General features: G+C 39.6%; 1 protein-coding gene and 1 pseudogene across 2 annotated transcripts; both read right to left on the bottom strand.

Moving 5' to 3' along the window:
* Nucleotides 1-14,358: 14,358 nt before the first annotated feature.
* LOC149198104 (tRNAse Z TRZ4, mitochondrial pseudogene) lies at nucleotides 14,359-16,075 on the bottom strand (annotated as a pseudogene).
* A 72,191-nt stretch (nucleotides 16,076-88,266) lies between these two features.
* On the bottom strand, nucleotides 88,267-225,361 carry LOC149198105 (uncharacterized). Of its 2 annotated transcripts, none has more exons than XM_089406086.1 (3): nucleotides 224,969-225,361; nucleotides 88,830-88,957; nucleotides 88,267-88,592 (listed from the first exon to the last, which is right to left on the bottom strand). In XM_089406086.1, the coding sequence occupies exons 1-3, from the start codon at nucleotides 225,124-225,126 to the stop codon at nucleotides 88,570-88,572; spliced, it is 309 nt and encodes a 102-aa protein (XP_089262212.1). In that variant the 5' UTR covers nucleotides 225,127-225,361; the 3' UTR covers nucleotides 88,267-88,569. The 2 variants fall into 2 exon arrangements, with proteins under 2 accessions (XP_089262212.1, XP_089262211.1); XM_089406085.1 differs by having other exon boundaries at nucleotides 88,825-88,957; nucleotides 224,969-225,357.
* Between the last annotated feature and the right edge of the window lie 62,997 nt (nucleotides 225,362-288,358).

The raw sequence follows: 288,358 nt of genomic DNA on the forward strand, positions 1-288,358 counted from the left end.
TTCCTTCAATACGAAGGGTTTACTAGACTCCCTCTCAAAGGAAATGGTACCAATACCGATCGCACTATATCTACCATCATCGCCCATCACGACGTGCACTCCAAGATCTTTCTCCTCCAGATCAGAAAACAAATCTCGATCTCCTGTCATGTGAAAAGACGCACCACTATCCAAGAACCACACCGATCCCATCACACTTGAAACCAAGCATGCGATTAATGAAAAATCAAGCTCAAACTGCGAGGCTAGAGCCTCTCCTGCTGCAGATCCAGTGTTGGAAATAATACTGAGAGGGGGGGGTGAATCAGTATTATCAGATCAGTAAAAACTTTCCAATTTCATACTCAGAAACATATACGCTACTTCAATTAAGTGAACCCGCGTGTACACGCTACTGTGTCTAATGAAACTCGCGTATATCCAGAGATCTTATAATTCAGTTAGCTTAATCTTCAGTAAATGCATCAGAACATTATTAAGCATATTAACAGTAAACAGGTGCAGAATAACAGAACAGAACATCACACAAGAGCCACACACATGAACACCATGATATAAGGTGGAAACCCAATGTGGGTGAAAACCACCTACTGCAATTCGTCTCTTCCTTCTTTAATAAGAACTTCTTTTACAATGTACTGGTGCAGTCCTTTACCAGTACGCAGGCTACAACCTACAGAGGGCTACAACCCTCTCTCGTTTTCCAACTACTTTTGGAAGGGAGCTACAACCCCCTCAGCTCTTGTACTAGCCGATCCATTTACTAGTACGTAGGTGCTGACCCTACAACCTGCTTTCCTTCAGGGACCACATTTCATCAATTTTCAGACTGGATCCAAGAGTACAAAACAAACATTACCGCAATACAATCATCAACTTATACTTGCATTATAATTCATTAAACAACCCAATACTGAATCACTGAAACCCTGTCATCAAGAACACAGAACCCAAACCAGAGCCCAGACTCTGCAACAACCACCAGAATTAGCAGCAACCTGAAATATCAAATCTTATTATGCATATGCTACTTCACTGTACCAAAACCGCGTGTATACGCGCTTTCACCAAAGGCAACCCGCGTGCAGATCTAGAAATAGTTTCTTATGCCTTCGCTGTCAGATCTGACCCTTGCCAAGCGTCCCGAACAGATAAACAGTAATACCAGATCTTCTCACTTCATCAGACACACATTGCTTACTCCTTTGCCTAATGATCTTCTCCTTATATAGCCTTAGGTACTTCACAATACCACGGTCCAAAACCATAGTAACACAATACCATCAACCTCAAAACTAGGGATCGACATGCCCGTCGAGACACCATGGTCCGAAACCATAGGCACAACTTCCAAGGACTAACCGCCACGGACCAAAGGTACTTTTTCACATACACGCTCTTTTACTGAAGTCAACCTGCGTGTACACGCAACTTGGGCTTAACTAACCTGCGTGTATGAACTTTCTTGGCATTCTGTACTAAGATCTGTCCTCTGATTAAGTTGCCATCACCTGTACCAACCTCTGAGCACCTGTACCAACCTCTGAGTGAGTTGCCATCAAGGAAAACACTTGAATCATAATGCCAACAATCTCCCCCTTTGGACTTGATGGCAACCACCACACCAAGTCACTCTCCCCCTTTGACATCAAGGGCAAAGGGCGGACCAAGATGTTCTCTTCTTTGGTATACCTCCTGCTGTCCATACTGCTATCCATACTCCCCCTGAGTACATGCTGAAGTTTCTGATTTGGCTCCCCCTTTGTATATGCCAAGTTGTATCAATCCATCCATGCTCCCCCTAAGCAGATGCAGGTTCTAAGACCAGCCATTCAGATCTGTACCATAAGCATCAGCCTGCAATACTATTCCTTTGATCAAACAACAAGATGTATCATTTAGTTTCATCAGCAACTTCTAACCATAATGCCAACAATGAATGATTTGAAGTATATGCTCCCCCTGAGTGTGAGCCAACCATGACTGAACCATTTCCTGAGTCTGTTCTGCTCCCCCTGAGCCTGAGCCAACCATGACTGAACCTGGGTCTGTTCTGCTGCCCTTTCTTCATATACGCGACTTTGCAGCCTGTAACTCGCGTATATACGCGACTTGTCTTCATTATATCAGCGTATGCAGGATGGAATACTGAATTTCATCACTTTCAGATTCCCCTGTGTCTGTTACGTCAGCTGTCTGAATTATGCCACACCTTTCTGTCTCTGTCTTCTTCAGTTCCTGGAACTGTGATGATGTATGGTCCTCTTGTTTTGAATTTTGAAATCTACTCCTGCATTCCCTTGCTTTATGCCCATAGTTTTTGCATGTATAACACCTTACATTTTTCATGTTCCTTCTATCACAATCAATTGCTTTGTGTCCATATGCATTGCAGGCAAAGCAATATCCTCTGAAATACCTGAGATGCGATGATCTTTCTTGAACCATTCTACTTCTACATCTGGCTGCAACATGTCCAAGATTATGACATACATAACATTCAACATTATTCAGTGGAGGAAATAATCGTCTATAGTTAGGAGTAAAGGATCTTCCTTGAGGAATTTCTTTCCTTGGTTGTTCCTTGTTGAGCATTTTAGATTTCTCATTAGAGTTTCTTGCCTCACCTTGTGAACTAGATTCACCTTCAACATATTCATGAAAACCAAGACCAGTTTTGATAGCAGGAGACCTTTGGCTATTAAGTATATCATCCAAGACTTTAGTACTATCTTGAAATCGTAAAAGCTTATCCTTTTCTTCTAGTTTACCTTTCAAGATATTTACCTCAACTTGATGTTGTTCTTCCTTTATCAGATACTGATTCCTTAGGTCTTCTTCAGCTTTTCTTCCTTCTTCCACTTGTCGCTTTAGTTTGATCACTTCATGTTCTTGATCTTCAAGAGCTTCTTTGTTCTGTTCTCTTGATTTTTTAAGATCTTCTTTTAGAGAGAGGATCTTTGATTCAAGCCTTTGAATAGTTATGCTCTGATCCTTTACTACATCCTGCAATTTCTCCCTTACCCTGGTTACTGTCTCCAATTGTTCATTTAATTTGGTAACTTCTTCAGTTTCTGCATTCTTCTTTTCATGTGCCATGAGACTTTTAATATCTTTGCTATTATTGGATGAAGCATTCTTCTTTTCATGTGCCATGAGACTTCTAATATCTTCACTATCATTGAATGGACTTGTAATATGGGTATAATAGCTTCTACCATCTTCTTCAGATATCTTTCCTTTGTTATGAGGGCATCTAGCAGCATAGTGACCAACTCTACCACATAGAAAACATTTGAAAGGTAGCTTACCTTTGAACCGTCCAGTTCCCCGTTCAAGATTCTTGACAAAATTTACCTCATCTTCTTCCTCTGACACTTCGAATGTGGCTTCTTGTGGTACCTCTTGTCACATTTCAAAAGCAGTTAAGATCTCGTGAAGCTGTGACATGGTGATTTTCTGCACATTCTCCTTTTCTTCTATGGCAGATACTTTAGAATCAAATTTAGCAGACAGAGATCTCAAAACCTTTTCAACTAAGACAACTTCCTCAAATTCTTCACCCAGATCCCTCATACAATTCACAATCTCATCCATACGCAGGAAATAATTAGCTATGCTTTCATTACTATGCATCTTAAGAGTTTCATACCGGATTCTGAGAGTTTGAAGCTTTGCTCTTTTTACCTGATCATCTCCTTCGTAGCTTGTGACGATTTTGTCCCATATTTCCTTAGCTGATTTGAAATGCATGATCTTCATAAATTCTGATTGTGTCAAACTACTTAATAGGACAGTAACAGCTTTGGCATTGAGCTCATATTGCTTTTTCTCTGCTGGATCTGTAGGAGTTGCTGATGGGAATTTGTATCCTCCTTCTACGATTCCCCAAATTTCTGCTCCAAGTGATTGTAGATATGCAGTGGTTCTTATCTTCCAGTGAGTAAAATTGTTCCCGTCAAAGACTGGTGGCCTGATGTGTGCCTCTCTTTCTGGATTAGCCATTCTGATGGATCTTTTCCTTCAAGCGATCAAGCTTCCTCTGAAGGACCTGCTCTGATACCAATTGTTGGAAATAATACTGAGAGGGGGGGGTGAATCAGTATTATCAGATCAGTAAAAACTTTCCAATTTCATACTCAGAAACATATACGCTACTTCAATTAAGTGAACCCGCGTGTACACGCTACTGTGTCTAATGAAACTCGCGTATATCCAGAGATCTTATAATTCAGTTAGCTTAATCTTCAGTAAATGCATCAGAACATTATTAAGCATATTAACAGTAAACAGGTGCAGAATAACAGAACAGAACATCACACAAGAGCCACACACATGAACACCATGATATAAGGTGGAAACCCAATGTGGGTGAAAACCACCTGCTGCAATTCGTCTCTTCCTTCTTTAATAAGAACTTCTTTTACAATGTATTGGTGCAGTCCTTTACCAGTACGCAGGCTACAACCTGCAGAGGGCTACAACCCTCTCTCATTTTCCAACTACTTTTGGAAGGGAGCTACAACCCCCTCAGCTCTTGTACTAGCCGATCCATTTACTAGTACGTAGGTGCTGACCCTACAACCTGCTTTCCTTCAGGGACCACGTTTCATCAATTTTCAGACTGGATCCAAGAGTACAAAACAAACATTACCGCAATACAATCATCAACTTATACTTGCATCATAATTCATTAAACAACCCAATACTGAATCACTGAAACCCTGTCATCAAGAACACAGAACCCAAACCAGAGCCCAGACTCTGCAACAACCACCAGAATCAGCAGCAACCTGAAATATCAAATCTTATTATGCATACGCTACTTCACTGTACCAAAACCGCGTGTATACGCGCTTTCACCAAAGGCAACCCACGTGCAGATCTAGAAATAGTTTCTTATGCCTTCGCTGTCAGATCTGACCCTTGCCAAGCGTCCCGAATAGATAAACAGTAATACCAGATCTTCTCACTTCGTCAGACACACATTGCTTACTCCTTTGCCTAATGATCTTCTCCTTATATAGCCTTAGGTACTTCACAATACCACGGTCCAAAACCATAGTAACACAATACCATCAACCTCAAAACTAGGGATCGACACGCCCGTCGAGACACCATGGTCCGAAACCATAGGCACAACTTCCAAGGACTAACCGCCACGGACCAAAGGTACTTTTTCACATACACGCTCTTTTACTGAAGCCAACCTGCATGTACACGCGACTTGGGCTTAACGAACCTGCGTGTATGAACTTTCTTGGCATGCTGTACTAAGATCTATCCTCTGATTAAGTTGCCATCACCTGTACCAACCTCTGAGCACCTGTACCAACCTCTGAGTGAGTTGCCATCAAGGACAACACTTGAATCATAATGCCAACATCCAGCAGTTTGCTTGTTCTTCTTCTTCTGCGAACAATTTGTGGCATAGTGTCCGTGCTGGTGACAGTGAAAGCACTTCACCTTGGACATGTCCTGCTTCTTGCCTTTCACACTGAAATGAGAAGCTTTCTTGCTCTTCCCCTTCTTTTCTTTGGCAGCGAAAGTGCAATTTTCTTCATCAGGTCCCTTTGATGAAGATCCATCCCTAGTATTCCGCCTGATCTCCTCCTACACAAGATCTGACCAAAGTCTCTCCCATCCTGGCAATTTCTCCCAACCATTGACAGAGTCCTGATAGGAATGCCAACTCTTCGAAAGACCAAGGAGAGCCAAGCTCACCAAGTCCTCATCATCGACAGTCACCCCCACACTTTCCAGCTTATCCCTACACTGAGTGAACTTCGTGAGATACTTGGGCATACTGTCTCCCTTCTCACACTTGATGTTTCTAAGTTTATCCTTGAGCGCCAGCTTCCTCTGACCGTTATTGCTTTGGAATAGATCTGTCAATGCTTTCCACATCAAGTATGGAGAAGCCTTTCCATGCAGGTTGGACACAATGTGATCCTTCACGCCCTCCAACAAAATCCTTCGACACTTTGTTGTCTTCTTTTGCCAAGCATCAACTTGCGCAGTATCAGTAGGCTTTGGGACATCAGCCTCTATGAACTCCTTCAACCCGTTATCATCTAACACTGCCTCCATCCTGTCCTTCCATGCAATATAGTTTGAGCTGCCCTCAAGAGCATACTCCAATCGCAATCCGTTGAAAGACATTGCCACGTTGATACCAAGAAGACACTGCTGCAAATTCGAATTCCACCAGCTCAAAACTCAACCGCCTCTGATCTAGAATTCATGAGAACAAAGTATTTCTCGTACAAAGATTGACTATATGGGCTTTTACCGAATATCTCACCTTCCAAAGGAAGGATGAATCCAGAGGCTACCTGGCCCGATTACAAACTCTGCCTGAAGAAATAAAATGTAAACACTTTCTGAATAATAGATCTGATGATCAACTGCTCTGATACCATGTAGAAATTTTGAATAATTAATCACTTATTCATAGAGATTATCCAAATTATACACTATTGCAGAATACATGCACAATACATAATCTCCTCTACATTGATCATCAATTTAGCAGCATCAAAAACAATGAAACATCAATCGCATACACACATTAACACAGTATGTAACCTGGGGAAAGCATACAGCTGAAAACCCCACACTATCTATATATTATAATGATAGAGAACATGTAACAATACATAGTACAATACTCCTCACAAGTACTCAGTATTATCTCCACCTGTTACACACAAAACTAGCTCAGATCCAAACAAGTCACAGGTTCAAATCTCCACCGCTGCTTTGCATGCCTCCACTGCACAATCCAAAGTGAAAATCACGTGAGAACAGGCTACAATTACCTTGGTATTGGCCCACACTATGCAGTCCTCATTGGCATAACTCAATCCCATTGATTGTGCAAGATCTCATGCACAACTATAGTCACAACTGATAGCAATCTCAACCTCTAACACCTGTCTCCACTGAATTGTCCATGCACTAAGTTAACTGATGTATTCTTTAGTTGTTTTATGAGTTAATAATTAGTGAATTAATTTATAATTTAACTCACACAACTCATCACTAGAGTATTCTTTAGTTAGACTAAAATACAACTAGTTTAACCAAGTCAATCTGAACACAACTCCATCAACTCCACAATCAACTCCACCAAACTCAACCACATGAGTTCTAACTAATGTCCTGCATGCAATAACTCAACTGACCCACAAGAAAAGTGTATTTCCTTTTGACAGCTGCATGTGCCACATCTGTGGCTCAAACTGAAGTGCTCCAAGAGGATAATATAATGTTTATAGTCTAGATATTATTATGAGACAATAATATTTGACTGTTCTATTTTTAACCTGGCAGTCTACAAATAGAAACCTACCCATATGTCTAAAAATAGAAGTCCATATATTTTTACCAACATGACCAATCATCCACAAATAACATACTACAACTCATAGACCATGATCCATATGTCTAAAAATAGACTTTGCGCCAAAAATAGCCTGCGGGCCCACTTAGTGAAGGCGACTTCTTTCCACTAAGCTCCATCATCTTGTTGCATTCTCAACAAACGAGCCTTCCTGTTTCATTATTTTCTCTGTGTTTCTAACAGTTTGAACACCCTGTTGTTCCATTGTCGTCTCTGTGTTTTACAGTGAGCTAAAACATGGGAGGAAGATCAATTTGGAGAGAACCACAAGTATTGACAGCTTCTGATGCTGCACAGGAAATCCTGGCAAGGGCAGGATGGCTAGTTTCTTAATTGTTTACAGGAATCCAATGAGACCGTAGCAATAGAATTCTTGCAGAACTTGTAAGAATATCACTCCACAGTATTGGGGAGACACATAGTAGTCACCGATGACATAATTGCAGAGGTATTGGGACTGCCAGCCACTGGACCTATGTGGACTCTAAAGAAGGAGAGACTGCGAAAGATCATAAAAATATTCCAAGATGAAGGCCAAAAGCTGACAATCAGAGGAAATGGAGTTCTACCAGCAGCATTAGGGGAGCCGTGGGCAGAATTGGCGAAGATCATCCAGAGCTACATCACATGTGAAGGCAGGAAAGACGTGGTAAGACCACAACACCTTAAACTTTTAGCCGCATTAAAACAAAAATTCTCTGTGAGCTTACCTGCATTTTTAAATTCATTACTTCATGATGTTTCCCGAAGAATGAAAAAATCACAACATGTAGAATTGGTAGTAAGTCACCATTGGCTGATACAACTAATAGTTAGCCACAGTCTTGCTCAGCAACAGAGCAGCTGGGAAGAGCTGATTGCCACGATAAACGGGGAACTGACTCTGCCAGCCCCAAAACGAAAACATGCTACCAGTACACTGAATAGACCATTGAAATGGAGGAAATCAGTTAGATTGGCATGGATTAGAGGGAGGTTGGACAAATCCCAAGGGAATACCAGCCAACCAGTGGAGATAGATGATTCAAGGGATGAGCAACCCTCGCAATTGGAAAGAGAAGAGAATGAGAAAGAATTGGAAGGAAATGAGGAAGGAGAAACGGAGGAAGAGACCGAGCAGCCTAGGCAGGTGGAGGAAGAGACAGAGCAATGCGAAGAAAGCCCATTGCAAAATCCATTGCAAGAGAACGAATTGGCCCAAATTCTGGCCAATATGGGTGAATATGCCCAACCTCTCAACCCACTAGGCCACCATATTGAAGAAGAACCAAAAGAGCATTCTGATCAGGACAAAATTGCACCCGAAGAATTATGCGACGAGGAAGAAAAAGAAGAGAATCATTCTATTCATGATGAAAGTATGACAGGAGAGAAAAGTGATGACGATACGAAAGAGGAACAATTTGTTCCCAGCCAGACTACACCGGAAGAACTTCAGGGAGAAGAAGGGGTGGAAAACGAAGTCACCCTGGAAATAATAGAACTAGCTAGGGTTTTTACTCCTGAGCAACCCGAACAGAACAATGAAAGAGCACCCCAAGAAGAAAACCAGGGAATTGGCCAAGATGAAAGTCCAGGCCCAAGTAAACAGATAGTTGTTCCTTCTAAGAAAATAGAAGAAATTAAAAGATTACAAAAATAACAGCAAAGATTGTTGAATGTGATAGCACGACTTTGACAACAAATCAGGGTTTTGAAAATGAGAAAGAGAGCAAAAAGGACTTCGGGGGTAAGACATGCAACCACTTTGGCGAGGCCCCTTAAGAAAAAGGTAAGGAGGACTCAAGTCCAGCCTGCCGTTCAAAACCAAAAGGAACAACAGTCAGTTGTTACCCATGTTGAAGTGCAAATAGATGATATATCGGCCTATGACAAAGAAGTTCAGACAGAGGCACAGCCCTCTGAAGAAATGCGAACCATAAACACGAGACGATGCAATTTCTGCTTACCACTACCATGTGGGACAGTGATCCGAGGATAGTAACCCTACAAGAGGGTTTGATGCAAGCTCAACAAGCAGTAGAAAAACTCATAGAACAAACGATTTCTCGAGAAAAGTATGAAGAATTACAACAACAGCTAAGGAATGTCAATCTGTCTGAAAGCCGGGCTTTTGAAGGATGGCGAAAGGAAGAAGAAAAAGTCGCAAAGGTAACTCATAGATTAGATGTAGTTATCAGACAGATGGATACCTCATGCTCTTTGTACATTAGCGTCCTAGCATGTAGAGCCCCTGCTAAGAATTATGCCTTGTTTTTAATGGAACGATATTTGCAATTGAAAATTAAGGCTGTCAAAGCAGGAGTCCCTATACAAATTAATACTATTGATGATTTTATAAATTTTTGTAAGCACTATGGAGTAAAGGTTCAAAGATTAATGTGTGAATTCTATCTACATAACCTTGTGTTAGATCAAGAGACAGAACAGAACCCCGGCCCTTTCGTTGGGGATATCCAACTGTAGGCATTTATTTTGTTTGGAGTTCATCAAATCAAATGGCTTAAAGCCTATAATGCCTTCCAAAAGCAAGAAAATGGATTAGATTTATGGGTAAGAGCCGAGACTAGAGATCCATTACAATTGTGGAATAAACATAGGAACCTCATGAGCACTCTAGGCGTGATTGAAGCATTAGGACCCATTCATACAGCAATCAATCGGCAAGGGATAGAATACTTCTTTACCATCAAGGACCTTGCCATTGTAGCTGCTAAATTTCGATATCAGACCTCTAATCCGAATATCCAACTCAAGGAACCATTCAATTATGAGAACTTTAAATTAGTCATTGATCAATTGAGCCTCTATGGTGAACTTATCTTGAGGGCAGGGCCATCTTGGTTCGAATATAGGTTCCAGAGTCTGATTATTTAGCACCCTACACCTGGATACCAAGCCCTATATGAGATGCCTAAGGGTCAGATAGGCCATCTTTTTGAACACCTAGTTAGGCATCATGGTTGTAGACCACCACATGAGATTCCGTCTCCAGCCTACTCTCTCACCGCCTTACATGTCAACTACAATGTTTTCATGAGGGCATGAAAAAGGGTAAGTAGGGGGGTGTGTGGAGTACAAAAGAAGGTATGCTTTTATTGATTATTTTGTCATCTTTTCTTTAAAAACTCATAACCTCTTTGCATCATGAACTAGGTAGATAATAAGAAATCATGATAAAATCTAAGGGATTTATACGCAACACAAAACTACTGATAATTGCCATTTCTTATGCAGAAAAATGGAAAAACGAAATATTGTCGTCCCAAAGAAAAGGACAGGGCAAAGTTAACTGTTGTCCCTTTGGCAGGGAACCACATGCAAATAAGGCGATCCAAATTGAAGCGTGTCAACCAAGGAAGGGAAAAGGAGATATCAAATCGGCACAAGGAAACAAATGGATAACTGGGAATTAACAGTTTGGCAAATCCCCAAGATCCTTTGATCCTAAGGGATCGCTATCTTAACTATTTTTGCATCATTGATATCTCCGCTCAACTATTATAAAAAGGGGCAGCACTGCTTGCCTGGTGAGGATGACCTGTTGTTGTTTTATGTAACTTTCCTTTGTATTTGAAACTTTAATCATCGACTCTCGTTGAGAAGTGATCCATTGTAACTCTGCTTTGATGCTTTAATATAAATTTGGTTGTTGTTTCATCTTTGATCCTGGAATAATCTCAAGCGGTGTGTCCCTGGAGGCTAAGGGCCCAGCCCTAGTGGAACACTTGCTCCTCTACAGTTATCTTTAATTTGTGCATGGTTTTCATAATTAGCATTGTTCGGTAATATGATGTGGTTTGTTATTTTACATCATGGTTTTGTTATATTTGATTTATGTTCGACTGAGTAATATCGTTCTCTGTGACAGGAATGTCGTATTTCTGACTTTGTAATCCATTATTGTTCCTTTAATCATTGATATAACATTGTTGGTCCTTAGAGAATGCTATTGTTGTTCAATTGCAGAGTAATCGTGTCGTAACATTCATAAGTTGGTATTAATGTATTCATCTATGGTTTACACTTAATCGCGATTGTTGTTCAACTGACGTTGTTGTTCCATTATGAATTACAATCATTATTCTTTGTAACTGAGGTTTATATTTGTGGTATCGAAGTCATATTACTGTTTCTCTCAATATTAAAGTGTGCCGTGTGTGTTATTTATTTTGGTTCATTGTACATTTACATTTGGCTCTAAGTGTTGTTCGATATTTCATTGCTAATTAGTTGTCGTTCTATTTCTGTTTGCTGCTCGATTTATTCTTAGAGTAAAGATTTCTATCTAATTTCTGTAGGATATGATTGCTGCACCTATTTCTGTAGATTAAGGTTTTGTTGTTTATAAGAACTAGTCGTTGTTCCATTTCCTAGTTGTTGTTCCATTTCCTGTTATTTGCGTCATCATTGCTTTGGTGTGCAGAATGATCTAAAACTATAGTGAGCATTGACATTTGTTGTCTAGTTCCCAGGTTGATGATTTGTTCCTTGATTATCTTTAGTTGCATCAGTTTACAGAGGGATGAGTTACTATTATTGTACCCTTGACTGATAATTTACTTAGTTTTCTGAATGCATGATTTAAGTCTTAAAGTGCTTTGCTGTAAGTGGCTCTTGGTTTAAGCATCCGTTTACTCTTGTATTCTGAGCACTATACTACTAGCATTACTCTGACAAATGACCACCTCAAACTAAGTACACTCTTTGAGATAAAAAATCGTTCCTGGATTGATAAGTTAATGTGAGGTAAATAGAGGTGAAAAAGACCCTTTTTACTGGTCAACAATGTTAGTGCTCAAATCTTCCTTAGGCTGAAGGAAGGCAGGATTCAAGATAACACCATACCATGCTCAGCCTTGTAGCTAGCCCTACGAGGACAGGAGAGGGCTCTCTCCAGGTCAACTCAGTAAAAATACTCGATAGGGTCTGAGATGACTTAAAATAAGAACTGATTTTAGGCTAGGTAAATAAATATGAAAGAGGTATTTTGATGAATGACTGAGTTTCTAGGCTGTGTGGGACAAGGATTTAACCAAAGGCATGGGATATTTCATAAGGCGAGAAAGGCATGAGGTTTTAGCAAACAAATTGAATTTAAATGAGGTGAAAAGACTGTTTAAGAAAGCTGAAAAGGGCATTAATGTATGAACCCTTTCTAGGAAGAAGAAAACACATAAAATCTGAACACTTCCTCAAAGCAAAGCAATGACTTAATTCTACCTTTCTCACTTAAAATTATTCAACTGGAAACGATCATGAATGAATGGCGAAACATAACGAAGACATATGAGACATAAAGGAAGAAACACGTGCTAAATTCATACCGCAAGAATCTTATAAATCAGAGCTACACCATTTAATTAATCCTCTGTCAAAACTGTACAGCCAAACACTGAGTTATTCCTCCACCGTTTCCCAGAACTCAGAACCCTTCACAAATGATTTTTCATACAATAAATAAACTTCATCTGTGGGAAAACAAATCGATGAAAAATAGGGAGCTGGAAAACCAATCGAAGAAGATAGGAAAAGAGCTGTCCATCTGTGCTGGGGACAGAGCAGCATTACATTATTCCATTTGAAAATCTCTGATGACCAATGGAGAGGTGGAATCTGTAGATGTAAATCCCTTTGAATTGCAACTGAAATCAAAAATAGACTATCCGCTCCTATTTCTCTCTGCTGTGGTAGGCATTTTTCGTTTAATTTGGCGTGCTTTGACTTGGCAATTTGCATTTGTTATTTAAATAAAAGTTAACCTTTAATAAACATAGCGTTTTGAATGGAGATTTTGCCTTTGATGATGGGAAAAACGTATTGCAACAATGAAGGCTTTAAAGTGCTGCTCTAAACAGGGCAACCAATCTGCTCCCGAACCAAATTAAAGACTCTGAATCAAGATATCGTTTATTTTCCAGCAAACTTTGCCTATCATCTTAGCAATGACAGGTGCAATCTTTGGATTTGCTTGATACTTTGCCAAGTTAGCAGCCTTCTTCATCATATCCTGAAGTGCTATCATTATATCTGGATCACTGAATGCAACCATCAGCTCTGGATCATTCAAGATTTTACTCATATCAACATCACCACGCGTTCCGCCTGGGAAGCCACCAGTAGCCCCTCATGATTTACACGTGGAGGTTTTCTCTTGCTTTTTGCTTTTTCATATGCCGCCTAAGCTTCAACACGTCTGCGTTGCCTTTAACGTTCTTTCTTTCTCCCATCTTTTTCCTTACGTAGGCGCGCTTGATCATAAAATATGTTCATTGGCATATTAACGAAATAAAGGTTTGATGTTGACAATGGATGCTTGAATCAAGCATGGGGCTGCATTTGTTTTCTTTGGAGCGCCTGAAATTTCAACCACTCCTTCAGATGTTCCTGGTCTAACTTCAAGAAGATTAACTTTGGCACCAAAAATCTGCTGAATTTTAACAATACCATTCCCAGACTTTCCTAGAATGGCTACAATTGCGCATTCTGGTATTACAACTTCTGCCCACCAGCAGCTCTTCCAAATCCAACAGAACCCCCTTGATGAAGATTTGTCTCCTCAAACTCAGAGGAATTGCCAACACTGCCTATATCTCGATTTGACTTTTATGACCATGGGGCTGGTGAAGACTATCTAGTAGGATAGCTTGATGATGGATGACCGCCACCCTGAAACGCCATGCTAGAAGAGAAGGATCTAGCAGGAGAGCCCTACTCAAACCTTTCTCTGCTACTTAATGGTGCCAGAGATGAAGAAACCATAGCACCAGTACTGGACCTTTCATGGTTTAAATTTTCCTGCAGTTTTGGAGTTATCTGAACTAAAGCTTCTCGCGCAACCCTTATATCACCTACAATCTGAATCAACTCATTAGTTTCCAAAGCAGACCAAGGAAGGTCTTCTCTTGGTAATATTCTAATATTCGCATCTATTGTCTGCCTTATTTCAGAAATCACTGTACCACCCCTGTCTGTAGCCAAGGCTCTTCCAACATAGTTGAAGAACTGGGAGGTTCAATCAGCTGAGGCTTTTCACATTGCTCCTTCAGCACTGGAGTCCACAGCTGGGCAATCTGTTTCGAAGCATCCACAATCTCTGGAATCTCAGAAAGAAGTTCATCAATGATATCTGATGCAGTGGGAAAACTGGGAACAGAGGATCGATCCAAACCAAGTTGAGCATAAGGGCGCAAGCGAAACTTCAGTAAGTTAGCAGCAGGAATGATACCATGAACCTGGTTCATTTGACCAGAAGCCCCTTCTGACTTGTTTGCAATATTGAGAGAACGAAAACCAAGAACAGGGAAAAGTTGTGGGCAAAGGAAATTAAGTCGTGTTGAAATTCTTGCACTGGACTTTAGAATTGGAAATTCCATGTTCTTTTCTTCATGTCCAGCCATAATGTGTTCAGCATCCCCAAATTTCGACATCCATTGCACATATTCTGGATATTTAGTGACAGAAGCAGGCGTGAGATGAACAACACAATTCACTTGTTTCTGAAGGTTCTCAGATGCATTGTCAGCGCCTGGAAAATAATTCCTAAAAGCAGGTGCAGAGAGAAAATCTGGCAAATGTGAAATAGAAGGGCAATCAACGAGGAGGATAATAGGACCAGGGGATGATGGCCCCATCACATCACCTGGATGTACCATTCCATTCCCATTGTCTGACATCACAGACTTTCCAAGCTGCAACTCCCAATACTTAGGCCCTGGCTTTAACCCCAGTGTTTGAGCCTTTGAGGGATCAAATTTTCCTTTGATATCAGGCAATTCATAGATGTATACTACAGCAATATCACCAGGCTTATATCTCGCCTGGATTCCTGAGTTAGTTTTTTTGATTTCAGATAACCTATCTGATCCTAAACGACGATGCTTTTGAGATAAATTTTCACTTTCCTCTTCATCTTTACTATCAACCTCCTTGGAAATCTGTATATTGTTCTTTAGTTCCCCGCAGCTTCCTACAGCATTAGGAAACAGAACAACAGCAGATATCCACACAATCTCATCTTTAACAAGTATAATTGAGTTTGTTGATATGCTTCCATTTGAATTGTGATTCACTGCCCTCTCTTCCGAGACATGCCCTGGACCAAACTATTGGTGTGAACAACAGTAGAATTTGGAATAAATGACCGCATTGCACCAATTAAAAATTCTAAATCTGATGGACCCCAGATGTTAATTGTCATTCCATCATCCCCTCTGCCAGCCATCGTCAGGAGAAGACCTGGAATGCCACCCGCAGTTTCTGAGCAAACCCGTGTAAGAAATATGTGATCTATAAGCCTTGTGGTGATAACACCAGCCCTGTCTGGTCCCTAGTCCACAATTTGATTTTGAATGTGCAGTAAAGCTTCCTGAGCAGGAGACATACTGTCATTGGGAACCTGATTTGACGATATTGTAATAATGTGCTCATCAGACCTGGAACAGAATCGATAGCTCTGATGTTCACACCAATGTCTTCACGCATGCGTTTAATAATACTACCACCCTTCCCAATTATACTGCCAATCTTCTTATTTGGACATAAAACACGAAAAACTAGCTCTTCCACAGATGAAGAGGACCCACGATCAGTCAGATGAGACCCTCTACTTTCAAAAACATATGTCCAGAACTTGCAGATGAGAGTATGGCATTGAATTAGCATAGCCATCGAGGGGACATGCTGCCATGATTATCAAATCTGAGCAAGTTCTGAGCGATTTGTAGCAAGGATTAGCAGTTTCAGGCCTTTCAACTGTATGTGCCGCGCAGCGTACCCAGTGCGCCGCGCCCTCCATGTGCACCACGCCTGTGTAAATTAACATTGCGCTTATTCTCCCAGTGCGTCGCGTGCTCCATGTGAGCCGCGCCCAATTTCAATGCGTCTCGCTTTGACACCAACACACAGTCACGGCCCTTTCAAACACTACTTGCTCTTCAAACTTCAAACTTGACCTTTCTCTTGAATTTTTCAAATGGCACTTGTTGCAAAGGAATAAATAGCTTTGAAATATCTTGACAAGAGATGCTTTAAATTTTTACTTCTTCAAAAACCCCCTTCATAATGTTTTGACTATGGCGCTTTGTCATTTAATGAAACTCTGTCTTTGGCTTTCTCACTGACTTTCTTTCTCACTGGCTTTCTAAGTTTTGAGCTGATGAACTTGGTTGTTTTTTTTTACAGGGATATTGGCATTGATGTTTGGCAAAGGAAAACCAGAGCCTACTTTGAAAACTCCATGGCGGAAAAATACATGATTATTACAAAAAATGAAATCAACAATTTCTTATTCAAAACAGAGTTTTGAACAAGAAATGTCCTCAAATGTGTTTGATGATGAACTTTTGAACTAAGAACCTCTTTGAAACCCATCCTCATGGCCTGCGGGAATTATTCGACATGTTTAAAGACCAAACACTAGACCTAGACTCTGAAAATAACTCTTTTTGACCAAAATAGCATAATGACTATGAATGACTGAAATGAACTTTGATGAACATAGAGAAATTTTGACTAGCCCAGGCAGGTACAAGCATGAGGGAAACAAGAACACCAAACCCTTCCGTCAGACAATGGCATGCCCCTAGCGAAATGCAACGAAGTGAGTCGAGCGAGACACCTAAAAATGAATTGCAAAAGGAGAAATGATCTCTGACGGAGGGCTATAAGGACCGACTCTAACAGACAACAGGACCTGAAACAAGATTTGCAACATGAGGGTCAAGATGATGAAAGCTAGCTAAGGCAGGCCTTGAAAGGCAAAAAGGAGGAGGATAGGCTTACGTTGCTTGCTAAAGCTTCCTTGGCTCATCAGGACACTTGATGATGGTGCTTCTCACCAATTTTGGGCAATTTTGGATAATTTTTTGTCATTTGCAAATTTTTGAAATTCTACACACAGGAAAACTGCCTAAATGCACAATGCCACTGACGCTACGCTTTTCCTAGGGGCACCCAATGAAGAAATGATTTGAATTTTTGGATTTAGAGTGATGAGGACATTCACCCTAGATATTTTCAAAGTTTTTCGGGCAGAACTGGTCCACAAAAAGGTCAAAAAACATCCTAAAAATTACCTTTCTGCCACTTTTGGACACACAGAATCAGTCTTGGGAGAATCAATTTTTGAGGGTCCAGATGAGTTTCAAATGTATAAATTGCAAGTGCTTTGGAAAGTATACTTGAATACCTTTCCAATGAGCTATCATGAGCTCAATTTAGATGCCAAGAAGGCCTCCAAAAGGGACCTGAAAGTGTCGTTCCGCGTTGGGCCAGTGGCGCTGCGCGTAGGGAAGATTTTGCTCAGGATGGCCATTTTTCCAATTTTTTATTGTGTTCATGGATTCTCTCTCATGGAGGATTATTTACCTTTGTAAATTATGACTTGGCATATAACTATGATAGATAAATAGTAATAGAGGGTAGATTCATTGCTTTAGAAGTCAGTTTGAGCTCAAATGAATCAGTTTTTCACTTTTAGAGGCAAGTTCTTGAAATGCCTATATTCCTGTTTCTTGTTCAGTATTAGTTAGATTAGTTCCTCATCTTATGGATTCTACCCCTAAGGATGGGAGGAGGTTGAATTCATGTATATATCTTCTTCTTCTTTCTCATTGTAAAGGGTTGGACTCAGTTGGATGCTCAGACCTTGATTGTACACAATTTTATAGCAGTTTAGCAGGAGATTAATAAGAATTCCAACTATTTTTATGGGATCCATGTGGTATGGAGTTTTAGTACAGTTTCTTCTTATGTGATCATATTTTAATTTGTTTTGTATGATTTTTTAATCATTTCATTCCTTCTAGTTGAATGTTTTCAAGTTGATAGGCTGGATTCATTACATCAGTGCTCTGCCTTGGGAAACCATTCACCATTTCATGTTTTCGTAGTCTAGGAAGGATCCATGGTTTTCACATGCCCTTCTTAGCTTCTCACTAGTCTAAAACATGTCACCCCATCAAACCCTAGAGTGCTAGACCTTATGCCTACCTTGCCCCATTGAACACCTTGCAATTCTGACCTAATTCCCTAGCCCTAACTGTCCAGCTCCTCCTGATCCAACAAAACCCTTTCAAAATCCAATAAAAAATTCGTGCTACTATACCTAGCCTAATATCCTTTATCTAATCTATTCATCTTGGCATATATCCCTATGGAGAGAGCCCTCTCTTAGCCTAGTAGGGCTAGCTACTTGGCTAAGCGTGGTTTGTGGTTACCCTGGCATTCCCTTCTTTCAGCCTGAGGTTCAATCCAGGTGATAACATTGGGTATAAGGATGGTAGGGTTATAAACTTTGGAACCCAGTGACAAGGGAGTTTGTGTATAGCCGAGATGTGGTGTTCAGAGAGGTGAAATATGTTATTAGACATGAATTCCAACCAAAGGAACCTGAGAAGATAGAGTTTGAGCTAAAGGAGGAAGAATCAGACTCTACCACTGAAGAGGAATCAGAAGATGAACATCCAAAAACTTCGGTTGTGAGAAGATCAGTTCAAGAAAGAAGGCAACCAGAAAGGTATAGTCCATCTGCTTTCTATTCAAATTTTTCTTTATCTCTTACTCATGATGATCCTAGAACTGTGAAGGAAGCAGTAGATTCAGAGGATGGAAAACTTTGAAAGGAGGCCATGGTTGATGAAATGGAATTTTTGCACAAAAATGAGGCTTGGGATCTAGTGGAGTTGTTGGCTGGAAGGAAACCCATTGGCAGCAAATGGGTGTTCAAGAATAAGACAAATGCAGAAGGAAAAGTGGAGAAATACAAAGCTCGGTTGGTAGAAAAAGGTTATTCCCAAGTGCCAGGAATTGATTTTGGTGATATTTTTTCTCCTATTGCCAAGGTAGCTTCTATTAGATTACTTTTATCTATTGTTGCTGCTTTTGATTTTGAGGTAGAACAGATGGATGTGAAGAAATCATTTCTTCACGGGGATCTGGAAGAGGAGATCTACATGAAGCAACCTGAAGGCTTTGTGGTGAAGGGTAAGAAAGAATTGGTATGCAAGTTAAAAAAGTCTCTGTATGGGTTAAAACAGTCACCAAGGATGTGGTATCAGAAATTTGATACATTTATACAAGGACTTGGCTTAACCAGAAGCAAAGTAGATCACTATGTGTATTTTAAATTAATTGGTGACAGTGTTATTTATCTGGTCTTGTATGTGGATGATATGTTGATAGTTGGAAATGACAAAGAAATTATCCAAGATTTGATGACCCAATTGTCCCCCGAATTCGACATGAAAGATCTTGGGGCTACAAACTATATTTTGGGCATGGAAATTAAAAGATATTAGGCAAAGATGAAGCTCTGCTTAAACCAGAGGAAGTATGTCAAGACAATACTGAAGAGGTTTAATATGTTGTATAGTAAACCAGTGAAGGTTCCTATTCCTATAGGTGTGAAGTTATCTGTTGAACAGTGTCCCAAGACACAAGAAGAGGGAGAGGACATGTCCCGTGTTCCATATGCAAGTGTAGTCGATAACCTGATGTATATGATGGTTTGTACTAGACCAGACATTGCACATGCAGTGTGAGTATTGAGCAAGTTTATGTCAAAACCAAGGAAGGAGCACTAGACAGTAGTGAAGCGGGTTTTCAAGTATTTGTGTGGCATTAGTGATTATGGTTTGTGCTACCAAGGAAGACCAAGATTGGACAGAGTGTTGGATATTCATGGCTTTATTGATGCAAATTGAGCTAGAGATCTAGATCAGAGAAGATCTACAAGTGGGTATGTTTTTAACCTATTTGGAGGTGAAGTCAGTTGGATGAGTAAGAAAGAATTTGTAGTGGCACTATCAACTATAGAGGCATAATACATAGCAGCCACTCATGCAAGCAAGGAAGCAGTTTGGTTGCAGAGATTGTGTTCAAGTATGGGGTTAGTACATGGAAATATAAGGATAGACTGTGACAGCCAAAGTGCAATTTTATTGGCAAAGAACCCTGTTTGTCATTCAAAGACAAAGCACATTGATTCAGTATCAATTTGTGAGGGATATGATAGAAGACAAAAAGGTGTTGTTGGTAAAGGTGGACACTTTGAAGAATACTACAAATGCATTGACAAAATCTGTGAGCTTTGAGAAGTTCTCTTTGTGTAGAGAAACAATGGGCATTGCAGGGTTGGATAAATGACTAAGCTTCCTATGGGCCCCTACGGAAGGAAAACAACAAGCGGGAGAATGTTGGGTTGTGTTATATTCTTTCCATGACTAGGTTAGAGGGGGGGCGGAGCCCCCCCTTTGTTGTGTCGATTGTGTAGCGGGGGGGTCACAGGGGGTTTGAGGGGGGCAGTTAGCCCCTCTCTACGGGGTCTAGGGTAGTGCCCTGAGAAAAAAAATTTGACCCTATAATAGGCGGGCAGACCTACCTATGGTTTTGTGCATGGTTTTCGCACATGGTTTTGGGCACGACAGTTTTTGGTCCATAGTATTGGATGCTTCGACATGTACATATATGTATTGTAACATTGAAAGGAACATAATGAAAAAGCAATTTGGTAGTCCCGATTTTTGGATCCAGGGGAAAATCTCTATGTATATGTGTTTTATGTGTTATGCTCTCGCATTACTTATTTTCTGGTTTTAGAATTCGTATGCAGGTAATTTCTGTATGGGTTAAAACCTACAGAGAGAAGGATAAGAGATAAAAAGAGAGGGTGGATAGTGGGGGATATAAAGAGAGGGAGAGTGTAGGAGGGAGAGGAAGATGAAGATAAAGGGATAGGGTGAGTCAGTGAGTCAGTGAGTGTGTTTGTGTACATGAGAGAGAGAGGGAGGAAGGGGGATGGGGAGGGAGAGAGGCAAGGAGAGTGGGAGAGGGATGATTGAGAGAGATATATAGATGGGGGGGAGCAAAAATGAGAAAGAGATGGATAGAGGGAGTGATAGGGATAAATCGAGAAGGAGAGAGTATGTGTGTTGGTGGGGGAGAGTGATAGAGGGAGGGGGGAGACAAGGAAAGGTAGACAAGAGTGATGTGGTGGAGAGACGGAGGGATGTAAGAGAGAGGTAAATAGGGGAAAGAGGGGGGATAATGAGGGAATGAGGGAGAGAAATACTAGGGAAGAGGGACAAAGTGTGGTAAAAGGAAAGGAAAATGTAGAGAGGGGGAGAGATTGAGTGAGAATGTAAGAAATATATATAGAGAGGGAGAGATTTGGGAGAAAAATGGGGATATAGGGATGGAGGAACGGAAGGAGTAGCAAAGTGATTGAGTGTGAGAGAGAGAGAGATGTGGGGAGAAAGAAAAAGAGATCAAGAGATAGGTAAGGAAAGAGAGAAAGCGAGGGAGAGGTGGGGAGTGAGAGGGAGAGAGTGAGGGGACAGAAAGAGAGAGCAAAAGAGAGAGGATAGTTGATAAAGAGAGAGAGGGAGAGTGGAGAAGAGAGAGAGTGAGGGAGAATGAGAGAGAAAGCAAGGCATAACTGAGGCCAAATCCATATGATGATTAAACAACTTTGTGAACAAGATCCACTCAGTCAAGGGAAATTGTCTCTCTGTTAAGGAAAAATATCTTTGGGACATGGACTATCATCAATACTAGCTCTAAAACAAGAGGATTTTATTCTGTGTGATCAAATTGAATGAACTAGTGGGTCAACTTATGTTATATTTAGGCTATTTATTCCCCTACTACCTCTAACACTTTAGATGATTCTATTGTTGGTTCCATTAATGGTGGAACTGGAAATGGGAAAGGGGATGAAGAGAGATAGGGGAGAGAGGGAGGGGTTGATTTTTGTAGCTTGGGAGGTACTCCCTGTTGGAAATAATACTGAGAGTGGGGGTGAATCAGTATTATCAAATCAATTATTTTTCACTTCACAATCAGATTTGTATATGCTACTTCAGTTATAGGAAACTGCGTATATACGCTATTGTGTCTAAAGCAACCAGCGTATATCAGTGAACTTATGATTCATTAAATGTTGATCTTTAATCAGTGCATCAGAACTTCATTAATCATAAGAACAGTAAACAGGTGCAGTAAAACAGAACACATCATCACACACATGGACACAAGATATATGGTGGAAACCCAATGTGGGTGAAAACCACCTACTGCAATTCGTCTCTATCTTATTTTAATAAGAAACTTCTTTTTACAATGTTTCTATACTGGTGCAGTCTTATACCAGTACGCAAGCTTCTACCTACAGAAGGCTACAACCTTCTCTCGTTCTCCAGCTTCTCCTGGAAGGGAGCTACAACCCCCTTAGCTCTTGTACTAGCTGATGTACTAGTACATAGGTGCTGATCTACAGAAGGCTACAACCTTCTCTTTTCATCCATCAATAACAATAATCAAACATCAAATACATCTGCATCAACCAATCTCCTTTGCTTCAATCAAAACTGAATCAAACAATTACTTCTCTGAATGTTGTAACCAAATTACATTAACAGTAACCAGAAACCAATCCTGAACCTAGAACACTTCAGCAATAAACAGAAGTAGCTAAAACATATTTCATGAGACATACGCTACTTCAATATGTAGAACCTGTGTGCATACGCTTCTATATTAAGGCCAACCAGTGTATACACAGTTTTGACTTACTTAACTAGCGTGTATACGTGCCTCTGCCATGCTGAACCTGTGTATATATCTATAAAAGATAACTTACCCTTTTCACCTATCCAGACATCAGTTATACCCAGATTATCAGATTTATAAATCAAGTCATGCGCCAAATATAACAAATCAAAATCACATATAGATATTACTATTCAAGCCTTAAGATCTTAACCCATCAATAGAACTTATCCTTCTTCTAGCACTCAAGTTCCTCCTTGGTTCAGATCCAGCTATGCACCATAACCCAATTCTAGATCTTACTCTTCATAAGATATTCAATGCTTGAGTGAATGCCTTTGCCTAATGATCTCCTTCCCCTTTTATAGTCTTAGGCCTTACTCAATACTATGGTCCAAAAACCATAAAGAATCAATACCATGGACTCAATACCTGGGTTCAACACTTCGGACGAGATACCATGGTCCAAAACCATAGGTCCAAATACCAAGGGCTAAATACCATGGACCAAAAAATAAGTTTTCCCACATGTATGCACTTTTCCTTGCATAAAAGTGTGTGCATACATATACATGCCTTTTGATCATCAATCCCGTGTGTATACGTGACTTGGTTAAGAGGAACCTGCGTATATCTCTTTTTCCTTCATTCTGAGAGCCTAAACTGTGATTTGTCATCTGAGTGAGTTGCCATCAAGGGCAACACCTGTGTCATAGAGCTAGACCTGTGTCATAATACCAACAATCTCCCCCTTTGGACTTGATGGCAACCCCAAGTCACTCATATTCATTCTCCCCCTTTGTCATCAAGGGCAAATGGTTATGCTCCCCCTGAGCACATGCTGAAATCTCTACTCTGTTGTGATGTTCATGCTCCCCCTGACTGTAGGCAAGGTCTGCAAGAAGATGTTTTAAAAGAAGAAACATCATAAATGACCTTCCTATCACCAAATACTCATACATACATTCATCTCCCAACCAAGTGGGGATATACCAATATTGACTCATCCACCCAACCAAGTGGGGATACACAAAAAGTGTACACATGATAAAACAAGAACATTACATCATCCATCCTAGGCATAGTGGGGAAACCAACATAGGTCGTTACATGACCTTGATAAAAGAAATAGAGACTAAATATCTAAGACAAGACTATGATAGTCATCAGCAACTAAGCAGCATCTGTCAATCATCATTCAGACCGGCAACCATGATCTCCCTCTGCACCTATTCCACCTGAACAAAAATAGCTGTGAAATTGAACCAAGATCTTCTAAAATAATGCCAACAATGCATTATTAGAAGTATATGCTCCCCCTGAACCTGTGCCAGATGGTCTCTGTCAGACCCATATCAGACTCTTTTCATCCTGAGTTTGGCCCCACTATTTGTCTTCAAACCATAATATACGCAACTGTGTCCACAGACACCTGCGTATGTACGCGGATACACTTCATGAAACTCGCATACAACCACTGTTCTCTGAAACAAATAATTTCAACAACAAGATGATGCATCGACTACTCCCAGCTTCTGTATGAGATATTCAAATGTCTCCCTGGGCAGTGGTTTGGTGAATATATCAGCAACCTGTTCCTTGGAGGGAACATACTCCAATTTGACCTTTTGTTCAAGAACTTGTTCCCGGAGAAAATGATATTTGATAGGTATGTGCTTGGTCTTCGAATGCATGGTTGGATTCTTTGAAATACTGATTGCACTTGTATTATCACAAAAAATGGAGATAGCTGGAGTATAAGTGATTTGAATGTCTTGCAATGTTTGCATCATCCAAAGGAGTTGTGTGATATAAGATGCAACAGCCACATATTCTGCTTTAGCTGTAGATAATGCAATTGAGCTTTGTTTCTTGCTGAACCAAGATACTAATCTGGAACCCAGAAAGAATGCACCACCACTAGTGCTTTTTCTATCATCCATGCTTCCTGCCCAATCTGCATCTGTATATGCATGAAGTGTGAGATCTATATCTCTAGGATACCATGAGCCATAATTTTTCATTCCTTGAAGATATTTAAAAATCCTCTTAACTGCCTGAAGGTGTGCTTCCTTTGGATTTGCCTGGAATCTTCCAACTATTCCCATTGCATGCATGATGTCTGGTCGGGTACCTGTCAAATAGAGCAGACTACCAATCATGGATCTATAGGTTGGTTGATGTACTGTTGTTTATTCATAATTTGCGCTGAGGCTGCATCCTGTTACCATAGGGGTACATACTAGTTTCGAGTCCTCCATCCCATATTTCTTCAAGATCTGCTTGAGATACTTGGTTTGTGATAGAAAAATACCGTCTTTGTTTTGTTGGACTTGTAAACCAAGAAAATATGTGAGCTCACCAAGTAAGGACATTTCAAATTCTTTCTGCATCACCAAAGCGAAGTTTTGACTCATGGCTTCTTCATTGCTACCAAAGATGATATCATCAACATACACAACAAGTATTAGCAATTTATCATTATCAATTTTTATATATAGATTGCTATCTGTTGATCCTTTTGAAAAACCTTGTTGATGGAGGTATTTGTCCAACCGAAAATACCAAGCCCTTGGAGCCTGTTTAAGGCCATAGAGAGCCTTTTTGAGTCTGCATACAAGTTTTGGATCATTTCCAAGGATGAATCCATCTGGTTTCTCAATGTACACTTCTTCTTCTAAGTCTCCATTTAGAAAAGAAGATTTCACATCCATTTTATATACTTTGAACTCTTGAAAGCTAGAAAGAGCAAGGGACATTCTTATGGCATCAAGTCTAGCAACTGGCGCAAAAGTTTCTTCCAAGTCTATGCCTTCTTGTTGAGCATACCCTTTACAAACAAGTCTGGCCTTGTTTCTAATAACATCTCCATCCTCATTCAGCTTGTTTTTCAATACCTATTTTGTCCCTTTGACATTCTTATCATTTTGTCTAGGAACCAACTCCCAAGTGTTATTCTTTTCAATCTGCTCAAGTTCTTCATTCATGGCCTTGACCCAGCATTCATCTTTGCATGCTTCACTTACATTTCGTGGTTCAATGGAGGAGAGAAATGCTAGATAGCTTGGAGCTTCTGAAATAGTTCTTCTTGTTTGTACCCCTGCCTCTTTCTGCCCCAAAATTTGAGTCTCTAGATGATTCTTTTGGACATACCTGGATGGAGTCTTTTCTTCTACTCTTACCTGTACTTCTGGTGCCTCATAGGTTTCTTCTTCATCATAAGTCTAATTTGATGTTGAAGGATAGTCCTCATCATCTTCGAAATCTTCGGATTTTACCTGCCTTGGATTGTTTCCTTCTTCATCAACCACTACATCAATACTTTCAACATTTTTTCCAAGTTTTTTATTGTAACACTTATATCCTTTGCTTTGGGGAGAGTAACCAAGGAGAATGCCTTCATCTGCTCTAGGTTCAAACTTGCCAAGGTTTTCATCAGTCCTTTTGATGTAACATTTGCTTCCAAAAATTTTGAAATATTTTACCGTAGGAGTCTTACCATACCAAAGTTCATGAGGAGTTTGAGTGTTGTTCACCCGGATGTTTGTCTTGTTGAGAATAGTAATGGCAGCAAATGCAGCTTCACCCCAAAAGGTTGTAAGAGTTCCAGACTCATCAAGCATAGCACAAGCCATTTGTTAAACTGTTTTTTTCATCCTTTCTACTACTCCATTTTGCTGAGGAGTCCTTGCAGTAGAGAATTCCCTTCTTATTCCATGTTCTTCACAAAAATCAAAAAATTCATCCGAGGTAAATTCCCCTCCTCGATCAAACCTGAGGCATTTGATTCTGCGATCTGATTCATTTTCAACCAAGGCTTTGAATACTTTGAACTTTTCAAAAGCTTCGTCTTTATGCTTCAGAAGTCCTATCCAACACATCCTGGAAAAGTCATCAATGAAAAATATGAAGTATTCTTCTCCTCGAGGTGACCTTTTCCTGGATGGACCACATACATTAGTATGGACAAGTTCAAGTGGCTTACTAGTTGATCCTTCCTTCTCAGGGAAATTAGTTTTGGTTTGCTTACCAAACTGACATGATTTGCATATTGTATTGTCTGGAATTTTGATGTCAGGGAGATCACGAACCGCCTGATATTTGCATGCTTTCCTTATCTGAGAGAAGCTTAGATGCTCCAATCTTCTGTGCCATAACTAGTGTTCATCATTCTTGCTTAGATAGCATTGTTGTTGTCCTCCCTTGAGTATGTATAAATTATTTGGAGTTCTTATGCCTTTGATCATTGTTTCTCCTGTATCAAGCTCACGAACAATACATCCATTTGATCGAAATATTACCTCATTTCCTTGATCACACATTTGACTAACATTCAATAGATTATGCTTTAAGCCATAAACATACATAACATTTCCAGCTTTGACCTTTTCTTTTAAAAGAACAAAACCTTTACCTTTTATGAGTGCAGGGGTGTCATTTCCAAATGAGACCTTCCTTTCCTTTTCTAAGGCACTATATGACTGAAGTTTTTCTTTATCACCTGTCATATGTTTCAAGCATCCACTGTTGATGTACCACTGATTTTCCTGTCCTTCCGCATATAAGGCTATACCACATCTTTCTGGTTGCAATTATTTCTTTCTCCATGTTTTGGGACTCAATAAAGCTTGCTCCTTCTAATTTGTTTGCCGAAACCTACTCCTGCATTCAGAATCTTCATGACCGAAGTTGTTACAAATAGAACATTCTATTTCATTTTCAAGAGCAGAAAAGTTATTGTAGGTTCTTTTCATTATTCCAGTCACACTCCTTTGATTTCATGCTTCTCTGGTCATGATGGTCTTGTAGGCAACACATTGAGCTGCTTTGTGTCCAAAGTTATGACAGGAGAAACATTGCCATTGAAGAAATTCCTGTGATTATCAAACCTACCGTCCAGGTGATTGTAGTTTCCATAGACATTCATTATTGAGGAAAATTGAGAATGATTTACCTGCGGTTGGTTATAGCTTTTGTTCATCCTTGAAGTAGATTGCCCTCGATTTACTTGGTGATCTCTGTTCATCCTTGAAGTAGATTGACCTTGATTTACCTGGTGATCTACTTTATGCCTTTGTTGTCGATTGTCAACCTATTCACTTCTCCTTGCTGCATCAAGATAACTTTTGGAGGTGGATGGCTTCTGTGCTTGAGATGCTTCTTCATAATATCTAAGACCTGTCTTGATTAGAGAAGAACGCTGCACTTTGATAATCTCATCTAAAGTTTCAGATCCTTTAGCAAATCTAAGATTAAGAGCTTTTGTTTTCTCAATATCTTTTCTAAGTCCCGCAATTTCACATTCCAACTTTTCATTGTGTTTTTCCCTTTCAGCAAGTTGGAATGTCAGAGTATCTATGATCATACTCTTTTCTTCTAAACAGATTTTAAGTTTAGAAATTTCTTCATAGAGATCATCTTCATCAATAGCATCCAAGAAATCATCATCTTCAAAAGCCATCAAAAGTCTATAATCATTACATTGCTCATCTTCGTCATTAACTAAAAATCCATCACTCTCTTAATGAGTATAATAGCTCTTCTTACTTACATTATGTTTTATGTTCCATCTAACTGGTTCCTTACCTTTGTCAAGCTTATATTTATGAGGACACTTGGCTGCATAGTGACCAACTCTTCCATAAGCAAAGCATTTGAAAGGTAGCTTACCTCTGAATCTTCCAGAACCCCGTTGAAGGTTCTTGACAAAGTTTGATTCTTCCTCTCCTTCTAACATATGTCCTAACTCATTCTAATCTCCTTTTTTTAAAGCTTTGAATGTGTCTTCTCTCCTATCTGATGGTCCCCCTTTTCTCATTTCGAAAGAAGTTAGGATTCCATGCTGATGTGACATGGTAATGCTTTGTAGATCCTGCTTTTCTTCTATGGCAGAAACTTTTGATTCAAACTTAGAAGACAAAGATCTTAGCACCTTTTCAACCAAAGTAACTTTTGTTATTTCTTCACCCAAATTTTTCATACAATTAACAATCTCATCTATACGTAAGAAATAATTAGCCACACTTTCATCATTGTGCATTCTGAGATTTTCATATTGAATTCTGAGAGTTTGTAGTTTTGCACGTTTTACCTAATCGTCACCTTCATAGCTCAGAATGATCTTGTCCCATATTTCTTTTCTGGTTTTGAGCTACATAACCTTTACGAATTCTAATTGAGATAAACTCCCTAATAGAGTATTGACAACCTTTGCATTTGTTTCATACTGCTTCTTACCAGCCGTATCAGTAGGAGTTGCTGATGGAAATGTGTAACCTGCTTCCACGATATCCCAAACTTCTGTACCAAGAGATTGAAGATAGGCTATGATTCTTACTTTCCAATAGACGAAGTTGCTCCCATCAAATATTGGTGACCTGATAGATGCCTCTTTTTCATAGTTGCTCATGATGATAGATCTTCCTTCAAGAGATCAAGCTTCTTCTGAAGGACCTGCTCTGATCCCAATTGTTGGAAATAATACTAAGAGGGGGGGTGAATCAGTATTATCAAATCAATTATTTTTCATTTCACAATCAGATTTGTATATGCTACTTCAGTTATAGGAAACTGTGTATATACACTACTGTGTCCAAAGCAACCAGCGTATATCAGTGAACTTATGATTCATTAAATGTTGATCTTCAATCAGCGCATCAAAACTTCATTAACCATAAGAACAGTAAACAGGTGCAGTAAAACAGAACATATCATCACACACATGGACACAAGATATAAGGCGGAAACCCAATGTGGGTGAAGACCACCTACTGTAATTCGTCTCTATCTTCTTTTAATAAGAAACTTCTTTTTACAATGTTTCTATACTTGTGCAGTCTTATACCAGTATGCAAGCTTCTACCTACATAAGGCTACAACCTTCTCTCGTTCTCCAGCTTCTCATGGAAGGGAGATACAACCCCCTTAGCTCTTGTACTAGCTGATGTACTAGTACATAGGTACTGACCTACAGAAGGCTACAACCTTCTCTTTTCTTCCAGGGACCACGTTTCATAAATTTTCAGACTGGATCCATCAATAACAATAATCAAACATCAAATACATCTGCGTCAACCAATCTCCTTTGCTTCAATCAAAACTGAATCAAACAATTACTTCTCTGAATGCTGTAACCAAATTACATTAACAATAACCAGAAACCAATCCTAAACCCATAACACTGTAGCAATAAACAGAAGTAGCTAAAACATAGTTCATGAGACGTACGCTACTTCAATATGTAGAACATGCGTGCATACGCTTCTGTATTAAGGCCAACCAATGTATACATAGTTTTGACTTACTTAACCAGCGTGTATACGCACCTCTATTGTGCCGAACCTGCGTACATATCTATAAAAGATAATTTACCCTTTTCACCTATTCAGACATCAATTATACCCAGATTATCAAATTTATAGATCAAGTCATGTGCCAAATATAACAGATCAAAATCACATATAGATATTACTATTCAAACCTTAATATCTTGACCCATCAATAGAACTTATCCTTCTTCTAGCGCTCAGGTTCCTCCTTGGTTCAGATCCAGCTATGCACCATAACCCAATTCTATATTTTTCTCTTCATAAGATATTCAATGCTTGAGTGAATGCCTTTGCCTAATGATCTCCTTCCCCTTTTATAGTCTTAGGCCTTACTCAATACCATGGTCCAAAAACCATAGAGAATCAATACCATGGACTCAATACATGGTCCAAAACCATAGGTCCAAATACCAAGGACTAAATACCATGGACCAAAAAATAAGTTTTCCCACATGTACGTACTTTTCCTTGCATGAAAGTGCGTGCATACATATACACGCCTTTTGATCGTCGATCCCACATGTATACGCGACTTGGTTAAGAGGAACCTGCACATAACTCTTTTTCCTTCATTCTGAGAGCCTGAACTGTGATCTATCATCTGAGTGAGTTGCCATCAAGGACAACACCTGTGTCATAGTGCCAAACCTGTGTCATAATGCCAACACTCCCACACTCTAGGGTACAATTTTTGGGATAATTTTGACTCACATGGGCTTTGTGGGCAAGTGTACCCAAGCATTGGGTTTTTCAACCAAATTTGTGGGCACAAAACCAAGTGGATATTTTGATGGTTTGATCATTGAGAGCATGTGGAACACCTTCAAGGGCTAAGGGACACCAAAGGAATAAATGGGATGAAAAGTTTCTTCTTGGTCAACAATTAGAGTCACTTGCACACACATGCCCATTCTTCAATGGGTTTATGAGCATGCTTCTGTCATGATAGTTTGAACAAGCATAACACCTTTCATTAGGACAATTCTTGTGTCATGTTAAAATCATGGTGACATTCAATGTGCACTTTTATGGACAATTCCCTTCACTTTTTGTGTTTATACTTCTATTTTGGTGGGTTTCATCAACTGTCATCTTTTGCTCATTTTCACCTTCATAAGTGTCGCTTTCACATTTTTTGTTGTTGCTTTTTATTTTTTTTTCACTTTGATAAGTGGATTTTTCATGTTATCTTCACTCTGGAATGTGTCACTTTCAAATTTGTTCGCATTTTGCAAGTGTCGTCTTATGTTTTCCTCATGTCACAGTTGTTTCTTTTGTTATTTTCACTTTTGTATGTGTCACACCTTTTCACATCACCAAATTTAGTTTTGGTGCACTCTTCTGCATTAGATAGTCTTACATATCATAATAACATGCACTAGACATATTCCTACAACTCAATGCTCCTTTTGATTACACTCATCACAATTGTCATAACATGTGTTCTAAGTGTCTAATGTGTCGTTTCAACTGTCGCACTTAGACATAAGTGTCGCTTTAATGTCATCTCGAGGTGTGATTTTCAATCATGAGTCTTTTGTATTCTACTCGCGTGTATTGATGGTTTTATGCGTGTGATCCAATTTTGAGCCATGTCTGAATGCATTTCCCTCTTTTACTTTTCCAATCCCACACTTAGCCATTTCAGAGCCCTTCTTAGTCCTTTAGCCCAGTGCAAGTTGTGAATGCTTTAGCCCTCCTACCAAGTGCAGATATCAAAATATCCATAGGACTCAATGATACAATCCTACATCCAAAGGTTGGTGCAAAAAATCCCTCTCAATATCACCCCAAATCTGTTGCATATTATGATCCTCCCAAGGTTAGTCACTTGACACTTCTTGCTCATACTAACTCACTACACTTAATTATTATCACTTTTTCCCTGCATGGCACATAGAAGACTCCTAGCTAGTAGCATGTACATCTTTCACCCTTTTGCAGAGGCAAAACATGCAATGAAAATATCCTCCTATCATCCCAATGCAGTGAAAACCCTCTTGAGCAAAGTGATTGCATCTCTATGGCCTCCATGAATGAAAAGCGCTCTCCAAATGGTCAAGCACCCACTGTTGGGTCAAAATATGTTAGTCTAGGGTGAAAATCACACTACAAAGCAACAATGACCCCTTATTAAATAAAATTACGCTTCTCTAAAGCCTCCTCTTCCTTTAAGTGCATGGTGCCCTTCCAAACACTGAAGCTTCACCATTCCCCCTTCCCCAATGCACTTTGTGACCATGATTGTTCTAATTCTTCCTCTAGAGTACATGGCATAGTAAGGAACGCTAAAGGAATCCTCCTCCTACCTTCAACCAGTCAAGCTTCGCCCTCCTTGAAGACTAACTTCCCCTTGAGCCCATAACACAATCCTCCTTGGAGTCTTCTTTCCCTTTGAGTGCATAGTGCAATCCTAAAGTTTGAACATTTCACCTTCCCACCTTCCCAATGTGCTCATGTTCCCTAATCCCTCATTTTTCTTTTCCTTTGAGTGCATGATGCAGTAGGGAAGGATGAAGGATTCCTCCCCTAACCCTTGGCTAGTCAAACTATGCCTTTAAGCTTCCCTCTCTTCTCTTTGGAGTGCATGGCGCAACCTTGAATCATGAAGCTTTCCACCTTGTCCCTTCGACTTCCCTCACTGTGTTGGACTAAGGAGAGCTCTTCCTCATAGTAAATGGCATAGTAAAATTGAACAGTGGAACCCTCCTATGCCACTAATGAGTTTGGTTGAGCCTTCTTAACCAATCCTTCCTCTTTTACCCTTCTCACATGCCTATCCCAAGTAGCTCATTCCATGGGCGAGGTAGTGATAGGATAGATGTTTGAAGATTGAGCTTTCCCTGTCATGAATGATTTTTATTGGTGGGATTACCTTCTAAGCATGAAAAGATGATTCTCAAGAGTGGATGGTGAGGAGAAAGCATGAAGAAGCACCTGTAGAGAATAAGCACTAAGAGAGCTATCATGAGAACCTGAAGTAGATCATGGACCGAGACAGAACGAATACACTGCAAGATGAATCATAGGATTCTGATATTGATCAAATCCCCTTTGGAGGGTGGAGATAAGGAAAAAATTGGATCTTTGATGAAGATGAAGCACAAATCAGATTTATCATCAAGAATGCAAGATGAAGCAGCAAGGAAGACAACTTGGCTTTACCACCTCATCATGAAGTCCATTTCATCGTTGTCAAGTTGTAACTTGTACAAGTATCATCATAATGGTCAATATGTGTCCATGTCTCATGTCATATCATCATGTGGAATGTAATGATGTATTCTCAGGAAAAGGACAAAATGTCATGTGTGGAAGCCCAAGAGTCATATGTGGAATATGAAAAGTCACTTAGTCATATATGGAAAATGTCTTTAGGGGAAGTCCAAAAATCATTAGATGTTCAAGAGTTGTTTAGAAGTCCAAGGCTCATGAGGATAATTCAAGAGTCATGGGGATATGAATGACTACCATCCTTTATCAACTATTTCTCATTATCCCTTGTCCTATGTGTTAGGAAGACTAATCCCTCTTACAGACAAGATGGATATTCCTAGACCTCAAAGAAATATAGTAACAAACAAGAAAAGAACTTCTACCTTTACTTAGCTTACAATTGATTGAAACAAACAATATGAGAGAGATCACTTACCATTTTATCGGAATTCCTGTTGAAGTCCCTTTCAGTGCCTTCGATAGTTAGCTTCACCTTGATGCTTTAGAGATTGTTCCAATTCTTCCCACATCTTCTCCATGTTGTTTCGAAGGAGATCTGCATAGAAAGAAACACAAAAAGGATAAAATCATATAGTGTATAAAATGAAAGATAAATGAACTACTTAACTCAACATATATCATAAATTGAATCAATAACCAATCATAACCTATGTGAGTGATCAAGGAATCCAACAAATTATATTAGCAAAGACATAATTAGGAAAGAATGGTTGATTTTTATTAAATAAAATGGAGAAGAAACTCACAACCTCAAAGCCTTGATGTTAAAAGCCTCTTCTCATAATCTCCAACCCTCTCCTTGGATAAAAAGCCTCCTAGCATTATTTTTGCAGCATAAGCCTACCTTTAATAGTCCCCTCCATTCCTCTAGCCTATGTTTGATGTATAGGCCAAGAGGAGAAGTTTTGGGATCCATTTCCTAAGGGATGAGATCCAAAAATGGTGGGATAGGAGTTCCAAAAAGAGAGGGAAGTAGCTCCATGATGGGATGGATCAAGCTTGAATATGCATCCATTCGAAGTTTGTAGTCGAGAAAGATTCAACTAACAAAGCTTCTAGACTTTACTTTTATTCTTTACTTGTGTTAAATCATGTGCGTAGGCCATAGTGTTAGATAGAGTGCAGTTTTGCATAGTTTCTAATGGTCTCTTCTCCATATGCGTGGAAATAGACTAGGGAACTGCACAAGAAGCCTAAAATACCTTTTGGAGCCTTGAGATCCAATAATTTCATTCACTTTGGTACTTTTTGGGTTCTAAACTTGCAAGGGGATGATTTGGGACACTTTGATGGATAGCGAAATATCCAAACCGAGAGTCATTTTCCTAATGTGACAAAATGACGTGAAATAGATTCCCCCCTAAAGTGAAAATTTAGAAAATATGTTTGATGATTGTAGCACTTTATCATGAAAATGTTTGGGTTAGAGACTGTTATCACTCCAATATTTCTCTAGAGTTGTTAAGAAAGTTATGATTAGAGGTAACCACAAACCAACTTTGGAGATTAGGATCTAGCCTTCCTAATGCTCAGAGAGGGCTCTCTCTTTATGATTTAACTTTGTTTAGATAATTGATTTTAGGCTATTTATGTTCGTACTTGGGTTTTGATTCTGATTTGGTGGTGGGATCACTTACTTAGATGGATATAGGGATGTCTTTTATCCTTGGGCTATGGCATCAAATTTCAAGCAAACAGGATTGGATCAAGTTCTAAAAATAATGTGTACAGGGCAAGGTAGCTGAGTTGTTTTAGATCTTAAGGCTGGATGGTGAAGTTGGTTTAAATCGGATCCAAAGAGCAATTAAGGGTTCCTTAGGCTGGATTGTGAAAGAATTGAAAGAGGTCAACCAGGATGGGAGAGAAATTAAGGATTCTCAGATCTGGATATCAAAAGAAAACATAGAAATGATTAACTATTCAAGACAGAGTGTACTTAAACAAATTCTGAAATAAATTTCCAGTTAATTCATTCACTTTAGATAACATGCAAGTTTGTGAAATACATAAGAAGATAACAAATTTGACAAAAGAAAATACTTCACTGTAATAGCTCAGCACATGAAACATGTAATGCAATCTCTTTATTACTAAGTCCAGTCTGCTAACTTGAAAAATTGTACAATAACCCTCAGGTTTATGATCAATACAACTCTACAAATGTATAGCAATCCACACTCAATACTTCGAAATATGAAGTATTCATACAAAAATAGTTTACAAAATATCCCAAACTGTCATGGGAATTAATCTAGGAGAAAGAAATATCTTCATGCAAGAAGATAGAGGTAGATGTTCAATTACTGTATGATGTCCCTGTTTATTTGGTTGTGTTGTCTTTATGCTCTAATATTTTGTTGTTTATTCTCTGCCCTATTGTTGGTCTTCATGCTAGTTGTTCTTTTTGCTTTGGTCTTTCAACTGATACATTTTCACCTGATACTCTTTCATCTGGTTGGCCTGTTACTTTTTATTTACTGTGCCTTTTTCACTTTGATTGTCACTTTTCTCATTTCTGCATCTAGTAATTGAATATTTACCATCCTCCTATAAATTTCATTTGCTTCTGTGTACTTGGAAAAAGCGGGTTTATTTACAAAAAGGTGTTTTACCTCATGTTGGAGGTAAAACAGGTTCTCAAATTCTTGATATAGAACCTTTCCAGTAGGCATCCTTTTCATGGAAGACGTATTTACCTAATCTCTGGCCACCTCTCTAATTCTCCTATTGTAGTCTTCCTTTGGCATCAATTTATCATTTATCACCAAGGGATTCGCAAACCTTTCTGCCTCAAAACATCAAACTTAACCATGAACCTGTCTACAGCCATCTGCATGGTTTGGCATTTATCTTCAAGGTTCATCATCAAATTCCTCTTGGTGAGGACCCTTTTTACCTCTAGTATTGTGCCAGTCCTGTCAGGTATCTCCAGCTCCTACAATTCATATTTGTTTTTGGAGATGAGGAAATGAATTTGGCTTCCTCTGGCATGTCTCCTAGTTCTTCTTTAACTGTCTATATGGCTTCTGTATGCTCTTTCACTAAGTCATTTTGTTCAATAATTACTTGAATGGATGGCCAAATATCATTGGTAGAGTCAATGATATTGGCCCATAACTGTTCCTTAGCTTGGCCAAGTGGCTCCTTTAACGTTAATTATTTCTCCAAGCTCTTCATCCTCTCATTCAACCTGGTTGACTTTTGAACTTCTTCCTTGTGCATAATATGTGCAAGCTTGTTATCATTCTCCAGACTAGTTATCTTTTCCTTAAGCTTGATTATTTATGTGGTCTGAATGGACATGTCTTCCATTGCCTTGACCAACTTACTTGCCTCATCACCTGGCTGAGTTGTTTTTGTTGTCGGCCCTATTGCTGATGTAGATGTTGTGGAAGTTGGTAGTGTTGTAGCCAATGGAGTTGTAGGAGCCAAAGCAGCCGCCAAGGTGGATGGTATTGTAGTAGTAACTGTTGGGATAACAGTGGCAGTGGCAGTCTCAAGACTAGATTGTTTTAACTGCATCAATCTGTCTAACTCCTCCATTTCCTTCAGTTGATCATTAATTTGTAAAACAAGGTCCATCATTTCCTCCTGATGTGTTTGGATTTCTAAGAACTCTTTTGTCTGTGGGTGATCTGAATGAGGCAATTTGAGTTGTTTTTTGAGAGCAGCAATGTCCTCATTCTTTTTCTTTACCAACTTCTCAGCAGCCTTGATATCATTAGGATCATGTCCCAGCTCAATCACCAAGTCTTCTAGTGACTTGATTCTGTTATCTTTGGCCTGTGAGGAGGCCTTCTCTAGTTTGTACTATGCAGTGATATTATCTAATGAACTTTGCAGTTTGTGTGCAGTCATAGATTTACCTTTCAAGGTGGAATAGATCATCTCACCTACCTACTTATGAAACTCAATTTGGTCAACGGGATGAACATCCATGGCCAAAACCTCAAAATCTATTTTCCTATAGTCTGCTGATATTTTTGGGTTCTGGATTGTAGGTTGCATGAATGATATCTACATTTTTCTTGTTGCGATGTCAAAGGCTAACATCAACCTGTTTTGATTTCCAGGTGTCTGCTTGAAATATTGGGCATAAGTTTCAGCCTTCAACTTCTCATTCATCAACTTAATTTCCTTGTATCTGTCTTTGATGTTCTTCTCTTTATCCATAGGCTCGATGAATGAAGAAACCACATCACTAAGTTGTCACTCAATAAGTTGAGTGTTTGATGTTGAGGGCTAGTGTGTTTCTCCTGAAGCTGTTGTGCCTTTGCTCCTTTCCACCATTGTATCAGTGTCAGTGATTTCCACTAAGTCAATGGTGTCTTCCTATTCAGTTACATGATTAAGCTTAGGCCTCTTCTTGTAACTAATCTCAAACTGTTCAGTTGTGGTTTCCATAGCTGAACTAGAACATTCTTCTGTGGTTCTCTTTTCATTTCTATCTTCATTTGTTGGAGTCTGTAAAATAGGAGGAATATTCATTGGTTCTCCTAATTCTGGAACCTACAGGAAGGAACTTGTATCAATCTATTTCTGTACATCAATCAATGTATTCTCTACATCAACTACAATACTATCCATGTCTATCAAAGTGTTTTCCAACCATTCTGATTTGTTGGTAAATCTCTTAATGTCTGGCGTGGGATGATGGATGAAAGGACCCAATTTTACCTTTAGCCTTAACTTGTTTATGACTCCATGAGGGTCATACTTCCATATAAAATTGTTCTTGAATTTCATCTGTTGTAGAATCTTATCAGCCTCTGGCCCTGCTTCCTTATTATTGCAAATAAAGGGGTCCAATTGGTTTTTCACTTTGAACTAGCTCTTCTTCCTAGCTGATAGGAAATTTACTTCATTAGAATTTATAATTTTCCTAAAGTATTCTAATGCAAATATCCTCATGGGGAGGTATTTGGGCAGTTTGTAGGGAGCTAGTTGGCATCCATATATCCTTATCTCTGTGTGGTGCTGGTATAAATACCAGTCTCCCACTTTATTGTTCTTTGCCAACTGTAACACCCTTTTGATATCTTGACTAATTTTGGGTTGAAGGCTACTGGTCAGCATATTCATAACTGGATAGACAAATGAATCAATGAAGTCCTTGTAGGAAAAAATAGTGGAGAATTTTTGGATCAATGGTGTCTAGTAGATAACTCATCTTGGATTTCCTTTGGTATCCAACTTTTGGATGCTAACAGGGGATTTGTCTGACTGATAGTATAAAAGCATGTGAAATAATATAGATGAGTACTTGAAGACTCTCTCAGTTGGTATTCTGGTGAATTTCTCATGCATTCTGTCTACTATGAACTGAGCATAGTTATACATTGTAGCAGGAGGCATGCCTGGGCAAAAGATGGAAAGGAAAGAAAGGACAACCTCATTTGCATGTTCATCAAAGGTGTAACCTAAAATGCAGGAGAGCATGGTTATGATTTGTTTGCCTCTCTCAGAAAAAATGGTGGCAGCATATGGAGGAGTTTCTGTAGGAGTATGACACTCCTCTATGATGAAAGTTTGGAAAATTTGGGCTATCCTATGAGGGTCTAACTTGTTGTAGAGGTCAAGCAAGCCTTCAATAGAAAGTGGGGTCTCATTTGGGCTTGGTTGGACTTGCAGCATTTGGTTAATGGATTCTGCAGTGATGGTGAATAAAACTTGTTGGTCAGGGGTGACAATGACTCTTTGGCTGGAAATTTAGCAAGCATGATAGAAGTGGATGATTTCTAGGAATGTGTGTACTTCTGGAAAAAAATACTTAGGAAAATTAGACTCCCAAAGGTGAATGTCATCATTTTGGTTTGAGAACGTATCCTTACTCCGACAATGGAGCTTTAGAAGGTAGGCAGGGGAAGCTTTGTCCTTTATTTGGAAGTCTTTGTCTGCCAATGCAAGGTGGTCGATGTCTAGGTGAGGGGTTTGTAGAGGTCTCACGTCCAAAGAGGTTTGGGAAGCCATAATTGGGTTTACAGATTTGAATTAGGCTTTCAGTGGTTTCAGGAGTGAGGTTTTAGAGGTTCTGGAACAGTGGATTGGTAATTACATTCTGTGAAAAGGGTTTGGGATATAAAAATAAGTTACTCTTCAATTTCTGGAAGGTTTCTTAATTAACTCAATTAATTAATATTTCAATTTAAACTTTGCATTTTCAAATTCAAGGGTCGTTGTGGTTTCTTTCCAAGAATACCTGGAAATTGATGGTTTGGCATGCAGACTGTGTTCAGTGATGAATACAGAAGGTACTGTGGCTTCAAATATCAACTAGTTGCTTCAATTGGGTATCTGAAGCATCTTCAGGTGTCAGAAGGTGGTAAAATTGGTCACAAAGGTTCAGGGTGCCGAAAATGGCTAAGCAGCAATTTACAGTGAAAATGCAAGAAAAGAGCGAATTGGGGATTTTTCGGCCTTTTCACGTGTAATGGTCACATTTTGGCACGAAAATAATTAATTGATAGTGGGCAGTTTTCGGTTTGGGCTGGGAGGTGGTTTTGTGCGCCATCGCACCGCTTTTGGAGGGCAAGCATTATTTTTTGTGACCATGCATTCTAGCCTGGTGCTACCACATAGCAGAACAGTGCCTAGGCAAAACCGCGAATCTCATGTGCTCTCGAGCTATTATCGATCAAATAATGAATCCGTGCGATATGGATGTACACTATTAGATTTGGGGATAGGAGATCAAAGGGCTATCATGAAGTTAATTTGCATGGATAGAATCGGGAAAGTGATTTGGTGGGGCTCAGGATTTAATTACAGATAATTGTAATTAATTAGCGCATAATGTCGGGTTTTTTAATATAAGCAGCGTGTAAATAAGGTGGGACCACAGGTTATGTGGCGGGGATTTTTAACTGCATGAAGGGTTGGTGGGTTAAAAAGCTTTGTCAGGAAATACAAAGTAGGGGATGTTAATTACATAATGCAGGGGCATAAAAACTTAGGATAAAGGGGTTTTTTGGGTTTTTGAGGGGGAAAGGGAAACTAATAAGGGGGGAAAGAGATATTTGTAATGGGGAATGGGTTTCACACTAGGGAAAGGGGTTTTGGGAAGGGGGGATGATTTTGGAGGGTAATCTCTAGGGAATGTGTGAAACCAAGCGGTAAAGGTCAAAATGAGGGAAAAAGGGTTATTTATAAGTAATGAAGGGATAATGGGGAAATTAGAAAATAAGTATGTGGGGGCGTAGTGAACTGAGGGGAAATTAGTAAAGAAGCTTGGTGAATATCCTTTCTTTCTCACATTTCCTTCTACACATGAAACATAGGCTTAAGCATGATAAATGAGCTTTTGACTTAGAAACCTTGTGCATTTGCAGCATTTCCTCTACCTACCCTTTATTTACTCTAACATTTCTCTTCATTTTAATGGGTGCATTTGAGCTTGTTGATCCTTTATTTCATTTTCTTTTGACAAGAAAACTATATAATTCTAACCTTATAACTTCCAATGGCTCAGATTAGACTGATGAGCTCATTCTTATTCTCTACTTAACTATTGATCTGCCAAGGTTAAACAGTTTGGATAGATCTTTATTCTCTATCTATCAACATGAAATTTAAGGGATGAATGTGTCAAGATTAAGATATTTGACCATCATGCATTGTGGCATTTCTGACAGGCTGCACACAATCTTATTTTACAAAGTAAAGCAATGGTAGTGGCATTTGAATTTTCACACTTTCATTATCTATTTTTATTTCTTTTTGGGGTTAATATTTTCACTTTCTTGATCTTTTTTCTTTGTTTTTGTCCTTTGATTATTATTTTAGGACATACCCTCTTTACATTTTTAAATTTTTTTAATATGGGAAACATTTTACATAAAGAAAAAGTATGTACAATATTACGAGACTAACCATAGCCAATTCAAAATTATGAATTGTATTATTATAGGACCCTAACAGTGGCTCCACATGGGGATGGCATTTCCTAGTGAAATGTCAATAACTTTAAGATCAGTAGCCTTTGAAACTGTGACTGTAGTTAACTTGTAAACTGCTCTTCTGTGATTCTGCTTTATTCATACTTATGATGGTGAACCTCTCAAAGCTCAGGGCCTTCTCTCCGGGCTTCAACCTTAAAATATTACCATCCAATCCAATCTAAACTCTGCAATGTTATATAAAATGAGCAAAGTAAAATAAACTACTTTTAATTTGTGGATAAGTAATGCTTTAGAATCCTACCATTGACTTGTCTTCCTGGTAGATCTGTTCCATCTAACTTTCTCAAGAAAAATGCTTTGTTACCTTTGTAACCATAAATGATATAAGGGCATTGCCATAGGAAATCAAATTTTCCATGTTTACCCTTATCTTCTCTTTTGGAATCCCATTTGATAACTTTATCACCTATGTAAAAATCATCATCTTTGGTATTTTTGTCAAAAACCTTTTTTATTTTTATCCTGGACCACTTGTGATTTGACATAGACTTCTTCTCTGGTTTGCTGCAAGTGTATTTTCTTATTTATCCTTCTTTGGATATCATTTGGTTCTACCTGCAACTCTTGAATGATTTTCATCACTAGCACTCCTAAAGAGGATGGAAAAAATCATCCATTCCATATATTAACTGATAAAGAGATGTACCAATGGACTTTTTGGTAGTTAGTCTGTCTGCCCATAAGGCATTTACCAACCTTTTGTTCCATGTCTTCTTATTGTCTTCCAGCAGTTTCTTAATGATATTAACAAGGCTTTTGTTTGAGGATTCTACAAGTCCATTACCTTGAGGGTAACAGGCGATGGAATGGCCAAGGGTAATGTGATTATTTGTTACAAAAGTCTACCATTTTCTTGGATTTGAAATCAGTTGCATTATCAGTAATGAGATTTTGGGGGCATCCAAATCTTGAAAGGATATTGTTTTCAAGGAATGAGATAATGACAGAGTCTGTGGCTTGTCTAGAAGGGATGGCTTCTATCCATTTAGTAAAGTAATCAGTGGCTGTCAAAATCCATTTATGTTAGGCTGAGGAGGATGGGTGAATTTCTCCAATGAAGTTTAAACCCCATTGTTGAAAAGGTACTTCTGTGGATATGGGTTTCAGAGGTAAAGGTAATAGCTTCCTTTTTCCCTCAAATATCTAGCACTTGTGAAAGGAGGTCACATGTTTCTTAACATCTGCAAGAAGGGTGGGCCAGTAAAACCTGCCCTCAACATCTTGTCAGCAGTTGTTTTCCAATATAGGTGTCCTCCACAATCTCCTGCATGAAATTATTGCATAACTTTGTCAGCTTCATCTTTCAATAAACAATTTAATAGAATGCCACCATTATCTTTCCAAAATAAAGCATTATCTATGATACAATATTTCGTTGATTTAATTTTAAAAATTCTAGCTTTAGTTCTAGATAAACCAGGAGGAGCTTGTAAGTTTAGTAAGAGAAATATGATATCTGCATACCAAGGTGAATCTATAAAAGGTTCACTGATCTGTGGAGTCGCCATCTCTTCCTGATCATCTAGGGCATCAATGAAATTTATATCTAAGTCTTGACAGTTCGATTCAGCCATGAGTTTAGCTAAACCTTGGCCTTTGATAAGTTTTGTAGGCTTTATTTATATGTCATATTCCAAAATAGTGGCAATCCATTTGCCTCTCTTCCTTCAGGCCCATTTTGTGTCAACATGTCCTTTACTACTGAATTTGGAACATAAGCAATGATGTGTGAATACAAGATGTACAGTCTGAAATCTTTAATAGCTTTCACTAAATCAAGTGCTTGTTTTTCCATTATGTTGTACTTTAGTGTAGCATCTCTCAAATATTTGTTGAAAAATGCAATAGGTTGCTCATATCCTTGATCATTCTTTTGCAACAAGACTACTGCAATAGTATGTTCTAAAGCAAAAGAAAAAATTATAAAATCTTTGTTGAAATCAGGACTTATGAGGACTAGTGTTTTGGTAAGGGCTTCCTTGATTGCCTCAAAATACTGTTTAGCCTCTACTGTCCACTTAAGTGTTGAATCTTTCTTCAACATGTTGTTTAACTCTCTAATTAATTCTGCTAAGTTTGAAATGAATCTCCTAAGAAAATTTATTTTTCCTAAAAATGACTGTAATTCTTTGATGTTTCTAGGATGAGTGATGGTCAGGATTGCCTCTATTCTAGTTGGATCTATTCTAATTCCATCTTTGGATATTATGTGTCCCAAGAGTTTACCTTCTTCTAGACCAAAGAGTGTCTTTTTGGGATTTAAGGAAATACCAAATTTTCTGCATTTAATGAAAACTCTTCTTAGGTGATCTAGATGTTCGTTATCTGATTTAGAAAAGACTGTGATGTCATCTTGGTAAACAACTAGAAATTCATGGATTTCTTTGGCAAAATCTATATCCATAGCTCTTTGGAATGTTTCTCCTGCATTCATTAATCCAAAAGGCATCTTCAAATACATGAAAGTACCCCAAGGAGTAGTAAATGCATTGTTTTCTTGATCCTCTGGTTGAACTAAGATTTGGTTGTATCCAGAAAATCCATCAAGCAATGAAATTCCAGATGAGCCTACTACCCTTTGAAGGATATGGTCCATTTTTGGGAGAGGATAGTTGTCTTTTAATGAGACTTTGTTCAAGTTTCTGAAATCAACACAGAGTCTGATTTCTCTTGTTTTCTTCCTAGTAGTGACTAAGTTAGAGACCCAATCTGAATATCTAATGGGTGCTATGATCTGTGCATCATACATCCTTTTTACTTCTTTTCAATGAGTGGCATAAGAACTAGATTAATTCTCCTAAGCTTTTGTTTAAAAGGTTTATGATCTCCTTTGATAGGTATCTTATGTTGAATTATGTTGATATCATAAGACTTACTGTCTTCATAACTCCAGGCAAAGACATCTTGAAACTCTTTGAACAGGTTTATGTACTTCAGCTTTTCATCTGGAGGTAATGCTTTGGATATTTTAATAAGCTTGGGTTTTTCTTCAGTTCCTATGTTACATTCTTCTATGTTTGCTCTTAAAGGCTCCATTTTTGGTTTCCTAGCTACATCATTTGAATCAAACAAATCTTCTAATGGGACTAATCCCTTGGGCAAAAAGTTATCTTTAAGGTTTAAAATTTCAAGATCATCATTCATTATTTCTTCTATTTCTACATTTTTTAAGTTATCTATTTCTACTTTAGTGAAATTAGTGGGTTTATTCAGATCTAAATCATTTATATCTATTTCACTATATATGTTATTATCTACTATACAATCTGTATCTATATTACAATTTTGAAACTCTCCTTCAGCATTCATGAAATCATAAATTTGAGAATCTTGTGAGAAAATCTGCCAATATTTCAAATTGTCAAGTATAACAGGCCTATGTCTCACTTCTGCAATGTACTGGTGGTTGGGCTGACAAGGCAATTTGTAGGTACTAGCAAAGTGGCCAGACTGTAAGCTTGCATATTTTGTTTCCTAGGAATGGCAGCAAAGTCAGTTTCCAATCAAATCTAGGATAGTCTCTCTATATTGGCTAAGTTTGGAATTATTCACTAAGTATTCACCTTTGATTTGTTTTTATAATCAATTCTAAGTCTCCCATGATAGAAACTCTCTTGGCTCCAAGTTTTCTAACCATTTGTAGCCCTAAGATTAGAGCTTCATATTCTGTCATGTTATTTGTGCATTTAAAGTTTAATCTAAAGGCATGACCTTCAGAATGATTGTTTTCCATGTTGTGAGTCCAAACTCCTGCACCTACTCCTAATCTATTCACAGATCCATCAAAATCTAGATGCCATAGGGACTCGTGAAAAATGTTTTCACTATTAGGAGCTTTGTATTTTTCTTCTACGGATGTGATTTCATTTTTTGCATTGTCTGAATTGTACAAGATAAAAGAGTCCATATCATAATGCATGGAGTATATAGGGAAATTTTGAGGTTTTTCTGCACTACTCACCATGTATTTCATCAATGTTTCTCTGTAAATTTTTCTTTGTTGACCAAACACAGATATGGTGGCATATGACATGTCTAACTATAGAGATCCCTATAATTTTTCTCCCCATGAGTGAGACAACAACATTCCATACTTGGGTGGGATATCAACAACTACTATGTCCATGACAATACTCTTTGCTGGGCACTGGACTAGAGTTACACACAAATCTTTAATCAGGCCAAGGCATTTAACTTAGCTAGAATCAAAGGAAAAAAGTTCCTTGTATGGTCTGGTGGTATCTAAGTTTAATCTCTCCACGATTGCTTTTGGCATTAATTTATGGGATGCCCCTGAGTCTAGCATAACATTATGTAAGATTTTGTCATGGATGTTCAAGCTAATGTAGAAGGGAGGAATACACCCTTGTTGATGTGTGCCATTTACTTCTAGACCAAACAATAACTCAGGTTGATCATCATTCAAGTTTACAGCATCCTCTCCTTCACCTATATTTAATGTTTCAGTGATTTGTGCTCTATATGATTCATTTTTCACTAGCTCGGTCAAAGGAACTGATATTTTCAATTTTTCTATCTCAGTCTTAATGTTGAATGGCAATTGAGTTTTTCCTGATTGGATGAGATCTTCCTTAGCAAATGTGGTTTGTGTATTTTTATCTTGTTTTTCAATACCTGGCACTTCAATTTGTGTTTTAGTAGTTTTGTTTTGAATTCTCTTATTTGGAATGATTTGAGTAACAGTTTCAGTTTGAGTCTCAGATGAATTTATATCTACAATTTTTGGGCTAGAAGTCTCCTGAGTTCCCCTAGGGAGAATTTGTAGAACTTGTTCACAGGAGCTTTTGTTATATTTTTAGTGTGGATTTGGATTGATTTCTTACTGGGAATTTGAGTATCCTTTTTGCTTCTAAGGTTGCACTGTTTTTGAACCTCATATATAGCAGATTCATAGCCTTGTTTGAAGTCAAAGGATTCTCCATATTCTAATTGCAATTGTTGCAGCATGTACAATTCCTATTCTTCTTGAGTAAGAAAAACAACATCTTCATTTCTAATTCCTAATAGGTTTATCTGGGTGTCATCCTCTTCTTCATGGTTTTGTGAACCCTTAGCATAGTTTTCCTGGAAGGGTGGTCTAATTTGTTGATTTGGTATAGCATTCTTTCCAGTGTTAGGATTCTTCCTAAAGTTGGGGTTTCTTATTGGGGGTGGCTGTTGATTTTCCCACTGAGTTTTTATTTCCATGTTTTCTAATCTATCCATTATTCTTTCTACACTCTTTGCTAAACTATCTATTTTACCATCAGAAGTGGAAGTTTCCTCTTTAATGACAACTCTTTTTCATTTCTCATCCTACCTTTCTTAGCTAATAAATTTGCTTCTACATTAACAGCATTACTCTGGATTTGTTCTAATGTTTCAGGGTTTCTTTCCCTTAATTGGTATGACATGTCAGTGTCAAAACCATCAAGAAATTTGATCAATGCTAGTTCTGGTGGAGGTTTAATATTAGCAAGGATTGCATTTTATATGCTATTGAACCTAGTGCAATAATCCTGAGCTGATTCATTAGAAGCTCTTCTAATGTTATCATATTCAGATAGTATTTGTAGAAGGTTTTTCTTTCTTTCCCATCTATCAATGAATAACTTATGAAAAGCGGCTAAATCTAAAATATGATTAGCAGGTAAACCTTTGAACCATTTCTTAACATCCCTTGTTAATGTTTGGGCAAATAACCTCATTTGGACATCAGACTCATCGATTTCATGCAATTCAAAGTAATCAGTCATTTTGTTCACATTTTGTTGGGCAGTATACTGACCAGTAGCATCAAACAAAAAGATTTTTCTTTGATAATCTTGGGGCATGGCATGGAGTTTTGCTGGTAAGACCAAAGGTGGATATATGTCTGCCATGGTTGAGATTTTTTTTTTACTATGGGGCAAAATAGTGGTGCTTGAAGAAGGACTTGAGATGGTTGGAGATGAACTAGATGAGCTTGAGGTGTTTGGTTGAAGAGGAAGCTGAGGAATAATTGGTTTAGGGGAATGAATTGCGGTGGATATTATAGGCGAGGTGGTAGTAAATGAAGGTGTATTTACATTATTTATGGATTCTGCAAAAAGTTCAGAGGCAGCAACAATGAGGGCAGTAATTCAACTTATTGTTGAAAATAAGCATCATCTATATGGCTTATCAATGTAGAAGTTAAAGCTTCTAGTTTGTCAAAAGTTTGCAACACAAGTTTATCTAAATTTGGATGTATAGGCACCTTTTTTTACTCAATGAATTGAATAAAGGTAGGGTCTAATACAGTTCCATGAATTTTATTTTCTGATTTAGTTCTAAACAATGAAAGGTCAAATGACAAATCAAACGGAATATCCTCTAAAGTTTATAGTTCCTCGGGGAGTGAATTTGCTTTAACTAACTGGCTACTACTTTCTTGAGTTTCTACCTTTTTTTAATTCCTTAAAATTTTGTCAAGGTCATCAACTATTGTAGCAAGGTTTGGATCTGTATTTTCCCTCGTATAGTGAGTCTTTTTGGGAGCCAGAATTTTAATTTTTTAATTGTTTTTTGTGAAACTTTTAAACAACAACTCTAAAATGACCTTAAGGTGCAAAAGATGAATTTTAAGCTTTCCTTAAAGTTTTATTACACTGAGGATCGAGTCCCCAGTATGGTCGCCATTATGTTATCACTCCAATATTTCTCTAGAGTTGTTAAGAAAGAAATGATTAGAGGTAACCACAAACTAACTTTGGAGATTAGGATCTAGCCTTCCTAATGCTCATAGAGGGCTCTCTCTTTATGATTTAACTTTGTTTAGATAATTGATTTTAGGCTAGTTATGTGTGTACTTGGGTTTTGATTCGGATTTGGTGCTAGGATCACATACTTAGATGGATAGAGGGATGTCTTTTATCCTTGGGCTATGGGGTCAAATGTTAAGCAAACAGGACTAGATCAAGTTCTAAAAATAGTGTCTACAGGGCAAGGTAGCTGAGTTATTTCAGATCTTAAGGCTGGATGGTGAAGTTGGTTTCAATCAAATCCAAAGAGAAATTAAGAGTTCCTTAGGCCAGATTGTGAAAGAAGTGAAAGAGGTCAACCGAGATGGGAGAGAAATTAAGGATTCTCAGATCCAGATATAAAAGAAAACATAGAAATGATTAACTATTCCAGACAGAGTGTACTTAAAAAATATTTGAAATAAATTTCCAATTAATTCTTTCACTTTAGATAACATGAAATTTTGTGAAATACATAAGAAGATAACAAATTTGACAAAATAAAATACTTCATTGTAATAGCTCAACACATGAATCTTGTAATTCAATCTATTTATTACTCAGTCTAGTCTGCTGACTTGAAAAATTGGTACAATACCCCTCAGGTTTATGATCAATACAACTTTACAAATGTATAGCAATCCACACTCAATAAGTCTTCGAAATATGATGTATTTATACAAAATTAGTTTACAAAATATCCCAAGCTGTCTTGGGAATTATGTAGAAATTTTGAATAATATGACACTTATTCACAGAGATTATCCCGATTATACACTATTGCGGAATACATGCATAATACATAACCTCCTCTACGTTGATCATCAATTTTGCAGCATTAAAAACAATGAAACATTAATCTCATGCGCACATTAACACAGTATGTAACTAGGGAAAGCATATAGCTGAAAACCCCCTACTATCCGTATATTATAATGATTGAGAACATGTAACAATACATAGTACAATACTCCTCGCAAGCACTCAGTATTATCTCCACCTATTACACACAAACTAGCTCAGATCTGAATCAATCATAGGTTCAAATCTCCTCTGCTGCTTGCCTGCCTCCATTGCACAATCCTACATGAGAATAATGATGAATGGCTAAAGAAAACTCGTATTTCCTTGGCTGAACCATGCAATCCTCATTGGCATTACTCAATCCATTGATTGTGCAAGATCTCATGCACAACTATAGTCACAATTGATAGAAATCTCAACCTCTAACACCTGTCTCCACTGAACTGTCCATGCACTGAGTTAACTGATGTATTCTTTAGTTGCTTTATGAGTTAATAATTAGTGAATTAATTTAACAATTAATTCACATCACTCATCACTAGTGTATTCTGCAGTTAGACTAAATACAACTAGTTTAACCAAGTCAAACTGAACACAACTCCATCAACTCCTCAATCAACTCCACCAAACTCAACCACGTGAGTTCTAACTGAAGTCCATCATGCAATAGCTCAACTGACCCATAAGAAAAGCGTATTTCCTTCTGGAAGTTGCATGTGCCACATCTGTAGCTTGAACTAAAGTGCTCCAAGAGGATAAGATAATGTTTATAGTCCAAATATTATTAAGAGCTAATAATATTCGACTGTTCTACATTTAAATTAGCAGTCTAAAAATAGACTCTGCCCATATGTCTAAAAATAGAAGTCCATCTATTTTTACCAACACGACCAATCATCCACAAATAGCATCCTTCAACTCATAGACCATGATCCATATGTCTAAAAATAGACTTTGCACCAAAAATAGCCTGTGGGCCCACTTAGTGAAGGCGACTCCTTTCCACTAAGCTCCATCATCTTGTTGTATTTTCAACACTCCCTCTCAACAAGATATGGATTATCTGCAACCCTTATCCTGCAACTCTGGAATGCTCTGCATGCAACACATTTGCCCGATCCACTTGCTCCAACAACACTTGGAACAAAAACACTCCCAACTGAACACTCTGTTGGGCTAGGAACATACTCTGATGCTGAAGCTCTACCTGCTGCTGACAAGTGCTCCCTCTCTAACATCTGTGCTACTGCAACATCTCCATGCATATCGCACCATTGCACACTTCTCTGTGCCACCTAGCACTATGCAAAACACTTGTGCCTCTCGCATTGCTGCAGCCTACTAGCTAAGTGCTATCTTGGGATTCCCTACACTGTCGCTCTCTCTGTTGCTCCATACACATCTGTCTCTACCCAATCAGTCAGTTCCTGCTGCTCCACATCAGGGCTCCCGTAGCAAGGTCTCATCCAAGAGGTTGGGTACCTCAAGGATCCTACCCCTCCTCCTTGGGATGATCAATCCACATCACCCCACCTCCTACCTAGAGGTATGGCTGCATACGATCCCTCAGCCCACCTGGCTCGAATTTTCCCCCTTCTGGAGGTCTCTGCATGAGTAGATGTATCTACTCAATCTCCTCTCATCTTCCCTTGTTGTGGCTGCTCCACAACCTCCTGAAGATGCTGCACCAATCGTGGCTCCTCCACAATTGTCTGAGACTTCTTCTGGCTCTGCATTTTGAGAGGTAATATACACTCCCTCTCAACCACCAAGTCCCCATTAGTTGCCTCGCTGCTCAAGGCTTTGCATGCATCTTGAACCTCAAGAGCATACAGGTTCTTGACCCGTGAACCAATCTGCTTCACCTGTCTAGTGATTATGTGTCTAAGGAAAACCTTTCCCTTACTGAAGACTACATCATAGCCTCTGTCTTCCAGCATCACGATCGACACCAAGTTTCTCTTCAGTCCTGGTACATACTTGACATCGGTCAAGGTAAGGCGAGCTCCATGCTCCCTCTGAAGAATAACCATGCCTACACCTGAGACACTATACTTCTCATCATTACCCATCGCTATGAGTATCTGGAGATCTTTCTCCTCCAAAGTACTGAAAAAACTCTTGTCACCGGTCATGTGGAAAGAAGCTCCACTGTCAAGAAACCAACCACTTCCCACCATGGATGAAACCATGCATGCGAAGAGTGTGAAATCCAACTCAAACTGTGAAGCGAGTGCTTCACCTTCAGATCCTTCCCCGGATCCCTTCTTGGATTTCTTCTTTGGACAATTTGCAGCATAATGGCCCAACTCATGACAACGAAAGCATCTCACCTTCGACTTGTCAACCTTCTTCCCATTATTGGAAGAACTAAATTCGGAAAGAGAACCCTTCTCCTTCCCCTTCTTTTCTTTGGCAGCCAAAGTGCAATCTTCATCAGATGCCTTTGATGAAGATTCGTCCCTGGTATTCTGCCTGATCTCCTCTTGCACAAGATCCGACCAAAGTCTCTCCCATCCTGGCAATTTCTCCCAACCATTGACAGAGTCCAGATAGGAATGCCAACTCTTCGGAAGACCAAGGAGAGCCAAGCTCACCAAATCCTCATCATCGACAGTGACCCCCACACTTCCCAGCTCATCCCGACATTGGGTGAACTTGCAAGATACTTGGGCATACTGTCTCCATTCTTACACTTAATGTTTCTGAGTTTATCCTTGAGCACCAACTTCCTCTAGTCGCTCTTGCTTTGGAATATATCTGTCAATGCTTTACACATCAAGTATGGAGAAGCCTTTCCATGCAGGCTGGATACAATGTGATCCTTCACGCCCTGCAACAGAATCCTTCAACACTTTGCTGTCTTCTTTTGCCAAGCCACAACGTGAGCAGCATCAGTAGGCTTTGGGACCTCAGCATCTATGAACTCCTTCAACCCATTGTCATCTAACACAGCCTCCATCCTATCTTTCCATGCAATATAATTTGAGCTTCCTTCAAGAGCATACTCCAATCACAATCCGTTGAAAGACATTTCAACTTTGACATCAAGAAAACATTGTTGCAAATTCGAATTTCACCAGCTCAAAACTCAACTGCCTCTGATCTAAAATTCGTGAGAAAAAAGTATTTCTCGTACAAAGATTGACTGTATGGGCTATTACCGGATATATCACCTTCCAAAGGAAGGATGAATCCAGAGGCTACCTGGCCCGATTACATACTCTGCCTGAAGAAATAAAATGTAAACACTTTCTAAATAATAGACCTGATGATCAACTCTGCTCTGATACCATGTAGAAATTTTGAATAATATGACACTTATTCACAGATATTATCCCGATTATACACTATTGTCGAATACATGCATAATACATAACCTCCTCTATGTTTATCATCAATTTTACAGCATTAAAAACAATGAAACATCAATCGCATGCGCACATTAACACGGTATGTAACCGGGGAAAGCATACAACTGAAAACCCCCAACTATCTGTATATTATATTGATTGAGAACATGTAACAATACATAGTACAATACTCTTCGCAAGTACTTAGTACTATCCCCACCTGTTACACACAAACTAGCTCAGATCTGAATCAATCACAGGTTCAAATCTCCTCTACTGCTTGTCTGCCTCCACTACGCAATCCTACATGAGAATAATGATGAATGGATGAAGCAAACTCATATTTCCTTGGCTGAACCACACAATCCTCATTGGCATTACTCAATCCATTGATTGTGCAAGATCTCATGCACAACTATACTCACAACTAGTAGCAATCTCAACCTCTAACACCTGTCTCCACTGAACTGTCCATGCACTGAGTTAACTGATGTATTCCTTAGTTGCTTTATGAGTTAATAATTAGTGAATTAATTTAACAATTAATTCACATCACTCATCACTAGTGTATTCTGCAGTTAGACTTAATGCAACTAGTTTAACCAAGTCAAACTGAACACAACTCCATCAACTCCTCAATCAACTCCACCAAACTCAACCACATGAGTTCTAACTGAAGTCCATCATGCAATAGCTCAACTGACCCATAAGAAAAGCGTATTTCCTTCTGGCAGTTGCATGTGCCACATTTGTAGCTCGAACTAAAGTTCTCCAAGAAGATAAGATAATGTTTATAGTCCAAATATTATTAAGAGCTAATAATATTCGATTGTTCTATATTTAGACTGGCAGTCTAAAAATAGACTCTGCCCATATGTCTAAAAATAGAAGTCCATCTATTTTTACCAACATGACCAATCATCCACAAATAGCATCGTGCAACTCATAGACCATGATCCATATGTCTAAAAATAGACTTTGCACCAAAAATAGCCTGCGGGCCCACTTAGTGAAGGCGACTCCTTTCCACTAAGCTCCATCATCTTGTTTCATTTTCAACAAATTAATCTAGGAGAAAGAAATATCTTCATGCAAGAAGATAGAGACAGATGTTCAACTACTGTATGATGTCCCTGTTTATTTGGTTGTGTTGTCTTTATGCTCTGATATTTTGTTGTTTATTCTCTACCCTGTTGTTGGTCTTCACGTTGGCTATTCTTTTTACTTTTATCTTTCAACTGATACACTTTCACCTGATACTCTTTCATTTGGTTGGCCTGTTACTTTTTCTTTATTGTGCCTTTTTCACTTTGACTGTCAATTTTCACATTTTGACTGTGTATTTTTATAGTAAGTCATTCAACTTTTCCCATGTGTCTGCATCTGGTAATTGAATATTTACCATCCTCCTATAAATTTCATCTACTTCTATGTACTTGGAAAAAGTGGGTTTATTTACAAAAAGGTGTTTTACCTCATGCTGGAGGTAAAACAGGTTCTCAAATGTTTGATATAGAACCTTTCCAGTAGGCATCCCTTTCATGGAAGAAGTATTTACCTGATCTCTTGGCCACCTCTCTGATTCTCCTATTGTAGTCGTCCTGTGGAATCAATTTATCATTTATCACTAAGGGATTTGGTAGACCTTTCTACCTCAAAACATCAAACTTATCATGAACCTATCTATAGCCAGCTACATGGTTTGGCATTTATCTTCAAGGTTCATCATCAAATTCCTCTTGGTGGGGACCTTTTTTACCTCTAGTATTGTGCCGGTCCTGTCAGGTATCTCTAGCTCCTACAATTCATATTTGTTTTCGAAGTTGAGGAAATGAATTATTCTAGTGGCTTCCTTTGGCATGTCTCCCAATTCTGCTTTAACTCCATATATGGCTTCCGTATCCTCTTTCACTAAGTCATTTTGTTCAAAAAATTACTTGAATGGATGGCCAAATATCATTGACAGAGTCAATGATATTGGCCCATAACTGTTCCTTAGCTTGGCCAAGTGGCTCCTTTAACGTTAAATCTTTCTCCAAGCTCTTCATCCTTTCAGTCAACCTGGTTGACTTCTGAACTTCTTCCTTGTGCATAATTTGTGCAAGATTGTTATCATTCTCCAGACTAGTTATCTTTTCCTTAAGCTTGTTTATTTCTGTGGTCTGAATGGACATGTCTTCCATTGCCTTGACCAACTTACTTCCCTCATCACCTGGCTGAGTTGTTGTTGTTTTCAACCCTGTTTCTGTTGTAGATGTTGTGGCAGCTGGTAGTGTTGTAGCCAGTGGAGCTGTAGGAGCTAATGCAGCTGCCAAGGTGGATGGTACTGCAGTAGTGACTATTGGGATAACAGTGGCAATGGCAGTCTCAAGACTAGCTTGTTTTAACTATATCAAGTTGTCTAACTCCTTCTCCATTTCCTTTAGTTGATCATTAAGTTGTAAAACAAGGTCCATCATTTCCTCCTGATGTGTTTGGCTTTCTAAGACCTCTTTTGTCTGTGGGTGCTCTAAATGAGGCAATTTGAGTTGTTTTTTGAGAGTAGCAATGTCCTCATTCTTTTTCTTTATCAACTTCTCAGCAGCCTTGATATCATTGGGATCATGTCCCAGCTCAATCACCAAGTCTTCTAGTGACTTGATTATGTTATCTTTGGCCTGTGAGGAGGCCTTCTCCAGTTTGTATTGTGCAGTGATATTATCTAATGAACTTTGCAGTTTGTGTGTAGTCATAGCTTTACCTGTCAAGGTGGAATAGATCATCTCACCTACCTGCTTATGAAACTCAATTTGGTCAATGGGATGAACATCCCTGGCCAAAACCTCAAAATATGTTTTCCTATAGTCTGCTAATGCTTTTTCCTGTTGGACTGTAGGTTGCATGAATGACATCTGCATTTTTCCTATTTTGATGTCAAAGGCTAACATCAACATGTTTTGATTTGCAGGTGTCTACTTGAAGTATTGGGCATAAGTCTCAGCCTTCAACTTCTCATTCCTCAACTTAATTTCCTTGTATCTATCTTTGATGTCATTCTCTTTATCCATAGGTTTGGTGAATGAGGAAACCTCAACACTGAGTTGTCTCTCAATAAGTTGAGTGTTTGATGTTGAGGGCTGGTGTGTTTCTCCTAAAGTTGTTGTGCCTTTGCTCCTTTCCACCATTGTATCAATGTTAGTGATTTCCACTAAGTCAATGGTGTCTTCCTATTTAGTTACAGGATTAATCTTGGTCCTCTTCCTATAACTAATCTCAAACTATTCACCCGTGGTTTCCATAGCTGAACTGGAACCTTCTTCCCTGGTTCTCTTTGCATTTCTATCTTCATTTGCTAGAGTTTGTAAAATAGGAGGAATATTCATTGGTTCTCCTAATTTTGGAACTTGTATCAATCGGTTTCTCTACATCAATTAATGTATTCTCTACATCAACTACAGTACTATCCATGTCTATCAAAGTGTTTTCTAACCATTCTGACTGGTTGGAAAATCTCCCATTGTCTGGCCTGGGATGATGGATGAAAGGACCCAATTTGACCTTTAGCCTTAGCTTGTTTATGACTCCATGAGGGGGGTCATATTGCCATATAAAATTGTTCTTAAATTTCATCTGCTGTAGAATCTTATCGCCCTCTAGTCCTGCTTCCCTATTATTGCAAATAAAGGGGCCCAATTGGTTTTTCACTTTGAACTACATCTTCTTCCTAGCTGATAGGAAATTTACTTCATCAGAATTTATAATTTGCCTAAAGTATTATAATGCAAATATCCTCATGGGGAGGTATTTGGGTAGTTTGTAGGAAGTCAGTTGGCATCCATATATCCTTATCTCTGTGTGGTGTTGGTATAAATACCAGTCTCCCACTTTACTATTCTTTGCCAACTGTAAAACCCTTTTGATCTCTTGACTGATTCTAGGCTCAGGGATATTGGTTAGCATATTCATAACTGGATGGACAAATGAATCAATGAAGTCCTTGTAGGAAAAAATAGTGGAGAATTTCTAGATCAATGGTGTCCAGTAGATAACTAATCTTGGATTTCCTTTGGTATCCATCTTTTGGATGCTAACAAGGAATTTGTCTGACTAATAGTATAAAAACATGTGAAACAATACAGATGAGTACTCAAAGACTCTCTCAATCGGTAGTCTGGTGAATTTCTCATGCATTATGTCTTCTATGAACTGAGCATAGTTATACATTGTAGCAGGAGGATTGCCTGGGAAAAAGATGGAAAGGAAAGAAAGGACAACCTCATCCACATGTTCATCAGAGGTGTAGCCTAAAACGTAGGAGAGCATGGTTATGATTTGTCTACCTCTCTCAGAAAATATGGTGGCAGCATATGGAGGAGTTTTTGTAGGAGTATGACACTCCTCTATGATGAAAGTTTGGAAAATTTGGGCTATCCTATGAGGGCCTAACTTGGTGTAGAGGTCATGCAAGCCTTCAATAGAAAGTGGGGTCTCATTTGGGCTTGGTTGGACTTGCAGCATTTGGTTAATGGATTCGGCAGTGATGGTGAATAAAAATTGTTGGTCAGGGGTGACAATGGCTCTTTCGCTGGGAATGTAGCAAGCATGACAGAAGTGGATGATTTCTAGGAATGGGTGTACTTCTGGAAACAAATACTTGGGCAAATTAGACTCCCAAAGGTGAATGTCATCATTTTGGTTTAAGAACTTGTCCTTACTCCAGTAGTGGAGCTTTAGAAGGTAGGCAGGGGAAGTTGTGTCCTTTATTTGGAAGTCTTTGTCTACTAATGCAAGGTGGTCGATGTCCAAGTGAGGGGTTTGCATAGCTCTCACATCCAGAGAGGTTTGGGAAGCCATAATTGGGTTTACAGATTTGAATTACGATTTCAGTGGTTTCGGGAGTGAGGCTTTAGAGGTTCTGGGATAATGGGTTGGTAATTACACTTTTCGAAAAGGGTTCGGGATATACAAATAAGTTACTCTTCAATTTTTGGAAGGTTTCTTAATTAATTCAATTAATTAACCTTTTAATTTAAACTGTGTGTTTTCAAATTCAACGGTCGTCTTGGTTTTCTTCCAAGAATACATGGAAATTGATGGTTTGGTGTGCAGACTGGGTTTAGTGATGAATTCAGAAGGTATTGTGTCTTCAACTGTCAACTAGTTGCTTCAATTGGGTATCCAGAGTGTCTTCAGGTGGCAGAAGATGGTCAAATTGGTCGCAGAGGTTCAAGGTGTCGCAAATGGCTAAGCAGCAGTTTACAGTGAAAATGCAAGAAAAGAGCGAATTGAGGCTTTTTCAGCCTTTTAACGAGTAACGGCCACATTTTGGCACGGAAATAATTAATGAACAATGGGCAGTTTTTGGTTTGGGCGGGGAGGTGGTTTTGTGCATCATCACACCGCTTTTGGAGTGCAGGCGGTATTTTTCACGAGCACATGATCTAGCCTGATGTTGCCACGTAGCAGAACAGTGCCCAAGCAAAACTGCGAATCTCACATGCTCTCGGGCTATTATCAGACAGATGATGAATCCACATGATTGGGTGTACACCATCGGATATGGGGGTAGGATATCGAAGGACTATCGCTCAGTTAAGTTGCACTGATAGAATCGAGAAAGGGATTTGACGAGGCTCGAGATTTAATTACAGATAACTGTAATTAATTAGTGCATAATATCAAGTTTTTTAATGTAAGCAGGCGATAAATAAGGTGGGACCACGGGTTATGTGGCAGGGTTTTTTAACTGCACCAAGGGTTGGTGGGTTAAAAAGGGTTGTCGGGAAATACAAAGTGGGGGATGTTAATTACATAATGCGGGGGCATAAAAACTTAGGATAAAGGGTTTTTGTGGGTTTTTGAGGGGGAAAGGGAAATTAATAAGGGGGGAAAGTGATATTTGTAATGGGGAATGGGTTTCACACTAGGGAAAGGGGTTTTGGGAAGGGAGGATGATTTTTGAAGGGTAATTTCTAGGGAATGTGTGAAACCAAGGGGTAAAGGTCAAAATGAGGGAAAAAAGGGTATTTATAAGTAATGAAGGGATAATGGGGAAATTAGCAAATAAGTATGTGGGGGTGTAGTGAAATGAGGGGAAATTAGTAAAGAAGCTTGGTGAATATCCTTTCTTTCTCACATTTCCTCCTACACATGAAACATAGGCTTAAGCATGATAAATGAGCTTTTGACTTAGCAACCTTGTGCATTTGCAACATTTCTTCTACCTACCCTTTATTTACTCTAACATTTTCTCTTCATTTTAATGGGTGCATTTGAGCTTGCTGACCCTTTATTTCCTTTTCTTTTGACAAGAAAACTATCTAATTCTAACCTTATAACTTCCAATGGCTCAGATTAAACTGATGAGCTCATTCTTATTCTCTACCTAACTACTAATCTGCCAAGGTTAAACAGTCTGGCTAGATATTTATTCTCTATCTATCAACATGAAATTTAAAGCATGAATGGGTCAAGAATAAGCTATTTGACCATTATGGATTGTGGAATTTCTGACAAGATGCACACAATCTTATTTTACAAAGTAAAGAAATGGTAGTGGAATTTGAATTTGCACACTTTCATGATCTATTTTTATTTCTTTTTGGGGTTCATATTTTCACTTTTTTTAATCTTTTTTCTTTGTTTTTGTCCTTTGATTATTCTTTTAAGACATACCCTCTTTACATTTTTTTATTTTTTTAATATGGGAAACATTTTGCAGAAAGAAAAAGTATGTACAATATTATAAAACTAACCATAGCCAATTCAAAATTATGAATCCTATTATTATAGGACCTTAACAGAGACTACAGTGGGAGACTTGAAACAATCAATCAAATGTTACAATGCAATATAAAATCATCGTTGAGGTAGATATTCCCATACTGAGAGCATAAATGTCTCAAAACACTAGTACGGAAATACATCTAAAGATCCATGTCAACAAACGACATAGTATGGACACAACAATCAATGGATCTTTGTTTACAATCATGAATATCAACTGCCATCTTTGAGAGAATTGATATCAAAACCATAGAGAGGCTTCCTTTGAGAACTATTAGTTTTTGTAGCACTTTATCTTTCTTATGCACAAAAGTAAATGTAGACCTAGAGATAATAAGGGGAGATTTATTCAAAGTACAAAATCACTTTTAGAATTATTTGGTCCTACAAAAATACCTCCAATTAACCCTGTTGATTGTTACGTAGGTATCAAAGAGGAGGGAGAAATCTTTGTAACAAAAGTGGCCTCAAAAAAGAAAACATCACATCTAGAGGGGGCAATACAGCTTCAAGGAATCCTACAACAAGAACAGATCATATTAGGAGTTGATGTAGGAACAGAAGTTGTGGTAGTATCACAAGTAGAATCAGTAGTAGGAGGACCTTGAAGAGACCTGTGACCTGGGAATATCAAACCCAACCCAGTTGAATCTTCTTCCAATTGGAATACCATACCAAATCTTACTTATGGACCTGTTGCAACAATGGATAACAAAGGAGGAGGTGAGGAGAATAGAAACAATGACAAAAATAATGGTGGGACCAATGCTGGGGATAATGATAATCAATACTTTATTTTGTGGGAACAATGACCGAAGAGAAGGGTCAAGAGGGGGACCTGAGGAGAATGAGGAAGAGTCAAAGACCACATTTGGATTTCCAATTCTGGATGTCACTAGAAACATTACTATGAAAAACATACCTTTGGCATCTCTTCCACTTTTCCTTGGTACATCTTCTGAAGACCCTGATTCTTTTCTATTTGTATTTGACATTCTTTGTAGAATTCATAATTATCAATGATGATGCACATAAGCTCAAGCTATTTCCTACTACCCTAAAATATTCAGCCCTAATATGGTTTATGAGTTTGGGGGAGCATACTATCTATTCATGGGATGATATGAAGTTTGTCTTTCTTAATAAATATCAAGATTAATGTAAAAGAAAAATCATTAATGATATTTCTAGAATACAACAAATGGAAGATGAGAGTTTGGAAGAATACCTTGAAATATTTCTTTATAATTACCATAAATCTCAAATAAGTAATATGAACAAAAGAACCTTTAGGCCTGTTTTTCTAAAAGGGTTAAGGGAAGAATGCATTGAAACTTTAAATCTCTTGAGTTTCAGTGATATATATAAGAAACCTTTTACTGAAATAATTGAACTCTGTAGAACTTATTCTAGAATCCAATCTAAGGTAGGCAAAAGAATTTAGGATAGTTCAAGGCATTATGTGTCTAGGAATTCTAAACCGGTGCAGGGTGGTGTCACTCGAACTGAACTAGGGAACCTCTTAGAAAATTTTAAAGTAGATATCCTGAATACTATTAGTGACCAGTTGGATACTCTGAAAATTAAAAGGAAAAGGGAGGAAGATGGGGTTTCTTTAGCCATTTTTTTCCTAAATGCAGAAGAAAATGTACTTAGAGGGAATTCCCCATAAATGTGGTAGAAGTTTGTGGAATTTGCACCCATGAGCACCCCACTGAACAATGCCCTTCTCTACTAGGATTACAAGATATTTATAAGGGAGGGGATGAAACAAGTGAGCTTCCCCAATCATCTAGGAAACCATCATGGAGGACACCAAATAATAGCCCTTACCAAGATCCTAACATTCATGCTTTTCCCCAGTATCAACCATGGAACTCTCAGGCATCTTATTCTCCATGGCCTACCCAACCACCTCAGAGTTCACCTTGGAACTAGGGATGGAAAGGGAACCCTTATGGTAGTTCCTTTTAGTCCCAAGCCTAGGCACCTTTGTACCCTAGTACCAACCACAATATTCACCTTATATGCCTTATGCATCGAATATGCCTCAGTTCCAACAAGGGTATAACCCACCTTACCCCCAACAATCTGCATTATCATTACCACCTCCATTATAATAGCCACCACCCTTGCCCTTACCTCAAAATACTAACCCATCTTCATAACAGATTCCACAATAATTTGACCCTCCTCAACCAATGCAGTTTCCTGCACAACCTATATCTAATCCTAATAATAGACCTCCTCAACCTATACAAAACATCGAACTGCAACCTTTTCCCACTTATGTTATCACTTATTTTCCCATAAATGAAATCCAACTGAGATCTGGGAAAACCATTAACAAAATTAAATCTGCAGTAATTATACAAGAGGAGGATCCCCATACAAAATTTGAAGACAAATCAATTGAACAAATAGAAAATGAAAATAACGATGTAGTAAAATAACCACAGGAGCTCTTACAACCCAAGGAGCCTCCTTTTCCTAAAAGATTACTTGTAAAGAAAACCGAGACACCCATAGAGTATGATTTGGAATCTAAGCTAAGAAATGTTTGTATAAATATCCCTTTATTACAAGATATTAAAGACATTCCTATTTACACTAAGATTATTAGGGATATTTTCATTAAGAAACCAGGAAGGAAGAAAAACAATAATCAGACTATCAAAGTAATCAACCAAATGTCAGAAATGATATCTGGATTACCACCAAAATACGACGATCCAGGGAACCCAGTGGTAACCATAGGGATTAATGGAAATTTTCTGCCTAATACTCTTGTAGATTTGGGGGCAACCATCAATGCAATGATTGTTGATACTATGATGTTGCTACAACTAAAAGAGATAAAACCCACACCTATTGTGTTGGAATTAGCAGATAAGTCCATCGTCAAACCTATTGGAGTCCTAGAGGATGTGGTGGTAACAGTAGATTCTTGGGAATATCCGATTGATTTCATAGTAATTTCTCCAAAAACTACCAAACCAAGACACCCAATAGTCTTAGGCCAACCCTGGCTAGCTATTTTTGATGTTTTCATTGGGTGTAGAACTAGAGAAATGACTATCTCTAGGGTCTCAAATTCAAAGATTGACTATCTTTCCACCTGCCCAATTGGATGGTGAAGTGACTCTTTGGCTAGAAAATCCTTGTGGAGAAGAAGAATGCATGCTTCCCTTGCTAACTTTAGAAAAATCAAGAGGACTTCAAGAACAATCAGAAGAATATGTTTCGCAACAATTTTTATCTGATATAAGTTGTGTTGAATATCTTGTTTCTTTTAATGGTTACCAGCATGTTTTTAGCAGTGAATTTTAGGAAACTTGTTATCATGTTATGTTTTCAGCATTCACTATTGAAGCCCTAGAAGAAAATAGAGAAGTAAGGGTCCAACCTATTGAAATTATCTCTGGAAAAACATTGTATATTGGTACAGATTTAAGTACAGAACAAAGACAACAAGTAGTAGAAATGATCCAAAAACAGTCTGGGGCATTTGCATGGGATTATTTAGATATGAAAGGAATTCATCCCAACACCTGTATACATCACATTTATACTAATGAAGAAATCAGGCTTGTAAGATAGCCACAAAGATGGATGAATCCAACCCTCAAAGAAATTGTCAAAGATGAACTGCAAAAACTCTTGAGTGCAAATTTTATATATCCCATATCTGATAGTAAATGGATATCTCCTTTAGTGGTAGTTCCTAAGAAAAATGGGAAATGGAGAATTTGTGTTGATTATAGGGAGCTAAACAAAGCCACTTTGAGGGACTATTTCCCTCTGCCTTTTATTGACCAGGTGCTTGATACTTTATCAGGGAGAAAGTATTCTCCTTCTTAGATGGGTACAATGGTTATAATCATATCCAAATAGCCCCAGAGGACCAAGAGAAGACTACTTTTACCTGTCCCTGGGTACCTATGCTTACAGAGTTCTCCCATTTGGCTTGTGTAATGCTACGGCTACTTTTCAAAGGGTTGTCCTAGCTATTTTTGTTGATCTTATACATGACTATATGGAAGTCTATATGGATGACTTCACAGTATATGGCAATGATTTCCAGCAAGCTTTAGAAAACTTGGAGAAAGTTTTGATTCATTGTCAAGAGACTCATTTATCTCTCAGTAATGAGAAATGAAAAATGATGCAGACTGAGGAGATTGTTCTGGGACATCATGTGCCACAAATAGGGATAAAAGTAGACCCTACAAAAATTGAGGTAATTTCACAAATTTCAGTCCCCACATCGCAAAAAGAGGTAAGAATTTTTTTGGGACATGCAGGGTATTATAGGAGATTTATTGAAAATTTTACTAAAATTGTTGCACCTATGTTTAAGTTGTTGGCTAAAGATGTTGATTTTGTATGGGATATTGATTGTCAAAACATGTTTCAGGTACTAAAGGACATATTGTCTACTGCTCCAGTGTTGATAGGGGCTAATTATTCTCTCCCCTTTTATGTTTTCACTGATGCATCAGATACAACCCTTGGAGTTGTGCTAGGAAAAAGGGAGAATCACATTCCATATGTTATTTATTTCATTAGAAAAAATCTCTCACATGTAGAATTAAATTACATTGTTACTAAAAAGGAATTACTAGCAGTAGTCCATGCTATCAACAAATTTAGGCACTATATTACTGGTTATGAAACTTTTGTCCATACTGATCATTCAACTATTAGATTCCTTATGAATAAACCAATTACAAATGGAAGAATTACTAGATGGTTACTTTTACTTCAGGAATTTAATATTATTGTGATTGACAGGCTTGGATGAGACAATTCAGTTGCAGATTTCTTGTCTAGAATGAATGTTTCACTCGACAATGCTCCAATTCTAGATGACTTTCCTGACAAGAATTTATTTGCTATTTCTACTCATACTCTTTGGTTTTCTAATGGGGCTAACTATTTGGTATCAGGAAAGTTTCCACAAAATCTGTCCACCAGAGAGAAACGTAATATTGTGCAGCGAAGTGCCAATTATTCTTGGATAGAAGGAGACTTGTACCGCACTGGACCAGATCTTATCATGAGGAGGTGTGTATGGGAAGATGAAATGTATGATGTCTTAAGGGCTTGCCACAATGAACCCTGTGGTGGGAATTTTGCAAATAAAAGAACAACCTACAAGGTGCTACATGTGGGTTATTATTGGCCCACTCTTTTCAAGGATGCCAAGAAGTTTGTTTCCAACTGTGATGCTTGTCAAAGGATGGGAAGACTTGTTCCAAGTGACAAGATGCCTCTTCAAACTCAGGTATCAATAGAACCCTTTGAAAAGTGGGCATTATATTTTATAGGACCTATTTTTCCTATGTCTAGAAAGAAGAGGTATATATTAGTCTGTATTGATTATGTGATAAAGTGGGTGGAACCTAAGGCTTTATATTCTGCCACTAAAAATTTTTTTGTAGATTTCCTTTTTGAAGATATATTTACTTAGTTTAGGGTACCTATAGAATTTGTAACCGATTAGGGGAGTCAATTTACTTCCAAATTGGTAAAGGCTATTACTGAACAATACCAAATTAAGCATCGGAAGTCTACCCCATACCACCTTGAGGAAAATGGACAAGTAGAATCTACTAACAAAGTCTTGGAGTCCAATCTTACCAAAAAAATTCATTTGCACCATGGATACTGGGTTGATAAGTTTCTAGAAGCACTATGGTCTTACCAAATAACCTGGCGAAATGTGATAAGATATACTCCCTATGAGTTGGTATATGGGAAGTAGGCGTTGCTCCCCATCGAATTTCAAGTGAAGACATTTTAAATTGTTGCTCAACTTGGGATGAATTTGGATGAAGCTCAAAAACAAAGGGTGCTTCAGGTGAATGAACTTGAAGAAATTAGACAAGATGCCCTCCAAAGAACTATGTTGGTACAAGACCAAAGAGCTCGATGGTATGATACGTATCTCAAGAAGAAAGTTTTCCAACGAGGAGACTGGGCATTATTGTATGATAGAAAGTTTAAACACTTCAAAGGTAAATTTTTAACTAGATGACTGAGATCCTATAAAGTGGAGGAAGTTTTTGACAATGGCTCAGTCAAGGTCAAGACCATTGATGATGATCAGACCTCATTTTTGGTAAATGGCCACAAAATAAAATTCTATCACCGCCCACTTTCCAAACACGAATCCAGAAAAGGAGTTGATTCATAATGTGGATCAAGATCTTGTTGGTACTCCAAATTAATTTACTTTTATTTTTATTTTAATATATGTATATATGTACATAATATAAATAACAGTGGGTTGATTTATGTTTTCCTCCACAACTCACATAGAATAAAGAGGAAATATGTCAAGAATAGGTTTATTCCTTTATCCAGACTTGACATATTATTTACGGAAAAGGATCTCCTGGAGTTTACTTTGAACATTTCAGACTCTCTAAAATTGAATGTTCCAAGAATTGACTGACACAGGCTCATCAATATTCATGGGACAGTGGTAGTTAGGAATCTCACAAGTACAATACTATTCTTTTTTTGGCCTGGAAGAATAATTACGGAAAAGAAATCCCCCTAGGGTCTACTTTGGGTTCCTCAAATTCTCTAAAAATGAACACCCTGAACCTTAGCTAACTCAGGCTTGTTAAAATTTATGAGATGGTAGTAGGTAGGGATCTACTGAGTATAAACTTATTATTTCCTGGGCTTAACAGAATAAGTACGGGAAAAAATCCTTTTGGAGTATTCTTGATGCACGAGCATCTGGATTTAGCCAGCAATGTGATTGTATGTTCACATGTTGTGGCTAACAAGAGATGAATTTCATTGACCTGAGTGGTCAAAATCAATTCTTAGTAGAGAGGGTTGGATATCTCGAAAATTATCTTTACTCCAATTATTGTAATAATTAGAATATTGTATTATTTTTAGAATAGGAGATAAGTTGTTAGTATAGGTTTGTATCAGAGCTTGAGAATAGGGATTTAATGGTTGAGTTGATAAAAATAGAGATTGATTTGTCAATGCAGTTAGGATAGGATTTGATTTATAAAATAGGAAAGAATGTAATGACAGAGAGATTAGATGATCGAGAATAGAGTAAGTAAGCGAGAGGTGTGTGAGAGATAGGGTTGGAGAGTGAACAGAGGTCAGACAAACTGTTGTAATTGAGCCAAGAGGGCAAGACTCTGGAAATTCTATTTTATTGAATAAATGATTAAGTGTGGTGTTGCGTGTTAATCCTGGTGCAGAAATTCATTTATATATGTGTATCGGCATTCTGGACCCTAATCGGGTATTTTTCTTTGTTTAAACATTTATTGATAATCACAGTCTATTAGTATTAAGGGTTAATATTGAGCTTAAGCGCTAAACCTTTCCTTAAACGTCTTTCTTAAAAGTATGAATTAAGCACGTGGGTAGTATTCGGAAAGTGGTAAGCAGTATCTTGTGCAGACAAAAACTGGTACATGGTATTTCTAAATTCCATGCGATTAACCTTAGCAGTCGACACGTAGCACGGGAAAACCACCTTTCTCGTGCACTCTCGACCTGATACCAGTCGTGCAAGATTTCATGCGAGATTGCGTGATATCCATTGGATTTGAAGGAGTGAAATAGACGACATGGATTGAAGTGCCTGACAAAAGGAAAAGTCAAAGAAGGACTGACAGTGATTGGTCAGGAAGGTGGGACCCTCGGGAGGAAATACACGTACATAATCTGATTAAAGCACAGTTGATTGGTTTTAAAGTTAACTAGTAGTCTAATTCCAGACTACCACCCCATTTTCGTCAACCTCCTACATCATTTTGGTATCACAAATGGATTAAGTTTTGCTACAATAAACATGCCACCGAGGAGAGGAGCTGGCATAGGTCTGCGAAGACTTGTAGCGAATGCAGTTCTGCTGGATAAGATCCGAAATCTGCATACAAGGATGGAGATAATGGAGACTGCTCAGATGAGAGCACTTGATGAAGGAGATGCCAGTGCTGCAGAAGAATCTTCTGAGGAAGAAGAAGAGGATGAAAGTGAAGCTGCCAAAGTTCTCAAGATATTGGCCAAAGCAAGTGGAAGACCAAAGGTGGAAATACCTTTTTATTACAAGAATCTAAATGTAGAAGAATTGATGGACTAGATCCATTCATTAGACAAGTATTTTGACTATGAGGAGGTTGATGATAAAAAGAAGGTGAAATTTGTAGTTACCAGATTGAAGGGTCATGCAGCTATCTGGCGGGATGAATTACAAACATCTAGAGGGAGAAAGGGAAAGCCTCAGATCAAACAATGGGATAAAATGGTAAGTAGATTGAAAGCCAAATTTATGCCAAAAGATTATCAGTTAAATCTTTTCAGACGGTTACAAAATTTGAGGCAAAAAGGAATGACTATCAAAGAATATACATAAGAGTTTTATAAGCTGAGCATTAGAGCAGGACATGCAGAGGATGATGTAGAAAATGTAGCCAGATACATAAATGGGTTGAGATATGACATACAAGATTAAATCAGCTTGTTGAGTCTGAAGACAATTGTAGATGCCTATCAAGCAGCTTTGAAGGCAGAAGAGAAGATGTTGACGAAGCAAAATCAGAGGAATAGAGGAAAAAGTAGCAAGAGGTAAAGGAACTACCAGATCAAGATTTCAACACCATCAGGGTGAAGTAGGAGGTTCAAGTAGTAGACCACCACAAAGAGGAGAATTTAGTAGAGGAATATTTGCACCCAAAGGAAGAGGCCGAGGAAGAGAGATTTGGTGTTACATGTGTGGATAATAGGGACATGGATCATGGGACTGTCCTCATAATAAAGTAACAAATTAGAGGAATGTGAATGCGGTTGAGGCAAGGGAAGAAAAACCTCAAATTGAAAACAAGGAAGGATCACCTAAAGTAGGAGAATCCTTGTTGTTGAAAAGGGTATTGCTTAAGGTAGAGAAAGAGACAGGAGAACCAGATCAGAGAAAGAGTTTATTCAGAACTACATGCAAGTCCAAAGAAAAACGTTGTAAAGTGATAATTGATAGTGGAAGCACTAATAACCTTGTTTCTACAGAAATGGTGGACAAGTTAGGACTAATGAAAATAGTACACCCTACTCCTTACAAAGTATCATGGCTGCAAAAAGGATATCAGCTTATTGTGACAGAAAAATGCAAGGTAGAGATACATATTGGTACTTATAAGGATGTGATATTGTGTGATGCAATGCTAATGAATGTATGCCATGTGTTGTTGGGAAGACCTTAGCAGTTTGATCAGAAAGCTATTCATGATGGGAGAAGAAATCCTTACACTCTAGAGAAGGATGGAAATAAACACGCACTGCTGCCATTGAAGGATGAAGCAGGCAAAGAAGCACTTGGAAACAGTGTTATGTTGATGAGTGGGAAAGAATAGCTGCAAGAAGTTAAGAAGGATGAACAGATGCATTTTTTTATGATAAGGAGACCTAAGGTAATTTTAACTTCCACAAACTTAGATGATTTATCTGAAGAAATCAAAACTCCGTTGAATGATTTTGTTGATATTATTTTGGATGACTTTCCAAATGCATTACCACCCATCAGGAGTATTAGTCATCATATTGATCTAATACCTCGAGCAAGTTTTCCAAACAAAGCAGCATATAGGTTAACTCCTCAAGAAAATGCAGAAGTTGGAAGACAAGTACAGGAACTAATGGATAAGGGATTAATCAGAGAGAGTCTTAGTCCATGTGCTGTACCAACAGTACTTAGTCCAAAGAAAGGTGGTGAATGGTGTATGTGTACAGATTCCAGAGCCATAAACAAGATTACTATCAGGTATAGATTTCCTTTACCATGCATGGATGATTTGATGGATTGTTTAAGTGGGTCAAAGTATTTTTCTAAAATAGATCTGAAGAGTGGATATCATCAAATAAGGATTAGAGAAGGAGATGAATGGAAGACCACATTTAAAACAAATAGTGGGTTGTATGAATGGTTAGTGATGCCTTTTGGACTCACTAATGCTCCTAGCACATTCATGAGATTAATGAATGAAGTCTTGAATGAATATGCAGGCAAGTTTGTCATTGTTTATCTTGATGATATTATAATTTTCAGTAGAAACAAAGAAGAACCTCTGGAGCATCTTAAGTTGGTTTTAAGAACTCTGCAGAAGGAGAAACTGCTAATAAATCTGAAGAAATGTAGTTTCATGAAAGAAGAATTAATATATTTGGGATTTTTAGTTTCTAAAGAAGGTTTGAAAATGGATCCAGAGAAAGTCTAAGCAATTTGGCACTGGCCTACTCCAAGAAACATATTTGAGGTAAGAAGCTTTCATGGTCTTGCAAGTTTTTATAGAAAATTTATCAGAAGTTTTAGTCAGATTTGTGCACCAATTATTGAAACAATCAAAGAGACTAATCAGCCATTCAAGTGGACAGAAGCAGAAGACCGAAATTTTAAGTTGTTGAAGAAGAAAATTACAGAGAAACCAGTTTTAGCTTTACTTGATTTTGGGAAAGTTTTCCAAGTTGAAACTGATGCTAGTGGAGTTGCAATTGGAGCAATTTTGAGTCAGGAACAGAGACCAATAGCCTACTTTAGTGAGAAAATAAATGAAGCTAAGAAGTTGTATTCTTATTATGATAAATAATTTTATGCTATTGTGCAAGCTTTAAAAAAATGAAGACATTATTTGCTATCAAAGGAGTTTGTATTATATTCTAACAATCATGCATTACAGTTCATAAACAACCAGCCAAAATTGAACCAGAAACATGCCAAGTGGGTAGAGTTTTCACAGAGTTTTACTTTTGTGATCAAACAGACAAGTGGTAAGTTGAAAAAAGTTGTTGATTCTTTGAGCAAGGTAAGTTTCATTGTACAAAAATTAAGAGTTGGTGTTGTAGGATTTGAAGAAATGGTTGATATGTATAAAGATGATGCAGAATTCAAAGATATTTATGCAGTTGTAAAAAATCCAATAGTTCATAATAGAAGTCAGTGGTTAGATTATTTTATCCAAGCAGGTTTACTATTTAAAGGTAACAAATTGTGCATTCCCAAATGTTCTATGAGGGAAAACATAATCAAGGAGAAACACAGTGGAGGATTATCTGGTCACTTTAGACAAGACAAAACCTTTGCTCAGGTAAATGCCTTTTACTATTGGCCAAAGATGCAAACTGATGTTAAGAAATTTGTTGAGAAGTGCAGAATCTGTCAGCATGCTAAAGGGAGAAGCCAAAATATAGGATTGTACCATCCATTGCCAATACCAGACCGGCCATGGGATGCAATTAGTATAGACTTTGTTTTGGGGTTACCTAAAACTCAAAGAGGGAATGATTCCATTTATTTTGTGGTAGATATATTTTCCAAAATGGCACATTTCATTGCATTTAAAAAGACTAGTGATGCAGCACATATTGCTAATCTGTTTTTTTCATAGGTTGTAACGTTACATGGATTTCCTGTAAGTATTGTGTCTGATAGGGATACAAAGTTTTTTGGGAATTTCTGGAGAACTCTTTGGAAGAAACTAGGTGCTAACCTTAGTTTCAGTTTAGCATATCATCCTCAAACAGATGCATAGACCGAAGTGTTAAACAGAAGTTTGGGAAACATATTGAGAAGTTTAGTGTATAACAATCCTAAGCAGTGGGATTTAGCACTTGCTCAAGCTGATTTTGCTTATAATGGCACTCCAAACTGAAGCACTGGGATGAGTCCATTTCAGATTGTTTTTGGAATGAATCCAAGAGGTCTGTATGAACTCATAAATTTGGGTAAATAGGAGACAAGAAGTGCAAAAGTTGAAGAGTTTGCAGAGCAGATGCAAAGACTACATGAAGATGTCAAAGATAGATTGCAAGAAAGCAGTGGAAAATACAAACAGAGAGTTGATATGAGGAGGAGAGAAAAAGAATTCCAAGTGGGAGATCTAGTGATGGTATACTTGAGAAAAGAAAGATTTCCTATTGGGACTTACAATAAACTAAAGATGAAAAAGATAGGGCCATGCAGAATTGTGAGGAAGTTTTCAACTAATTCTTATGAAATTGAATTGCCAGAAGGGATTGGAATATCACCTATCTTCAATGTTGTAGATTTGTATCCATACAAGGAGACAGAGTCAGAGCTACAGAAGGAACCTGCAGGAGATGAAGTTCAAACTTTAAATTGGGAAGAAAAAATGCCAAAGACAGTCAAGAAAGAGGTGGAAGCTATTTTGGAGAAAAGAGTATCCAAAAGAACCAGAGGACAGGTTTATTTTCAATATTTAGTCAAATGGAGGGGATAGCCAATGAAGGATGGCAGTTGGATAACAACATTAGAATTACAAAAGTATGGAGTCAATCCTGAAAGTTTGACGAAGGATTCTTTTCTTCCCTAGGAGTCTGATGCAGGAGCATCTAGACTTAGCCAGCAATGTGATTGTATGTTCACATGTTGTGGCTAACAAGAGATGAATTTCATTGACCTAAGTGGTCAAAATAAATTCTTAGTAGAAAGGGTTGCATCTCTCGAAAATTATCTTTACTCCAATTACTGTAATAATTAGAATATTGTATTATTTTTAGAATAGGAGATAAGTTGTTAGTATACGTGTGTATCAGAGCTTGAGAATATGGATTTAATGGTCGAGTTGATAAAAATATAGATTGAGTTGTCAATGCAGTTAGGATAGGATTTGATTTATAAAAGAGGAAAGAATGTAATGACAGAGAGATTAGATGATCGAGAATAAAGTAAGTAAGCAAGAGGTGTGTGAGAGATAGGGTTGGAGAGTGAACAGAGGTCAGACAAACTATTGTAATTGAGCCAAGAGGGCAAGACTCTGGAAATTCTATTTTTTTGAATAAATGATTAAGTGTGGTGTTGCATGTTAATCCTGGTGCAGAAATTCATTTGTATCTGTGTATCGGCATTCTGGACCCTAATTGGGTATTTTTCTCTGTTTAAACATTTTATTGATAATCACAGTCAATTAGTATTAAAGGTTAATATTGAGCTTAAGCGTTAAACCTTTCCTTAAACGTCTTTCTTAAAAGTATGAATTAAGCACATGGGTAGTATTTGGAAAGTGGTAAGTAGTATCTCGCGTGGACAAAAACTGGTAAATGGTATTTCTTAATTTCACACGATTAACCTTAGCGGTTGGCACGTAGCACTAGAAAACCACTTTTCTCGCGCGCTCTCGACCTGATATCATTCGTGCAAGATTTCACACGAGATTGCGCGATATCCATTGGATCTGAAGGAGTGAAATTGACAGCGTGGATTGACGCACTTGACAAAAGGAAAAGTCAAAGAAGGACCGATGGTGATTGGTCAGGAAAGTGGGACCCTTGGGAGGAAATACACGTACATAATCTGATTAAAGCACAGTTGATTGGTTATAAAGTTAACCAGTAGTCTAATTCCAGACTACCACCCCATTTTTGTCAACCTCCTACATCACTTCTTTTGTGCATTTTAGACTCTCAAAAATTGAAATTCTCCCTAGGCAATAACCATTCCAAGCTTGGTCAAAATCCATGGATTGGTGGCACCAGTATTGATCTACAGCAGTGGTCAGACTTCCATTGCAATTCCTACAGTTCATTTTTTTATATCAAGTTTTAAGTTCACGTGGGAAGACTTGTATTTATTTTTCCAACATAGTCACAGTTGCTCATTGTTCTTCATGTCTTGATGGGTAAATTTAGATAATTTTTACTTAATTTGGTACTTATCACAAACTAAAATTTTAGGTACTGAATAAAAAATTTGTATTTAATAATGTGGATATCAAGTTAGAAAATGTTAGTGGTACCAGCTTTGGCCCAACAACATTGAAATTGATGGAGGTATTAAAAATTATAAGTCTTTAGTCTATTCATGATCAGAGTAGCAGCCTTTCTGTAATGGACTCAAGAATAGTAAAGACACTCAGTGAATGATCAAGGTGTCATATCCTTTATCATTTTTGAACTCCTTGATATTATTACACAGTCAATCAAGGTATGAATAAGTTTTTTTTATTTAGATTAATAAAAGGAATGTAAATAATGGGATTTAATTATCAATCTACCTCCATTCATGTAAATGATGCACATTTCCTTTCCATATAATACAAAAATCTAATTGGTATTCGACTGTCTTATCCAAGAACCTGTTTTACTCATTCCCTTCCATTATGATATATTTGTCTCGTACTTATTTCATCATTGAAATGACCATCCCATAGCATAATTAAAAAAATACATAGTCGCCCTTTCAAATCAACCCAAGCCTATTTGAAACCCCGAAAAGCAAGGAATTGTCTATCTCGACAGTATTTCTAAATTAAATGGTCGATTAACCTGTGATTATGTACATCTCCTCCTCGACCTTTGACATTGTTTCATCATTGGCATGGGGTCTGACAGGCATGAACCTACCTTTTCCCAATTCCATCTTAGCCCGAAATATGCATCCTGTAAGAGTCAATTTGAGGAAAAAGGGTGGATAGACTTCCTCAAAAAGTTTTAGGGATACAATGACAAGGTTTCCATGGCATTCGTGTGGAGCTTTGATAGGAAAGTAACAGACTTTGGGAATTCTATGATTAAGCTCACAAAGAAATTGATAAGCAAAGAAATTTGGTTACCTTTAACTAGAAAAAAATACTTCAAGGGTGGACCACTCTGACGGGATGCTTGTGCCAAATTTCTCAAGCCCGCATACAAAATTATCAATTGGTCAAAAGGGGTTTTGAGAAGTTGTATCAAAGAGGAGTGGTGGCCACTCATTATAGCACTACAAAGGTTCGTCACTTGTGAGGGAAGGTATGCAGTTATATTTCTATATCATATTAGGCTTCTCTTACATTTAATAGATGGGTGTGAGATTAAGTCTATGTTTTTCCTTCATCAAAGTCTATGTAAATTTGCCAAAGGTGTTCAATCTACTTCTAAAAATGTTGAAACCAGTCTATGTCATCATAGTTTTATAAAAATTCTTGTTGTTTATGAATTGGGTCGACGAAAAAAGACATGGGAAGAATTTTTGGTTGAGAATTTTCTTAGGGAAGAGAATCAAATTAAGGGACGACAATGGATTATCAGTCCCTGATCCAAGAAGCTAGACAAAGAGAATGAGATGCTTCCTGAGTCTGCTTCCAAGAAAGACAAGGTTGAAACATAACCTCTGAATCAACAAAAACGGAGGGAATTTCAGTGAATCCCCTGGAGAAACCCAGATCTACAAACCCTAACTCTTCTGTAAAGAAAGATTCCCTAACCTCAAAGGGAAAGAAATGAAAATAAGGTAGTGTACAAAAGAAGGAACCTTTGATTAAAGATGTAGCAGTTGAAAAGCCCCAACAGAGTAGGAAAAATAAACCTCAAGTGGAGGTCATGAAGTCGGTCGCTTCGCCAACAAAAGAACGGCTTGAAAAGGACAAAACTTTTGCTAATAAAGGAAAGAGGAAGCTATTTCATGAAAAGGATGAAGCTGAACAAGCACTAACTCCACCATTTGTAGAAACCCCAAAATCATCTGAAATTGTGACCGCATCACAGGGTCAGTGGCACACTAGAAGTATGACTCGACAAAAATGTCCACCATCAGGTACTCAAACCCTCAAGCCCATCATTGTTTTGTCTTCTCCTAAGCTAGAAGTGAAAAGATCCTATCGATAACTTGAAGAAATGGAGAAATGGAAAAAAAAATCGCTCGAGAAGGAAGGACCAACTAACAATTTTTGACATATTTTAAATTATTCACCACTATATGATTGGTCTTAAATAAAATAACCAATGGGGAAACAAGTAGTTAAAACTAGGGTAAGTTAGACTCATAAGAAATCAAGCCATAAGGGGAGGAATTTACAAAAGGAAACCCTGCCTCCGAAGGACACCTCTACTCTTAATGAACAAAACTTGAAACGACAAGTGAACAAGTTGCAAAAGAAAAAATATAAAACTCATAGAATGGTCTCACAAGTACAAAACCTTGTTTCGACGTGTTTGAAAGGAAAACGAGATGTATGGAAACCAAAATCTAGTTTTGGTATCCAAGAACGATGCACTAGTCCTAAAAAATAAACAACTTCTTAGTTGGAAGGTGAGGAAACTAAAGCCCATCAAAATACTTCTTGTTCACAAATGAATCCGAAGGTTTCGGCTACAGTGAATGCAGAAAAATCATGGTTTAGAAGTTTTAGTCAGTGCGGCGGGAATCTGAAAACAAGGGTGGCCCAATTTTGATGACTGGTCAATTTTGAGGAGGATAGTTGCATGAGGGCATGCATTCCCTCTGGCATGGGGGGATGTTGGGCCCTACTTTTGTTATCCTTTTGACACCCTATTCTACTATTTCCACTATAACCTACCCTATTTTACCCTTTTTGACACCTAGAAACCACTCTATATTTCCTAAACTGTGTTATTTTACAATTGGAGGTAAGAATCACAATAAAGATTGTTTTTACATATCTTTGGTTAATCTAAGTAGATGCTAAATGAGTTTATATTTCTTGACTCACTATTGACTAATTTATTGATAGGGTTCTTAAACATAAGGATGGCAACTTGCATACATTGACAGGTCATTAGTGACCCAACATCCAGCTCAAGAACATATCGGGCAGAAATTCAGTACTTAGTTCCATACTCTATTCAGTACTCTACTCCATATATGGTACTAGTCAATTGATGGGCATCTCAATGGTGGTTTCTTTTGTTCGTGGTCGTGGTGATAACTTATTCAAACCTAAAGATAGCACTACAATTGGATAGTGCAGATATGATATGGATGAGTGATCTTTGGAATTGGCTTAGCTCAATTAAGCCTAGATCACACACACATTTACTTTTCTGAGTCATTTCATTGTAACTATATTCAGGTCTTAAACTCTTTAAGAAGGCCCAGCATTAGTGTGAGAAGTTACATATGGAGTGAAACTGTAGCAAGGAAATTGTGATTGTAAAACACCATATAACTTTGTTTTTATTTTAATTTGGAACACCTAGACTTATGTTTTATTGAAAGATTTAATATATAATCGATCTTGGATTTTATATTCGTGGATTCATGTGCTTATAATCTGTGAGTTATTGAGGTAAATTAGCTTGTCTCAGATCGTGGCAAGGGCCCAACATATACCTCAACCAAGTTCTGTATTAGTTTTAGTTAGATAGGAAGTGTGCTTGTTAGCTTTAGTGAAACTGTACTTAAAATATTTGTTTCTCTTTTGCAATTTCCAGAATTTCTGTACTTAGGATTGTAATTGAGTGATATTTGAAATCTTCCATAGATTTGAGTGTTATGTTTAAGAGATAATTGGTTAGATGCTTGTTTTGAATTGTGTGGGTTTGCAAATCATTTCTATAGGGATTATTTGAATTCATAAGTTTCTCTGTTGATCTCAAAAAGTGATAGGTTTGAAAGAGCAGGCTTCAATTTAGATCGGATTTATGATGAATGCATTTCTCACAATATTTGAAATGAATTCTTTGATTTGAATGAAATAATTCAATTATCTGTGGATATATAATCTTAGTAAGGAGTCCCTATAGTTGATGTCTAGTATACTTGAATTTTTGTGAGGTTAAGTAGGAACAATATGCCATTTTCTTTATTTCTCAAGCAATTTCGAATATTGAATTAGGAAACAATGTGCCTCTTGGTTCATTCCTTAGTTAATTTTGAATATGATTTATCCAATTAGAAAGTTGTGTGTCATTTGCTTTATTTTCTCAGTTAGTTTTTTAATCGATTTCTTGAATTAGAAAGTTGTGTGAATGATTTTGAGTTTAATAGCACTGTGTGGAGATTTTTGAGTAAAACAGATTGTTTAAATCGAATTATGAGTTTAGTTTATTATGATTGTTAAGTTTATTTCCAAGAATAATATTTAATTAGTCATGTGGTTATCAAAGATAGATTAGCAATTTAAATTATGTGTGACATTGAAGAGTATAATAGGTTTCTTCACTTCAAGAAACTTTAGTGTAATGATTTTAAATTAGGAACAAAATTTGGTCATTCGGTACTTAAATTCGTACTAAGTGAGCATAGGATAATCAATTTATATCTGAACCATAATGCCTTGTAACTCAAAGATTACAAACTCTGGTTGACAATTCTAAATTTAGGGAATTAAAACGACATATAAAAACCCTAACACTTTCCTTATAGAAATTAGGGGCATCACTACTTCAGTCAAATTGAATTTGCTATCATACAATGTTATGATAGGTATGGATTGGTTGGAAACCCATAGGGTGAAGGTGGATTGTTATGAAAAAGCACCAGAGTGCCTCAGTGATGAGGGTGATGCAATAACATTTCGAGTGTTGGGTGATTTAATTGTCTGTTAAATCTCTATTATTTAATTGTCAACCCAGGGGTTTCGTAAAACTTAGAAGAAAACCAAAATATATGGGACCTCAATTGCAACTATAATCAGATTTAGAAGATAATTTATGGAAACTGAAGGGAATGCAATTATAAACTAATTAGAAGTTCATATTACAAATATAAAATTTAACTAAGTAATTTCTAATTCATTATGTAATAAGCAGGAGAAGTGGCTCCTAACTTAGGAGAACTAGATTTGTCCTTCTTCTAGAATACTACTTCATGAACAGAAATCAAAAACCACTAATGGACAATAGCTTAAGATGCATAAACAAATAATAGAAGAGGCTCCTAACTAAGGAGGTCCTTGCAGTTATTCATTACAAATTCATTCATCATTAATGCCATTATTGGAAAACTGGAAATTCAGAAAATCACTTGAAACTAGAAAAAGAGAATGAATTTCAATTATTACTCATATCAAATGGAAGAGAGCCTAACTTAGACCCTTGTTTGTCCTTTCATATGCTGATAAGATTTAAACTAAAATTCATTCATTAATAATGAAAAATCTTCAAACATCTAAGTAATTAAATGAAAATAAAATCTATAATGAAATAAAATGTCTCTTTGATTCTTTTAAAGTGAGCTCAATTCTCTTAAGAACAAAGTGACAAACTATTCCATAAATTCATATACTACATTAAGACAATTTATATCTAAAATTGTAGAAAGAAAACTTTATTCTATTCCATCATAAGTTAGGATACATGCTCCAAGAGTCCTCCCTTCGGAATGGAGGTACTCCTATTTATACAAAAACATAAGCAGCTAACTCATTAATGGAGATCCACTAATCCCTCCTATATCCACAAATCTTTCATATGATTAGAACCAATATGAGACACATATTCCTTTATCCATGATTTTTCTCCATGAGATATGCTTGACCCCTATCCCAAATCTCCTTCAAATCTTCAAGAGAATTCGAATTTGAGTCTTGGAGGCCACATAAGAGTGTCTTGGAACCTTCCAAATTACCTACACATGTCACCAAACTCATTCCACCTTTAGGTATAAGCAAATACATGATATTTTTCCAACTTTTAATCATAAATTCACTTTAAATACATAAAATAAATAACTTCGGAAAATGAAAATATGAACCCATATGGTAATGGAAATATAGTGATAATGTGATGAAATGAGGTGACCATTAAGGGAATAAGTCCCCTAGGGCTTTGGGTTAGAACCCTATCAGAGCAGGAGTAATCTATAGCAAGAAACATGCATACAACTCAGGCAACACACTTAAAAAAACTAACTATGTGAGGATGAACATACCCGGATATCCTTCGTTTGGGTAGTTCCAGCCAGGGTTCAAACCCTCTGCAACTCCTAATGATCTTTGAACCTGCAAATCAACCAATTCAAATACACATAGCAGCATATAGATAAAGCATTTTAGTGCAATGAACTTTATATCATATAAGTAGATGGTTAGTTATACATTGAAATAGTCATTCATATATAAACCATAACAATAACATCTGATGCATTAACAAAGTTGATCTCAGGAACAAGACAGTGTTTCTTTTTATTGTGGAAAACTACAGTAAACATGGAAAGAGTTGTAGGTTTTAACCCCGTACAGAAATTACCTGCATACGAATTCTAAAACGCAGAAAATAAACAATGTGAGATCATAACACATAAAACACATATACACAGAGATTTTCCCCTGGATCCCAAAATCGGGACTACGAGCTTGATTTTTCATTATGTTCCTTTCAATGTTACAATACATATTTATACATGTCGAAGCATCCAATACCATGGACCAAAAACCATCGCGTCCAATACCATGGACTGAAAACCACCAAACATCTTCACCAAAGCGCTTGGAAGGAAAAAGCTTGAACGATTCAGAATGATGCTTGGACTCACCAACATCCCTTCAGATTAAGGGGGGGGATGTTGACACCTAATCTTCATGATTGGGTGAATTTATGTAAATAATTAAATTAGGAATGTGAACAATCATCGGGAGATGAACTGAACAGTCACTCCCTATTGTATATAACAAAGACCTACCTAATGGAATAACACGAATCAGTTTTTCTGCCTAATGGAGTTACTACCTGGCCTGACAAGCATCAAGAGGTATGCACATATTCCTAAGTCAGCGTAGAAGAATGATGAAAAATTAAATTAAAATTTTGATTTTTGAATAACAAGTCGGCCCAGGAGGGTGAAGGGACATGTCCTTTAGTTTATTTTACCCCATTCAACTAGTATAAATAGAAGATGTGACATCTCAAATTTCTCCGTGAAGCTAGTGTGAATTTCTTCTCTCTTCATCATTTTCTAATCTCTCTTGGACAACCACATTTGTGGAGAAAGGAGGACAAGTTTGACTAATTTGACTGAGCTAAGTTTATCTTATGTTTGACCTGCTATTTGATCGATATGTTTGACCAATCTTTGACAGCAAAACAGGTTGAGTTTGACCGCACATGTAAAGAGTTGAACGCATGTTCGAGTTCACCGTAGGCTACAGGTTGACCAACGTCAATTTTGATTGGTTTTGACAAGTGATGACTTTCTAAAGATTAACCATGTTTGACTGGTATTTTTGACTTGGATATTGGCACAGATTTCTAGACAAATTGGATTTGTAAACCTTGTTGAAAAATAATTTCTCCTACGAAAAGTTGTTGCCTTTCTCCCAAGGTTGGGTTTCTCATGGTAAAATTTGTTGTCTCTATTGTGCATGACTGTCTTTTTATGATCTTTATTGTTTCTGTTGCATTTACTATTGAGATTTTCTAAAGTGTAAATTATTCAATGGTTATAGTGGAATAAATATAGGTTGGAAATCATTAGGAAGTAACTATCAGATCATAGAATAATATTCTATTGTTCATCTTGTAGAAAAATCAACAAAAAGCACCAATGGCAGTGCATTTTTCTTGGTAGATTTCCTTATATCTTGGTCAAGCAAGAAGCAGATCATCAATTTCTCTTTCTAGAGTTAAAGTCGAATACATAGTAGCAACAAATTGTTCTACTTAAGTTATCTGAATGAAACAAACTTTACAATACATCAAAGTGGAATATGATCATCCCATTATTATTTCTTGCAACAACACTAGTGCAGTCAATATTTCAAAAAAAATTGTCATGCACTCAAAAATAAAGCATATTCCAATCGAGTATCATTTCCTCAGAGAACATGTTGTCGAGCAAAATGTCAAGATGGAATATATTGGCACCAAAGAATAGATTGCTAACATCCTTATCAAACCTCTGTCAAGAGAAACTTTTGGATATCTCAAACAAAAGTTGGGAGTGATCTCTCCTTTATCTCAGTAAGGGAAGCACAAACTCAAGGGGAGCACCCTTTGCTATTGATTTCAAAGGGGGAGAGAATGCAAACAGGGTGGCGGAATAAGGCAGCTAACAAGAAGTATGATGAGAATGCAAACAGAGGGACCAGCCGTTGGAAGAAGCATGTATCAAAATATTGCCATCAATAACAAAGTGGGAGATTGTTGAAAATGGTTGTTACTGGTGTCAAAGGCTATCCAAACAAAAGAGGAAATTACATAGTCAAATAGCATATTTTGAGAAATTTCCAATTGTATATGGTACTCCCTCTAATTCCATAGGAATAAGGTGATATGAAATATTTTGCCAAGATGACCCAACCAAACTACAAGCAGGTCCCATTTAAAAACCCCATCTTTGAAAGCCTTTTTACTCCAATTACCTAGCTCAAATGGGAGCATATGACATATGGTTGGAAAGCTTATTCTAAGACCTTTCCAACAATACATGGCGTGCCTTCTAATTCCTCATAGTTGAGGAGAATGAATTTTTGAATTTCACTATACATTTTGCCAGTCAGCCTAGCCAGTGGACAAGTTGGCCCTAACCCAACATCCAAACACACTATAAATAAGTGTGAGAAGGAGCATTTATAACCACTTGACTAAGCATTTGGTTTTGTGTTTAGGAGATTGAAGGAGCAGGTTCGAAGTTCATACTTCATGAATTAAGAAGAAGTGAAGTGAATCTGAGTTGAAGTAGTTTTTGTGGAAGGCTTTCGACATATCTTTTGAAAGGTTTTTGGCATTGTTCTTGGGAAGGGTTTTTGGTTTTTTTGAGGTTTTCTTTTTAGGGTCGAGTATGTTGGAAACACTAAGAGGGGGGTGAATCAATATTTCGTAAATTTCAACAATTTAATTATCAATACGAATAACCAATAACATCACATCAAATGAACACAATATATATATGTACAATATTTTATATTACAAAGGATGCTTCAACTTCTGGTTTACCAGCTACAACTGGAAGGGATAAAACTCCAAGATTTACCAACTCCTACTGGAAGGAGGCGGCAACCTCCTGAAAGAAGCTACAACTTCCTTCCCTAGCACCACCCTACCACCATATAGAATAAAAAATAAAATAAGATCTTCTTGGGTTCTCGTACCAGGGACAATAGCCCAATTACAACAATACTCAAACAACTTCAATTCTTCCCTTCTTCAAATTCAAATCCAAAAAATCTGCGTCAACACTCTCTAAGACTACTCAAAATAAGGTCTCCAAATTTGCTTTAAGTTTGCTACAAAGTTGATCTCAAAAATGCTTCAACAGGTGCTCCAAAAGTATTCAAGGGACACTTCAAATCTACTCCACTCCATGATCTGCTCCTAAACTACTTCAACAAGGGGGCTTCTAGGGCTACTTCAAAAGGTCTCCAAAATCTGCTTTGTAGTCACTCAAAGTCTACTTCAAAGACGCTTGAAAATTTATTCCAAAAGATCATCAAGATCTTCTTCAAGACTACTTCAAATAAGGCTTCAATTTTTCTTCAAGTCTACAACAAGGAAGGCTTAAGATTGCTTAGGAAGTCTGGCTCAAAATATTCTTTAATAAGCTTCAAGATGGCTCCAATAAAATTGGTAGTGTCTTCAAATTATGCTTCAGAATGTCTACAAGAGAGCCCTAAAAATAGAGGTCAAGGAGGGCTTTGAGTCTGTCACAAAAGAGGCTAAGATGTAAGGCCAAAATAGTCTCTTCCACAAGGTCGAGTGTCCACAAGAGAGCCCGAAATTTCAGACCCTGAATTTGTCACAAGAGTTCGTGTTTTGTACTTGCTTCAAGCCCAAATTTCCACAAGCCCAAGCCTCTTCAATGAGGCCAAATCACAAATCAAGGTATGTCTCTCTTCAGGCTGAACCATGGGTTGTGTTATCCACTACCTATCAACGACCCATAGCAGTACACCCCATTTTTTCGCAAAAGGGATAGCGCCTAATCGACGTGTCTATGCCGTTTAGTTATCATCATTAACATGATTATCATGTTATAATGTAAGCCCATTCTACATGTGTATAATGTAAATAATCTCTGCAGATCCGTGTTGTGTACGTAATTACCTAGGTAAACCTACTTTTCTGGTGACGATCTACATTCCGGGAGGTTTTTTGTCTCACCGATCCATTCTCGGATGATCGGCAAAGTTTTCCTTCAGCCTTACCCCAAAGCCGAAATGCATTTTGTCACTAGGATGTTAGGGGAGTCTTAGTGTTTTAGATCGAGTCTATGTAAAAGTGATTTGGGAATAATCCTAACTATTTGGTTAGGTTATTTTATTACAAATTGCTTGATCTGTTAGATTATATTTGTGTCGCAGAACTAGATAATCTGTGAGGGTCTTTTGCAAACCTTGAGATGTAAAAAATGTAAAAATCATTATGTAAAATGTCTTGAGGGTTGGAAAAATAATTTATCCCCTCGTAGGTTAATTAATTAAATTTTCTGGCCAATCCTAAGCCAGAAATTTAATTAATTCTAAGTCCTAGGTAAATTTAAATTCTCCGAAGGCAAAATTCGTCAGTCCTTAAAAATTAAATTTTAAAAGGTCCAGGGACTAAGGTAAATTAATTATTTTGCTAAATTTTAAGCCTTTGGTCCCTGGGGTTAAGTCAAAGTCAAAATTTTGAGGAAATTAATTCAAAATTTTAATTTTTGAATTAATTAAAATGCATTTAATTGAAAAATTCTAATTTCTTCAATAATTTAAAATTTCGACGAATGAGATTAAAAGAAATTTTAATCCTCATCAACGGTCGAGATTGCTTTGACAAGGATCACTCGAACTAGCCGTTGGAGGATTTATCTTTAAATAGGAGGTCATTTGTCAGTCAGTTCATCCGATCTCTGGATCGTGTACTAAGCGAAAAGCTCTCTTGTAATCTTTTTATGAGCAATAAAGAAAGACTTTGGGGTTTAATTTCTGTTGGTGTTACTCTTCATGGAAATACTGTAAGATGTATCATTTTCATACATAGATTTCTTTTTAGCCATTGATGATAGCTTTCTGAAGAGTGATTTGAGTACAAGTATCTTGTTCAGTCGCTGGGATTTGAATGATAATTTAAATTTTGAATATAATAGCATGTATCTCTATTTAATCTGAATTTTATTATCATTTTCTCGCTCTATGTTGATGGTTGAATTGAGTTTTGCAAGAACTTCTTGATTTTGTTAGATCATCGGGCATTCGGGGAAGTTCTCAGTTGAACCAGCCAACTCCTAATCCGTGTTTTTTGAAAAGCCCAGCTTAATTTGATCCCGGGCTTATCATAAGATATTTTTTGTGGGTGATGCATAAAGGGCTTTGAGCTCAGTACCTCCTCTAAAATTCAAAAACTTCAATTTTTTTTTTTCAGTGCTAAATCGATAGATTTGGTTGTTGAGAGCCTCAGATTATCATATTTGGGAACGGAGTTGGACTCACACTCCCTAGATCTGATAGATATGCCATTCATGTACATAGATCTGTGATTATTTTCAATTTTCTGTCTTGGGTTTTTTGGGTTTTAGTTTTTTGGGGTCATTGTATATATCGTTTGGGTGTTCTTTGTTGTCCTGCAACTGTAGATCTGAAGCAAAAAACTGTGCAAAGTCCAGATTTAGGCCCTGGAGGGTAAGATCTAGATCTCTGGGGTTCATTAAAATTGTTTTCCAGGCATGTTATTTGGACATTTTGCAATTCAGGGTTTAAATTTAAATTCAGATCTGGAAATTTTGTGAGGGCTTCAGGGTTAAATCTAAAGCAAGTTGATTCAAAATTTTAAATTAAGATTTCTATAAAATTCTTAAAGGAGTTCTAGTAAATTTTAAGGGGTTTCTGGGCCACCAGTTTGCTAATTGGTTTCTTTGATTTGCGGCCTGATTTGTGGAGTTCACTATGCATTTCGAAAAAAAATTAAAGGCCCCAACCTTGCTGCCTGCTTTCTCTTCGAATCTGCAAAGTCCCAACTTCGCTGCCATCTCCCTTTGCATTTTCTGCACCAAACCCTTGTTGTCTGTTGCTATTCCTTTCCCATGTCGAAGCTCCTCATCCAGATCCATGCTAACCCTCACGCAGCTCCTTGCATTCAGTCCTCCTTGCCCCTGTCAGCTCTCCTCCTTGATGTGTATCCAAACCTGCAAGAAAAACAAAAAAAAACTCCTTGTCGCTGTCTCTTCGAGCCTTATTCCTCCACGCACAATCTTCTTGTTGCCATTTTTCCTTACCTCCGTTACCACTCATCCCTATTTGCCTGTCATTCCTGCGGTCTTTGCTCATGCAGTCTCTCACACCCATGTTCATCTACAAATCCGCTGCCCACAGATCTGTGACTCCTCCTCGTTGTTGTCCATTTCCCTCTACCATTGCATTCCTTTCCTGTCCGCTGCCATCCTCCTCTCCCACAGTCTTCATTGCCTGCAAGCAAACCCGCAATCCCGTGGCTCCCTGCTCTTCCTTCTTATAGTCTTCACCATCGTCGAACTTGCACAACAATACAACAAAACATTTGATTTTATTTTCATTTTGTATGTATATACATTAGGTTAGATATTTTTCAGTTCTTTTTTGTATATCCGTGGTTTAGGTTTAGTTGTTTTGGATTTTATGTAATTAAAACTTTAGTTAGAATTCATTAAGATTTTCATAAATAAAAAGATTGGATTTGGTTTTATTTTATTTTTTTTGGATTCAATTTTGTTTTTCTTTTTTGTTTTAATTTTTTTTATTTGATTTGATTTCACCTTTTTTTTATTTTTAATTTATGATTTTGAAATTAAAATATCCAAAAAAAATTAAAAAATCCTAGAAAATTAAAAAAATCTAAAAATTTGAAAATTTTAATCTTTTGACTTTTGATTTTTTCCTTTTTTTATTTTTGATTTGAAATTCTCAAAATTAAAAATCAAAAAATCTAAAAGATTTAAGAAATCTAAGAATTTTAAATTTTTGGTGTCGTGAAAATTAAGAGTGAAATAAATTAAAGGATTTGTGCTTAACATTAAAAAAATTTAATGTGGCCTATGGCCCATTAAAAATTCGGTTTATTAACCCCTTGATTTGTTTTACTTCTTTATTTTTGCCTAAGGAATAATTGAAATAATAATCTAAAGTTCTTTCATGTTATCCGATGATTAAATGCATCTTCATGATTTTTCTATGGTCAAAGTGTGACAAGTGTTTTAAAATTTATATTGGCTATAGGACAAAATTAATTGAGTCTAGATCCGGGCAGTTAACGAATATCATTTTGAATCTGGAATCTCTTGCATATTAAAATTTTGGGCGTTTATATTGATCATACCTGATTGTCACTATTCGTCGCATATTGGGAAACTGTTTGGATGACTTATTATTACCTAGTCTTTGGTTAATTCAATATAAAAGGCATTGGTCTGTAGTCATTTATATCTTGGGATTGTGTCTTATTTTGATTTATCTATCTTAATTGACCTAGACTCGCTTTAAATTCATCAGTTTGTCCATCATTAAAATCTCCTAGAGTCTGTGTTTCACGGGCTATCTTCATCTATTTACCTTAGGGACTACCCCCCTTAACTTGCCTTGGAGAGAGTCTAAACAGAGTGAGTAAGGATTAAGAGTGACAACCCTTACTCTGAGCATTGTCGCGGTGCCTAGACACTTTGTGCGACAACAAGCTGAATTAGGCAACGAATTGTTTCCATAGTATATGCCAAGCTTTTTCCAAAAATGGGCTAAGATCTAGGTTGTGGGAGAGGTCAAAGTCTGCTCCTAAAGTAGACAAGCTTTTCTCTAAAAAATTGATCAAGAAATTGCCAATAACCATAACCCAAAACTTAAGAAACCAAAACCCAAAAATTGCTTCTTTAATTTGCCTTCCTTTAGATTTTCATTTAAGCACAAGGCCTCAGATTTGTGTCTCAAACTTCACCCTTTTATCTCAAATAAACCACTAAATGCTTACTCTTAGAATGCCAACAGCTAGTGTATTTATAGAGAATGAGATGACCTATAACGGGTACATAGGGTACATAGGTTGTGGTGACAGTGGGCCTTTGTCCCAAAGTGTTGTTGTGCCCTCTAGTCTTAGCAACAAACCAGGCCTGCTAGTTGGTGCTTACTAAGGATTCATGTCCTCATCTTCTCGACAGGTTGGAAGCCTACAATTTTTATAAGTTGATGCTTATTGAGGATTGGTGTCCTCACAAGAGATTGTAATAAATTAAAGATTGTTTTCAAGTATTTCTTCTTCAAATTTTGATTTGCACTTTAATCTCTGTGTTCATACATTGTGGATGATTGATTATGTGATGTGAATTCAGTTTCAAGATTAACTAAGTGAAAATTTGTCAAAAGTAATGAAACACTGATTCACCTCCTCTCTCAGTATTTCCAACAACCAAACCTGAATGGTTAATCAGTATACACATTTAAATGTATTGTTTACATCATATTGATGCATACCAAAAGTAAATCCCTTTATTTTGAAAATGAACTATCCACTAGATGTATACATATTACATTACCCCTTATAATGGTTTTCTCAAAGATGAAAAGATTAGATTAGCAACATTAATGGACCAATTGTGGAAGAATGAAATGAATAATCACTGGTATCTACTAAGGTACCGTTTATGTTCTAACACATAGTAACAACAATTTTCTCATCAATTTCTCAAAAATCATACACTTCAACAATGAATTGATTCATATAGTTAATGAAAAGGTAAATTGTTTTTCTAGGAAAAAATTTAATACAGTTACTATGTCAAAAGAGACCTTTGTATATTTTTGGCAGATTACAAATGGAATGGTTGTTGCAGACTACTATTTTTCAAGCATGTCATTTCATCATTTCATGCCATACAGAAAAATACCTTGCGGTGATGCACCGAATCGAACAATTTTGACGACATAATTGATCATAGTTGGGATTATGCCATTCACAGACCACCTAGCTGGTCAAATAAGGACACCTATGTCTTTTTAATTACCCATTATTACTAGCTAGGCATAACCTGAGTTTCATTACCTGCATTTTCCATGTCTCGTAAATAGAAAATTGGGCTATAAAGAAAGAGCGCCTTCTGCATCAACCTTAATAGTTAAAATTCACGAAGGAGCTCTGGGGCACTAAAGGTAAAATTTCTGCCTTGATAATGTGGTGTAGATGTGGAATCATATTCAAACCATTGGGTTTAGGCTTTGACCTATAATGGATCAAATATAATTGACCATCGGAGGGTCTCATTTGACTAGCAATAGAACATGCCCCTGAAGTGGAACTATCCACTGCAGAAGCAATATTGGACTTGATCATCAGCATCCCCTTAGCATTTAAATAGGTTTGCATCCAAGTTAACTTTATAGTATTCTCTTTCTACAGCTTTAGGTGTGAGGAATGAAGCTCTAACATTGATATTATCACCCAATAATGAATTTAGAAACAATGGAAACATAAAAAGTTCCAACAAAAAATCTTAGAATATCTAGCTCTTGAAAAACATCCAAAAAATAAGAGTTTTGGAAGTCCAGTGCAAGTACAATTTTTATGTAAAAATAACCTTCATCTTTCTACATCTCAAGACAGTTTACCCAGAAAACAGATAAAAGGGTAAAAATCTCAATATCATCTGGATTTATTATGCTGAAAACAATAACCTCTGATTTATTAGTTGTTTCCATGACAAAACTGCCCATAGGTAAAGCTATGTACCCTTACAATCATGCAGGTTCATAAAGGCCCAGCATATGGCTATCTATGCGTAGAGCTGCAACCTGCAAAGTAAATGTCAAGATCCACTATTGTTATTTTGATTGAACAAATGAGAAAATTGCTAAAACCTGAGGTTTTGGCTCTTCTTGTCCTCAAATTCACAAATCCTGCTTTCCGTTTGTCATCCATACATAAAAATATAAAGACAGAAAGATATCAAAGAAACATCACATTCAAGTAACTGGTATTTAGCTATTTAAAGCAACATTGAGCTATTTGGGAAGTGCTCATTACCTTACCATGTACTTCATGCTTGACAGGCCCATCCAGCTCAGCTCCCATTGAAATAAGCCTTGTTACTGTGCTATTTATGTCTGTAACATTGAATGAAAGGAAAGAAGCGTAGCTTTTCTGAGGTGCAAAGTCACTGCATGCAGAATCCTAGGAGTCAAAAGAGAGGAGATTTAATTGGAAATTGTTGAATTGCATGTTCTCCCTAAGCTTACCCTGGAATTGTAACAATCTGCAAGGTTAGGTTGGTGAAAATAGCCTATCCTCGTTACATATATGCGTCTGTAAGGATGGGGATTACCACAAGGTCAGTTGGTAAAGGCTTTGCTCTTACATGGGAGAGGTGCAAAGTTCATTAAAGTGAGTATTGTACTGTGTTAGTTTGGAGTTGGGGTTCAGAGCTTCCCACAGATTAAGCAAAAGTGAACTTTCCAAAAAAGAAGAGGAATTGGAAGGATAAACATATTGCAGTTGCAAAAATAAATATCTGCATAAAATTTCTCTGAAATTTAAAGAGGAAAAGTCCACTACTTAGTTCCTCAAATGCTCCATATGGATACTAAAGTGAGTTGTTCATTGCTTTCCAAAGCCTCTTAGTGCTGACACCTAATCCGAAAGGATTGGGATTATTGTAAATATTGTAAATAGTTCAGTTATGAATTGGAGAAAACCAAGAGACCTTGGAATTGGAATCCCAAGAGTCTCTCCACTCATGCATATATTCATAATTTGGTTAATGCAATATACAAGTCGCATTGTGGAGTTACTCACCTGGCCTGACATTGTATCAGAGCACAGGCCCAAATTAGTGTTATGAATAAATATATAGGAAATTATGTAAAATAATGTAAATGATAATAATCATAAATAATGATTAGTTAATTAGTAATTAGGTTGAAGAGTCATGTCTAAATGAGACATGACTCTCCATGAAGAGACACTTGCTTGGTATATTTCCTATATATTTATTCATAACATTTAGCCTCTTTCTGCTGTAACTCCTGCCATTCTCTGCTACATACTGTCCCTCTGTCCCTAATTTCTGTGCGTTTGGACAGAACGTTGAATTATCTCTGTGTTAGTCCTCTGCTCGTTGTGCTGGTCGTTTTTGGTGTGTGCTGTTCGGTGCGTTGATAGCTCCTGCCAATCGTGTAGCATTGAATAGCCAACCTTTGGCTGATTTCTCTTTGCCCTGGTCCAATTTTAAATATGCGCTGGTCGAAACCTGGAAACCTGTGCATTAAAATCGTTCGTCGCTACTGCGTCAAGCTTGATGGCCATTCAACTATACTGTTGATTCTTCTTGCTGCTCATCCATGCTGCAATGGTAGATTTGGTATGTATGGTATGCATCATTGATGTGAAGATTAACAGTATGTATACCCTGTTGCATTGATCTCCCTGACGTGTGATGTATTATGGTATGCGTTGATGATATGTGATCTGGCATACAGTTTTTTTGATGGCCGTAACCCTTGGTGTTGAATTTGGTTTGAAGCATTCATTACATATGCAAAGGTTTAATTACATATGCAAAGGTTTGAAGCATGAATTTGGTGGGTCGGAACATTCTACAGTAGATCATGGTATCATGTTGAGACACATTATTGAAAAGGTTTGGGAGGGCAAAGAAGAAGTATTTTGCTGCTTTGTTGACTTCAAAAAGGCATTTGACACGGTCCCTAGAGATAAGTTGTGGAGTAGAATGGAAGAACTTGAAATTCCTTTACATTATAGAGTTGTTGTCCATAGGCTTTATGAAGAGGTGAAAGTCAAAATTAGAACTTCAGCAGGCATTTCAAAAAGCTTTAGAAGTGACATCGGAGTCAAGCAAGGCTGCCCTTTATCCCCTACTCTTTTTGGTTTATATATTGATAAATTGGAAGAGTGGCTAAATCTGCAAGGTGGGGATGGTGTTCAGTTGGGGGAGTTTGTGATAAAGCTTCTTTTATATGCTGATGACCTTGTATTGATTGCTAAATCAGCCCAGGGATTGCAGATGCACCTATATGCCCTTGAGCATTTTTGTAAAGCAGTGGGGATGCAAGTCAATACCAGCAAGACCAAAATAATGATTTTCTCAAATAAAAAGAAGCAGAGCCAGCATACGTTCTTCTTTGAAGGCAACATTCTTGAAGAAGTAAATGAATACAAGTACCTCGGGATTGATTTCAACAAGAAGCTTAATTGGGAGCACTGCAGAAAGAAGAGAATTTTAGGAGGGTGGAAAGCATTATATGCTCTTCAAAACAGATGTAGAGAGGCAGAGTTATGGGATTGGAAAACAATTAAAGTGCTTTTTGGGCTCCTAGTTTTTCCAATGATATTATATGGGTGTGAATTGTGGGCTAGCAGCATCCCTATCTCAAAATGGAAGCAAATTGAGAAAATCCAAAAGCGCTTGATCATGAGCAAGTTTAAAATAAAAAGTTTGGTTTCTTATGAGATAATGCTGAGTGAAACAGGAGCAACTTCCATCGAAGCAATTGCTATGGTGCGTCTCATAAGGTATCTACAAAGAATTGAGCAAATGGGAGAAGGTAGATGGCCTAAAGTTATCTTCAATGAATGAATGAGTGAAAGAAAGAAATCATGGATGAGACAAAACAACAAATGGATGCAAAAATGGAATATTTACCTCAATGCATGTCCCACAAATAGCAAGGATTTAAAGAGCTTTGTTATGGAGAATTTTCGTAAACATATATAGGGGAAAGAGTTGGGTAGAAAGAAGAAGTACTATGTTCAAGAATTCAACCCCACTTGTGATCTCCAACAAAAAGATTACATTGGAGCTAGCATTCCATGGAGACCAAAGATTCTGATTACTCAATTAAGAACTAACTCGCATCAACTACGGTGCGAAACAGGTCGGTGGAAAAGACCTAAAGAAGCTTGGGAAGAACAGGTGTGTACTTTTTGCTCTTCTGGGGCAATGGAATCGGAAAAACATTTCATTTGGAATGTGATGCTTTCAAAGACATCAGAGACAGTTACAGCAGTATGTTAACATCGGTTTCTTGGCATTGTCTTTTCAGTGAGGGAATTGTTAGAAGATTGGGTCAACTCATCATTAATTTGAATAATAAGAGGATTGAATTGCAAAAGGCAAAAATCAAGGAAGCAAGTGGTCCCATAGACTATATCTAGTCTCGTGGATGTTAAAATTTCATTTCATTTCATATGCAGCCATTAAAATCGGTTGATTGAAGACTTGCATTCCAAATCATTTATGAGATGAGCATAGAGTTTATGCATTCGAAACTTTTTTATATGTTGAGGCATATATGATGGGTATATAATATATGATGGGCACATCTATCATATATTAAAGTGCGTTGAATTGGATAGAATACATATGTAATGTGATGGAATATAAAATTCGATGAGCTATTTTTAAAGGCCATATGTTATATAGTATAAAATTATAGCATGGTATATGGCATGATTTTGAAGATCGTATATGGTTCATATATATGATTATTTATATATATGGAGTGGTTCTTATTTAACTCATTGAAATAGATTACAACTATTGTTTGAAGACAATTGTAGACATATCATTTTTTGTTGTCAATATTGAAATTGAGGCCAATTCAGATTTTATGATGCATTCACTCATCTCCATAGTTGGAGTAGTTCTCTCTGGCAAAGAGAGCTACTATGATGGTCCAGGAAGATAAAGCATATGTTGGATTTTAATGAGTTGTGGAAAGGAGTTTGTGAAGGAGAAGGAGGTAATCCTCCTAAGAAGCCCACTTCTGACAAAGAGCTTGCCATTTGGGAGAACAAGAACAGCAAGGCCTATGCCTAGATTGCAGCATCAGTCAATGAAGAGGTGAGTCATCATATTTCACAATTTTCAAATGTTTTTGAAGACTTAAAGAAGTTGAAGGATTTATATGACTCACAATCTGAGCTTGAAGTTATCCAATTAGTGATCAAGTTGTTTAATTTAGAATTGAGAATGATTACCCTCTTGCCTTAGCATCTGAAATAAGAGCCATTATGCATAACATAGAAGCCATTAGTGTCAAAATGGATGCTCCTCTCACAACTTTTGTCAAAGAACTATATCCCACTTATTCCCATTATCTCGAGTCATTACAAGCTAGTGGCAAACTTAAGGAGATTTCCTTTGACTCTCTTGTGGAGAAGTTTGTTGAAAGGGAGAAAGCTTTTGGGAAGAAGAAGACAGTTTCTCAGTCTCCCGAAGAAGTTGTGTTTGTTAGGATATTCCGACACATAGGATATAGTTAAGTTCAACTTGGTCTAGTATAGAGTTAGGTTAGAGTTAGGTAAAGTGTGTTTCTTTACCGTTGTACATTTTGTAACTTACAATCCGACGGTCACGATATGTAGTGATCCGACGGTTCACTCTCACCTCGGTATTACCGACACTTGATCCGTGGCTTGACACCCGATTGGTCCATGAGTTCTATTTAAAGCGCATGGAGGGTCATTGTTCGGGTAATCCGTGCATGAGAGAAGCTTATGTAAATTTTCATTCTTTGATTAATAAATTGCCTGTAGTACCCACGTTGGGACAGGCCGTGGACTGTTTCCCTCCTTGCACTCTGAGGGTTTTAACCACGTCAAAAATACTGGTGTATTGATTTGAGATCTGGTTGTGAGCGGTGTCCTTTTGGTATTCTTTCTGTGGAACTTACCCTGTAAATTCTTACATGGTATCAGAGCTATTTGAGGGCCACGTCCGTTGGTGATCCAAATCTGAAGCCGGTAGAACTGCATGCGGCTGTCGTTTCCTAGATCTGCTGTTTCTGACTGCTTTCGGGCCGAGAGGACTGCTCTGTTGCGTTCGGAGCATCTGTTCCAGTGAGGAACCCCTTTCGTTTCACGCGAAAAGGTTTCCGGTAGCCCTAGCTGCGTCATTTTTCAGATCGGGAGGTATACAGTGTTTTTTTTGCAGTTTACTGTTATTTTCTCTCTGCTTATTTCGGTCTCAGTTTATTTAGCCTTTTTTTTAACCGGATCTATACCTTTCATTTCTGCGTATGCTCTTTGCCCTGCGACTCTGTGCGATCTGGGCAAATCAGAAACAGAAAGGAAGGATTTTTCTCATGCGTATGCTCTTTTCCCTGCACCTTAGTGTGATCTCGGAAAATCAGAAACATTGAGAAAAATATTTAGTTTTTCGGCTAAAGCTAACTTTGAGATTTTTTTAAAATTTCTAGTTTTTTGGCTAAAGCTAACTTCGAGCCGCAAGGTTCGTTTTTTCTTTGCATATTCGTGTTGGGTTTTGTGTTTTGTGTTTTGTAGGGAAAAAGAGCTTTCTCAAGGCAAGCACGCAAACCGAGGCCCCCCCCCCCCTCTCTCTCTCTCTCTCTCTCTCTCTCTCTCTCTCAAATTTTTTGTATAGATCAATTGGTTCAAAGCTATTTTAAGAGAGTAGAGGTCTTGGGTTCAAGTCTCCATTTTGTGGGGGCGGATTTTTCATTCCCGCACATTCGCGCACTTTGCCGGCAACTTCAACAATTATTTTTCAAAAAGCCATAACTTCTTCATCCGGAAGCCTTTTTCAGAGCCGTTTTTTTTAAAACCGCCTATTTTTTCGAGATCTATCCATTGGAACACCTACTTTCAGCATCTTCAGCTTCAGTTTTTTTTTTAAAATGGAAAGCCCATGCCAAGTCATTCTTGACAGCACTAACTACTTCCAATGGGTAGCCTACATTGAAGATTTACTTAGAAGTAAAGGTCTCTTCAGAATAGCCACAGACCAAGAGAAGAAACCAAAAGATGAAGACAAGGCGGCAAAATGGGAAAATAGACAAGATCAAGCACGTGGTTTGATAAGGATGTCTATTTCTCCTGATCTTAGATTCCACATTGCGGAACTTGAGACTCATGAAGCATTAGAAAAACTTGCTAAAGTTTTTGGGATTAAAAATGAAATTAGAGCCCATCAACTTGAAAATGAGCTGCTTACTTTGGATCCTAATAATTTTTCTTGCATTGAAGATTTCTTGTCCAAATTCAAGAACCTTAGATATCTCCTGGAAGGTGTTAAAGTTAAGAAAGACGATGGTAACCTTATTTATTCCATCCTTACTAAGTTGGGACCAGCCTACTCTGTATTTGTTTCCACTTTCCATTCTACAAGAGAAGCTTTCATTTGTCAAGGACAAGACTACAAGCCCCTTCCTTTGACTCCTTTTGTGATTCCTTAATAAGAGAACAAGAAAAACTCTTACACCTTGGTCTTCTTAATCTTGGAAACTCTTCCACGAAAGCGTTAGCCGCCCAGCAGCAACCAAATTCAAAGAATCCTAAGAAGTCATATCCTCAAAAGAATGGTCCTAAACCATTTCAGCCTCAAAATGAAAGATCATTTCAGCAAAATGATAAGACCAATAAAAACAAATGGAAGAAGACTGATAGACATTGTAACTTTTGTAATCGAGATGGCCACTTAGAATCTAAATGCTTTAAGAAGATGGAAGCCTTGGAAGCCGCAATGAAGAAACATAACATCCATGTGGAGCCTACTTCAACTTCAACTTCCGGAATGGCACTTTCTGCATGTCATTGTCAATCATCTCAGTCTGGTTATGCATTAAATGTATCTTCTTCTTCTTCTCATTCTCATGAGTGGCTCATTGATTCTGGAGCCTCTTGTCACATGGCCAAAAACCAAGCCATGTTTTCTTCTTTAAATGATTGTAACACCAAAAATATATATATTGGTGATGATAGATCTCTTAATGTTGTAGGGACTGGAACTGTTCATCTAGACAATGGTCAGTTTAATGATGTATTATGTGTTCCAACCTTATCCTGCAACCTTCTATCTGTCTATCAGATAACTCATTCAGGTGAAGGTAAAATTGTTGAATTTTCACCTCATGATGTTGTAATCAAGGATCTAAAAGATCCTAAACAGATTCTAGCTACTGGTCTTGCTGATGATTCCAAAAGGTTGTATAAGTTTCACAACTTTGGGTCATCCAATCTTCCCTCAGTATTTGTTGCTCATAATGATGAAGTGAGCAAACTTTGGCATGAGCGATTTGGTCACTTAAACTATCGCTCCCTTCAGCATCTATGTAAAGAAAATATGGTGACAGGTCTTCCTATGGTATCTTGCAGAGATGGTGTTTGTTCCGGATGTGTACTCGGAAAACATCATCGGGACAGTTTTGACAAACGTGCCTCTTGGCACGCCTCAGCCCCTTTACAGCTTGTGCACAGTGATTTATGTGGTCCTCTTCCTGTTGCTTCATTCTCTGGCTGCAAGTACTTCTTAACTTTCATTGATGATTTCTCCAGACGCACTTGGGTATACTTCTTAAAACTCAAGAGCGAAGTATTTACCACTTTTTTGGCCTTCAAAGCATTTGTTGAAAAACAATCTGGACATCAAATTCTTAAGCTAAGAACTGATAATGGTGGAGAATATGTTAAAAACACATTCATCAACTTTTGCACCGAAAATGGAATTCAAATGCAACATACTGTTCCATACACTCCACAACAAAATGGTGTAGCTGAAAGGAAAAATCGCACCTTAAAGGAAATGGCTAATTGTATGCTGCAATCTAAAGGACTCAGTCTTAGTTTTTGGGCCGAAGCAATTAATTGTGCAAATTATATAATCAATCGCACTCCTACTAAGGTTCTAGAGAATATCACTCCAGAAGAAGCTTGGAGTTCCATTAAACCAGATGTAAGTCACTTTCGTGTGTTTGGAAGTGAAGCATGGGCCCATATTCCAGATGAAAAGCATAAAGCTTTAGAACCTAAGAGTGAGAAATGTACTTTTGTTGGATATTCTGAAGATGTAAAAGGTTATAGACTTATTCCATTTAAGTCCAAAAATGTTATCATTAGAAGAGATGTAAAATTTGATGAAAATAAATCGGCCTGCGAGCCTAGTCCGGCGGATGTGCCACCTCTTCCTATCTCTTCTATCTTTGAAAACATTTCTTCTTCAGATGATGAAAGCGAGGATGATAATCCTCCCCCACCTTCTCAGGATCCTCAACTTCCAAGATGGGTCCGTGCTACTCGGGATGCAGCAGGTGATCTTGCCGGTGATCCTACAGATCAGCGACGTACACGTTCTCAGTTTGAAAGAGCCTCTTCTTTACTGGCTCAAGCTCCAGTAAATCATGATCCTGACACTTTTGCAGAAGCTTCAGGCCATCCACATTGGGAAGCAGCTATGAATGAAGAATATCATTCATTGATGACAAATGATACATGGGATCTTGTTCCTCTACCAAAGGGACGCAAACTTGTTAGATGTAAATGGGTTTACAGAACCAAGTATGGACCAGATGGGAAAGTTGATAAACATAAAGCTCGTCTCGTTGCTAAGGGCTTTTCACAGGTTGAAGGCATTGACTACACTGAAACCTTTTCTCCTGTTGCCAAAATGAACTCTATCCGCCTTGTTCTTTCCCTTGCTGCCTCTTTAAAATGGGAAGTCCATCAGATGGATGTTAAATCTGCCTTCTTGCATGGGGACTTGCAGGAAGAAATCTATATGGAACAACCCATTGGCTTCATACAAACGACTCCAGCCTTGTTTGTCGACTTAAGAAATCCCTTTATGGCCTCAAGCAAGCTCCTCGGGCTTGGTATGCCAAAATGGATAGCTTTCTTTTAGAATCTGGCTTTTCTAGGTGTCATTCTGACAATACTGTCTACACCAAGAAAGTGGGCAACTCTCTTATCATCCTTGTTCTTTATGTTGATGATCTTATTCTTACTGGTAGTGATCCCAACCTTATAAACCATGTGAAGTCCAGCCTTAAAAAGAAATTTGAAATGACAGACTTAGGACACTTACACTATTTTCTCGGTCTTCAAGTCTTGCAATCCCAAGAGGGTATTTTCCTTTCCCAGTCCAAGTATGCTTGTGATATTCTTCGTCATTTTCACATGGAAGACTGTAAGCCAGCCCCTTCTCCCTTTCAGTCTGGAGTCAAACTTTCAGTCTCTTGTACTTCTCCTGAAGTTGATGCTACCTTATACCGTCAACTTGTCGGAAAACTCCTGTATTTAACCCATACTCGTCCTGATCTTTCCTTTGCTGTTGGCCTTGTTGCTCGTTTTATGCAAAACCCCCGTGAAAGTCATTGGAAAGCAGCTAAAAGAATACTTCGTTATGTTCGAGGTACAGTACAGTTTGGGATTCATTACAGTGCCAAAGCAGCTCCTCTGTTAGTTGGTTTCACTGATTCTGATTGGGCTGGTGACCATGATGATCGGAAGTCTACTGCCGGTTATGTCTTCACTCTTGGTTCAGGACCTATTACATGGGCTTGTAAGAAACAGGCTGCCATTTCTCTTTCGTCAGCAGAAGCAGAGTATCGTGGTGCCGTGGAAGCTAGTAAGGAAGCCTTGTGGCTTCGTCAGATCCTATCAGAGTTTGGCTTTGAGCAGCAGCATTCAACCACACTTTGGTGTGATAATCAAAGTGCCATTCAGCTATGCAAAGATCCAGTCCAGCATCAGCGCAGCAAACACATTGAACTACACATGCACTTCATCAGAAAGCTCATTCATGACCATGTTCTTGAAGTGCAATATTGTCCAACAGATGATCAGGTTGCAGACATCTTCACAAAGGCTCTCACAGAGGCGAAGTTCACTAAACTTCGATATATGCTTGGAGTTCAGGAAGTTGTCACTAAGGGGGGATAGGCTCTAGTGCCTCCTTCCTTCTCCTATTGTGTCATTTTTGTAAATCCTTCAATCCTATCCCAAGTTGTTCTTAAGGGGGGATGTTAGGATATTCCGACACATAGGATATAGTTAAGTTCAACTTGGTCTAGTATAGAGTTAGGTTAGAGTTAGGTAAAGTGTGTTTCTTTACCGTTGTACATTTTGTAACTTACAATCCGACGGTCACGATATGTAGTGATCCGACGGTTCACTCTCACCTCGGTATTACCGACACTTGATCCGTGGCTTGACACCAGATTGGTCCATGAGTTCTATTTAAAGCGCATGGAGGGTCATTGTTCGGGTAATCCGTGCATGAGAGAAGCTTATGTAAATTTTCATTCTTTGATTAATAAATTGCCTGTAGTACCCACGTTGGGACAGGCCGTGGACTGTTTCCCTCCTTGCACTCTGAGGGTTTTAACCACGTCAAAAATACTGGTGTATTGATTTGAGATCTGGTTGTGAGCGGTGTCCTTTTGGTATTCTTTCTGTGGAACTTACCCTGTAAATTCCTACAGTGTTCCTTGCACAAAAAGAGAAGAATCAGGCACAAGATTCTTCTAGAGGAAGAGGTGGCCAAAGAGGACGAGGAAGGAAGAATAATAGAGGCAAGGGGGCAAACATTTCCAAGGAGAAAGGCATGATCTTCATTGCATACGGTGTAATAGAAATGGACATGATGCTTCTACATGTAAGCTCTCATGGGACAGGATTAGACAGGAAAGGGATGAAGAGAAAGGAAAATCATCAAATAAAGGGAAAGGTAAAGCACCTGAATCCGCTCATTATGTTGTGGTACATTGCAACATTGGAGTAACTAAAGACTTATTTAATGCTTCACTTGCTTCATGGAAATATGTTTGGTTGCTTGATTCAGGAGCAACTTGCCACATGACTTTTAGAAGAGATTTCTTTGAAGAATTCACTGACAATGTTGATGGAGCAGTCTACTTTGCAGACAAGTCAAAACTCAAGCCATCAAGGCTTGGCACCATCAAGCTCAAATTGCCCGGTCTTCCAGAATTTCTTCTACATGATGTTCTCTTCCTCCCAGAGTTGAGGAGAAACTTGTTGTCTTTGGTCCACATCTGCCAGCAAGGACACTCCATTCACATATTTGATGGCAAGGTTGAGGTCAGAAAAGCATCAGACAACTCACTTGTCATGACTGGGATAGAAGAAGTGATCCCGGTGGATATTGGTGGCCACCATCCTATTCCACCTAGACCTCCATTTGGTTTCATCTGTTTCCTTGATTATAGCAGCATTTACTATTTTTAGTAGTTTTTCGGGTCCAGAACTTCTGGAGCTGTTTTGACCCCCTAAATGGTGTTTTTTTAAGGTTTGCGGCATGCCTGTAACCATAGGTAATGGTCTGCTGCAAATCCTGTAGTATTCGGAGACGTCTTCCCAACGAGGTATTGTACACGCCAAACAAAGATCACATGACCAAGTTACAACCCTAGAAAGTTGGCAGCCCAACTAACTCCAACGGGGCCCACAAACTCTTGGCATTCCATCTCCTAGGGTTAGGGTTTTGATTGTTTAGGGTTTTCCCTTATTGTTCAATAATAAAAAAGGCCCTTGAGCCTCATTGTAACACAGTTCAGAGGCATGTAGCCGCCACATCTCTCCTCAGAGATAAGCTAACATTGCCCAAGCTAGTTTATTTCCATTTTGTATGTAAGCATATTTCAGTTCTTTGATATTAATGAAATTAAGTTTTATTTCTGCTGCATCTTTGTGTTTATGTTTGTATCTATATTATGTTGCGTTCTTGTATAAGTATGGATCAGTGGTATCAAAGCAGTCTGCTCTTTCTTTGTGTTTCTTTGCATGTCCCCAATGAGGTCAAGGTATAAGGAGTTAGGGCTCGAACTCGTTGAACCTTTCGAAGACCAGCCCCGCAAACCCTTACGGCCTCCCATGGGGGAAAAAAAGAAAGACGAGGGAGCAGGAGATCCTTTCAAACTATTGCTCGAAGAAGCCCTCGAGTGACAAAAGAACGCAATGAAGGATAACTTTGCCCAGATCCTTCGGCGGCTACCCACAGGCAACGCATCTCCATGTCTCTGCCACCTAAGCCAGCCATGTGGTCCCTCGACCACTTGTCATGATTGTATGTTTGAAGGTGGGCCTCCCGACCCCAAAGGTATGGCTTTTCATTGGTATAGTTGAGTAATTTTCCTTACTTGTCATGGGAACTTTTGGGCATGGATTGGTGGGGGGATTCGGTAGAAAGAGTGGGCTAGGTTTGTACTCTTGTCTCCATTTCCTGATTTAGCGATTAGCCTTGTGTCCTAGTCCCATGGGATCTCCTTTACTGGCCATTAGCTTTAGGCTTGGCACTACATGGGAAATCCCAATTTTGGTTAAGTGGTCTTGCTTCCCAACACCATATATATCACTCCCTTCCACTCATTTTAGCCCCATTCATCTCTCTTCCCATCTGGGTCCACATAGGGTTAGCCTCCTCCTCCCTTTGTCCACATCTTGGGTCGGGCCTGGAATGATGCCCGGAGGTTGATGTAACTAAAAGGAAAAGAAAAAGCATAATTTAGCCACTCTCAACAGGAAATGTACCACAAAATGCAAAATATGGTCCAGACATACAAATTTAGCACATGGGCAAAAGACAAACATGAGCTCTACCCCTTACCCATGGCCATCACCCTGCTTCTTATGGGCACTAGATGACCCCCTCCATCGTTAAGGAACCCATGATTGTCCCAACACCTGGTGGGCGATGAATTGCCCCACATTAAGGGGGTACCCATTGCTATATACCACACAACATTATCTCATCCCCTAGAGCCTCGAGCAGTTATGAAGAAAAATCAATCAAAGGCAAAAGGCATATGAAGAAGGGTGGAAAAACAAAGGTCAAGGTAACTCATGTACCACGATTTACTCCCTCCTACACCCATATACCCAGGTGTGGACTGCTATTTATCATTTATACCCTTGAACCATAACATGTGGTCTGGATGATTCCCCTGATCCTCAGTTTCTTCCATCACTTTATCATTTGCCACCTACCACCTGAGGGATGTACCATGGACATGTCACCCCATTTAAAGGATGAAACCACCAAATAGGATCCTTGGTTAACCCCCTTATTGAGCTTGGAGACACTTGTACATGACAAACCCGCTATGGAAGGGCATGACACCATGAATTGCCCCATTGATTTCATGACTTGTAAGCGTTTTTACTTGATTATTCTAATGATTTGTTGTATTGGAGGGCAAGGGGATGCATTGGATCTTATGAAGGATTGTAGGTCGGTCTATATTTGGAGCTTGGTCTCCCTATACAGGGTCCCAACCCTCCAGAGGGCCACATTGGCACTTCTTGTTGGAATTTCTAAGTCTGACACATTAGAAACCCTTCAAGCACTTTACTGATTTATTCCTACCTACTTGTTTTGTTAATTAACAAGTTATTTACCATGTAAAAACTGGAAATAAATACAAGTACATGCTCAACACATTACCGATCATCAACTGAAGGAAATAGAAACAAGGACACAAGTGACATCGTTGTTTTTGGACTAATGTCCCCAGAAAAACCCAATGCAGGGAAACCGGTGTAGCTATCTAAGGGTTTGATTTATTAAGCAGTTTCATAATACAATCTGGGTGCCAAATCCGACTCACCCAACTGAGAAAAATCTCGATAGTAGTACCTCTCTACTTGGAAGTAGATATTCCGGTTGAAACCCCGGATAAACACTCTAGCAGCTACACAGCTCCAATCTGCCCCATGAAACCCCAACATCAGCCTCTAGGGACTGTGTCAGCCTCTCTCTAGCCCAGCGTTAGCCCAATGTCACTCTGGCTTGGCCTACGTCAACCTCTAGAGGCACTGCGTCAATCCTCTGGCCCTCTGCGTCACCCATGCTGGCCCTCTAAGGCACTGCACAGCTCCTAATTGCCTCTGCGTGAACCTTTCGCGTCCCTCTCCGGCTACTGCGCTGATCCTCCCAGTGCTATCTCTTCCTCTCTGCTTCTGCATTCACTATCCCTCAGCTGCAACTCTGATCACTCTCTCAACTTTCTCAGCAAACCCAGCCCCAGAAAGTCGAAATCTTGATCTCTTGGTGTGTTCTCCAAGTGACCCTCAAGTCTCCTCTTATACTTTTCTCGTTGACAAATCAACAGCTGAGATTAAGTCCCTAATCAACAGCTAAGATTATATCTGGCTTGATCCATGAATTTTGGACCATTCTAACACAGTTTTATATTAATTCACATTAATATTTTATTTTCCCTAAGTTTAGACTTAGGGACTCTATTTAAAATATTAATTATTTTAATATCTCTCAAACTGCTTAGAATCTGCCCAAACCCTTTTTGGGTATTGGAGATCTCATGTGCCTTAGCCTCTCCACCAATTTTCGTGGCTAGAGCACATCTGATGCTACCCCAAATCAACACTCCCTCTTAGCAAGGACTCTGCTCTAGCAATACTCCTCACTGAGTATCACCCTGATCATCCGACATCGGTCCCTGTGCTGATGCTAGGCCTGTTGCCCATCATCCTCTGCACTGTTGCATCCTATATTGCTGCCCATGGCCCTTCCACTACCACTGCTGCATCCATACTGCAACTCCCTCTGCATCTGCATTGCTGCCCATGGCCCTGCCACTGCCACTGTTGCATTTGCATTGCAACCCTTCTCATCATGATGCATCGTGCTGCCCATAGCACTACCACTTCTAATTGTTGCACTGCAACTCAGTTAATGAGAAGTAAGTAACTGATCTCCCAACTCTGACATCTCTGTCAGGCTTGAGACACCCCTGATGCTGAAGCTCCCTTTGTCACTGACAAGTGCTCCCTCTCTAACATCTGCATTGTTGCAACAACTATGTGCATCTCACACCGTTGCACACCTCTCTGTGCCATCTTGCACTGGTGCAGTGCTCCCGTGTTTCTCGCACTGCTGCCTCACGCTGTCCTGGGAATCCTACACTGTAGCTCCCTCTGTCGCTCCATCCGCATCTGTCTCTACTAGCATCATCAGTACTGCTACTCCTCTTCAGGGTTCCCGTAGCAAGGTCTAATCCAAGAGGTTGGGTACCTCGAGGACCCTACCCCTCATCATCTGTAGTCCGTCTGACTACAGCTCGATGTCTCCCCACTTCCGCTCAAGTGGTGTGTGTGCACTCATGGCACATTCATTGTCTAACTCCACTTCCTTCTCTGCCCTTACTAGCGCAGCTGATGAGCCCCAAATTTGGTAACATTTTGGGCTCATTTGGCCTAACTACCCTTGCTCAACCCTTCATTTTTCATAACTTATGCATCATTTTTTAGTATATTTATGTCATTTGTACGAATAAGGGCAGTCACTATTCCTAGGTGGCTAACACATGCTTATTTCAGGTTTTTTGACATTTAATGGAGCAAAACCACGCAGATGAGGGCTAGGAGACAGCCAAGATGGGATTGAGATTTTGTAGGAAGGTTGTCCACAGCATTGAATGGCCTTCCTCGTGATCTTCACCCCCAACTCCGAGCTCTGACAGCCACCACCACCGAGTTAGAAGGCAGCCAAACGGATTTTGAGGAAGCAGCAGTTCACTCCTAGTTTGGTCAGCCAAGCCCCACTGATTTAGGAGGCCAGCTTGGGGCCTCGAGATGTATAAATGATAGGGCTTTAGCCTTCGAAAAGGACTTTGGAAACCTTGTTGCACATTCTGGATTACGAGCTGCTAGCTCTATTTTGCTCTTTTGTAGCCATTATTGGCATGTTGTTAGACTTATGATTATTATCTTTTAATGGAAAGCAGGCAGATTTGAGTTCAGTTCTGAGTTCTTAAAGGAGCCATAGCTCTCGGGGTTGGGCCCAACCTAAGAGCCTAAGGCCTCCTTCCTTTGTATTGTTATCTTTCTTTCAGCATTATGTTTTCTTTCCTTTACATGCATTCAAACACAGTTTGCTGAGTTAGATTTCTTGGTGTGGTTAAGTAGGACATTGGTAGAAGACAGAGTTGCTTTAGCTGTTTAGAATAAATTGAAGAAGATTGGAGTTGATAAAAGTTCCAGAAAAGGGTTGCTTCCACACTCATTTTCACCTCTTTCTAGGGGCTGGAATTGTAGTCAGTGCTACCCACCAAAAACATTGGTTTATGTGTCCATGCAATCTTCGATGCAGTATTTTTGTTTGTAGAAGTGTCCATGCGTTCAGATCTCTTGGAATGTTTCTTTATTTCAGTACCATGCATGATTCTCCTTAGAAATAACGTTGCTGTTCATTGATTTTATTAAACTGTTAGAATAGGTTAATAATATTTCGGTTATGTGCAGGACGTGGATGATTTGTTTCGTTTACACTGTGCAGCACTACTCCCTCACTCTCTTGTCCTTCTAAGCCGTGCCCAGGCCAACTACTCATCTCCCAATTAGCCCCCTTGTCTCTCAACTATTCTATTGCCCTCGTTATCCTACCTTTTTCGGCCTTCCATTCCCTCTACCCTCCTTTAGACAAGCCAGCTTTGCACACCCCCTCTTCATCTCATCTCTCTGTCGCTGAGTCATTACAAACTCCCCTCCTACCTCCCTATCCATCCATGCAGCCTCTTCCACTCACCCATCACCCAAAAATCCGATTATAGGACATCCTGTAGGAATTACTGAACTTCCTGTAGAAATTCTGAACATCCTGTAGAACCCCTGCAGACTTCCTGTAGAAGCTCATAAACACGGTTGCTTGGCATCTAAACTTTGTGAACTTCTCTGAAAGGATGTTAGGGACTCCTTAGACCCTCTCTGAGCCTTCCTGACCTCTTCCAAGCATTTCCCTCCTTGATCTACCCCTGCACAGTAAAGATCCAGTTAGAAGCACATGCATAATAACTCCAACAACTTGAACAAAAATACAAAAATATGTTCTCTTCAGATCAAAGTAGTCTAGACACATGCATCTCACCTTCCTAGAAGTAATGGCATCTCTTCCAGTAGTTTGCATTCCCATCTTTGCATCAGTAGGACTAGCTGGTAGAATTAGGATTTGCTAGGGTTTGTGTTTCTTGTTGGCTTTCAATTCCTTTCTGCAATAGGTTAATTTCCTTTGAGTTAGCTTTCGTTCATCGGTTAAAAAGCTTCTTCTAAGAGCTCATAGAAGCTGGCTTGAGCCCTAGCGGACTTGTGCCAGCTGACCAAGTGACAGCTGCGGCAAGAGCTAGTACTTGTGCATACAGCACCGTCGCTTCCAAGTTTGTTACGAACTACCGGGTTGATAAAATTAGAGAAGGAAGCTCCAGGAGTTGTAGCATTATTGCTACAATACTGGAGCCCACCAGCAGCCTTGGTCTCAGAGGCCTCTCCCTTGCTCTTCTTCCTTGGACACTAGGTCGCATAATGACCCAGCTCCCCACAGTGGAAGCATTTGACCTTGGGGAGGTCCTTCTTCTTCCATTTCTCCTACTTTCCCTCATATGCTAGGGCAGCATCCACCTCCTCCTCCTTCATTCTGATCCCCTTGCCACTGCTTCCCGCCTTGCTCAGCCTTCTAATCTCTTCTTGGCGAAGAGCAACCCACATTTCCTCCCAATCTGGAAGGGTCGCCCTACCCAGTATGCTCTGAACAAACACCTCCCAGTCTTCTGAGACTGCGTTCAGGGTTGTTCTCACCATCAATTCTTGATCCAACGTTGCCCCTATGGAAGTCAACTAATCCCGGATCTCCTTCAATCGACCGAGGAATGGGTCGATTTGTTCTCCCTCCTGCATCTGGTATGATCGCAACTAATTTTCTAGTAACATCCTTCTCTACACAGAAGTATGCTGGTACAATTTCTTTAGGGCCTCCCACATCTCATTTGTCGTTTCCTTTTCGACAATATGTGGTACTACATGGTCCTTGACCCCATCAAGGATGATTCTCTTGGCCCTCGCCATTGCCTCCTCGTACTTGTCGTTATCAGCTGGGTCAACTAGGATAGCTATCGTCCTCAAGGTGAAGTGCTTGACACGATTCCTGTCTAGAACAGATAGGATTCTGGCCTTCCAGACTACGAAGTTTGAGGCTCTGTCCAGTCTGTCCTGGTCTCTTACCCCGTTCACCGCCATCTCGTTGCTCCTCTACTTCCCTCCTGGAAGTTCTCGGTATGACTCCCTTTGAGCCTCGATTTCCCTCCTGGAAACCCTTCTGCCAATGTCGAGATGCCCCCACTCTGATCCTTAGTGCCGCTGCACCACTGATTCGAATTTCTTGGCTAGAAACCCTCAGTAGCAACTCCCTCCTCCTTGGTCTTGCCCTGTTAGGTATTGTTCTGACTACAGTACCCCACCAGCTCCACTCTGCAACTTACCCACAGCCTCCTAAACCCCAGCAAACTAAAGGTTAGAGCTCCTAGGCTCTGCGCAATCCCGGCACCAGCAAATCAACCTCCTCAGCCAACTACGTCAACCCTCCTGGCCTTTGTGTGGCTCTGCATGAGCCTATCTTTGCCTCCCTCAGCCTCTGCGCTGCCTCTTCCTGGCTCAATTTTGATGACGCAAGCACTGCGTCACCCCTTCCTTGCTGCTGCTCTACTAGGAACAGCTTTTGTCACTCGGGACAGCGGTTTTCTGTTGTTGCTACTCTGCTCAGCTGATCTCCTCAGTTCTCCTGTGATCTGCAACCACGCTCCGATACCATGTTCGAATTTCTAAGTCTAACACGTTAGAAACCCTTCATGCACTTTACTGATTTATTCCTACCTACTTGTTCTATTAATTAACAAGTTATTTACCATGTAAATACTGGAAATAAATACAAGTACATGCTCAACACTATCGATCATCAACTGAAGGAAATAGAAACAAGCACACAAGTGACACTGTTGTTTTTGGACTAATGTCCCCGGAAAAACCCAATGCCGGAAAACCCGTGCAGCTATCTGAGGGTTTGATTTATTAAGCAGTTTCAGAATACAATCTGGGTGCCAAATCCGGCTCACCCAACAGAGAAAAATCTCGGCAGTAGTACCTCTCTACTCGGAAGCAGATATTCCAGCTAAAACCCCAGATAAACACTTCAGCGGCTACACAGCTCTAATTTGCCCCACGAAACACCTACGTCAGCCTCTAGGGATTGCGTTAGCCTCTCTCTGGCCCAGCATTAGCCCAGCGTCACTCTGGCTTGGCCCGCGTCAGCCTCTGGAGGCACTGTGTCAGTCCTCTTGCCTTCTGCGTCACCCACGCTGGCCCTCTAAGGCACTGCACAGCTCCTGGCTGCCTCTATGTGATCCTTGGCTGCCTCTGCGTGAACCCTTGGCTGCTTTTGCGTCCCTCTCTCCAGATACTGCGTTGATCTTCCCGGTGCTATCTCTGCCTCTCTGCTTCTGCATTCACTGCCCTTCAACTGCAACTCTGATCACTCTCTCAACTTTCTCAGCAAACCCAGCCCCAGAAAGTCGAAAACTTGATCTCTTGGTGTATTCTCCAAGTGACCCTCAAGCCTCCTCTTATACTTTTCTCATTGACAAATCAACGACCGAGATTAAGTCCCTAATCAACAGCGAAGATTAGATCTGGCTTGATCCATGACTTTTGGACCATTCTAACACAATTTTATATTAATTCACATTAATATTCTATTTTCCCTAAGTTTAGACTTAGGGACTCCATTAAAAATATTAATTATTTAAATATCTCTCAAACTACTTAGAATCTGCCCAGACCCTTTCTGGGTATTGGAGATCTCATGTGCCTTAGCCTCTCCACCAATTTTCGTGGCTAGAGCACATCCGATGTTACCCCAAATCAACACTTGTAGGGTGAGCATTGAGAGCCATGGGCCTCCACCATACTAGAGATTACTTCATGGATCCCTAGTACCACTCATTGATTGCTCGTGTTCCACCTTTTGGAAGAGGATGATGCACCTGGCTCACCATGCCCAGCCGACTCCACACTTGCACCATACACTTGGCAGATGTTCCAGGGTATAGAGGATGTCTCCCGTGACAGAGGGAGGGCTTACATCATCATCCTAGCCCTTACAGATGGTCTACAGGCATTTTTGATCCACTTGGCGAGCCATGAGGATGTCCTTGTGGGAGCACCACAGGTTCTTGTTTTGAAAACAAGGGGCCAACCCCTCGTCTACAATGTTGGGAGTCCATTTTCACATCACGGAACCCCTTGGACTTCATTAGGTCTTTTCAAAAGCCCAACGACTCATTATGTTGATCATTCTGCCCTCTTGAGAGACTTATCTTTATGTTATTGACCTATTTGGTGGGCTTGTCACCAAAAGTATTATTATTATGCACATTATTTTATTTTAGGGGCATTATTAGTCCAAATTGTAAAATTTTCTGTTTCCCACACCGGTTTTCAGTTTCACCTTATTTCTCCCATGTAGTTAAATGCCCATTCCCATAACCATACATTTAACAGACTGAAAAAATAAATATTGCTGAAAACACAAATTCTGGAAATTTTTCAGAATGTTGGAAATTGCAGAAATAAAAATCAGCAATTAAAAACAGCCATAAAAACACATTTAAACTCAGTGATTTTTGGTCAACTTGACCCTGGAAAAACCCCCTACAACTCTTGGGGAAAACCAGTTTGAGAGCTCTTCTTTATTTCTGGAAAATGCCTTTTACAGAGAAAATTTTTCAGCAAAAAATCAGCAAAACAGAAATTTTTCCAGCAAGCAAACTTATCTGTTTTTCAGCTAACAGACAATCTGGAAAATGGCTGTACGAGCTGTACGGACCGTACGGATGTACGAACCGTACGGACCGTACGGACGGCCGTACGGACTTGTACGGACAGACCTCGAAATTCGTGCAGAAAATCGCCTCCTCGATATTCGTGCTGAAAATCAATTTTTTCACTGTTTTGCTCACTAAATCTGTCTTTTTCTGCTTGTTCTTTGAGCTGTACGGATTTGCTGAAGTGCTGCCTTGGTATGTGTGCCAAACTGCTGCCTCTTTCTCCTCCTTGTCCAAAAATCTCCTTTGCTCTCTTGCTCTCCTTCTCCCAATCTGCTCATGAAAGAATGAATGATCTTTTTCCTCCTTTTCCTCCCTTAACCCAACCCTAAATGACTTTTGGGTGATCCCTAAATCCAATGGCTGAAATAGATTTAGATCAATGGCTGAGATTAAATGCTCATTTAAATCTCACTTTCTATTTTTTAATTCACCCCACTTTAATAAAGACCCACTTAGTCATTTATTTCCAAAGTCACTTTTCCTTTCTAATTTTTCATTGACTTTATAAAGTCACTTTAAAATTAGACTTAGTAACTTTATCACTTAAAGTCACTTTCAAATTAGATTTAACTTTATAAAAATTATAAAGTTACTTTAGGAGAAAAATTAAATTCTTTTGGACACTTTTCCCTAGGCCAAAGATCAAAGCCTTAGGGAACCACCTGTCCTCCGGTACTAAATTTCAACACTCCCTCTTGCCGAGGAAGGTGTTCCTCACCACACCCATCTTGTCTCTGAAGTAGACATGCTTGCCCCGTGGTAAGGCTTTGGTAAGAATATCTGCAACCTGCTCATCAGTGGAAATATACTCAAGCTTCACAGCTCCCTTCTGAACATAGTCTCTGATGAAATGATATCTGATCCCGATATGCTTTGACCTGTCATGAAATACTGGATTCTCCGTGAGTTTAATGCAACTCTGATTATCACAGTAAATCACTGAAGGTCTCAACGGTTGACCAAATAAGCCAAACAACATCTTGCGAAGCCAGATGGCCTCACAACTAGCTAGACTGGCTGCCATATACTCTGCTTCCGCTGAACTCAGTGCTACTGACTGCTGCTTCCGGCTGAACCATGACACTACTGCTGAACCCAACCCAAAACAAAACCCTGAAGTGCTCTTCCTATCAGAAGCACAACCTGCCCAATCAGAATCAGTGTATCCTGCCAATCTCACTCCATCTCCCTGCCTGTAGTCCAGACCATAATCCACTGTCCCCTGCAAGTACCGCAAAATGTGTTTTGCAGCCACCCAGTGAACCTTCCTAGGCTCACACATAAACTGACTCATCGTGTTGACTGCAAAACAGATATCTGGTCTAGTGTTGACCAAATACATCAAGGAACCAATCAGCTGCCTGTACAATGTGGGATCCACCAACTCGGAATCCGAAGCATGAAGCTTCTTCCAGTTGGTGATCATCGGTGTCGACATGGGTCTACAATCCTCCATGTGGAATCTGCTAAGGATGTCCACAATATACTTCCCCTGCCCCAGGAAGAAATGCCCCTCCTCCTGCCACACCTCCAAACCCAAAAAGTAATGCATCAAGCCGATGTCCTCTCAAACTCCGCCGCAAGATCTCTCTTGCAGTGCTCTATGAGTCTCTCTGCACCTGTAATGATCAAGTCATCCACATACAGCACCAGAATGAGAGGCTCCTCACCAATCACAATAAAGTAAAGGTTCGGATCTGCCTCACTCTTTGTGAAACCCATCCCCTGCAAGTATGCATCTATCCTGGAGTACCAAGCTCTGGGAGCTTGCTTCAGGCCATAAAGGGCCTTTTTCAATCTGCACACATGGGACTCCTTCCCATGCACCTCAAAGCCCTGTGGCTGCTCAATGTACACCTCCTCCTGTATGAAGCCATTGAGAAATGCGGTCTTCACATCCATCTGGTGGATCTTCCAACCCATCTCTGCTGCTATCGATATAATGGAGCGGATCGAAGTATATCGAGCCACGGGAGCGAAGGTCTCCTCATAATCAACTCCCTCTACCTGTGAGAACCCTCTAGCCACAAACCTCGCTTTGAATTTCTCAATGCTGCCATCTGCATCATGCTTTACCTTGTAAAGCCATCTGGAAGTAACCACGGATTTGCCCTCAGGCCTCGGCACCACCTCCCAAACATCATTCTTCATGATAGAAGAATACTCCTCCTGCATGGCCTCTCTCCAGACCTGCTGGCTAGCTGCCTCCTCATAGCTAGAAGGCTCAGAGTCAAGGATGCTGGTAACCATCGCCATATAACTACAAAACCTCTCAGGTGGTCTACTCTCTCTGACCGGCCTCTTCGGCTCAGCAACAGATGTGGCATCTCTCAAGGTGTCTTGAAGCCACTTGGGCTTCCTCTTCCCTGAGCATGCTTCTCCCATAGGAGAATGAAACTCCTCCTCCTCATCACCATCAGTAGCCTGAACTCCTGACTGTCTGTCTGCTGTCCTCCTGCCTGCACCTGAACCTGTAGAAGCTGAGGTACCGTGTGAACTGTCCATCAGTGGACTCCCTAGTGAACTGCTCTGTGAACTGCTCTGCATGCTGCCCGGAGCACCACCCCTCTGGCTCGGCGAGCCACTGCTCACTGATGGACCTGACATCCTCATAGATGTACCTCCGGATCCTCCTGATCCCTGCCCACTGGATCCCTGCGACTGACTCAACTGCTGCTGAGGGTTTGGCTGATCCAGATACTCTAACTCCCGTGACCTCCTAAAGGCCCTGTCCTCCTCGAACTTCACATCCCGTCTGACAACAACTCTCCTCTGTGCAGGAATGTAAATCCGAAAGGCCTTTGAGGTCTCACTGTAGCCCACAAAGATACCCTTCTCTGCGGTGGGCTCTAGTTTGGTCCTCTTCTCCTTGGGTATATAGGAGTATGTAATGCATCCAAAGATATGAAGATGACCAAGATCAGGCTTCTTCCCAGAGAAAGCCTCCTCCGGAGTCATGTGCCCCAAGGCACGATGCGGACTCCTGTTCTGCAAGTAAACAGCTGTGTTGCAGGCCTCTGCCCACAAGAACAATGGCAACCCCTGATCATGTAACATGGCTTTAGCAGCCCCTATGATGGATCTGTTCTTCCTCTCTGCAACCCCGTTCTGCTGGGGGTTGTAAGGAACAGTGAACTCCCTCCTAATGCCTGCCTCCGCACAATAGTCAACAAACTCTCCAAGGGTGTACTCTCCTCCATTGTCCGACCTCAGGGACTTGATCTTCCGACCTGTCTGTGTCTCCACAAGAGCTCTGAACTCCTGAAACCGCTTGAAGACCTCACTCTTGGTCTTCAAGAAATAAATCCAGGTCCTCCTGGAGTGATCATCAATGAATAAAACATAGTACTCATATCCACTCAAGGAAACATGAGACATCCGACCGCTCACATCAGAATGAATCAAATCAAGTATCCCAGTCGCTCTGCTGTCACTGCTGGGAAAAGGGGATTTGGCAAACTTGCCCATCGCACAACCTCTGCAAGTATCATGGTGATCAGTACTGAAATCTGGCACACCTGTAGTGATCTCCCGCAATGTCCTCAAGGCTCCATGAGACATGTGCCCCATCCTGCGGTGCCAAATCTCACACAGCTCAGAACTGCTAGCTCTGCTGTCGGTACTACTGCTCAATGCCAAAAGGGGCTGGAATGCAAACTTGTACACCTTTGCATGGCGTACACCTATCACTCTAGCTGAATCAGCTGGAGTGCCCCTGGGATACATCAACACCTGTCCTCCCCTGAACAGTACCTCATATCCTCTGTCCTCCAAAGCTGAGACGGATATGAGGTTCTTCCTCATCCCTGGCACATAAAGAACATCTGACACTTTCAAGGGAGGTCTGGACTCCCTCTGAAATGTCAGTGTACCCACCCCGACTGCTCTAACAACTCTGTCATCACCGAGTACTACCTCAATATCAGTGCCACTCTCTGAAAGCTCTGAGAAGTACTCCCGGACTCCTGTCATGTGGCGTGAAGCCCCACTGTCCACATACCAGATACCTGTAGATGCTCCGCTAATCGAGGGAAAAGCATGCTCCCTCTGAACCTGTGTGGCAGGTGATCCTGCACTAGAGGACTCACATGTAATGAACGCAAACTCCCGGTCAAAACGACCTGCAAAGTCCTCAATCTCAGCTGAAGCTGCCACATCCTGGTTCTTCCCCTTCTTCTTCTTCTTCTCCGGACACACAACTGCATAGTGTCCCATCTTCTGACAATTCCAACACTTCACTTTGGAATAGTCCTTCTGTGAGTTACCCTGTTTACCTTTACCTTTGCCTTTGCCTCCACCACCGCTTGTGGAAGCCTGCTTCTTCCCTTTGCCTTTCTTGCCTCCTGCCACCAGTGCTACGTCCTCATCCTGCTCAACTGGCTTGGCTGCCCCAAGCTGTCCTTTCCTGATCTCTGTCTGAATGCAATCATCCCAAAACCTCTCCCATGTGGGAAGGGTCTCACGTGCACAAACCCCATCAGCAAAGTTCAACCATGGACGGGGGAGGCCATTCACTGCAATAAGCACCAACTCAGTGGATGGAATGGCCTCTCCAATCGCTGCCAACTCATCTCTCACATTGGTAATCTTTGTGAGATATCCAGCTGCACTATCATTCCCCATCTTAATGTTCTTCAGCTTCTCCTTCAGGACCATCTTCCGGTTCTCATTGGTACTCTGGTAGAGATTGGACAATGCTGTCCACATCTCATGGGCATTGCTCTTTCCTCTCACATGAGGAATGCAATGGTCTTTGATTCCGTCTAGAATCAACCTCTTACCCTTGTTGTTCTTTTTATTATAAGCGGTCAACTGAGTAGCATCAGTAGGCACAACAACAGGGTGCTGTGCTGTATGCACCATGATATCCCAGACTTCTGCCTCCTCAAAGATACTCTGCATTCTCTCCTTCCAAACGCTGTAATTTGTATGCCCATCCAACCTATCCTCCACCCTCAATCCCAATGACATCTTGCTGTCCTAAAACTGAAAAATAGCACTGCTGTGGTAAAGATAAAACTGTTGTTTATGAAAAATCAGCTTGCTGGAATTTTCTGAGTGAAAAAATCAGCAGCTGTATTTTTTCCTTTTGCTGTCCCAAACTGCCCTTCAGCACTCAAGCTCCGATACCATGTAAATTTTATGTTTCCCACACCGGTTTTCAGTTTCACCTTATTTCTCCCATGTAGTTAAATGCCCATTCCCATAACCATACATTTAACAGACTGAAAAAATAAATATTGCTGAAAACACAAATTCTGGAAATTTTCAGAATGCTGGAAATTGCAGAAATAAAAATCAGCAATTAAAAACAGCCATAAAAACACATTTAAACTCAGTGATTTTTGGTCAACTTGACCCTGGAAAAACCCCCTACAACTCTTGGGGAAAACCAGTTTGAGAGCTCTTCTTTATTTCTGGAAAATGCCTTTTACAGAGAAAATTTTTCAGCAAAAAATCAGCAAAACAGAAATTTTTCCAGCAAGCAAACTTATCTGTTTTTCAGCTAACAGACAATCTGGAAAATGGTTGTACGAGCTGTACGGACCGTACGGACTGTACGGACTGTACGGACGTGCGGATGTACGGGCCGTACGGCTGTACGGACAGACCTCGAAATTCGTGCAGAAAATCGCCTCCTCGATATTCGTGCTGAAAATCAATTTTTTCACTGTTTTGCTCACTAAATCTGCCTTTTTCTGTTTGTTCTTTGAGCTGTACGGATTTGCTGAAGTGCTGCCTTGGTATGTGTGCCAAACTGCTGCCTCTTTCTCCTCCTTATCCAGAAATCTCCTTTGCTCTCTTGCTCTCCTTCTCCCAATCTGCTCATGAAAGAATGAATGATCTTTTTCTCCTTTTCCTCCCTTAACCCAACCCTAAATGACTTTTGGGTGATCCCTAAATCCAATGGCTGAAATAGATTTAGATCAATGGCTGAGATTAAATGCTCATTTAAATCTCACTTTCTATTTTTTAATTCACCCCACTTTAATAAAGACCCACTTAGTCATTTATTTCCAAAGTCACTTTTCCTTTCTAATTTTTCATTGACTTTATAAAGTCACTTTAAAATTAGACTTAGTAACTTTATCACTTAAAGTCACTTTCAAATTAGATTTAACTTTATAAAAATTATAAAGTTACTTTAGGAGAAAAATTAAATTCTTTTGGACACTTTTCCCTAGGCCAAAGATCAAAGCCTTAGGGAACCACCTGTCCTCCGGTACTAAATTTCAACACAAATTTGGCCATTTGAATTCATTATAGATTGTATAAATACAAGTGAGATGATTCATTTTCATCATCATCACTTGGTTTGGATTAGTATCTCTTGAGAGATTTTCGCACCTTTTGTTGGGTTGAAATTTTGGAGCTTTCTTGATGCACTATGATGTTTGAATTTTTGCTATTGTCTTTGGAGCTTCTTTTTAATACAAAGTTGATAAATGGATATACTGTCTCTCTCTCTCATGTAAGTCGAATTTTTTATGCTAATCTTGTTATCTTACTTGTCAAATGCACATATATTGTTATCATTGTTCATGTATGGGTTAATGTAATGCGAAATTCTTTTGGGACCTTGAATAAATGATTAAATGCAAGCGTTGATCTTTGAGGTATTAGGTGAATGTTCCTTGAGGCACCTCTTAGGTTGAAAGACCTCAAAGCTGTCTCCTTCACAAATTTGAAGTAAAAATCCCTATTGACCTAGTTGTTGCCCTTGGAAACGCTAGCAAAGATCAATCAGGGGTCCTTAGCACACGAAAATTCTCGATCTATGTGTATCTTGACTCCATTAAGCCCAAGCAATAAGGAATTGATCCTCGTATCCCTTTGGTGGTCAAATTTCCCTCTCTTTTCTCCACTTTTCCCAATTCTACGCGTAACCCCAGAAGATCTCCTAGGGCATCACATGAAATCATATGTAGCCATCCAAAACCCTTGAAAATTGGTCCACAACTGCACTGGGGTCTTCTTAAGGGATCCTCTAAATTTCAACTCAATCCAACGGTGGAATTTCGAGATATCACAAGCCCTAGGTCAAGGATCATTTTTCCCCCTAGATTCTCTTTGGTTAGTGTCTTCATTTGGATCATTGCATTTAAACTCCAAAATAAAATTAGTCCTTTGATCCTATTCTCTTCTTAAATTAGGTCATGCCCTCCTTGATTGGTCAACTCCATACCCTTTACCTAGTTTGGGTCCACTTGGCTTCTCTATGGTCCCACAAATCTACGACTCAAATTCCACAAGGATTACCTAGAAGCCATTTCTTCACTAGGATCCTTAAGTCTAGGAAACCCCTTGTCAAGGCATATACCATAAAGTTTAAACCTAGAGACTCAAGTATCTTCTTGGCACTTCCTAGAGAGCCCATCACCTTGCTTCCAAAGTAAGCAAGCCATACAATTGAGTCTCTCTTGTGAATAGGCCTTGGGAATCACCTTTCATCATTTCATTGACATATACATTATCATGATTCCTCTCATACCGAGTCTCCTCCCATCGGTGAAAGTTCGTAAAGAGCAGGGAGCCTTGGCTAAGGTGACAGTGGGCTATCACTCCATTGTTGCCCTTGACCTAGTAGTTGCTTCACAGGATCCCCTCCTAGGACCCCTGCTAGTTTGAGCGGTAACATTTTGGCGTCATCACTAGGGACCGAAGACATGTGTCTTATTTCCCTTACGGCATCATTGACAATCATTTTGGCGACTCCGTTGGAAGAACGATGCGCTAGTTCTTCATTGCACTTCAAATTTAATGCTTGTAGGGTGAAGCAAGTGTCTATCAAGGCATTTAAATTCAGTCTGGCGACTCCATCTTGATCCTAATATGCAAAAACATGAAAAATGGATTATGATCAAAGAGAAATTATCCTTGGCTCTCCATTTGCACAACTTAGTGATCAAGATCTTCAATTACAAAAGAATGTGGGCAAATATGTTGAGTTTTATGAAGATTTATTGGAAAACATGGATAAGAAATTCATGCTCAGGTTTCATGGGTCAACACAAAGGCAACTCTATGTAATTTTGTGTGCCTATGAGAAGGATCCTAGTCGTATCTTTGACTTTGCTGGCCTACCCTGTGCTTTTAATATTCTAACTCACCTCATCAATGAAAAATATTATAATCAGTCACAAAGCCCCACACTATGTAATCAATTGGATGATCAAGGTGACATTGAAGAAAGTTCAAGTGTGAAGGACCATCATGAAAATAAGGAATGCCCGGAAGAAGGGGATCCATCAAAAGAAGATCATGATAGCCATAATGCCATAGAGGGCCTTCAGGATGCAAATTTAAGAATTGAGAATGTGCATGGCATGAGTGAGAGTCCCATTGAAGTCCATGAGGATCAACACAATGAAGTGGAGGTTTTCATCCATGAGAGGATATTCGAAGATATGAATATTGTAGCTCTTTGTGAAGATGACATTTCTGATTTCTTATGCATTAATGAGGGAAAATGGGATGTGGGCAACCATCATCTTGACAATGACACTATTTATGATACTAACACGGAAAATGAGGTTGAAATTGACTCTCCTTTTCTCCAGGATATCACTCATAATGATATGACTACCCACACCACTGAAAAGCAGGATCAGTGTTTTCCCATGCATGAAGAAGGTTCATTGGAAACGGCAACCCCCATTTATGACACCGATGATGAAGGCCTTGTTTTCGTTGTCCTCCCCTAGAATCCCGATAACATAGCTACATTGCCCCTAAGCCTACATCCCTAAGCCTGCGCCTTGACCTTTCTCACATTAGCACCATCATTGATGATCCTTTTTCCCCTCCTAGGTATGATGTTGAGGAAGAGCCATCAACTATATGTATCCCTCCTTCCCCCTCATACCCTCAGGATTGTGAATATGATCATCACGAGCAACCTTCCTGTTGTGTCTCCCCTTGTCATTGGTGTCAGGCCAGGAGGTAACTCCACGAATTGAATTGTATTTTGCATTAAGATGGAACATGGATATATACATGGAGAGGGAGACTATTGGGTTTCATCTCCCAATGTCTCTTCGTCTTCCAATTCTCTTTATTTTTCTATTTACAATATTTACATGGATTTACCTAATCCCAAAGATTAGGTGTCAACATTCCCCCCCTTAATCTGAAGGGATGTTGGTGAGTCCAAGCATCATTCTAAATCTTTCAAACTTTTCTCTTCCAAGCGCTTTGGTGAAGATGTCTGCAATCTACTCATTTGTGGAACAATGGCATAGGTGGATTGTCTTAGCCTCAACATGATGTCGAATCAAATGGTATTTTGTATTGATGTGCTTCGTTCAATCATGGAACTTTGGGTTCTTGGCCAACTTTATTGCATAAGTGTTGTCAATCAAAAGAGGAGTTGAATGCACTTGTTTCTCTTGCAAATCTTCCAAAATTTTCCCGAGCCACACAATTTCCTTTGTTGGTTCAGCTACTACCACATACTCTGCCTCAGTTGTGGAATCTGTTGGAACTGATTGTTTGCATGACCTCCAAGAGACATCTCATGATCCAAGACTCATAACATAACTTGAAATAGATACCCCAATTTATTTATCTCCATTGAAATCTGAATCAAAGTATACAATCAAGTTGAAGTCACCCACCTATGTATACTTAAGTCCAAAGTCTTGAGTTCCCTTCAAGTACTTTAGAACTCTTTTTGCAGCAGACCAATGACCCTCACAAGGCTTTTGCATAAACCTAGAGAGGATTCCAACAGCAAATGAAATATCTGGTCTGGTAGTAGTCAGGTAGTTGAGACTTCCTACGAGTTGTCTATACTTCGTTGCATCCTCAAATTCTTTTCCTTCAATGGATGTGAGCTTTAAGTTCTGTTCCATTGGAGTAGTCAAAGGATTGCACTCAGCCATGCCAAACTTGTTCAACAGATCTCCAATGTACTTCTTCTGAGAGAGGAATATAAACTTCAGATGTTGAGTTACTTCAATACCAAGATAGTAGTGAACATAGCCCAAATCTGTCATTTCAAAACCTTTCCTCAATTCCTTGGACGCAATGTAGCTCTCATTGTTCTCTGTCATCAGAAGATCATCTACATACACCACAAGATATACAACTATTTTGCCAACTTTCTTGACAAATAAAGTTGCATCATCAAGATCATAATGTTTGAAGTTGAGTTTTAGAAGATGCTCAGTTAACTTCTCGTACCAGGCTCGCAGTGCTTGCTTGAGGCCATACAAGGATTTTACAAGCTTGCATACTTTGTGTTCTTGACCCTTCACAACAAATCCTTCTGGTTGGGACATAAAAACATTCTCTTTCAAATCTCCATTCAAGAAAGCAGTTTTTACATCCATTTGATGGACTTTCCAACCGTTCTGAGCTGCCAAGGCAAAGAGTGTCTGGATGGTAGCCCATTTTGCTGTGGGGACAAAAGTCTCCTCATAGTCGACCCCTTCCTTCTGTGCAAAACCTTTTGCCACAAGCCTAGCTTTGTGCTTGTCAAGTGAGCCATTTTCTTTATACTTGTTCTTGAAGACCCACTTGCAGCCTATTGGTTTGGTTCCCAATGGAGGATCAACTAGCTTCCAGGTGCCATTCTTTATCAAGGAATCATATTCTTTCTACATCGCTTCTTTCCATTCATCATGAGAAGCAGCTTCTTTGAAGGAAGTTGGTTCAAAATCTGTAGACAAATTCAGTTCACAATCATAAGAAACATCCATATCAACAGGTGAATCAGAATCGTCTACATCACCTCCATTTTGTCTGGTTGAGCTTCTTGTTCCTATCTTTCCAACCTCATCAGGACGAACACTTTCAAGTGTTTTTATCAACCATTTTGGAGGACCTTTCTAAGATGGCCGAGGCTGCTCAATTGACTGAGATGGGGTTGAATCAAGATTTAGTCTCCCAATTCTGTCAATCACATCACTCAAACTGTCATCAGTGGTTGGAGCTTCAAGTGGGAGAGAGAGTGCTTCAGAAGAGGATTCCACAGATTGATCCAGTATAGGAATCACCCCTTCAAGATGTGGAATCTCATTATCGAATTCTTGAAAAGACTTTGCATGTCCAAATCTATCCAAGCAATCAAGTTGTTGCTAAACAACATTATCAATCTTGGAAGATTCAAGAAATATCACATCTCTAGATATTATAAACTTCTTATTAACTTCATCATAGAGACAATATGCTTTGGAGGTATTTTAGTACCCCAAGAAGATACACTTGCGACTCCTTGCACCGAGTTTGTTTCTTTGTTCCTTGGGTATCAAGGCATAACAAGTGGAACCAAAAACCTTGAGATGCCTCACTGAAGGAATGTGGCCATACCACATTTCATAGGGAGTCTTGTTTTTTATAGCATTAGATGGACACCTATTCTTTATATACACAGCACATAGAATTGCATCAGCCCAAAACATCAACTTAACATTCTTGAAAAACATCATGGAACGTACCATATTTAAGATTGTCCTGTTCATTCTTTCAGCTACTCCGTTCTGTTGGGGATTATAAGGCACAGTTGTTTGATGTTTGATCCCATGCTGGCAAAGATAGTTTTCAAATTCATTTGAAGTGTATTCTTTCCATTATCAGTGTGAATAGAGCCAATATGAGATTGTGCATCATTTTCAATCCATGCATGAAAGTTCTTAAATGTATCAAAAGCATCATATTTGGTTCTTCAATAAATAAACCCAACACATTCTGGAGTAGTCATCAATAAATGTCATCATATATTTATTACCATTTGCAGAAGAAACAGGGATTAAACATAAATCAGAATGAATGAGTTCAAGTTTTCTATGTGCTCTGGAATGATAATCATGAAAAGATTGTTTGTTGTTCTTTCCTAGAATACAAGCATCACATTGCTTAAGTTTCCTAGGAATTGTAGGCTAACCAATAACCCCATTTTTCTTCAACAAATGAAAGTTGTCATAGTTCAAGTGTCCAAATCTAGCATGCCATAAAAGACTTGATGGAAATGTACCTTCATCATAGTGAGAATTGTATGAAAATTTTTGTGCACGAGCAAACGTTCCTTGCAGCTTCAGAAGTCTTTCTTCTTCTATCCCTGTCATGACAAGTGAGTGATCGACCTTGCCATCAAATATATGAATAGAGTGTCCTCGCTGGTGGATGTGGACCAAAGACAGCAAGTTTCTCCTCAGCTCTGGGAGGTATAGAACATCGTGTAGAAGAAAGTATGGAAGACCAGGCAGTTTGAGCCTAATCGTGCCAAGCCTTGATGGATTGAGTTTGGATTTATCTGCAAAGTATACAGCTCCATCAACATTGTCAGTGAATTCTTAAAAGAAATCTCTCTTGAAAGTCATGTGGCATGTTGCTCCTGAATCAAGCAACCAATCATCTTTCCATGAAGCAAGTGAAACATTGAATAAGTCCTCAGTTACTCCAATGTAGCAATGTGCCACAACATAATGAGCAGACTCGGGTGCTTTCCCTTTGTCAGTTGTTTTACCTTTCCCTTCATTTCTTTTCTGCTCAATTTGTTCCCAATGCAACTTACAAGTGGAAGCATCATGTCCATCTCTATTGCATCGTATGCAATGAAGATCAAAGTTTTCTCCTTGGAACTGTCTACCCCCCCTGCCTCTAAAATTCCTCCTTCCTCTTCTTCTTCCTCTTCGGCCACCTCTTCCTCTAGAAGAATCTTGTGCATGATTCTTCTCCTTCTGTGCAAGGCACACAACTTCTTCAATAGATTGAGGAGCTTTCTTCTTCCCAAAATCCTTCTCTCTCTCAACAAATTTCTTCTCAAGGGAGTCAAAGGTAATCTCTTTAAGGTTGCCACTTGCTTGCAATGACTCAAGATAATGTGAATAAGTGGGATATAGTGCCTTGACATAAGCTATGAGAGGAATGTCTATTTCAACACCAATGGCTTTTATGTCATGCATAATGGATCTTACTTCTGATGCTAAGGCAAGAGGGTCATCATTTTTCAACTCAAGATTGAACAACTTGATCATCAATTGAACAACTTCAAGTTCAAAGTGTGAGTCATACAATTCTTTCAACTTCTTTAAGGCTTCAAATGCATTTGAAAATGGAGAAATATGATGACTCACCTCTTCATTTACTGACGCTGCAATCAAGGCATAGGCCTTGTTGTTCTTATTTTCCCAAATGGCAAGCTCCTTGTTTGAAGTGGGCTTTTCAAGTGCATTGTCTCCTTCTCCTTCACAAACCCCTTTCCACAACTCATTAAAAATGAGGGTGTGTTTTATATTCCGGGACCACTCATGGTAGTTCTCTTTGCTAGTGAGAACTACTCCCACTATGGAGATGAGTGAATGCATCATAAAATCTGATCTGGACCTCAAAATAATTATAATACTTGCAAGAAAAGATTCATGTAGGCTCTCAAAATAAATCTTCAACTAAGAGTGTAGGCTCTCAATACTCGTCCATACACCATGCAATTTCATTACCATATAATATATGGCTATCAAAAAAATTGAATACCACATACCATACTATTTAAGGCCTTCATAAAAACTCAATGCTCATATGGCTCAATTCACAAAAAACAATCCTATAATATGTATGCACCATGCTCCAAATAATATATTTATGTATTACATATATACCATACCCTTCATACGACTTGAGTGCACATATTAAAGTGTTTTATTAAAACTTCAACGCACTTTATTATGCCATTACAAATGGCCAATAAAAACTTCGAATTATGTAGCCCACCATAAAGCACCAATGCTTAATAAAATGCATACATTATAATTAACCAAGGCATATAACTCAATATCCACTTAAAAGGCTCTTCACACTTGCTTAATATCCACTTAACATATGTGAGCACTAATCAAAATATATATCGGCCCTTTTATAATTCATTGACCACCCAAAAGAGAATCAATGCAGCGGTCAATGCACACCAGGAACGCACAATATTCAAAAAAACAAAGGGTAATGCACCATATATCACTTATGGCCTTTCACACTTGAATATTTGCGGCCTATAGCAGACTCGTTTGCTCTTCAACACAACATGCATGGTCTACATCCCAACAACCACACCTGCATGCTTATGCAGCAGAGTCTCAGTCCACACTCACCGCACCACGATTATGCAGCATTCATGGTCTTCCACAGAACAACATTCAACGTTTAACGCAGTATTCAACGAGATCAATCGACCATAATCAACGTTTCTCCAACGTAGAGGGCTCAACGTTGCTCAAAGGGTCTCAGCATTCAACGAACACAGAGGGTTCACGGTCTCAGCATTCGCTGAACGCAAAGATTCAATGTACAAGAGATAGAGTTTAATTAATAAATCAACTAGAGGGATAGAGATTCGACAGAGCATTCAATGTACAGAACAGGGAATCAAAGACAGATTTTTTGTCAATGGAGAGAGGAGTTACATGGAGCATAAAACTAAATTTGGGAGTTGGCTCTAATACCATGACAGGCCAGGAGGTAACTCCATGAATTGAATTGTATTTTGCATTAAGATGGAACATGGATATATACATGGAGAGGGAGACTATTGGGTTCCATCTCCCAATATCTCTTCGTCTTCCAATTCTCTTTATTTTTCTATTTACAATATTTACATGGATTTACCTAATGCCAAAGATTAGGTATCAACAATTGGTCTCCCTTTCCTCCCAATCATGACCCTATGGTGGTCATAAAGCATGACATTAATGATAGGGACCATAATGGGGATGACATGCTTGAGGTTGTTATCCATCGGAGGTTTATGAGCTTAATTGTTGATATCTCTATATTTTGGATGAAAGAAAGGATCCTATGGAATAGATTGCATCCCTTGGCTCCCTCTTTCCCCGTGATACTCCATGCCTACTCAATTCATTTTCCCGCCTCCCACCCGTGTCAACTTACACATTGTCATTCCAATTTCCTACCCTTGCCTTTGGATCCATTGCATGAGTGAGCAAAAGGGAAATTGTTTTCATATTGACTAGATGATATGTTGGTTGCATTGGGTCTATGATTATACTTAGTATTTCAGTGATGTAACATGTTATGAAACCAGCTCACAAAAAGAAAGAAAATATAGATAAACGACTTCAAAATCAACCTCTTCAAGGGGGCAACCTCCTTTACATTACACAAATGAACAATTCTTGGATGATACAAATGATAAGGCCTCATTTCTATATATAGGAGTCTAAGGGGTCCCAATACAATCAGAGCCTACATAACAATAATATTGTAGGGGCACAACAATAACAATAGTGGGCTTCTATGGGGCATAATAATAACAACATGGAGACTATATGGGCACAATAATGCAATAAGGGGGCTGCACTAATAACAATATGGGGTTACACTAGTAGTATAGGGACCTAACATGCCCCTCTCCTTCAAAAAGCGCCTTCAAAAAGTGTTGTCCTCAATGCTTGAGTAGTTCTAGATGCTTCTGTATAAAATTCTTATCCTCCATGTGGAATCTTCAGCGGTAAGTTCTTCCAGTTGATGAGATACTCTAAAATTGATCGATTTTGTAGTTGTCGATTTCTTGTTTTTGTGACTGCTTCAGGTTCCAATATGATTTTTCCTTCCTCGTCAAGTTCTGGAAATATTGTTTGAACTGGGATCTTCTCACCTATAACCTTCTTTAAGCATGAAACATGTGCACTTGAGAAGATGCAAGAAGCTCCAATTTGTATGCCATAGTACCAATATTTTGTAACACCTTGTACGGACATAACACTTTGGTGATAATTTATTATCCTTCTTAGCTTGCTTGAGGGACATTTGTTTGTATGGTTGGAGTCGTAGAAATACCCAGTCACCTACATCAAAACTTATTTCGTTGTGATGTTGATCTGTTGTTGTTTCATTCTATTCTATGCCAAAGTGAGCTTATCCTTTAAGAGTTTGGGAACTTGTTGTTGATGCTCGATGTGATCTTCCACTACTTGACCCTTAGAATTTTCTTTTAAAGATGATGTGATGAACGGTGGATGATAAGACGAGCTATGAGCTAATTGAGTACCCAAATATTCCACCTCTTGTACTCCAAAGAAACATTTGAAGCTTTTTGCATATAATTGTTTCTCCTCCAATAGTTTGAGCACCCTGTCAACATGTTGAACATGATCCTTCCAAGACTTGCTATAGATTAGTATATCATCCAAACATACTAACACAAATTTTATAATGAAGGGTTTGAAAATGGAATTCATCAAACTTTGAAATGTCAAAGGTGCATTGATAAGGCCAAAAGGCATGACCAAAAATTCATAATGACCCTCGTAAGTTCTAAATGTTGTTTTTGGAATGTCTTCAGTCTTCATTCTAAATTGATGATATCCTAAACAAAGATCCAACTTGGTGAAGTAAATTGATCCATGTAATTCATTCAATAATTCATCAATGACAGGAATTGGAAATTTATCTTTAATAGTAAGCTTGTTGAGCTCCCTATAATTCGGACACATGCGCCATGATCCATCCTTTTTGTGTACCAATACCACTGGAGCAAAGAAAGAACTTTGACTAGGTTGAATTATACCAACCTCTAGAATTTTTGCAACCATACGTTCAATTTGACTCTTTTGGGCATATGGATATCTGTAAGGCCTGATGTTTGGGAGAACACTTCCTAGAATCAAATGAATAGCATGATCATAATCATGAATAGGTGGGAGGCCTTTGGGAGTCTCAAATACCTTGGAATGATTGTCCAAAACGTTTTGGAGATCTATTGAAATAGATGATTTCGATGTGGGAACATCTAGTTAACAAATTTGTGCAATTACGCCGTTCTTTCTTTAGAAGCTTTGTCATGTTGTTAGCGCTGATTATCTTTCCCAGTTTCCCTTCGATACCCCTTAATTCAACTTATTTTCCTTCCCAAAAAAAAATCAAGAAAAGTTCTTGAAAATTAAAATCTATCATACCCAAAGATTATAGCCAATGGACTCCTAGTACAACATCTGCACCAACAATTGGAATGGAAAGTATTGGACTATTCAACACATATTCTCCCATGGATAGCTTGATATTATAGCACTTTCCAGAGCAATTATGGTTCCTCCATTTGCAACCATTACTTGACACTCTGGTGCTAGATATAGGAAGCAATTCAATTCCTTGGCTATTTTACAATGAATAAAATTATGGGTACTACCCGAATCAATCAACACTATTACCTTTTTCTTCTTGATATGCCCTTCTATCTTGAGAGTTTGAGGAGTGGTAATTCCTATCAATGCATTACAAGATATGGTCAGATTCATTTCTTCTTTCTCTAGGATTGGTTCCTGGTGTATATCCTATTCTTTTGACATTTCTTGTTCCTTTTCTTGCTCCTCTTCCCCATCTATGTAAATTAATTTCTTCTCAACACACTTATGACCTTTAGTGTATTTTCTATCACAATTGTAACAAAGCCCTTTTTCTCTTTTTTCTTCCAATTGTTGTGGTGTCAACCTTGTAGGTGGTGAAAGGCTAGGAGAAACAACACTTCCATCTTTATAGTTGTGAGTGGTAGGCTTCTTTGTTGCCATAATTTTGTTTTCCACTTTTCTTTCCAACCTGAATGCCTTCTCCAATGAATCAGGTTCCCAAAGGCGAACCTCATGTTGGATGTTATCCTTTAAAGTCCCTATGAACAAATCAATCCCATGCTCCTCTGGAATATTTTTTACCCTTATATTTAATTTCTGGAAGTCCTCAATATGCTCCATCATTGAACCCTTTTGTTTAAGATTTATCAATTGGCTAAAAAAGGTGTTTCTCTTTGTATCTTCATAATGTGCTATCATTTCCTCCGTGAAAATTGACTAGATGACAAGTGGTTTACGAGAAAAAATCCCTTTATACCATAAAAATTGATTCGGTTCTAAATATAAAGATGCAATACGTATTTTTTGTAACAGTTGCACATCATGTAGATCAAAATATTTCTCCATCTATAGTATCCATGTTATGGGATCCTTGCCATCAAACTTCCTCATATCAATCTTTGGAATATGGTGGGTCTTCAATCCAATGTTAGATTCTATGAAATCATGATTAACATTTTTTTTTCTCATCATGAGTTTCCTCTACTACCTTTTCGTCATTAGGAGGCCTTTCTTGTAGCAGTTTTGTCCCACCTTCCTTCAAACCTTCCATGTCTTTCTTCAAATCTTCCATGCCTTTCTTCAAATCTGCTTCCATGGCACATATAAAACTATTTATCTTAGCTTCGATCGCATTCTTCAAATCATCCATCCAATTTTTCTTACTAGGTGTTTCTATTTTCTTGATTCGAGTCATTATGTTTCTTGCTTTTAGCAGCTCGATCTTGAATCTGTTGTATCTCTAAAATTTCAGATCTCCAAGGTCTGAAATTGAGACCTACAGTAGCACTTTGTATCCTCTTTCCAACGCCACCAATCTGATCGAAATTGGATTCTCCAAGAAAGAGTTATGCCCAATCTCCCAAGATGACCTGATTATATACTTTTTCAGTAGAGAGAACTTGTACGAAGTGCCACGTGTCACTGTTTCGACCTTCGGACCTGAAAACAATACACAAAAAAGTATAGTCCATCCTCTTTCTGTAACTTCTGATGAAATTTCAATCTGATGCTCAGAGAGAAAGTTTTTCCCTAGGCCACCTGTTTGCGATGTAATTTGGGAGCCTGCAAAAACCCTAAATGTCTTGGACAGTAGATCTAAAATCGAGCCCGAGTGTCACCACGATTTCGGCTCAAATGGGTTTTAATTTCAGAGTCTGAACCTTCGTAGAAAAACAATTATAGCAAAAATGCCATGATGACCTGTTTGAGATGGAATTTTGGATCTTGCAAAAACCCTAACTTTCTCAGATCATATCTCTGAAAATATAGCGAGACAAGATCTGAAATTCGGACGCGAGGTTCAGAACGATTTCGGCTCAAACGGGTTTTGTTTTTAGCTTCTGAAACTTCATAGTGAAAAAACTATAGCGAAAATTCCATGATGACTTAGTTGGAGCAGCGAAACCCTAGAATCCAAAGCTTTGATACCAAATGTTATGAAATCAACTCACAAAAAGATAGAAAAGATAGATAAACAACTTCAAAATCAGCGTCTTCAAGGGGGAAACCTCCTTTACATTACACAAATGAACAATTCTTGGATGATACAAATGATAAGGCCTCCTTTCTACATATAGGAGTCTACGGGGTCCCAATACAATTGGAGCCTACATAACAATAATTTTGTAGGGGCACAACAATAACAACAGTGGGCTTCTATGGAGCATAATAATAACATGGGGACTATATGGGCACAATAATACAATAAGAGGGTGGCACTAATAACAATAAGGGGTTACACTAGTAGTATAGGGACCTAACATAACATGCATGTTAGGATAGGTTGCATTGCATGTTAATTTTTCTCATTAGAACTAACATCATATGATATTCTCATGATAGATTAGCAACATTTAGATTAGATTTGCATATTTTACTTTCTTGTTGATTTTACGACCTAATACTAAGCATGGGTGATTATAAGACACCACGAAAACATGTTGCCCCGTGTGCTTGGTCTTTGATATGTGCAGGTAACAGGTCTACGGTACCAAGAGATTGTTGGTGTTCTCATGACCTCCTGTTCGAGTAGCTTCGTGCATTTCCCGAGAGATCATGTCCCAGTTGGAGTCAGAGGTTAACCACCACCTGTGGGTAGTATATATAAGAGAAAAAAATTCTTCTAGATGGTCCTTAGTTGGCAGCTAGCAACCACCAGATAGCTCAATGTGCCATTGTCTCCGCCCCCTGAGCCAGCCATGTGGTCCCTCGACCACTTGTCATGATTGTATGTTTGAAGGTGGGCCTCCCCACCCCAAAGGTATGGCTTTTCATTGGTATAGTTGAATAATTTTCCTCACTTGTCATTGGCACTTTTGGGCATGGATTGGTGGGGGGATTCAGCAAAAAAGTGAGCTAGGTTTGTCCTCTTGTCTCCACTGCCCGATTTTGCGATTAGCCCTGTCTCCTAATCCCATGGGATCTCCTTTACTAGCCAATAGCTTTACGGTTGGCACTACATGGGAAATCTCAAATTTGGTTACGTGGTCCCGCTTCCCAACACCACATACATCACTCCCTTCCACTCATTTTTGCCCCATTCATCTCTTTTCCCGTCTAGGTCCACATGTGTCCAGTAGGTCCAGTAAGGTTAGCCACCCCCTCACTTTGCCCACACCTTGGGTCAAGCCTGGAACGATGCCCGGAGGTTGATGCAACTAAAAAGAAAAGAAAAAGCATAATTTGGCCACTCTCAACAAGAAATGTACCACAAAATGCAAAAGATGGTCAAGACATACAAATTTAGCACATGGGCAAAAGCCAAACATGAGCTCTATCCCTTACGTATGGCCATCACCTTGGTTCATATGGGCCCTAGATGACCCCCCTCCATCGTTAAGGAACCCATGATTGTCCCAACCCATGGTGGGTGATGAACTGACCCACCTTAAGGAGGTATCCAATGTTATATACCACACAACATGCTCTCGTCCCCTGGAGCCCCGAGCAGTTATGAAGAAAAATCTATCAAAGGCAAAAGACATATGAAGAAGGGTGGAAAACAAAGGTCGGTGTAACTCATGTACCATGATTTTCTCCCTCCTACACTCATATACCTAGGTGTGGGCCTCCCTTTATCATAACTACCCTTGTACCATAACATGTGGTCTAGATGATTCCCCTGATTCTCACTCTGTTCCATCACTTTATCATTTGCCACCTACCACTTGAGGGATGTACCATGGACATGTCACCTCCTTTAAAGGATGAAACCACCTAATAGGATCTTTGGTTAACCCCCTTATTGAGCTTGGAGACACTTGTACATGCCCAAACCTGTTATGGAAGGGCATTCTACCATGAAGTGTCCCATTGATTCCATGAATTGTAAGCTCTTTTACTTGATTATTCTAATGATTTGTTGTATTGGAGAGCAAGGGGATGCATTGGATCTTATGCAGAATTGTAGGTGGGTCTCCATTTAGGGCTTGGTCTCCCTATACGGGATTCTATCCCTCTAAAGGGCCACATTGGCACTTGTAGGGTGAGCATTAAAAGCCATGGGCCTCCACCATACCAGAGAGTATTTCATAGATCCCCAGTACCACTCATTGATTGCTCGTGTTCCACCTTTTGGAAGAGGATGATGCACCTGGCTCACCATGCCCAGTGGGCTCCACACTTGCACCATACGCTTGGAAAATGTTCCAGGGTCAAGAGGATGTCTCCCACTACAAAAGGAGGGCTTACATCATCGTCCTAGCCCTTACAGATGGTCTACAAGCATTTTCAATCCACTTGGAGACCCATTAAGATGTCCTTGTGCCCCCACACCCACGTCGGAGCACCACAAGTTCTTGCTTTGAAAACAAGGGGCCAACCCCTTGTCTACTATATTGGGAGTCCATTTTCACATCATGGGACCCCTTGGACTTCATTAAGCCTTTTCAAAGGCCCAACGACTCATTATGTTAATCATTCTGCCCTCTTGAGAGGCTTATCTTTATGTTATTAACCTATTTGGTGGGCTTGTCACCAAAAATATTATTATTATGCACATTATTTTATTTTAAAAGCATTATTAGTCCAAATTAAGCCATTCGAATTCATTAGAGATTGTATAAATACGAGTGAGGTGATTCATTTTCATTATCATCACTTGGATTGGATTAGTATCTCTTGAGAGATTTTCGCACTTTTTTCTGGGTTGAAGGTTTGAAGCTTTCTTGATGCACTATGACGTTTGGATTTTCGCTATTGTCTTTGGAGCTTCTTTCTAATGTAAAGATGATAAATGGATATACTCTCTTTCTCATGTAAGTCGAGTTTTTGATGCTATTCTTGTTATCTTACTTGTCAAATGCATGTATATTTTTATCATTGTTCATGTATGGTTAATGTAATGCGAAATTCTTCTGTGAACTTGAATAAATGATTAAATGCATGTGTTGATCTTTGAGGAATTGGGTGAATGTTCCTAGAGGCACCTCTTAGGTTGAAGACGTTGAAACTTTGTCTCCTTCGCAAATTTGAAGTATAAATCCCTATTGATGTAGTTGTTGCATTTAGAGAGGCTAGCAAAGATCAATTAGGGCTCCTTAGCACAGGAAAATTATTGATCTATGTGTATCTTGACTCCATTAAGCCCAAGCAATAAGGCATTGGTCCTCGTATTCCTTTGGTGGTCAAACTTCCCTCTCTTTTCTCCACTTTTCCCAATTCTAGGCCTAACCCCAGAAGGTCTCCTAAGGCATCACACGAAATCATTTGCAGCCATCCAAAACCCTTGAAAATTGGTCCACAACTGCGTTGGGGTCTTCTCAAGGGGTCCTCCAAATTTCAGCTCAATCTGACGGTGGAATCTCGAGATATCGCAAGCCCTAGCTCAAGTATCATTCTTCCCCATAGGTTCTCTTTAGTTAGTGTCTTTATTTGGATCATTGCATTTAAACTCCAAAATAAATTAGTCCTTTGATCCTATTCTCTTCCCTAATTAGGTCAAGCCCCTTCTTGATTGATCAACTCCATACCCTTGACCTAGTTTGTGTTCACTTGGGCTCCCTATGGTCCCACAAATCTACAACTCAAATTCCACAAGGATTACCTAAAAGCAATTCCTTCACTAGGATCCTTAAGTCAAGGGAACCCCTTGTCAAGGCATATCCCCTAAACCTAGACTCAAGTATCTTCTTGGCCCTTCTTAAAGAGCCCATCACCTTGCTTCCAAAGCAAGCAAGCCATACAATTGAGTCTCTCTTGTGAATAGGCCTTGGGAATCACCTTTCTTCATTTCATTGACATATCCATTATCGTGATTCCTCTCATACCAAGTCTCCTCCCATCAGTGAAATTCCGTAAAGAGCAGGAAGCCTTAGCTGAGGTGACAGTGGACTATCGTTCCATTGTTGCCCTTGACCTAGTAGTTGCTCCATAAGATCCCCTCCTACGACCCCTGCTAGTTTGAGCGCTAATAGGTCTAAAGGTAGTAACTCGTACCCCTCACAAGCCTATAAATAAGAAGGAACTCGACCTCATTTGGAGACTCACTCAAGCAAGTTCAATCTTCTCAAGATAGAAGCTAGAAAAGGATGAAAAAGAAGGAAAAGAACTAGATTGAATTTTTTGGGCCTCTGTCTCTCTCTCGTGTTAGGGTTTCTACATTTGTTGGGCAGAAGAATTTGCTAGGCAGATCAAAGTTGCACAAGAATTTGTTGGGCAGATCAAAGTTGCACAAGAATTTGCTGGGCAGGTCGAAGTTGCAGAAGAATTCGCTAGGCGGGTTGAAGTTCCAAAAGAATCTGTTGGGTGAGTCGAAATTGCAGAAGTTGCTGGAAGCATGGTTTGACTTGGTCTTGGAGGGTCTTCGTCAAGGGTCATAGGTCTTGGAATTCATCAATTGAAGTTCTATAAGAAGAGAATAATTCTTGTGGGTTTTCCTCTCAGTTGGAGAGGTTTTGGCCCTGGTTGATCGCCTACATCTTGTGTCATATTGTCTCATTGATTTTATTGTTTGGTAGTTTTTTAATGATAAAAAACACTAATAATAATCAAGTGAAAGAAGAAGCTAATCAAAGTAAAGTAAAAATATATCACAAACAGTTATCAAGTTAAGAGAAATACTCTACTCTAGTTGCCCCTAGATTTCTCAACATGGTATCAGAGCTAAGGTGACAAGACAAGGAAAGGCGGCTTAAAGAAGGGCACTCAAGGGCCAAAGTACTAGAAAAGCATCTAAGAACATCAAGAAGTTAGATCAAGAGAGAAGGAGCGAAGCATATTAGATTTGTTTTTGGGCTATATTCCTCCACACATGCGAAGATAAGGGCATCATCTTGCAGTAGAAAATTCTTAAGTATAAGCTACTCCAAGAGAGTCGAAGTTTTGAGGCAAAAGACGTCTCCCTTGCAAGCCGAATTAATAAGAAGAAGATTCCATCTCATGTGAGGGAGAAAGGAGACAAATCCATCCATCTTCTTGTCACACGTATGAACTAGGGTTTCTGCAAAAGAAGTTGAAATTACAGCCCTGCAACAGCAAGCCAAAATTCTGAAGAAGGGCCGAAATCTGAAGTTGTAAGTTTGACAAGCGTGACTGGAAGGAACTAAGAAGACCTCAAAACCCTAGCTCATCCATAGAACAACTACACATTGAAGCATCTAAAAGTCTCTACATTTTAGAGAAGCAAGAATAAGCGTAGTCATCATCATCAAGGAATCAAGATGATCTCCCTCTTGTTGAAGGATCACTTTATAAGGAAGAGATCTTCTATCATCATCAAAATCAAGAAGGCATCAAGTTGAAGATATTAACATCAAGGAGCATCTTCACTTGACAAGTATCTTTATATATATGTCTAAATCTGTTAAAATGACTTCATTTTGCAAGGAAAGCAACAAATTGGTTAAGGGTACAATCACTAAACCTCCAGAGGAAGAAGCTCAAGTTCTAGCAAAGTATATGAAAGGGAAAATAAGGGCTCAAAGGATTCTTGTAGAATCCATCAAGAATCTCCTCATACCTTATGTATCAAAGTTGGAGACATCAAAAGAAATATATGACAAGCTAGTAGAATTTTTCTCTATAAGTACTACAGGAGAAGTGATGTCATTAAGACAAGAACTCTACAAGATGAAGATATCAAAAGAAGAAGGAATAGCCTCATACTTGATGAGGGTGTCAAAAATTAGAGACCAGCTACAAGAGTTGGGAGAAATAATGTCTAATAAGGAAATAACAAATGCACTACCAGAGGAATGGGGCAACTTTACATCAAGCATCTATGGAAAGAAAGAGGCTACCCGGTTCAATGAATTATGGTCATTGTGCAAAATTGAAGAAACTAGGTTAAAGGAAAAAAGTGATGTAAGATCAAAAGGAGCAAACACAAGCATTTGCTGCCATGGCGTAAAGAAAAGGAAAGATTGGAAAATTTGGTTTTCAGAAAAGGAAGAAGAATATGGCGAAGGTTCAATGCTTCAATTGTCGAGAATATGGGCACTACAAGAGAGATTGTCCCAAGCTCAAGAAGGACAACAACAAAAGAGGACGGGAAAAAAGCCCATATAACCGAAGAAATGGAAGATGCTGAGAAGAAGAAGTCAAAGAAGGAAAAAGTGAAAGATCTCTACTATGATTGAGACAATCTTCTTCACCAAGTTCTTTTCATTTTTTGTATAAATATGATGGTAGGAAGCATTAGAAGCATAATAGGATGCATCATTTTAAGAGATGGCATCATAAGAGCATACGAATGAAGCAAGATCTCATGACATCATTAGCAAAAGCCTGAAAGATAGTTGAGGTAGAAGTCTATGGCAGTCATCATTAGAAGGAAGTAGCTCTTGGTAACCTCATTAAAAGCATAAGTAGTACTTATGGGTAGAAGGAAGTCATCTAGTGTAGAACTCATCATACATCATTGGAAAGGAGCATTTGCAAGATGAGGATAATCAATATCCTCCATTGGAATCTTCATTATAAGGTTCATCCCTTGGAAGAAGCAAGTGTCTCGCTAAGAATACCATCTTGGATGGGATTCACTATTTGGAAGAATGATGGTATGATGACAAAGGAATGCAGCATGTCGAGATGGTTGAAATACTCTCAATCAAGGAAAGGAAGTTGAAAGAAGTCTAGATGACCAAAAGAAGAAAAAGATATATGTATGCATATGTTTGATAAGTTAGGTCATGTCATCATATAGTTGCAAATAACTAGGATCGATACTCTACCTCATGAGTATGATCAAAAGAAAGGGTTCTCTTCTGTTGGAAAGATGCATTAAAGGCATGGTTCACATATTGACTAGATGAAATCAACATAATATGTCCTCATATGAAATATGAGGTGGTTGACAAAGATGAAGGAACTATGATTGGAAGTTCCTGGGAAGCAATATGTGAATAAAGAAAAGAAGAGATCATGAAAGATGCAACTATGGTCACCTAGAAAAGGCAATCAACATCCGATGACTAGAAGAATTGGCCATGATATCTCCATGGGAAAGATATGAAGACCTTGGGAAAGTCCGGAAAGAAAGAAGACCCTTGACAATTGAATATCTTGGAGATGTGTCAATATATATGCAGGATGTTGATGTTGCAACAAGCAGATGTCATGATGAAGGGCCATCACAAAAGGTAATTTTTGATGCGATGTTCATTTTTTATTTTGAACAATATCTAGATGGGCTAATACAAGGCTACCAAAAGGGAGTTGTGGATGTCACCTACAACTAAGCACTCATGTGGTTGGATGGAAGATCCCAAAGGAAACATGACATAGAAGAGGTAGTTGTATGAAGAAGAGCTAGATGTGGATCAGAAGATCACTTTCCAATGAAGAGAAGGATGACCTAACTGACATGACTCATGAAGGAAAGTGATGGATGGTCAATGCCCTACGAAGAAGTCCCAAAAGATGAAGGCTCCATAAAGATGAAGATGAAATTCATGACATCAAATGGAGGAGCTATACAAGCAGTTGAAGGTCCCATGATCTCCACCTAAGAAGAGATAGTTGTTGCTAGAAACAAGTCCCTAGGTAAGAGGGAGCTTGGAAGCAAGTTTTTGATTAAGAAGAAACTTGGAAGAAAGTCACTAGCTAAGAGGGATCTTGGTCAAGTCTTTGGCTGAGAGGGTGCTTGGGTACATCCCTTTTATGAGAATGGGTACATTCCTTCATAGGAATGGGTATATCCTCCCTAGTTGAAAGGGAGAGATAAACATATCATTCTTGTCTTCACTTTGGAAGAAAAAATGGAGGATTGGGAAAGCATCTGCCATCTAATACTCTTTGAGGATGTGGTAGGGCATCCGAGATAAGAGTGGTTGTAGAGGACCAATATTCTTTGAGGACTGGGAATCCAAGATAAGAATAGTCCTGGAAGGACATACCTTGTGAACACTCGGGTGGGGTATGTTCCTTGAGAGACAATGATGAAGGTGTCTATAAATCATTTGTCTCGTCGGCATTGTGCTCTGATCTTGTGGAGAGGTAGAGTTGTTAGTCAAGGCCTTGCTATGTGACAATCTTGGATGATATGAGGCTAAACAGATGAGTTACCAATTTGACTCTTCTTATGAGAATTCTTCAGATTGAGAATGTCCAAGTACCTTGTATGGATTATAAATACCTCCCTAGTTAAGAGGGAGTGTTGAAATATGTAACTAGATTCAATCTTCATAATGACATATGTAATCATGATTTTATGTATTTGATGTAATAAGAAAATAAATTTATTATTATTGTTCTTGAGGCATGGGTTTCATGCTCAAGGAATTTTATTTTGTAGGTCAAGCACCCATTGAGTGCTTTTAGGTTTGTCATAAAGTCAATTGAGTCATTGTCATGTATTGAAGACCCATTTGGGCACGTTACATATTGTAAAGAAAATTTCTTTGAGTCAACATAGAGTCAAAGGACCCTCCAAGACTTCGTCATGGTGCCTAGTGTTGTAGCATTTTTTTGGTTTTGATTAGATAGAATTTTCAAAAAATGTTAAGTTAGGATATGGACATAACAATAGTGAATAAAATGTTAGTTAAAAAAATATTTTTGATAATGATGTCCATATCAAAGAAAATGTTAAGGTAGATGCTCCAAAAAAATCAAGGCAAAAAGAAAATGTTAGGTAGAAAGAAAACAAATAAACTCTAAAAGTGAGAGTCTAAATGCCACTACTTTTTTTGCAAAATAATAGTTGTGTGCAGCTTGTCTTAAATGCCACAACCCATGACAGTCAAATAGTTTAATCTTGACTGCTTCTTGCTTTAAATTTGATGTTATAGATAGAGAATAAAGATCTGGCCAAACTGTTTAATCTTGGCAGATCACTAGTTAGGTAAAGAATAATAAGGTGCTCATCAGTTTAATCTGAGCCCTTGGAAGTTATAAGCGTAGATTTAGATAGTTTGTTTTTGTTAAATAAAAAGAAAGGATAAGGGTTTGGTAGCTTAAATGCACCCATTTAAGTGAAGAAAAAATGATAGGATAAGCAAAGGGTAAGTAGAGAAAGGTTGCAGAAGTTTAATCGTTGATTGGACAAAATGTATATTTATCATGTTTCTATGCTCATGAGGCAGTTACACGAAGCAAATGAAGGACTACAAATCAATTTATTAACCTCCCTCATCCTTATTCATTCATATATTTACTAATTTCCCCTTCCTACCTTCATATATCCATATTCATTCATTTTCCATTAAAAACCCCTTTTCCTATGGTAAAAACCCTTTTTACCTAGGAAAAGTAAAAATTTCATCTAAAATCCCCTTTTACCCAAAAAAACCCACAAAATAGTTTTACCCTAAGTATTGATGCATATATGAAAATCAAATAAAAACATTAATACTTAGTCTATTCCTCTTTTCCGCTATATTCCATATTAACACTAACTTAGTGTATTAAACCCTTAAAATTCCCCTATCCCGTATATAATATAGCTCCTTATTAAAATATCCCGAAAACCATTTAGTTTCGTTAGAAACTATGTATTTCATAAATATCGCATCGCAAATCGGTGGAGCCGCAGGCCTTTAAAATATGCTTATATCCCGTATATAATATAGCTCCTTATTAAAATATCTCGAAAACCCTTTAGTTTTGTTAGAAACTATGTATTTCATAAATATCGCATCGCAAATCGGCGGAGCCGCGGGCCTTTAAAATATGCTTATATCATAGTTTTAGTAATAAAACTATGTAATAAACAAATATTACATCGCATAATGTTGCATCCCAAGTCTTTCACATGAATGCAACCCCCGCATTGCGATTGCAATGTGCCCGGACCCGACCACATATATATCGCAATTAAATCCCATATCGCGTCCGCCTTTCATCGCAGTCTCGCTGAGACAATACACCTCCGCCAGTTGCAATCTCCCACTGCGATATGTAAGCCAGACCAGCCGCAAATATATATCGTAATGTAATGCCTTTTCGCATCCGTCTTATCGTAAGTCCTAGTTATAACCTAACCCTCCGCCATTTGCGATAGCCAATATGCAATAGGGGGCCCGCACCCGACGCAAATTATAACTCAACTCAATGCTACATCGCGTCCACCCCTATCGCGAGTCCACCATAACACTACCCTCCGCCATTTGCGATCTCCGATTGCGATGGGGCACGGACCCGACCCAAATTATAACACAGTTCATTTTCCATGTCGCATCCGCCTCTCTATCGCATCCCTTTGTAATAAGCCTTCCCCCGCATACTTCGATAGCGATATGCGATTAACTCAGACCCGATACAATTATCTGCCCGGGTTAATAAAATTTCAAATCCGCCACTATGTGTTTTGCGATGGTTTTTTGTGTTAAATCGTTTTCGATTTAAACTTAGAAATAACCCAAAACTCCATTTTACTGCTAAAATCTCTGTTTTTTACCACAGATAAGTCATTCCCGCCATGATTAATCCTTCGCGCTGTTGTTTCGCTCCACCTCTACCCGATAGTTCAGAAGGAGACTATTTTAATGTTTTAATGCCACTTTTTGCTCCGATTGCCTGTTTTACACAACGTCGCCTCTATAATGCTTCTGTGACCATTCAAGCTATCATCTTACCTCCAATATGCCTCGGACTCCTTCCGATAAGCCTTTCAAAGCCATCGCTCACCTCCTCTGCTGCTGAGTTTTTCTTAATAGTTTATGTGTTTTGAAGGTAAGAAGACTATTGTTCCAGGTTTATAAACACAGGTCTGCGAAACAGTTTGAAGATAAATATGAAGGATTTACTGTTGAAAAACACAGTAAAAACTGAAATACACAGTAAAGGGTAAAAAGGAGCACAGTCAAAAGGTCACTCAGCCAGATCAAAAGACAATTACAGAGTTTAAAGCAGCATCAGATAAAATGGTTAAAAGAAGCAATCAGCCAGCGTGAAGGATTCAAACAATTGCTCAGCTAAAGGGGCAAAATATCAGACAACTGAAGCTAGCACAGCCTGAATAAAGGGAACAGCAAGAAGCAGTTCAATAGCTGCCCCTATCTTCTTGCCATGAAGATCTTTTCCTTTCCTGAAATAAATCTTAATCAGTTTTAGGATATTTCCCAAGTTTTATTATTGTATAAATAACTCTCTTTTTGAGATGTTATAGGTTCGGAGTTGAAGATTCATAGCTCATTGCTTGTAAAGTTTTTGACTGTTAATGCTACTTTGAACCTGGAAGCCACCTTTGAAGGAAGCTTTTGCAAACTCTTGATGTACTAAATCTTTCTGGAACCTTAATACAAAGCAAAGGATTCTGAATATGGTCTTGCACAGTTTGTGTTATCCTGTAAGTTTTTCCAGTTTTTCAATCATTATGTTTTTCTTCATATGCTTATGACATGCAGAGATATCTAGGTAGGAACAATTATAGTTTCAATTGATTCCTATAAGCTTATGAAGTGATCATCTATTAAGAGACTGGATTAATGCAACTGTTTGTGTAGCTAATCCCCTCTAATCAATAAATCATCAGCATCTTGTTTAAGCATTAAGTGTTGGAAATAATACTGAGAGGGGGGGTGAATCAGTATTATCAGATCAATCAAACCTTTTCAATGCTCAGAAACATATACGCTACTTCAGTTAAGTAAAACAGCGTGTACACGCTACTGTGACTAAATAAAACAGCGTATAAGCAGAAAACTCATAACTTAGTTAGCTTATTCTTCAGTTAAGTTCATCAGGACATTATTCAGCACATTAACAGTAAGCAGATGCAGTATAACAGAACGGATCAAAAGCCACACACATGAACACCAAGATATAAGGTGGAAACCCAATGTGGGTGAAAACCACCTGCTGCAAGTTATCTCTATCTTTCTTTAAGAAACTTCAGTTTACAATCTTTTGTACTGGTGCAGCCTTATACCAGTACGCAGGCTACAACCTGCAGAAGGCTACAACCTTCTCTCGTTCTCCAAACTTCCTTGGAAGGGAGCTCCAACCCCCTTTGTTCTTGTACTAGCCAAGATACTAGTACGTAGGTGCTGACCTACAATCTTCTTTTCTTCAGGTATCACCTTTCATACATTTTCAGACTTGAATATTCCTGAAGCACAACATTACAATCTGAAGACCACAATTCATTCAATTTCCACAACAGATCATTGAAGCATAAAACAACCAAACTCTGAATCACTGAACCCTGTCAATCACCAGTTACCAGAACACAGAGCAGACTACAGAACTCTGCAATAACAGTCAGACCCCACTGTAAACCCAAAAACAAGCTTCAAAAGATATACGCTACTTCAATGAGCCAAACCCGCGTATACACGCTCTTTTACCGAAGCCAACCTGCGTACAGATCTAAAAATAAACTTTCTCAATTTGCAGCTGTACCAGACATTAGTTAGACCCAGAACATAACATTGCGACAATATGCAGATCTAGAAATACGCATAATCAACCATATCATGATAGTGCATTTCAAACCATTAGATCCCGATCTATCCTTAGATCTAGTCTTCCATCAACCAATGTGATCTCTCCTTGGCTTAGATCAAGCAACCCAGCACCTGCATATCAGATCTCTTTCTCTCTTAGATATTCAAGCCTTGTCGAAAGATGATTTTGCCTAATGATCTTCTTCTCCTTATATAGTCTTAGGCCTAGCTCAATACCAAGAGCCAAAACCATAGTAACACAATACCATCAACTTCAAAACTAGGGATCGACACGCCCGTCGAGACACAATGGTCCGAAATCATAGGCACAACTTCCAAGGACTAACCACCATGGACCAAAGGAACCTTTCCACATACACGCGCTTTTTATGAATCGAACTAGCGTGTACACGCGACTTGGGCTTAACGAAACGGCGTGTATGAGCTTCCTTGGCATGCTGTACTGAGATCTGTCTTCTGATTAAGTTGCCATCACTTGTACCAACCTCTGAGCACCTGTACCATCCTCTGAGTGAGTTGCCATCAAGGACAACACTTGAATCATAATGCCAACAATCTCCCCCTTTGGACTTGATGGCAACCACCACACCAAGTCACTCTCCCCCTTTGACATCAAGGGCAAAGGGCTGTGCTCCCCCTGAGGACATGCTGATACCTCTGCTTGGCTGTGCTGACTCGTGCTCCCCCTGACAGTAGGCCAGATCTGAAAAAGATGTTCTTCAACAAGAACCAAGACTTATACACCATAAGGGACCTTCCTATCACCAAAAGACTCAATACATACATCCATACTCCCTACCAAGAGGGGACATATCAGAAACAACCAATTATATTACAGCATTCATCCCAGGCATAGTGGGGAAACCAACATAGGCCGTTACATGACCTTGACACCATAAAAGAGATATGACAAGAGAGATACATGACATAGAGACAACAGATCTAGACCAAGACTTAGGAAAGACACCAGCAGCATCTGATAAACATCTTGTTAGATCAGCAACCAGAATTTCTTTCTGAGCTCCTTCTCCTGAAACCAACAACCAAAACATCTGAATGCCAACAATGCTTTATGAGACTTTTGAGCTGCTCCCCTGAACCTGTGCCTGTTGCACTCCCTGAAACTGTGCCTGAAGAATTCTGACATTCCTATTGCTGTTCAGAACTTCAGAGTTTTCCCTTGCTGTTCAGAACTTCATATACGCGTTTTATCCTGTATAAAACAGCGTATGTACGCGGATATTCTTTCTGCAACAAGCGTCCAGCATACACGCGACTTACCCAACATAAATCCGCGTGTATACGCTCATATCCCTTCCGTAACCTGCGTATACCAACTTTTCTGTAGAACAAACAATCTTCAACAACAGGATGAAGCATCAACTACTCCCAGCTTTTGTCTGAGATATTCAAAAGTTTCCCTGGGCAGTGGTTTTGTGAGAATATCAGCAACTTGCTCCTTAGAAGGAACATACTCCAACTTGACCTTCTGCTCAAGCACTTGTTCCCGAAGAAAATGGTACTTGATTGGTATGTGCTTGGTCTTTGAGTGCATGACAGGATTCTTTGAAATGCTGATTGCACTTGTATTATCACATAAGATAGAGACAGGTGGAGTGCAAGTGATTTGAAAGTCCTGCAAGGTCTGCATCATCCAAAGAAGTTGTGTGCAACAAGATGCTGCAGCCACATATTCTGCTTCAGCTGTAGATAAGGCAATCGAACTTTGTTTCTTGCTGAACCAAGATACTAATCTGGAACCCATGAAGAAAGCACCTCCACTTGTGCTTTTCCTATCATCCACACTTCCAGCCCAATCTGCATCTGTGTAAGCATGAAGAGTGAGATCAGTATTTCTAGGATACCATAAGCCATAGTTTTGGGTCCCTTGAAGATATTTGAAGATTCTTTTGACTGCCTGAAGATGAGTTTCCTTTGGGTTGGCTTGAAATCTTCCAACCATTCCTACTGCATGTGTAATATCTGGTCGAGTACCTGTCAAATAAAGCAAACTCCCAATCATGGATCTATAAGTGGGTTGGTGAACTGCTGCTGATTCATCATTTGCACTGAGGCTGCATCCTGTAACCATGGGTGTACATACTGGCTTTGACTCTTCCATGCCATACTTCTTCAAGATCTGCTTGAGGTATTTGGTTTGAGACAAGAAGATACCTCCTTCATTTTGTTGGATTTGCAATCCAAGAAAATATGTCAATTCTCCAAGAAGTGACATTTCGAATTCTTTCTGCATAACCAAGGCAAAGTTTTGACTCATGGTCTCTTCATTGCTGCCAAAAATAATATCATCTACATAAACAACAAGAATTAGCAATTTGTTATTTTCAACTTTTATATAGAGATTGCTATCTGCTGATCCTTTTGAAAAGCCTTGTTGGTGAAGATATTTGTCCAACCGATAGTACCAAGCCCTTGGAGCTTGTTTGAGCCCATAGAGTGCCTTTTTCAATCTGCATACAAGGTTTGGATCATTTCCAAGAATGAACCCATCTGGCTGCTCAATATATACTTCTTCTTCTAAGTCTCCATTCAGGAAGGCTGATTTCACGTCCATTTGAAATACCTTGAAGTTTTGAAAGCTTGAGAGAGCAAGGAACATTCGGATGGCCTCTAGTCTTGCCACAGGAGCAAAGGTCTCTTCAAAATCTATTCCTTCTTGCTGTGCATACCCTTTACAAACAAGTCTGGCCTTGTTTCTAATTACTTCTCCATTTTCATTTAACTTATTCTTGAAGACCCATTTTGTTCCTATTACATTCTTATCTTTTGGTCTAGGAACTAATTCCCAAGTGTTGTTCCTTTCGATTTGCTCAAGTTCTTCATCCATTGCTTTGACCCAACATTCATCTTTGCATGCTTCTTTCACATTTTGTGGTTCAATGGAGGAGAGTAGAGCCAAGTAGCTTGAAGCTTCTGCAAGTGTCCTTCTTGTTTGTACTCCTGCTTCTTTCTGCCCCACAATCTGAGTTTCTGGATGATTCTTTTGGACATATCTGGATGGAGTCTTCTCTTCTATTCTTGTCTGCTCCTCTGGTTCTTCTTGAGATTCTTCTTCTTCTTGAGGTTCTTCTTCTTCATCATTTCGCCTTTGAGAGTAACCTTCATCTTCTTCAATGTCTTCATGATGAACTTGCCTAGGAATATATCCCTTCTCATCAACCACTATATCAATACTGTCAACAATTCTGCCAAGTCTTTTATTGTAGCACTTGTATGCTTTGCTATGTGGAGAATAACCAAGAAGAATGCCCTCATCTGCTCTAGGTTCAAGTTTGCCAAGTTGCTCATCAGTATTCTTAATATAACATTTGCTCCCAAAGATTTTGAAATGCTTCACGGAAGGAGTTTTACCACTCCAAAGCTCATGAGGTGTTTGAGTGCTGTTTACTCGGACATTTGTTTTGTTAAGAATGATAACAGCAGCATGTGCAGCTTCACCCCAGAAGGTTGCAGGAGTACCTGATTCATCGAGCATAGCACGAGCCATTTGTTGGATAGTTCTGTTCATTCTTTCCACAACCCCATTTTGCTGAGGAGTTCTAGCTGTAGAGAATTCTCTTCTTATCCCATGTTCATCGCAGAAATCGAAAAATTCATTTGATGTGAACTCCCCACCTCTGTCAGATCTGAGGCACTTAATTTTGTGTCCTGATTCATTTTCAGCCAATGCTTTGAAGGATTTGAATTTTTCGAATGCTTCATCTTTGTGCTTCATAAGCCCTAACCAAACAAACCTTGAGAAATCATCAATGAATAATATCAGATATTCTTCTCCTCGAGGTGTCCTTTTCCTAAATGGACCACATACATCTGTATGGACTAGCTCAAGAGGCAAGCTAGCTGATCCTTCCTTTTCTGGAAAGTTAGTTCTGGTTTGCTTTCCAAACTGACAAGATTTGCATATGGTGTTGTCTGGAATTTTGATATCTGGAAGATCGCGAACTGCCTGATATTTGCATGCTTTTCTTATTTGTGAGAAGCTTAGATGTCCCAACCTTCGATGCCATAACCAGTGCTCTTCATCCTTGCTAAGATAGCATTGTTGTTGTCCTTCTTCAAATATGTACAGATTATTTGGAGTTCTTTTGCCTTTGAGAACTGTTTTACCTGTATCAAGATCACGAACAAGACATCCATTCGATCTGAAAATAACCTCGGTTTTTTGATCACACATCTGACTGACACTTAGAAGATTATGCTTCAATCCATCAACATACAAAACATTTCCAGCCTTGACCTTTTCTTTCAAAGGAGCAATACCTTTTCCTTTTATAGTTGCAGGAGTATCATTTCCAAAAGAAACTTTCTTTCCCTTTTCTAAAGTAGAATAAGATTCAAGTTTTTCTTTATCACCTGTCATATGTTTCGAACATCCACTGTCAATGTACCATAGATTTTCCTGTCCTTCTGCATAAAACGCTATCCCACATCTTTCTGTCTGAGGTTCTTTTATTCTCCATTTTTTGGTGCTCGTGGCTTGTTCCTTTTTCTCCTGAAACCTGCTCCTGCATTCAGATTCTTTATGACCAAAATTATTGCAAATAGAACATTCAACTTCATTTTCAAGAACCGAAAAGTTGTTATAGGTCCTCTTTGTAATCCCTGTCATACTTCTTTGTTTTTGAGCTTCCCTAGTCATGATTGTTTTATATGCAACACATTGAGCTGCTTTGTGACCAAAGTTATGGCAAGAAAAGCATTGTCCATTGAAGAAGCTTCTGCGGTTATTGAATCTACCAGCCAACTGATTGTAATTTCTATTTTCATCTATTCTTGTGCCAAACTGAGAAGATTTTACCTGTGGTTGGTTGTAGCTTTTGTTCACCCTTAAGAAGGATTGTCCCTGATAGTTTCTGTTTGTAATTCGTCCCTGCTTTACCTGATTATCTTCATTGTTCTTCTGCTCATTTCTTCTTGCTGCATCAAGATAACTTTTTGAGGTGGATGCTTGAGAGGTTTCTCCATTATAGCCCAAACCTGTCTTGTTTAGAGGAGACCGCTGCACATTGATAATCTCATCCAAAGTTTCAGATCCTTTGACAAACTTAAGATTAATAGCTTTTGTTTTCTCAATTTCTTTTCTGAGACCAACAATTTCACCTTCTAGTTTTTCAAGATGTTTTTCCTTTTCATCAATTTGAAATTGCAAAGTATCAATGATCACACTCTTTTCTTCTATGCATCTCTTGAGTCTAGTAATTTCATTATAGAGATTATCCACATCTACAGCATCCTCATAATCATCATCTTCAAATGCCATTAATAGCTTATATTTATTACCTTGTTCATCTTCATCACTGTTTGATAAGCCATCACTATCTTCATGGGTGTAGTAGCTTTTCTTATTTGCACTTTGTTTCTTATTCCATCTAGCAGGTTCTTTTCCTTTATCTTTATTAGGACATTTTGCAGCATAATGACCTACTCTTCCACAAGCAAAGCATTTGAAAGGTAGCTTACCTCTGAACCTTCCAGCACCCCTTTGAAGATTTCTGACAAAATTTGATTCTTCTTCCTCTTCTTCTGGAACATGGCTTGCTTCATAGTAATCTTCTTTTCCTGATGCCTTAAAAGCAGCTTCCCTTCTGTCTGATGGACCTCCCTTTCTCATTTCATAAGCAGTTAGAATTCCATGTAGCTGAGACATAGTGAGAACTTTGAGATTTTCCTTTTCTTCTATTGCAGATACTTTAGATTCAAACTTGGGGGATAATGATCTTAGAATCTTTGAACTACTATAGTCTCTTTTATTTCTTCACCCAAATTTTTCATACAATTAACAATCTCATCTACCCGAAGAAAATAATTAGCCACACTTTCATCATTATACATCTTGAGAGTCTCATATTGAATCCTGAGAGTTTGAAGTTTAGCTTCCTTTACCTGTTCATCTCCTTCATAGCTAGTGATCATTTTGTCCCATATCTCTTTTGCTGATTTGAAGTGCATGACCTTCATGAATTCTGTTTGGGATATACTTCCTAATAGAGTACTGACTGCTTTTGCATTTGTTTCATATGTCTTTTTCTCAGCTGGATCTGTAGGAGTAGCTGAAGGAAAAGCATAGCCTGTTTCTACAATGTTCCAAACTTCTGTACCAAGAGATTGAAGATATGCAGTAACTCTTACCTTCCAATAATTGAAATTTGTTCCATCAAAAACCGGTGGCCTGATTGATGCTTCTTTCTCGTAGTTGCTCATGATGAATGATCTACCTTCAAGCGATCAAGCTTCCTGAAGGACCTGCTCTGATACCAATTGTTGGAAATAATACTGAGAGGGGGGGTGAATCAGTATTATCAGATCAATCAAACCTTTTCAATGCTCAGAAACATATACGCTACTTCAGTTAAGTAAAACAGCGTGTACACGCTACTGTGACTAAATAAAACAGCGTATAAGCAGAAAACTCATAACTTAGTTAGCTTATTCTTCAGTTAAGTTCATCAGGACATTATTCAGCACATTAACAGTAAGCAGATGCAGTATAACAGAACGGATCAAAAGCCACACACATGAACACCAAGATATAAGGTGGAAACCCAATGTGGGTGAAAACCACCTGCTGCAAGTTATCTCTATCTTTCTTTAAGAAACTTCAGTTTACAATCTTTTGTACTGGTGCAGCCTTATACCAGTACGCAGGCTACAACCTGCAGAAGGCTACAACCTTCTCTCGTTCTCCAAACTTCCTTGGAAGGGAGCTCCAACCCCCTTTGTTCTTGTACTAGCCAAGATACTAGTACGTAGGTGCTGACCTACAATCTTCTTTTCTTCAGGTATCACCTTTCATACATTTTCAGACTTGAATATTCCTGAAGCACAACATTACAATCTGAAGACCACAATTCATTCAATTTCCACAACAGATCATTGAAGCATAAAACAACCAAACTCTGAATCACTGAACCCTGTCAATCACCAGTTATCAGAACACAGAGCAGACTACAGAACTCTGCAATAACTGTCAAACCCCACTGTAAACCCAAAAACAAGCTTCAAAAGATATACGCTACTTCAATGAGCCAAACCCGCGTATACACGCTCTTTTACCGAAGCCAACCTGCGTACAGATCTAAAAATAAACTTTCTCAATTTGCAGCTGTACCAGACATTAGTTAGACCCAGAACATAGCATTGCGACAATATCCAGATCTAGAAATAAGCATAATCAACCATATCATGATAGTGCATTTCAAACCATTAGATCCTGATCTATCCTTAGATCTAGTCTTCCATCAACCAATGTGATCTCTCCTTGGCTTAGATCAAGCAACCCAGCACCTGCAAATCAGATCTCTTTCACTCTTAGATATTCAAGCCCTTGTCGAAAGATGATATTGCCTAATGATCTTCTTCTCCTTATATAGTCTTAGGCCTAGCTCAATACCAAGAGCCAAAACCATAGTAACACAATACCATCAACTTCAAAACTAGGGATCGACACGCCCGTCGAGACACAATGGTCCGAAATCATAGGCACAACTTCCAAGGACTAACCACCATGGACCAAAGGAACCTTTCCACATACACGCGCTTTTTATGAATCGAACTAGCGTGTACACGCGACTTGGGCTTAACGAAACGGCGTGTATGAGCTTCCTTGGCATGCTGTACTGAGATCTGTCTTCTGATTAAGATGCCATCACTTGTACCAACCTCTGAGCACCTGTACCATCCTCTGAGTGAGTTGCCATCAAGGACAACACTTGAATCATAATGCCAACATTAAGTACACTGCCTTGAACCTCTGGAACGTAGTTTAGGAGGTTTTCCAACTTGTGATTGTTCTGTTTTACAGTCTGGAAACTGTGATAATCATATTTTTTTGTTGTCTTCTACTCATCACTATTTTGATCTATATCACTGTGTAATGCTTTATAGCAGCCCCTTACTGAAGTATTAATATACCCAAAAAGATTTATTACTTCAATTCTGTATCTGTCTTCATTCATTGGTCTTCCATAAACTTAAACCAAAAATCCCCCAAAACAATTATTTTAGATGCTCTGGCATTGGTAGCCTGACCAACTACTATCTCAGAGGTACAACACCTAGATCAAGTCGGCCTACATGAAGAAACAAGTCGGCCTAAAGATAGCAATTCGTACCCCTCACAAGCCTATAAATAAGAAGGAACTTGACCTCATTTGCAGATTCACTCAAGCAAGTTCGATCTTCTCAAGATAGAAGCTGGAAAAGGATGAAAAAGAAGGAGAAAAACTAAATTAAAATTTTTGGGCCTCTCTCTCTTGTGTTAGGGTTTCTACATTTGTTAGGCAAAAGAATTTGCTGGGCAGGTCGAAGTTGCAGAAGAATTTGTTGGGCAGGTCGAAGTTCCAAAAGAATCTACTGGGTAGGTCGAAATTGCAGAGGTTGTTTGAAGCATGGTTTGACTTGGTCTTGGAGGGTCTTGGTCAAGCGTCATAGATCTTGGAATTCGTCAATTGAAGTTCTATAAGAAAAGAAGAATTCTTGTGGGTTTTCCTCTCAGTTGGAGAGGTTTTGGCCCTAGCTAATCACCTACATCTTGTGTCCTATTGTCTCATTGATTTTTTTACCTGTTAGTTGTTTGATGATAAAGAACACTAATAATAATCAAGTGAAAGAAGAAGCTAATCAAAGTAAAGTAAAAATATATCACAAGCAGTTATCAAGTTAAGATAAATCCTCTAATCTAGCTGCCCCTACATTTCTCAACAGCTAAGGGGGTCCAATCAAGCAAAAAGAAGCTCATAAATATAAACCCACCAAGGTGAAGCATTTCCTTTGCTGAGGATTACAACAGTTACCAGATATATCAGTTTTCTGACAACAATGGAGAAAGTACTTGGCCAAAGGTTTTTCCTTTGAGATTAGGGCGGTTAGAAGCCTACAGGAGTGCTATAGTACCCACTAGTATTGCTATACCAAGGAGGCAAGTATTTGTTTCAAAGATCAGAGATGCACAGGTAGCAGCCATGGTGGATGAGATCACCAAGAATGATCTAAAAAGAAGCAAGGGCCCTAGCGGGCAGCCAATGAAGATTACCACATAGAATGAGACTCAACTGTTAGCTGCTCCAAAACACCATGATCCATCACTTTTGCATAGTTCGAACTTATGTTTGGATGACATGATCCAGTAGTTGCGCCACTTGAGTCATGCAAAGTTCCAGGAAGATGATGCTGAAAAGCCAAATTTTTAAGTGGGTTTCTTGGTTCATTCAATGACGATAAAGTTCAAGAAGAAGAGCAACAATCAACTATGCAAAATTGGATCAACAAGATACCTTGTCAATGCCTATTCCCATAATGATTCAAGAACAGTCTATCATATACCATTACGACAGGACCAATCTTTAGATCAACCAGAAGTTAATCTTTCTCAAAATCTGCCATGCATCTTGCATTCAGATTTTCCTCTTCAAGGAGACCTTTCGCTTGATCATTGTCTGGGTATCCAGGTTACTCATGATCCAGATGAGCTCAAAATGAAGGAGGTGTTTCAGCAGGCAAATTTGAAGACTCTTCTTGTTGATCACTGTTGAGGTATCACGCTCCAAATTCCTTCCGACAGTGTTTATTAGTTTCTTAAGCAGCAAACAAATGAAAGTATTTTTCCAGCTTATGAGACTTCATGATTGGTTGCACTGGAGGGTTGACTATGTTGATCTTTCCCACCTAATAATCACTTGGCTGCATGGTTATATTGGGCATTCGAGTATGTTAATTGATCACAGCAACTTTGAGAAACTTCCAAAATAAGATCTTTGGACTCTGATTTCTACCTAAAAAACAATAGAATATTGAGGCAAATTTTTGGGTTTTGGGAAGTAGCTTTATTGTTGATTTCCATAGTATCAATTTCAAATTTCTGCATTGTTGATATTTGCAATTTAGGAAAACAAATAGTCTTTCATTGGCAATTTTTTCCTTCACTTTAGTTGCTATTCCATCCTAGTTAATAATGTGCTGATCTTTTCCTCTTTATATCAGCATGTTGTCTTGTAGGGCTGGTCTGTTTTTCTTTTGGGTCACATATATCAATAATCTCGCTGTCCATTGTTTGTTGAGAGTCAAACTTTGAGTTCTATTGTAATATTCCTAACAGAAATATTAAGTGAATAACAGAAACATGTGCTATAACAACAACTAGGAAATTCAATACATACACAGGAAATCAAATACAAGAGGAAATGCACCAAAACTCTGAGCCATTTTATTTATTTCTGAGCAAAATGGAGTACAAATGAGTATGGAAAGAGGAACCTGGGCTTGCTACAGCAAGCTAGGCAAAACCCAAGTTGGAATTGTGATGCCCAAGTGCTGGAATGACTCCACCAAAAACCTCTGCGCTAACCCAGAAAATTACTACCACTGCTGCTGTAGGTGAACTAAGATTTCGGCCCTCAAATCTACTCCAAAAATTCTGCAAAATTAAATGTAGGCTCTCCACACCAGCTCCAACAAAACCCAGAAATATCTCACGGACCCAAGTGGTGGAAATGGTCCCGAGGTAAACTGCGCCCTCCTCCAACAATTTTTGTTGTTGGCTGCTGAATGGAACTAGGAATTCTGCCCTCAGAAGTGCTCAGAAAATTCTGTAAAATTAATCCTAGCCTCCTCTCACCAAACCCACAAAAACCCAGAAAGGGTTTGTGCTGAATCCAACATGCCCTGGTGACCCCCAAGAAGTGCGTGTGGCTCCAACTGGTTGGAAAAATGCCCTGTAGAAAGAATCCTACTGCAGGAAGCCAAATCAGTCACTGGAAAATCTCTTCCAACCCTTGCAAATCAGTCCTCCAAACCTCCTTATTTCTCCTTAGCCCGAACTCCCCAAATCTCTCGGTCAAAATGTTTGCGCAATAGCTTGTCCAGAAACCCCTTGAAATAGATAAATTCGGCCCTCCAAAATGCAGCACTCTCAGCCCTGCAAATCACCAAGGAAAAACTCATCCTCCCTATGGATAAATCTTTGCAAATTCTCCGGCCAAAACTCCACGGTTTGCTAGCTCCTCTCAACCCCTTCGAATTTCCTTCTACACCCCAAGAGAAGCATGCTCCAGCTGGAAATACTCTGCAATGAAGCTCCTAGAGAAGCTCTGAGATGGACTCCTTCTTACTCCCCTAGGGTGACGCTAGAAGTTCACCGAAGGTAGAGGTGGAATTCCCGCTCGGAAATTCCTTGTGTTGAACAGCACGGTTGTCTTGGCTAAGAAACTCAAGAGAACTAATGTTAAAATTGTAAAATGATCAAAGATACAAATGAATGCCTCTTCTCCTTATTTATAATTGTTGGCCTCCTTTCCCCCTTGGTGGCCCCCACTCTTTCTCTCTCCGAATTCGTACCCTCTCCTCTCTCTCTCCCCTCCAAGAGTGCGAGTTCCCTTTTTGGCCAAATTTCTCTATCTTGTGGACCCCATGTTCCACTAGCGCTGCAATTTCCCTTTTTCCTCCTAAGTCCCAACGCCGAAATTGCCTGCTCTTCCAAAATTGTCTCTAATGTGAAAAATCAAAATTGGGGATATTACAGTCCTCCCCGCCAAAAATTGCTTGTCCTCAAGCAATGCCTGAACAAGTGCCCCCTCTAACTGTTGATCACCACTATCACCACCAGTAATGTCGGGGTCCCAAAGGTGCCACTGAGTCATCCTCGATCTCTGCATTGTCTGGTCGTGAAGGAATCCCCCGATACCTGGATCCCAACCCATCCTAATCATTGTGAAGCACCCCTTGCTCCACTCACAGTCCAACCAAGTATAGGTATCATAAGCCCTTGCATACTACCAATAAGTAGAGCATCATGATAATGTAGGACTCTATACAACTCCCATGAAGCTACCCTACCGAGTAGTCCACCTCTTGCACTCCAAGGGTAAACTCCTAAAGATACAACCCAATCCCCATGGAGATGAAGTCTCTCTCGTATGGACTTCCCCTAATATCCTCCTGCTAACCAACCTGCCATGTTGATGAAGTCCCCCATGCCATCAACGAGTCACAAAAGCCTGACCGAAGATCTGAGTGATCTTCCCCTGTAGAAATCAACTCATCCCCAAGGGTAGTTGTACTTCCAAGTCCTGTAATGCCCAGATCCATGCTAGTATAAAAAGGGTCCCACCATGTTGTCATTGCGCAACTCTGACCAAGATGGTCTGCCCATTATGCACAAGTTGTATCCTCCTCTCCTGGGACCTGATGGCAAAATATCTATAGAGCCCCAACGTATCTAGCCTAGGCATCTCCATGATGTCATGGCCTACCCATCCAACACTCACCCCGATCCATAGCAGCAACAAGGAACAAGCCTTGCCATGCTACAAAAGCCTCAACGCTCCCCCACATGTCAAACCAAGTGTGAGTTGGATCATCCTTTGTCTTGATCTCGCTCATCATGAAACAGAGTGTCCAGACTCCAATCAACCAACCAAATCCTTGAATCCCACAGCCAGAACGACTATGGCAGTCTTGACAGTTGTTGGCACCAACTTGTACCATGTCTCAGGTCCCTGTGTGCAATCAATATATGGACTCCATACATCACGAACCAATCTGGTGCATGCAAAATTGCCCTATGTCGACCATACCACGCAGTGGGATCTGTCGTCCTGCCTCCTGAAAGCGCTCCCCAATATTGCCTGGAATCTAAACATCCACCTACAAGTAAGGTCCACCAACCGCTGTGGATGCTCCTAAGACACCTCGGAATGTCTCGCCAAAAGGGGGTCCTGCATCTCCCTAAATGTGGGCTCAAGGGTGGTGCAAGTGTTAGCTTTGCAAAAGATTTGGCTACCCCCAAGCCTGCATCCCCCAACTCACTCCCTGACCATATGCCACAGTTGGAAAGCCTCTCTCCCGATGCACCGTGTCTTGTCCAACCGTCTCAAATGAACCTCCTGGGTCTGTTGCTCATGAGAGAGCATCAAGAGACGATATCCAAGTCCCCTGTGTTAGTGTGCAATGCTGGAGAGTGATAAATGGAAGCTAATGGTCAGCCCTGTGATCAACTCGCTCTCTAAATTTGAGTGTGTCAAACCCAATGGTGTGCCTGAGGCCATCGTCAAAAGATCTCTTTGGCAGCAACACTCCAACAACCTTTTGTGCATCATCATGCTCTATTGCACACAAATATGTACCCCTACATTCCTCTGCATAGCACTAAACTCCAAGGCACAACTCCATGCACCACTAGATGCCAATGCTCAATGCCATGCCACCATGTACCCTATGGCATCCCATGTGTGCCCATGCATCCCCCACCATGATGTGATCTACACCTCCTCATTTGCCTAGGTACACCTCAGTGGCCCAACTCCTTACATGCAATCAAGAATAATGTTATCGTGTTGAATCTCAGTAGCTCTGGTGCCCAATACATCAATGAGAGAGCACTATCTCCATATGATGCCATATCCGGTGGCCTGCTGATGGAATCTCCTCCTACCAATTCCTGCCAGAGTAGGCTAATCACCCTGTGATCCCACGCTCGATCAATATGTCAATATAACTCGTGAAATTTGTTTGCTCTCCTGTCAAACCATCCTGTCACTAGTGCTGATGTAGATCTGAAAATGTGTGTGCACCCAATCATCGGATCCATCACGCAGCTACTACTGTCACCTACCGACTCTATGATGTGATGGGAAACCCCACCTGGATCCCAACAACAGTCTAGCCTTCGAGCCCCTCTGGTAATCCACGGCCTCTGCTGAAATGCGGCCATGGATGTACCCAACTACCTAACCTGCTCCATCAGGTACCAGCTCAGTACCTCTCGCCATCCAATCCCAAAGGAGGGATCGAATGTACAATCTCCTGTGTATGGAACAAGCCCTCCATGCTAACGTTGTGCCATACTCAACTCAAGTTGTTGGCCCCTACTGACCTGGTCATCCCCTATGATTTGTCTAGACAACTCCGCCTCTCTCAGTCCAATGCATAAGGGTGAGATAATAACGTTGTAGGCCCCGTCAGCGTGCCTTTGAAGCGAACTATGTTGAAATCCCAGTACATGCTCTCCGTGCTGCCGCTCGTCAATGTCTAGCACAAAGGATGGTTGTGCATCTTCCTCCATCATGGCCTCCACTTGAGTCTCCAACTGCTCCTCCAAAACATCCTCGCCAATCGACCGTAGGTGAATGTCATCCAACAATTCTATCATAGACCTGGATGCCTCTATGCCTATTGGCTCCTCATCAATGGTGGAGATGTCTCCTGACACCTCATCAATATGTTGTGCGTTGCGATCACTTGAAAACTCGGTCACGACCCCGGATACTTCATCAATGGATACCTCAACAACAGATGGCACCTCCTTAACAGTGGACACCTCTGTGTCTCATGGCACCTCGTCAATGGATGGCCCTATGGGTGTATGCTCTACTCTATCCCCCAAGGTGTTAGCCGGAGCTATCAAAGGAATCCCCAACAAGGGTGACTCTTGCATCATGTTGGGTGTATCTACGTGCCCCTCACAACCCTGCATGCCCTCGGCCTCATGCTTAACCTCCTCTTCAAGCTCATGATTTCTAAAGCAAGGTCTCCACCAGCAAAAGCACCTCCTAGTCTCACCCTCTAACTGTCCCTATCCTACCTGCTCCTTTTGAGGAGATTTGGTGCCCTAAGTTTGTCGACTTTCCCCACATGGTGTAGATGGATGCACCCCCACGGCCTGCGTACCTCTAGTGTCATTGTTGTGAGGATGAGGATGGAACTGGTCTGACACCTTCCTCAACTGGGCCAATCTCTCATCGTTCCAGCGGATTCCACCCCAGAATTCCTACATACTAAATCTTCCTTGACCCATGGGTTGACTATGGTTTAACCTGTCACTGTGCATACATGCCCAAATATTCCATGATCTAGTTGGTTACCCCACAGCTGGCCAAGATCATGGCTCTGATACCACTGTAATATTCCTAACAGAAATATTAAGTGAATAACAGAAACATGTGCTATAACAACAACTAGGAAATTCAACACATACACAGAAATCAAACACGAGGAAATGCACCAAAACTCTAAGCCATTTTATTTATTTATGAGCAAAATTGAGTGCAAATGAGCATTGAAAGAGGAACCTGGGCTTGCTACAGCAAGCTAGGCAAAATCCAGGTTGGAATTGTGATGCCTAAGTGTTGGAATGACTCCACTAAAAACCTTTGCGTTAACCCAGAAAATTACTACCACTGCTGTTGTAGGTGAACGGAGATTTCATCCCTCAAATCTACTCCAAAAATTCCACAAAATTAAATGTAGGTTCTCCACACCAACTCCAACAAAACTCAAAAATATCTCACGGATCCAAGTGGTGGAAATGGTCCTCGAGTAAACAGCCCCCTTCTCCAACAATTTTTGTTGTTGGCTGTTGAATGGAACTAGGGATTCTGCCCTCAGAAGTGCTCGTAAAATTCTGTAAAATTAGTCCTAGCCTCCTCTCACCAAACCCACAAAATCCCAAAAAGGGTTTCAGTTGAATCCAATATGCCCCAGTGACCCCCAAGAAGTGTGTGTAGCTCCAACTGGCTAGAAAAACGCCCTATAGAAAGAATCCTAGTGTAGGAAGCCAAATCAATCCCTAGAAAATCTCCTCCAAACCTCCTTATTTCTCCTTAGGCTGAACTCCCGAAATCTCCCTGTCAAAATGTTTGCGCAGTAGCTTGTCCAGAAACCCCTGCGCAGGCCCTGAAATAGATGAATTCGACCCTCCAAAATGCAGCACTCTTGGCCCTGCAAATCACCAAGGAAAAACTCATCCCCCAATGGATAAATCTCTACAAATTCTCCAGCCAAAAGTCCACGGTTTGGTAGCTCCTCTCAACCCCTTTGGATTTCCTTCTACGCCCCAAGAGAAGCACACTCCAGCTGGAAATAGTCTGCAATGAAGCTCCTAGAGAAGCCCTAAGATCGACTCCTTCTAACTCCCCTAGGGTGACACTCAAAGTTCACCGAAGGTAGAGGTGGAATTCCCGCTCGGAAATTCCTTGTGCTGAATAGCACGATTGTCTTGGATAGCAGCGCAAGAGAACTAACGTTAAAATTGTAAAATGATCAAAGATACAAATGAAGGCCTCTTCTCCTTATTTATAATTGTTGGCCTCCTTTTCCCCCTCGATGGGCCCCACTCTTTTTCTCTCCTAATTCACACCCCCTCCTCTCCCTCTCCCCTCCAAGAGTGTGAATTCCCTTCTTGGCCAAATTTCTCTCTCTTGTGGGCCCCATGTTCCATAAGAGCTGCAATTTGCCTTTTTCCTCCTAAGTCCCAATGCCAGAATTGCCTCCTCTTCCAAAAATCATCTCTAATGCGAAAAATCAAAATTGGGGATATTACATCTACGTCATCTGTTCACTTGGTTTTTCCTTTAGTTAGGTCAAGCCTAGATGAGAACAATAAGGGAATCCTTGAGTGTTGTGTCTGATGAATGGGTAGCATTTAGAGAGACAATAAGACGAATCTTGAGTCATATTATTGTATTGTCTCTTTAGTGCACATTGAGTCATTATGGTGCCATGTTTTTTATACTTCATGATGATCACTTCGTGCTAAGTGAAAGGAATTCATTATTGCCTTTCTTTCAGTGAGTTACCACTCATCAACTTTGGGGAGTGGTCTAAAAGTTCAGCACCTTGGTAGTTAGCCTCATTAGCAATCACCTCACATTTGATAAGGTCAATCAACATTGGAACTTGATCAGGTGATCCTTGCTAGTTGTTTAACTCCAGCACATATGTTAATTTTAGATAAAAGTGGTATGTTCTATGCTTTAGCATAATTTACTTCAATGTTCCTTATCAGCCCGATGACAATTTCCAATTATTTCCAGTAGCAATCACATTAACTTAAACACATTGATAGTAAATGCAGATAGAACATAAAAACATGTGCAGAAGACAAGAGGACACAAGATTTGGCGGATGCCAGGGAAAAACCCCAATGTGGGGATAACCCTTCGATCAAATCTTCTTATCATTATTCAATAGTTCAGCAGAGAGAGAGTACAAATATCAAATTTACTTGCCCAAAACAGCCCTGTCAAAATCAGCAATCAACTGCAGCCCTAACCAGAAAGTCAACACAGGTCAAAGTAGCACAAAAATGTCCTCCAAGCAACTCTGTCAACAGCAGTCCAATTCAGACTTCCAGGAGAGTCAAATTCAGCCCAAAACAGTTCGGTCAAACCCATTCAAAGGAGAGAGAAACACTATTGTAATTTCTGTGGTCAAATCTGAAGTCACCCTGAAGTCAATGTTGGTCAAACTGTCTCAAACTCCTCCATTTCTGTGCCAATAAATGCGGCCTCCAAAGATCAAAATTATACTCTGAAAACCAAAGTCAACGGAGGTCAAATGAGCCCTGGTCAATGCTACTTTGTTCTATCCCAGAAGAATTCAGCCTCCTACCACACGTGCAAAGAAGAGAGAGGTTGTCTCCAAGCTGTACGAACCAATCAAGAGAGGAGAGAGAGATGTGTGATGTGATGAGTGATGTCCAAATGAGGAGAGAGGTCACTCCTATTTATACAATTCGTTGAGGGTGTGGAGACACATCTATTAGGCTTTATTTGATAGAGGGTAAACCTTGACAATTTGTGCATGAGAGAGAATAAATTCAAAATTCCACTTCTTCTTGTCAGAATGAGATGATATTTATATCAAAATTGGACCTCTCGAAAAGAGGAATCCAATGCAATAATCATCTCCATCATATGAGTTGTCCTAAGGTGGAATTTGGCCCTAGTTTCCAATTTTAACACTCCCTCTCAACTAGGGAGAATTCCACCTGCCAATCCATTTGTCATCATCATGCCATCCTGTCATCATGTACCATCTTTGTCATCACTTCTCTGCTCTGCTCTACTGAACCATGAAGTAATAATGAAGAAGAAGTGATTGAGAGTGAGTCATAAGATCATACCACTCTCTATTGACAAAAGTCAGTCCTTAATCCCAAATCAAGTTGTTGAACACCATGCATCCTAGTCATAGGGAGTACAACAGTACACGATGCATCCATCGATAGTGCTATGGTCCCTAACCATCTTTTCCCAACTCATTGGCCAGATGAGAGGTACTTCCCATGAGTCTCGGACTCCATGGGTAGGATGTGTGTTGGGGCATCGGCGGGAGAAGGTGAGCCACTCATCCTACTCATATGCCATAGGAGAAGGTGAACCACTCATCATATGCATATGACAATCGTAGGGGAAGGTGAACCACTCACCCTACATACATGTGTCTGCAATCATAGAGGAAGGTGAACCACTTACCCTACACACATGTCAACCATCATGGGGTATCACAGGGGAAGGTGAACGACTCACCCTGTATTTAGCGCACCACTAGGGGAAGGTGAACCACTCACCCTGTATTTAGCACACCACTAGGGGAAGGTGAACCACTCACCCTATGGTCGCTCATAGCTCCAAGAAGCACCCTAAGCCCCCAGGAGCTCCCAGAGCTCAGTGTCCAACTCATACGGTACCCTCATAAGAGGGTCATTCCACGACTCCAAGTCTCTCTCGGAAGGTTAAGAATTTGACCTTCCCCAAAGGCTTCATGAGAATGTTTGCGACCTTCTCATCTATTCTAATGTGATGGAGCCTTATTGCTCCCCTTTGTACCATATCTCAGATAATGTGGTACCTGATATCAATGTGCTTGGAGCGGTCTTGGAACACGGTATTCTCTTATAGGCGAATCCCACTCTGGTTGTCGCAAAAGATCGCGGCGGTATCCAGAACGTGCTCAAATAGCTCACTGAAGAGCTTCCTCAACCAAACAGCTTCACAACAGGCCATACTCGCAACAATGTATTCGGCCTCAACAGTGCTTAAAGCAACCGATTTCTGCTTCCTGCTCATCCAAGATATTGAAGCAGACCCCAAAGAGAAGCAACACCCAGACGTGCTCTTACAATCCACCACACTGCCAGCCCAGTCAGCATCTGAATATCCATGTAGCCTCAAGTTCCCAGCAGTGTATCTCAGTCCATAGTGGATTGTGCCCCGAAGATATCTCAAGAGATTCTTAGCAGCAATCCAATGAATGTGATGAGGCTCGACCATAAATTGACTCAACATGTTCACCTAAAGCATATGTCAAGATGGGAGTTGACCAAGAACGTCAGGGCCCCCACAAGTTGACGATACTTGGAAAGGTTTGCTAATCCGGGCCGAGCAGCACTTCCACATAGCTTCTTAAAGTTGAATTCCACCGGAGTAGATACGAACTTGCATTCCACCATCCCACATCTCTCAAGTAGTTTCACAATGTATTTTCCTTGAGAAAGGAAAATCTTACCTGGATTTTGCCAGACCTCTAATGCTAGGAAGTAGTGCATCAGTCCTAGGTCCTTCATCTCGAATTTGGAAGCCAGGTCCCTCTTGCATTGATGAATGAGAGGGTCATCACCTGCCAGAAAGAGATCATCCACATAAAGGAGCAGAATGAGGGGCTTGTCCTTTTCAACCTTGAAGTATAGGTTCAAGTCAGCATTGCTCCTTGTAAATCCCAGCTTCATAAGATAGCTATCAATCCTCTCATACCAAGCCCTGGGGGCTTGCTTCAATCCATAGAGGGCTTCCTTCAACCTGCATACATGTGTCTTACAATCTTGAACTTCAAACCCCTTGGGTTGTTCTACATAGACTTCCTTCTTAAGCGAGCCACGTAAGAAAGTAGTTTTGACATCCATCTGGTTTAGGCTCCATCCTTGCGAGGCAACAAGGCTTATGATTGAATGGATGGTGGTATATTGGGAAACTGGTGCAAATATCTCATTGTAGTCTACTCCTTCCTTTTGAGAGAAGCCTCGAGCAACAAATCTGGCCTTGAACTTTTCAGCACTCCCATCAGCTCCATGTTTGATCTTGTAGAGCCATTTTGAAGTGACCACTAACTTGTCCTTAGGTCTAGGAACCACATCCCAGACATCATTCTTCATGATCGACTCATACTCCTCGTTCATCGCATCCTTCCAAACTTGGTGTTTCACGGCTTCTTTGAATGTACAAGGCTCAAATTGTACAATGGTACTCATGGCAGCTAAGTACCCTTGGTACCTGTTCGGCTTCTTACTTTCACGAAATGTCCCCCTCGGTGCAATATGTTTCTCAGCATCTTCAAGAGTATCTTTGAGCCACAAAGGTCTTTTTCTTGAAGTAGAGGGCTCACTAGGAGGTGGATCAATGGGATCCATCAGACCTTCAACATCGGGCATCGGGTCATCAGTGAGAGGTTCATCCTACTTTCCTGCATCATCATCGTCATCATCATTGTCCTTCCTAGGGATAGGAAGATCTTGGACTTTCCTAAGGGCAGAATCTTCATCAAAAGTGACATCATGACTTATTTACACTTCCCTTTGACCAGGCACATGATTTTATATGCCTTCGAAGTTTCACTGTAGCCCACAAACGTTCATTTCTTCCCAGATGCATCTAGTTTGTTTCTTTTCTCTTTGCATGAGTGGAGAAGGCGGTAGGATTGTTTCCATTTGAGGGCTTGTCTCTTTCCATCATCCTTATTTCTTCTTGAGTGCATCTAGCCAATAATTCATCAAATCTCGGAATCCTGTCATTGTTGAGGATGGTGGTGTTATACACAACCCATAAGGCCCCCAAGTGCAATAAGAGTGAGCTCCCTGTCACAATGACTTCTCTAATAGATAGGAGATCATTCTTGATCTCGGTAATCCTCATGGAGTAGGATTTAATGGATTCTCCTCTATCCATCTTAATGTCTTTCAACTCGTTCTTGAGAAAGAGAACTTGATTTGCATTATTTACTTTGAGCATCCCAACCAGCTTGTCATACATCTCCTTAGATGTTTCCAAATCAGAAATATAGGCAACCAAAGGCTTGTGAATAGAATCAACAATAATTTTCTTAGCTTTAACCTCACCTTTCTTGTACTTTGTTTGTGCAGCTGCGGATGCATTTGAAGGAGGCTCCACTACTCTTCCTTTGACATAGTCCATGGCATCATTTTCTTCCAATGTCAAATCTAGAGACATCTTCCATGCATGATAGTCAAATTTGTCCTTAAGCTTGTCCTCAGATTTGAAGTAAGATGTAGTCGTCATTGGGACTAGTTCCAAGTTCTTGTCCAACAGCTTCCCTTAGTGATTGCTTTTCCTCACTCTTGCTTGGGCTTTGTCTTCACCTAAGCTTTGATACCATGTTAATTTTAGATAACAATGGTATGTTCTATGCTTTAGCACAATTTACTTCAATGTTCCTTATCAGCCCAATGACAATTTCCAATTATTTCCAGTAGCAATCACATTAACTTAAACACATTGATAGTAAATGCAGATAGAACATAAAAACATGTGCAAAAGACAAGCCAAGACAAGAGGACACAAGATTTGGCAGATGCCAAGGAAAAACCCCAATGTGGGGAAAACCCTTTGATCAAATCTTCTTATTATTATTCAATAGTTCAGCAGAGAGAGAGAGTACAAATATCAAATTTACTTGCCCAAAACAACCCTGTCATATTAGCGGTCAACCGCAGCCCTAACCAAAAAGTCAACTTGGTCAAAGCAGCGCCAAAATGTCCTCCAAGCAGGTCGGTCAACAACAATCCAATTCAGCCTTTCAAGAGAGTCAAAGTCAGCCCAAAACAGTTCAGTCAAACCTAATCAAAGGAGAGAGAAACATTGTTGTAATTTTTGCGGTCAAATATGAAGTCAACCCTGGTCAAACTGTCCCAAACTCCTTGATTTTTGTGCCAATAAATGCATCCTCCAAAGATCGAAATTTTTCCCTAAAACCGAAGTCAACGGAGGTCAAATGAGCCTTGGTCAACGCTGATTTGTTTTCCTGAAATTCGTCCTCCTGCCACACATGCAAAGAAGAGAGAGGTTGTCTCCAAGCTATACAAACCAATCAAGAGAGGAGAGAGAGATGTGTGATGTGATGAGTGATGTCCAAATGAGGAGAGAGGTCACTCCTATTTATACAATTCATTGAGGGTGTGGAGACACATCTATTGGGCTTTATTTGACTAAGGCCGACCTTGACAATTTGTGCATGAGAGAGAATAAATTCAAAATTCCACTTTTGCTTGTCAAAATGAGATGATCTTTATATCAAAATTGGACCTCTCGAAAAGAGGAATCCAATGCAATAATCATCTCCATCATATGAGTTGTCCTAAGATGGAATTTGGCCCTAGTTTCCAATTTTAACAACATATTTCACAGCCGGCGAGTTGTGCTCCTACCTTAGTGCCCATTGACCTCATTGGTGGGTTCCTTCATGCCTGGAAGGTGTTTTACTCATTGGCATCTGACCATGTGATTGTTTCCCATGTGTCAACTTCAACACATCATCCACTAGGAATAGTGTATAGGTTATGTTGTTGTAGGTTGTGGTTTTAGATGGGCATGAGTATGGATGAGACCCCCTGTTAGTTGATCAACTGGAGCTCCGTAATTGTTGACTCAATTGTTCACCAAATAGACACATTAGATTGGGGTCATTTTTCAAATCATGTTCCTTAGAGTAAAGACATAGATTCTGGTAGACTGGATTGATGGCTACAGGATGCCATTCGTGGATATAGTTTGCAGAGATCACTAAGCTCTTGGCATCCCTTAGTCAGATCCCATCCCCCTGAGTCACTATTTTTAACCCCTAATTTTTCCCCTTGAAAAATTGGAGGGTTAACGACTAGCACATTTCATCAGGTTGGAGGTTCAGAGACATGTAAATACAATTTTCTTAGGCTGCGGGTTGGTTCCTAGGGAGATTGCATGGAGTATGGATTCAGTGATGATTCAAACATAGTTTTGGATAGACTCGAGAGAGTTGTTGTTGGGTCCCTATAATACTAGTGATTACCCCATTACTATTGTAGTTATACCCCTTATTTATATTGTTGTGCCCCTATTACCCATATATTGTTATTTCTGTGCCCCATAGAATCCCTCTATTATTATTTTTGTGGCTTTATATTATTATTGTTAGGTCGGCTGGATTATATTGTGACTCCTTAGACTCCTATATATAGAAAGGAGGTTTTGTCATTTGTATCATCCAAGAATTGTTCATTTATGTAATGTAAAGGAGGTTGCCCCCTCGAAGAGGCTGAATTCTAAGGCGTTGATCTTTCTTTTCTATCTTTTCTTGAGCTGGTTTCATAACATTTGGTATCAGAGCTTTGGATTCTAGGGTTTCGCTGCTCCAAACAGGTCATCGTGGCATTTTCGCTATAACTTTTTTCTGTGACGTTTCAGAAGTCGCAAAAAAAACCCATTTGAGAAGAAATCGCGCTGAACCTTGGGTCCGAATTTCAGAGTTTTTCGCGCGATATTTTCGGAGATATGATCTGAGGAAGTTGGTCTTTTTGCAGACTCCTGAATTACACTCAAAACAGGTGACCTGGGGACTGTAGTTTTCTTTTATTTATTTTTCAGAGTCAAAGGTTGAAACAGTGACACGTGGCACGTCGTACAAGTTCGCTCTACTGAACTAGTCTATAATCAAGTCACTGTGGGAGATTTCACATAACTCTTCCTTGGAGAATCCAATTTGGGTCAGACTTGTGGCATTGGAAAGAGGACACAGAGGGCTACTACAGGTCACAAATTCAGAACTAGATGATCAGAAAGTACAGAGATACATCAGAGGCAATATCAAGCTCCTACAAAGTGAAAAAAGGTGTGTAGATTTTCTTTAATTTTTGCTTAAGCTTGGTTTGAAAATTTATTTTGAAGGAATTCAAAGGGCATAGTAGAGAATTATTATCGATAACTGATGCCCCGAGGAAAGAAAATGCAAACACCTAGTAAGGAACCTGAAAGCTCTAGCATGACTCATGAAGAAGAAGAAGAAATGCTACATGATATATCAAAATTACAAGAACAAGTGCAACAAGTGTCACTTGCACAAAAAGCAACAGAATCTAAAATGGATAGTTTAAGGAAAGATGTAGAAGCTAAGATGGATGGTTTAAAGAAAGGTGTAGAAGCTAAGATGGATGGCATGGAAGCTAAGGTGAATGGCATGGACGCTAAAATTGATGGCATGGATGATAAGATGGATAAGTTGCTACAAGAAATAGTCACTAAGGGTGAAAGAGTACTAAAGGAAACTCATGATGAGAACAAAAGAAATGTTAATCATGATTCCATAGACTCTAATGTTGGATCGAAGACTCACCATGTTCCAAAAATCGATATGAGGAAGTTTGATGGCAAGGATCCCGCCACATGGATATTACAGATGGAGCAATTCTTCGATCTCAATAATGTGCAAAACACACAAAAGGTACGTATGGCAACTTTATATTTGGAACCAAATCAGTTTGTATGGTATCAATGGCTTTGTTCTCGTAAACAATTTATCACTTGGGCAATTTTTACGGAAGAATTGATAGCACATTATGAGGATACAAAAAGCAACACTTTTTTTAGCCAATTGATAAGTCTCAAACAAAAGGGTTCAATAATGGAGCACATTGAGGAGTTCCAAAAATTGAACATAAGGGTAAAAGATATTCCAGAGGAGCATAGGATTGATGTGTTCATAGGGTCTTTAAAGGATAATATCCAACATGATGTGCGCCTTTGGGAACCTGATTCATTAGAGAAGGCATTCAGGTTAGCAAGAAAAATGGAAAGCAAAATTATGGCAACTAGGAAGCATACCATTCACAACTATAAAGACGGAAGTGTTGTTGCCCATAGTCTTCCACAACCTACAAGGTTGACACCACAACAATTGGAAGAAAAAAGAGCAAAAGGGCTTTGTTACAATTGTGATAGCAAATACACAAAAGGTCATAAGTGTGCTGAGAAGAAATTATTCTACATAGATTGTGAAGAGGAAGAAGAAAAGGAGCAAGAAAGGTCAAAAGAAGAGGATATATTCCAGGAACAAAGCCTAGATGAAGAACAAATAAATCCGACCATATCTTGTAATGCATTGGCGGGAATTACCACTCCTCAAACCATCAAGATAGAAGGACAAATCAAGAAGAAAAAGGTAATAGTGTTGATTGATTCAGGAAGCACCCACAATTTTATTCATTGTAGGGTAGCAAAAGAATTGAATTGCTTCCTATATCCAGCACCAGAGTGTCAAGTGATGATTGCAAATGGAGGAACAATAAATTGTTCTGGAAAGTGCCATAATATCAAGCTATCCATGGGAGAATATGTATTGACTAGCCCAATGCTTTCCATTCCAATGGGAGGTGCTGATGTTGTACTAGGAGTCCAATGGCTACAATCCTTGGGTACAATAGCTTTTAATTTTCAAGAACTTTTCATGAAATTTTCTGTGGAAGGAAAGGAAGTTGAATTAAGGGGTATTGCAGGGAAACCAGGAAAGATAATCAGCTCTAATGGCATGACAAAGCTTCTAAAAAAGGAGCAAAGAGGTGTAATTGCACAATTATGTTCGCTAGATGTTTCCACATTGGAATCATCTATTTCTCCAGATCTCCAAAAAGTCCTGGACAATCATTCCAAGGTATTTGAGACTCCCAAAGGTCTCCCACCTATGCGTGATCATGATCATGCTATTCATCTGATTCCAGGAAGTGTTCCTCCAAACATCAGGCCGTACAGATATCCATATGTCCAAAAAAGTGAAATTGAACGTATGGTTGCAGAAATGCTAGAGGCTGGTATAATTCAACCGAGTCAAAGTTCTTTCTCAGCTCCAGTAGTATTGGTGCACAAGAAGGATGGATCATGGCGCATGTGTCCAGATTATAGGGAGCTCAACAAGCTCACTATTAAAGATAAGTTCCCCATTCCTGTCATTGATGAATTACTGGATGAATTGCATGGATCAATTTACTTCACCAAGTTGGATCTTCGTTCGGGATATCATCAAATCAGAATGAAGATTGAAGACATTCCGAAAACCGCATTTAGAACTCATGAGGGTCATTATGAATTTTTGGTCATGCCTTTTGGCCTTACCAATGCACCTTCAACATTTCAAGGTTTGATGAATTCAATTTTCAAACCATTCCTTAGAAAATTTGTGTTAGTATTTTTTGATGATATACTAATCTACAGCAAGTCTTGGAAGGATCATGTTGAACATGTTGACAAGGTGCTACAACTATTGGAGGAGAAACAATTATATGCAAAAAGATCCAAATGTTTCTTTGGAGTCCAGGAGGTGGAATATTTGGGTCATATTGTATCTCATGAAGGAGTTAAGGTAGACCCTAGCAAAATTAAAGCCATTAAGGAATGGAAAATCCCCACATCCATAAAGCATCTGCGAGGATTTCTTGGGTTGACAGGGTATTATCGCAAGTTTGTTAAGAATTATGGGAGAATAGCAGCACCTCTAACAACATTATTGAAGAAAGATTCATTTTCATGGACTCCGGAAGCAACAAAGGCCTTTGAACATCTTAAAGAGGCAATGTGCCAAGCACCGGTCTTAGCTACACCGGACTTCACAAAAACCTTTATTGTGGAATGTGATGCTTCAGGAAATGGAATTGGTGCTGTTCTAATGCAAGATGAAAGACCCATTGCTTTTGAAAGTCGTCCAATCAAGGGAAAGTTTTTAAGCAAAGCTATTTATGAGAAGGAAATGTTGGCAATACTCCATGCACTTAAGAAATGGCGACCCTACCTAATGGGAAGACACTTCAAGGTAAAAACGGATCATGATAGCCTTAAATACTTTTTAGAACAAAGATTATCCTCTGAAGAGCAACAAAAGTGGGTCACAAAGATGTTGGGTTATGACTTTGAAATCATCTACAAAAAAGGGAAGCAAAATGTGGTGGCAGATGCACTCTCAAGAAAGGATGAGGATGTGGAAGCATTGTTGTGTGCCATTTCTATTATCCAACCAGATTGGATAAATGAAGCAAAGGAGGAATGGAAGAATGACGAAGAAGTGTGGGCACTTATTCGAAAGCTACAACAAGATTCCAGTACTTCTGATACATTTAGCTGGCAAAATGATTCGTTATGGTACAAAGATCGCTTATACCTCTGTAAGAATTCCCAGCTAAAACAAAAGATTCTTATGGAATTGCACACTTCTCCCTTAGGAGGGCACTCAGGATTTTTAAAAACTTACCACAGGGTTAAGAAGGAATTTTTTTGGGATGGCCTTAAATCAGATATTCAAAAGTTTGTGGCGGAATGTTTGGTTTGCCAACAAAATAAAGTTGAAACAATTAAGACACCGGGTCTATTACAACCTTTATCCATTCCAAGCCAACGTTGGGAGGAGGTTTCAATGGATTTTATCACAGGTTTACCCAAGTCTGAGGGAAAGAGTGTCATCATGGTGGTAGTTGACAGACTTACCAAGTATGCACACTTTTGTGCATTATCACATCCATTTAAAGCCAGTACAGTTTCTACTGCATTTATGGAAACAGTTCAAAAGCTACATGGAAACCCAAAGATTATTGTAAGTGACAGAGATCCCATTTTCACTGGAAATTTTTGGACAGAATTATTTTCTTGTCTTGGTACTCAGTTAGCTCATAGCTCATCTTATCATCCTCAATCTGATGGGCAAACTGAGATAGTAAACAAATGTTTGGAAGGATATCTTCGTTGCTTTGTATCTGATAAACAGACACAATGGGTCAAATGGTTGCCTCTGGCTGAATGGTGGTATAACACTTCCTTCCATACAGCAACAAAAATGACCCCATTTATGGCACTTTATGGGTACCAACCACCATCAATCACATCATATTTAAGAGAAAATTCTAAGGTTCAGGCAGTGGAACATCACATCGAACATCAACAACAAGTCCTCCAACTCTTAAAGGATAACCTCGTGTTGGCACAAAATAGAATGAAACAACAGGCAGATCAACATCGCAGTGAAAGAAGTTTTGATGTAGGTGATTGGGTATTCCTACGGCTACAACCATATAAGCAAATGTCCCTAAAGCAAGCTAAGAAGGATAATAAATTATCACCAAAGTATTATGGTCCGTACAAGGTTTTGGAAAAGATTGGTACTATGGCATACAAATTGGAGCTTCCTGCAGCTTCTCGATTGCACCCAGTTTTCCATGTTTCATGTTTAAAGAAGGTTATAGGCGACAAGCTCCCAGTTCAAACAATATTGCCAGAACTTGACGAGGAAGGAAAAATTATATTGGAACCGGAAGCAGTCACAGAAACAAGAACTCGACAGCTACGAAATCGATCAATTTCAGAGTATCTTATCAAGTGGAAGAACTTATCCGCTGAAGATTCCACATGGGAGGATGAGAATTTTATGCAGAAGTATCCAGAACTGCTCAAGCGTTGAGGACAACACTTTTTTGAAGGAGAGGGGCATGTTGGGTCCCTATAATACTAGTGATTACCCCATTACTATTGTAGTTATACCCCTTATTTATATTGTTGTGCCCCTATTACCCACATATTGTTATTTCTGTGCCCCATAGAATCCCTCTATTATTATTTTTGTGGCTTTATATTATTATTGTTAGGTCGGCTGGATTATATTGTGACTCCTTAGACTCCTATATATAGAAAGGAGGTTTTGTCATTTGTATCATCCAAGAATTGTTCATTTATGTAATGTAAAGGAGGTTGCCCCCTCGAAGAGGCTGAATTCTAAGGCGTTGATCTTTCTTTTCTATCTTTTCTTGAGCTGGTTTCATAACAGTTGTTATTTTTAGTAGGTTCCCTACTTTTAGGCATACTATATATGGTAGGGTTACCTTATCTTTTGGACATTTTCTATCTTTTCCTACCTTTTAGGCGTTAAGAATTAGCAAGAGCGAGACAAGACAAACAAGAGGGTAGAAAAGGCCTTAAGCCATTGAATTGCATTGCATTGATCCCAGGATATGAATTTATAATACATCAATTTACCATTCTAAATATTCTAGATTTCACTGACAAGTCATCAGTGGATCATGATAACACCTCATCAAGATATGGATTACAACTCAAGGTCTCAGACTTTGTGATTGTCTAGGGACTCACAATCTAATATTCTGCCCCTCAACCACAAAGTTTGAATAATTGTACCAATAACCTTTGTTATTTTCAATATGAAACTATTGAACTGAGCTTCGATGAAGATTTGCTTGAAAAACTAAAAATATTTGTATTTCTGGAATTGAACAACAACTATCTAAACAATGCCATTGAATGATTGTAGATTGACTAAAGGTTGATTGAAATTTCACTGATAGACTTCAAAACTTGAAGCCTGATATCTAATGTTTTCCCTTCTTAGGTGCAAGGTGATAAGTTTTTCAATAGTTTATAATGGAAAGGATTGAAGCTAGGGCTTTGGATTTTTTAGGTGGTGGCTTTTCTAGCTGACCACTAACCATCTTCCGTGGAAATCGGTGGTTATGTTGAATGGTGTTGTCATTGATGCCAACATTGGTTCCTGAACGCTCTTAATATATGTCTGGATTGCATTGATTGATGCTCAAATAATCAAGAAGCCCTAGGAAGCCCTTGATGCCCCACAATTGATGAGAAATTTGGGTAAGAAGATTAGTTTGTTTGGGCTCAAGATCATTGTTAATTGATGCTCCTCATCGTGCTGATTCCAACGGTATATGGCATGTCCCATGGCTCATTCCGGTTAGGGAGATATGCTCAAACAAAGGTTGGAGCCCTCCTCTTATGCTCAAAGTTCCAAAAAGTAGATGATGTGGCAACTTATCATTGACTAGAAAAATTCCTCAAATCATAAAGTCAAAGAGGGACTTCCATTAAGAAAATCAAATCAAAAACTGTCGCTAACCTTGTAGCACGACCCTTATAAGACCGATGAGTACCTACGGGTCTTGACGGGTCCTATAGCGAGACAGTCCACTCGCATAGAACTTGCGGCTTCTACCCGTACCTGCCAAAACCCGCATAAAACTCGGTTACCCGCATTGAACCCATGAAGAACCGCATAAGACTCGTGGAGACCCTCAAAATTCTATTTTTTTTATTCTTTTTCTATTTTTTCTTTTTTTTCATATTTAAGTTTTTTATGTATTTTGCCGAGTCTTATACGAGTCTAATACAAGTCGTTCCCGAGTGTTATACGGGTCACCGAGTTAATACCCAGACAAGTCTTATATGAGTACGAGTCGTGCAACATTGGTCGCTAAAATATTTTTGTGGAGGAAATTCGAAATTCAAATCAAATCAATGTGCAAGTCGGCCTCAATTGAAGGAAGGGATTTTGGGCTACAAGAATTTGAAATTTCAAAATTTAAATCTCCCTCCAAAACTCAAGTCGACCTGCCCCTCTAGAAGGCACCTCAGCCTCTATATAAAGGAGATTTTTTAGCCCTCATTCATCAAGAAATCAAGCACATCTTTTAGATATCTTTTGCGACCCTTGAGCAATCACACCTATCTTTTGTGGGAGGCTTAGTTTCTGAGCAACGAGTTCTGTTCTACTTCTATTTTCGTAGGGCAAGTACACCTGAGAATTTCGGCCCTCCAAAGGTCTCAAATCTGTGGTAAAAGGTCAAGGGAAAACATGTTGATTGCAATGCTGTAATTTTCAGCGCTTTGAAGGACTAAATCCACGAAGTTTCAGAGATAAGTTTTCAATCATATCTGAGGTTAGTTGTGGCACATTTTTGTTGTTTCTTTGGGTTGGACTTCGTTGGATTGATCATTGGTTTCTTTGGATTGAAGGCATTCGGCCTCCTCAGGACTGATCCAAAATATATCTTTTGGGACACTCACATACCTAAGTTTGAGGCTTTCTTAAGGCGTCATCTTTCTAGAGATAATTAACATTGATTGGACCTTCTTTCTCTAGCAAAATTCACGACCTTGTCTTGGAGTCTCATTGCATAATGTATCAAGATCAGATCTCAAATTATCTTGGAAGTATTTTGGCCCTATGGTAGGGCATTTTTGTGGCCTATCTCAATGAATGAAGGAACATAATGCATTGATGACAAATCTTGTGTAATGTTTTGACAAATTGTTGGTGGAAATACTGAATCCATTCAAGGCCTTTTAGCTCTATCAATTCTAAAATTGTTGATCCTTTAAGACATTGATCTATGCACATCCAACCCTAACATTCAAACATAAATTTGTGTGAAGTTGGTTGGTTGATCCATGGCATTCATCAAAGTTCAAAGCAAAGTGTTTTAGAGACAGTACTGAGTTGATCAAGGGTTTTCACGAACTAGTATTTCTGATGCATGTTCCAATACGTTCACCTAGGTTGTGTGTGAACTTTGAAGTCTTTTGAGGCCTACTCCAGAACTTAATACAAGTTCAAATCAAATCTGAGATGCGATAAGTCTTGAACAAAGCCCTAAGTCAAAGGATTATAAGTCAAAATTTGTAAGCTTATGGTAGACGAATGATCCAGATTGAAAATGCAATGTTTACTCTTCAAAATGTTGAGAAACCAATAGGCTAGCAAATTAGGGTTGATTTCTCTTACTTGATAATTGCTTGTGAATATTTGTTGGCTTCTTATTTCTTTTATTATGTTCTCTTCATCAAACAATTACCAAAACATATAAAACATGAAGATCACAAGAGACAAAGAACACAAAGATATAGGCTCCAAGCCAAGGCAAAACCCCACAAGGGGGAAAACCCAAACAACTCCTCTTCTTATAGAATTAGATCAAAGTGAGATATCCAAGACCCAAAAACCAAGACCAAGACTTGCCACAAGACCCAAGTCAGCCCTCCTTCAAACCTTCCTCAACCAAGTCAAATCCAACAATGTAAACGTTGGTCAACGGTATTCAAATTTGGTCAAACTCTAAATTTTCGGTCCTGCAATATCTCTGAATTTTTTCGGGGCCCTGCAACAATCCTAAAATTTCACATGTGTGACAAAATTAGGGCAGAAAAACACACAATTTCTCTCCCTTGACTTTCGCTCTTCTTCTCTTGGCTTTTCGTTGGTTTTTATCTGTTTCTTGGCACAAAAATCGATGAGATTGATTGATGTCCAAATGAGTTCGAATTGCACTATATTTATAGTTCTCCAGGAGGTCGAATGGGGTGCCTTTTTGGGCTGACTTCGTCTTGTGGTGACAAAACTTGACTTTTTGACTCAAATAAAATGATTTTTCCTTTTCTTACAAATAGTCCAAATGGGACATTGACTCAAGTACATTTGACTGCCTCGTGACAAATTTACTTTTCACTTAGTAAACCCTAGAAGCATGAAGAACATGCTTTGACTAATAAAAATAATAATAATGATAATAATAAATTATTTTTCTTCTTTTCCCTTTTACATATTGATACAAGTACAATGATAATTATGAAGACCGAACCTAGTTACATCTTCAATACTCCCTCTTAACTAGGGAGGTATTCATACAGGATACTAGGATATTCTCAAATTGAAATATTCTCATAAGAAGAGTTCGGATTGATAAGCATCATCATCATCATAACCAACATTGTCAAACATAGCAAGGCCTTGACTAACAAGCTCTATCTCTCCACTAGATCAGAGCACAATGCTAGGAGGCATACATTTGGACACCACCACCGCCTCTCAAGGCACATACCCCATCCGGATGTTCACCAAGTATGTCCTTACAAGACTATTCTTATCTTGGATATCACCCATCCTCAAAGAATATTGGTCCTCAGGACTACTCTTATCTTGGATATCCTATCCTCAAAGAGTATCGGTCCTCAGGACTACTCCTATCTTGGATACCATTCCTCAAGGAGTATCGATCCCAGATGCTTATCCAATCTTCCATTCTCCCTACCAATGCCTTCACTAGGCTTACAGGGGTTAGTCCTGGCCAGAGTGCATGACACATGGACAATACAGTGTCCACCATCACTCCCTCTCAACCATGGAGGTAATCATCTCTCAAACAACCACAAGCCTAGGCTTGTCTCAAAAATAATCATCAAAGCATTGGCTACATGTTCTTTTGTGGAGATCTTGTTGTAGCTGCTAGGCTCCTTATCTGCATCACATCATAACGAGCTTTGACCTTCCTAGATCTTTGTTAACCTTCACATAGCTTCAACATGTCATCAAGTGGTTCGGCAAACGTCTTATGGAGCCAAACTTCTTACACAGTTGATTGCACAAGCCTTCTTGTCTATTTCTCTGCGTACTGCAACATCATTTTGCTTTCATGCTTTTCCAAGAAGTCATATCAACTTTTAATCAACAGTAGTATCTCTATCAGCAATAGTACCTGTCATACCAATCAATGTAGAACCAATCATAGCTCCCCCTTTCCAGCTGAGGTGGATGAACTTCCCTTTTGATCAATATCGAATCCAACATATCATCAAGTGATTAACGAACTGTCTCATATCTTCTTGTAAAAGTTCACTACCTTTTCTCCCTTCATAATGTACATACTTCTCATATATATTCTTCTTGGAAGCCATGACATATCCCAAATAGTATTGATGTCGTTTCATATTATCAGAGTTGTCAAAACAGTCAATGTTGCTCCAAATTGTAAGATCCTTTAAGTCGTTATCTGATTCTAGCTCCCTCTGAAGTCATAATTACTTCTTTTTCTAACTTTATATTCTTCAAGAAATAATTACCAATCAAAATTCTTGCCAATGATGTGTTCTTATCGCCATATGTCAAAATATCCATCTAGAAGAATCTTGACTTTCCTTTCCAACTTTTGACCAAGACATATCATGCTTTGTCTATCCAAGTATAATTTTGAATCATGTTCTTCCTTCAACTTTCTTTGAATGTACAAAAACCTCTTTCAAGGTAAGTGTACAACTTCCTTCCAAGTTGTCATCAAGCTGCTTCTTTAAACTTCTTTGAAGATAATACTTGTTACCCACCACCTGTGCGTGACCCCTATAGGAGAAATTTTCTCCTAGATTTGTCTTCAACCAGCAACCAACAACCACATAATATCTTGATGTGCAATTATTCTTCGCCACCTGAGTTAGCCATTGTGTGCCCTCGCTCATCTGTCATGATCGTATGTTTGAAGGTGGGCCAGCCAAACCCAAAGGTCTGATTTTTCATTATATAATTGGGTGTTTATGCTTGCTTTTCTTTGGCACATTTGGGCATGGATTGGTGGGGGGATTTGGTGGAAAGAAAGGGCTTTAACTGTACTCTTGTTCCCTTACCTCAATAGGGGGGTTAATCTTGTATCCTAGTCCCATGGAATCTCCTTTATTGGCTACTAGCTTTAGGAATGGCACTACATGGGAAACCTGATTTTGGTTGCGTGGTCCTGCTTCCAATACCATATATCTCACTCCCCTCCGCTCATTACAAGCTCTTTTCACATTTTCCCCATCTAGGTCCACATTTGTCCATTGGGCCCACAAGGTGTTAGCCTCCCCTTCCCCCCTCGTACATACCTTGTGTCAGCCCTGGAACGATGGCCCGGAGGTTGATGCAACTAAAAAGAAAGATAAAAGCATAGCATGGCCACATACAATAGGAAATGTACCACAAAATGCAAAAGATGGTCGGGACAATAAAATTTAGAGCGTGGGAAAAAGTCAAACATGAGCCTTACCCCTTATCATTATGGTCGTCACCCTTGTTCCTAGGGCCCCTATGAGTGCCCCTTGCATCATTAAGAAACCCATGTTTGTCCCAACCCCTGGTGGGCGATGAACTGCTCCACTTTGGGGAGGCAGGGAGCATTAATCACTGTTATATCTTATACATCATGCTCTCATCCCCTTGAGCCCCGAGTAGTAAAATGAACGGTGGAAAAACAAAGGTTGGGGATGTACCATGATTGCTCCCTCCTACATTCATACACCCAAGTTGTGGGCCTCCCACATCATAGCTACCCTTGTACCATGGCATGTGGCTTGGAGCCTCCCCTATTGACCCCACTCCGTTCCATCACTATTTTACATGACACCTGCCATTTGATGGATGTACCATGGACCTGTCACTCCCTTAGAGGTTGAAACCACCTCATAGGGTCCTCCATTAACCTCTCTTGTCAAGGAAGGTAACATTAGTACATATTCAAAGTCTAAATTTGGAAGGGCATGCCACTATGAAGTGTCCATTTATACCCTTGATTAGCAAGCATATTTACTCAATTGCATTAATGTATTATTGTATTGGGGGGTGAGGAGACGCATTGAATCTTATACAGGATTCTAGGTGGGTTTTGTCTTGGACTTGGCCTCCCTATTGTTAGTTTTTGTAGCATCAGATGGTGTTCTAGTCTCGAGACTTTGTGGAGAGGCTAAAACACAAGAGTTCTCCAAAACCCAGAAATCGTTTCTGGAAATTCCACCTAGAGATGGCTCAATTAAATTAATTGACCATAATTAAAAAATTCCTAAGTCTAACTTAGGAAAAGTGGTTAATTAATAGGAATTAATTGAGAAAGGTGTGAATCATCTAGAAACTCACATGGATCAACTTGGAGATGATCTCAACCATCGATTAAGTTTTAATCGTGGTTGTTGGAGTCCCAACTGGAGATTATAAGAAGAGGTCGATGGGTAGATGGAGGACACACCAGTGCAGATACTCAGTGATCTGGGCAGTTCGATTTTCCAGTGCAGGTGATTCAGCAGGAAAAATCGAATCAGACAATCGAGTAGCAGGTGGCAAAGGGCCAGCATAGCAGTATTCCGGGGAAGTTTCGAGTTCTAGAGAGTCAGAAATGGGAAGCTGCGTAGGGGCAGCGCAGAGCCTCATTTGAGCAGTTCAATTTAGCTAAGGAGAAGCTAGTTTTCAGTTCCAGAGATTTTTCAGGGCAAAAGAGACAACTTCCCCAGTGGGCAGGATGGCTTGATTTACAGGAGTTTTGGGTCGAGCATGAAAGGGCCTGCACCAGGTTGACGCAAGGCCTACGTAGAGCAAGGTGGACGGCTTGCTTTTTTAGAGGCAATAAAGTGTCGAGATTGTTCGAAGAAAGGGTAAAATCCCTCAGTATCTTTTTGCCAGTTTTTCTCTTCGGTAGAATCACCAGTTTGGCGACATATTTTATTGTACTCAGAAATTTTGTTGCTGCATAACCCTCACTACTGCACCTGTTTTCCCACATTGGGTTTTTCCGGGGACTTTTGTCCAAAAACAACAATGTCATTTTTATGTGTGTGCTAGTATTTCTCAATTTCTAGCACTTTTATTTTCCACAGTATTTTATTTGTGAAGATTGCAGCGTGATTAATTTGTTCTTACCGTAGAAATAAACTGCTTAATTAATTTTACAGTTAGAAAAATTAATTCCAGTTGCTGCAATAAAAATTTCAGTAGTGAAATTTTCACATGGTATCAGAGTGAGTTGGACAGACGGAAAGCTCAGAGGTGGAGAAAAGAAAATTCGATGTTCAGAGGGAGCATAAGTACTTAATTTTACACCTCAACTCCTAAACTTTCTATCTAGACACACTTTGAGGGTGGAAAAATATGTCTAAACCCCTCTAGAGTCATTATTATTATTTTCTGGCAAAATAATTAGCCAGAAATTAGTCAAAAAATTAAAATGAGAGAAAATAAAATTTTCTCCAAGTGGAAAAATAATTAAAAAGGGAATGTGCACTTTCCAAAAAAGGGATCAAATTGAAAGATGAGAAAAGTCTCATTTCCAAGGCAGAAAAGACCCACAAAAAATTCATTGGGCCAGAAGGAAAATAATTTCTCAAGGAAATCGAATTTTTTGGTCCAGGTGGTTATTTTGAATGAGGGAATTTCAAGAAAATTATTTTTGAAGATATTCCAGTGGTCCAAAACCACTCCAAGGTCAAAGATTGGTCCATCCAGCACATCAATCAAGGAGGTTGAAATTCTTGGAGATTTGTGCAGTAGTAATCAAGGGTTTGAATTATTTTGAGCAGGATCAAGCCATGGATCAAGTCAACTAGCCATTTTTTCCACTTGGAGGCTCTCATGCTCTCATTTTTCTATATAAGGAAGCTCTAAGCTCCTCATTGCATCATCATGTAATCTTGAGCCCTTGGTTAGTGAAGCTTTGCTATCCTTGTAACATTTTTTCTGAACAATAAAATAAAAGTCTTTGGGGCAAAGCTATGGTGTTATTCTTCAATAATATGGTATAATTTTTCTGATCTCTTGTGCTTAATGTTCTACTAATGTTCTAATATTGTTATTTCCATTAGCTCTTGAAGATTCATTGGTGTACAGTTACCTTGCATCATTGTTTATATTTGGATAAACACACTAGGTGGAGCAGATCTATTGGTTTTCGGTTAAACCCTTAGACTCCTCTATCATTGTGCTATCCAAATCTCTGTGGATCTAACAATTATCTTTCATGTGTGTAGAAAATTATATTGTTGGTCAAATCTTGGATACATGGGGAAATTCTCGGTTGAATTAACCAACTATTCAAGCATAGAAGTTGAAGAACACATAGTGGGTCACTTGAAGACTTAACTTTCGAATAAGAAAAGGGGTTTTCCTTACCATTTGCTATAGATCTAAAAATTATCCTTCTTTCAAAATTTATTTTAGAGCTTTAATGGATAGATCTGCTATTTAAAGGGCTTTTAATTGTAAATTTGTGAACAGATCCTGTGTATATATTTCCTTCTAACCTTGTATATATTTCCTTATATTTGTATATACTTGTTGGGTTTTTCTTGATTCTTCTTCGCAGATCTGAAGGAGGGCATCAATTTTGGGTTTGGAACTATTTATATAAAGTTTTGCAGGCTTGATCCCAACAATTTTTTGAAGAGTATCCATTTTTGAAGCTAGGATCGGCCTCCTAACCTAGACAGCTAGGGCATTTGGGGGCAGTGAAGATTTTCAAGGAGCCATCTAGCCTTCTTTTGGTGGTTGCAAGGGTTTGGAGGCCTATTTTTCCTTCCAAATCGAAATTTCTTCAAGGGTTTTCCTCCATAAACTTTTCGCAAAAAAATTCAAGGGTTTCGATTGGGGTTTTGACCATTCGCTCTTCAGATCTGATCGCCTAGGGTAGCCGCTAGCCTTTAGGCTTTCCTTGGAAGCTTGTGAGGGTTTGTTTGTGGCTTATATTAAATTTAGAGATTTTTTCTTTAGGGCCACAGGCATTCTAGGCCACTAGCCCTCTAGGGCTTTAATTTCTTACCATCGATTTTATTTGCTAACCCTTGTGATTTTGCAAGTATTTCAACAAAAAATTTGGAGGGTTTCATAATATGTTTTTGGCATAAAAAATGATTTTTCAAAGGTTCTTATCACTTGCAAAAATTTTAAGGGAAGCCGCACATTTTTGAGACCTATTTCTTCAAGGTCGCAGAACCTTTTTCTTGACTGAAGCGAAGGGCTTGTTGATAGTGGTGGGCCAAAATATTTTGACATAATTCAAGCCTTAATCTTTAAGAAATCACCATAAATTTTGATAAAATTTCAATTAAAATTTTTCATAGGTCGTGAGGATTTTGGAGGTTTTCTTCCATCTTGGTCGTGGTCTTGATTGATTGGTATCATTTCTTGTTGAAGGTCGAGTGCCCTTGAGGGTTGGATTGGCTTTGTTTGAGGTGTTTGTAATCATAATTGTTTGTATCTTGAGGAGATTGTGTTGTGGAGTGTCTTAAGCTGAAGAGTCTTTTCCCTTTGTCAAAAGGACTTCTTCTCTTGTAATATAATAATAAGATCTTCAACTTGAGGGAGCTTGGGATCTTAATCCCATGGTATCCCACCTCCTTATTTAAAAGGGCGGCTTTCTCTTTTCCTTTTCTCTTAGTCTTTAGATCTAGCTTACAAACGTGTTTCTCTTGCATCACTAGTTTCATTGTTATCATAGTTTAGATCTCAACTCTAAGTTGCATTCATTCAATGGCTATTTGATCTAACTGCACTTGAAATAGTTTCTTGTCTTTGTTTCACTTGCATTTGAAGATCTAGAGTAGCCTCTTTAATATCTTGTTAGCAATCTCATTTGCCCATATTCACATATGCTCTCATCATATATCTTTACTTGTTTCAATTGTCTATTATAAGTAAAGACATCTTAAGAAGCATTTCTTGTTAAAGGCATTATGAGATATTGCTCTAATATCTAATCTAAATGCATTTTCTATTGTTTCATTGAGTAACATTTTATTTGCTTCATTGATCACTATTGTAAATGTTGGAAACCTAATCCGGTAAGGGTTATGGTGTGGAAGTTGAACAGTCATTCGAGTCCAAGAGACCTTGGAAGATGAATCCAATGGTCATGTATAAATCTACATCATTGTGAATAATAAATGCAATGAACGATTATTCTTTCCTATATTGTCTCCATTTGTGTTTGTGTATAACATGTTATCAGAGCCAAGTTGGCTCAAAATACCTCCGCCATCCTGACGCTGTTAGATATAAATTTGGATGCCTCTGACAATAGAACTCCTATCTTGAGTAAAAAACGCCCCTGAACCCTTTGCCCATCAATTCTTCCATTTTAGTATTCTTGTTCTAGCTTGGGCATTTTCTCTTCCCTGGCTACCCAACACACCTATCGACCTCATTGTTCTCTATCAATCAGTTTGCATCCCTCCTGCAGAAACATTACTCCTGAATTTTAGATTGTAGAAACATGGTGTTGTGTTGAATATGCATTGAATTTTGGATTGCAGAAACGTTGAAGGTTGGTCATTGCGTCCAGAACAATTTGACTACATCATTTTGCGCGGTGCGTACGCTTGTTGTAAAGCTGACTTGTGAAGCCAAGGTTTTTTTGTTGTTTCTTTTTGAGTCTTTAGAAGAAGAAGAGGAGAAAGAAATCTACAAGTGCCCACAAGCTCAAAATCATTACTGCAGCCTGAAAAATCATCACAACCTATGATTCATGCAAGTTGCCCTGTTATAGAGATCTAGTTTTCAATTTGGTTTTTGGGAAAGTAGAGAGATTTGTTGAAGAATGTAACTAGTGTCAGTCTTCATAATTGTATTCGAGTCATAATGTAATATATTTATCAAAAGAAAGAAAAGAAATTTTATTATTAAAGAAATTGCCTTATTAAAACGTGGGTTTCATGCTTGGGTCAAATGTTTATAGGTCAAAGCCTCCATTGCAGGCTTCTAGGGTTTATGTCAAGTGTCTTTGTCCATGTCATAATGCAAAGAACCCTTCTTGGGATTATTTGTCAAGAAAAAAATTATTTTATTATAAAATAGGTCTTCTAGGCCTCCTCCACCGAGTCGGCCTCAAACTGGACAAGTCAGCCTAAACAAAGGGGCGGAAACTCCTATATAAAGGTAGCAACTCGACCCCATTTGTCATCTCACTCATCAAGTTTGATCTAAATCCTCTGGGGGCAGTAAAAGTGTGAAATTCAAGAAAGAAGAAGGAAAAGGATAACTAAGGAGAAGGACACTATCTATCTAAGAAAGTCAACATTTTCTCTCTTATCTCACACGTGCGGAGAAATTGAAGTTGTTGGAAGGTCGAAACTACAATTCTGTTTCTAGGCCGAAATTTTGTTGTTGGGTCGAAGTTCTGTTGCTGGGGGTCGAAATTCTGCAGCTGGGAAATCGAATTTCTAGATTGTTGTTGGGCTAAAGTTGTTGGATAAGAAGAGACTACTAAATCATCTTGGAAGGCTGACTTGGTGGAGGAGGAAGGTTAGTTGGTGTAAGCCCTTGGTCTATCTCATTTTGAATCTACTGAAGGAAGAGTTCTTTCACTGCGTTTTCCCCTATATAGAGGTTTTAGCCCTGGCTGAGTGCCTACATCTAGTGTCCGTGATCTTCATGTTTTTTTTATAATTACTTGATGAGAAGAAGATGAAGGAAGAATAGAGAGAAGTTAATAAGAACATAATAATATCACAAGTAATTATCAATATAAGAAAATCTTTTTGTCTTTACAATTTTCTAACAAGATTAGATATAAGTGGAGGAAACAGTCTTGCTCTCCTATAAGCCCACGATGAGTGTTGCGGCCTTTTAAAAACAAAAGGAACTATGGTTGTTAGAGTCGGTGTCATATGGTGGGAGGTCGCAGGTGGATCTTATATCTAATTAGGTTTCTAAGGAAGCAGAGAGTGCCACGCTGAGAAAACAACCCAAGGAGCTTGGAAATCATATTGTTTCAATTCAGTTGATTTTGTGTTGATTTTGTGCAGAGGTTGTCGAGCCAGCAAAGAGCAGAGAAATATATGATTACGAGCTTAGAATTTGCTGGAAATTCGGTCTTTGCATAATTCCCACATGGTTGAAGTGGTTTGATTTCATCATGGAGTTGATTTCATTACTATAATCTCCCTGAAGAAGATCAGGTTCAATCTAATTTGCAGTAGGATACAGACGGGTAGTCGATAGTAGGGTTCGAACCTGCACTTCTCTATTATGGAGGGTTAGTTACACTTGGTTGTCCAGACCCATCTTAGAGCATGTAAGAGAACAATGACTTCATGGAATTCTAGAACCAAAGATCATCCACAAGCTTGGAAACTATAAGATTGTATAGCACAAAATACTCTCCTCCACGCCAAACTCGAGAGAAAATACTCATATTGCTTCGATAGCCTCACAGTTTGACACAAAATGGTATGTTTTGTTAGATTCAGTGTTGAGTAAACAAGACATAGCCTCAATGAATTCTTGAAGATGTCAGGCTTTATTAAAAACAAAGACGTTGCTCGAAGTTTTGCTGAGAAACGTGGCCATTGAGATACGGTTCTTGTATCTTTATTTGAGCATTTTATATTTCCTTGCCTTTTACCACATTGGTAAGAATCGTCGATAGTGAAGCATCCAAGTTTTTGAATCTATTTCTCTTGCTAAGACTAAATTTTTGAGAAAATGGAGTATTAGAATTACTAAACAATTTGATATTTTCTATTACTGAGGATACAATCAAAATCAGTGAAACCACTCTCTTTGATATTAGAACTTGTTTGCAAAATGCACAAGAGAAGATAGAGTTTTTGTAGCCCGAATCACAGCTACAACAAGATGAGTTACAACAGTGTAGTCATCATTCTGAACTAGTTATTGTTCAGAACAATCCTCTTTTTGAGGTTGAAACTGACACCCATCAGCAACCAACAAGTAATCAAGTTAGTAAAGTTGAGGATGATCCCCATCAAGTACCCATTTAGGGAGTATATGTGCACAAAGATGCAAAATTTCATTCTACACTTCCCAAACCCGTCATCAGACCTTGGGAAGAGCTTGTCAGTAACAAACACAAAACAGGCCTTAGATATAGCAAGAATGTGTCCTCTTACATCCTCGACTATTCAAAGCTAATCCAATTTCAAAGTGTTGGGTTTCTTTATGGCAGTTCATCTTCACCTGTTCCTGCTACTCCTCCACATTCACAACAGATTGTCAAATGCCAACATTGTGACAGGGTTGGCCATGTGAAATATCATTGTTTTGATCTTCATCTGTGTGAGCATTGTGGTCAGCACACTCATTCTTCAAATAGATGCTTCAAAAACAAGTCACCTGCCAGAACGAAGATTCACCTTGGATGGATCACTTCTTGGTAATGAGCTTCAATAGCCAAAAAGATATTTCAGTCTTATCTCAGAATTTCTTCTAGAATATTAAAAAGTCTTGCAGTTGAGTTTACTTCATCTTCTCACCTTGTATCTGACAGGGGGGGCACTAATGGTCATCTACAAGTTTCAAAGATAAATCAAGCGAGCTTGAGCCACAACCTGAACCTGTTGCTTAAGCCTACAGCCAGAGACAGCCCAGCCAGAGACAAAGAAGCCCCCAAGCATGCCTTTGGTTGGTGGGCTTCCTTAAACCACCTCAGGTTGAAGACCTCCCTTTTTCCAAGTTGAAGGCCTCCCTCTTCAAAGCATTAAGGAGCACTTCCTCTAGCAGAAGACTTCAACTTCTTGCTAGATTTGGAAGAGTTTCGGGAATCGCACTAAGCGTTCCAAGTTGAGACCCCAATGGTATCCCTTTTCAAAACAACAGGGAGCACTTCCTCTAGCAAAAGACTTCAACTTCTTGCCAGATTTGGAGAGTTCCAGGAACTGCACTAAGCGTTCTAATGTTGGCGGTCATCCTTAAAAAATCGTCAATTAAGAGTCGAGACCTCGAGTTCTCCCACCGTATGCCATCATCTCAAAGAGCACATTTAGCTTATGGTTGCCATGCATTGTTGTATTGCAGCTCTCTTTTTGAACTCGTATATACCCCTTCGAATTAAGGGGGGCAATGTTGGACACCTAATCCGCTAAGGGTTATGGTGTGGAAGTTGAACAGTGATTGGAGTCCAAGAGACCTTGGAAAATGAATCCAACGGTCATGTAAAATGTATAAAGGTACATCATTGTGAATAATAAATGCAATGAACGATTATTCTTTAATATCTTGTCTCCATTTGTGTTTGTGTTTAACAGTAAAGCTAATCATCTTGCACTCATAAGTGAATCCTAGTTATAAGTGAATTGGCTCTTTCTTTTATTGAAACATTATTGTCATTAAATCTCACTGGAACATTTGCATTTTCATCCTAGATCTAACTTGCATGCTAATAATTTACCTCTGAGCATAAGCTTGGTTGATAGAAAGATAGGACAACCTTCTTCACATCAAATTTGAGAAGCTTGACGCTTAAGCAACGGTTAAAACGAGTGACCTTGCAATTATCTTGTGGCTAAGTCCCTTGTAGGAACAGAGGCACTTGGGTTGCTAGAACTCCTAGGTAGGTATCATTAATGAGGCCTTAGCCTCCTTCCAGAGCATTTCTCCCAAAAACCTTGTTCTAAGACTTGCTTTGATAATTGAGGAGAAGACCTCCACTGTAGAATAGGCATATAATTAAAATTAACCAAGACTTTGCATTTCACATAGATTAGTCTTGCATTCATCTTGCATTTCAATTGGTTATTGTAATAAGTATTGTGAGCTCATCTCTTGCTTGTGAATCTTATATTGTTGTACTTGTCATTTTCAAGTCTATTGTTTCTCGAATACCATCTTCACTTGAAGTACAAGTCTTATTTACATTACAATTTTATCTCTTGTTTTAATCTCTTAGTATCTCGTACTAACTTTGTTTTGCAACATCGGTTGTCTTGTGCAAGTACTTTAATTTATATTTGAGCATTGTTATTTAAGTATTGGTCTCTCGTTCTTCATCATTCTAAGTGTCATATTAATCTAATTGAATCTATCCTTTGACATCTCACATTGCTCAATAACATTCATACTTTCCATTTAACTCTAAATCAGGTTGTCTAGATAGGTAATTGCCTTGCCCTTAGTCTCCTAGAACTTGTTGTTCCAACAAGTTTTCCTCTTTCATCCATCTTTAGGGACTACCACCATCACTTGTCTAGGAGAGAGCTTAAACGAAGTGAGTAGGGAATAGGTGACAGCCCCTACTCTAAGTGTTGCACCTTAGGTGTACACTTTGGGCAACAACAAGGCACAAATAAATGAGATCAGAATGCTAATTAGATTCAAATGTAAGAGAGACTACTTCAACTAGAATGCAAATGAGATCAATACTAGAGCTACCCAAGTGCAAATTAGATCAAGTAGTGAAATAAAACCAAGCTAATTAATTAACAAGTGATTAGAAGATTAGAGATTTAGATCTACTAATTAGATAATGCAAGATGTTAATTTTTCATCGAGAATTGTTCTATGCTGCAACTATTACTTCAACAATTTCCAATAGCATCCAAATTACAATTTTACTTCTTCAATTAACTAATGATAGTAGAGCAATAGTAGATAGAACAATTATACAAATGCACAATGAAAGACAACCAAGAGACAAGAGACGCAATATTTGGTCAATGACTAGAGAAAAACCCCACAAGGGGAAAACCCTTTGCAAATCTTCTTCTATTAGATTGTCTTCAAATGTTCAGTAGAGAGAGTACATCATCCAAGAGTCAAAGTCAAACTTTGACTAGCCAATATCCAATATCCAGTGTCCAACCAAGTCAATATGCCAATCAGTTTATCCAAAATAGAGACAAGAGAGAGAGAGTTAACATAAGTAACTCTTGTGCAAGTCAGTCCAAGTCAACAGCAGCAATGTGTGCCCTAACCAGTGAACAGTCAAAGGTCAAAACAGCCCTTTAGGAGCTCGGTCAACAACCCACAAACTCGGCCTTGCTTGTAGTCAACAAAAGTCCATTCAAAGGAGAGAGAATTCCTTGCGATCAAATCTGCAATTTCCTGTAGTCAAATCAGAAGTCAATGCCTGGTCAAACTGCCCAGATTTTCTCGATCTTAGTGCCAGTCAACTCGGCCTCTGAAAATCAAAGTTTTCCCACTCCAAACATGAAGTCAAACTCGGTCAAACTCTAGTCAAACTGTCCATCTACAGAAATTCAATGCAAAAAAGTCAACTTAGCCTCCAAGACCCTTGCACGTGTGAAGAAAATTCAGCTGTCTCAGACCTGTACGAACCAAATAAATCAAGAGAGAGAAGAAGAATATGTTGATGTGATGTCCAAATGAGCTTCAGGTCACTTGTATTTATATGCAACTTTGGAGGGGCAATTTGTCCCTAGGCTGACCTTGACAATTTGTGCAATTGTGGGCTTCACTTCAAAAATATATTTTTCCTTGTCCAAATTGAGTGCTTCAAAAGTCAATTTTCGTCCTCTCAGAAAGAGGAAATCAATGCAATGGTTGGAATTTGTCACTGAGCTGCCAAATTAACACTCCCTCTCAGCTAGGGAGAAATTCCAACTGTATCGTGTGATCATCGTATGTATCTCGTCATCATGTCATGTACACCCCAGCTCATCTCTACTTGTCCCTACTCATCTCATGCTAAACACTCAAATCTAAAGAAGAAGAAATGATGTTGGGGAGCTCTAGCTACCACCTTGATTGTATCACCATCAGGGAGACTCTGCTACAACCCAGAATCATCATCATCATCGAGGAGCCATAGCTACCACCCAGAACTAAAGACAATGGGCGAGATCAACCTACCCCAATGCGTAAGGATCACACTCTATCCCAAAATCCCTGATAATAGGTGAGATCAAATTACCGAAAGTAAGGATCACACTCCACCCTATTGTCCCTGATCATCCATCATAACTCTCAAGAGTCAGATGGTAGAACACTTGCATCCACCAACTTGGGTGAGATCCACCTACTACAAGGGGTAGGGATCACACTCTATCCCAAGTCCCTCATCCCATTGGCCAGATGGGGAGGTTATCCCACAGAGTGGGCATGACGTTAACTGGGGCATACTCTAACTAGGGGATATCTCAAGTCTCTACACCACATTGGTTAGAGGTCCCCCATCCCCAAGAGCTCATCAGCTCCATTCCTCACCCTGAGAACTCAACCAGGGGGGAAGAGCACTGCTCAGTGTTCTTGATCAGCTCGGACCCTTATCCGAAAGGGTCATCTCAACCAATCCAAGTTGCTCTCTGAAGAACAAGAACTTCCCTTTGGGCAAAGCCATGGTGAGGATATCAACTCCCTGCTCATCTATCGAAATGTGGATTCTCACAATTCTTCTCTACACCATGTCTCGGATGTAATGATATTTGATCTCTATATGCTTGGACTTGTCGTGGAACACAGGATTCTCTGACAAACGAATCCCACTCTTGTTGTCGCAATAGATAACTGTCGTGTCCAAGAACTACTCAAATAGCTCTCCAAAGAGCTTCCTCAACCAAACTGCTTCACAACTCGCTAGGCTGGCTGCAATATACTTAGCCTCAGCTGTGCTAAGGGCTACAGAATTTTGCTTCCTGCTCATCCACGATATCATGGCGGATCCCAGACTAAAACAACATCTAGAAGTACGCTTCCTGGCGACAACACTGCCAGCCCAATCTGCATCTGTATATCCATGTAGTCTAGTCGCATATCTCAAACCAAGGTTAATAGTCCCGTGCAGATATCTCAATACATGTTTGGCAACAACCCAATGTACATGGTGAGGCAAAGTCATAAACTGGCTCAAAGTGTTAACAGCAAAGCATATGTTCAAACGAGCGTTCACGAGGAACATCAGAGTACCAACCAGTTGTCTATACTCAAAAGGGTTTGCTAGGTCCGGTCTGGCAGCCTCTCTGCATAGCTTCTTGAAATTCATCTCCATGGGTGTAGCCAAGGACTTGCATTCTACCATGCCAAATCTCTTTAACAGTTTCACAACATATTTTCGTTGTGAAAGGAAAATCTCACCTAGTCTTTGCCATACTTCTAATCCCAAAAAATAGTGCATCAAACCAAGATATTTCATCTCGAATTCAGTAGCCAACTCCCTCTTACATTCAAGAATGAGAGGATTTGTACCTGTCAAGAATAAAGTCATCAACATATAATACATAAATGAATGGCATGCCTTGGACCACTTTGAAGTACAAGTTTAGATCAACACTGCTCCTCGTGAATCCCAACTTCATCAAGTAACAATTAATGTGAGCATACCAGGCACGGGGGACTTGCTTCAATCCATAAAGAGCTTTCTTCAATCGGCACACATGGGTCTCCCTGTCATGAACATCAAATCCTGGAGGTCATTCAAAATATACTTCTTCTTGAAGCAAACAATGCAAGAAGGCAGTCTTCACATCCATCTAGTGAAGAGTCCATCCCTGACTAGTTGCGAGTGTTGAAGAATCTAGGGCAAAGTAGTGTAGTGTGGTTCTTCGTTACTTGATAACAATTTGTGGAGTCTTTTTACTTTTCTTGTTAGCTTATGCTTCTTCTTATTATTATTAGTGCATATGTGTGTACTTCATCAAACTGCTACCAAAACAAAATAATAAGAACACAGTTTGGCTCTCTTCCAGGGACAAAACCTCTCCACTCTTGAGAGGAAAACCCTTGGTAATTTTTCTCTTATTTAAGCTTCTTATTTGAAATGCCAAACCCTAGACCCTTGACTAGGATATCCTCCAAGCATCAGTCAAATCCTTCCTCTTTCCGCATTATAACTTCTGGCACATTGACCTCTGTCTTCCTGCACTTTGCTCCTCAGCACTTCATCCTTCTCTGTTGTTGGGTGTGGAGCCTGATTATCTTCTGTATTCAAAGGTATTGCCGCATTGGACCCCAGTTCAAAATGGGGCGCAACGCTGCCCGTAAAATATTCATTGCAGGGGGGGTCCAAGGGGGGGTGGCTGCGACCTTTAGGGAGCCCCCCCTGGCAAGGGGATCGGGGGCAGCGCCCCCGAAGCTAAGAATAGATGTAAAATTGTCTTGTAAAATGTTGTAATTTCGTAGTCAATCTGGGCCGTTCATTAGGCGGAGATCTGACGGTAGAAGTTATGTTTAATTTAGGGTTTTTTGACCTAGAAGGCAACCCCTCGCTATATATGAGGGAATTGTATTGCGTCTATGTAGATCAATATTCTGAGTGAGTAAGAGAGAGGAGATTGAGAGCGAGGAGGGAGTTACAGTGGATCTGTTGTAGGTTGTATCTCTTCAGTTTGTTGGATAATATAAAAGAAGGACTCGCTGTTTCTTCATGGATGAAGCCCAAACTGGGTGAACCATGTATATCTGTGTCTCTCTTGTTTTATGCGTTTTCTGTGTTTATATTTCTGCAATATTTTATGTGTTCCATTGCTCTGTAATATATAATTTTCTAACTCTCTGCGGCTTGTCTAAGTTTAGATTCTTTTCTTCTTAGGAGAAACCCTAGAACATTAGGGCTTCTTTACTTCGCTATAGGGAGAACCTTCTTTGCTTTCTTTTGGATACTTTGTAGACCTAGAAACACATCTGAATGAGGTTGTTCATGCTATTGCCTTCAACCGTTATCAAATCCGCAAAGGTTTTCTTGCTGCACGTGTGGACAGGAACCCTAAAACAGTCCTCTTATCCTCACTTGTTGTTCCTTCCTTCTTCGCTGGAGACAGAGGCCTTGTAGGCCTAGTTTGCACCTAAAACAATGAGATATGATGACTTGTACTTTTCTGCTGCTATAGCCGCAGGCAGACCCTTTCCCTTTCGCACGTGTGGCTGTAGGTTTACCCCATAGACAGTCCTTAATCTTCAGCTTATTTTCTCCTTTCCTTCGCTGCCCTAGAGGGCTTCTTTTCATCCTTCGTTGACCTCTTTTTCCTGTTTTATGCCCTCGTTGATTTCAGAGAGAATGCGTTGTCCTTTTGAGGAGTGGACAACCTCTATAAATAGAGGTTTGTCCCTCCTCTTCAAGCCGACTTGACAGTTTCGCTATAATTCATTTTTTCTTCATTATTTTGCTGCTTGGAGACTTCGTTGATGCTAGGAGAGGATTTGACTATGCTTGGAGGTGTTCCCATGACCTTGTATGTTGACATATATGATGTAACATGCCCTCAAAGGGTCTCATCATAATTACATTTTGACTTTGACTTTCTAGAAGCACTTTAAAATGTGCTTGACCTATTTTCAATGAGCAAGAAACTCATTGATAAATAATATTCTTTTCTTGAATAAATACAAATATCAAAATTACATTTATGAAGACCAAACCTAGTTACATTTCCTTCAACACTCCCTCTTAACTAGGGAGGTATTCATACAACATTACAAGGTGTTTGGAAATTTTCAATCTTGAAGAATTCACATACGAGAAACCGGATTAGCAATCCACCCGTTATAGCATCATATCCATCAGCTTTGTCATAGTGCAAGGCCTTGACTAATAGCTCCATCTCTTTACGAGACCATGAGCTACAATGCTGGCAAGATCAATGATTTATAGACACCTTCATCATTGTCTCTCAAGGTACATACCCACCCGGGTGTTCTCCGAGTATGACCTTGTAGGACTATTCTTATCTTGGGTTCCCAACCCTCAAAGAATATCGGTCCTCTTGCCTACTCTTGTCTTGGATGCCCTACACATCCTCAAAGAGTATCGGATGCCAGATGATTACCTAATCCTCCCATTCTTTCTTCCAAGTGAAGAAAAGAATGTTGTGTTGGCATTATGACATAGGTTGGCTCGATGACATAAGTGTTGTCCTTGATGGCAACTCGCTCAAATGGCAGATCTCAGTTCAGGCTCTCAGAATGGAAGAAAATGAGATACCCGTAGGTTCTTTCTCACAAAGCCGCGGACATACGCAGGTGTACCGAACAAAAGGTGCATACATATACGCAGGTGTACCGAACAAAAAGTGCGTACGTACAGTACACGCACTTTCATGCAGGGAAAAGCGCGCACGTGGGAAATCTTATGGTTGGTCCATGGTATTTAGTCCGACATTTTTGAACCTATGGTTTTGGTCTGTGGTTTTGTATCTAAAGTATTGAACCCAGATATTGGGTCCCTAGTATTGGATCTCTATGGTTTTGGACCATGGTTTGAGTAAGGCCTAAACTATAAAAAGGAAAGGAGATCATTTGGCTTGGAAGTTACTAATGTGTTGAATATCTTGAGAAGAGCAAGATCTAAAATACTGGTGATCAGTTGGTGAGTTATAGCTAGACCTGAATCAAGGAGAAACCTAAGCATTACAAGACGGATCTACTGATGGGTCGAGATCTCTTTGGCGCATGATCAGATCTGTAAATCTGATAATCTGGGTATAATTGAAGTCTGATTAAGAAAAGAGATAAATTATCTATACCCGCAGGTCCGACACAGTGGAGGCGCGTATACCCGCAGGTTCGACACAGCAAAGGCGCGGATATACGCAGGTTTGACACAGTGCAGGCACGGATACCCGCAGGCTCGACACAGCGCAGACGCGGATATATGCGGGTTTGACACAGTGCAGGCGCGGATACCCACAGGCTCGACACAGCGGAGGCGCAGATACCTGCAGGTTAAGGAAGTGAATACTGCGTACGTACACAGGTTTCTATTGGTGAAGTTGCGAACTTTTCTTGAAATATGTTTTAGTTGCTTTTGTCTATTACTGTAGTGTTCAGGGTTCTGAATTGGTGTCTGGTTACTGGTACTGTGTTCTGAGAAGTTATTAATTCAGTATGTGTATAAGGAAGTTGGTTGATTGCAGATCTATTTGATGTTTAATTGATATTTATGGATCCATTCTGAAAATTTATGAAACGTGGTCCCTGGAAGAAAAGAGAAGGTTGAAGCCTTCTGTAGGTCAACACCTACATACTAGTACCTCAGCTAGTACAAGAGCTAAGGGGGTTGAAGCTCCCTTCCAGGAGAGTCTGGAGAACGAGAGAAGGTTGTAGCCTTCTACAGGTTGAAGCCTGTGTGCTGGTATAAGACTGCACCAGTACAGAATCATTGTAAAAGAAGTTTCTAATTGAAAGAAGATAGAGACATATTGCAGCAGGCGGTTTTCACCCACATTGGGTTTCCACCTTATATCTTGTGTTCTTTTGTGTGACTGCCTGCTCTACTTTTCTGTTCCTTCTTACTGTTATATGGTTCTAACACACAGATTAATGATCAACATCTGAAGAATAAATTAAATTATAAGTCTGGAAGGTATACGCAAGTTTCACTAGTCAAATCTGCAAATCTTTGTATAAATTGAAAAAGAATTTGATAACACTGATTCACCCCCCCCTCTCAGTATTATTTTCAACAATTGGTATCAGAGCAGGTCCTTTAGAAGAAGCTTGATCGCTTGAAGGAAAGATCCATCAGAATGGCTAATCAAGAAAGAGAGGCATCCATCAGGCCACCAATCTTTGACGGGAGCAACTTTGCCCACTGGAAGATAAGAACCATAGCATATCTACAATCGCTTGGAACGGATGTTTGGGGAATCGTGGAAGGAGGATACACATATCCATCAGCAATTCCTACAGATACAGCAGAGAGAAAGCAATATGAACTCAATGCCAAAGCTGTTACTGTCTTATTGGGAAGTTTGTCACAATCAGAATTTATGAAGGTCATGCATTTCAAATCAGCCAAAGAAATATGGGACAAAATCATTCTAAGCTACGAAGGAGATGAACAGGTAAAAAGAGCAAAGCTTCAAACTCTCAGAATCCGGTATGAAAATCTTAAGATGCATAGTAATGAAAGCATAGCTAATTACTTCCTGCATATAGATGAGATTGTCAATTGTATGAGGAATCTGGGTGAAGAATTTAAGGAAGTTGTCTTAGTTGAAAAGGTTTTGAGATCCCTATCTGCTAAATTTGATTCCAAAGTGTCTGCCATAGAAGAAAAGGAGGATCTGCAGAAAATCACTATGACGCAGCTTCACGGAATCTTAACTGCTTATGAGATGAGAAAAGGAGGACCATCAGATATGAGTGAAGCCGCATTCGAAGTATCAGCAAATGAATCAGGATACATTTCAGAAGGAGAAGATGAGGTAAATTTTGTCAAGAATCTTGAACGGGGAACTGGAAGGTTCAAAGGTAAGCTACCTTTCAAATGCTTTTCATGTGGTAGAGTTGGTCACTACGCTGCTAGATGCCCTCATAACAAAGGAAAGATGTCTGAAGAAGGTAATAGAAGCTATTATACCCATGTTAAAAGTAATGACTCATTCAATAGTGGTGAAGACATTAGAAGTCTCATGGCATATGAAAATAAGGATGTAGAAACAAAAGAAGTTACCAAATTAAAGGAACAATTGGAGTCAGTAACCAGAGTAAGGGAGCAATTGCAGGATGTAGTAAAAGATCAAAGCATAACAATTCAGAGACTTGAATCGAAGATCCTCTCTCTAAAAGAAGATCTTGAAAAATCAAAGAAGCAGAATAGAGAAGCTCTTGAAGAACAAGAACATGAAGTGATCGAATTAAGGCAACAAGTGGAAGAAGGAAGAAAAGCTGAAGAAAACATAAGGAAGCAGTATCTGGAAAAGGAAGAACAACATCAGGTTGAGGTAAATATCTTAAAAAGTAAATTAGAAGAAAAGGATAAACTGTTACAATTTCAAGATAGTACTAAGATTTTGGATGACATTCTTGGTAGTCAAAGATCCCCTACTATCAAAACTGGTCTTGGCTTTTATGAATCTGTTGAAGGTGAATCTAGCTCACAAGGTGAGGCAAGGAACTCTAATGAGAATTCTGAAATGCTCAACAAGGAACAGCCAAGGAAAGAAATTCCTCAAAGAAAATCCTTTACTCCTAACTATGGAAGTGATAGACGATTATTTCCTCCATTGAATAATATTGAATGTTATGTATGTCATAATCTTGGACATGTTGCAGCCAGATGCAGAAGTAGAATGATTCAAGACCGTCACACAAGATCATCACATTCCAGGTACTTCAAAGGATATTGTTTTGCTTGCAATATGTTTGGTCACAAAGCAATTGATTGCAATAGAAGGAACATGAAACATGTAAGATGTTATGCATGTAACAAATTTGGACATAAAGCAAGGGAATGCAGGAGCAAGATTCAAACTCCAAAGCAAGAGGATTATACATCATCACAATTCCAGGTATTGAAGAAGACAGAATTAGAGACAGAAAGATGTGACATAACTCAGTTGGCTGACATAACAGACACAGGGGAAACTGAAAGTGAAGACCTTCAGTATTCCATCTTGCATACGCTGATATAATAAAGATAAGTCGCGTATATACGCGATCTAGAGGCTGCAGAGTCGCGTATATAGAGCTCAGAAGAAAAAGGCAGCAAAACAGACTCAGGAAATGGTTCGGTCATGGTATATGATGGTTGGCACAGGCTCAGGGGGAGCATGTACTTCAAATAATGCATTGTTGGCATTATGGTTAGAAGTCTTTTGTAATGATGATTAATGATACATTTTACTGGTTGATCAATAGAATGGTATTGCAGGTTACAGGACTGGATGTTGATGCTCATGGTGCAGATCATATATGGTTTATGATAGTGGCTAATGACTATCATGGTTTTGAATAGATTGCTGGTCTTTGTTATAAAGATCTTGCATGTGCTCAGGGGGAGCATGGACGGATTGGTACATCTTGGCATGTACAAGGGGGGAGCTCAATCAGAAACTTCAGCATGTACTCAAGGGGAGTATGGACAGCAAAAGATATACCAAGAAAGAGAATAACTTGGTCCGCCCTTTGCCCTTGATGTCAAAGGGGGAGAGTGACTTGGTGTGGTGGTTGCCATCAAGTCCAAAGGGGGAGATTGTTGGCATTATGACACAGGTTTGGCTCGATGACATAAGTGTTGTCCTTGATGGCAACTCACTCAAATGGCAGATCTTAGTTCAGGCTCTCAGAATGGAAGAAAATGAGATACCCGCAGGTTCTTTCTCACAAAGTCGCGGACATACGCAGGTGTACCGAACAAAAGGTGCGTACATATATGCAGGTGTACCGAACAAAAAGTGCGTATGTACAGTACACGCACTTTCATGCAGGGAAAAGCACGCACATGGGAAATCTTATGGTTGGTCCATGGTATTTAGTCCGACATTTTTGAACCTATGGTTTTGGTCCGTGGTTTTGTATCTAAAGTATTGAACCCAGGTATTGGGTCCCTAGTATTGGATCTCTATGGTTTTGGACCATGGTTTGAGTAAGGCCTAGACTATAAAAAGGAAAGGAGATCATTTGGCTTGGAAGTGACTAATGTGTTGAATATCTTGAGAAGAGCAAGATCTGAAATACTGGTGATCGGTTGGTGAGTTATAGCTGGACCTGAATCAAGGAGAAACCTGAGCATTACAAAACGGATCTACTGATCGGTCGAGATCTCTTTGGCGCATGATCAGATCTGTAAATCTGATAATCTAGGTATAATTGAAGTCTGATTAAGAAAAGGGATAAATTATCTATACCCGCAGGTCCGACACAGTGGAGGCGCGTATACCCGCAGGTTCGACACAGCAAAGGCGCGGATATATGCAGGTTTGACACAGTGCAGGCGCGGATACCCGCAGGCTCGACACAGCGCAGGCGCGGATATACGCGGGTTTGACACAGCGCAGGCGCGGATACCCGCAGGCTCGACACAGCGGAGGCGCGGATACCCGCAGGTTAAGGAAGTGAATACTGTGTACGTACGCAGGTTTCTATTGGTGAAGTTGCGGACTTTTCTTGAAATATGTTTTAGCTGCTTTTGTCTATTACTGCAGTGTTCAGGGTTCTGAATTGGTGTCTGGTTATTGGTACTGTGTTCTGAGAAGTTATTGATTCAGTATGTGTATAAGGAAGTTGGTTGATTGCAGATCTATTTGATGTTTAATTGATATTTATGGATCCAGTCTAAAAATTTATGAAACGTGGTCCCTGAAAGAAAAGAGAAGGTTGAAGCCTTCTGTAGGTCAGCACCTACGTACTAGTACCTCAGCTAGTACAAGAGCTAAGGGGGTTGAAGCTCCCTTCCAGGAGAGTCTGGAGAACGAGAGAAGGTTGTAGCCTTCTGCAGGTTGAAGCCGGCGTGCTGGTATAAGACTGCACCAGTACAGAATCATTGTAAAAGAAGTTTCTAATTGAAAGAAGATAGAGACATATTGCAGCAGGTGGTTTTCACCCACATTGGGTTTCCACCTTATATCTTGTGTTCTTTTGTGTGACTGTCTGCTCTACTTTTTTGTTCCTGCTTGATGTTATATGGTTCTGACACACAGATTAATGATCAACATCTGAAGAATAAATTAAATTATAAGTCTGGAAGGTATACGCAAGTTTCACTAGTCAGATCTGCAAATCTTTGTATAAATTGAAAAAGAATTTGATAATACTAATTCACCCCCCCTCTCAGTATTATTTTCAACATATTGTGTCTATCTTGTGTCTAAATTTCCATTCGTGACCTTCATCTAGACTCACGGTTGTTAGTCCTAGTCTAGTGCATGACCCATTAAATGGAAAACACAATTGTCACTCCTTTGTAATCAGGGGTGATTCAAAACTCCCTCTTGATCAGGGACCTGTCAGAGCTCCCCCTTAACTAGAGACTCTTTCCTTCATCAACAGCTTCTTCTTTGTGGGTCCTCCAACTGCTTGATCTCCTTCCTTTCTTGATGTCATGAAGTCTTTGTTCGAACTTCTTCTATGTAGGGCACCATCCATTGATCACTTTCCTTCCTGGATTGTCATGTCTTGCTTCCTTTGTGGAAAGTGGCTTTCTTGTCATTCATCAGGTTTTCTTGTCATCTTGGCTACTCTTTTGTCATCTTGTCCATGCTTCGGAATATTCTTCTCATGGATGCTTTGTTGTACTTGCTTGTTTACATGTTTTGACCTAGTAGCCCATCATGACTTCATCCTGATATTGCTTCAACGTTGTTTTTCCTTTTGTTCGATGGCTTCTTCATCACGACATCTTCATAGAGTAGAATCAATTATTTGCACCTTTATATCTCCAAGGCCTTCGTAGGTGTCAAGGGTCCTTTCTTTCTTTATCAGAGTTGTCATGCCTTCCTTCGGGAGATCAAGCATGTGAAGAACACCATGATCACCAAGAATCACTATCTGACAAAATGCCTTGAAAGATATCCCCCGGAAGAAGGCAGGACAACTCTGATAAAGGAAGAAAGGACCCTTGACACCTATGAAGGCCTTGGAGATATAAAGGTGCAGATAATTGATTCTACTCTACAGAGATGTCGTGATGAAGAAGCCATCCAACAAAAGAAAAAGCAATATCAGGATGAAGTCATGATGGGCTACTAGGTCAAAGCATGTAACCTAGCAAGTACAATGAAGCATCCATGAGAAGAGTATTCTGAAGCATAGACAAGATGACAAAGGAATAGCCAAGATGACAAGAAAAATTGATAGTCACTTTCCACGAAGCAATGACATGACAAACCAAGAAGGAAAGTGATCAATGGATGGTGCCCTACGTAGAAGAAGTTCAAAAAAAGACTTCATGACATCAAGAAAGAAAGGAAATCAAGCAACTGAAGGACCCAAGAAGAACAAGTTGTTGATGAAGGAAAGAGTCTCCAATTAAGAGGGAGCTCTAACAGGTCCCCGATCAAGAGGGAGTTTTTGGATCACCCCTGATTACAAAGGAGTGACAATTGTGTTTTCCATTTCATGGGTCATGCACTAGACCAAAACTAACAGCCGTAAGTCTAGATGAGGGCCATGAATGGAAATTTAGACACATGATAGACACAACATTCTTGTCTTCACTTGGAAAGAAAGAATGGGAGGATTAGGTAATAATCTGGCATCCAATACTCTTTGAGGATGTGTAGGGCATCTAAGGCAAGAGTAGGCAAGAGGACCGATATTCTTTGAGGGCTGGGAACCCAAGATAAGAATAGTCCTAGAAGGTCATACTTGGAGAACACCCGGGTGGGTATGTAACTTGAGAGACAATGATGAAGGTGTCTATAAATCATTGGTCTCGCCAGCATTGTAGCTCATGGTCTCGTAAAGAGATGGATTTGTTAGTCAAGGCCTTGCACTATGACAATGCTGATGAATATGATGCTATAACAGATGGATTGCAAATCTGGTTTCTCTTATGTGAATTCTTCAAGATTGAAAATTGCCAAACACCTTGTAATGTTGTATGAATACCTCCCTAGTTAAGAGGGAGTGTTGAAGGAAATGTAACTAGGCTAGGTCTTCATATATGTATTTTTGATATTTGTACGTATTCAAGAAAAGAGAAATTATTTTATATTATTTGTCAACGAGTTTCTTGCTCATTGAAAATAGGTCAAGCACATTCTGAAATGCTTCTAGAGAGTCAAAGTCAAAATGTAATTATGATGAGACCCTTTGAGGGCATGTTACGTCATGTATGTCAACATACGAGGTCATGGGAACACCTCCAAGACAAGTCAAATCCTCTCCTAGCATCAACAAAGTCTCCAAGCAGCAAAAGAATGAATAAAAGATGAATTAAAGTGTGACAGTCAAGTCGGCCTAAAAGAGGAGGGACAGACCTCTATTTATAGAGGTTGTCCACTCCTCATACAACGCATTACCTGTGCTCTGAAATCCGCAAGCAAGGAAGGAACAACGAAGGTGAAGGGAAGAAAGTTTGAAAGGGTATCCAAGGCACAGTGAGATAAGAAGGCAGAACAATGAAGGTAAGGAGGTCATTTCCAGAACAGCTACAGCCAGACGTGCGAAGTTAAGGAAGGTATGTTTGCGTCCATAGCAGCAGAAAAGTAAACGTCATCATATCTCAACGTTTTGGGTGCTAACAAGGACTACAAGGCCTCCCTCCACAAGCAAAGGAGAAGTCCTCACAAGCGAAGAAGAAGAAAGGGACAGCAAGGAAAAAGACGACAGTTTTAGGGCTTCTGTCCACACGTGCAGCAAGTAAACTTTGCAGATATAACAGCAGATGAAGGCAGCACATTGAGAGACCTCACTTGGATATGTATCTAGGTCTATAAGGTATCCAAAGGAAAGCGAAGAAGACTCTATCTATAACGAAGTAAAGAAGCCCTAATATTCTAGGGTTTCCTAACTTAGACAAGCAGCAGAAGAAAGACGAAGTGCTAAGGAGCCAAGTGTCGGAAGACAGAGTTCCATGTGCCAGAATTTATAGTGCAGAAAGAGGAAGGATTTGACTTATGCTTGGAGGATGTCCTAGTCAAGGGTCTAGGGTTTGGCAGTTGTTCAAATAAGAAGCTTCAATAAGAGAAAACTTACAAAGGGTTTTCCTCTCAAGAGTGGAGAGGTTTTTTCCCTAGCAGAGAGCCAAACTTTGTGTTCTTGTTATTTTGTTTTGGTAGCAGTTTGATGAAGTACACACATATACATTAATAAGAAGAATAAGAAGCATAAGCCAACAAGAAAAGTAAAAAGACTCCACAAATTATTATCAAGTAACGAAGAATCATCACAATACTACTTTGCCCTAGATTCTTCAACAGTACCTACACGGCTTCTTGCTCTCTAAAGGTCCCTCTGGCAGGAATGTATCTCTCGACATCTTGTAATGTATCATGAAGCCAAAGTGGCCTCTTTCGGGTAGGAGAGTCACATGGAGGATGATCCAAGGGGTCCATGGGCTCCATGGGATCATCAACAATGTCTCTCTCAGATTCAGGGACAGAAGGACCCTCTAGAATATCCATATCATCACTCTTCTTCTCAGGAGGAGGAGGCGAAGGAAGGTCCCTTGCCTTTCCAAGGGAAACATCTTCAATGAACATTACAACCCTGTTAATTGCAACCTTCCTTTGACCAGGAATATAAATCCAACAAATGTACCTTTTCTTCCAAAGGATTCCAGCTTATTTCTTTTGTCGTTTGAAACATGGAAATATATAGGGCAGCCAAATATATGGAGGTGACCAATGTCGGGCTTGACACCTTAGAATACTTCTTTGAGAGTCTTGTTGTCCAAAGCTTGATGAGGCACCCTATTTTGAACATATACCATTGTATTTGTTGCTTCTCCCCAAAGGAACTTCGGCAGCTTTTGATCGTGGAGCATGGCTCGGGCAGCTTTTGTTGAAGAATGTAACTAGGTTCGGTCTTCATAAATGTATTTGAGTCATTATGTAATGTACTTGTCAAAAGAATAAAGAAAAAAATATTATTATTGTATCAATGACTTATTAAAGCATGGGTTTCATGCTTGGGTCATCATTATATTAGTCAAAGTCCCCATTATGGACTCCTAGGATTAATATTGAGTCAATAGAGTCATTGTACAATTAAAGAGACCCTTCTTGGGCTTTGGAATCATGTAAAAAGGTTTATTATTGAGTAAAATATGATTTATGTAACCTCCACACCAAGTCGACCTAATGGAGATCAAGTCGACCTAAAGGACACCTATTTGACCTCACCTAGAGCCTATAAAAGGAAGGAGATCGAATTCATTTGGAGTATCTCATCTCAAGCTAGTTCGATATCTCTCTAGAAGCCAGAAAAAGTGCGAAGTGGATCAAGGAAGCCAAAAGGAGTGCGAGTTGGGTCAAGGTCAAAGAGAAGGAAGAAATTGAAGTTTTGGTGCTACTCTCTCTCTCTCTTTTGTGCCCTAGTTTGGGAGATCGAAGTATTCCAAGTGTTGTTGCTGCCAGTTGCTGCCTGATGCCGTAAGTTGCTGCATAGTCGAAGTTGCTGGGGTGGAAGCGTTGTTGCAAAGGGGTCGCAGATTTGGAACGGCTGACTTGGTGTGGAGGGAAGGTTTGGTCTATATCTAGGTTGAAGAGTCTCAAAGAAAACTATTGAAGGAAGAGAATTTTTTATTGGGTTTTCCCCTCGAGGGGGTTTTTCCCTGGCATAGTGCCTACATCTTATGTCTTGTGTTTTTGTGATCTTCATACACAGATAATATGGTAATTGCTTGATGAAAGATAAGATAATAAAGAAGTAAAAGAAGCCAACATAACTCACAAGTAATTATCAAGAAAGAGAAATCAAACCCTAATCTACTAGCATTGATTTCTCAACATGCTTTCAGAGCTAAGGTCAAAGAAGATTGAAGATCAATTTGTTGGCTTGAAGGAAAATGATTACTTCCTCTATGATAAGAATGGGATTCAATACTAAAAGAAGTTGTATCAAAAGGATCTTCCACTACTTATTCAACAAAGTCAAAATTCAAGGGTTCTTGGCTACACTTACAGGTTCACTTAATGATGATAATGCATGGATTATTGACAGTGGAGCATCTAGGGAAGAGTAAACAACTTCACACTCTACCAAAGGAATCATCTTCTCATACAGTGGAATTGGGAGACAACAAAAGCTATGCTATTAGAGGCCTAGGATCAACATCATTGAAGTTGGAGAATGGAGTTAAGGTGAAGAAGGAAGAAAAAGATAGTTTAAGAATCTATTGCAATGAATCTAAGGAACCTCTAGAAGTTGATTAAAGGATCATATAAGGAGATCTTATAAGGAAAGACGCTTATTATCTTCAAGGGTCTAACACAATAAAGGGAGAGAACAAATTAGAAGGAGCATCCAATTACAATGCTTGGAAGAAGAGGATAGATCTCATCCCCGAAAAGAATAAAGTATTGGATCTAATAAAACCAAAAGTGAAGAAGTTTACAAAGAAATCAAGAAGTCTAAGGAACAGGGATCAAGCAAACTTTGCCAAAGAAGAACATGATGGAAGGACGCGAAGTCAAAGACCTATTTGCCAGGAACTCTTAGGGACTCTATCCCTTGCATATCCTTCTACTATCCCTCAAGCTTAGAAGGAGCCCTTACCAACTTCCAAAGATAAGTATCTTACTCCTTGTAGTGTCTTTTATATTTGGCTTCCCTTATATAAGTTTGTTTATATTAGATACTAATCACATTTCTAGTCATATTTTTGTTTAGAAAAGACTTGTTGAATACTCAAAGAACATGGAAGAAGGCTTCACAAGACAAAGCATTGGAATTACAAGGTTTGTTAAGAAACAATGATATGTCTTAAACTATAAGTTTTTGCTCTCTCCATATTCATTCTTCATAAACTATTACTAACATCTTGTCTAGCTTTCTTGAATCTTAAATATTCTTGATTGGGCGATTCATCATTAGATAAATCTACCCTCCTCATATCTCTGATTACTCTTGTGAAACCCTAGAAAGGTTCTTTGTGAAAAACCCTAACTTAAGGGTATGTCGATGATAATGTGTGGAACCCTAGCCTACTTAGGGTTATTGTTGAAGTCAAAAGAAAATGTATGATGCTTTGATGATGTCATGTTTGGGGTTTTGGTATGAGTATGGAAACCCTAACTTGTTAGGGTTGAATGGTAATGTCTGAAATCCCGAACCTTTGAAGTATTGGTAATTTAGGGTTTGTTGTGTTTTGTATTGAAACCCTAGATCATTAGGGTTTGGTAGGGTGTATAAGCAAGACTCTTATTATGTCCTAGAAATGAAATCCTTGGCATGTGTGTGTTTGTTTGATCAAACCCTAGTCTAATCAAGTTTGTTATATGTCTAACTTTTATTGATATTTGTGTAGTTGGGTTTGACTAACACATGTTATGATATGCTTGTGCATGATGATGAAATCCTAGATGTATGAGTTGATCTGTTTGTTGATGGTCATGAGTCCTAGGGTTTGGAACTAAGCCCTAGTCAAAGTTTGATTCTTTAGGATGATAGTATTTGTGAATTCTAAGGTTTTGTAACTAAACCTTAGTAGAAGTTCAAATCTCTAATATATGATGACAATGTGATAATTTGAGATTTGTGTAAGATTGTTGAAATCTGAAGTTTTAGTTATGATTGATGATTGATTGTTTGAGAAAATCTAGGGCTTGCATCAAACCCTAGTGGAAGCTAGTCATGTTGTTGAATTAAGCTATGATTGGTTTCGATTGTTAAAAACTCTTGAATGAAATCTAGGGTTTGTATGAAATCCTAGTAGGAAGTCTAACATATGAATTATGAAAGTCGTTAGATACATTGCAGATCTATATTTGTTTGAATTGTTTCTAGGGCTTCCAATATATTACAGTAGGGTATGTCATACCTCTAGAAGAAACATTGAAGCGTTAGATGTAATGAAAGTTGTTATGAAATGCTCAAAGTCTTGATGAAGTAGTCTAAGGCTTATGACGAAAACCTTAGTAAGAAGCTGAAGAGTATGTGTCTCTTGTTTGTAATTAAGTTTGGGTATCCGGTATATAAAGTTGAATGCTTCCATGATTTTGATATGGCTAACTTCATGCTTTTGTAAATTTGGTTGTACTTGTTATCTAAGTTGTGCAGGTACATAATCTTCAATGATAGTGAAGATGTTCGTAAAATAAAATTAATGTGATAAGCATGATGTGAATGACGATGATCAAGATAACTCTGATGAGAAGGATGGAAGCCATGAAAAATTCTCTGATGTCGTAGAAAATAAGTTGATCCCCCTAAGTTGAGAGGGATCTTGGATGAAAGTTTATCTCCCTAGGTTAAGAGGTAACTTGGGTATATTAGATCCTCCCTGATTAAGAGGGAGTGATGGATATGGTTCTCTACTTCATGTGTCATGAACTAGACTAGGACTAACAGTTGTAAGTTTTAGTGAAGGCCATGAGTGAGACAAGAAATCGGAGAATATATTTTGAAAGGACTGTTGAAATAAGAAAATCAGGATTGATGTGTGGAATATGTTGTTGCATGAAAGGTAGGAAAAGAAGTTGTATGGTTGAGGAATCTTTTGCCACGATTCATTTGGGAAGCTCTAAGTCCTACTGTGAAAGTTGAAGCAACATCAAGTTGTTTGGAAGACCTCGGAGGTTTGTATCTGTTTATGTACTTTTGAAAGTTTGTTACTGATTGGGGTTGTGTTTGAATAGGTAAATCTCTCGGAAGTTTGATAGCATGTTTTTACATGCGTAGTGTTGTCGATCAGTTTATTTGGAGAGATTTGTTACCGATTGTGATAATTTGGGAGTTGACGCTTTGTGAGTAAGACATTGCCTGAGAGGACATCTAGTCAGCACTTTGTGTTGATGTCTAGGTCCCAAAGTAGGGAAGGTGGCATTGGTCGTAGAGCTCCAACCTCGAATATGCACCTAGGTCCTTGGGTTGGTGGTTAGCAAGTAATCTTGATGGTACCTAGACAGGCTAAAAGCTTGAGTCCACCTTAGTCCCACTCGGATAGATTGCCCTGGTCAGGAATCTAGTCTGTGGCATTGCGGTGCCTAAACTGTTGAGAGACCAATGGATAGATTTCCCTGGTCAGGAATCTAGCCCATGGCATTGCGGTGCCTAAACTCTTCATTGTTCATATAGTTTGAGATCTTCCATTATATTTGTATCTTATGAATACCTCCCTAGTTAAGAGGGGGTGTTGAAGAATGTAACTAGGTTCGATCTTCGTAAATGTATTTGAGTCATTATGTAATGTACTTGTCAAAAAAATTATTATTGTATCAATAACTTATTAAAGCATGGGTTTCATGCTTGGGTCATCATTATATTAGTCAAAGTCCCCATTGTGGACTCCTAGGATTAATATTGAGTCAATAGAGTCATTGTACAATTAAAGAGACCCTTCTTGGGCTTTGGAATCATGTAAAAAGGTTTATTATTGAGTAAAATATGATTTATGTAACCTCCACACCAAGTCAGCCTAATGGAGATCAAGTCGGCCTAAAGGACACCTATTCGACCTCACTTGGAGCCTATAAAAGGAAGGAGATTGAATTCATTTGGAGTATCTCATCTCAAGCTAGTTCGATATCTTTCTAGAAGCCAGAAAAAGTGTGAAGTGGGTCAAGGAAGCCAAAAGGAGTGCGAGTTGGGTCAAGGTCAAAGAGAAGGAAAAAATCGAAGTTTTGGTGCTACTCTCTCGCTCTTCCGCGCCCTAGTTTGGGAGATCGAAGTCTTCCCATTGTTGTTGCTACCAGTTGTTGCCTGATGTCGTAAGTTGTTGCATAGTCAAAGTTGTTGGGGTGGAAGTGTTGTTGCAAAGGGGTCGAAGATCTGGAAGGGCTGACTTGGTGTGGAGGGAAGGTTTGGTCTATGTCTAGGTTGAAGAGTCTCAAAGAAAACTATTGAAGGAAGAGAAATTTTGACTAGGTTTTCCCCTCGAGGGGGGTTTTTCCCTGGCATAGTGTTGATCATTGGTTGTCATCGATGTCAACCCAAGCAGCACCAGGGGCTACCCCGATCTTGCAAGGGCATTTTGACTTGACAACTCATATTATTTTGTGTCAAAGTTCTTCTTGATGGATTCTACTCATCGAGATGTTTCTGTTGATATATGGTACGCCTCCTAATTCTTCACGGTTTGAGAGTTATTTGCGTTTGAAGTCAGAACCCCCCATTAGTGGGCTAAAACCCCAGGGGTTGAGACATCACCTTATTCTCCAATGATTGTCAATATATGACAGGGATTCTCATCGTAATCTCACCTCGTATAAGTTGAATACATTGAAAATCCAAAGATAGTAAACCAATCATTGACTTCACACTTGAGTAGGACCATATGCACTAAGTCAATCATTGACTTCACACTCGAGTAGGACCATATGCACTAAGTCAATGATTGATTTCAAATTCTAGTGAAATTAAAAATATTTCTAAGCAAGCTCTTTGACACAAATATTATATAGGGTCCTTAAGGTTTCATACATTTAATTTACAAAAAAAAAAACAAGAACAACAACAATTAATTAAAAGGACATCAATGATTTCCTTCCTTAGAGCTCAAGGCAAAGCATATTAAAAATATATATATATATATTTCAAACTAATTTAAACCCCTAAAATCTCCAAATGTCTAATCCATGAAGCCACTCATAACCTCTGACGGTCATCATTTTAAAAGCCCCTTTCTAAGCCTAACCAATGACTATATAAAGGAACCTTGTACATATTCCACGTATTATGAATTGAACGATGAAAATAACAAGAATATTATCTGAAATTTTCGGCCCTTAAGGGTTCGATTTGTTTGCTGGTTTGTTTACATTGCAGGTCTAAGCGAAGGTTGCTAATTTGTTTTGAATTTGTTTCAGTTCTCTCGGTATTCCATTGACCATACATCTTAACTCTCAGCATCAGTGAACTTTCATCAACGAAGAGGATTCGGTCCCCCTTTAAAAGGTGCAGAAGAGTTTCGAAAACAAATATGGCGCAAATCTCAGTAAGAAAATTTGGCCTGAATCACAAGGAAAAACCTTGGCTTCTAATCACAAAAAACACTCAGCATGTTACAGTAAAAATTCCAGTGTCTAGGTCTCTTTAAATACCTCGCAAAATACCTCGCAAAAGTCCAGAGAAAGCCTTGTTACTGAACCTTTTGATATGAAAGACCGAAGTCTGTAATTCAGACTTAAAGGAACCTTAATTGGATAAACTCTTAATTGCAAACTCAAACCAGCGGAAGAATACTGAGGCACAAATCAACATCTAAAAGTACCATCTCTATACACATCCTCAGCGGCATCAATTTTCAGTGACAGCGTGCCTTTTTCAAGTCCCACACAGTGAGAAACTTGACAGTCTTTTGATCTAAAGGTTCCAGGTAAGTAGATGTAGCATATACATTATTCTATTGTTTGCTTGATTAGGCTAGTAGTTAGGACGGTATTAAGATTAAGTTAAGGGCTGCATTCAATAGTGTAGTGTTGTGTTGTGTTTAGGCTAGTATTTAGAACTGTGTCAAGTCAAGGTCTGTCATAGTTAGTTCTTGATTAAGATACTTGTGTAGTTTTCTTGGGGTTGCTGTTAGTGTGTATAGTATTCTCTAGGTCTGTCATAGTTGACAGTCAGTCTAGTCTTAGATTGATTGTAAAGTTGTTGGACAAGTCAAAAACATCATAAGGGCTGGTTGAGGATATCTCTAGTGCATATAGTCAACTTTGTATATAGTCTTGCATAGAGTCTAGGTCTATATCAAGAGTGGGGAGTCTAGGTCTCTGCTGCTGCAACAAGTCAACTACAATCACAAACAACAAGCACACTTCAGGTACACATTGTATTCATTTGATTTTTATTTATTTATTATTATGTGCTCACATGTGTGTTTGCAGGCAGAGGTAAGTTAAAGGGTATTTTGTTTTTCCTTTTGGGATTGGGTTTCGCTGGGCAAATTTGCATGCAGATAGAAGAAGATTCAAGGACAGCATCAAGCGAGCATTCAAGAGCTGAAGTATCAAATCAAATGAAGCATTGCAGCTGGACATCCTTTGAAGACATGACAGCCATCCGTATATTGTGAAAAAAGTGTCAAGGCCAAGAGTCATCATTGTAAAGTTGTAAAAGAGTCATTTGTAAAAGTGTCATCATTGGAAGAGTCAATCTGCCTAGAGTCGAAATGCATTATTGGGAGGTATAGGAGTCCCTGTTGGGATGATGTCATGGTTGGATTGCAGGTCATAGTGTGATTGGGTGTTCGGTCAAAATCATTGTAAATCATATTGTATCGTGGATCGTTGTCCCTGGTACGAGAATCCACACTCTTGTTTCATTTCAGTCATTATAGGGTGGCAGGGAGGTGCTACGCAGGTGGATGAAGTCGCCTACAGGTTGGAGCCTGTGAACACTTCAGGGTGGTAGGTTGGTCTAGGATGTTGGGGCATCCATTCAGTTGACTACTGAAGAAACCAGGGTGTTGGGGCGTCCTTCCAATGGGAGCTGGAGAAGAATGTTTTTCTAGAATTCTAGGAAGTTGTAACTTTCATTTCAGTTGGGGCTGAAGATTAAAGAATTTATTAGAAAAGCGTTCGGTGGTTTTTGACCCGGAGGGGGTTTTCCACCTAAAATTCTTGTGCCTACTGTGTTCTATTGTTTACTGTTTTTACTGCATAAACATTAATAATAATTGAAGATTAACTAATGCTCTGAAAGATTTAAAAAGTGCTAATTGCTAAGAAATACTGATTCACCCCCCCTCTCAATATTTCCAACACATAGTGCCTACATCTTGTGTCTTGTGCTTTTGTGATCTTCATACACACATAATATGGTAATCATTTGATGAAAGATAAGATAATAAAGAAGTAAAAGAAGCCAACATAACTCACAAATAATTATCAAGAAAGAGAAATCAAACCCTAATCTACTTGCATTGATTTCTCAACAGCTTCTACAATAGATCGTTTTTTTCTCCCAGCTACTCCATTTTGTTTGGGATTGTAGGGTACAATGGTCTCCTTTTTTTATACCTTCCTTCTTGCAAAAGTCTATGAATTCATTTGAAATGTATTCCCCGCCGTTGTCGGACCTGAAGACCTTAATTTTATTCCCTATTTGATTTTCGACCAAAGCTTTGAACTCTTTGAACATTTCGAAGGCCTCATCCTTGTGCTTCAAATAATATATCCATGTCTTTCTTGAGAAATCATCGATGAAGGTAATGTAATAGAGATGGTCGCCAAGTGAATGTACGAGCATCAGACCACATATATCAGAATGAATGAGATGGAGGATGTCTTTTGTCTTGTTCTCGCTAGAGGGGAATGGTCCCCTTGTATTCTTTCCATTGGCACACCCTCGACATACTCCATCATGATGAGCTTGAACATCGAGAATCCCAGAGATTAACTTCTTCAATTTCAAAAGTGCTTCATAGCAATGTTGCACGACTCGTACTCGTATAAGACTCATCTGGCTATTGACTCGTATAAGACTCGAGAACAACCAGTATAAGACTCGTCAAAATACAAAAAAAAAAAACCTTAAAATATAGTAAATTTTAAGCACAAAAAAGAAACTAATGACAATTTCAATCCTTATAAAAACCACAATATATGCAATAATTCATAACATCATCTCATATCTATAAAAGCACAACATAACATATTCGATTTTTGTAAGCAAAACATTTAGATACTGAATAAGAAAAGGAATCATGATTCCATAATTAAAATCAAAAATGTCAGAAGTTCAAAAATTCAAATACATATGTCATAAATGATAAATGATTGTCTCATAACAATCTTGAGTCTTATCACTCATGGACGGCTACGCCTGCAATAATCCCTCGTGGAGCTAATGCTAACATCAGAAGGCTGAAGCAACTGTGAGGCAGGTATATTTGGAGTCTCCATTTGAGATGGAAAACTAGACTGATCATTAGTATCTTCATCAAGCCAACTCAAATCAGGGGACTCCTCCTCCACAACCCAATTAGACTCTAAATCAATAGTATCCAATAAACTTGGATTTGTATCCTTTGGTTGCACTTGTTTTTTGAGCATTCAAAGGTTGTAGTACATGAAAACCAACTTGTCTAACCTCTCATGCTCCAACCTGTTTCTCTTTTTGTTGTGGATATGCTCAAACACTGACCAATTGCGCTCACAAGAAGAAACACTACAAGGTTGACTCAAAGCTCTAAAGGCGAATTCTTGTAATTGTGGTGCCTCAGTGCCACAATCTATCCCCAATGAGCTGTAAAAAAAATAACAACAAAGGTTATCAGTTTGCAATGCCAAACATATAAAAGAGAACTAGCAAAATTACAAGCTAAGTTCTAACAATTTGCACTTACAAGGCATTTTCTTGTCCTTGAGACATTGGCTTGAGCTGAATCCAAACATGCCAAATGCTTCCTTGTACATATCTCGTTGTACGTTGATTTTGTCTTGAATATCTTGATTCGGGAACATCTTCTCAATGCATATCATGACACCTCTCATCACCTTAGGATCTCTTTGAATGTTAGACCCCTCATTATAGAATAAGCTTGGATTGAGATATGCTCCTACTGCATGCAATGGTGAATGTAGTGGCCTGTCCCACCTAGAATCAATAATTTGCCATCTAGGGAGATATTTAGATTCATTTCCCTTATAGAAAGTCTTGATGGCCTCTTTGGCCCTGTCCATGCCCTCATAAATATATCCCATTGCAAATTTCACTCCATCCATCAATCTCAAGAATTTCACAAGGGCTCAGTGACTTTGTCCCACAAACTGTCACCAAAGACAGATGCTTTCATAGACAATGCTTCTGGTTTTGTGCTATCATTCCAAAATACCCATTCTTGGCTACAAAACATTTTTCTCAAAGCTTGGTACTCATACAAAAGGCTTTGGAGGGAAAGAAAGTTTGCAGCAAACCATGAGACAGTTGGGTGACTAAGCTCACCCTATGTGAATTCCCTCATAAGGTTCACCACCCAAGCATGATTATAAATATACTTGATAATTTGCTTGCATTCTTGCACAACATCTTGCACCCACTCAAACTTCCCAATGTCCTCTAGTATCAAGTCTATGCAATGGGCAACGCATGGAGTCCAAAAAATGGTGGGCTATTTGGCACAAAGCAACCTTCCAGCTACCACATAATTTGTTGCATTGTCCGTGATTACTTGGACAACATTTGCAACCACAACTTCCTCCACCACATCAGCCAACAATGTAAAAATCAAATGTGCATCCTTTACATGTGCAGATGCATCCACAGATTTTAGGAGCATGGTTCCTTTAGGGCAAGCTACAACAAAATTTATTATTGTTCTACTTCTCTGATCTGTCCACCCATCAGACATAACTTTACAACCTGTAAATTTCCATGAGCTTTTAATGCTCTCCAATTGTTCCTTGACACACTCAAGCTCCTCATCTAGCTCTTTCCCCCTATGTGCATTATAAGATGGGGCTTTGTATCCAGGGCCAGCACTTGCAATGGTGCCCACCATGGGATGATAAAAATAAGACTTTGCATAGTTGAATGAAAGACCATTATGGTACCAAAACCTCCTCACTGCCATATCTGCCTCCTTCCTCTTCTTTTCATTAAAACTATCCAAGGTTGGTTGAGATCCTGGAGTTGTACGAGGACTAAAGAAAGAAGAGGTTATACTCCTATTTGCCACAACACTTGAAGAGGAGTTACCAATACTTGGACTTTGAATCTGTGTTTCACTTTGAGATGATGATCTACCTGTCCCAACAATCTCATCCTTCCTTTTATGCCCTCTTAAAACTTTCTTCTTTAATGGCTTCCAAAGCAGCTGCCATTTCAATAGTGACTTCATCAGGGCAATTTTGACAACATCCCACACCATTCCCAGGAATTCTAGCTAGGTGGTATTTTAGCCTATTTATGCCTGCATGCATTGTGGCATTGCAATAATTGCACTTGAGATGGTAATCATTACCGGTAATGATTCATTGACCATGTACCCATACCGGATCACGAGACTCTCTAGAACCCTTTGGTGGCATGGTGACAGAATCTGGAAGCAAAAAAATTACATTTAATTGATATTTTTTTGTTTTTTAAATGTTTTTTGGCTTTTAAATATTTTTTAATTTACAATTTCTTTGGGCATTGTGGCTGAGTTTCTTAGCCACACAGGGCCCGTGTGTGGCTAAGAAACTCAGCCACAGAGCCTGCGCGCTAAGGAGCACTGCCTCCTCAGCGCGCAGGTCCTGTGGCTAAGTTTCTCAGCCAGTGCTCCTCAGCCCGCAAGCTCTGTGGCTGAGTTTCTTAGCCACACACAGGCCCTGTATGGCTGAGAAACTCAGCCACAGGGCCTGCGGGCTAAGGAGCATTGCCTCCTCAGCCCACAGGCCCTGTGGCTGAGTTTCTCCTCCTCAACCCGCAGGACATGTGGCTGAGTTTCTCAGCCACACAGCGGCCCTGTGTGACTGAGAAACTCAGCCACAGGGCCTGTAGGCTGGGGAGGACTGCCTCTCCAGCCTGCAGGCCCTGTGATTGAATTTCTCAGCCACACACGGGCCCTGTGTGGATGAGAAACTCAGCCACAAGCCCAAAAAAATTTGCAAATTAAAAAATATTGAATACAAAAAATTTAAAAAAATTTACATGGAAAACATTCAAATCGAATGATTCTATGAGTGTTTGACATCAAATCATCTATTCACACTTCATAGATTGCATTGAAAGTACCTTGAGAGCTATTATCATTAATGGTGGTTTCTCTCGCACTTGTTAACGGTTCGCATCATTGACCGATAATCAAGTGGTTTCTACCATGTTCGACTTCGAGATTTGCATGGCCAGATTCATACTACGGATCCGAGAGATGGAGATCAAGACCATGGATCTAGTTTCATCCATTCAAGCTACGTGGCATTAGAAATATTCATGATTGTAAACATAGATCTATTGATGGCTGTATCCATACTATGTCATTTTTTACATGGACCTTCAAATGTATTTTCGCACTGTGCTTTGAGACATTTATGTTCTGGGTATGGAAATGCCTACCTCAGTGATGATATTATATATTGCATTGTAACATTTGTCTGATTGTTTCAGGTCTCCGACTGTAGTCTCTAACCCAAACCTTCGCATGATAAAGCACTTCAGACATCAAAATATTTCTTCTGACTTTGTGCTTTAGGGTGCAATCTGTTACACGTCATTTGTCACATTAGGAAAATGACCATCAGTTTGGATCAATGTTGTGAAAATCGCGATCGGGATTAAATCGGCGCGGGGAACAAATCGGAAAAAATCGGAAAAATCGGGAAAAAATCGAAAAAATCGGGAAAAATCGTTTGGTACAAAAATATTCATTTTTTTTCATTTTTTTTCAATTTTTTTCAATTTTTTAATATCTAAACCATCTACAACATAAAATAAATACATTGACACATAAATATGATAAAAAAAACTAATATATAAGATATTTAATATCATTTCTAGCGCTAAAATCACACATAACATTGAATCATGTCCTGAATAGTAAGTCCTGACTCCTGAGTCCCAACTCGGCCTCAAAATATCAACAAAAAATATGATAATGTATCTCATCATGTCATAATGTCATATACAATGAAATGAAAGTCTAATCCTATTGATTTCCTCTGCCCCTCTTGCGAGAAAATGCCACAGCTTTCCCTTTCCCTCTAGATGTAGATGTTGGTGCATGTGCTGGTGGAGATGGCAGTGGAGTCTGATGTGCTCTAGAAGCTGAAGAACTAGAAGTAGGAGCTATAGGAGGTAGACCACGCCCTCTACTGGTGGCAGGGGTAGCCCAGGCAGGTGGTGTCACCTGGAAACATTACAATCTCCCAATCCTGAAATCCTGAAAAACTGATAAGTCTGCCGGATTTTAAATGAAATCTAAAATTCTACTTTCTCCATATGAAATCCAATGAGGCTGGAACCACTCTCAAACATCCTGAGTCATTTCATGGTAATGTTAAAAATTTAAGTAAAAGGATGAAAATGAAGATTAAGGAGAATGTCACTTTTACTTTAAGAATTTAACATTACCATGAATAGCATATCCATACTAGGGCCTAGACTTGATCATTAAGCTGCCCCACTCAAAAATTATTTGTTTCTTTCAAAAAAAATTGCATGAAAAAACCCAAAAAAACGTTATAAAACTATGTTGTCGCGACCCCCGGCGATTTTTTAAGTTTTTATCGCGATTTTTTCGTTTTTATCGCGATTTTTTCAGTAAAAATCGGCAAAAAAAAATACCGGCGATTTTTTCGTATAAAAATCACGATTTTTTCATTAAATCGCGATTTTCACAACACTGGTTTGGATCTCTTGCTATCCACACGTGTTTCGGAGCATTACCCTGCAGAGTTTGAAACTAAATTATCCCAAAGAAGGTGGAATTTCTAGATCGTATGGTACAAAACCCTGATTTTGGCTATGTTCGTAGTTTCCTAGTCACTTCTTGTGTATATGCAGGGAAGACCATTATTATCTGCGCAGAAGTATGCACTGTCTTCCACTATGACTTGCGAACATGACTTGAAGTACGTAAAAATAAAAAGTAAAGTCTAGAAGCATTGTTGGTAGCATCTATCCCAACCAACAAGTTTCGAATGAGAGCCTATTCAGTGTTGATCTCTCCCATCATGTAGTAACTCCCCTTCCTCTGTGGTACCTCTATCCTTAGTCACTAGGTTCAGTGAATTTGAACGAATAAGTTCGAAATTCGCCGAACTTCAAACGAATACGAACTTATTCGTTCAAGTTCGCCGAATTTTATGGCGAACTCGAATTTAATAACGAACGCGAATTTAATGACGAACAAAATCGATTAAGTTCGTTTAGGGTTCGAAGAAAATCGTTTTGGTTCGAATTGTTTTGCTGTTTTAAATAAATTTCCAAATCAATTGCGGGTTTCATTGTTCGCCGGAGGGTTAGACTGTTAGTTTCATTGTTTGCGCCGTGCGGAGGGTTTGAATCGTTTGATACACAGTTACACTCCCAGTCTACAGACTACCACCGAGCACCGATGACCATCGACCAGTCGACCACTGACCTCGGTCCTCAACCGAACTCCGAGTCTCCACGTGAGCAACATACTGATACACGTAACACAGCTCGGCTCTTGACTGAGGACTCCTGCTGCCTCAGGCTCTCAGGCTTCAGCCTTCAGCTCGGCTTTGAAGTTGACTCCTGCACCGTGCACGCCGAGCAGTCTTGACTCCTGCACGCCGAGCAGTGCACACTGCACAGTAACTTGTAAGTTTATAAATTTACGCCATCATGAGTAATCAGCTCTGCTACAGTATGATCATACTACTGCCTATGTTCATATAAGATGACTGTTGTAGATTTAACCCTTCACTTTAATATTTTCAAAGTACAATACAAATAACAAAGGGCTCATACCTTAGATGATATCAAATAGTCTAGTCATCATGGATTTGGATAGGCTGTCACCGTGCACGTACCTTAATCTGCCCTTTCAAGCAAGCCTTAATCTGATCTTAGTCCCTTTAACTATGACCTTAACTTCCTCCTTTTCTGCTGCCAAAATCAGACCTGATATGCCTCTCAGGATCACTGTGATCTGAGATAGATAATCCTCAAACTCAGCTGCTAATCAGTAACTTATACTGCAGCCTAATATGAAAATAATGTGGCCTTTTTCTCAGGATTAGGATGACCTTTAGACAGTAAAAATTACACTTAAAAGATGCCCTCAGATCTATCATAGACAATCGATTGCATGCCTTTTCATCTGCCTCAGATATGTCCTAAAATAGGTTTCAAAGCAGGCTCAGAAGAGGTCTGAAATCATGCTTCAAATCAGGCCAAAGATAGGCCTCAGAACCAGCCGAAGTGTGGCCCAGAACTAGCCTCAGACTTGGCCTTCAATAGTCTCAAAGATGGCCAAAACAGGCCTCAGAAAGAGGGCCGAAACTGAGCCTCAGAATTGGTCTAAATTTGCTTGAACTAATAATTTTTTTTATATAAAATATAGTTTCAAATTTTCATAATTTAATTCTGCAAAAAAAAATAAAACTAATGAAAATGTAAATTCAAAAAAAATTGCAGACATTTCAGACTTCAAGCCTTCACCAGTTTTCAACAATCAGAGGTTCAGAACCTTCAAATTTCAATGGCACCCCCAAAATCAACTGTTGTAGCTTGGAATTTTGTCAAAAAAGATGGTTATAATCTTTCATGTCAGCTGTGTGGACATAATTTCACTGGCACTTTAACTAGAGCAGTGGATCACCTTCTCGGTATTAGCAATGGAAGTGGAGGTGGTGTTGAAGCCTACACTAAGATCACTGATGAACAAAAAGCCACAGTGCAGAAAGACCATTCCAATTCACAGATGCAAAAGGAGAAAAGGGTAAATAAGAGGCAGCGAATTGAGAGGGAGATTGCCATGTCTTCTTCCAACACCATTAATTCAATCTCAAACATTGAAGGATCAAGTTCTACTCAAGCAAAAACAAGTGGAACCGAAACATTAAATCAATTCTAGAAACCTGTTGAGAAACAGGAAGTTGATGATGCTGTTAGAGAATTCTTTTATGCATGTGCAATTCCCTTTAATGTGGCGAGGAGTCCATATTTTAAAAATGTAATTAAAAAGGACATTGATTTTGGGAAGGGCTATGTTCCTCCCGAATCTGAAGCTTTAAAGACAACTTTGCTAAACAAAAGCAAAAGACAGAGTGACAGGAAAGTTGGTTGAGATTAAAGAGTCTTGGAAGCTTACAGGGTGCACAATTTTGAGTGATGGTTGGTCAGATTTGTGTCATCGCCCATTGATCAATGTGCTTGTTTATTGTCCTCAAGGGTACTTTTCTTGAAGGCAATAAATGCAATGGATCGAGTGAAGACATTAGAATTTATTTTTGGAATTTTGGATGAAGCGATTCAAGAGGTTGCGGTGGAAAATGTTGTCCATGTTATTACAGATAATGCATCAAATTGTGTTGGTGCAGGGAAGCTGATTATGGAAAAGTATAATCAGATTCATTGGACCCCTTGTGCAGCTCACTACTTGGATTTAATGTTGCATGACTTAGCCAAATTTCCTTGGGTCAATGAGACAATCCGAAGAGCCAAAACAATTGCAAACTTCATCATCAACCATCGTCTCACTTTGAGCATATACAGGAAGAATGCATCAAAAGAGTTGTTGAGGCCTTGTGATACAAGGTTTGCCACTTTTTATATTACTCTGAAAAGAGTTGTTGAGGAAAAAGCGAGCCTAAGAGCTGTTTTTTGCAACACTGAGTGGGAGAGATCTACCCTTTCAAAAGAAACTAAGGGGAAAAATGTTGAACAAATAGTGCTCAATAATGGCTTTTGGGAAAATGCAAACAAGGTTTTAAAAATTTGTGGCCCAATTGTTAATGTGCTCCGCATGGTTGATGGTGACAAACCTTGTATGGGTTTTGTTTATGAAAGCATTGATCGTTGCAAAGAGACCATTGCAACTGCTTTTAATAATGTGGAAGCTGATTACAAGGAGATATGGGATTTAATTGATCAAAGATGGAAGATGATGCATAGTCCATTACATGCAGCAGCATGCTATTTGGACCCTAGATTGTTTGGGTTACCAAGACATAGGGATGAAGAAATCATGAATGGACTTATCCAGTCTATTGAGAAGCTAAATCCAGATCCAGAAATTGCAGGTTTGATCAGAAGTCAGTTGAGGGCATACAGGTTAGAAGAAGGGTTATTTGGAACACAATCAGCAAAGTATGATAGGAGCAGAAGTGATCCAGCAGTATGGTGGGAATTTTATGGTTCAGGGGCACCAGAATTGCAAAATTTTGCAATTCGTATCTTAAGCCAGGGATCAAGTGCATCAGCATGTGAAAGGAATTGGAGTTCCTTTGACCACATTCATTCCAAGAAAAGAAATAGATTGTTATCTGGAAGATTAAAAGATCTTGTTTATGTTCATAGTAACTTGCAGTTGGCATTGAAGAATGTGGCTAAAGAGTCATCCAATTCCTCTACTCCGTGGATCGATCTTGTTCCAAATGCATCAATGGATGACGCTGATTTGTACATTGATAGTGACATTGACAGGGAATTGACTGATGAATCTGATGCTGAAGCATCTAGCGGATTCACAACTCCTACTGCTCTTGATGACATAGAACTTTTTGATATAACAAGTGGGCCACAGGAACATCAAGAATAAAACTTGTGTTCCTGTTTTAGATTTCTAGTTTACTTTTTGCATGAACAATTTTCTAAAACTGCCAAGCTACTTTAAAGTTTAAACTTTCGAGTTTATATATTTTGAATACTTTTTTATCAGATTGTTTTTCAATATATGAAATCTGATATGGCCCATGGTTTTGTTGAATTTGATATGTGTGCCAAATTGCCAATGTCTATGATGAATTTCTCACCTTGTTTACTATGTATGGAAGTTACAACTACATAAAATTTGCTTGATATATTAAGGAACGAATTACTCTCATTATTGGCTCACTTCATGGTTCACTGCTCACTGTCATAAATGAAAAGAGGTCTGAAAACATATCAGAGGCTTAAGTTTATTTCCACTGTTTGCTTGCTTCAATCTAACCTGAAAAGGAGTGGTGATTTTAGGACTGTTTTGAGCACTTGGTATTAAAGTTCACTGCTGTCATAAAGGCTCTTGGCATTGGTTAATGTTCAATTAAGTTGTTTTATGATTTCATAAGAAGAATACTACACAGTAATCATATGAAAATTCTGAAGTGTTTTTAGTTAATTGACTGAATTTGAGCCACTGTATTTGCAGAGATTCTTTATTCATTTTCTGAGTTTGAACTTCAGAGTTTTGTAGTGATCTTTTGTCTCCTAGGCCATGGGCATTTTTAACTGTACTCTTTCTTTTTGAAGGCTGAAAATCATTGGAAATCTGAAGCATATAATTTGGAGGATAATTACAATAAAAATTAACATTAAAAGGCTTGAAAATGACCAAAATTGATCACACATAATTTATAAAATTTAATAAATTTTCTAGCCTCTGTTCTCTTGCTAAGCCATCGCCTTTTATGGACTGATCTACCTTGGCTGTGGGGTTTTCTTGGGGGTCTCGCATATGGTTGTTTGTCGCTGAAGTAACACACAGTGATCATAAAAAAAGTTGACAAATGTTCTGGCTCTTATCTCTTGAAACCTTGGTGAATTTTATGTAACTGTCTTGTATTCTCTGAGTCGATCGTAACCTACAGCAATCTGATCTAACATTACAGTGGTAACTTTACTCTGCTTCTGGCACTAAAATTGGATCCTAAGCATTGGCATTTTCCTTTGCATCTTGGACATGACCTTATGGACTGATCTCATCATTAAGTGACTGGTATATACTTGGTAATAAGCTACAGTGAGCTTACCTCTGTTACTTAAAGATCTGGTATATTTTTTGAAGTTGATTAGTTGGAAAGCATATTGTTCTTTCACATCTTAAATTGAATTGGTGTTTCATTGGCATTGTGGTAAGTTGGAACTTTGGAAGTTGGAACTTGGTTCTTTGCAATGTGCATTATGGACTTTGAATTTGACTTTAAATTGATTTTATATATATATCTATATATATATATATACATTTTTTTTTCAAATTTCTATATGTCGAATTTTATGTCGAACTTTATCGACAAAATTTTAGTTGCCGAACTTTATTCGAATTTCAAGGTCGCCGAACTCGAACTCGAACACGAACCTGGTGACTTACCTCTATCCCACTAATAGTGGATCTCATCCCTTGGAGAATGGATCCATAACTTCTCATCCTTGGCCTATAAAGACATTACAAGTTTGGGGTTTAAGAAAGGATTGTTGGAAGTAGGTTTATGCTGTTGAGATTAGGTTGGAAGGCTTGTCATGCAAGGGAGAGGGTTGGAGATTCACTATTAGTAGGATAGTGGTACCACAAAGGAAGGGGAGTTACTCCATCATTGGAGGGATCAGCACTGAATAAGCACTCATTTGAAGCTTGTTGGTTGGGATAGATGCTACCAACAATGCTTCTAGACTTTACTTTTTATTTTTACGTACTTCAAGTCATGTTCGCAGGTCATAGTGGAAGACAGTGCGTACTTTTGCGCAGATAATAATGGTCTTCCCTGTGTATGCGTAGGAAGTGACTAGGAAACTGCGAACATAGCCAAAATCAGGGTTTTGTACCATAGGATCTAGAAATTCCACCTTCTTTGGGATAATTTAGTTTCAAACTCTGTAGGGTAATGCTCCAGAACACGTGTGGATAGCAAGAGATCCAAACTGATGGTCATTTGCCTAATGTGACAAAATGACGTGTAACAAAGCCAGAAGTGCGCAAGGATTTAGGAGCCCGAGTGCACAAGGATTGTGGAGCAAGGGATCAAGATTCATAGAGCAGGTCAAGATTATCTTCAGCAGAGATCAATTATGTAGGGCCGATATCAAGAGCTAAGAATAGTGAGGAGAAGCCTAGCGCTTTCTCAGAGACAGATTGTGTTGGACATTGGATAAACCAATGCTCCCCCCGTGTGTTTCGTGAAATGGACTAACCGCCTCTTGTGGATCCTTATCTCTGGTGATGCAATCGTTGACTAACACCTATGGATTTTGGTCTAACGTCAATTGTAATTCCCAACAAGTGGTATCAGAGCGTAGGTCACAAGTTCGATACACACCCGACTCGTGTTGGGGGGGAGATTGTTGGACATTGGATAAACCAATGCTCCCTATGTGTTTCGTGACATGGGCTAACTGTCCCTTGTGGATCCTTATCTCTAGCGATGCTATCGTTGACTAACACCTATGGGTCTTGGTCTAACGGCAATCGTGGTTCCCAGGAGATTGTTGGTTGTAGTAGCAATGTGAATTGTAATAGATCCATTTGCTCAAAGAACAATCAATAAAATAACACAACAATGAAAGCAGGTTTTCCCTTTTGGGTTTCCTCGGTAAAATAAGTGTGTCAATTTTGTGTGCATGTGTTTTTTATCTCAATTATTTTCCATTGTATGTTGATTGTTAAGAAACTCTGTATATTGGTGAAAGTAAATTTGATTTCAGTTTTCAGTTGCCTTGTTTTCAGTAATTCATCTAAGTAGTGCGTAGAGTTTCAAGAAAATTTAACATTTAATATCTTTTAATTATCAGATACAAATTATGGGCACATATCAGTCCCTTTCTCCTTTGAAGCTTCCAGGGGTTATGCTTGCTCTATTCCACAGAGATCGGAAGATGAACTCTTCAAGGAATCAGAACGAGTGAACAACAAATATGTTTCTTTTCTTGACCTGGTCTGAGGAACTCAAGGTCTTACCCAACAATGGTGGGTAACAGGAGCCATTAGAAGAAAAATTAAATGACAAAGTCAACAAAGGTGGCAAACTTACCCAAATAATAGGATTTTTGTTGCATCATCTCTATCAATAGCTAACAACAGTTTGGATGGCAGTTGGATTCCTCTCAGGTACCAACTGGGAGCAGTCACAAGACTCAATGAACTTAGGGAAAAGAAGCAAGGAATTTGAAGGGTCGGAATATTTTCAATTAAATCAGAAGTTTGTTGATGTGCTTTCCTTAGTAGCACCCAATAACAGATTAATTATCTTGGAAGATTACTGTGAGAAGCTTTACACTATTGCAACAAATACATCCAAGTTTGCAGGTATCAAAGGACATGTCACAGGTAAAGCTTTCATTGAAACTTTGGAGTTTGATTTAACTATCAAACATGAAATCAAGCACATTTTCATCAACAACCCAACTTTCGAGAAATATACTGAAGTAGATGAAGTTTATAGAAAGCTAATAAATCTTTCTATGCCAAATGATGAAAGGTGGGATGAGTTGTGTGATACTATCGAGTAAAAAGTTTTATCTCCAGCAGACAAACAACAAGACAGCATTTTGGGGGTCAAGTCATCAACCTTTTCCTCAAAGATAGTGCCAGCAACCTCAGCAGTTTAAGCACTCCTACATTTTTGTACTATTTTTGTAATTAATTAGATGTTTCTAGAATCCGATATTTTTGTATAAATAAGTAGCAATTCGATGTATTAAGAGTTGAACCCTTGGATGAGTTTTCTAAAACAGAATTGTATCAAACTGAAATTGCTTCACATTAATGAAAGGATTCTGGATTTGCTTCAAACAACTTGTCACTTTGTGAGTTTGTCTTATGTTTTCACTTCATTTTGTTATTCTACATGTATTTAAGTTTTTATGAAGAAAATTGGGTAAGAGAAAACTGAATATCAGTCTATCTTAAACCCCCTCTGAAGTTATAATCTATTTTAGAGATTAGTTTATTGGACTGTTTGTCTTTATAAGCTCCTCTACATTTATAAATTGTCAACCATCTTCATAAGATTAAATATATTTTGTTGGGTTGTAAACATTGTTTACTTGCATGCTTTCTTATGATTAACTAAAAATTCAGTCTGAATATTTAGGAAATCATACTCTCTTACATTTCTTCCTTTCCACACACTTTTAAACCAAATTATTGTTCAGAAGTAATGGACCAGCCCTTTCTTAATATTTAGTATTAATAAGGTTTAAACACCTGCCTTAATCTGCTCATAACATTGGTCATCCAAAAACTTTTAAAACAACAAAACATTTTAGATGCTCTGGCATAATTAATTAACCTAGAATTATCTCAAAGGACAACATCATACCCTTTGAAAGTCTTATTGAGAATCTTACTTATGGGTTGAGTCCTAAGAATATTTCAAAGAATTTTTTGTTTTGCAAAGGAATGAAAAATCTGCTAAATAAGGAACGCATAGCTATTTACCAAAGGGTCTTTCCACATTTTGTTGTGCCTCCACAGTCCAGACTCCATATTAGTTATCAATGCAGAGTGGAAGGGACTTTTCTTCCTCCACACCTCTCTGCACTATGCACCGCTGTCAGTGTGCAGAATGTGGAGGACAGAGGGAAGGCTCACACCTCTGCAATCTCACGTCCTGCCCACATTCCATAACCCCCATGCTGCATTCACCACATTTCACCCACACCCCTACAAGTTCCATACTTCACATCCCCACATCACTTTTCGCATGCAGAATGCAGAAGCATGTCACTTCAACAATCCATTCACCTTACCTTCTGCCTCCTCTCACATAATAGTGTCTAACATGCATTGGACCTACAAGTAGATACATCCTCTGGTGATATGTGGCTTGGATAATAAAGAGTGTATGGAAAAATTAAATGACAATGAAGTGTACGTTTAATTCCGACCACCTTTTTCCTCACAGTGTTTGGTGCCAGTGTTATGATATCTTTAGGGCGTGGAGATTTGGCTAAGCCCTGGAGTAAGAGTTGTAGTACAAGCAATATAGCCAAAAAAAAATGCCTCCAAGGTAAACCATTTGTCAATAATGTCCTCAATTCTCCAGCTCATACTAATAACTTCTTCCATTGGTCAAAAACATATTGATATAAGTGGTATTTAGATTTACTGGAGGAAGAACGAAAGAAGAATGTGGTTTTGTTATTGATGAACATCAGTTGTGTAACAGAATTTCATTTCCGAGAGGTTGTTGGCTCATGCACTAAGAGATTTGACTCTAAATACTGGAAAAAAAGTTGGAAAGAAAAGACAAACTGCATATTTCACTTACTCCCCCATGTTCAGAAAAATGATGCAACTTCCAGAGCCGGCCTAGGTTTTCGAGATGCTTGATGCTAATGCCTTTTCGGATGCATACATGGATGGTTTTCGTAGTATGAATCATTGAATCAATCATTTCTACAGCCTAAACCAGAAACTGCGAGAATATATCAGGTCAATATCCTTAAGTAGGTTGACCCTTATAAGGAGATGGCATGGCTTTTTGCTCATTTAGTTGGACGAGAATCTAGAGCAACATGTACAGAATTCGACAGTGTCGCCCAGTTTCCTGAAGAGATTAAGAAATGGTTGACAAATTTTGTGGTAGATAATGCGGAGAACAGCTCACCAAGTACAGATCAATTTGGCATCCTACATGGACTTAGATGAGATGCTTGCATTGAAAGTGAAAGAAGACATTATGGTGGGCCCCTTTCAGGAGTATATTAAAGATTGGATGAGTCAAGTCGTTGATGCCACTGCTAAGGCCTCATGAATCTTAAAAACGGTTATGACAATTGGGTATCATATGCACGATCAACTGAATTTAAAGACAGTAAACGAGTTCTCTTCAAGGAAAAAAATGCAGGCAGTAGGTCGGTCACAAAGTCTAGATAAAAAATGTAAGATTATACAAGAGTGGGGCATAAGTTACGGGACTGCAATCATAAACTTTTGTTATTATAAATCTACAATTGAAGAAGGTTTTTGTCATTTGTTGCACATCACATGCCAACCACACTAACAAGTACTTCAACAATCATCATGAAATGCAATGTAACACTATAGAAGGATGTTACTTGCCTTTTTAACACTAGAAACTCAATTAATGTGCATAAATGCTCATCCACGTGAAAGAGGACGAGCGTGATGACAAAATGGATAAATGCTGCCACAACCTGGACACTCTCTTTGCTAACATACAACTTGAGTCCAAAATTAAAATCCCCTATGAGTGTGGACATGGAGCCATCTTAATGCACTCCATCTTCTTAGAGTCAGCCTTTTCTCAGTTTTGATTCAGTAAGGTGCTTTGAGTTAGTCTAAAATCAAAATTCCCTTTGAGTGTGGACATGGAGCCATCTTAATGCACTCCATCTTCTTAGAGTCCGCCTTTTCTCAGTTTTGATTTAGTAAGGTGCTTTGAGCTCTATTATTCATTATTATATTGTAGCACTAAGAAAAGTGAGGTGCATTCTACATCTTCTTAGAGTCCGCCTTTTCTCAGTTTTGATTTAGTAAGGTGCTTTGAGCTCTATTATTCATTATTATATTGTAGCACTAAGAAAAGTGAGGTGCATTCTACAGCCTGGCCAGGGGTGGTGGTCGTCCATCAGCGCTTCCTGTGCCTGGGTTGATGCATTGGGTGCATCAGATATGGACATTAGTCTAGAGAAGACACATCTAAACTCAGGTCTGGAATGCATCTCCAGATCACAAAGCTGAAGGGTGCATATCTCAAGTTCACGCAAATATCCAATATATCAAATATTGGAACTCGCCATATGTAGCCTAGTTTAGACTGCCATTTAGAATCTCAGATGGGTTTGGGCTAGTTTAAAAGTCAACCTCATAGCTACTTGTGATCCAATACATCACTTATAGGCAGAACTACATATAGCCATATATTTGTACATGCGACTCTAGCACAAATTAGACCAAATGGTTCGTAAGGCCCTGACTGAGTTAGCCTTGGAAACTTATAGCCTTGAGAATAACACAGAAACCTGTGTGCAGGGTCACATCCCAATGCAGTTCGAATTGAACAGATTGTGTACTGATTTAGTGAATCTAGAGAATGCATTTGTGCATCTAATATAGACTAGCACAAACTCATCTAAACTTCGGTGTGTGGGATGAATCTAGAGGTTGTAAAGCTTAATGTTGTACATCTTGCATTCATATAACTGATTAAGTATCAACACAGATTTATCATAAATACGAATCTAACATGAATCCAGAAAGTTTCAATTTTTTCATGTGTAATGTGTAATTTTTAGGTTTCAATTTCTTCATGTGTAATGTGTAATTTTTTCTATGACGACATTATTTAAATATTTTATATAATTATTTAAATTTTTATATTTAAATTTTTTAATTTTTTATTTTAACTGAACTCACCAAAATTTCACCAAAATTTCAACTTTAATGACAAATAAATAATGTTACACATCATACTCAACTAATGTTACACATCATACTCAACTGTACTGTAAAATGAACTTCTGGGCTCAATAAAATATTAAAATTAAAAATATAAAATATAAACTTCAAACGTCTCAGAGCCATCTTTAGATGGGTTTGTACTAGTTATATATTTGTATGGAATATGAGACTTCAGGCAACCTCAAGTATATCAAACACGGGTTTATATGAGTCTGTGCTAATTCTTTCAATAAGCTCGCTTTATGATCTGAGACTTATGTCCTTAACTTGCCAAAATTCAATGAAATGATTTTATACGAGAACGAGGAAGGGATGATGTACCTGGGTGCACGCAAAAGAGCAAGTTTGAGGGGGCCAGATTGGAGTTCTGCCCAGTTGAGAGTGCAGACTTGGAGAGACAGGCCGAGGCCATCAGAGTAAAACCGAGCTGCTTTGGGAACATCCTTGTGCAGTTGAACTATCCACCGAATTGTTGCCATGCCCAAAATTTTAAATCTCAAATTCACATTTTCTGTTTACCATATATTGAATTTCTCACTTGTTTCACCACCATTAAGAAAATGACTGCATTTCATTCCTTTTTATGCATCAAGCTAGTTACCCATGCCTGTACTCCGCGAGCAAAATAACAATTTTAAGAAGCCCGTGTTTGGTGATTTGTTTCTCTCGCTTGATATCTGAGGCTAAAGCTAAGATATCAATTTTAAGTTGTACCTATAGAGTGATTTGTTTCTTCTCGCTTGGATGTACGCTTGGATGTATGAGAAAAAAGCAAAATAGGTATAGTGTTTTTCATTATTTTTATTTATTTTTTTATTTGTGTGATATTTTAGAATATTTAGATCTATTTTAAATTTTATTTACTAAGTTTTAAGAGTGATAAATTTCTTGATATGTAAATATTTTGAGTGAAAAGATATTTGATTTTTCTAGGCGCTTGGTAGATCTGGAGTTAAAATAGATCTAGGCTAGTTTAATTCCTCTTTAAATAGGGTACATTTTACATGAATACCATAGGTCAATACCATAGTTCTCAATACCATGGCCCATTTTTATTTTTATTTTTATTTTTATAGGGTTATTTTTATTTTTGTATTTTATTTTGGCTTAGTTAAAATGTTTACATTACATTACATTAATCTTTTTATTTTTATGTAATTTGACTTAGTCAAAATGTTAAACATTACATAAAGCACAATAAATTTTTTTATTGTAATTTTTGTAATTATGTGTTCATGAATGTCATATATTATTTTATTTTGAATAATAAGTTATTATACTAAAATCAGTCTAGATTCATCTTAAATCTGGATCTATAAAGCATCGAGCGGGATCAAGTTTGGAGTGAACATGGATCCAAGTTGACAGTCTTGCATTCCATAATGGATTTCCCCAAATCTTTAAATAGGCTTCATCGTAACAAATACCATGGACAAAACCAAGGGTTGTCAAACCCTAGAGCCCAAAAACTGCGAACCGTAAATTATTAATTTTATTTTTTATTTGACCTAGTCAAAATATTTATGTTTACATTACAACATATCTCTTCCATACTGAGCTGGAGAGTGTCTCTCGGCGTAATTGTTTTACTTGATAAGTATCATTATCATTAATTTTTTATCAAGATTGTATCATGTTTTATTAATCTTTATAATCATAAAGTCAATGTTTATGTACATGCACTTATACTCTTTGAGGTTATTTTTTGTGATCCCCTCTAATGTTTCCATTTCATTTTTCTCTATCAACTTAGTCCCCTTCACTTGCTACTTTTGCCTCCCTTTTTAAAGTTAATATGCATTTAACAAGTTCTTTTTAGTTGCACAATATAAGTCATGTATCGATAGTTCTCTTCCTCTTGTGTGAGTGCACCATCTCCAATGGAAAAACAAATTATCTATTTTGACTCTAAAGTGAGCTAGAAATGATTGTGGACAAATTAAATTTCATCCTCGAGTGAATTGAGAATTAAATTTCCAAATGCATGGAAATTAATTGCATCCTTGGTCACCCATGTCATTTTTTCAAATGTCGCTAACATTAATTCAAAGGTGTTGAACGCCTAATCCTCTATGGGTTGGTGTGGAATGTGAACAGCCACCAGAGTCCAAGAGACCACTTGGAATATTAATCCAAGGGTCACATCAATGTACTATAAATGTATATCATGTCAATAATATATGCAATCTAATGTTTATCTTTTACATACGTTGTTTACATTCCATGTGAGTTTAACATGGTATCGAAGTTGCAAGTGTATTCCTGCCTTGCCCAAATTTGAGCCACTTGTTTTGTGACCTCTCTGTGCATGTCAGTTTTTTCGTCAATTCCGCATTTCATTAATGTTTTCTCAGGTAAATTCTAGCTATGATCTCTGCCATGTAACTGTCATTTTCTCTGCTCCTGCAAACCAATAGAAGTTGTGTGCTCTTTCTCCTTTCCACATTCAAACGTTACCTCTGCTGAATTCACGTCGGTTTCACATGAAATTCCAGAGTTATTATGAAATTTATGGTCTGTCAACCCTATCGGTTAGTATGTCAGGCCTGGTGAGTAACGACTCTGCCATCTGCTCTTTTCTAAACCTGTCACTCTGATGATATGTCAATTTTCAGTGATTCCCTGCCTTTGCAGGAACGTCTTGGTTGTGGTAACAATGTATCTGTTTTTCACTTGATTGGTAAATTCGTGCACATCGTTAACATTGCACATTAGTTCCTATCTACCAAGGGAAGGGTTATACCTGCAAGGAGATACTAAATTTGTCGGTTCCTCTCCTCACTACGCAGCAGAAGTCGCACTCCTCTCACTCCGGTTTCCTAGCATACCATTGTATGCTCCTCTCCAAACTTTATATGCTCCCATGCCATTTTAAATATCTTTTCCCTCTCCAATAAATATAATAAAGTATTCCAAGCGGTTAGATCTTGATTTGGTTAATATTATTTTATTATTCTCCATTTTTTAGATTAACTCAATACTTTGTTATAAATAGGAGGGTTTTTCATTCATTCTTCACCATGATCATAATCATTGTCACCATTATCGTCTTTTTTCTTTTGAGCTCCCATTCGAGTTCTCCACATTTTGTCTAGGTTTTTCCATATTGAGAGAGAAGATTGTTTGCCAAAGCATCAAAGACATTAAAGGACCCATCCCATGGAGGGGGACGTACAGACCCTTTTGTAAATCTCCTTCACTAGGTGTTTTTAATAAAGAATTTATTTAATTAAATTCTTTCCATTTGGGTTATTGCATTGGATATCTTTACTGATGCTTTCTATTATGGATCGTCTATACTTTTGTTGCATCTTTTTCCATTTTTATTGTAGATATGAATTACAAGCAACCATCAAATTGTTGTTAGGGTCACTTGTCACCTAGTGACTTAAGTGAAGTGTTTTTGGTACACCTTCCAAGAAATTTCACACTAACAAATTTAAACAAAAGAAGCAAGACTTTGGATCTATGAATTTGAAGCAAGGGAAAGGCGCCCCAAAGCCGCAGAACAAAGGACAAAGCCAAGGTAGGGTGACCCATGATAACCCACCAAACCCACAAGCAAAGAACAACACCTCAGAGACAAAGAGGGACACGGGGAAATGGTGTGAGTCCCATAAGAGCCCCACTCACAACACAAGTGAGTTTCGAGCCAAGCAGTCACTGGTGGCCGAGCTGAAAGCTTCTGAACCAGATGCATGTTCCGACCATGAGTCAGAACCTAACAAGGGGAATGACGAAGGGAAGAAGATTATTGGCGTGGAGCCCAGTGCCATCGTTGCCACCACCGAGATCTAGAAGAATGAGCCCAAATATCCATAGGAGGGGTAGCTTCTCTTCCACTCCCAAATGTGGGTGAAGGGTTCTCTGTTGCAGTTCATTGTCGACGACGAGAGCCAAAAAAACCTCATTTCAGCAGAGATCATGAAGCAGCTGGGCCTACCGACCACAACACACTCGGAACCGTACACCATCAGGTGACTTCACTAAGGGTGAGATCTCCGCGTTAGCCAATAGTGTCGCCTTCCCTACAACATCAAGCCCTTCACAGATGAGGTACTGTGTGATGTTGCTCCTTTTGAAGTTTCTGATGTATTATTAGGAAAACCATACTTGTGGAAGTGGCATGTTGTGTATGAGTCTAGGCCTCGCACTGTTAGTATTACTTTGGGCAATAAGTTATACAGGATATCAGGGGTAGTGCCGTCTGCCACCATCTCTTTGATTACTGTGAAACAATGCAGTAATATCATTTCCCAGATTGTGAAATTTTCTTTCCTTATGGTTCTCCCTCATGGCAAGAATAATATTGTGGCCACGACCTCCATACAAGGCTCCTCCGCATGACAGCAGCAGATGGATAAGGTTGTGGAGGAGTATAGGGACATCTTCACCTCACCCACACTGGTGCCTCTACACTGTCAGGCCAAGCACTCCATTGATCTGACCCCAAGTGTGTCGCTTCCTAATGGACCGATCTATCAATGCTCTGTTCTGGAGAATGATGAAATAAAGAGGTAGATTAAGGAGTTGTTGTAGAAAGGGCACATCAGGCCAAGTTCATCACCTCATGGGAAACCAATCGTGTTGGTACAGAAGAAGTATGGGACTTAAAGACTCTGTATTGACTATCAGGTGTTGAACAAGATCATTGTCTGGAATAGGTATCTAATCCCATAGATTGATGATCTTCTGGACCAACTCAAGGGGACCAAATATTTCAGCAAGATTGACTTGAAGTTCGGGTATCACTAGGTACCAATCGAACCCTTCAATGTGTGGAAGACTACCTTCAAATCCAAGGAGGGCCTTTTCAAATGGTTGGTCATGCCTTTTGGGTTGATGAATGCCCCCACAACCTTCATGAGGTTGATGGATGACATCTTGCGACCCTTCACCAACTCATTTGTGGTGGTGTATTTGGATGACATCCTGATCTTCAGCCAGAGTTGGGAAGAGCACCTCTGCCATATTCGACAAGTCCTCCAAACTCTGTGACAACACAAGTTGTGTGCCAATTTGGAGAAATGCACTTTTGGTATGACCCAAGTTCAATATATGGGGTACATCATTAATGAGCGGGGTGTGCATGTGGACCCAACCAATATACAAGTCATTCAGGATTGGCCAACCCCAACCACTCTAATGGAGATCCGCATCTTTGTGGGTCTTTCCAATTTCCACCGCAGGTTCATGTTGTGGTTCTCTCATATCACTTGGCCTTTGAGTCAAGTGACCAAGGGCGGAGTGAAAGTAAAAGTATTTTGGTCTAAATCCCAACAGAAGGCATTTTTTGAGTTGAAGCATTACCTCTGCTCTACACCGGTGCTCACATTACCAGACTTGCCGCAACCATTTGAGATTGAGACAGATGCCTCTGACTATGCTATTAGTGCAAGTCTTACTCAGCAGGGGCATCCAGTGGCATAACACAGTGAGACACTTTTAGACACAGTCTGAAAGTGTCCCACATGTGACAAATAGATCTATTTCATTATGTAGGCCTACCGAAAATGGAAGCATTACATTCTAGGGGAGGAAACAATCATCCACACAAACCACCAACCCCTGCAGTTCATACATACACAAGGGAAGTTGCAGAGCGATCACCATCAGAAATGGTCCAAATACCTACAACAGTTCCATTTGGACATTAAGTACAAGAAGGGCAACACCAATAATGTTGTAGATTGCCTCAGCCTCCCTCTAGAAAAAATCATCAACCCTTAGCATTCATTCACCCATGGAATTTACCCATGGTATTGTAAGTGGCATCCACCCATGGTATTCATCCACCCATTGTATTTATCCACCCATGGAATTTACCTATGATATTATAAGTGGAATCCACCCATGGTATTTTCCCATGGTATTGTAAGTGACATTGGTCCTTGGTATTCATCCTCCCATGGTATTTATCCACTCATGGAATTTACCCATGGTATTGTAAGTGACATCCACCCATGGTATTTACCCACCGATGGAATTTACCTGTGGTATTGTGACCAAAAAATGTTATAAGTAACAAGTCATATTTTGTAAAAAGACAAATTGTCCACCACAATGTAGACTTTACAATTATTATATGTTTTAATAAAAAAGTTTCTTTGTGGTTTTGTTATTGTGTGTTCTTCTATTTACTTATGGATTTTCAATTTTTCAGATCTTGGGGGCCTTCCCCCCCAAGATCCATTTCATTTTTTTTTAGATCTTGGGGGCCTCCCCCCAAGATCCGGATCAGTGGTATCAGATTCAGGTTACGACTCCATGGAAAGATGGTTTGACGCATATTTTAGTTTCAAAGGTTTTCAATAATCTTCAACAAACTTCATGCACGTGCTACGACCTCCACAGAGCACTTTCTTGGGCAAAGCGGGAAGATTTTTTTTTTCTTTTTTTTTGCAGGAAATTTTTTTTGGCGGCGAGTTTGCAGATCAGATATGAAACATTTAGTGTAAAATTTACAAAAAAAAAAAAAAAAAAAACAACATATCTGGATTCCTTGTGAAAAAATACCCAAATTCAAAAAAAAAAAGGCTGAATTGGAGTTTGGCTGAGGGAGATATCGTTGATTTAAAATTAGCTATGTTACACAAATGTTTCCGACGACAATTCGTGGAAGGCGGCCCTTCTTCTTCCTTTTTTTTTAGGCGGCCCTTCTTTTCTTTTTTTTTTTCCGAGTTTTTGTGCATAATTTTAGAAAAATGATTGTAGATCTAAGCTCCTCTCAAAAAATCACCCAATTTCAAAAAAACAATTGGTCGAAACGAAGTCCAGATGAGGGAGATATCACTAATTTAAAATCAGTTATTTTTTCAAAAGTTTTGTGACGACGGAACAGTTGCAACGCAAATATGAGTTTCTAGAGTGCCCCAATAGAGATTTCAATCACATATAAAGATTCATAATGGTCATTCTGTTTCCAAAAACAGGTTATAGTAAATATTATGAGCTACACTGACTTATTTATGTCAATTTTAAATCTGGAGTAGCATTCAGAGCGGGTTCCCTTTAGAGACATGTCCTCCCACCCCGCTTTAGTAGGCACCTGCTTCACATTCATCAGTTTCAGCATAGCAGCATCCAGCTTGGGTTCTTTGGACATGTGTCCCCCCACCCCAAGCTATGTAGACAGCTGCTACTTCATCAACAATCAACATCACGGTTATGGGTCATCCACAAATCCACACTTCATCGAAGTCCATTTGCTAGGCCGCACACTGTCAGTGTCACAGTTGGTCACAAGAATTACAGGGTATCTCTATCCTCAAATCTTCGTTTTTCATGGTTATAGGTCATCCACAAACCCACACTTCATCAAAGTCCATTTTCTAGGCCACACATTGTCAGTATCACAGTTGGTCACAAACATTACAGGATATCTCTATCCTCGGATCTTCGTTCATCACGGTTATGGGTTAACCACACAAAACCCTTCTCTTTAGTGGCTCTTCATATTCAACAAAGGCATCTCAGGATGGAACTTCACGCAATGGGGACTTATTTCTTCTTAAGGAGAGAGGAATGACCTGAATGGAAAATGGCATCCACCCATGGTATTCATCCACCCATAGTATTAATTCACCCATGGAATTTACCCATGGTATTGTAAGTGGCATCTGCCCATGGTATTAATACATCCATGATATATATCCACCCATTGAATTTACCTATGATATTGTAAGTGGAATCCACCCATGGTATTGTAAGTGGCATCGACCCTTCGTATTTATCCTCCCATGGTATTTATCCACTCATGGAATTTACCCATGGTATTCATTCACCCATGGAATTTACCTGTGGTATTGTGACAAAAAATGGTTATAAGTAACAAGTCACATTTTGTAAAAGGACAGATTGTCCACCACAATGTAGCCTTTACAGTTATTATATGTTTTAATAAAAAAAATATTTGTGGTTTTGTTATTGTGTGTTCTCCTATTTCTTCTGGAATTTTCAATTTTCAGATCTTCGGGGCCTCCCTCCCCAAGATCCATTTCAATTTTTTCAGATCTTTGGGGCCTCCCCCAAAGATCTGAATCAAGGTATGGATATGACTTGATGTTGGGTGAGAGATGGTGAAGTTTGGGGTCCCAAATTACCTATAATAGGTCTGCATAGTTGTTTTCATATCGAGATCCCTTTCCTGTAGCATTTCAGGACATCTTGTAGTGCTACAGGATCTTCCTGTAGCATCTATAGGACATCTTGTAGCAAGCTAGAAAATGATCAAAATTTGATTTTTGATGCCTGAAAGTGGAAATGAGTGATGGGGACATGGTAGGCATGAATGAGATGAAGTGGATGGAGGAAGAAGTGAGGTGATACTTGGCTTGTTGTCCCTGTAACTCTGAGTCCTTTATTGCCTTCAAAAACCTGCAAAATCACATAATTTATTAGTTGGTGTTGTGAAGGAAAATCCTCTCTGTGGACAGAGACGATCCCTCTAGCCCAATGAGTGGGTCTAGCAACAAACGAGACAATCTACAAGACACTTTCCTAGACTATAATTGAAATTAAAGAAGAGGAAGGAGACCTACCTCGTTCTGATGCTATGATGTATTCCTTTGTTGGAGATCTTAATCGCTTGCTCCCTCAAGCTCAATCCTCGCTACTCATGGCATTTGAATACCTGCACAAGAGACCAAGAACAAAACAAAGCATAAAAGTGCAACCAACATAATTCAAATGTAATCCACTTAACAGATCAAGGAGCATTAAGATAAATGAAGCATCAACACAAACATTTATGGAAAGTGAACGAGCAGTTGTATATATTAAGAAGCTGAAAAGGGAAGCATACAACCTATTCCTTAATGTTGGGGCCTTCCTTTGGGTGGATGTCCAAGTCCAAGCAAAGACTCTTCAAGCACTCCTTCTCCAAGCTAGAAATGGGAAGCATGTAAGCATAATCTCAACATAGGGATGCAAAAATCAATGGGAATGGAAGGGGGTGAATTTATGGGAAGGGAGGGGAAGTTAGGGATCCTAAAAAGAGGGAGGAAGGTCCACATCTCAAGGGGAAATCTCGTGATGATAATATCAAGAGGCCCAAATGAGGAGAGCTCGACCATATCAACAACAACCAATATCTAGCTTGTTGTTCCCGAAGGTTCTAGTGAGTGAAGCTTCTCCTCCAATTTGGGAAAACCTGCTAGAAGGAGGCCAATGTGAGTTTTCCTATGAAAACCCGCGCTAGCAGTGTGAGTGTGTAACTGAGCAACCTGTCATCATCACGGGTGGGCAGTGGAGCAAAATGCGTTGATGCCAGTAATTAGGTTTTAAGGCAACTTTCTCCAGAATGATTTCAGGGTAGCTTTCCTTTGATTCTTCAGGGAGGTTTTGGTATGTATATCATGATGGATATTCTACATAGTAGTCAATGTTTTAGTACTTCGGGATATGGCACGGGAAGTGAACAGGAGACATGACAAAATGTTGTGTAACAGATGCCCCCTAAAGCATGAAGGCATAACAAAGAGTGATGGCTAAGGTGCTTTACAAGTCTGTGCAAGGATGAGAACAACACCGCGAGGAGACCTGCAAATCAAGAATATACATATACATATCTGAAATCTCTTATGATCATGCCTAACAATACAGGAATAGGCATCTAATGATACATGAATATGTGGTATGGATGCAACCATCTGAATAAGAGGGATCATGTGTAAGGATCCTCGGTATGGTTGCAGCCATCCGAATAGAAAGGATCATAAATATGGACCCACGGTATGGTCGCAACCATCCGAATAGAAAGGATCATAAATATGGACCCACAGTATGGTCGCAGCCATCCAAATAGAAAGGATCATAAATATGGACCCACGGTATGGTCGTAGCCATCCGCCTAGAAAAAACATGTATATAATCATGAATGACTCATAATTCCACGCAACCTAGATTCTATCAGACAGAATCTAGGGTCTTGCATTCCATCTCGACTCGATCAACATACGAATTCTAACATGTGAATAGATGTGCCGAAGTCGAACATGATAGAAAACCATCTCATTACCAGTCAATGATGTAAATCGTTAACAGGTACGAGAGAAACCACCAATAATGACAATGGCTCTCAAGGTACAATCAGCACAATCCATGAATGTGAATAATGGGACTAAAGTCAAACACCCGTGAAGTCATTCGATCGAAGGTCAATGATGTAAACCTGTCGTTGAATGCGAAGAACTTGCCATTGAGGCATGTAAGATCTAAGGTACTAGAAGGGAGTTTCTAGATCATCTTCCCGGATAATGAGTTGAAGTTGATGGGAAGTGATCCGTCGAAGGAGGGCCATAATGAATCCCACATCATCGACATGAAACAAAGGATGTAGTGGAGTGAACAAGTATGATTCAAGACTGTGGAAGAAAGTCAGACAATGTACAAGTGGTAAAGAACTGCAGATAGGACTTCTCTTGAACATATCGACACGACTCCGGAGTTTGGCAGCATTGGACTCAACATAGGATCATAAGTCATGATGACAAAATGGTATGATCAGATGAGAGGAAAAATGGATTTCCAAAACCCAGGAAGACAAGTGACAAAGTGAGGATATCCCAAACCCGACACGAGTAACAGATGAGTGTCATGTTCAAGAGCGACATGCTACCTTTACAAGCTACAAAAGATGGACAATTTCACTTTTTCCCCCACAATTTCTGGTGAGTACCCCATATATTTTTTTATAGCAAGCTTGAAGGGGATAGCGTATGCTTGCCATATAAGTTCATCCTTCATATGAATCCATCATAGTAAGTTTTATGAGCCCTAGGAAGGTGGAAATCAGTCTTGTCATGGTGACAAGTCTTTCGTTGTTTAATTTTTACAAGTATGACGGAAGAGTAACTCGGTGTCTTTTTCATATTTAGAGAGTTTGAAAAAGAGACAAAAAAGAAAACTCCATCAGGTCCCTTTTCGTAATTTGTCTCTCGAACTCGAAAAGGTAGAAAACAATATTCGAGAGAACCTCTTGACCAAGTCGATCAAGGTGTTCCTTTTTCGTAAATAGTTAATCCCAGCCCAAAAAAGGGTAAACATATATTGAGACAACGTCAATTCATTTAATTTAACAAGTTCAAAAAGACAAGTACTCAACGATCTTTTCATTTTTCGAGAGTCATAAAAGAGCTTAAAATGACTCCAGGGGGGTCGCTTTTTCGTTTATTTTTTACAGGTCTGAAAAAGGTGATAAAATAAAACTCGTTGAATCAGTCAAAGTAAATCATTGTCATCTAGAAGATATGACCTGTCACTGCACAAGGAAACACACATTATTGATTTCAAGAAAAAATATCAAAAAATGAGTGAAATATGCCCTTTTTAAGTAAAAATATTATTTAAAAACTATAAATAAGGCAAAAAGTAAATCATTTTTATCATTTTACCAATTTGCACTTGTGGGAGCATTTTTACCTCATTTTACCTCGAATTTCAAGCAAGGAGCACGAGCAATCCGGGACACCATTTGTCGAGCCACTTGTTACAGGTAATAGATATGTCCTTCCTCTTCATTTTGGCAGTCATTTTAAGCACTTTCATCCATAGGGTAGGTTGTAAGGAGGATTTTTCAAAAATGTACATCGTGGGTGACCAGTGCAGGTTTCACCCATCGGGGTCACGCTGCTCACCCTGAGGCCAATTAGGCACTCGCATTGGAAGCGCGAAAAAATTCTGAAATAGACGCGCTGGCGCCGAGGTAAAAAATTTGAAATGAAATCCTCCATGAAAAATAGTCAATCTTGATTTTTCTCTCCATGGATGCTCATAAAATGTTGGTTTGTTGATGTTTTGCAGAAAAACTAGTCCAAAATGGTGATCGAGTGGAAAGAGAGGGGTCATGAAGCTGAGGACCATCAGGCAATGCAGGATGAGGACTATATCGAAGCCCTTCGAGCATGTGGATTGCTCAAATTCTTCATGATTCTCGGGATCAAAGCACAATCCAAATTATTGCAACATTTAGTGGGATGTAGGTCGCTAATTGTTTATGTTTGGGTACCAAGAGCTTGAAATAGAGGTCGTCAACATCTACTTCATTACTGGGTTGTCCAGCAAGGGACAATGGGTACAACTATCTGGGTCACGATCTGGAGGAGAGAGCACAGACATGCTCATTGTGAGACATTGTCCGGGAGCCAAAAAGGGTAATAGCAGGAAGATTCACATAGCAACCATCAACAATCTTCCATTGCGAACCATCTTACACACTATGGCTTGAATAATAGGGGCACAAGCATTGCATGAGGCATCAAAGTCTCACTTCTAGTATGTGATCGAATGCCTAAACCCCACGGTATTCAACTGGTGTGAAGGTTTATTGGCATGCATGAAACGCCAATTAACCAAGTGCAAGAGGGGAAATCTGAAACAATTTGGTTTTGAATCTATTTTGGTGACGTTCATCCTAGAACATGTGCCATTATTTCATTACCAGTGGCTGGAAGTGGATCCACCAACACCTAGAGATCCACGTTTGCTCAGATGGGGAGAGTTGATGCCGCGACATGGGGGTGGTCAACAGATGTCTTTCCCTCTAGCATTCTTCATATGGTTGTGTCAACAACTAATCATGGTCAATGATTGGGCGAACACACGGACGAATTTCCGAGGAGATCCAGATCTTCCACTTCCTCCAGGGGAGCAGTGGACTGATTCAGGTAAAAAACTATTTTTTGAAGTTTTTTAAGTTTATATCATTTTTTAATGTGTACTGAGATTCAATTTGTAATGTTGTGCAAATATGGGACCAGAGAGACCTCCAGGGGTGATCTGAAAATGACAGAGGATTGAATATTTGCGCAACTTAACTGACATTAACTAAGGTTGCTTTATCATGAATGAAAGAGGGAAATTGATGATTAATATGCCATAAACATAAACTTAAGAGCAACAAATAATAAAACAACATAAAGAGAAGCAAACACAACAAATTGTTGAGGGAGTTTGTCCCTCCTGGACTACGTCTTCGAGTCCGCTTCCAAATGGGCGTCCATTTTATTAGGAAATGATCCAAAGAGTTACTTTACAAGAGATTTCACCATCTAAACTATGCACCCAGTCACTACTGCTTACTTTGGAAAGATAGCCTCATGTCTCGGCTTTCCAACACCTATCTCCGTTCTCAATTTGGCTCAAGGATGGTCAAGATATGCTTACATGAATGAAAACAGTCAATAACAACACCCCTATTCTGCAACTCACTATTCATCTTTGAACCCACTGGTGCAATGGCAAAACTTTTATAATGGCCTGTGCAGGTTGGAAGGTCAATTCTCCTGGACTAACTTTGACAATTGTTAGAGTGGTTGAACAAACTGCGTTTGTGGCACATTGATATAATTTAGTATTTTTTTTTATGCATACAAATATAGTTTAAAAACTATATTATAAATCTTTATTGGACTGCACCTGAATTGTTTTACCAAAAACCTTAATACATATATCACAAACCTTTTAAAATGGCTCAATGGTTGACTGTGATAACATATTTTAAATATCAGAATGTGCCCACCAATTAAACGTTAACATTTAGTTCAACGACCTAACGATATATCTGTATACAGTTCTAAACACATATAAATATACCCAAAGTATTTGATATGTATCATACCACGTGCCACGGTTATAACTGTTGGGTTAAACTCCACCCGGATCATAAGGTTTAAACTTAGGTTTGATATTTAATATATGAAACTTTATCTTGGTTACGCTTGCAAAGTTTAGAACAATGCCATTGCTTGTTAACCAATTTCAAATTAACCATGGGCTTAGCGGGGCTGCCAATCTTAGTGAGCTCCGCCAAGCCTCTCCCCCAATGTCGTAGTTAAAACTCCATATATATATGTTCTCCGCCATCATATGGTTTATGAAATGAGATCCATGATCAGTAACGATGGCTTGAGGGACACCAAATCGGGCGATGACATGGTTAAACAGAAATTGAGCGCAATTTTACCGTCAACTTCACATCTGGGTATCGCCTTGGCCCATTTAGTAAAATAATCAATGACGACGATGATATAACCATGCCCCGCTAGTTAGCAAGGGGTACATGTCATGAAATCAATTCCCCATTTAGCAAAGGGGCCGATGGTAATAACTGGGTAGAGGGGTGTGGTGGGGCGTGCTGTTTACAGTTGTAAATCTAGAAAGCGTGGCATTTTTGGACTTCTAAGATGCAATATTTAAATATGGATGGCCCGAAATAACCGGAATGAAGGATTTTTTGAGCAGTAGAATACCTGGACATATGACCACCACAATCCCTAGAGTGGCAGTCGTTGAGAACTCTCTCAACTTCTTTGAGTGTCAAACATTGACAAAGGATATAATCAACACCAACATGGTACAAAGTATCACCAATGGTTCGATAGGGTTGGGGATAATGTCGAATGCAACGACGTTCAAAATTAGACAACTTTGATTGAAAAGTTTGGGTCTGGAGATAGACAATAATATCCCCATACCATGGGTCAAGAGTGTTGATGAGAAAAAGAGTCTCGTCAGGAATGTACTCATCAAAAGCAGTAGACGTGGTTGTAGAGGGAAGGTCACAAATCAATTCAGTGAAAACCAATGATTTCTTTGATTTGGTTGTACCAAACTCCAAATAAAACTCTTGAAGGATTACAATCGGCTTAGAGTATTCCCCCCTAGCAACTAACGAGTCAGAATGTAGGTCATGGGGTTGCAATCGGAAATGACAGTGGTTTTTCATAAAAGAATATAGTGGCAAAAGCGTTAAACAATGTGAACGACAGCTAAAGCAAGCTTCTCGACATGGGCATATCGAGTTTCAGTATCAATGAGATTCTGGCTTAAGTAGTAGATCACGTGTTCATTTCCATCATCATCGTCTTGCATTAGTACCATGGCAATAGTACTATCGGCTGCAGCTAAGTACAAGAAGTAATCGTGGTGATAGTTGGGGGGATGCAGCAAAGGAGAACTAATGAGAGTGTTCTTTAATGCATCAAAGGATCATTGAGTGATTTCATCCCAAATAAATGGGATCCCCTTTTTCAACAAATGAGTAAATCCCTTGGCAAGCTCAACGTAGTTAGGTACAAAACGACAAAGGAAATTAACTTTCCCTTGCAAACTCTACAACTGATGCAAGGATGACAGAGGGGGTAAGTTTACAATGGCCTCAACTTTGAGGGGATCAATCTAGATGCCTTCCTTCGATACTACAAACCCTAGGAGATGACTAGATTCAACGCAGAAGACACACTTATGCAGATTTAAATGAATATTGTAATGTCTGCAATGAAGAAAAATCGCTCGTAGGTGGTCAGGATGATCTTGACGCTTAGCAGAATGAGTTGGTAAGTCATCAAGATATGGTTGAACGATGTGTTTGATGTCATGAAAATCATAAGACATCGCTCATTGGAAGGTAGCACCAACATTTTTCAGACCAAAAGGGAGTTTCTTATAGGCAAAGGTCCCCCATGGACAGATAAAAGTGGTTTTATGTTGATTAGCAGGAAGAATGTTGATCTGGTTGTAGCCAGAAAAACTGTCCATAAAAGAAAAAATCTCACTCCCAGCACATTCATCAATGATTTGATCGATAAAAGGAGTTGGATAATTGTCTTTGGGACATGCCCGATTGATATCACGGTAATCAACACAAACGCGGATAGTCCCTTGTTTCTTAGTTACCGGGACTATGTTTGAAACCCAACCTATTAATGGAATGGGATAAATGAAACCAACCTTTAGAATTTTTTCAACCTCTCCCTTAATAGCGACTGCCTTTCTAGGGTGCACTAGACGAAGTCATTGACGAAGAGGCTTCGCATCTGGATAAGTAGTAATTTTGTGCACAACTATACTCGGATCAATGTCAGGCATTTGCTCATATGACCAGGTGAAGACATCGCAAAATTCCTTTAAAAGAGTAGTGTAAATCTAAATCTCATCAGGAGAACAAGAAACCCTGACTTGAATGTTCTCAACAATTATGGTTTAACAGAAATGTCGATAGGCATGGTAGCAGTGATATTCCCCATGTTTCCTTCAGACAAAGCTTTATGCACCAAGATGGGTGTTTGAAGTGGGCGGGTGAGTGTATGGGAAACAAAGGTATCTAGACAAGATGAAATCTCACCAAGACTAGGAAGAAATGAGAAACAATGATGAGCATCATTCTAGGGTGTTTCCTCAAGAGACATAACCTCAGTGATCAGTGATACTCTATCAATACGAAATGTCTCGTTCAAAGGATCCAGAGAATCCCAAGAACCAAGCCAAGGAGATTGTGAATACGCATCTAGGTGCATACTAAGAGTAGTATGACTTTTAGAAGCGACCGTCGAAGCCAAAACAACTGCTTGGTAAGCTTGTTCTACAGGGTTGAGCGGCATAACATCGCCAAAAGAATCAACCTGATCGGGAGATGGAACAATCCAAGGATCGTAAATAGTAGAGATCATGTTGATAGAAGAAACATGAGGAGGTGGGACTGAAAAATTTCCCATAATAGCATAATCTTTAAAAATACCTACCCCCATGCTCTCATAAGGAATGTTGGTATTTCCCACATATGGCACGAGAACAAAGAAGAAACCACACAAAACATAGCATGGGTCCAACTTCATCCAAGCAGAAGGTTACAATTCAAATTTGCATCTACTACTTCTACTTCCAATTCGACAATTTTCCGTTCCAACGTGATGGGAAAACTTGTGAGAATACCATAAGGATGATATCCTTTGCCATTAAAGGCTTGTAAGGTGTTTGGAGATTGGTTGAGGGGCAGAGAGCCAATGGCTTTCCATCATGAAACAAACATGATGCATGTGGAGGCACCCTCATCAATCACAGTTCGATGAATCGTCTTCCCTTTAATAACGACTTGGATTAAAAACACAATTTGATGGGGAAGATGAGGAACATGATTTTCTAGGTCAAAAGTGATCAAATTCAAATCTGTAGGGTCAATCCCTCCTATAGTAGACAGTAATTCTTTTCGTTGCGTTGGACAAGGAGAACTTCCAAGGAAGACATCGCTGAAGGCGCTTGAGCCAAGTCTTCTACAATATTGTAATGTTGGGCAACTCGCGCATTTGGATTGTAAGATGATTTCTAAAGAACACCTTTGGGAGGTGGTCGGATAACAGAGTCATTACTGGGTCTCTCAATATGAAGAGGACCGGAACTGGGTGGAGTAGAAGTAGAAGGTGTATTAGTGACTTCTTTCTCCATTGTCTGCTTTTGAGGAGTTTGATAATCTTTCGACCAGGTGGCAACAGAAATAGGCACTGTCCCACTCATGTAAACCTGAGAACTTGAAGAGGCAGAAGATTGTGGTTGTTCTACCAGTTGGGTCTGTTGTGATGGAAAAGGTTCCTTCAGTACAGTCGGTGTCCCTTGAGTGCCTTTTAACAAGCAACTAACTTCCGCACGATGGGGACAATCCTTGGTATAATGATCTTCCTCACAAATGAGGCAAGGATATTTAGGCTTACGTTTGGAGGCATCATCAACAAATGATTTTGGAGAATCCTTTTTTGGGTAACAAATTTTTCTTTTCCTTTACCCTTCTTTTTACCTTTTGAGGCTTTGTCTTCTGCGGTAGACTGAACGACATTAACCTCAGAGGTTTTACCAGGATTCGAAGAAGGTTTTGAAGGAGGATTAGATGCAGTATTCGAAACATATTTTTGCTTCGAAGAAGCTTTGTTGGAAGTTTGAAACACTGATCCAATAATACCATTGACAAGTGGTACGTCCGAGGATTTAGAAGATGTTGGATCCATGGACGGTCTCGGAGCATCAGGTAAGAGATCATATAATGTGCCAGATCGGGAATATACCAAATCTAAATATTGGGCACAAACAATGGCTTGATCTTCAGTAACACAGCCTCCATTGCTATATCTACAAAAATCTCGTTGACGAATGATTTGGTAAACCATTCAATTAACAACTCATTAGGTATTTCAAACTTGATGAGGCGACAACGACATCTCCATTGATGGATGTGATCAGAGATGTGGGTAGCAGTGTCCTATTTCAGAGACGTAAGCAAATGGGTACCAGTTTCATAACAAACCGGTAATTGGAAGTGAGTAAGGAAGGCCATTGCCAAAGAGTTGAAATCTTGATAGGCACCTCAAGGTAACTCGATGTACCACTTCGCGGCAACACCTGTCAAGGTCCGCTGAAAAAGACATAGATGAACAGAGTCGTCAACCTAGGAATTGGATGAACACCATAAGTGGTAAGTCATAATGTGTGCCTGGGGGTCTTCTTTAGACTTTCCTTCGAACTTTGGGCAATCACCAGGAATCTTAGTGGGAACCGGAGGCCAATAAGGCGAATGAAGTATTGGATCATTAGTGAGCCTTGACACATCCTGCAATTCCAACATTGCTAGAAATGGTAATTGTGGGTTGAAAGGCCTTTGATAAGGCCCAAATTGTGGATTCCATCCTTGGTGGTATGGGTTTTTCCCCCAAAGTGGTATATTTTGACCATAAGGAGTTTGATATTGCCCCCACTGAGGGGTACCCTGATCATAAGGTGGATTCTGCCCCCACAAAGGTGGCTTTTGACTGGGGTAAGGTTGATATTGACCTACCATAGGTCGTTGAGAATCATAAGGTGGATAAATAGTTTGCGCAACATATGGATTATAAGGTTGTTGTTGCAACTGTTGGCTATGGTGATAAAAGTGTTGGCCCTACTGCTGCAGGGGTTGACCTTGTGGCTGCAAGGGTTGACCTTGCTGCTGCAATGGTTGTTGGTAAGGACCTTGTTGTATATAAGGTCTTTGTTGAATGAAAGGTTCATGTTGTACATAAGGATGTTGTTGGTAAGTTCCTTGCGCAATCTGCGGAGTTCGAGTTTGGTACTGATAAGTTCCAGCTTAACCAATTTCCCCAAATGAGGGATTTGAATGAGGTTGCATCTGGGGGCATGCCTGTTGAGTAAAAGGTAGATTCTGAGGATGCTGAGAGCCATGCAGAGGGTACGGTTGCTGGTAGGGTATCTCAGCCAAAAAGGGTTGTTGATACGGGATCTGCCTGATACAAATGGAATTGATGATCCACTAGGATAAGGTACACTACCAATATTCTAACTAGCTTGGGTAGTGTGAGTTTGAGGTGCACTCACATGAGGTCTACCTGAAATAGGAGGTACATAATACGGAGGTGGATGTTGCCCCCCAGGCAGTGGAATAGGTGGTGGCATGTATTGTCCACTTAATGGAGGACCTTGGGAACTTATAGGGACATTGATTGCCCCAACCGTAACTGTCGGTTGTACAGGAACTGATGAAACTGCAGTTGGTACAGGAATTTGGGAGGCCACGTTTGAAACAAATGGACCTGAAGTAGGCATGGTGCCCGATGACCAAATGGGATTGTGATATAGTGAAGATGCACTTGGAGTGCCTGAAACCAATTGAGCCAATGATGTATAACTAGGTGGAAATATAGGCCCACTACTTTCAGGGGGTGGTGGAGGTGCAACACTTCCCACAAATGGATAACCTTCAGGTGGAAAGTCAAATTCAGAATCATTATCAACACTAGGAGTATGAGTAGTTGAGACTTCTGGAGGACCTTGAGAAGAGGCTGGAAACTCACCTTTTGAAGCCATGGGTGGAAACAGTTGGCAAGGAGGAATCTAAGATGGTCATGGAGATAACTCTAAAGGACCACAAGGTTAGTCATATGGAATATAAGGTTATTGAGGAGATATCACCAATAGATAGAAAATCAGATTTAGAGGGAATAAAACAAACCTCTATGGACTCTCAGGAGTTTCTGGATCAGATTCCTGAGATGATGATGAATCTCGAGGTGGAGGACAAGAAGCAAGTGGTTGGATGTTTGGGATAATTATAAGTTCAAGACCTTGGGCTTCAAGTGACTGTGAGAACTCATGATGAACTCCTTATGATGGCCCTACAGTATCAGATGATGAAGGGAAATTGTAAGGAGAACGCGGTGGTTCAACCACGATGAGTTTTTCTCAAAAGCAATAGGAGAAGAGATGATTTCATTGAGGGCTTTAAAATTAAAATTTAAAATTACTCAATATGAGGGTAAGAAATAACTGCATGGGTTCGACATATTATCGTGGGCAGTTCAATTTTATAACTTAAAACAAGAAATAAATAAAAAAGGGTGTACTAGGCAGGAGGGTTTACCAAGTGTCTGTGAACTGTTATATACACCTCAGCCTAAAACCAAGGACTTAACGTATGACGACCGATCTCCCTGAATGTTGTGTTTGGTGTGTCACGTTTACAAGGTGGCTGACTCGGTTACATGTGTCTACAAGATAGCAACCTAGTGGGGTCTCCCAATATATACTCGACGGTACGGGGAGCACAAGTCCGTGTTAGCATTTTCTTATGGATAACCATTCGGTGAGAGTGTTCCCATACACTTTCCATACTGGAGTGCCTCTGATATACTCGAAAGTACTAGAGAACCTTCGGTATACTTCCGTACTGGAACGAAATTTCACCCCCAGGATATAATGTAGGAAGTTAACGACAACTGCTAGGTTTATAGACTCTGGAACACATCTCTAGCCTAGACCTCTAATTGTTTGCGTTAAGTTCCAAATGCTCCTTAGGTTAATTCAGTAAATTTTAAAGTTTTTCTTGAATTGGGCTTCAATTTCAGGCTCAACGATGTCACCTCCATCCTAGTATGCAACTATATGAGAAAAAAGGAAACCTTTCATTTCAATGAATTCTATGCTGACAAGGGAAGAGAGTACAAGAAATTAATGCATCAAACAAGAGAATTCATCAAACCAAATGCCTCCACTAACTTTTTCCAAATGCAAAATGCACGAGCAAAACTAAACTTCACTTTCACTAATGAATATGCAATCTATTGAAAGCAAAAAATGGTATTCATTTCACTAAAATGCACTTTTACTTATATGATGCTCTTTGGTTTTCAGATGTCTATACGCAACTAAGCTTTAACTAAAACAAAATGAAGATTTTGGTTCCAAAATGCTCCTAAATGCAACAAGACACTAATCAAAACAGCACCAAATCAAAGCACTTCATCAAAATGTCTTTCACTTTTTCTTTCAAAATAGACAATAAAAAATGTTAATTCCAGTTTGCAAACCAAACAATGTAATCTATGCTCGATAAGCAACAAATATGGATTTCAAATGCTAGATGACCTAATACACATGAAAAACCACTTTGCACAAGACAAACCGAAATCAACACAAGTTAATGTTTCAAGCAATTTTGCCAACCGAACAGACCTAATCACCAGCAAACTAGAGACTCAAAGAAACTTACAAGTGACAAGAGGCAACTAATCGACCTACAAACTCTAAAACCAATCAAATTGCACTCATATACTTGAAATTTCAAAGAAGCAAAGATTCACTAATAAAACAAGGTAATCAACCAAAACATCAACTAAAAGTAGTCATATTGGACAGAACCAGATATCAGGGGCTTAAACACACTGGGGTTTGATAGAGAAATTGTAATTTTTGCCAATCTCAGGGATCAGTGTGGCTGTGAAGGCCTAACAGGCGCTGAATAGGGGATAAGGGCGACTGTTTTAAGAAAAAGCGCGTTGGCGGCACGATTGTCAGATTAGAAAACGTGTTGGTCGAGGAAACAAGCAAAAAATGAAAAGAATTTCACAAAATTGGCCAGACTGAGCACTCCAAAACAGTAACCAGTGATTGCAAAAACTTAAATCAACCCAAACTAACTGAGAACACGATGGTCAATCAAATTGATCAAGAGATCAATGGAGAAAGGAGGATGAACATGCTAAAATTAATAGAAGAGGAAGGAGACCTACCTCGTTCTGATGCTATGATGTATTCCTTTGTTGGAGATCCTAATCGCTTTCTCCCTTAGGCTCAATCCTCGCTACCCATGGTGATTGAATACCTGCACAAGAGACCAAGGACACAACAAAGCATTAAAGTGCAACCAGCATAATTCAAATGTAATCCACTTAACAGATCAAGGAGCATTAAGATAAATGAAGCATCAACACAAACATTTATGGAAAGTGAACCAACAATTGTATATATTAAGAAACTGAAAAGGGAAGCATACAACCTATGCCTTGATGTTGAGGCCTTCCTTTGGGTGGATGTCCAAGTCCAAGCAAAGACTCTTCAAGCACTCCTTCTCCAAGCTAGAAATGGGAAGCATGTAAGCATAATCTCAACATAGGGATGCAACAATCAATGAATAACCATTTGGGAATGGAAGGAGAGGAATTTATAAGAAGGGAGAGGGAGTTATGGATCCAAAAAAGAGGGAGGAAGGTCCACATCTCAAGGGGAAATTCCATGATGATAAGATCAAGAGGCCCAAATGAGAGAGCTTGACCATATCAACTGATGAGCCTCGGTATTACAGCAAGAATGTTGCAACTCCCAAGGTTGTCGACTTTTAATTATCAACTTGGGGTTTGTACAAACTTAAGAGGTATCGACACTATATGTGCAGCATACAATGTGTCATTCCTTTGTTGTCATTATGTAATGGAGTGCATGTACTGAAATCACACCCTAAAATAATTGCAGAAAATGAACTGAAATGGAAACCGTGACATATTGCAAGAAATAAAGTACAAGGAAAGAAATATATTCTAATTGCATAAAGATCATGAACTAAATGTAAAAGAAACCTAACTTAACCTTATTTATCACATGTGATGATTTAAACTAACTGATCATAGAATCTGATCTAGAGAGTGCTAACTGTTGTGTGCATGAATAAATATAATTTTTTTTTTTTGCTTAAAAAATGTAAATGCTAATCTTGCTTGGTTCTTTGGTAGGGGAGAGAGATGTGGAAGAAAAGGAGTACAATGGTTCAGATGGCTTGGAGGGAAAGTAGGGGCCTAATCCTAACTTCTCATGATGATTTTCTCAATTCGGGCTCAAAACATGCCACTACAGGTTTTCCTACAAGATGTCTACAGGAAGTACTAGTTCCTACAGGATGTCTACAGGATCCCCTGTTTTATTACAAAAAGCAGGACAAAAGCTTAGGAAGTGGTATAGAAGGTGGAATGGAGCTTAGGAAAGGTGGATAATGGAAGAATAAAGCATGGAGGTGATGGACACTACCCAGAACTCAAGCAAGGGCTTCAAGGCGGGTATATTTGCTCAATGAAAATGGCAATTTTTGCTTATAAAACAAGAATTCAGGTTGAGATTTTAGTGGATTTTGGCGACATGGGTGGATGAGGCTTCGATGAGGCGAACGAGGTGAGGTCTCCCTGCAACAACACACATTATTGCCTGCATATATCCACAAATTTATCTATACATGGGAAAGATTTATTAAATAACGGAAAATTACTAGTCTAAAAATCAGAAATTCGAGAACTAGTGAGCTAGTAAATCTATCAAATGCCTAACCTAATCAAGTGAAAATGCAATGGGGTAAATTTTGTTATTAAATAGAATGTTTTTGTGATCTAATTCAAGTGGAACCAACTCGATTGAAGCTCGTTAGCATGCTCTAAAAAATAGCAGAAATTCACTGTTTTTTGCTAAAAAGTAGTTCCAGAAATCTAGATTTGGGAATAAGACTAATCCAAGTAGCTCAATGATTACTATGGCCTTCCAAAGATTTTCCAAGGATGAAATTATGCTTGTGATCCTGTAAAATAAAATATATCAACCATTTAACCCAATCCTACAACAATAAATCATTAATACTAAATGCAGAAATGAAAAGAAATAAGAACAAGAGATGCATGTGAATAAGAAGTGAAAAGAAGAAGAAGAAAAAATGATACAAAGGGGCTCTGAGGCTCCTGGGATGGCCACGCCCAAGGAAAATCAGAGACATATAGACGAGAACAAGATTTAGAAGCTGAACATGACACCAATCTTCATTGTTTTCATCAATACAATTACATCCCTGCAAGAAAATACAATGGCACTACAAAAATATGAGTTTTCTCCACAAGAAAACTAATGAAAATCTCTCTCTAGAGGTAAATTTGACTTGATACTTATACAAAATGATTAAGAATAATTTCCCATGAAAGGATGAAGCTTTCCCCACCAAAAACACTTGATTAGTAGATCCGGTTTCCAATACTATGAATCTGCATTAAATGGCAGGGAACACATTCCTAGATTTCTCAATCATTGGAATTCCACAATTTGTGCCATAATTTCATAATATCTTGTTGATTTATTATTTAATATTGATCCTCCTCTAGTAGGGAGCAAGTGCCTAAATTATCTCCTCCTCCAAACCTTCATAATCTGCCAAATATTCTCATAATATTCCACAAAAATAAATAATATTAGGCACAAATATGCAATTATTCATAAACCTCCTAATGAATATATTAAAGTTAAAAATACATCATCTAATGCAAAAAGAGAGGTTTAATGTGCTGAAGGATGGTCATAGGCCTTAATTTGTGTTTAATTTAGAGGCATGGGCCTTAATTTATGTCTAATTTAGAGGCCCATCATACTCCCTGTTGAAAGTGTTGCTCATCCTTTGAGCAACTTAGTGACCTCATTGTGCCTCATTCATGGCCCTGGTGGCCTCTCTCTTGTGCACCCTCAGTCCTTTCTCTTAAGAATCTTGGCTGTAAATTCTGCAAGGACAAGCCCAAAAATCTATTTGTGCATAGAAAAAACACTGTTTCTTGAGACCATTAGCTTGCTTTCTTCCTCTTATTCAAGATGGGTTCTTGAATTTTTTTTTAGTTTGGCAAGGTATTCCACATCCTTATCAACCTTCTGCTACCTTGTTCCACCACTTGGACGCCTCTAAAACCTTCAAAATGCCTTTAGATGAGAACTAGGACATCCTGTAGTAATTCCTGTCAAAACTACAGGAAACTTGTTTTGAGCATAAATGATAATCTGAGGTTAGGGCAGGCCCTTAACTTGACTTCCATGACTTTCTCCCATTTCTATAACATATTTTAGGCCTTGGACAAAAGCTATAAAGAGATTAGAGACCTCTTGGAAAGCCTCTTTTTATCACTGCAGTTTGAGTTTTGTTTTGATGGTGAATGCCTCATTTCCTTTTGTTTCTTTCTTCTTATCTCTTGTGGCCTAGATGATTGCCTAACGACCTTGGAGTTTTCTGTTTTGATTAGGTATGTCTTATGCACTGTCTTTTTTTGGTTTTAGCACCATTTGTTCTTTCTTCCTTCTTGTAGCAACATTTTGTCTTCCTATAGCAGCCATTCCTTCTCTTTCAGAGTCTTTTAACTGTATGGTAGTGATGAGAAATTATGTAGAGGGTTTAGAAGATGATGCTAGGGCTCAGAGGGAGTAGTGTAGGTTTGTGAAAAATGGAGAGGATGCTCTGTTTGTTTTTTCCAAGAGATTTTTAGGGTGAGACAGAGTGTAGGGTTTTTTCTTGAAATTATGAAATGGGATGGATGAATGATGGATAGATAGTGAATATGAAGTGGATGGAAGGCTTGGAGTGTTGTGGTGACTTGGCCTTTGCAAAAATTTCTTCTTTTAACTGTTGTCCTCATTCCTTTAAATCATCACCCTTTATGATTTGACTTTTCAACATTGCATGAGTGAGCTGCAATTAACTAGTTGAAGGCGACTGAGACTGTTGACCCATCCTTAGCTTATAAAACCTCATCTCTCATGCATTGACAACAATTTCTAACTATAGTATGCTCAAGAGAAGAGGTCAATAATATTGCATACCTGTACCTACCTGAAGGTTGTTGGAGAGACATGCATGCTGCTGCTGAGTTGATGTTGTTGTGCTGCTAAGGACTCAGGTACATCTTCTTGACTTCCTTTTTCTTTTTCGTTGATCACATTTTGTTGATGGGTTGTCTTATTGTTGATGTGCATGCATTGGGGGACCTATATCAACCTTCCCTAAAGAATACCTGACCTTTTGACCCATTTCTCCATCATATTACCTCTTGTAGCTTCTTCTTGGGCTTCCTGTAGAGATCTTGTAGTAATTTAGAACTTCCTGTAGAGATTCTGTAGTAATTCAGAACTTGCTATAGAGATCCTGTAGTAATTTAGGACAACCTCTTGTAGTAGACTTGTTTTGTCCATAAGACTAGGGAGAAGGTGTGGACCATGAAGGATGAGCAGGAGAACACCAAGGGGGAATGGATGCATTCTGATTGGGATTGTAATATGAATATGATGCTCCTTGCATGCCCTGTTAGTATGGTCAAGGTCCTTGAGGCCTCCTTTGGTTGATATAACAAAGTTGTTCAAACACACCCTTAGTTCCTTGATATACAACTTTCAACCGAGGTAGAGAAGGGCACTTATATGTGGAGTGGTTTTCCTCACAGACCGAGAAGACCTCTAAAAAATTCAATGTACATTCATTTCTAGGGTGCCTTCTAGTGCATCTAGGGAAAAATATAGCTAAGTCTCTCTCTGCTTCCTCCTACTTCCTCTTGATTTGCATGGTGTCCATTTGCAGAGCAAGAGTATGAAGCATTTCACTCTTAAAGTCCTCCAACATATTTCCAATTTCACTCTTGATAGATATCTTGGAGGATGATGAACTAGCCAAAGCTTGACTAGCCCTACCCTTCTTCCTAGCAACCCTAGAATAATTTTTGAAAATTGTCTTGATATCATCATAAGATAGCTGATAGATGTCCCCTTGAGAAAACATGTTTAGGGTTTCTAGGATATCTTCCCTGGTCCCTCTAAGGAGGACTAACTTGAGTGATTTAGGATCAAGGGTGCATTTGGCCCTTTTGTAGCTGAGTTGGAACCTTTCCTCATAATCTTCCAAGGATTCAACATGTCCCAAGGTCATTCTGAAGATTGATTCTTTGGTGTCCTTAGACCTACAGTAGTCCATATACTTGTCATTGAAGGATTGATGCATTTGAGCCCAGGTAGTGATGATGTCCCCAGGTAAACCCATGAACCAGCGCAAGGCTACATCCTTAAGGGTGGATGGGAACAACTTCAACTTCTAGTCATCAGAGGTATAATCATAAGTTCTGCAGATGACGACAAACTGAAACAAGAAGGTTTCAGGGTCTTCTAAGGTTAAGCCATGGAAGTGAGGAAGGGGAGAGGGGCTTATGTTTTTCATCTTGGCATCTCCATTAGTCCCTCTAACAAGAAAAGCACCTTCATTTCTATTTTCAGCCATGTTGTAGTGTGTGGAAGTGTTTCTTCTTCTTCTTCTTCCCCAATAGGCTCTTCAAATATCTCTGGTTGTTCACCTAATGGGTCCTCTAGCTCCCTTGCAGTTACAGAGGTAAGATGACAACCATCGAAGAAGAGGGAAGGTTGAGTGTTTGATGGTGCGGGGGTATTTGGAATTTTTTTCCCTAAATTGTCTCTACTCCTATGAGACATGAAAGAAATTTTCTCTTTTTTTTTAGGTCTTTTTCGGAATGACTTGCAAAATAGAAAGAAAGCATAAATTGCAACTATTTAATGAATCCAAAACAGAAAGAAAGCATAAATTGCAACTATCTACTGAATGAAAAATAGAAAGAAAAGTAGAAATTACATCTACTTAGACACCTCTCTGACAACGATGCCAAAAAGTGACGGGCCTCAGTATTTCAGCAAGGATGCTGCAACTCCCAGGGCTACCAAATTTACGTTATCAACCTAGGGTTTCGTACAAACTTGGAGGTGACAGTGCCATATACACAACAGATGCAGCATTCTACTCATTTCACTTCTCAACTGGGGCGATAGACCACTAGGGTTTCAAACGAGACTTCTATTGACTAGGAGTCTGACTACTGACAATGAGTGTAAAGCTAGTTCTAATACAAGAAATCAAATGCTTGTCTATTTAGGAAATGAAAGTTACTGAATGGAAAAGGCCATGAATCATCTAACTAGGAAATGACACAAATTACTTGCAGAAAATAACTAAGCTAACCTTGCATTTTATCATCTATCTATTTGGAATAATTAGACATGGGAATTTGTTATATCATCTTATGATTCATATATGCATGCACTGACTATCTCATATTGCATTTGCAAAAAAAAAGTCTTTTAATTTCTAAATTCAGAAATATAAATGGTATGTTATGATATTTGATCTTGCAGGGGGGAAATGCATGTGAGAGATGGCCTTAAGTGGCACTTATATGCATGGAATCCAAGATGAGGATCTAACCTCTACTCATACTAGCATTTCTAATCAAAACAGGGTCAAACACGTTGCTACAGGAGATCCTGTAGTTGCTACAGGATATCCTAGTTTGCTACAGGATGTCCTGGTTTTCTACAAGAAATTAGCTGAAAGTTTTAGGAGGGCAAGAATAGGTGAATAAGGTGCTGGAGAGATGTATGGCAGTGAGAGAATGTGTAAGGAAGGTGCACATTACCCAAGGCTAAGCCCAATGCTCCAAGGAGGTTGGATTTGCCCAAGGTGGTTACAAAACAAAGATTCAAACTATGGGCTGGTATGCCTTGGAAGAATGTGGAGAAGACTTAGGTGAAGCTGGTTGGATGAGTTCCTCCATGCAGATCAACAGTCCCTGCAATAAAACCTGTTTTCCTCTTCATCTATGCATCACTATATACCAACATGGAAAGGATGAGTTGAATTTTGAGAAAGTTGATCCATCTATTGTTAATGGCTAGATCTATTGAACAGAATGCCTTATAAGCTACGAAAAACTTAAGAAACAAAATAACAATTGCAAGTGCTTCCAAGAAATCATAAACAATGATCTATTTAAGCATGAAACCTAATCTATGTAATGACCAAAAGACAAACTCTGTTTTTGGGGTTGTTAGAGTGGGGCCCTCTAATCATGATCCCACAAGGGAGATGAGGAAGAGGCCACTATCACAAGATTTTCTGAAGTACTTTCCTTCACTACTGCACCACTGATCTACTTCTTCAAACTAATGGAAACAAGATTAAGCAATCATTCAAATACTTGTTAAGCTAAACAAAACATAAATAATTTCAGCAGCTAACTATCATCTTAATCTAAGAATACATATACAAAAAGAGGAACTTTTGTTGCTAGGGTTGGGCCCTAACCCAAGAGCTTCAACCCTCTGAGTCAACTCAGTGCTGGATCAAGGTCGAATTTCTCATTATCATCAAAATGTCAAATACAACATAGAAAATAATAGTCACAATGTTTCAGCTCAAATTGCCTCTAGGCTACATAAAAAAATCAAATCCTAATGAGTCCCTTGGCTCTCTTATTTATACAAACTAAAGCTACCAACAACTTCCTAAAAAATAGGGAGACTTGGCTCCCTAACTCGAGAATAACTTGTCTTTGACTGTCACTGGCTTGGTTGCCAATGAACTCGACTTGCTTGGCTACTAGTAACTCCGAGTTGATGAGATATGGTGGAGGAATATTCGAATGATTTGAGGAGTAAAGGAGGGAGACCAATCTCCTAAAATATCTCTTGCTTGTCCACCTTGAGTTCCTGCACTTAAATTAGCCCAAAACTGCTCCAATTCCCGCATTTAATACATATTAGGCCACATGACATAGCAACTCACCTTTACCCTTCTCACTAAGCAAGATATAACAAAATATGTAAATAATTGTGAGAAAAGTCAATTTTAATAAGTTGGAGAGTGGCATTATGACCCATATAGTTTACCTATTGATGAGCCTCGTCAACAACTACAACAGAGCTCTCCATAGCTCAACTGTACACAAACCCTTTTAGGTGGGGTTGGGATTCCGACCACTATGTACCATGATGTGACCATACCATTTGCAGCTACTCAGGCAGCTTTGGCCCATGTCCAGTCTGAATATGACAGGGCTAATAGCTTCATTAAGTGCATCAAACACATCCTCTTCCATGACATATTGGACAAAGCCAATGCTAAGTACAAGCAACGTCATGATCAACATCAGGTGCCACACAAGTTCCACTTGGGAGACAAAGTTTGGTTACATTTGTAGAAGGAGCGCCTCGTTGGGCCCCACCATAAGGCTTTCCCACTCCGATATGGGCCTTACACCATCAATAAGGCTGTAGGGAAAAATGATTTCCAGCTTAGCATTCTACCATTCCTTGGCCTGCACCCAGTGTTCAATGTGGACTGCCTTCGATAATATTTTCCACCATTACTGGACACATCAGACATTGCAGAACAACTCACACCAATAGAGTTAAACACAGAATGCATGGAACATGCCACAACTGATCGGATCATGGACACATATATCAAGAACACTCGCCAATATAAGATCTAACTGTATCGGGTTTTGAAAGAGGGCCAACTCCTGCACCAAGGAAATTGGCTCACCACGGACCAAGTTCATTAGAAGTTTCCCCATCTCATGAAGGCACTCAACGCAATGGGGACCATTGCTTCCTAGGGGGGATGAATGATCTAGGTGGATATTGGTGTCACCCACCTATCCCACTTGGACCTCCACCATAGTTTCTTTCAGTTTTTGAGTTTCCTTAATTGTAGCACAATTTACTATTTTTGATAGTTTTTCGGGTTTTGAACTTCCGGAGCCATTTTGAGGCCCTAAACGACGTTTTGTTAGAAAATGGGAAAACATAAGCCTTTGGTTGATGTTTGTAAATGGAAGTTGTAGTCCTTAGATAGATATATAACGAGGTATTGTGTGCGTCAAACGGAGATCGTATGCCAAAGTTATGACTCCGGGAAGTTGATGTACCAATTGACCCAAACGAGGCCCATAATTTTGGTGCTTCATCACCTAGGGTTAGGTTTTTGGATGTTTATGGTTTTCCATTGTTTCTTAATAATATAGGCCTTTGAGCCGCATTGTAACACAATTCAGAGGTATGTTTCCGCCACATATCTTCTTAGAGATAAGCTACCATCACCCGAGCTAGTTTATTTCCATTTTGTTTGTAAGAATATTTCAATTCTTTGATATTAATGAAATGAATTGTTATTTTTGCTACATCTCTATAGTTGTTGGGCATGGAATCCCCCCAAGGCATGTTTTGGGGCTCAAAGCCCAAGTTTTGACCTAATCTTGTTGTAAAGCTCCATGAATTGCGGGCGCGGGCCGCAGAAGTATGTTAGAGGCACAAGGTTGTCCGCCCTAGTGTTGTAATTGTATAAATAGAGAGAGGCTCTAAGTGTAAAATATAACGAAGTAGTAGAAAGAAACAAAAGTCTAATTGACTAAGTGTAAAGTGTGTCTTTGGGTCGTAGGGTAGGAGAAGGCTCTGCAGCTGAGTGCTCAGAGGCCTAGTAGGCTGCAACTAAGTGCGCGGATCCCTGTAGCTGAGTGCGTAGGGTGGAGTCGAGTCTGTAACCGAGGAAGAAATTAATAAAGAGAAGTTTTATCATAATTCTGTGCATCTGTTCTTGGGTTAATACATGTTTGATATAATTTATGAATATACTGTTTATTTACTGTGCGCACCTGTATGAATGGTTTATGTTTTTAAGTGTAACTTAAAGCATGCAAGTAGGATAAGATAATCCACTAGCATTGGAATACCAGTAAGGTCTTAGGTAATAACGCAGAAGCGTAGCGTTCAGCCCCTGAATGGGGCTACACGAAGGCAGTATCTCAGGCTGCGAGGTACGGGAAAGTGCGCGAAGTACACTTGCGCGCAGGATCGAATTGCGGACCACTGGAACTCATCAGACATCTCTAGGTTTTGAAAACCTGGTTCTCGCACCCTCCCATAATACTTCGGGTGAGACCTTAGTCCGTGCTTCGTGCACTGTTGCCGAATGGGCCAGTAGTACTAAGATTTGTTTGGTTAATCGCCTTTGAACCTGGGTCAGGCCCCAACAAGCCAACAAATGGTTTCATTGCCGGGACCGAGATCTGCATAAGAGATGTCTGATGTCGTATCACTAGAATTCGACAAAGAAAGGAATTGAATTGTGGCTAGACAGGAAGATTCACGAGTTCGCGGCGTAGGAAAACAAGAATCCGCGAGTATCGAAGGAAGAGTGGTTAAAGCACTACTTATATATAGAAATCCACGAAATTTTCTTTGCATCCTTCCCCTCTGAGTTGTACGAGTAGATCACGAAGTTAGCAAACAGTCAATGAAGGTGTAGGCTCGACAAACCTATTGTGTGGACTCCAGAGCTAGTGCGTAGACTAGAAGCATCGGAAGATAAAATCGCACGCGCTGTGGACCATTGGCTCGATCAAATTATAGGAGGGTTTATCACCGAGTTCGCGGTAGATACTTTAGTCAGCTATAGCGAGGCATAACGATGCTTCCTCAAATGACCGTGAGGTAAGTACGTTAAGTCTTTGAACACTTGGATTAAGATGCTACTGGGTGAAAAGTGGGTTATGCAAATAAATTGATGTTTGGGGCTATGCGAAGTGGGAGGATCTACAGAAACGGAGGTAGCACGAAATTTGAAACTAGGCCTTTTGATTTCACCTTCGCGAGAAAGCGAGGAAGAGCTCACAAAGGTTTCCCAAGAAGTGCGATTAGTCCGATAAGGCAGTGAATTCCGCGCATACCACTTCCACCTACACCACCGCTAGTTTCACCATCTTCATCCCCGTCTTCGCCCACACCACCTCCGCCACCACCACAGTTCAATATGGAAAGAAAAATAAAATTGCCGATGTTCCAAGGAGTAGGGAATGAAGATCCAGACCAGTTTTGGTTCGTGGTAAAGGCTATATGGGAAGCGCAAAGAGTCACAGATGACGATATAAAGAAAGCAATGCTGGTCAGTGCCTTGCAGGATTGTGCACTGACATGGTACATTAAGCATTCCAATGACAATCCAAATGCAGGGATCACAGATATCCAAGCTACAGGGAACTTAGCAAGCCAAAATTAGAGACACAGTCGATTATCGGATTTAAGGAAATCGCGATGCTTCTAGGCGAGACCCCCTGGGAGCTGGATTAGAGACTGAAGGGTATGATTCATGAAGCCAAAATGACCTTGATGGATGGGCAACGCCGCGCATGGTTTGTAGCGTCGCTAACGCCGCATCTAAGGACCGCTCTGTCACAACAGAAGCTATCCACTCAGGCCGAGGCCTTGGAGATCGCAATGAGACTGCACGAGACCCCGATACAAGATCTTAACCTGGGAGTCCAACAGATCCATGCACAGTTGAAAAACATGTGCCTTGAAATGCAGATTTTGAAACAAAACAGGATAGCTCGCCCAGAAGCGCGCTAGGAGGTATGGTGCGTAAAGTGCAAAGGCCAGGGACATGACAAGGACCATTGTCCAGTCTTCACGAACCACCTAGCGGGAGGAGGGTCAATGCCATTGAGACAAGAGGCACAAGCAGGATTGAGTGCAACATCTGCATTATGGTGTGCGATTTGTCAGATAGGAGGGAAGCACGCTACAGATAACTGCCATCTATTACAGAAGTATATGCAGACGTCCCAACAGTTGTTTTGTAATTTCTGCAGGTTAGTAGGCCATGATGAGTGTACCTATAGAAGTTATGAACTGATGATGGATCAGACTCCTACCTACAGAGTTCAGACCGAAACATGAGCCCTCGATCAAAATGCAGGGATGGCACGCACTAGATTTCAGGGGCGCGGATGAGGTCGAGGTAGAATGGGGCCTGGAAGGGGTCGTGGACAGCTAATTTGTTATAATTGCGGAGGGCCAGTGAATTATGCCCACAATTGTACAAATCCGACAAGAGCATCATGTTTATATTGTACCCAGTTTGATCATGAGATGGAGGACTGCCCCACGCTGATAGCGAGGTTGCGTGATAAAGGAACACTCCAACCTCCCCCGACTCAGAACCTGCAAATGATGAGGTTTGAGCCGCGCGAGGAAGACTCGAATATAAACATCGTGCTCCGAAGCAGTATCACGACAGGAGATGAAAAAGGTAAGCAGCCCGAAGAGAGTGCCTAGGTTCGCAAGGCTCCAACGAAGGAACCAGAATTTGATTTGGAGCGCGCTAAGGAGACATTCATGGAAACTAAGAAGAGCTTCACGGAGGCCTCCACTTTAGGTAGTAAAGACAATCTGGAACCAGAGAAGGACCCATCAATGCTCACTACCTTTTTGGAGACTTGCATGAATTTGCTACGCGACAACAAGGCTGTGAAAAGGCTGCAAGAACTCATCACTAGATGTGCTGGATTAGGAGAACCATGCGTAGTCCAGAAGCTTAGGAAGCACACAACGCGAACAAGGAGGGAGATGAGATTGACCTCACAGAGCGGGGAATATGAAATGGATCAAGTGATTTTGGATCTAGGATCAGATGCGAACATCCTGCCAAAGCAGACATGGGAGCACATGGGCAGGCCCACGTTGCAATGGTCTCCTATTCAATTGCGAATGGTGAACCAACAAAAGATCCTACCTATGGGACGATTGCAGGGAATAATGGTAGATATCGAAGGTGCCATTGCGCTTGCAGATTTCGAAGTGATAGAGATTGTTGATGACAACAATCCCTATCCCGCACTACTGGGAATAGATTGGGCCACTGACATGAATGGAGTGATAAATATATAGAAGAATAAGATGCTTTTTGAGAAAAAGTGATTGCATGTAGTGGTACCTTTATACCCTACGGAAGGATCGTGCTACACAGAGCTAGTGCGTGACTAAGATAGCGATGACAATCTAGATTGTATCTACAAGATAACCACGCGGGAGCAGGACTGGGTGAATCCAATAGTGGATGGCAGGATTTCGTGGGAGCGCGAAAGTTCCTGCACCTCAGATTCAGACAAGGAGATAGAACGATGGCAGAATCGGTTACACGAGGTAACACGCTCAACTACAACATGATGATAAGGCCACTGCACTGCGTGGCAACAGAGGTAAGAGATCTGCCTATGTATGATGGGTTGATAACGGTGGATGATTTCCTGAACAAATTTGAAAGAGAAGTGCCAGAACAATAGCGTTTCGACGCTCTGAAATGGGCACTGCACACAACGCCCGCAAGATGGTGGGGTACACATCAAAGGAGTTTTGAGGACTGGTGCGAAAGCACCAGGATGATGCTCATGTGGTTTGGAAAGCCTTAGATGTGGATGAAATCCTAATATGATGGAAAAAATAGCCTGTGCCCCCACCTCTCCTGATGGGTACAGGCGTATGGTACGTTACCTGCATGAGTGCACACCGTCCTCACGATAGGTAACATAACCAACAAGCAGGAATGGGCAAGATGAGGGCGCAAATGATGAAGTATGATAAGACCTAGTGCGCCGAAGGTCATCCACATGGAAACCTTTGACAAAGTATACGAATTATTGAACGAGGTCCACCATGTGAGACGCACTGATTGGGACCTACACATACCAGCGGTTCTATGGGCTTATAGGACCATGTGCAAAATCCTGACTGCGCGGGCACTTCCGATGCTGAAGTATGAAGCAGATGCTGTAATCCCTATAGAGAATGCAAAGCCTAGTCCGCGCATAGCAGCACCCGTAGATACGATGGTTCGCGAAGCTGAGAAAGAAGGAATCACACAACTGCAAGAAACAAACACATGGGACTTGAGGAAGAAATCCAACAGGGAAACCTTAGACTCCTCGAACTGGAAAAAGAAAGGGTACGGTTAACGAATAAAAGCGCTTTGATGGACGCAAAGTTCAAGAAGCTGGAGAACGAGATAAAGGAAGAGTTTCTCGCTGAAAAAACTAGGATGGTAAGGCAAGGTGCATATGATCATGCTGACAAGTTTGAAAACTATCGCTGTGAATTGGTTAGTCTGATGCCTTGGCTTGGACCACATATTGCTAAACGTAGTGACCAGGGTAGCGCATTGCAAATAGTGAAGTGCACGATGCAGACCACAACAATAGAAGGTGGGGATTCTCCAAGAACCGTGATGGAGGACAGGATGGAGCTCTACACGGGTGGTGCAACCACCTGACTAGCCAAGGGAAGGACAGTCTTAGCGCTCCAGGCAGTTGGAAGGGAAAGCGGGACTATAAACTATCCTGCCCGGGAGCTATGCAATGTTGGAGATGCGCGTAGAAGCAAAGAGGCACAAGGTCTATGACTGCGCACGGGGGGCTACGCCGCCGCGCGGGTTGACGAAAAAGTGACCGTTGAAGTCACTATTCACGAGGGGATTCTTGACTTGAGGCAAAATGGAGCGGGTGGCAGGCATTTAAGATGTGATTTATGGGCAAGATTTGGGAAAATCTACCGCCAAGAAAGCATTAATGAACCAGAATTAGGGGGAATGGTCGAATTCGAATTCAAAAAGCGCTATAAAACACAAAGGGCTACCCAGCAAACAACACTTGGTCATTTGTGAATTGAGCGATTGAGCAGAGCCCTGAGTATTGAGAGCCGAGCATTGATTGAGCCCCTGAATTCACGAGTGACAGATTGCAGCACAACTACAATGACAGCAACTAAGGATGGTCTGGGAATAGAAGAGGTAACTGTCGACAAGGCCACGCAGGCCCTAACTGTGGAGGATGTTCCAGAAGGTGCCGGGATTGTGGCAGAGATCTCGAAATCACCATGTACGCCAAGACCCAAGAAGGATAAACAAGCAATGGCTCCCGTACGCGTGTCCCCGTGGAACCCGCTGTGCAGCAAATTGTCGATGGAAGAGAAGGGGAAAGCTGTCATGATAGAAACAGATGAGGAAGAAGAAGATTTGTAGGCCCTTATCATCGCAAAGGAAGAAGACGAAGGCATGGAGGTGGATACTCAGCCTAGGCACTCTGCGACAAAACTACCCGGCTATGTCCCTCCACGAAAAGGGAAGGCCAAAGTCCCTAAGGACCTGGACAAGACCAAGAGTTCACTCCAGACGCTGCTCCTCCCAGATGGCATTACGTTTGAAGGCACGCACCTAGGCCACGTGTCGACCATGAAATTTGAAGATTGGGACCTCGTTGACCGCGAAAAGTTCCTCCACTTGGAAACTGGAAAGCTCATGAAGCAACACACCGCGGGGGTGGTAATAGCATTAGAGCCACAAAAATGGTTGCGCAATGTGGAAAAGGCTGGGTTGCTGAACCTACTTTGGGTGCCACATTTCCACTGCCCCTTAATAACCATTTTCATCATTAGGCAGCTGCTCTACCTGGTGCATGATGGGTATTTATGGCTGGAGGAGCCCATCCCTATCATGGCAGACCTAATTCATCGCGTTTCCCAGCTTCTGTATAAAGGAAAGGACCCCGCGACCATATCAGAAGGAAAGGGCAGTGATTTGGCCCTCGCGAAGGCCATGAAGACGAAGTACAAGCTGGAAAAGAAGAAGAGGGGTTATGCCATCTCCAGCATCAAGGACAAAGTGGTACGCATGGCAACCCAAATTCTGGCAGGCAAGGTTATGTGGAAGTGCTGCGCAGACGAGGTACCTGTTAGCGCTTGAAATTTCACCTCAGGCTGAGAAAGGCAAACTTCAAGGCAACATCAAACCACTTAGCCTCGTAGCTAGCCCTACGGGGCAGGAGAGGGCTCTCTCCGATCTATCTCGGTAAAGATCTTCAACGGGCGAGATAACCAATAAGGAAACACTGATTTTAGGCTAGTAAACTGATAAAAGAGTTTGTTTTGGGATTTTTTGGATTTTGGTGGAAAATCGGGGAAAGGCAATTTTGGGTGCGGGGATTGGACACAGTTTTTGCAGGGGGTTCTTTGGGGCAAGGTAGGAGACTGTATTGACGCCTTTAAATTAAGTGAATGTGTAGGAATGACCGGTGAGGAGCTAAGGAGAGCAAGCAATCACCTTGAGTTCTCCTTAAACAAATGAAAACATTGATATTAAGCAAACTTAAAAGCAGAGCATGGAAATCATGAATTCTACTTTAACGCTTCATTTTCCTAATTTCAGAAGGAAAAGTAAGAAGATGATTCACATAACAAACTTACAAGTACAAAGAGAAACACACCATCAATACATGTAACCACAGGAATCCCAAAAAGGACTGCAAAACCCTGGTCTTTCTTCCTTTGCCAAAATTGCAGAGATATAATGAATAATACAATAGTGCTTTCTCCCTCAAGAGTCCAACCTCTCCAACCTCTGAAAATAATTGAGAAAATACATAATATAGGCAAGCCAACCTCTTCCCTTGCCTCTAGGGGTCGAGCTCATCCTTCTAGGAGCTGTTTCAACCAATTCTAAACTGAGCACTAAAATCTAGGCAGTCAAAACAACTTGCCTCTATAAGCTAGGAAACCAATTCATTCATTAAATGTTTGCTATTTCATGAATGAATCTTCTAGAATAGGTAAATAAGTGTCATATCAACATGAAAATACATTAATTACATCAAAGAGGGTGAAAAATCCCATCCCAAGTCAAAACTGGCCAAAGCTGGGCGAATTCCTGAGCTGTAGGTGAAAAATTGTGAAAATTGCCCAACAGGTCGCGCCCTAATCCTGATAGGTCACGCTTCTTTGGAGCTGCTTTTGAGGTACTTCCAGGTGTCCAAATGAGGCAAAAGTGGGCTTGTTGGAAAGGTCTGGATGTCTACTTTCCAACCCAAGTGGAATTTCTGAATTTGGTGGCCATTTGCCCCTCCAAAATTGCAATCTCCCAAGACTGCTTCCTGTTTGTCAAAAAGGTGGCAGAAAGTCAATTTTTGCATGTTTTTTGACCTTCTGGAGGCTCAAAACTTGATGAAATCTCTTGGTAATTGCTGAGCAGGTGTATCTTTGCATGACAAATCCAGAAATGCTGAGTTTTCCCAAAATGAAGTTGCCCATCGAATAGGTTGCATGACAAATCCAGAAATGCTGAGTTTTCCCAAAATGAAGTTTCCCATCGAATAGGTCGCGTGCGGCGCGCGACCTGTTAGGTAGAAAAACCTGTGTTTTGCCCAAAAATTCATAAGTGACCAAAAATGCTCAATTTTTTTTGAAATTTGTGCTGTAGTGAGGTCATTTAATATCATGCTCCTTCAAGGAAGCCTCATCCAAGATGTGGAGGGGATCGGGCCTTCTTCGTCGTTTTAGTGCCTTGGCCAACCGCCCTGGATCTGGCGATTGTAATTTTGACATTTTTAAAGCAAATATACATGAACCTCTCATTTCAACTTGATGGCATTAAAACACATTTCTCATGCCCATATTTCCTTATCAAGCAAAATACTTTGATGATCAAAGGCCTACCTGCAATCTTGAAGAAATTTGGGGATGTTTGGCAGTTTATAAGCAATTTTTGTGGATGAATTACCAACAGGTCGCGCGCGCCCAACAGGTCGCGCCAGCGTATTTTCTCAACTGGTAAGACCCCCCTGACAGGTCGCGCGCTTTTGCAGGAGGATTTTGGAGGCCTTCCCAGTGTCGGAATCAGGTGTAGGATAGATCGTTGGAAAGGTATTTGAGTCTACTTTCCAACCCAACTGGAATTTTTCAATTTGGAGTTCATTTTCCATGTCAAAAATCAAATCTCCCAAGACTGGTCAAAAAGTGCCAAATGAAGCTGCCTCAAGGAAGAGTGCTGTTGCAGTCAACTTTTGATTGCCTTCCTCAACCCCAAATTGAGCTCATGATAGCTCATTGGAAAGATCTTTGTGTCTAGGTATCATTTTACCCATCAAGAAAATAATTTGGCCAACCAAGCTAGGAGAAAACTTGATTTTCCCAAGGTCACTTCAGAGGTGTCTTTGATTCTCCTGAGGCAACGGTATTCTTGACATTTCTCTCAAACCATGACACCTGTGAAAAAAGTGAAGGAGGTTTTTCTTATTTGGCATGTTTTGGACAAAAACCTCTGTCAGTTTTCCCAAATTCATCTTTGATTGCTCTGAAAAATCTTTTGAGTGAAACTAATCCCGATGTGTGAAACAAGGAATTTCGTGGAAATGAAGCGAAATGAAGGGGATAAGGGGCTTCTAAATTCTTGGGGAAATTTTTGGAAGTAGGGAGGGATGTCAAGAAGCAGGGGAAAGTGGAATCTCAGAGATTGAGCGAGGGGAAGGGGTCCAAAAGGGCAAAACACTTTCCCAACCTAGAAAATTGCCAGGTTGTAGCTAGAAACTAGGGTTTGTGCAAAAATGAGGATTTTGGGGGATATCAGTGATGGGAAGCATTTGATAAGGTATATGAAGGATAGGGGAAGGTGTATGAACATCAGGATACAAGTTTTGCCGATGATTTGACCGTCCTTGAGTTCTCCTTAAACAAATGAAAACATTGATATTAAGCAAACTTAAAAGCAGAGCATGGAAATCATGAATTCTACTTTAACGCTTCATTTTCCTAATTTCAGAAGGAAAAGTAAGAAGATGATTCACATAACAAACTTACAAGTACAAAGAGAAACACACCATCAATACATGTAACCACAGGAATCCCAAAAAGGACTGCAAAACCCTGGTCTTTCTTCCTTTGCCAAAATTGCAGAGATATAATGAATAATACAATAGTGCTTTCTCCCTCAAGAGTCCAACCTCTCCAACCTCTGAAAATAATTGAGAAAATACATAATATAGGCAAGCCAACCTCTTCCCTTGCCTCTAGGGGTCGAGCTCATCCTTCTAGGAGCTGTTTCAACCAATTCTAAACTGAGCACTAAAATCTAGGCAGTCAAAACAACTTGCCTCTATAAGCTAGGAAACCAATTCATTCATTAAATGTTTGCTATTTCATGAATGAATCTTCTAGAATAAGTAAATAAGTGTCATATCAACATGAAAATACATTAATTACATCAAAGAGGGTGAAAAATCCCATCCCAAGTCAAAACTGGCCAAAGCTGGGCGAATTCCTGAGCTGTAGGTGAAAAATTGTGAAAATTGCCCAACAGGTCGCGCCCTAATCCTGATAGGTCATGCTTCTTTGGAGCTGCTTTTGAGGTAATTTCAGGTGTCCAAATGAGGCAAAAGTGGGCTTGTTGGAAAGGTCTGGATGTCTACTTTCCAACCCAAGTGGAATTTCTGAATTTGGTGGCAATTTGCCCCTCCAAAATTGCAATCTCCCAAGACTGCTTCCTGTTTGTCAAAAAGGTGGCAGAAAGTCAATTTTTGCATGTTTTTTGACCTTCTGGAGGCTCAAAACTTGATGAAATCTCTTGGTAATTGCTGAGCAGGTGTATCTTTGCATGACAAATCCAGAAATGCTGAGTTTTCCCAAAATGAAGTTGCCCATCGAATAGGTTGCATGACAAATCCAGAAATGCTGAGTTTTCCCAAAATGAAGTTTCCCATCGAATAGGTCGCGTGCGGCGCGCGACCTGTTAGGTAGAAAAACCTGTGTTTTGCCCAAAAATTCATAAGTGACCAAAAATGCTCAATTTTTTTTGAAATTTGTGCTGTAGTGAGGTCATTTAATATCATGCTCCTTCAAGGAAGCCTCATCCAAGATGTGGAGGGGATCGGGCCTTCTTCGTCGTTTTAGTGCCTTGGCCAACCGCCCTGGATCTGGCGATTGTAATTTTGACATTTTTAAAGCAAATATACATGAACCTCTCATTTCAACTTGATGGCATTAAAACACATTTCTCATGCCCATATTTCCTTATCAAGCAAAATACTTTGATGATCAAAGGCCTACCTGCAATCTTGAAGAAATTTGGGGATGTTTGGCAGTTTATAAGCAATTTTTGTGGATGAATTACCAACAGGTCGCGCGCGCCCAACAGGTCGCGCCAGCGTATTTTCTCAACTGGTAAGACCCCCCTGACAGGTCGCGCGCTTTTGCAGGAGGATTTTGGAGGCCTTCCCAGTGTCGGAATCAGGTGTAGGATAGATCGTTGGAAAGGTATTTGAGTCTACTTTCCAACCCAACTGGAATTTTTCAATTTGGAGTTCATTTTCCATGTCAAAAATCAAATCTCCCAAGACTGGTCAAAAAGTGCCAAATGAAGCTGCCTCAAGGAAGAGTGCTGTTGCAGTCAACTTTTGATTGCCTTCCTCAACCCCAAATTGAGCTCATGATAGCTCATTGGAAAGATCTTTGTGTCTAGGTATCATTTTACCCATCAAGAAAATAATTTGGCCAACCAAGCTAGGAGAAAACTTGATTTTCCCAAGGTCACTTCAGAGGTGTCTTTGATTCTCCTGAGGCAACGGTATTCTTGACATTTCTCTCAAACCATGACACCTGTGAAAAAAGTGAAGGAGGTTTTTCTTATTTGGCATGTTTTGGACAAAAACCTCTGTCAGTTTTCCCAAATTCATCTTTGATTGCTCTGAAAAATCTTTTGAGTGAAACTAATCCCGATGTGTGAAACAAGGAATTTCGTGGAAATGAAGCGAAATGAAGGGATAAGGGGCTTCTAAATTCTTGGGGAAATTTTTGGAAGTAGGGAGGGATGTCAAGAAGCAGGGGAAAGTGGAATCTCAGAGATTGAGCGAGGGGAAGGGGTCCAAAAGGGCAAAACACTTTCCCAACCTAGAAAATTGCCAGGTTGTAGCTAGAAACTAGGGTTTGTGCAAAAATGAGGATTTTGGGGGATATCAGTGATGGGAAGCATTTGATAAGGTATATGAAGGATAGGGGAAGGTGTATGAACATCAGGATACAAGTTTTGCCGATGATTTGACCGTCCTTGAGTTCTCCTTAAACAAATGAAAACATTGATATTAAGCAAACTTAAAAGCAGAGCATGGAAATCATGAATTCTACTTTAACGCTTCATTTTCCTAATTTCAGAAGGAAAAGTAAGAAGATGATTCACATAACAAACTTACAAGTACAAAGAGAAACACACCATCAATACATGTAACCACAGGAATCCCAAAAAGGACTGCAAAACCCTGGTCTTTCTTCCTTTGCCAAAATTGCAGAGATATAATGAATAATACAATAGTGCTTTCTCCCTCAAGAGTCCAACCTCTCCAACCTCTGAAAATAATTGAGAAAATACATAATATAGGCAAGCCAACCTCTTCCCTTGCCTCTAGGGGTCGAGCTCATCCTTCTAGGAGCTGTTTCAACCAATTCTAAACTGAGCACTAAAATCTAGGCAGTCAAAACAACTTGCCTCTATAAGCTAGGAAACCAATTCATTCATTAAATGTTTGCTATTTCATGAATGAATCTTCTAGAATAAGTAAATAAGTGTCATATCAACATGAAAATACATTAATTACATCAAAGAGGGTGAAAAATCCCATCCCAAGTCAAAACTGGCCAAAGCTGGGCGAATTCCTGAGCTGTAGGTGAAAAATTGTGAAAATTGCCCAACAGGTCGCGCCCTAATCCTGATAGGTCATGCTTCTTTGGAGCTGCTTTTGAGGTAATTTCAGGTGTCCAAATGAGGCAAAAGTGGGCTTGTTGGAAAGGTCTGGATGTCTACTTTCCAACCCAAGTGGAATTTCTGAATTTGGTGGCAATTTGCCCCTCCAAAATTGCAATCTCCCAAGACTGCTTCCTGTTTGTCAAAAAGGTGGCAGAAAGTCAATTTTTGCATGTTTTTTGACCTTCTGGAGGCTCAAAACTTGATGAAATCTCTTGGTAATTGCTGAGCAGGTGTATCTTTGCATGACAAATCCAGAAATGCTGAGTTTTCCCAAAATGAAGTTGCCCATCGAATAGGTTGCATGACAAATCCAGAAATGCTGAGTTTTCCCAAAATGAAGTTTCCCATCGAATAGGTCGCGTGCGGCGCGCGACCTGTTAGGTAGAAAAACCTGTGTTTTGCCCAAAAATTCATAAGTGACCAAAAATGCTCAATTTTTTTTGAAATTTGTGCTGTAGTGAGGTCATTTAATATCATGCTCCTTCAAGGAAGCCTCATCCAAGATGTGGAGGGGATCGGGCCTTCTTCGTCGTTTTAGTGCCTTGGCCAACCGCCCTGGATCTGGCGATTGTAATTTTGACATTTTTAAAGCAAATATACATGAACCTCTCATTTCAACTTGATGGCATTAAAACACATTTCTCATGCCCATATTTCCTTATCAAGCAAAATACTTTGATGATCAAAGGCCTACCTGCAATCTTGAAGAAATTTGGGGATGTTTGGCAGTTTATAAGCAATTTTTGTGGATGAATTACCAACAGGTCGCGCGCGCCCAACAGGTCGCGCCAGCGTATTTTCTCAACTGGTAAGACCCCCCTGACAGGTCGCGCGCTTTTGCAGGAGGATTTTGGAGGCCTTCCCAGTGTCGGAATCAGGTGTAGGATAGATCGTTGGAAAGGTATTTGAGTCTACTTTCCAACCCAACTGGAATTTTTCAATTTGGAGTTCATTTTCCATGTCAAAAATCAAATCTCCCAAGACTGGTCAAAAAGTGCCAAATGAAGCTGCCTCAAGGAAGAGTGCTGTTGCAGTCAACTTTTGATTGCCTTCCTCAACCCCAAATTGAGCTCATGATAGCTCATTGGAAAGATCTTTGTGTCTAGGTATCATTTTACCCATCAAGAAAATAATTTGGCCAACCAAGCTAGGAGAAAACTTGATTTTCCCAAGGTCACTTCAGAGGTGTCTTTGATTCTCCTGAGGCAACGGTATTCTTGACATTTCTCTCAAACCATGACACCTGTGAAAAAAGTGAAGGAGGTTTTTCTTATTTGGCATGTTTTGGACAAAAACCTCTGTCAGTTTTCCCAAATTCATCTTTGATTGCTCTGAAAAATCTTTTGAGTGAAACTAATCCCGATGTGTGAAACAAGGAATTTCGTGGAAATGAAGCGAAATGAAGGGGATAAGGGGCTTCTAAATTCTTGGGGAAATTTTTGGAAGTAGGGAGGGATGTCAAGAAGCAGGGGAAAGTGGAATCTCAGAGATTGAGCGAGGGGAAGGGGTCCAAAAGGGCAAAACACTTTCCCAACCTAGAAAATTGCCAGGTTGTAGCTAGAAACTAGGGTTTGTGCAAAAATGAGGATTTTGGGGGATATCAGTGATGGGAAGCATTTGATAAGGTATATGAAGGATAGGGGAAGGTGTATGAACATCAGGATACAAGTTTTGCCGATGATTTGACCGTCCTTGAGTTCTCCTTAAACAAATGAAAACATTGATATTAAGCAAACTTAAAAGCAGAGCATGGAAATCATGAATTCTACTTTAACGCTTCATTTTCCTAATTTCAGAAGGAAAAGTAAGAAGATGATTCACATAACAAACTTACAAGTACAAAGAGAAACACACCATCAATACATGTAACCACAGGAATCCCAAAAAGGACTGCAAAACCCTGGTCTTTCTTCCTTTGCCAAAATTGCAGAGATATAATGAATAATACAATAGTGCTTTCTCCCTCAAGAGTCCAACCTCTCCAACCTCTGAAAATAATTGAGAAAATACATAATATAGGCAAGCCAACCTCTTCCCTTGCCTCTAGGGGTCGAGCTCATCCTTCTAGGAGCTGTTTCAACCAATTCTAAACTGAGCACTAAAATCTAGGCAGTCAAAACAACTTGCCTCTATAAGCTAGGAAACCAATTCATTCATTAAATGTTTGCTATTTCATGAATGAATCTTCTAGAATAAGTAAATAAGTGTCATATCAACATGAAAATACATTAATTACATCAAAGAGGGTGAAAAATCCCATCCCAAGTCAAAACTGGCCAAAGCTGGGCGAATTCCTGAGCTGTAGGTGAAAAATTGTGAAAATTGCCCAACAGGTCGCGCCCTAATCCTGATAGGTCATGCTTCTTTGGAGCTGCTTTTGAGGTAATTTCAGGTGTCCAAATGAGGCAAAAGTGGGCTTGTTGGAAAGGTCTGGATGTCTACTTTCCAACCCAAGTGGAATTTCTGAATTTGGTGGCAATTTGCCCCTCCAAAATTGCAATCTCCCAAGACTGCTTCCTGTTTGTCAAAAAGGTGGCAGAAAGTCAATTTTTGCATGTTTTTTGACCTTCTGGAGGCTCAAAACTTGATGAAATCTCTTGGTAATTGCTGAGCAGGTGTATCTTTGCATGACAAATCCAGAAATGCTGAGTTTTCCCAAAATGAAGTTGCCCATCGAATAGGTTGCATGACAAATCCAGAAATGCTGAGTTTTCCCAAAATGAAGTTTCCCATCGAATAGGTCGCGTGCGGCGCGCGACCTGTTAGGTAGAAAAACCTGTGTTTTGCCCAAAAATTCATAAGTGACCAAAAATGCTCAATTTTTTTTGAAATTTGTGCTGTAGTGAGGTCATTTAATATCATGCTCCTTCAAGGAAGCCTCATCCAAGATGTGGAGGGGATCGGGCCTTCTTCGTCGTTTTAGTGCCTTGGCCAACCGCCCTGGATCTGGCGATTGTAATTTTGACATTTTTAAAGCAAATATACATGAACCTCTCATTTCAACTTGATGGCATTAAAACACATTTCTCATGCCCATATTTCCTTATCAAGCAAAATACTTTGATGATCAAAGGCCTACCTGCAATCTTGAAGAAATTTGGGGATGTTTGGCAGTTTATAAGCAATTTTTGTGGATGAATTACCAACAGGTCGCGCGCGCCCAACAGGTCGCGCCAGCGTATTTTCTCAACTGGTAAGACCCCCCTGACAGGTCGCGCGCTTTTGCAGGAGGATTTTGGAGGCCTTCCCAGTGTCGGAATCAGGTGTAGGATAGATCGTTGGAAAGGTATTTGAGTCTACTTTCCAACCCAACTGGAATTTTTCAATTTGGAGTTCATTTTCCATGTCAAAAATCAAATCTCCCAAGACTGGTCAAAAAGTGCCAAATGAAGCTGCCTCAAGGAAGAGTGCTGTTGCAGTCAACTTTTGATTGCCTTCCTCAACCCCAAATTGAGCTCATGATAGCTCATTGGAAAGATCTTTGTGTCTAGGTATCATTTTACCCATCAAGAAAATAATTTGGCCAACCAAGCTAGGAGAAAACTTGATTTTCCCAAGGTCACTTCAGAGGTGTCTTTGATTCTCCTGAGGCAACGGTATTCTTGACATTTCTCTCAAACCATGACACCTGTGAAAAAAGTGAAGGAGGTTTTTCTTATTTGGCATGTTTTGGACAAAAACCTCTGTCAGTTTTCCCAAATTCATCTTTGATTGCTCTGAAAAATCTTTTGAGTGAAACTAATCCCGATGTGTGAAACAAGGAATTTCGTGGAAATGAAGCGAAATGAAGGGGATAAGGGGCTTCTAAATTCTTGGGGAAATTTTTGGAAGTAGGGAGGGATGTCAAGAAGCAGGGGAAAGTGGAATCTCAGAGATTGAGCGAGGGGAAGGGGTCCAAAAGGGCAAAACACTTTCCCAACCTAGAAAATTGCCAGGTTGTAGCTAGAAACTAGGGTTTGTGCAAAAATGAGGATTTTGGGGGATATCAGTGATGGGAAGCATTTGATAAGGTATATGAAGGATAGGGGAAGGTGTATGAACATCAGGATACAAGTTTTGCCGATGATTTGACCGTCCTTGAGTTCTCCTTAAACAAATGAAAACATTGATATTAAGCAAACTTAAAAGCAGAGCATGGAAATCATGAATTCTACTTTAACGCTTCATTTTCCTAATTTCAGAAGGAAAAGTAAGAAGATGATTCACATAACAAACTTACAAGTACAAAGAGAAACACACCATCAATACATGTAACCACAGGAATCCCAAAAAGGACTGCAAAACCCTGGTCTTTCTTCCTTTGCCAAAATTGCAGAGATATAATGAATAATACAATAGTGCTTTCTCCCTCAAGAGTCCAACCTCTCCAACCTCTGAAAATAATTGAGAAAATACATAATATAGGCAAGCCAACCTCTTCCCTTGCCTCTAGGGGTCGAGCTCATCCTTCTAGGAGCTGTTTCAACCAATTCTAAACTGAGCACTAAAATCTAGGCAGTCAAAACAACTTGCCTCTATAAGCTAGGAAACCAATTCATTCATTAAATGTTTGCTATTTCATGAATGAATCTTCTAGAATAAGTAAATAAGTGTCATATCAACATGAAAATACATTAATTACATCAAAGAGGGTGAAAAATCCCATCCCAAGTCAAAACTGGCCAAAGCTGGGCGAATTCCTGAGCTGTAGGTGAAAAATTGTGAAAATTGCCCAACAGGTCGCGCCCTAATCCTGATAGGTCATGCTTCTTTGGAGCTGCTTTTGAGGTAATTTCAGGTGTCCAAATGAGGCAAAAGTGGGCTTGTTGGAAAGGTCTGGATGTCTACTTTCCAACCCAAGTGGAATTTCTGAATTTGGTGGCAATTTGCCCCTCCAAAATTGCAATCTCCCAAGACTGCTTCCTGTTTGTCAAAAAGGTGGCAGAAAGTCAATTTTTGCATGTTTTTTGACCTTCTGGAGGCTCAAAACTTGATGAAATCTCTTGGTAATTGCTGAGCAGGTGTATCTTTGCATGACAAATCCAGAAATGCTGAGTTTTCCCAAAATGAAGTTGCCCATCGAATAGGTTGCATGACAAATCCAGAAATGCTGAGTTTTCCCAAAATGAAGTTTCCCATCGAATAGGTCGCGTGCGGCGCGCGACCTGTTAGGTAGAAAAACCTGTGTTTTGCCCAAAAATTCATAAGTGACCAAAAATGCTCAATTTTTTTTGAAATTTGTGCTGTAGTGAGGTCATTTAATATCATGCTCCTTCAAGGAAGCCTCATCCAAGATGTGGAGGGGATCGGGCCTTCTTCGTCGTTTTAGTGCCTTGGCCAACCGCCCTGGATCTGGCGATTGTAATTTTGACATTTTTAAAGCAAATATACATGAACCTCTCATTTCAACTTGATGGCATTAAAACACATTTCTCATGCCCATATTTCCTTATCAAGCAAAATACTTTGATGATCAAAGGCCTACCTGCAATCTTGAAGAAATTTGGGGATGTTTGGCAGTTTATAAGCAATTTTTGTGGATGAATTACCAACAGGTCGCGCGCGCCCAACAGGTCGCGCCAGCGTATTTTCTCAACTGGTAAGACCCCCCTGACAGGTCGCGCGCTTTTGCAGGAGGATTTTGGAGGCCTTCCCAGTGTCGGAATCAGGTGTAGGATAGATCGTTGGAAAGGTATTTGAGTCTACTTTCCAACCCAACTGGAATTTTTCAATTTGGAGTTCATTTTCCATGTCAAAAATCAAATCTCCCAAGACTGGTCAAAAAGTGCCAAATGAAGCTGCCTCAAGGAAGAGTGCTGTTGCAGTCAACTTTTGATTGCCTTCCTCAACCCCAAATTGAGCTCATGATAGCTCATTGGAAAGATCTTTGTGTCTAGGTATCATTTTACCCATCAAGAAAATAATTTGGCCAACCAAGCTAGGAGAAAACTTGATTTTCCCAAGGTCACTTCAGAGGTGTCTTTGATTCTCCTGAGGCAACGGTATTCTTGACATTTCTCTCAAACCATGACACCTGTGAAAAAAGTGAAGGAGGTTTTTCTTATTTGGCATGTTTTGGACAAAAACCTCTGTCAGTTTTCCCAAATTCATCTTTGATTGCTCTGAAAAATCTTTTGAGTGAAACTAATCCCGATGTGTGAAACAAGGAATTTCGTGGAAATGAAGCGAAATGAAGGGGATAAGGGGCTTCTAAATTCTTGGGGAAATTTTTGGAAGTAGGGAGGGATGTCAAGAAGCAGGGGAAAGTGGAATCTCAGAGATTGAGCGAGGGGAAGGGGTCCAAAAGGGCAAAACACTTTCCCAACCTAGAAAATTGCCAGGTTGTAGCTAGAAACTAGGGTTTGTGCAAAAATGAGGATTTTGGGGGATATCAGTGATGGGAAGCATTTGATAAGGTATATGAAGGATAGGGGAAGGTGTATGAACATCAGGATACAAGTTTTGCCGATGATTTGACCGTCCTTGAGTTCTCCTTAAACAAATGAAAACATTGATATTAAGCAAACTTAAAAGCAGAGCATGGAAATCATGAATTCTACTTTAACGCTTCATTTTCCTAATTTCAGAAGGAAAAGTAAGAAGATGATTCACATAACAAACTTACAAGTACAAAGAGAAACACACCATCAATACATGTAACCACAGGAATCCCAAAAAGGACTGCAAAACCCTGGTCTTTCTTCCTTTGCCAAAATTGCAGAGATATAATGAATAATACAATAGTGCTTTCTCCCTCAAGAGTCCAACCTCTCCAACCTCTGAAAATAATTGAGAAAATACATAATATAGGCAAGCCAACCTCTTCCCTTGCCTCTAGGGGTCGAGCTCATCCTTCTAGGAGCTGTTTCAACCAATTCTAAACTGAGCACTAAAATCTAGGCAGTCAAAACAACTTGCCTCTATAAGCTAGGAAACCAATTCATTCATTAAATGTTTGCTATTTCATGAATGAATCTTCTAGAATAAGTAAATAAGTGTCATATCAACATGAAAATACATTAATTACATCAAAGAGGGTGAAAAATCCCATCCCAAGTCAAAACTGGCCAAAGCTGGGCGAATTCCTGAGCTGTAGGTGAAAAATTGTGAAAATTGCCCAACAGGTCGCGCCCTAATCCTGATAGGTCATGCTTCTTTGGAGCTGCTTTTGAGGTAATTTCAGGTGTCCAAATGAGGCAAAAGTGGGCTTGTTGGAAAGGTCTGGATGTCTACTTTCCAACCCAAGTGGAATTTCTGAATTTGGTGGCAATTTGCCCCTCCAAAATTGCAATCTCCCAAGACTGCTTCCTGTTTGTCAAAAAGGTGGCAGAAAGTCAATTTTTGCATGTTTTTTGACCTTCTGGAGGCTCAAAACTTGATGAAATCTCTTGGTAATTGCTGAGCAGGTGTATCTTTGCATGACAAATCCAGAAATGCTGAGTTTTCCCAAAATGAAGTTGCCCATCGAATAGGTTGCATGACAAATCCAGAAATGCTGAGTTTTCCCAAAATGAAGTTTCCCATCGAATAGGTCGCGTGCGGCGCGCGACCTGTTAGGTAGAAAAACCTGTGTTTTGCCCAAAAATTCATAAGTGACCAAAAATGCTCAATTTTTTTTGAAATTTGTGCTGTAGTGAGGTCATTTAATATCATGCTCCTTCAAGGAAGCCTCATCCAAGATGTGGAGGGGATCGGGCCTTCTTCGTCGTTTTAGTGCCTTGGCCAACCGCCCTGGATCTGGCGATTGTAATTTTGACATTTTTAAAGCAAATATACATGAACCTCTCATTTCAACTTGATGGCATTAAAACACATTTCTCATGCCCATATTTCCTTATCAAGCAAAATACTTTGATGATCAAAGGCCTACCTGCAATCTTGAAGAAATTTGGGGATGTTTGGCAGTTTATAAGCAATTTTTGTGGATGAATTACCAACAGGTCGCGCGCGCCCAACAGGTCGCGCCAGCGTATTTTCTCAACTGGTAAGACCCCCCTGACAGGTCGCGCGCTTTTGCAGGAGGATTTTGGAGGCCTTCCCAGTGTCGGAATCAGGTGTAGGATAGATCGTTGGAAAGGTATTTGAGTCTACTTTCCAACCCAACTGGAATTTTTCAATTTGGAGTTCATTTTCCATGTCAAAAATCAAATCTCCCAAGACTGGTCAAAAAGTGCCAAATGAAGCTGCCTCAAGGAAGAGTGCTGTTGCAGTCAACTTTTGATTGCCTTCCTCAACCCCAAATTGAGCTCATGATAGCTCATTGGAAAGATCTTTGTGTCTAGGTATCATTTTACCCATCAAGAAAATAATTTGGCCAACCAAGCTAGGAGAAAACTTGATTTTCCCAAGGTCACTTCAGAGGTGTCTTTGATTCTCCTGAGGCAACGGTATTCTTGACATTTCTCTCAAACCATGACACCTGTGAAAAAAGTGAAGGAGGTTTTTCTTATTTGGCATGTTTTGGACAAAAACCTCTGTCAGTTTTCCCAAATTCATCTTTGATTGCTCTGAAAAATCTTTTGAGTGAAACTAATCCCGATGTGTGAAACAAGGAATTTCGTGGAAATGAAGCGAAATGAAGGGGATAAGGGGCTTCTAAATTCTTGGGGAAATTTTTGGAAGTAGGGAGGGATGTCAAGAAGCAGGGGAAAGTGGAATCTCAGAGATTGAGCGAGGGGAAGGGGTCCAAAAGGGCAAAACACTTTCCCAACCTAGAAAATTGCCAGGTTGTAGCTAGAAACTAGGGTTTGTGCAAAAATGAGGATTTTGGGGGATATCAGTGATGGGAAGCATTTGATAAGGTATATGAAGGATAGGGGAAGGTGTATGAACATCAGGATACAAGTTTTGCCGATGATTTGACCGTCCTTGAGTTCTCCTTAAACAAATGAAAACATTGATATTAAGCAAACTTAAAAGCAGAGCATGGAAATCATGAATTCTACTTTAACGCTTCATTTTCCTAATTTCAGAAGGAAAAGTAAGAAGATGATTCACATAACAAACTTACAAGTACAAAGAGAAACACACCATCAATACATGTAACCACAGGAATCCCAAAAAGGACTGCAAAACCCTGGTCTTTCTTCCTTTGCCAAAATTGCAGAGATATAATGAATAATACAATAGTGCTTTCTCCCTCAAGAGTCCAACCTCTCCAACCTCTGAAAATAATTGAGAAAATACATAATATAGGCAAGCCAACCTCTTCCCTTGCCTCTAGGGGTCGAGCTCATCCTTCTAGGAGCTGTTTCAACCAATTCTAAACTGAGCACTAAAATCTAGGCAGTCAAAACAACTTGCCTCTATAAGCTAGGAAACCAATTCATTCATTAAATGTTTGCTATTTCATGAATGAATCTTCTAGAATAAGTAAATAAGTGTCATATCAACATGAAAATACATTAATTACATCAAAGAGGGTGAAAAATCCCATCCCAAGTCAAAACTGGCCAAAGCTGGGCGAATTCCTGAGCTGTAGGTGAAAAATTGTGAAAATTGCCCAACAGGTCGCGCCCTAATCCTGATAGGTCATGCTTCTTTGGAGCTGCTTTTGAGGTAATTTCAGGTGTCCAAATGAGGCAAAAGTGGGCTTGTTGGAAAGGTCTGGATGTCTACTTTCCAACCCAAGTGGAATTTCTGAATTTGGTGGCAATTTGCCCCTCCAAAATTGCAATCTCCCAAGACTGCTTCCTGTTTGTCAAAAAGGTGGCAGAAAGTCAATTTTTGCATGTTTTTTGACCTTCTGGAGGCTCAAAACTTGATGAAATCTCTTGGTAATTGCTGAGCAGGTGTATCTTTGCATGACAAATCCAGAAATGCTGAGTTTTCCCAAAATGAAGTTGCCCATCGAATAGGTTGCATGACAAATCCAGAAATGCTGAGTTTTCCCAAAATGAAGTTTCCCATCGAATAGGTCGCGTGCGGCGCGCGACCTGTTAGGTAGAAAAACCTGTGTTTTGCCCAAAAATTCATAAGTGACCAAAAATGCTCAATTTTTTTTGAAATTTGTGCTGTAGTGAGGTCATTTAATATCATGCTCCTTCAAGGAAGCCTCATCCAAGATGTGGAGGGGATCGGGCCTTCTTCGTCGTTTTAGTGCCTTGGCCAACCGCCCTGGATCTGGCGATTGTAATTTTGACATTTTTAAAGCAAATATACATGAACCTCTCATTTCAACTTGATGGCATTAAAACACATTTCTCATGCCCATATTTCCTTATCAAGCAAAATACTTTGATGATCAAAGGCCTACCTGCAATCTTGAAGAAATTTGGGGATGTTTGGCAGTTTATAAGCAATTTTTGTGGATGAATTACCAACAGGTCGCGCGCGCCCAACAGGTCGCGCCAGCGTATTTTCTCAACTGGTAAGACCCCCCTGACAGGTCGCGCGCTTTTGCAGGAGGATTTTGGAGGCCTTCCCAGTGTCGGAATCAGGTGTAGGATAGATCGTTGGAAAGGTATTTGAGTCTACTTTCCAACCCAACTGGAATTTTTCAATTTGGAGTTCATTTTCCATGTCAAAAATCAAATCTCCCAAGACTGGTCAAAAAGTGCCAAATGAAGCTGCCTCAAGGAAGAGTGCTGTTGCAGTCAACTTTTGATTGCCTTCCTCAACCCCAAATTGAGCTCATGATAGCTCATTGGAAAGATCTTTGTGTCTAGGTATCATTTTACCCATCAAGAAAATAATTTGGCCAACCAAGCTAGGAGAAAACTTGATTTTCCCAAGGTCACTTCAGAGGTGTCTTTGATTCTCCTGAGGCAACGGTATTCTTGACATTTCTCTCAAACCATGACACCTGTGAAAAAAGTGAAGGAGGTTTTTCTTATTTGGCATGTTTTGGACAAAAACCTCTGTCAGTTTTCCCAAATTCATCTTTGATTGCTCTGAAAAATCTTTTGAGTGAAACTAATCCCGATGTGTGAAACAAGGAATTTCGTGGAAATGAAGCGAAATGAAGGGGATAAGGGGCTTCTAAATTCTTGGGGAAATTTTTGGAAGTAGGGAGGGATGTCAAGAAGCAGGGGAAAGTGGAATCTCAGAGATTGAGCGAGGGGAAGGGGTCCAAAAGGGCAAAACACTTTCCCAACCTAGAAAATTGCCAGGTTGTAGCTAGAAACTAGGGTTTGTGCAAAAATGAGGATTTTGGGGGATATCAGTGATGGGAAGCATTTGATAAGGTATATGAAGGATAGGGGAAGGTGTATGAACATCAGGATACAAGTTTTGCCGATGATTTGACCGTCCAAGAGAAATTGGCTTCAAAACCCTAGGAGAGGAAAATGACCTTGCCTGGGTGCAACTGAAGCATGAACAAGGTGTAAAATGACTCATTAGACACTGACATGATAATGACAACCCTATGAATGATGATAGACTCAGATTAATAGTGACATAGATTGGCATTTGGGCAACTTTGAAAAGAGTGAGAGCAAACCCTAGACCTAATGCCTAGTGACCAAATTTTGCTTGAAGACTCACTGAAATGACAAAATTTGACCTTGACACTCTGAGACCACTTTGTAAGAGCATATTTTATCACTGGAGGAAGGCTGGAAAGACTGACACTAACATTGGCTCCAATGGGGATGGTAGCTCCTTGGAGGTGCCAAGAACCGCAGACCAGTGCTTTTCAATCATTGGGCAATGGAGTCATTATTTGACAAACAATACAAGACTTTGACTCATTTATTGACTGAAACCTGACTCAAGCCGACACAATTATGAAACCTACATGACTGAAAACTGACTCACAAATGATTCATGACTGACTTAACTAAAACAAGAACTTACAAAGCTTATTGAAGGGCAGCAGTCCATCAAGATTTGAAATCATGATGACAACCACCTGTGTTTCTTACAAGACAATATACATCAAACAAAATGCCAATGCAACCAATCAAGCAGATGCCTTCTTGATTGATTCTCCTGATTAGATCTTCTGGTCAACAATACAAACCTATCACTGGGCATCCAAAAACATAGTTGACCATATTCTCCTTTATCACTGAATACTGCAATAATCACCTTCATTGTTGACTTCAAGAGATCTACCATTGGATCTTGAAAAACATAAAGTCTTTCCTCCTGTTGAAAGAGCAAGGTGTCTTTTTCTATTGATTCTGATCTTCCTTCATCATGTAGTCCAGAAAGAGTATGTTCCTGGTCCTCAAAAAATTCTAAACAAGTAGATGATCAGATCTCCTCTTGAAATAACATTTCAAAACATGAGACATATGAGGAAGAATCTGAAATGGAATCCTGAATGGTCTGATCTTTTGTAGTTTGAATATATGGTAAGTCATCCTCATATGATATGATAGCCAGATTCTCATTACATTCATCAATCATGAGAAAAGATATTTCAGATGTTTCGTGAAACCAAACACTAACATTTCTATCAACTATCATAGATTCATCCAGAGAAACCTTTTCACTTACTTGAATGAAGATCTTGTCTTGTTTTTCATGAGCTGACTGAATGACCTCCTCATGAAGACTCGGTTCTAATGACAGATTGGCAGCACGACTGAGAACATTTGAATCCATACCGCTTTCTATGATCTCAACAACAAAATTCTCCTTTTCAGGATTCAGCACAAGGTATTCTTGGTCATCATGATCTGAATGTTGATCTGAAATAGCTGACTTGACGGCATCACATTCTGAAATTGAATCTTGACCACCCTGCACGCTGTCTTCTTCTATGGGCAGATCTGAAATAGAACCCTCTCTTTCATCATTTTCAGCCATATGGCCATCTTCAACCTACTGATCTTGATTCTGCTGCAAAATTTCCTGATCATCTTGATGGGTATCCACTAGGTTCTCTTCATGTTGCTGAAATGGATTCTCATACAAAGCCTCCATGATCTCAACATCCATAAAATTATCATCTTCATAATATTTCTCAAGGTTTTCAATAAAACTATAAGCATGCTTGCAACAGTCTTGAACTAAATTTAATGATTGATAAGAGTCCTTATATCTCTCAATGAACATAGCATGAAAATCCTTTAAACAGTAAATACAAGCAGGCGGAAAACTTTCATACCATGATTGGGCTTTACCTTCCAGAGTGGCCAAGAATATCTTCATCAAGCAATCTTCAGGAAAATCCACCTTCAACTTGCGAATATGCATATGAAATCTAACTAGATGTAAAGCAGCATCCTTCTTACCATCATCATTAAATGTAGGCAAATTCCTTGACCAATCTACCTTCGGAATTTTATTTGGAAAACCAGGGATGTGATCTCGGCTCAGGGGAGCGTATCTTCTTGCAATCCGATCCATCTTGAAAAGCTCAAAGCTACTGATCTCTCCGCAGTGAAGTCACCATGAAGCATAGATCTCTGGAGTTTTTAGAGAAGGAGTCGCCAGTGAATGATTTCAGCCTGTGAAAACTCTCAACTAATCATCCAAAAGTTCAGAGTTTGCAAATATACTGGGGTGAAATACAATCGAGGTGGCTGTATTCACAAGCTCACGGAGATTGACTGAAGCAGCGTTTATCTACTTCCGCTAATGCAAAGCAAAAGCGTTTCGAAGGCTACCTGGCATAACTTCAGGCTCCGTCTAAGACTTATGAAACCAACACATCAATCCACAAGGAATTTGTTCTCCCCAGTATGGTCGCCAGTATGTTAGCGCTTGAAATTTCACCTCAGGCTAAGAAAGGCAAACTTCAAGGCAACATCAAACCACTTAGCCTCGTAGCTAGCCCTACGGGGCAGGAGAGGGCTCTCTCCGATCTATCTCGGTAAAGATCTTCAACGAGCGAGATAACCAATAAGGAAACACTGATTTTAGGCTAGTAAACTGATAAAAGATTTTGTTTTGGGATTTTTTGGATTTTGGTGGAAAATCGGGGAAAGGCAATTTTGGGTGCGGGGATTGGACACAGTTTTTGCAGGGGGTTCTTTGGGGCAAGGTAGGAGACTGTATTGATGCCTTTAAATTAAGTGAATGTGTAGGAATGACCGCTGAGGAGCTAAGGAGAGCAAGCAATCACCTTGAGTTCTCCTTAAATAGATGAAAACATTGATATTAAGCAAACTTAAAAGTAGAGCATGGAAATCATGAATTCTACTTTAACACTTCATTTGCCTAATTTCAGAAGGAAAAGTAAGAAGATGATTCACATAACAAACTTACAAGTACAAAGAGAAACACACCATCAATACATGTAACCACAGGAATCCCAAAAAGGACTGCAAAACCCTGGTCTTTCTTCCTTTGCCAAAATTGCAGAGATATAATGAATAATACAATAATGCTTTCTCCCTCAAGAGTCCAACCTCTCCAACCTCTGAAAATGATTGAGAAAATACATAATATAGGCAAGCCAACCTCTTCCCTTGCCTCTAGGGGTCGAGCTCATCCTTCTAGGAGCTGTTTCAACCAATTCTAAACTGAGCACTAAAATCTAGGCAGTCAAAACAACTTGCCTCTATAAGCTATGAAACCAATTCATTCATTAAATGTTTGCTATTTCATGAATGAATCTTCTAGAATAGGTAAATAAGTGTCATATCAACATGAAAATACATTAATTACATCAAAGAGGGTGAAAAATCCCATCCCAAGTCAAAACTGGCCAAAGCTGGGCGAATTCCTGAGCTGTAGGTGAAAAATTGTGAAAATTGCCCAACAGGTCGCGCCCTAATCCTGATAGGTCGCGCTTCTTTGGAGCTGCTTTTGAGGCACTTCTAGGTGTCCAAATGAGGCAAAAGTGGGCTTGTTGGAAAGGTCTGGATGTCTACTTTCCAACCCAAGTGGAATTTCTGAATTTGGTGGCCATTTGCCCCTCCAAAATTGCAATCTCCCAAGACTGCTTCCTGTTTGTCAAAAAGGTGGCAGAAAGTCAATTTTTGCATGTTTTTTGACCTTCTGGAGGCTCAAAACTTGATGAAATCTCTTGGTAATTGCTGAGCAGGTGTATCTTTGCATGACAAATCTAGAAATGCTGAGTTTTCCCAAAATGAAGTTGCCCATCGAATAGGTCGCGCGCGGCGCGCGACCTGTCAGGGAGAAAAACCTGTTTTTTGCCCAAAAATTCATAAGTGACCAAAAATGCTCAATTTTTTTTGAAATTTGTGCTGTAGTGAGGTCATTTAATATCATGCTCCTTCAAGGAAGCCTCAGCCAAGATGTGGAGGGGATCGGGCCTTCTCCGTCGTTTTAGTGCCTTGGCCAACCGCCTTGGATCTGGCGATTGTAATTTTGACATTTTTAAAGCAAATATACATGAACCTCTCATTTCAACTTGATGGCATTAAAACACATTTCTCATGCCCATTTTTCCTTATCAAGCAAAATACTTTGATGATCAAAGGCCTACCTGCAATCTTGAAGAAATTTGGGGATGTTTGGCAGTTTACAGGCAATTTTTGTGGATGAATTCCCAACAGGTCGCGCGCGCCCAACAGGTCACGCCAGTGTATTTTCTCAACTCGTAAGACCCCCCTGACAGGTCGTGCGCACCCAACAGGTCGCGCGCTTTTGCAGGAGGATTTTGGAGGCCTTCCCAGTGTCGGAATCGGGTGCAGGATAGCGCGTTGGAAAGGTCTTTGAGTGTACTTTCCAAACCAATTGGAACTTTTCAATTTGGAGTTCATTTTCCCTGTCAAAAATCAAATCTCCCAAGACTGGTCAAAAAGTGCCAAATGAAGCTGCCTCAAGGAAGAGTGTTGTTGCAGTCAACTTCTGAATGCCTTCCTCAACCCTAAATTGAGTTCATGATAGCTCATTGGAAAGATATTTGTGTCTAGTTATCATTTTAGCCATCAAGAAAATCATTTGGTCAACCAAGCTAGGAGAAAACCTGATTTTCCCAAGGTCACTTCAGAGGTGTCTTTGATTCTCCTCAGGCAACGGTATTCTTGACATTTCTCTCAAACCATGACACCTGTGAAAAAAGTGAAGGATGTTTTTCTTCTTTGGCATGTTTTGGACAAAAACCTCTCTCAGTTTTACCAAATTCATCTTTGAATTCTCTGAAACATCTTTTGAGTGAAACTAATCCCGATGTGTGAAACAAGGAATTTCGTGGAAATGAAGCGAAATGAAGGGGATAAGGGGCTTCTAAATTCTTGGGGAAATTTTTGGAAGTAGGGAGGGATGTCACGAAGCAGGGGAAAGTGGAATCTCAGAGATTGAGCGAGGGGAAGGGGTCCAAAAGGGAAAAACACAGGCCCAACCTAGAAAATTGCCAGGTTGTAGCTAGAAACTAGGGTTTGTGCAAAAATGAGGATTTTGGGGGATCTCAGTGATGGGAAGCATTTGATAAGGTATATGAAGGATAGGGGAAGGTGTATGAACATCAGGATACAAGTTTTTCCGATGATTTGACCGTCCAAGAGAAATTGGCTTCAAAACCCTAGGAGAGGAAAATGACCTTGCCTGGGCGCAACTGAAGCATGAACAAGGTGTAAAATGACTCATTAGACACTGACATGATAATGAAAACCCTATGAATGATGATAGACTCAGCTGAATAGTGACATAGATTGGCATTTGGGCAACTTTGAAAAGAGTGAGAGCAAACCCTAGACCTAATGCCTAGTGACCAAATTTTGCTTGAAGACTCACTGAAATGACAAAATTTGACCTTGACACTCTGAGACCACTTTGTAAGAGCATATTTGATCACTGGAGGAAGGCTGGAAAGACTGACACTAACAGTACCTACGCCAGTGGTCGCACTGACCGAGCAGTGCATGGAGGGGGTCCAATTTAACAGGTCTGAATTCCTCTGCACAGAATTCTTAGCGAATTGTCGTAAATCCCAGGAGCAGGGCAAAAGCTTCCATTATGCATGGCTATTGCTGTCCATAGTGCTTGTAGTAGGGGAATTGTCGGAGGACAATCAATTCCCCACAATTGACAGAGATTTAACGGAGGCCGTGAAGTACGCTTCACTCTGGGCCACGAAGGATGCGATAAGGATACGTGACACCAAGATCTTCTAGGTGCTCATGGAGATGACCATCCGAATGTGGATCAACTGTAAGCCGTGATTGTCGCCCATGGTTTACAATAGTCTATAGAGTTTCGCAGAATTCAAGGCAGACATGCACAACATCTTTATCAGGGCGTGCAAGGATCCGACGAAGCAGTGGACGAAGCTACCTTTTGTAGCCACTAACGACACCATTTTTACTATCTTGGAGGCATGGCCTCTAGAATGGTGCGCCCTCGACATTGCAGAACTCGAGAGGTCAGCAGCGTAGAAGAAGAAAGATGATGCCAAGCTACACATCGCATAGTTGGCCGAGAAAAGGGGGAAGGAAACAGTAGCAGCAGAGGTGCAGGCAGCGCGGGAAGCGACACAGAAATCCACCGAGCAGAAAAAGGTCGCAGAAGCAGCAATAGCAACACAGAAAGCAACTGCGAAGGTGGGCGAGGGCCAAGCAATGCCCTCGCAGGGGCAGGAGGTAGAAATAGAAGAAGGAGGCGCAGACCCACGGACTGTGTCCACCCAGCTGAAGCGACAACACCCAGTAGAGCGGGCAGGGCCGCGGAAGAAGGTCAAGGCCTCGAAGTTGTCCATTGACCCGATCACCCTAACCGAGGGTGATCTGCATGACATCGACGAGACGGTGCGCGATGTCACCAATGAGGCTCTTCAGGATTTCATGCAGGAGCACCAGACTATGTTGGGGGCCCTCAGAGCGCAGTTGCAGGACTTACAGGTGCGCCCCCCTCAGGTTGGTACCCTTTCAACCAACCTCGCAGTTGGATCCATGGCAGCAGAGCAGATGTTGCGCGCACGGATGACGAACATAGTCATGTTGCCAGAAGGGGCTCTAGTGGCATCAAATGAGGACGACAGGTTGTTGGTTAGTACGACGAAAAATCTCAGGGTTAATCTCGCTGCCCTTCCGCGCGAGACATTATATCTAATACATGATGGCATAACGACAGATTTGTGTGCTCCAAGTCCTCAGTGAGTAGAAGATAAACATGCAATAACTCAGCTTGCAGCGCGACGAATTGGTGTCGCAAAATCAACAGTTGGTGCAGGTGATAGCGATGCTTGCCGAAGTGTCCTAGAGCTGGCCATCCCAACAGATCTACCAGCGGAGGTGCGGATCCACAGGTTAGCAGCTGGAGTCCACGAGGCCAGGGAAGAAACGACAAAGGTTCAGCTGGAGCTGAATCTTCAGATCGCTGAGCTACGGTTATAGGCACAGCCATCCACTCTCCCGAAAGTTAGAGAACAGCACGCTAGCGCTATCATAGTAGGATTGGAGGAAATTGGAGGTGCAGTGCAAGACTGCACCAGCATGTTGGAAGAATCACTTGAGGTCCTCACAACTCTACAGGAGGACCCTAACATCCAGTGCTTAGAGACTGAGGCGCGAGAACTCCAATAGTAGTACGACAGTGTCCGAGGAATTGTGCAGATAGTGGTCCTCACCCAGTGGCTTGCGAGGATGCAACAAGCTCAAGCACTGAAGGAGCAGGTGGACGTAGCACGACATAAGGAGGCAGTTCTCAAAGTGCATGTCCAGCCTTGGATCGACGAAGCCTTCACCATCATGACAGACATCGAATTCAACCTTGCGAACATACAAGGGATGCACACATTGATGCAGAGAAGCACCCCAGACACAGAGGTCTCGGAACAACGTATGTAGCAAATCCAGCAAGCAACAACTCAGTGCCTTGCTGATCTCCATAGTTTGAGAATAATTGGAGGGACTCCGTGCAAAGATCGCCGCGCCGACAGAGTGACTCGAGGGCGAGTCATGATGTTTGTGTTGGGGGCCTGTTGGGCATGGAATCCCCCCAAGGCATGTTTTGGGGCTCAAAGCCCAAGTTTTGACCTAATCTTGTTGTAAAGCTCCGCGAATTGCGGGCGCGGGGCGCGGAAGTATGTTAGAGTCACAGGGTTGTCTGCCCTAGTTTTGTAATGTAATGTCGGCCTACCCATGGTTCGTGGACCATGGGATTGTATAAATAGAGTGAGGCTCTAAGTGTAAAAGATAGCGAAGTAGTAGAAAGAAGCAAGAGTCTAAGTGACTAAGTGTAAAGTGTGTCTTTGGGTCATAGGGTAGGAGAAGGCTCTGCATATGAGTGCGCAGAGGCCTAGTAGTCCGCCGCTGAGTGCGCAGACCCCTGCAGTGGAGTGCGCAAGGTGGAGTATGTAACCGAGGAAGAAATTAATAAAGAGAAGTTTTATCATAATTCTATGCATCTGTTCTTCTGTTAATACATGTTTGATATAATTTATGAATACACTGTTTATTTACTGCGCACACCTGTATGAATGGTTTATGTTGTTAAGTGTAACTTAAAGCATGCAAGTAGGCTAAGATAATCCACTAACATTGGAATACTAGTAAGGTCTTGGGTAATAACGCAGAAGCGCATCGTTCAACCCCTGAATAGGGCTGCGCGAAGGCAGTATCTTAGGTTGCGAGGTACGGGAAAGTGCGCGAAGCACACTTGTGCGCATGATTGAACTGCAAACCACCGGAACTCATCAGACATCTCCAGGGTGCGGAAATCTGGTTCTGGCACCCTCCCATACTACTTAGAGTGAGGCCTCAGTCTGCGCTTTGTAGACTGTTGTCGAAAGGGCCAGTAGTACCGAGATTTGTTTGGCTAAATCACCTCTGAACCTGGGTCAGGCCCCAACAAACCAACAATAATTATGGTTATATCTGTATTTTGTTGGGTTCCTATTTAAGTTAAGATCACATGGAGTGATTGAATAAATGACAAATAGTTATTCAAAAGTCCAATATTCTTGTAATTGCATAAACTATACCTCATTAGGGTTATTAGACATGCATGCATGTGGAGATAGTTCTCCAATAGTTCAAGGGGGGTCCAGAATTTGGAAGTTCAACATTTCAAGTGCTAATGATGTTCAACAATGTGGGAAAATTGGATCATAGCTAGGAGAGTATACCTTTAGTGGAATGGGGAGCAACTTGAAGGAATCTGACTAGTCCAAGCTTAATTTCGAAAATGGTGCTTTTGAAGAATGTTTGGTTCTATTTGTAGTTGTATTTAGTCAATATCTATTCTTTCAATGATTTTTTTTTTCAATGGTGTAAGTATTAAGAGAAGGCGTTAGATTATAAGGCTTACTTATGTAATAATGTCAAATGGTTAGAAATTAAGTTATTATTGGATAATGGTTGAGATAATTACTCAATGAATTCATACCTAAAAGGAATATGTTAGATCTTACAACAAAATACGATTTCTATAAAATAAACAAATACTATTGTATTAAGTTAAGTGGAGCTAATATTAAAAATCTTCTTTGAGTTCATATAGTATTGTTTTTTCTAGATTTCCTATATTGATAATTACTTCCAATGATTGTATCCATTAGTTTATCTCATATTCATCATTAAGCAATTACATAAAAAAATATTCAACAGTAAACAATAATTCCAGTAAGATCAAGAAAAGATAACCAAACAATAGGACACAAAATTTACTCTAGGAAAACCCACATGGGGGAAAATCCCAACAACCTTTTCCTTAGAGAAATTTGTCCATTCAACAAGGAATACATCTATTATTTCCTATCAAAATAAGAAATCAGAATAATCAGAATCAAATCCAGGTCAAACCTGTGAAGAGCCTCATCATTGGGTAATTAT

Source organism: Pinus tabuliformis, chromosome 2_2, assembly GCF_031772625.1.
Source record: "Pinus tabuliformis cultivar Carrire ecotype Pingquan chromosome 2_2, CPIR1, whole genome shotgun sequence".
NCBI lineage: Eukaryota > Viridiplantae > Streptophyta > Pinopsida > Pinales > Pinaceae > Pinus > Pinus tabuliformis.

Coding starts and splice junctions, on each gene's coding strand:
- LOC149198105 (XM_089406085.1), bottom strand. CDS start 225,126: ATGGCAACAATTCGGTGGATAGTTCAACTGCACAAGGATGTTCCCAAA. Junction 88,958..224,968: donor GCTCTTTTGCGTGCACCCAG/GTACATCATCCC, acceptor TTCTGCATGCAG/TGACTTTGCACCTCAGAAAA. Junction 88,593..88,824: donor AGCATGAAGTACATGGTAAG/GTAATGAGCACT, acceptor TTTACTTTGCAG/GTTGCAGCTCTACGCATAGA.